Source organism: Zonotrichia leucophrys, chromosome 21 (assembly GCF_028769735.1).
Source record: "Zonotrichia leucophrys gambelii isolate GWCS_2022_RI chromosome 21, RI_Zleu_2.0, whole genome shotgun sequence".
In the NCBI taxonomy this organism is placed as follows: Eukaryota; Metazoa; Chordata; class Aves; order Passeriformes; family Passerellidae; genus Zonotrichia; species Zonotrichia leucophrys.
This window is the reverse complement of record NC_088190.1, coordinates 7,579,262-7,837,730: the sequence shown is the minus strand read 5'-3', so window position 1 is coordinate 7,837,730 and position 258,469 is coordinate 7,579,262. Positions and strand designations below refer to the sequence as shown.

The window sequence follows — 258,469 nt, the reverse complement described above, 5'->3', positions numbered from 1 at the left end:
CCAGTGCTGTGGGCTGGAGAGGACACCCCAAAACCACCGAGTCATTCTTATGTAGGAGCATCTCATGCAGGACATGATGCAAGAAGAAGGTACCTCATGTGCAAAGGCTGCTCTCAACCTCAGGGGTGTCTTACAGGTTTCCCTAGACTCAGCCTTACCTTCTTCTGGAGATGCAGATTTATTTTTTTTAGAAAGAACAAAAATTAACATGAAAAAACCAAACCAATAAAACTTCAGCCCTCATTTCCTGAAGTCTGAGCTGAAGTATATTGTAGGTCTGCTTGCAAACTCTTCCTGAAGGTGTTTAGCTGTGCTCCAGCTGCCCTTCAGAAAAGGATTTACCAGCAAATGAGTTGCAGGAGAAAGAAAGCCCCATTTTCAGGAGATGCCCTCTAAAAGCAAAAGGGCCCCACAGCACAGGCTGGGGTTGGCTCTAAAGCTGTCCCTGCCTGCTCTTGTGCTCCCAGCCCTTGCCACACCTCAAGGACAGGGAGTGTGACTGTTCACTGCCCCCAGCTCTGCTCCCCAGCCCAGCCATGGGGAAAGGCCAGCCCAGGGCTCTGTCCTAGCCCTGCACACTGCCAGCTTATCCTGCCAGCCCATCCAGAGCTTCCTTCCTCACAGGCCCCCTCCCACTGCTCTCTCTGGGGCCCTTCACAGCAGCACAGGCCCCAGCTGGACAGGCTGCTCCTGCTCAGTGTCCCCTGTGCTGAGGCTGAGCTTACAAGTCCTGTGCTCTGCATTCCCCTTCACCTATCCCATTTCTGCATTTACATTTCCCATCACTACAACCCTGACTCTCTCCAGACCCTTCTCCTGTGGCTGCCCCATCCCTGGAAGGGTCCAAGGCCAGGCTGGACAGGGTTTGGAGCAGCCTGGAATTACAGAAGGTGTCCATCCCTGCCCATGGCATGTGGTGGGGAACAAGGGCTTTCAAGTCCCTTCCAACCCAAACCATTCTGTGATAAATATGGTTAGATGGAATCTCTGAAGGTCACCTCATCCCACCCTTCCAGGTGCCTGTGCAGTGCACACACCTGTGCAGGCTCTGCTCAGAGCCCCATCACATCTTGCAGACAGGGGCAGCAGCTGCATCATCCCTTGCTCGTGGTCCAGTGCCGCCACTGTGCACAGTGGGACAGCCTGGGCATGCTGGAACTGGTACTGTTCACACACACACATTTCACTGCTGTATCTCAGTTATTAATAAAGCCAGTGTCCACATTGTGCAAAACGTGCAAGATTTTCTTACATTCCTTAGAGCAAACCTTTGGAAGGGTGGATGATGCTGGTGCCTGGCTCCCTCCCTGGGCAGGGGCACTCAGCCAGGCTGCTGTGCATGGCTTTGTGTGGGGAGGGGCCTGGCCACTACAGCATCACTGCCACAGCCTGTGAGCATCACCCAGGGCATCACCCTGCTCACAGCCTCAGGAAGATGAGGTATGGTTGTGTAATTTTTAAAGAAATTGCCAGGGAATTGCCATCCTGGCAGAGATCCATCACTGGTCACACTTCTCCAGGACACAGAGTCAGGTTTTCAGACCTCCTGCACTCCCATCTGGCCAGGCTGGGGCCAGGGCTGCACCAGGATCCTGATGGCTCAGCAGGAAACCCCTTGGGAAGAGGATCTTGGGGAAAGGGCTGGTGCGGAGGCAAAGTCTCCCATCCAAGGAGAGGTGATGGACATCCTCTTTCATATACATCAGCAAATAAACCCCTTCCTGTACCAAAAGAGACCTCAGGATTTTCACACCTACTTAAACGTCCCCCAAGAGGATTTCATCCCATCTTGCACACTGGGAGCTGGTCTCTCCCTGGTCAAACAGCTTTTCTTTCCCACTCACACCAGCACCACCTCAGGCTTTCAGTAACTCCTGTGGGGAGCATTTCCCGGGCAGCTCCCGGCTGGTTTGTGTGCCATCAGCAGGGAGCTCTGTGAGCTCCGAGTGCCTGGAGGTGGCAGTCTGGCCCTGCTGAGCCCTGCTGAGCCCTGCCCGGCTCTCCCCTCGCTCCTGCCAGCCCCTTTGCAGGGTCAGACGGCTCCGGGGCTGCAGGAACAGATGGTGAACTCGGCTTCGGATTTCCTGGTACGATTCCTGTCTGATCACACAGCAGCCTCCTCTGCCAAGAAGGCTGTATTCCCAAACCACCTCCTCTCCTTGCTTTTAGCACAGTCGTTTAGCATCATGTCCAAATAAATTACTCAGGATAATTTGATGTAAGATAGAAATATCAGCCCCAGCTGCTGCTTTAGCTCTTGGAAGGATTATGGGTCAAGTTCTGCATGGGTTTTGAAGTGTTCTATAGGTCATATGTTGAAAACCACCATCAAGGACTGAGATTCCATCATAGCTCATCCCAGGATGACAGAAGTGCCTGCTCTGCCACCAGCCCAATGTCTCCCCAGCTCAAGCCAGCCAGGCTTGGGGAGAGATGGGCAGGGACTGCAGCCACCCTGACTTCTGCTGCAGGCCTGGAATAGAGCAGAGAGGCAGGTCTCACATCAGGAGAGCGGGTCTCACATCAGGAGAGCGGGTTTCACATCTCAGAGCAGTCCCTGCTGTGACAGGAAGAAGGAGGAAGGCAATGGCCCTTCATCCCCTCTCTCCTGTGGGTGCAACCCTGGACTAAGGAGCCTGGCTGAGCCTGCAGGCACGGGATGCACATCCCAGGCAGCCCCACTGCTCCTGCAGCATCCACTCCTCAGGGAGGGCTGGGGCAGCCCCACAGCCCAGCTCCTCAGGGAGCAATGTCCCAGCCCCACGGCCTGGCATGGCAGGGTCTGCTGTGCCTGTGAGCAGGATCCTCATCTCTGTATCCTCAGCACTTTGTTGGGCCCTCTTGTGAGCAGGTTGTTTGTTATAAATTATCAAATCGATAGCCAAATTTATGAAAAATTTAACAACGATTTATTGGGTCAATTACAAAAAAATAGAATTTCGAGCAACCACCACAGTCAAGACAGCATCTTCCAAAAGAGTGATGGCTTCCCCTAAAAGGTTCACACTGAGTGTTTCCAGCTCCAGTTTATATACAGTTTATTCTGCCTGAGGCAAAGATGACCACATCTTTCTATTCACTTCTTCGAATGTAAATCCACTTCCATACATATGTTGAAATAGACAAAGACAGATCCTGGTCTGCAGACAGAAGTCTAGGTACACAGGGGAAGTTTGCTTTCACATGTAATAAGTTGGTATCAGTCCCTGAATCTAGTGAAATTCTTGGGGCACTGCAATTAATCACGGGCCAGGAAGGCCCCGATGTTATCTCCCAGGTACAGGAGACAACAAAATGATCTAAATGATCGTTGATGGTCCAGGAAGGTCCCATTCAGACGTTACACAGGCCTAATGCTATCTTGAGCTGCCAGGAATTAGTTACAATCTGAATAGAACTCCTTTCTTGGCTGGGGAGGTTAAAACATAATTTCTACAATATTTTATACCCACACATATCTGTTTATACAGCATGAATTAACTACATTACATATCACACTGTCAAAAATCTCCAGTACCCAGTCAAACAACAAAGCCTCTTCACTTTCCTGGGTGAAAACTCCTGGCAGTTGTGTTTTGGGAAACCCCAGTGCACATCTCCTGCTTATGATGGTCTTCCTAGAATAGAAGTGCAATAATCTGCAAGTGCCAGAAAAGTTTCTGGATGCAGAGCTGGAAGTATTTCCTTACACACCATCCTACTCATTTCAGGAAGAAAAAAAAACAAAAAGCAAGAATTTGTTTACTGAATTAAAAGGGCAAAGGGGTTGCACACCACATGGTAAGTTTGGAGAAAGGGTAAAGGCTTTGGAACTTGTTGATCTTGAATCCCAGCCATGACAATTTTTTTATTTTGCTAATGCTGAAAAAAGGTGAAATTGTCCCAGCACTCACTGTTGTCTGCCTGATGCCAGAGTCTTTTACTCTTAAAGTTTTCTTATTACTCATCATGTCTCTCATTTCCTCCCTGCCTTCCAAACCTCCTCTCACAAAGCTGTCCTGAAAAGGGATCCTTGCAGGGAGTGAGCAGGGGGTGGCACTGAGCAGGTAACAAAAGGCAATGTTCAGGTGTATTCCTTCCCAAGCACAGAATGGTGCAGAGGATGGGTGAACCAAGGACCCAAAGGAATGGCAGAAGATGTGCCTGGGGAGGTTTAGGCTGGAGATCAGGGCAAGGTTCTTCTCCCAGAGGGTGCAGGCACTGCCCAGGCTCCCCAGAGAATGGGCACAGCCCTGCCAGAGCTCCAGGAGCATTGGGACAGCACTGTCAGGTACAGGGTGGGATTGTTGGGGTGTCCTGGGCAGCGCCAGGAGCTGAGCTGGATGATCCCTGTGGGTCCCTTCCATGATTCTGTCATTCCATGATTCTAAGGAGAGGTGAGGGATGTGGTGCAGGCCATGGGGAGCAGTGGCCTTTGTGCCTGGGCAGGAGCTGAGGGAACACAGCAGGACCAAGGCAGTTGGGGTGGATGGGCTTTGGTGGCCAACAGGATGTGAGCTTGGGGACCAGCAGGTGAGGAACACAGGCAGGGATGTCCCAAAGCCACCAGGTGAGCTCACACCTCAGTGCAGAGGTGATGAGAGGGAGAGGCAGGAGATGGCAGAGAGGCAGGAGCAGCAGGATCACAGTCCCTGCCCAGCAGCACTGATGGCATCTCACAGCAGGAACATGTGAAACCCCATTTAATGCCTGGGTCCTCTAAACCTGTTATCAAAAATGAGGTTCCTTATTACAATTCCTTTATTTCTCTCACATTCAGAGCTGCCAGTGAAGGGTCAGCAGCACTTATGAAATTTTCAATTCTTGCAGGTTTTGAATTTACATGTTTTTTCTGTATCTGAGCTGGAAGAAGATTATGAATAAAAGATTAAAATTGGAGGTCTCCAATCATTTAAGAGCAATGCAATGAGCATTTATTCCAGGAACAAGCAGGAGCCAAACACCACTCTGTGCATACCAAAAATTAGCAGCAAACTTCAAACAGGGCCTAAAGGAAAAGGCTGTGCTCTTTGATGTGTCACTGCTGGGGTGTGGGGAGAGGTCCCCACTGCTGGGAAGCTGCAAATCTCTGGGCTCTGCAGGGTCTCAGGAGCAGAGCAGCAGCCTCCTTAACTCCAGATACTTCAGAGGAGACACAAATCCACCAGCAGCTCCATTGCTGCATCCTGTCACTGAGAGGTGGAAACATTGCATGGAAGCGCCTTGCCCAGGGAGTGGAGTTCCTCAGGAGACATGGAGGGATGGGTGGTGGGAACAGGAAGGTGGACAGGACAGATTCAGGTGAAGTAGGATGTGGCTGAGGCAGGAGGAGGAGGAGGAAAGGGAGACAAGGAGCACAGGGAAGTCAAGGTAGACCTGAGTGGGGCAGTAGATGAAATAAGAGCCCAGGGCAAGCTGTACCTGGTGTGGAAAAGGGCTTTTCATAAATAGAGGCAAAAGTTTATTGAGCACAAGCTTTGCAAAGGAAACAAAAGCTCTAGTGAAATCTTTGGTGTCTCTGCTCAGAGAGATGAAAACAGGATGGGATTTGCTGGTGTGTGGCCCCTTCTCTGCCCATGGACACATTTCTGTGCATGTCTCACCAAGAAAACAAACCCAGCCCTTGCTCCTATCAATACCTGACCTTCCTCCCTGAATCCTTGCTTTTCCAGGTCCTTTCATTAATCAGTGCTCTGGAACTTCAGGGAAGGGGCACAGACATGGTTTGTCATTCCCAGCACAGCCCCTCTCAGGCTTTGTCAGGGTAAGGGACATCCAGCCTGAGAGGAGGTGTGAATCTCCTCAGTGCTGTTCCTGCCTCTGTTTCCTGGTGCTTTCTGAGTGCTGCTCCTTTCTGAGCCAGAAACTGAGCTCTTGGCCCTGCATGCCTCAGCTCCTTTGCCTGCATTGTGTCTGACAGTGATCAAACACACCTGTGCTTGCAGTGGGCTGGGATTGCCTGCTCAGAGAGCCCCAGGGCTGGGCTGCCAGGGGAGAGGCAGCAGAGGAGTTGTAATCAGGAGAGGCTGGCAGGACCCCTGCATGGGACACACAGTGCTGCAGGACAGCCTGACCTGTGACAAGAGACAGCAACACCATAAACCTGATGCAGGCCAGGAGAACCTCGAGGCCCCTTTCACCAGCCCTGCCCCATCCTATGAAATTTCCAGGCACTGAAACCTCTCTAAGCAGCAGAACCCATCGATAAATACTGCCCATAAAGCACCTAAATGTCATCACACAGCTTTCTGAGACATTTCCCCACCTTCACCTTTTTCAGCAGCAAGGGCTTGGCCCTTCAGCAGCAGCAGCATCCTGCCCCGAGCCTGTCCCACGTCCCCTGGGTGCACAGGCAGCAGCAGGAGGGGTGGCTGTGGGTCTGCCCGGGCTGCAGGAGAGTTGACAGCCTTGGGAAAGGAGAGAAACGGTTGCAGGCTCAGCTTGTGTGTGCACATGGCAGAGAAGGAATGGAGCAGGGACTGCAGGCAGAGCCTTGCTGTGCTCTGAGCCTGGAGACGCTGTCCTGGAAGAAAGCGACCACGAGACTTCTTGTAGCTCACCTGCTCTGGTTTCCATACCCTTCCCTTGCCCTGCTCTCCTGACCCTGTGTTCAGCTGCTCCTGAAAGCCTTCCACCTCCTCTCCTTCAGCTTCCTCACAGCCCACTGAGTGCAGTGGGCAGGGTGGGAAAACATCTGGGGTGCTCAGGGCTTCCATGGTACTCACTGGGGATAGGAGAAGGGGGAATGGTTTGAAAATTAAAGAAGGCAGGGTTAGGCAACGTGCCCACTCCTGATATTAGGAATTAGGATGTTAGACATTCTGATAGATACTAGGATGTTAGGACTAGATACTGGGAATGAATTCTCCCCTCTGAGAGTGGGCAGGCCCTGGCACAGGGTGCCCAGATCAGCTGTGGCTGCTCCATCCCTGGCAGTGCCCAAGGCCAGGCTGGACGGGGCTGGGAGCAGCCTGGGCCAGTGGAAGGTGTCCCTGCCCATGGCAGGATCTCTCCTAGTCTCAGACTCTGTTTCACCTCCCTGAGAGTGTCCTGTGAGCAGGGCAGTGCCCAAGGAGAACAGCTGTGACAGGGACAATACCCTGCCTGCAAGAGGATGGCAGCACAGAGCTCCCTCCTGGCAGAAGCACAGTTGCAGCACATTTGAAATTCCCTGCACATGTATTCAGGAGGGGACTGGGCTGGGGGGAGCTGGGTTTTGTTTTCTCTCTGCAGAGAGCCTGTCAGAGACGCCCCCCTCTGGGAGGACAGGATGGACAGACAGACGTGGCTGGGCTGAGCAATGCTCGGGGTGTGCTTTGGGAGCTCGGGGAGCTTTGATGAGCCCTCCAGAGCTGACAGCTGCCAGCTCCCTGCCCCTGCAAAGCCGTGCCTTCAGTCTGATCCTCTCCCCACCACTGACAAAATCTCATCCTCAGCCTTTACACACCCTCGTCTCCCCTGACATGACAGCTTTGGAACAGGGACTGAGCCCTCCCTGCCCACCCTGCCCTTGCTGAGAATCCACAGCTGGATCCTGTTCCATTACAGAGCTCTGGTGCAGTCTGAAAAAACCTTTATTCTCACAGCCTGTAACTGGGACATCTCACTGTGGCCTTCCAGTACTCAAAGGTGGCTTAAAAAAATAACTTTTTTCATGGGCAGAGTGACAGGACAAAGGGGAAAAACTTCAAACTGAAAGAGACTAGGTTTAAATGGCATATTGGGAAAAAACTCTTCCCTGTGAGGGTGGGGAGGCCCTGGCACAGGGTGCCCAGAGAAGCTGTGGCTGCCCTGTCCTTGGAAGTGTCCAAGGCCAGGCTGGACGGGGCTGGGAGCACCCTGGGACAGTCAAGGTGTCCCTGTGCACAGCAGGGAGTGGAATGGAATGAGCTTTAAGGTATTTTCCAACCCAAACTTCTCTTTGGTTCTGTGATGCGATGGGGAGGGCCTGTGTTGAGGATCAAGCTGTTGGGGTGAAAAGAAGAAACCCAAGGATGAGCAGCACCAGGCCCAGTTCTCCAGCAGCCTGATGAAACAGCCTTGGAAGACAAGAGGCTCTGTAGCAGCTGCTGCCCTCTAGTCCTGCATCATTTGTTTCAATTTTCCAGGTCCACCACCATGTCTGTATTCACATCCACCACCATGTCTGTATCCACATTTACTCTTCAAGCCTCTCTAGATCCCAGAGCTTTGCAAGGGCTGTTGGGGGCTTGGGGGACACTGTGGAATTTAGGAGCAGTGGAAAGGGTACACTGGTACACAGGGTTGGCACCTAGGGCAGGTTTTCAAGGGCCAGCATCACAGCTGGGGTGACATTCACAGCTTTTAAAGAATGTCCAGTGTCCATGGGAGTGCTGACTGCTCACAGATTCTTCTGTAGCTCTCTCTCCCTGTGCCTGTGTGTTTGTGTGGGTTTGGAAGCTCAAGTGTAGGACATGAGAGCAGACATATCGTGAGTTTACACTCAATGGGAAGAGGAGGTAGGGAAGGCTCCATCTGGAGAGGCCATGCAGGAAATTGCTGGTATTTTTGTTTGCTTGCACTGAATCCTTCTTCTCCTTGTTGTGGTTTCAATATCTTCCCTTGGGGCAGAACTGGGGATGCAAGCCTGTGACAGTGGTCACAAAGATTGCAGGTGAAGAGAGAGGTGAGAATGTTGACCTCATGTTCAGAAAGCTTGATTTATTATTTTATGATATATAAACTACAATATAACTATACTAAAAAGAATAGAAGGAAAGTTCTCAGAAGGCTAACTAAGCTAAGAATAGAAAAGAATGATAACAAAGATCTGTCTCTCAGCAGAGAGCAAGAGCAGCTCTGCCATGAGTGGTCAGTAAATCCAAACATCCAATCATGGATCCACCTGTTGCATTCCACAGCAGCAGATAACCATTGTTTACACTTTGTTGCGGAAACTTCTCAGCTCCAGCAGGGAAAAATCCTAAGAGAGGATTTTAATGAAAAGATGTCTGTGACACAGGCCTGCAGCTTATGGGGCCAGGACAGGTACACCCTGCCCTGGTCACCCACAGGAGGTTGGGTTTGCCCTCAGGTGAGCCCCTTGCTACATGTGGGGTTGCTGGTTCCCAGTTCCAGCCCCCTCCCTGTGCACAGGTCACAGTGTGGGATGCTGCCTAACACCAGTGGGAGCCTGGAGGGTTCAATCACCTTTTCAGCCACTACCCCTGAACATTTTAGCATCCTCTGGGGACCTGGGAGGAGGGTGAGGGATGCCACAGCCTCGTGGCAATCCCTGATGAGCCCCAGCCTCGGTGGCTGCCCCTGCCAGTCCTTCCTTTGCTCTTCCCTCGATGGTATCTCCCTGCTCCTGCACAGCTCTGGTACCCCTGACTGGCAAAGTTCCTGCCTCAGTGTCTTCCTGCTGTAGGACTGATCTGATCTGTCTCCCCTGCCACTGACCCACTGGCACCACAGAGCTGGGGGGAGCTGCCTGGCAGTGCCCTTTGCGCCAAAAGGACCCATCAGGTTTGGCTGGAAAGCTTTGGGAGCCCAGGAGGTGCCTTCTGGCTGGAAGCAGCTGCAGTCCCAGGCAGACAGCAGTCTTGTGCAGGGGTGCCCAGGTTTCTCCCTGGCACATGTCTGCACTCTACTCTTGGAGCTTCCACCCCATATCTGGCCACAGCAAAGAGCCTGGTCACCCCTGGAGCACAGCCTGAGGGCTCAGGACACACCTTGGGGAGGGCAGGAGCCACCAGCTGCCACTGAACTGCAGGAGGATCTCTGCAGCTTTTTGTGCTCCTGACAGAGGCATGGAGCAGGGCTGGAAGGGGCTGTGATGGGTTTCTGCTTGAGCCAGAATGAGCTCCCAGAGAACCCATAACACCCGAGACAGCCCAGCCACCCCAAATGGCATAAAGTTAGCAGGATGGCTTCTGAGGTAGTGTTGGAAACAGAAAAAGGTTTAATAAAAGACAAAATAACAAAGCTCTTACAGAGGAAAACTGAGCCAGAGGCAAGGGGCTCTTGCTCCTGCTAAAACACCCCACAAAAGCAATTATTTCCTTTGTTCTCTTCCTTTTCTAGTGAATTACCTAAGTGGGACCTTTTGGCCTCTGTCTAATTGGCAGCCCCAGGTCTGAAGTCCCAAAGGTCCTATGAGATGTCTTTGTACCAAACTGGGAGAGAAACTTCTGGGCTTTTTGCCTTTTTAAGCAGACAAAGAATAATTTAGTCACTCTGTCAACAGGGGGCACATTCCTACAGTGGTGGGATGGATGGAACATCCTGCAGACAACCACGGGCTGTTCTAGGCCAGCACCAGCGATATTTCCACCAAACTTAGCTGCTTCTCCACACAATCTCCATGGCATCCCTGAGCCATGTGGAAGCACAGGATATGACAAGAGGAAACAGCCTCAGGTTGGGCCATATCCACTTAGGTTGGATATTAGGAACAATTTCTTCCCTGAAAGGATGGTGAGGCATTGGCACAAGTTTCCCAGGGCAGTGGTGGAGTCAGCATCCTTGGTGGGATTTAAAAGATGTGTGAATGAGGGACCTGGGGACATGATTTAGTGATGGAGTTGCTAGTGCTGGGTTAACGGTTGGACTTGATGGTCTTATAGGGCTTTTCCAACCTTAATGCGTCTGTAATTCTATGAAAGGCCAAAGCAGAAATACTGCTGGGGGTTGGGAACCTGGCACAGGCAAGGGAAAGGCAGCAGGCTCTCCCAGTGACAGGCTCACCAGCTGCCACCAGCTGCTGTACTGCCTGGGCATGCTGGGGAGAGGCACCAGCAATGGGCCAAGTGGAGCTAAAATGGGACTTTCCTGTCTTATTCCTCTGTGCCTTCTGTCAGAGCTCCAAGAGGAGTGGGGATGGCTCCCTGCCCGTTTGTCTGACTTCCAGCTTGTGTGTTCTTTAATCCTGCTTTATCTCTTCCTGCTCATCAGCCTTCCCTGCATGCCTCCCTCCACCATTCCTGCTGCCAGTTTGCAGCCAAGTCCCCCCACAGCTACTCCCTCACAGAAACTGCTCTGCTGCTGCACAGCAGAAACTTTGCAATCATAGAAACACTAAGGCTGGAAAATCCCTCTAACATCATCGAGTCCAGCCACTAAACCCAGCATTTCCAGGGCCACCACTAAACCCTGTAGCCAAGCGCCACCATCTGCAAGGTTTTTGAAAACTTTCAGGGATGGTGACTCCACCACTGCCCTGGGCAGCCTGTGCCAATGCCTGACAGCCCTTTCAGTGAAGGAATTTTCAGTAATATCCAGCCAGAACTTCCCCTGGGAGCACAGGTACCTGGGAGCAGAGCCTGACCCCCACCTGGTGCCAAGCTCCTTTCAAGTAGATGTAGAGAGTGATGAGCCCCCCCTGCGCCTCCTTTCTCTGAACCGAGTGCCCGAGCTCCCTCAGCTGTTTCTGTTCAAACCTGTGCTCCAGCCCTTCCCCAGCTCCATTGCCCTGCTCTGGATATGCTCCAGCACCTCAGTGCAGCTCCTGCCCTGGGCTGAGGCTCCTGCCTGCAATCTGCCTCTCCAGCCCCCGCAGTGTCCCTGTGCCTGCTGAGGGGATCTGTGCCTCACACCCCACCTCACATCAGCAGGGTCCCCCCCAGTCCCTTCCAGACAAGGGTAAAGCCCCTAAAGTGATGCCTTGGAGGCAAACAGACCTCGGTCATCGCCTGTCATAGGGACTGCCTTCTCCTCACCTCACTAGCCATGATCTGCTTGGACTTCTTTGGGCTCTCACCCACCTCTAGCAGCACTGAGGAGCAACTGCCCAAATCCAGGGGCCAGGAGAAGCCTGCAACAGCCACAGACTCCCATTCCATTCACTTGCTTTGCTGACCTGCCGGGGCCAGAACCTGAAACGGGCGAGCACTGTCTCGATCTTAGCCGGGACATCACGGACTGGCTGGCAAGGCCCTCCCACAGCCCCGGCCCACATGGGGCTCAGCCCTGGGCTCCCCTCTCCCCTGGCCACTCCTCATGCTCCTGGGCTCTCCCATGCCAGGCAGGGCTTCCCCGCCTTTTGCACCGTGCTTTCTGCTGCCAAAGCAGAGCAAGGCATGAAATATGAATGAGGCAGCGTGGTCTGTCGCGTGCTGCTGGGCTGGACCCGGATTCAATTAGCCCTGATGTTTCTTTCATGAGGGAGAAGCCTTTTCCTCTCTGGAGCTCTTTTCTGTGAGCTCGGAGCTCAGTCACGGAAGCAGCCGGCTGATTTACCCCCCGCTGCTGCTGCAGGCAGGCCTCTGCTGCCCTGCCCTGCCCTGCCACTGCTGTCCCCTGCCAGCCCTGCACTGAGCTGGCACCTGCCAGCTCCCTATCCCTCAGCTGGCACCTGCCTGCCTCCCTGTCCCTCAGCTGGCACCTGCCAGCTCCCTGTCTCTCAGCTGGCATTCCCAGCGCCCATCCCATCCCAGAGGGGTTTTCCCCGGCTCTGCTCAGGAGGAGCTGTGGGCCCCTGCCTGGCGGAGGCTGCAGTTCAAGGTGCGCAATCGGGACACCTCCTGCACCAAGGACAGCTCTTGTTTCTGCTCCAGGGACACGGGGGAAGCTCCCAAACAGGCTGATAAATGCTCTCTCTTCAGTAAGATCCTGATGATTTTCCTAATGACCAGGCCTGGCTCTGGAGAATTCCAGTGGGCTATTTCAGGCAGCTAATTGTACCTAGCAAGGACATTCCTACTGTTCAAATTTTCACTTATCTGGGACAACGTGAGTGCTAGCAGCTTTCCAGAGCTGAGAGAAGGGGACACAGCAGAGATTTTGCAGTGCTCCTGTGCCTCTCTCTGTCCCTGTGCTTTCCCAGGGTAACCTTGGAGCTGATGTGTACCTTCAGTTTTGAAACACTGTGCATCCCAACGTGCCTCAGCTTTTCTTGTGCAGGGGCAGCCATTCCTTCCTAGCTCCATCCACACACCTGAGAACATGTCTCGTGCACGGCAGGATCTTGGTAGTTCTTCTTCCCAGGCAACCAGCTGCAGGACGCATCCAAGGTGCCAGAATACTGCACAAATGTAAATGTTCAAGTCTCTGAAAAGGGATGGGTAATTCTGCAGGTGAGGTGAAAACTCTCCTCTGACTTTGACCCCCTGAAAGGCACCTGTGCTGTTAATTGTGTGCATGTGTAAAATTTCCAAGGCAGTGCTGGTGAGGGCCAAAAAATCTGCACTGGTGAAGACTTTCAGCTCAAGGACAGTCTTGATCTAGTTTTGAAGCAGCCGTGCTTTGAGCTGGGGGCTGGACTGCGGATCTCCAGGGAGCCCTTCCAACAAAAATCTTTGGCTGAGTCCTGTTTCACAGACCAAACACCACAAAGCCCCTGGACTGTGTGATTTTGCTCTATCCCCGCTGGAACAATCCAGTCCATCCTCTCTAGGGTTTCTTTGCCCTGGGAAAAGCTCTGGCCTTTCTTACAGGTTGACTCATTGGCCTTCAACAAGTGTCATTCAGAGACTGTCCCTTGGCTCCAGGGATGGTTTTCCAGTCTGCCTGCACATGCTGTGACAATTGGGTGCAGCTCAAGATGTGGCAGTGGCACCTTTAGCAGGGGGGATCATGTCCCCCAGCTCTCCATGCCCTCAGCCAAGGGCACAGGGGTTTCCACGACCTCTTGCCCAGGGGAGGCCATGTGCTGGAGCAGGAACGAGCTCCAGCACGCTACAGGTGCAAGCCAGCGAGCAGGAATAAAGGGAGTTTTGACAGGCTGAGAGCTGAGATGAGCAGCCTGAATGCACTGACCCACTTCTTCCCCCAGCTTCCCCCCGGCTGGGCTGGGCTGGGCGGGTTTTGGGAGCATGTCCGCGGTTTGGGGAGCCTGGCGGTGCCCGGGCTGTGCCCTCCGTGCCCGGCAGGTGGGCTGCCTGCGGAGATGCCGCTCGCAGCCCCTTTCCGCTGCTCTGCCATGCCGCGGCCCCGGGGAGCGCCTGACACGCGATTGCTCTCGCACGGGCAGCGCTTTACACGCTATTGCTGCCACAACACAGCGAGCGGCCGGCGGCTGCTCCCACACAGCCCCGCTCGCCCTGCGTCCCCCAGGGCTGCTCCTGCTCCGGGCACCTCTGCAGGCAGCGGGGCTGTGCCGGGCAGCGAGCGGCGGCAGAGCTGGGGACGGCGTCTCTGGTGTCGAGATGACCCCGAGGTGATGGAAAGTCTCTTTTTCCCAGCCCCGAGACTGAAGAAGAAGACGGGATTCCTTGGCTCTTGTTCTCAAGGTTGTTTATTTTTCCTTATCTCTAACATTCCTTCTCTGACCTGCTGACATCTGTTTGTGGCATGCTGACCGCCCTCAGGCCTGTGTTATCTTTTTATACTAAAAACTACGTGTACTTTATTTACAATAACTTCCCAATACCTGTCACCTATGTTAGACAGTTTGTCTCTACTCTAAACCAATCCAGAGGTGCCACCATCCATCACAGCAGAATATGGGGGACAAGGAAGAGCAGGAGGAAGGACAGGACAGGCCCAAATCCCTCCATCTTGCCTCCTGAACCCCCATTCTAAAAATTCCAAAATTCTATATTTTCACCCTGTGAATTCTACATTTTCACCCTCAATTTCACTTACTATCATTTTGTTCAAACCCTTGTGGTTTGTACATCTTCACACAAAGTTGGTTATTTTTTCCATGTGCTAAAATCAAAGGCACAGGTGTTTTTGACTCCATGCCAAGGTCTCTGAGCCCCCTCTCAGGATCTGGAGTCCTCCAGGGCAGTCAGAGGAATGTCCTGGGTTCCAACAAGCAGGTTCTTCACTCTGCCTCTCACCCCTCACTGCCCACCTGACCCAGGCCACCGTGAGCTTTCATGGCTTTGCTTCTGTAGCATCTCCTGGACTGGCATCACTGGTGGGAGAAGACTGTCCCAGCCATAGCAATCCCACCTCACCAGTATGGTTTAGACAATCTTTTTCAATTTGAATTTGTCACTCTTAGGTCTTGTGGCCAGGCTTTAGGGTCTGCCTGTCTTCTTCCAGTTCCAGCTGACAGTGGCTGGCATTGCTCTGGGCCAAGAACCAGAGCAACTGGGTGCGGTGCTCCTGCCCTGGAAGCTGCAGCTCCTCGTGGTCCCTAACCCATTCTCTCAGACCCAGCCTCAGGGGTAACAAAACTCTGTCACACAGTGTTCCTAAATTCAAGGCTATTTTTCCATCTCCTGCACTTCAGTTTGGCACCGTTTACATACACAGAGGGCTCACTGTGTGGTTTTTTCTCTATACATTTGTGGTGCAGTTCATCTGCATGTGCTGGCCATGCACCACACTCAGCCAGGGCTCCCCAGCAAGCTCAGTTTGAGGCTTAGAATTCCAGGGAAGAGAGACAGACACCCCTGCAGACAAAGTGAGTGACTCTGCCAGGGAGCCACCTCTCCATGCTACAAGTCCTGGAAGTTAAGGACAGCAGACACATTGGTGAGGCAATACCAGCAGCAGCCACCCAAGCGCAGGAGATGCTCCAGAGGTTCCATCTAGGCAGGAAATTCAGGGGTTTGGAATGGGGAATGTTCTAACCAGAGGGGAAGCACTTTCCCATGTGGCTGAGGTTTGTGTACCAAAGGGGAAGGCTGGTGCGTGCAAGGGGTGACGGGGGGCAACCTTTGGTTACCCGTGTCCAGGCTATCAGAGCAGAGATGTTCACCCTGGGGACATGGAGGACACTCCCTCTGTGCCCTGCTGTGGTCAGGGGGATGCCTGGCAAGCCCCACACAGGCTGTGGCTGCAGAGGATCCCCCCTCTCCCTCTCCCTCTCCTCTCCTCGGACTCCATCTGCTGTAACAAAAGTGGAATTTCTGCAGCTCACAGCGAGCTCCCGGCGCTGGGGGAACGCGCAGCACTGAGCAGGCAGAAACAAGAACAGACAGGGATGAACCGGGCTGTGGATGCGTGTGCACCCGGGCACTCTGCAGCATCCCCGTGACAGATGAACATTTTCTGTGCAGGTGCCCGGTGGGTGGGGCAGAGCAGCTGCCTCCCCAGCCCAGGTGCTGACTGGGAGTGTCCCAGCAGGGCTGCAGGGCTGTGGGTGCTGCAGGGCTGGGGGTGCTGCATGCACGGTGGAGGCTGCGCTGGAACATGCACAGGGCAGGGCTGCAGGGCTTTAGTTGCAAAAAGCTGCTGTCCCTTTTCCCAGCACCCTGCCCGGGGAAATTAGAGACCACGGGTCCAAATGGGACACACCTGCTCCCCTCCCACAGCCCAGGGCTCTGTCCCTCTCTGCCCATGCTCCACATACCCTGCATGTCAGGAGTCTGTCCCCAGTTGTGTTTGCTGCAGAGAGAGGGGGACAGAGCTGGATGTGGCTCTGACACCCCGTCTGTCTCCCTGCTTCCTGGGGCTGCCTGCTCCTGGCTGCATAGCAGGGACATGTGGGCAGCTCCTGCCCATTTATGTGTGAGGAAAGAGAAAATCCAGACTGGTGATTTTCTCTGGGGGGCTGAGCACAGATCAATCTCACTCTGTGCTCTGAAGCCTAAAGGACACCTTGAAAACTTCTTTTGTCAGGAAAGAAGCTGATTCCTCACTCCCTGAGGCTCCTTGGGGACTTCCCAATAGATTTCCAGCCTCTGAAAGAGCATCTTCCCTATGCCCCCTTCCCCAGGCACTCACTGGCAGTGTAAGCCCATGGCTGCCCCCGAGACTGAGCAGGGCTCCCAGGGTTGGGCTGGCAGGCAGGGAGCACCATTGGCATAGATCTGTTTCTTCACTGGGTGATTGCAGTCTCTGCTTTCTGTGGCCCCTGCCCAGGTGAGCTCATAACCCCAGAAGGGGGAGAGTTTCACTCAGGGTCTCCAGGTCCTGGCAGAGGCAGTTGGGTCCTGGGTGCTCACCCCCTCTTTGGCTCCACACCCAGGATGGAGCCCACAGGTGGGTGCAGGAGGGGGGAGAACTTTGCAGATCGGGGCATTGCAGCATCCTGTTAGCTGGGGCCAGACCCCCACAAAGGTGGATTCAGGAGGCTTCCAAGAAACAGGAGTGTCCCTCTCCTCCCTTTCCACTGCAGCAGCTCCCTGCATCCCTCTGGGCTCCTCCAGCTCCGAAGCCTGGCTGTGTGCAGCAGAGTGGGCAGAAATCCCCATGCAGTGGGGGAAGGAGTCAGCAGACACCTCCCAGCCCCCACAGCCCCTTGGCCTCCCCCTCAGCTGCTTCTGGCAGCCCCAAATTAGGGATGAAAGGTTAATGGGACAAATCTTCATGGAGGTGACAAGCAGCACTTGGACTTCTCCAAAACAGCCGTGACAGCTCCTTGCCCCCTACCCTATGGCAAACATAGGTCACCCCAGCCCTTGCTTTGCACCAGGTGGGAGAGCTCACCACAGGCATGGGAATGTCCCCATGTCCCATCAGCTCCAGGCAGGGCCCCTCGCTTTGATACTGTAATTTAGCAACACGAAAACAGTTGCATTCTGAAATTAAACATACAAGGAGCTCTCCTTAAGCTGGGGAAATTATTTCCACATCATTTCAAATTTTCTGCTCTATTAATTTCCCTCTAGTCTGTCATTTTCTTCATTTGTCCCACAGCTCCTGGGGTCCAGCAGAGCCAGCACTAGGCGTGATGCTTACTCCCTTCTCCTCAGGCTAAATCATGGTGGCTGGCTGGGCTCTCTGGTTCCCTGGAAGCTCAGCTAAGTCCTGGATTTGCAGGCCAGTGCTGCCTTGGGATAATTGGTGCTCCTCTAGCTCAGCATCAGCTCCAGTCCTTCCGAAGGCACAGGGACTTGGCAGTGCCTTGGTGCCTGCCTGCACCTCCAGCAGTGTGTCCCCTCACAGCAGTGTGTCCCCTCACAGCAGCTCCCAGCTCTGCTTCAGGCTGAGAGAGCCTGGTCGGGGGTGCCCAGCACTGGCTGTCCCACAGGGATGCTGGCAGTGCTGAGAGCTGCTGCCACCTCCTGTCCTCTCCTAACACTCGGTCTGGTGACACAGAGAGCTGCTGGTGGCAGGGGGATGCACCTGCAGGAAGCAATTTTGTTCATAAGATCATGGAACTGTTAATGTTGGAAAAGCCCTCTAAGATCATCAACTCCAAGCATTCCCCCAGCACTGCTATGTTCTCCATTAAACCATGTCCCCAAGTGCCACATCCACGTGGTTTTTGAACACTTCCAGAGACTGTGGCTCCACCACTGCCCTGGGCAGCCTGTGCCAATACCTGACCAACATTACAATGAAGAAATTTTCCCAATGTCCTGCCTAAACCTCCCCGGTGCAACTTCAGTCCATTTCCCCTTGTCCTGTCCCCTGTGATCTTGGAATCCTGCATATTCAACTGGGCACAGGGCAGAGCACCCTGAAAGCAAACTCATTTGTCTCAGCCCATCCCAGCTCTGGTCCCAGGGCAGTTGAGGAGCACAGCTCCACACTTTGCCTCTCCCTCGGCCCCGGGGTTCACACACAGCCATTGAACATCCCACGTTTGCTTGACAGAGTGAGCCCTTAAAATGGGAATCAGTCTGAAAGAGTTTGACTTCAGCTCTTACATTGCTTCCAAGCTCCAGCCCCCAGTCTGGTTTGCAAGATCTTCTTGGCAATCAACCCTGGCTTCTCACCTGTGCCTGCACTGTGGCCCGGGATGGCAGCCTGCAGCAGCCCAGGGCTGGCCCTGTCACCACCACTGGCTGCTCTGGCCATGTCCCAGCTACTTCCAAGGGCTTCTCTGGGGAGTGAGGAGGTCCCAGCTGCTCTGCAAAGCACTGTGGTTTGAGGACTGGAAAAATTCTGGAGGCATTGCAATCAGAGGGTGGTGCTGCAAGGATGTGTGTGTGGTATCCTGCCAGCATACAGCCCAAAATCCTCCTTTTGGGGCACCACACCACCCCAACACCCAGCAAGCACAAGGTAGGAAAGGTGATGTGCTGCAGCAGGAAGGGTTTGCTGTCCTTTGTCACTGACCTGAGCGTGGCAGAGAGATTGTTATTTGTAGTCCATCTTCTTCCTACATATGTTTATTTATCCAGCCACTGATGAGCCTGCAGGAGGTGAGCACTGAGGGGATTTCTGGCTATGTTTGGGTGCAGCACTCTGCTCACACCCTACAGAGACCCTTCCAGAGCGGTGCCACAGTCAGAGACAATGGAAGTGCCCCACAAATTGACATTTTCATCCTTCTACCCCACTTCCAAGCTGCTCTGTCCGGGTGATGAAATGATAACTTCTGCTCTTCAACAGCAACAGCAGCACTGCAGTACTGACACTGCATTGCCTTTCCATCCACAGCCAGCACTCAGGGATGGGTGTTGACAGGGCTGGGCTTGGCTTCCTCAGCCTGCTGAAGCTGTTGTGTAGAAAGTAAAGGAATGTATTTGTGCTCCTGTCATTATGGGATCAGAGAGTGACCAGTTTCAGCTTTTTTAATTTCAACGAGAGGCTGAATAATACCACACCTGCCTTGCAGCCTCTGTGCTATTAGTGAATGGTGCCTTGACAGCAGTGGGCTGGGAGAGCCCTTTGCCTTTCCACGGGGTGACACCTGTGTTGGGGCTGAGGGTGGTCATGGGGGATGTTCAGCACATGTATATCTTCTTCAAAGTTGTTTCCAGCTGCTGTCCTGGAGCTGGTCTCTTCCAAGTGTTGCTCAGAAGAATGTTTTTGGAGACCCCTCCTGAGTGCCCACGCTCCCTGGGCAGCCAGAGGAGAGCAGTGAGGCAGAGGTAGCTCAGATGCCTATCCTCAAGTGGCTCTTGCCTCCTGTCAAAGGAACATGACCCCAGAAAGTTGTTCCTGTAACCTGTCCTCAGACTGGTCCGAGGGCTGGACCAGGGTTCCCACCCAGCACCCCCGTGACTCACACTCTTAGCAGGAGACATGCAGAATTTCACATGCTGCTACGTGGAATAACCATTTCCCATTCCCCAAGGTGTTCTCTGGGCACCTGGCAGCAGGGCTGTCCCTACTCTTTGCCCCTCCACCCCATCTGTTGTGTCCTGTCAATGCAGATGTTACACCTGGAGCTGGAGCTGGTGCCAGCCAGGCAGAGTGGCTGGAGCAGAGCTGCTGAACAGGGGACCTGTGCTCCTCACTGCTCCAGCTCAGCTTAGCTGCCTGTCCTTGATCCCAGTGCCTGGTGTTGCAAATCCCACCTGCTCCTGGGGCCTGGGGCTGGCTCTCCACTCCTGTCCCCTCCATGTCCTTGCTCATTCCTGCCAGCTCAGAGCTGCCACTCCTGGCTCTGTGCTCAGATCCTTCCTGCCCTCACTGCTCAAAGTGACTCTTGCAGAGCCCTTGTTTCAGGATTAGGGCAGGGGCAGCCTGGGCTCTGCCCTGTCACAGATATCTTTTCATTAAAATCCTTTTGTTAAGATTTTTCCTGCTGAAGCTGAGAAGTTTCAGCAACAAAGTGTAAACAATGGTTATCTGCTCCTGTGGAATGCAACAGGTGGATCCGTGATTGGTCTCCTGTGGATGTTTTACTGACCACTCACGGCAGAGATGCTCTTGCTCTCTGCTGAGACACAGACCTTTGTTATCATTCTTTTCTATTCTTAGCTTAGCTAGCCTTCTGAGAACTTTCCTTCTATTTCTTTTTAGTATAGTCATAATGTAATATATATGTATCATAAAATAATAAATCAAGCCTTCTGAACATGAGGTCAACATTCTCATCTCTCTCTCACCCTCAAAATCCTTGTGACCACCATCACACTGCCCCGTGCTGCAAATGAGCCCTGGATGTTCTTCAGCATCAGGGGCTGCTTTAATCCCCTTCCTCCCCAGTCTTTTTGCATTTCCTTCCCCATGGTGGTCCCTCATTAGCATCCCACTGCTGTCCTCCAGCTGCTCTCCCTGTTTACACCATTTTCAAGACTATGGTAGGACTTTATGAATCATTTATCTTAAGCAGCAATTATTGTACAAACAAGTCATAAATACCGTGTCGATCAGGCAGCTCTGAACACCCGAGACAGAGACAGAGGCATAAACATCACAGGAAATGGACTGAGAGAAGAATTGTCCCAATTACAGGAGCCCCCTCATCTTCTCCCCACTCACACAGGCAATTTCAGGGATGCCTAGGGTACCTGGGCTGAGATGGATTCCAAAGATTTTAACCAAGGGCAGAGGGCAGGAACAGTCTGGCTGGAACAGGGCAGCAATAAATAGGCAAAGTGTCCCTCCCAGATATTAAGAACTAGGATGTTAGGATAGATATTAGGATATTAGGACTAGATATTGGGAAGAAATTCTCCCCTCTGAGGGTGGGCAGGCCCTGGCACAGGGTGCCCAGAGCAGCTGTGGCTGCCCCAGCCCTGGCAGTGCCCAAGGCCAGGCTGAATGGGGCTTGGAGCAACCTGGGCCAGTGGGAGGTGTCCGTACCATGGCAGGGTGTGGAAAGAGATCAGCTTCAAGGTCCTTTCTAATCCAAACCATTCTGGGATTCTATGATTGGTCCTGTAGCCCAGGGCATAATGCTGAGAATGATGTCATGCCATTTAGGAATATTTTATATATTTATATATATATTTAATGAAAATATAATATATTAATATACAGGACATCTATATCTATACAGATATGTCCTGGAGTTTTTGCAGGGCACCCCAGGAGAAGGGCCAGCAGCAGATGCTTGAGAGGGTGTCAGGCAGCCTTGTCCTGAACATCCCCACCTGCCTTCTGCAGTGGTGACTGTGCCTCAGGAGGCTGCCAGACAGCTTTGGCGGCCCAGGCTGAGCAGCTCCTGCAGCACCTCCAGGGAGAGGATTCCTGTGCCTGGATGGGTCCCTGCAGGAGCAAGGGGCATTGGAGACTTGGGAAGTTTCTGGGCAGGATCTGAGGAGGGCAATGCTCCAGCACGGTGCGTTCCAGGGAATCTTGCTAGGAGCAGAAATGCCAAGCTGTGTGTGAAAGAAGGCTTTTATGCAGGAGAGTAAACATCACAACCCTCAGCATCTGGTCAGTGGGGAAAACTTCAAAGCTGGAAACAATTCCATCATAGCTGCAAGTCCTGCCAGAATAAATGGTGTTTGCACAATCTCAATTACTGCAGGTACCTTTGTGGTATAATATACAAGCTTTCCTGGTGATTTCCACTCTCAGAATCAGTCTGGAAGGCACAGAATATAATATCCAGCATTAACAGACCAGGTGACTGGGGATACAAGCATCATAACGTCACCCTAGGACATCTGGTGACAACTGTGATGGCATCATTGCTCTGCCCCACCCAGCACCAGTCAGGCACAACCCGATCCAAGCCCTGGGAGAGCACGCTGAGTGCCCTAAAGCATCTCTGGGAGCAGTAAGAGCCCTGTGGGAAGGTACCCTCAGTCAGGCTAGCTTGGGCTTCTCTGGGAGTTGGACCAGTTGGCAGGAGATGAGGTCAGCCCTTAGGACTGATCTGCCTTGCCCTGACCATGCTGAATGAACTAAGGAGTGCATGAAAATCATAGAATCATAACGTTAAGGTTGTTAAGGTTGGAAGAAGCATTTAAGATCAATTCCTGCCATCAACCCAGAAACACCAGGATGCTCACCACTGAACCTCAAATCTCACATCCACACAGTTTTTGAACTCTTGCAGGGATAGTGAAACCACCAGTGCCCTGGGCAGCCTGTTCCAATCCTTCACAACCTTTTCTGTGAAAAAAAAATTCCCTTATATCCAATCTAAATCTCCCTTGGCACAGCTTGAGGCCATTTCCTTTCATCCCGTCCCTTGTTCTCTGGGAGCAGAGCCCAGCCCTCTCTCCCCTGGCTCCAACCTCCCAGGAGGGAGCTGCAGAGGAGGGGAAGGTCCCTCCGCGCCTCCTCTCCTCCAGGCTTCAGTGCAGCGGGCGGCTTCGAGCAGGGGGAGCGTCTCCGAGCCAGGCAGGGAGGGAGTGCGGGGCTCTGCGTCCCTTCCGAGGGACAGACGTGGGGCTGGGAGCGTTGAACCCCGGAGAAAGGCTGGCCGGGGCCAGGGGGAAAGGAAGGCCAGCAGGCTGCCGAAGGAAGCTGTCTGTCTGTCTCGGCAGCCCCGGTGCCGTGCGAGCAGCCCATGCGTGCGAGGGGCGGCTGCGGGGCACGGGCTGGGCGCGGCCTCAGCAGGGCTGAACGCGGCCTTGTCCCCAGCGCGGCCCCGGCACAGCCTGGCCTCTCTCTCCCTCAGCGAAGCCGAACGCGGCCTTGTCCCCAGCGCGGCCCCGGCACAGCCTGGCCCCTCTCTGCCTTGTCCCCAGCGCGGCCCCGGCACAGCCTGGCCTCTCTCTCCCTCAGCGGAGCTGAACGCGGCCTTTCCCCCAGCGCGGCCCCGCTCAGCCTGCCCTCTCCCTGCAGCCCCCTCGGGGAGCAGCCCCCTCGCAGGGACCTCGCTGAGGCTGAGGGTGGGGTTTGCAGCGCTGAGAGTCGCTCAAAAGCTTTTTTAGTGACTCCTTCAAAGCCGGCGTGTGCGAGGCTGGGGTCACCGCGAGGCCGTTCCCCAGCGCTTCTCCGAAAGCTCTTCCCCCAAACACACAGAACTGTTTTCAAACGCATTGAAATGAATCACCTCTACTCCGCAGACAAACTTTTCTCCTCCTCATTCTCCTTTGAAGAGTCTCACAACATGTTGGACTTATCAAGACTAATTTTAGAGAAAAACAGGAAAAAAATATGCAAACTACAAACTCAGGCCCCTGAAGACTAAAGCACTAAGAGCGCTTCTGAGGAGTGCAGATGCAGCGAGGCTGCCTTATCTTGGAGTCAGCGCTGAAGTGGAGAGCCACGTAACGAGGGACTATTTCCCATCTGCTGCATAAATCTAAAGTTACTTCAGGCAGAATGAGGAATCAGAAGATACTTCAAAGGCATTTGAGCTCTGTATCTGTGTCAAACCGCAGCTCTAAGCACCCTGCGTTGCCCTCCTATTAAAGATGAACTTTTGTACTCTGTTAGACATCTTAAAAAGCATAAAACATAAGTTCATTTGCTTTTCAAGTACTCCCATCCCCACTCCCCGCTCAGCTCCCTTGCAAAACAGAATATTTGCGAACAAACAGCCCCAGTTTTACTGCAGAGGTTTCATCTTTCCTGGCAGCATGGGAGGGGTTGGCTGGTGAGCTGCAGCTTTCCAGCACCGAGGGGAAATGTCAACGTGCTGTCAGTTCACAATGGGACCAGGCACTGCTTCCCACAGACATATCCTCAGCATCCTCTATGCTGGAGTTGTTGTGCCAGGGGAGATGCAGCTCTGCCCTGTCAGAGATGGGGGAGTTGCACGGGAGGAGAGCAAACAAGACTAACTGTCAAGATAACCCTTTTCCTTGTGGAATTTGTGGCTTTATCAGCATTTTTTTCAGAGTGAGATGAAATGTGAAGGGTTTTCAGCTGTGAAAATTAATTGCTTCATTCTAAGCTGGCACTAAGCCCCATGGCCTCGGGTCCTCAGGGGATGCCATGGCATCCCCACACAGGTCAGTGACCGTGCTGCTCCACAGGACTCCTCTGCAGGAGATGCTGGCTGGGTGATGGGAAAGGGAGAAGAGCACTAAAGGCCCCTAAGTGGAACCAATTTATAACACTGAAACAAAAAAAAAGGGCTTTGCTGTTTCCACAATCCCCTGTGTATTTGCCAGCAGCTCAGCTGCCAGGTTCTGGCCTGTTCTTTACAGGGTTTTTCCTGACAGGGCTGTGGGTCTGTTGCTTTAATGAGCCCCAGCCTTGGTACTTGGTCCCAAAGAGGTGGAGAGGGTGCGTGAGGCAAGGCCAAGCAAAGCCTTCAGAACCTCCAGGGCCTGAAGGGAATATTTGTCAGGAGCAGTGGGGAGGAAGAGTATGAGAAGAGAAGGAGAAATTGCTGGGAAGAAAGAGAAGAAGGCATGGGCAGGGCGTTGTGCAGCGAGATCAGAGGAGGGCAGCACAGTGGGAGTAATTAGGGGTTTGTGATTCAGGTGCGAAACAAAAGGAGGGGAACGTCCACAGGGGTTGGGGGAACAGAGAACAAGGAGAATTCAGGGCCCGGCAGCAGATGGACAGGAGGGGGTGAGTGCAAAGGCAGGAAGGGAGCAGCCAGAGGAGCAGCAAAGGAAGACACAGGTACAACAGACTTGAAAATGGCTGTGATAGTGAATTTCTGCCTTAGAGACGGTGAAGTGCCTTGCAAAGCCTGCAGAGATGAGATGGGACATTGGATAAGGCAAACCAGGTGTCTGGGGCGCAGCCAGACACAAATATCCTTGTTTAGGAGAGCAGAGAGGCTGAGTGGGGATGGGGTACAGCTGACAGAAGGGATGGGAGCCAGGAGCACAAAAGATACAGGATTTCAAATTAGGAATTAAAGTAACATTCACAACCATGACTTAAAAGACGTGGAGCTGCTGCTCATGTGAGTGCACAAAGTCAGAGATGGGGGCAGGACTAGGGTGGGTTTTACAGGCCATTGGGGATGCCCAAATTTTGGAGCAGCTCCTGTGCTGCTCTGGCACCTTGTCCTGGCCAACTCAGGGTCTGTGGGCACAGCAGGGACAGGAAGATTATTGCTGGCCTTTGTCCCAGTGGGTGTGCCCTGGCTCCAGAGAAGATCAGGATCCAGGAAGAAGGTTCTTGAAGGATCCCTTTCAGCCTGTGAGCAGTTGTCCTGTGCCAGCAGCAGCTCAGCTCAGATCAGACCCCTCTCATGTGGAGCCCTACAAACATCTTTGCCAGTCTGGGATAGTGCCAGTGCACCCCAGTGTCACCTGGAGGGGAACCAGAAGCTCCGTGGGTTTGGCAAGTTCCAGCATACCCAAGGCAGAACAAATCAGCCCTTCTCCTCCTGTTAGCAGTTTACAATCCCTTCTCTAATTTTCATTATCTGCAGCAAAGGAGCAATTCAGGGAATCAATTTTCTAGCAAACTCAGTGGCTGGATTTGACTGGACTGCTGCCTGCTCATGGTGTGTGTTTTCCCAGTCCCTTTCCAGCTCATGGTGGGGCCCTGAGCAGGCTATGGCTGCCTGCCCAAGCTGGCCCTCATGCAGCACTTGAATCCAGGGCCAGCATGGAGCCAACAGGCTCTGCCTGGGCTGGGCCTGCTCCTGCACACTGCAGTGGCCACAGCAGCAGAGCTCTTGGCAGGACAGGGACCCCCAGAGCTAGCACCCCACCTCTGGCAAATCCATCCTCCAGAAACACATCCCAATTGCAGCTGACAGCCCTTCATCATCCCACACCCAGCAGGACTGCACAGATCTCCAAAGCATCCCTCTCCCTCAACCCACCTTGCCAGCCCTTCCATCTCTCTTGGTGTACCTGGTCTGCCTCTCCCACCATCCCATCTCTCTCCTTTGGCCCTGTTTCTGTTTGAGAAACCAGTTTTTGGTGCCAAGGCCAGAACTGCCTGTGTTGTTCAGGTCACTGGAGCTGTAGCAAAATTTCCCTGTTGCTCTCAATATTTTACTTCATGAATTTGCTTTCACTTTGCTACTGGACAGTTTCAAGGTACAATCAGGGAGCTTCATGTAGCTGCAAGATTATTTCTGTGTGCCTCTAGTTTGGAGCCTGTTATTGCATTCAGCATGGGTTTCCTTTCCACCTGAATGGCTTTGTGTCTGGGGCATGGACTCAGAGTCATTTTATCTCCCTGCCAATCATTATTTTGCCTTTCTTTGCAGCTTTTCATATTCCCTTTCAGATCCAAACATTCTCAATAAATTTGTATTGCTGCCTCAGCTTTCAGCATCTCCTTTCATTGTTACAAACATACTACCAAGCCTGGGACTCTGCCAGAATTCCTGGGCCTGGTGGTGAGCTCTCCCATCATGTACCTGGACATCTCAGCCCAGTTCTGGTTTTCTGTATTTTAAGCTCATTATCAGTCCACAGGGCCGAGCCATGGCCCCTTAGCACAGGAGTCTCCCAAGGACTTGCTGTTGTCCTCATAATCCTCCACATTCCTTTTCACCACTTCAAAGATCTCTCCAAGGTCTGAGAGACCCGACTCCCCTCTACAGAAAATCTCAGGCATTTTTTTAATAAATTCTGTTCCTCAAGGTGTCTGTTGTGTTCCTCGCTGCAGTTCCCCAGTTGTTGGTGTGACACTTAGACCTGCTGGTGATGAGCTCTCCAGGTGGCCACAGAGAAATCAGTATGATTCAGTGTCACTTGTCACCTTCAACACCCCTTTGAGGTTACACATTGGAGCTTGTAGCTGATTTGATTCTTCTCAAATTCTTGTCTGAGTCCCACATAGTCCTGACTGTTCGGGACTCGTCAGGCACATTTTGCTCCAGCACCTCCTCTGACACTTCTCCCAGGCCGTTTGTTGTGTTTATCCCCTGGAAAAGCCCTTGTGGTGAAGGAATCTCCCTGATCAATTGGTGTTCAGAATATCATGCAAAGGTTTAACTTTATTTTTCTGTGGAGCCATGTGCTTCCACTGTCCTCTACTAGAACGTCACCAAGGAGAGGTGACACTCCTGACTGCGTGGTCTCCTAAGTGTGGGGGGAATTGAATTCTTAGCTGCTGAGCTAAGAAGTTGCTCTTAAAAATATTTAATTCCATTCATAATGGTTTGACATTTAATTTGCCCAGGTCTGGCCACAATTTTCTTTTCTGCATTTGGACCTTATTTTCCTTTAATTTCTGTGAAACTGGTTCACTTTGCAGTTTAACCATGGTAGATGTTTCAAACCAGCAATGCTGTGATGCAGTGTTTAAAAGAGCATTTCTCCTCCTTAACATACAGGAGTGCAGAAGTTTTACAGATTTTTAAACACTCCTTCCATTTATAGGTTTATAAAGCAGCCTGGTGTTGCTCTAAAAGTGGGGTTTATCATACTGAAAGATAGCAGAGGCAGTTATGGACTAACAACCATGACCAAGACCCCAAAATGGATTTACCTCATTTGAGAGGCTTTTCCATTAATTTGTTTCACTCCAGGCAAATTATATGTGCCTCTCAAATCAGGCTTAGTGAAGATCTTAGTCACAAACAATTGGTCTCAAACCTCAGAGATCAAGGGTAGTTGATATCTCTTTTTTCCTCTAATCTAATTTGATTCCCAATAGTCTGTGGCTAATGCGGGCACACAATGCAGCAGACAGAGCGTTTGCAGCAGAGACAGGGACGTACAAGGCAGTGTTAAGATCTTACTCACATCATTATCTCCAGCTCCAGCACTTGGCAGCAGTGCTGGGAGGATTTGGGGAGTGCAGGAGCACAGGGACCTTGGCCTGACACAACCAGGGTCTAGAAAGGAGATCACCATCTCTTAAATATGGAAAGGGATTATCCGATTTCAGAGACAATTCTGTTAGCATATGAAATCTGCATAAACTGCCTGTAACCACGGTGACATGGAAAATTAAGAGATTCACAAACACACAAAGGGGAATGGGTTCCCAAGCAGGGAGAATGGGACAAAGAGGTTTGGGATTAATTCCAAAGCAAAGGGTCAAGGAAGGAGTCAACCTGGTGCTGGAAATGCTGGTCTGCATCACACACAGAATAACAGCATCCCCTGGAGAGGCTCAAAGGGATGGGCCATCACTGCCTGCCAGCATCTCTTTGTCAGTTCCTGCTGGCCACCTGCAGGGCCAGAAACCATCTTTATATTTTTTTTTCTTTCCTCTAACACAGTCTCTTGGTTCACTTCCCTGCCAGAGCACTGAAACAGCTGGAATGATGCACAGGTTAAGATCAGTTAGGTCTGACACATCTGTCATTGTAACTGAGGTCTGGATGAAGCTCCTACAGCCAGAGATGCTGTTATTTTCCCTCAGTACTATAGGTTTTGTACACTTTCTCCTGGGATTAGTTAGAATTTTCCCCAGAGAAATTGCCTGCTGTCAGTTCTTTTCCTTGATACCTGTCAAGCTTTGCAAAAATATCTTCTTTTCCTTAATATTTTACAAGTCCAAGTGCAGTGAATGTGCTTTTGGAGCAAACATTCACGAGGAGTAGCCTGGTCTGATGGAAGGTGTCCTGCCCATTATAGGGGGGTGGAAGGAGATAATCTCCAAGGTCCCTTCCAACCCAAACCATTCTGGTGATTGCCATGACTGCGGAGAGCTGGGCTTAGCTCAGGTAGTCCAGTCTCTCCTTGATGCCTGGTTTCTTGTGTCTTGACCCCTTGTTTTCTTCTGAGAGGGTCGTTTTTGGTGTAGGAAACTCTGAGGGCAAAGGATGACTTTCATGGGTCTGGATGAAGCAATCAGGGATGAATAGGTGGACAATGAGAGAGGAGAAGTCACATCCACTGCAGCCAGTGTTCTTAGGGACAGTTTCTGCAATCCAGAATGTGGAAGATGTTTAAGGCCTAAAGAAGACAAAAGGTGCCATAGGAGAAGCTGCAGAACTGCAGGACTTGGCTGGACATGCTGAAACTGCAGCCAGCTCCTCCCTGCATCCCACATCTTCATGAGACACCAAAATAAACCCATGAGACCGGGAAGGATCCCCTTTCCAAAGGAAAATTAAGAGATTAGGGTGACCCAAAGACTCACTTTGTCTGAAAGGGTCTGCACCAAGAGTAGGACAAGACCACAGATTGTTCCCTGGAGACTGATGGCAGCCAGGGAACTCCTGAACCTTTCTCCTCACACATGGGAGTGGTTCAGGCATGGAGCTGCTGTGCTGGGAAGGCTCCCAAAGCAGCTTTGTGCCTGCAAAGGTTCCTTTGACAGATGAGTGCTGGGAGGGGGCTGGGGCAGGTCCTTGGTGCTGGTGGAAGGGGAAGGCTGTGTTGAAATTCAGTGCAGCACACCTGAGTGCTCCTTCTTAAATTCTCAACTTAGCAGCACCCACGTCCCAGCAGATGATATGAAAAGCACAGAGAGCCATTCTGCAAGGGGAATATCGATGGGCTGTGGGGACACAGGGCCCTGCATCAGCCCTCCTCCTGCAACACAGGCCATTCAAAGCATGGAGAAAGATGAAATCACAGAATTCCAGATGGGTTTGGGTCAGAAGGGACCTTAAAGATCATCTCACTCCAACCTTTTGCCATGGCCAGGGACACTGCAAATGTTACAGCACCCACTGGTACACAAAGGGAAGTAATTCTCCAGCTTCCAAGAAGTGCCTGGCAGTGGAGCAGCAGACCTCAGCACCTGTGGCTGGGCCAGGAAGTCCCACCATCTGTGACTGACGGATGGTGGCCATGGCACAGCTCTTCTGGAGGCCTGATGTGTTCACCTTCAAGGGTAAGGCATTATTTTCTCTGAGCAGTAGAATAACTCAATAAAAATCCTTACCAAGTGTCCACTCTCTGAAGCAGCTGTCTCCTATGAGAGCCCCAGGGGACACAGGAGGGACTGGCCACCATGTCAGCACAGGCTGCAGATGTGACTTGCTGTGCTGTCCTGCCTCACAGCAGAGCATTGCTGAGTATAAAATCATAAAGAATCACAGAGTCAAGAAGGTTGGAAAAGCCCTTTTAAGATCGTGTCCAGCATTCATGTGTTCACCAATAAACCATGTCCCCAGGAGCCACATCTACATGGTTTTTTAACACTTCCAGGGGTGGTGACTCCACCACTGCCCTGGGCAACCTGTGCCAGTGCCTGAAAACCCTTTCTTAGATCCAACCTAAACCTCCCCATGCCCAGCCTGAGGCCGTTCCCTCTCCTCCTGTCCCTGTTCCCTGGTGCACAGCCCAACCCCCCCGGCTGTCCCCTCCTGTCAGGAGTTGTGCAGAGCCACAAAGGTCTCTCCTGAGCCTCCTTTTCTCCAGGCTGAGCTCCCTCAACTCTCTCAGTGGCTCCTGGTGCTCCAGACCCTTCCCCAGCTCTGTTCCCATCCCTGGACACACTCCAGCAGACAGAGCTTTTGCTGGGAGAGCTGACAGCATCCCAGAAAAGCACTTTCCCCAGACAGCAGAAATAGGAGGAGTGTGAGAAATACTCCAGCCTTTAAAGAGGATCCAGAGATGAGCTGGCTCTGGGGACAGGTGGTTCAGTCCATGTGTCATGGAGCATGCCAGAGACTGCTGGAGGCTCTCAGAGACCATGTGAGAAACACTCTGGCTCATCTCAGCTTTGTTCACAGTCACAGGCCTTAACAGATGGGTCACACCATTGCCTTCCAGGTGCTTCAAGGTGTTTGTGCCCCAGCACAAACTGCAGAGCCTGAGGGAATGACAAGCAGCCCCCACCCTGGGAGAAGTGGAGTGGTCTCTCATGGAACCCATCCTGGAGAGGCCAAACACCCAGGAGGAATGCCATGGCACAGTGAGAGCTGCCCCTCTGCCCTTTTCTGCTCCAGGACACGCTGCTCAGCCCATTGCCAAGTCCCCACGGGACTCCAGCAGTCACGGAGGGCCCAGAATCAGCACGAGGACCAGCCTGTCTCGTTTGATTACCAGCAGATGGAGGATGCATGCAAGAGAGAGATAATTAATTAATTGCAACTTTCCCAGCCTCCAGACTTTGGTTTCTATTGATCTCAGTTTTATCTGAAGTAATAGAGACAATTAGAAGGGAACATAGCAGCAGAAGTTAATTACCAATGGAATGGAAACTGTGTCTTTTAATTTATTAAAGTTTTATCACAAAGCAGCGCTGCTACAGAAGCACAGGCAGAGTCAGCCTGTCTCCCCGTGTCCTCCGTGTCCTGCAGAGCACTCCCTGCTCCTGACAATCAATAATAAATTACAAACTCACCCTGCTCTGCGCAGGGCCCAGGCTCAAGGCCAGGTCCCAGGGAGCTGAGCTCTGAGGGGAGCAGCTGGACAGGTTGTGGGGACAAGGTACAGGGACAAGGCATGGGGACAAGGCACAGCTGCTCCTGGACAGGCTGCAGGGACAAGGCACGGGGACAAGGCACGGCTGCTCCTGCTCCAAGGAAGGAGCCTGGTCTGCAGGCACAGCCTCTTGTGCTGATTCTCCATGGAATTGTTATGAACAAGTTACCATGTTTGTTGGCTTATTGGTAGTACCAATATTGTGCATGGGACATGCCCTAGCTTGTCTGGACCTTGTGGCTGAACCAAATAGTGGCAACTGTGGTGTTTCACCCCAGAGACGCCTTTGGCCAGCTGGATGTTGCAGCTGGGCGTGTGGAGACAAGTCCAGGCATGCAGGAGCTCTGGTGGTGCGGGATGGAGCTTCCTCTCGTGAAGGGGCCATTCCTCAGGTTTACATCTCGCAGAGAAGCTTTAAGGCGATGGTGAAGGAAAGGAGTAATTTCTGATGGAGGGTTTCAATCCAGAGCTTTTATTCTGGCCCACAGGCCTCTGAATCCAGCAACTGCTCCAACAGAACGCCCACACTGTGTGCTTTGCTCGCTCTTTTACCCAGGGGAGGGGAGGAGGGAAGGGGTAGGGAGCCACCAACCAGGTACAGGTGGGGAGGTCTCAAGGGACAAAGGACACCTGGATGGCCCAATGCCCCCCCAGGGGCAGAGGGCATACTTTGAATGTGCCAAATCACTCAGTGCCCTTCTGGAATTCCAGGATTGACTGAAAGTGCTTGGCAGGGATCAGAGTGGGGAAAGGAAGGATGATTGACACACCTGGGAAGGAATCTTCAGGGGAGAAACCTGGGGTTCTGGGGTGAACCATGAAATCACACTGCAACACTGGATGTTGATCACCAAATTGAGTGTGTTGGTTCTGTTGATTACCAATATTGTTAATCACCCAGCAGTCCCTTCCCTTGCCTGTACCATTTTTTTCAGTCGAGTATTGCCTCAGCTGCTTCCCAAGATGGCCTGAGCTATGAAGGAGAGAGCAATGTCACTGGTGTATATGTAAATTGAGAGACATCCAGTTCTATTCGAAGGAATAACACCCTAAAAGACAAGCCAACCTGCAGTGTAAGAGACTGAGTGACATGTCTCACTCGGGAACAGTTTTCTTGTTCCATCGGCATAATTCCAGGTGGTCACTGTAACCCAAGAGAACAGGTCCAGGGTGAGGACTTCAGACCATGACTTTCAAAGGAGTATTCCTAGGCACGCTGGTGAGAATGGAAGCACCAGCTCTGCTACATGGCAAAGCTGTCTGCTTTCTCCTGCATGTCACCCAAGGGAGCAGCGGCGGTGTGCGCGACCCCTCGGGCCCCCACCCAGAGCTGATTTCATAAAGGCTATAAAAAAGGAGCAGGTCTCCTTGTCCTTTACTTCAGAAGGAGCCCTGTTACACATCCCTGTTGCATCCCGGTTGTGAGAAACAACTGTTGACTTTGAAAATTTAAAAAGGTTTATTAAAACCTTGACAAAAATACAGCAAAGGACTACATAAGGAAAAATTCACAGGGCTGGGAGCTGCCCTCATGCATACCACGTGGCCAGTTCGTCTTCTAGATGGATGCTCAGTCTTTTATACCCCTGGGGTGGGGGGGGGGGATGTTGCATCAGCCAGCCCTGGCCCCTCCCAAAGTCTGTCAGGCAGCTCTTCTTTGCCATTTATCTGCAGACTGCTTTCTTATAACTGGATTGGAGCTCAGGTGTTGCCATGCCCACCCCCTAAGCACCCCAAGCTTTTCCATTCCCACCTGCCTCATGCAAGGGGCACATGTGCAGCCTTCTTTGTACCTCCTAGGCAACCCTGGCTGTCTGATGGCAACAATATGGGGGGGAAAGGGAACTATGGGGAGAACAGAGGACATCTAGACTATAATAACATCACTATACATCACTAAAGCTTTTTTTTAGTATTAACACAATAGTTATATTTTAATTGTGAGAGTCAATAATCTCATTATCCATCTATGACAGGGTCCTAGGTCCAGACAGCTTTGGACCTGTGGCAATTATGGTGGGAGTCTGATAGGGTGACTTTGGAGAGAGAGACAAGTATCCAGTGCAGTGGCTGGGAACTAAACACTGGAATAACTGGAAAACGACAAAGTGGGAAGTGAACAAACCACGTGGAGGCCCAGTAGAGAAGCCAGCTGCAGCTGGGGGTCCAGGCTCTCGCTGGGGTACACACAGGTTAGGGAGAGGGGCAGTGTTACGGTGGGGTCTGAGGGTAAGGCCCAATAGGAAAGGATTTGGAAAACATTGCAGGGGTGCATCAACCAGTCAAGGGCATCAAGGTTACTGCAAGCAAATCAACTGGGAGAGAACAGAGAACTTCCTGGTAGAAATTTGCATAAAACAACTGGGGAATGCTGGGACAGACTTCTGTGATTTTCTATAGGTCTAAGGGGTTTTCCCATGGCCTTATTTCTCATTCATCTTCATCTTGAGTGAACCCCAACACATACCCCTTCTGGACTTACAGAATCATGGAATTCCAGAATGGTTTGCATTGGAAAGGGACCTTAAATATCATCTTATTCCAACCCACCTTGGCACAGGGACACCTTCCACCAGACCAGGCTACTCAGAGCTGAGCAGGGCTGCAGGAGGAGCCAGAGGGGGTCCTGCCTGTGCCCCTTAGTGCCATCATTCCACTGACCTCCTTCCCTTGGCAGGAGGCTGGGCTGTCAGTCAGGGATCAGGGATGGTCCTCCCTTCCTTCTCTCCCACCTTGCCCTCTGCTCCCTTCTTGGTGTCTGGACTCAATCACCTCAGAGGTGATTGAGCCTGATTTCCAACCTGAATGATTCTGTGATTCTCCTGCACAGCCTGGCCCAAGTCCAGCTCAGAAATGCCAGCCCACGTCCCCTGAGAGACCCTCTGAACCTGTGCAGCTGAGGTCACTGAGCACTGGGTCACTCAGAACCTTGGTGAGGGGTTCTCAGAGAGCCCAAACGCAGTTCCTGCTGCTGTGTGGCCATTGGCAGGGCAGGGCTGCTGTGACAGTCCTCTGTGACTCACTGTCCCCATGGCACACAGCAGTGAGCATCCCCAGGGCTGGCCTGGGAATTGCAGAGCAGCACCTGGCTCAGAGGCTGAGTTCACTCTGCTCTTTCCACAAATCACAGGAGAAAATTATTTGTTCATTATCACACAGGTCTCTGGAGGTGGTGGCACATGTGATGGGACATAAGGGTTTGCACCCATTTTCTGTAGTACCATCCTATAATAAGCTGTGCCTCTCCTCATCTCCAAGCCTGTCTGCTGCCTGCTGTAAGTGCTCCCTCCACGCTGCTGTCTCCGCAATGTCCTGCCCTTGAGGGCAGCAAACTCCCACATCTTGTCTCCAGGGCATTAAAGGCCATGTGCCTAAATTGTTGAGGTCACTTGACTTCTTCAGCCTGGAGGAGGCTGAGGTCAGACCTCATTGGGGTCTGCAGCTTCCTCCCAGGGGGAAGTGGAAGGGCAGCTTCACTCTCTGCTCGGGTAGCCAGTGAAATGACCCAGGGAATGGCTGGAGCTGTGTCAGGTTTAGGTTGGATTTCAGGGAAAGGTTCTTCCCCCAGAGGGTGCAGGCACTGCCCAGGGTCCCCAGGGAATGGGCACAGCCCTGAGGCTGCCAGAGCTCCAGGAGTGTTTGGACAATGCTCTCAGGCACAGGATGGGATTGTTGGGGTGTCTGTGCAGGGCCAGGAGTGGGATTGATGATCCTTATGAGCTATTCCAGCTCAGGATATTCCATGATTCTTTTAAACGAGTTTCTACTGCTGGTGCAGGAGCAGTAATTAGATTGCTGGTTTGCTCTTGTTTCTCTTTCCAGCCATTCCAAAGACTGTGTTTGCAGTCTTACAGGGAGTCCCTGTAAGCTGGAGGACAGCCCTCACTGCTGGCTCAGTCCAACCCAACCTGACCCACAAAGCCTTGCCCAAACTGGAGATTTCAGCAGAAAACTCTCTCTTGTCCTTTATGAACACAAGGTTGCTCACATCCTGGATTGGACCCAGTCAGTAACCCCTCTTCTGATGAAAAATGTCTGTTTAATTGCATTTATTTAATTTGGTTCATTTTCTTTAAGATTCTTTTTTGAAGCATAATGTCAAAAGATTTTTACACGGCATCACTGACTGCTTCACTGGGGTCACAGGTTTAGGATTCATGGTCCCACTCCTAATGTGAGGTGACACTGCACTGGACTGCAAAGGGAAAGGGCACTCTGGAATGTCTCCTGTCTGATGGCTGAGTGTGCATGCTATTAGAAATCAGGCAGTTGTGTGTCTGACCAGTGCTTGAATAGGATACAGGCTTCAAATCCCTTGTATGGTAGGCACAAGCCAATTAGTCATGCTTAAATACTTGGGAGATTGCTGGAGCCCCGAGCCTCAGTGAGCTGTGAGGCTCAGCCCTGACCTGCTACTGAACTGATTTGCAGGGAAGGATGGAAGGAGGTGTTTTCTCAAGGTGAAATGGATGTTCTTGGAGGATATGTGGTTTTAAAACAGTTAGATGCTTGGCAGATTGAGAACCCAGCGTTGATAAGCCCTGCTCTGGCATTCCCAGGTGAAGCAAAAAATCTACAATCACAGAGGTTTGCAAAATGTGTCTTTGTGTGGGTTTGGATGCTCATACAGTCACAAAATCCCAGACTAGTCTGGGATGGGAAGGACTTTAAAGCTCATCCTGTTCCACCCCTGCCATGGCAGGGACAACTTCCACTGTCCCAGGCTGCTCCAGGCCCCATCCAGCCTGGCCTGGGACACTCCAGGGAGGTGTAATGTGATGCTGTGATGCAGCCTGTAGGAAAGAGAGCCAAAATGGAGGCAGGGCAGAGATAAGGCCACCCAGGCCAAATCCATGCCAGGCTTTGCACCAAATTCCCATCATCTCCACTCCTTCCCAGTGTGGGCCTGGCTGTGTGCCCCAGGTGGGCAGGTCCAGCCTGGATACCTGTCCCTTACATCCACCTTTGCCAGCCCTTTCCAGGGGAATCTGCTCAGCAGCCTTGTCCCTCCCAGCCCAGCCAGACTGGGGCATCTCTCATTTTCATCACTCTGCACATGCTCCTGCTCACCCACAAGTCCTAAATTCAATCTGATTTCAGTCTGATTACTTTCCCCTCCACTTGAGAGAATTAATTAATATCCGGCTCTGCTCCAGTTTTTTTTCCCCAATCGATAAAAGTAGGAAGGAAAAGGTGGTGTACCTGTCATTAATCATCATTAAATTAGTGACTCCAGAATTAGCTTGCCATGAAAGCTTGTGCAGCAGCAGAGCTGAGCTGTATCCCTGTGCAGAGAGACCTGGAGCTCTGCTCAGCTCAGGCAGCAAGAAATGGGACAGAGAGGAGAGACCTGCACATGGAGTCACAGAAGGGAAGGGATGCAGGCAGAGGAGGGATCCACCCCAGCAAAGCATCTCTGTATGGACAGATGCTTGCAGCTCCAGGTGCCTGAAGGCAGCACTCAGGCCGAGCCAGAGCTTCCCAGTCACTGATCAGTGTCACCCACACCTCCCTGGAGATGACATCCTGATCCTAAGTGCTGGCTCCAGGCCCAAACAGCCAGATCAATGGTTTCCCTGCACCCAGCACAGCACATGGCCTCCAGCTGCACAGGGAAGATAAAGGGTGATGAAGGGTTTCCCTGCATGGCCTGCATCCCTCCATCCTTCCAGCCACAGGGATCAAGAGATGCTGTCCCCTGCCCTCACTCCCTGCCCTCACTCCTGCCTCTGTGGTCTCCTCTCACCCATCCTGTCCACTCCCTGCTCTGACCTGGAGCAGGAATCGTAGAATCCCAGACAGGTTTGGGTTGGAAGGGATCTTACAGCTCATCCTATTCCACCCCCTGCCTTGGCCAGGGACACCTTCCACTATCCCAGGCTGCTCCCAGCCCCATCCAGCCTGGCCTGGGCACTGCCAAGGATCCAGGGGCAGCCACAGCTGCTCTGGGCACCCTGTGCCAGGGTGTGCCCACCCTCACAGCCAGGAATTCCTTCCCAATATCCCATCCATCCCTGCCCTGCAACAGTGGAAAGCCATTTCCCCTTGTCCTGGCATTCCAGGTCCTTGTCCCCAGTCCCTCTCCAGCCCTCCTGGAGCCCCTTTAGGCCCTGGAAGGGTCTCTGAAGTCTCCTTGGAGCCTTTTCTTGTCCAGGTGAGCACCCCCAGCTCTCCCAGCCTGGCTCCAGAGCAGAGGGGCTCCAGCCCCCTGAACATCTTTGTGGCCTTTCTCTGGGTCTTTCTCCAACAGGTCCATATCCTCCTTTTACTGGAGACCCCAGAACCCCCTGAACTGTTATGGTGGCAGCATGTGGAGCAGGAGTAGTGGGACCAAAAGAAAGAGTTCACATCACCTGTGACAGTGGGTGAGTAGCACACAGAGGTTTATAAAGCAAACAGATCTGAAGATAAGAGTATCTGTATTTACATGGTATGTTTTGTTCCCCAGGGTACATTTTAGTTTCAGGTCCTTGAGCCTCTTCCTGACCATGTTTTGATACCATTCTATGAATGAGTACTTGCTTTGCTCTGGTTGTGCTATGGATGTAGTGATGGGACAGCTGGGCAGTGGGTCTCACATCACACCTCTGTGGAGCTGGTGTCTGAGTGACACCTCAGGCAATCCCTGGCATCTGCCTGGCTCTGGAGGGTCACTCATGCCTGACCTTCACCAGACCATCTGCCTGCAGCACCCAGCACAGCACCAGAAACATCCTCTGCTGGACACTGAGAAATCCATCAGCACATCAAATCTTTCTGGGGCTCAGTCAGACACGAGGACAGGGAGGTCATTCGCCTCTATGGCACCTCTAACTCACACCAGCACCTGTTTGCCCTGGTGACCACACCAACAGCCCCTCTGTGAGGTGTGCTGTCCCCTGCCAAGGGCCCTGCTCTCCAGGACACAGCCTGGCTGACAGCTGTGCCCTTGCCTCTGGCCCTGTTAAATGCCTGTTTGTGCAGCTGAGTGCAGCTCTGGCTCTCTGCTGTAGATAATAGATCCCAGCACTGAGCATGCAGCACCAGCCCCCTCCAACAGCCACCGCCCTCACTGCTGCTGTGCCTCCAAGCACTTCATTAGTACCTCAGCAAAGGCCAGGAAAACAAAGCAAATATTCCAATCATCCTGTGGGAAGGGTTTGTCATCCTTACAGCCCAGCTCTGCTGAGTCCAGAGCATCTCTGTGTGCCCAGTGCTGCAGCTGCCACAGGTCTGAGCCTTTCTGACCAACTCCCCTCCTCTCTGAGACCCCTCTCATGTGGCCCATGCATGTTCCCGAAGCCCTGTGTCTATGGGGTTGCAGGTTTAAACCCCAGTGGAATGCAGGATGTTTCCCACCTCCTCCTCCTTCTCCTCCCTGCCTCAGCTGCATCACTCTGGGCTTGGCTGGGATAGTGCTGTCCCTTCCCTGTGACAGCTCTGTTGTCACTTAACACACCCTGCTCCTGCTGGGCATCACCACTTGGGAAAATCTTCCAGAGACTGCTCCTTTTTCATGTGCAGTGCTGGTGCTGCTGCTGGCAACGAGGGACCAGGCTGGCTCATCCCCAGTGCTGCTGGGGTGATACTCCAGGCAAAAAGGGCAAAGCATGGAGCACATGGGAGCTGCCCTCCATGGCTGGCCTGGAGGGGGTGGGCATGGACACCCTGCTGCTATTATCCAAAATTCCAGTGTCAGGAATCCTGCATCTCTGGGCTGCCATTAAATTTTTTCTCCAAAGTTTTTCCATCAAGACTTGCTGGCAGAGAAGTCAGGCATCAGGCAGGAAAACAAGCTGTAGATCAGCTGCCAAAATACCCACACCAAACATTCTCAGTCTCATGGACCTATTTCCCTGGGCACATTTTTGTTAAAAATACAAAACTCCTCTCCATTTTGAGTAACAATCCTGGGTGACAAATGCAGAGAACAGTAAGTGGTGTATCTGTGCTTGGGAGTGGGTGCCTGTCTGTGCTGTACCTGCATTTATAGAGTGTTTTGTGTGTCTGGGTGCCACAGCTCCTCCCTCACCTCCTGTTCCCATCACATATGTGCAGCCTTCCTGCTGTGCCCTGCACTAGTCCCTCACTCAGGGCACAAGGGACTGGGCTCAGCACAGGACCAGGACCCATCTGTGCTACCAGGATGCCCTGCTGCAGAGTGGGAACCTCCATACAGCCTCCACTGGATGGGCACCAGGCTGGGGGACACTGGGGTGTTATACAACCCTTCTTTTATGTGGTGCAATGTCTGAAATGAGAGCTGAAGGAGGCTGTGAATGCTGGAGGAGATGATCTGAGATGTGCTGTGAATATCCATGCCCATGAGCCATCCCTGCCTACAGGGTCACAATGACTGCACCTCTGTGCCCAGTAACTGCAAGCTGTGGGATGTGAAGGGCACCATCCCTGCCAGGGTCCCAGCCAAACCAGCACCATTCCACTCTGGCTTTGCAGGCCAAGCCTGGACCTGCACTCACAAAGCTCATTCCTGCCAGCCCCTTGCACCAAGTGGCTAGAGCAGCTGAATTGAATGTGTTCTTCCAATGAATGTGAGCATGAATTAATAATGGCACTTTGAAGGCTCTCTCTGTGCTTGCTGCATCCCTCCTGCTGCACTCCCAGCTCAGAGCTGCTGAGGAGCTGCATCCATGCTGATTCATTTTGCACTAATAACAGCCTTCCCCTAAGAGGGATAAACAGCACGCTGAAGTTTCTGCTGGCAAAATAATGCATCTCCAAATGAACTGCTAAAAATGGTTAACAAAAGGCTATTTCCAGCTCCTCCACCCAGCTGGAGCTGGCTCTCCTCTCTGGCTGGTGCTGTCTGCATCTGTCACAGGAGTTACTGGGCAGGGAAGGGAGGCAGGGACGGGTACAAGCAGCAGGTGAGGAGGTTTGGGAGAGACAGGAAAGGGGCTGCAGGCAGGTGCCTGAGCACAGAGGGGACACAGGCTGGGAGCTGTGTGCAGGTGTCACAGGCACCACCCTCATCCCCCAGCTCCTCCCTGGCCTCTGGTCCATCAGTGCTGCCAAGTCCTAGGTCTGCAAGGAAAGCAAGTCCCAGCAGTGCCTTCCCCAGTGCGGCTGCTCTCTCACACAGGGCTCCTTTACTCCTGGCTGACAGAGTGAGCACTTGTCAGACACTTCTCTAATCTCAGGTATGATAAACCTCCTCCCCTGGCTCCCTGACTCCCAGATCTGTCATGTGAGCCAGCTGTGCACAAGGAAAGCATTTTGAATGCAGATGATTTATCTGTCCTCAATCTGATCCAAATACACGTCCTGAGCACAATCAGGCAGCAACTGCTCGTCCTCCCACTGCCTGGTTCCAGGACACTGTTTGCATTTTGCAGGAATCACAGAATCCAAGACTGGTTTGGGCTTAAAGCTCATTCAGTGCCCCCCCCCCCCCCCCCCCCCCCCCGCCATGGCAGGGACACCTTCCACCATCCCAGGCTGCTCCCAGCCCCATCCAACCTGGCCTTGGACACTGCCAGGGATCCAGGGGCAGCCACACCCTCACAGCCAGGAATTCCTTCCCAATAACCCATCTACCTCTGCCCTCTGGCAGTGGGAAGCCATTCTCCCTTGTCCTGTCACTCCATCCCTTGTCCCCCGTCCATCTCCAGCGCTCTTGGAGCTCCTTTAGGCACAGGAAGGGGCTCTGAGCTCTCCCTTCACTTCTCCAGTCTGAACAGCCTGATCCATGATGATCCATGATGATCCCATGTTCCTCATGGGACCATCCCATGAAGGATCATTTAGGACTGCAGCCTTCCCACAGGGTTCTGGGGGGTGCACACAGCAGGGCCCCCTGAGAGCACAGGGAAGTGCAAATATGTCATGAACAGTAATGAAAAGGAAGACGTCTGGTTAAGGCAGGCACCTCAGAGTGCTCCCCTGCAGCCTGGTCTGGCCAGCGTTCCCTTGGGTGGATGTCATAGTCATGGTTCCCATCTGTCCTACCCTGTAGAGACCGTGTGCACCTGGATGAGAAAGCAGCAGGAGGAGAAATTTAGATTAAATATTGGAAAGAATATTGTTCCCTGTGAGGGTGGGCAGGCCCTGGCACAGGGTGCCCAGAGCAGCTGGGGCTGCCCCTGGATCCCTGGCAGTGCCCAAGGCCAGGTTGGACAGGGCTTTGAGCAGCCTGGGACAGGGGAAGGTGTCCCTGCCCATGGCAGGGGGGGCACTGGATGAGCTTAAAGTTTGTCTTTAGCCCAAACCACTCTGGCATTCTGTGGCATTCTGTCTGATGGCTCTGCTGAAGATGTGGCTGAGGCACTTGGGCACAGCAGAAGTGCTGCCTCAGAGGTGCCAGAGACACAGCATCCTCAGCATGCAGCCCTGGGGGCTTGAAGATGGCCACTGGAAAACAGATTTGATTAGAAATTAATCAGCATCTGAAGCAAAGTGTGATATTTAATAAAGGGTGAGGAACTGGCTGGGGAGCAGGCTGTCAGAGCCACAGCCCTGAGGCACAGCACGAGGGAAGGGGCCCCGACCCCACCCAGCCAAGGACAGGGCTGATAGAAGGTCACAGCTGCTGCTCAGGACACATCTGGACCCCAGAGCCGCCTGGGAAATGCTGCCACCCTCCATGACATCCACAGTCTAGTGTCCCTAAGTCTCCCAGAAATGTAGAAATTTAGTCTCAGCATCACCCTGGGGGTGCTGGTAAACCACATGCTCTGCCCCAAACCTATTCCAGCTTCAGATCAGGTCTGAATTAAAAACCATTATTGATTTTGGATTGTCACTCCCAGCTTTTGATGTCTAAACTGGCAGTAGCCTTTTATTAATATTTTTGAGGTTCTTTCTTCAACAGATGAAAAAAATATACCTATTTTAGGCAGAAACAGAGTATTATGCTTAATGTCATCACTCAGGGAAGTGGAGCTTTAAAAAATACATTTTTATCATAATTCCTGAAAGCAAGGGAGCATCCTTTCCTGCTTCTTGTCTGGGAGAAGGGAATGGCCAGAGAGGAAACAAGGATTTTGCTGTTGAGGAGCAAGGTCTCAGTGAAAACTCAAGCAGGCAGCACTGCAGTTGTGCAGACAGCTCTGTCTCACCTCAGCTCCCAACCTCAGGGTAGCTGGGGTGCTGAGGGAGCTCAGGGTAGCTGGATGCTGAGGGAGCTCAGGGGAGCTGGATGCTGAGGGAGCTCAGGGTAGCAGGGATGCTGAGGGAGCTCAGGGTGGCAGGGATGCTGAGGGAGCTCAGGGTAGCTGGATGCTGAGGGAGCTCAGGGTGGCTGGGGTGCTGAGGGAGCTCAGGGGAGCTGGGGTGCTGAGGGAGCTCAGGGTGGCTGGGATGCTGAGGGAGCTCAGGGTGGCTGGGATGCTGAGGGAGCTCAGGGTGGCTGGGGTGCTGAGGGAGGCTTTGCATGTCACGCATGGAGCTGCTGCCATCCCAGAGGAGCGGCAGGATGCTCGTCTCCTGGAAGAACAACAGCATGGGCACACTTTCTTGGTCTTCTCTCCAAAAAGATTATTTTTCCTCTCCCTGCCTGTACATCCAGAGATGCAGCACTTTGGGGTCTGCAGCAGGGACACGGCAGTGACAAGTGTAGGTAGTTCCTTCGCTGATTCCCAAGCTCTTATTCACTAAATTGTTGGCTTCGGTATTTTTTGTTAGAGGGAGCACATTAGGCTCGGTCCAGCAGCTGAGGGACGTGAGGCTGCTGCAGCTGCCTGTCCCCAGGTCTATCAGCAGTGAAGCTGAAGATGTGTACAGCACACACCTGTACTGCATGTACACCTCTATAGCTGTGTAAGTGTACACCTGGACACCTGCCTGGCCACACAGCTCACACACATGAACATCAACAGCACCATCTGCCTCATCCTGCTGCTCCTGGGGCTGAGCAGGGTGTAGGTCTGACAGAGAGAATATAAGTACACACACACTTACGTGCAGCACTGATCCCTCCAGTTTATCCACAAAAAATGCTCTTCCCCCCACATCCCACGTTGGGTCTCACACCCCAGGGCAGCAGCGTCTTTGGTCCAAAAGGTGACCCTAGGAGCTACTTCCAGTGATGGTTTCACACCTCCACACTGGAACAGATGGCTCTGCTGGGGCACCTCTGGAAGGGGCCATGGACAAGGTGGTTGTTCCTCAGTCTGGGTCCCCACCCGGCACTGTGTCCCTGTGCCTACCACGACTTCTGGACACTTGGTGGGCTGATGGTTCTCCTTTGGGGAGTATAGGGGTAGCCCCAAGGTAGTGTTTGAGCTCCCCCTTCTGCCATTGTCTCTCCCTGCGCCTTTGTGGATGCGCAAACAAGCCTTTATCACATCCTCTGGTCTCTAAATTGATAGTTATCTCTACCCTAATTCCCCGGGAGATTTGGCAGAGATCCTCCAGCAGGCAGAGAGCAAGTCCAGGGTGCAGCCTCCACGTTCAGACTCAGCAGCAGTTTTTTGGCAATGCAGGAGGGTCCTTCCCCCTTTGATTCACGTTTCCATGACCACCTGCACAGTTCCACAGTTCCATGTGTGCATCTGATGGAAAGTCTTCCCTCAGCATCTCAGCACTGGGAAATGCTCCTGGTGCCACCTCAGGTGTGATGGCACTGAAGACTTTGTGCCCTCTGAGCTGTCCAAGCCCTGCAGGGATGTGGACGGATCTTTGCAGGGGTCAGAAGTGCAATCTCTTGCCCACTTTGCCCAGTTCTTCCCTCCAGTGGTTTGCAAAGTCTGTTTTCCATCAGCCCTGGCTATTGGCACGCTTTGCTGCAGCGGCTGCACACCCAAAACAGAGTTTATACTCAGGGGAGTTGTCCTGTGTAGAGCAACAATTGTCACTTGTTCATTCTGATCAAGCACTTAAAACCTTCCAGAATGGTGCCCAGCCTGGACAGTGAGGCAGCAGGCAAAGGGCCAGGTCCTTGTCCCTGTCCCCACTGTACAGGCAGGGGTGACAAGAAGGGTGACAGAGCCACCATCAATCACAGGGCCTGAGCAGAGGCTTCCGAGTATTTAAATCATTAATTAAGATTAATGAAATGCACTTTGGCAGTTTATTTAAGTGCATGTTTTGAACCTGAAACCTGGTTGTTAATTAGTGAGGGAGACAATTTGAAAGGCTCAGTAAATCCCCTCTTGAGCCCTGGTGAGGCACATCCAGCTCCAAGTGCAAGGATATGGCTCTACCCAGGGGATCCTACATCAGAGCAGCGTAGAAGACACTTGAGAACAAACACACATCCCAATAATATGGGATTTTAGGGAATTAGGGAGCTTCATCCAGCTCAGAATTGAGAATGGGAGGCACAAGCTGTAATCTCCTTGTATCATTGCGCCAAATGAGAGGCTTCATTTGACTTCTCCAAGTAAATTAAATTGAAAAAGTTCAGACATTACTGGAAGGATTAGAGCGCCTTAGAGATCCCACTGCCCAGCCCTGAATCCTCATCATGAAGGCTAATGCAGCCAAATATGTCCCATTATAGGATAAATCTGACCTGGAAACAAAAATGCAGTCTTTTTGTCACATGAAATGCCACATGAAGCCCAGTTGTAGGGTCCTGCATGCATCACCTTGTGCTTGGCCTCATGCTGGGACCTCTGTGTCCACCAGATCAGCCCATGGAATCACAGAATCCCAGAATGGAGGGGTTGGAAGGGAGCTTAAAGCTCATCCAGTGCTCCCCTGTGCCATGGGCAGAGACACTTTCCACTGGCCCAGGCTGCTCCAAGCCCCATCTAACCCAGCGTTGGGCACTGCCAGGGATCCAGGGGCAGCCCCAGCTGCTCTGGCTGGCCTGTGCCAGGGTCTCTCCACCCTTCCCAATATCCAGAGGACCAGGACCCACTGTCGATAGGTAGCCCCTTTCCAGGATGCTCTGTGGTTCCCCTCTGCTCTGGTGACATACACAGGCCAGAGGATCACAGCTGTCTTCTGTCACCAGTGCAAACTTCCCTCAGGATCTGCAGAGTGGAGCTGTTTCAGGACTTTGGGCCACCCACTGGGGTGTTTGGAAAAATAGTGTTCAGAGTGACCTTCCCCACAGTGCAATTAACCAGACACACTGACAGTAACTTGCATCAATTACAGGGAAGTCAGTAATTAATTAGAAGCTGGGATTCTTCATATCCCTCATTGCAGCTCTGAAATTAAAAGTCCAGGTGAAGAATAACTCCAGGCCAGGGAGTCAGTGCTGGGCTGCCACACAATTGCCCCCACACAAAGAGTCTGGAGAGGCCTCTGAGCTGTTGATTGATTTGGTTTTGAGTTGGCAGCAAGGACATGGGTTTGACCTGTGCATGCAGGAGAGGACTTGGAGAGGAGTGAATCCTAAGTGGCAAGTGGAAGTGTCTGTTGAAGCTGGGAAGGTGGTGTGTCCAGGTGGGAAGCAGTGAAGATGGCTGAGGAGGGTGAGCTCCTAACAGAAGCACAGAGGTTGGGATGCGTCCATGGAGGGCAGGGAGCTGTTGAGCTGATGGAAGTGCTTCAGAGGATGTTGGAAGCGTGTGGGCCACCCCAGGATTGAGGATACAGGTACTGCTGCTCTCTGCTTGGGAGCAAAGCCAGAGAGCCACCAAAATCAGACCTGCTGAAGGTCTGTGTTCATCAGACCAGGATCATCAAATCCTGGAATGGCTTGGATTGAAAGCAGCCTTAAAGACCATCTCCTTCCAGCCCCCTGCCATGGGCTGAGAGTCCCTCCACTCAAGGTGTGCGGCTGTCAGAGCACAGGGACAGGGAGGCACCGTGGCCTCCAGCCTGGTGCAGCCTGAACACTCCCTGCCTTGGAAACATCCATCCCAGCTGTGCTCAGCACTGCTGGGGTATTCCCTGGGAGAGCTGAGTGCAGGGCTGGCTGATGGAGCCTGAGGCACACGCTGGGGCCCTGCTGGCCACAGGCAATCAGAGCCTCAGGATCAGCAATCAGCCGCCCTCCAAACTGGGCAGCCAGACAAGTGAGCCTGGGAGCTCCCATCGATCTGGCAGCCAAGGGCAGGTAGAGGGGAGCTGAGCTGCCAGAAAAGCCCCTGTGCAATGTGAGCTGGAACAGAAATGAGGTGTAATTGGCTGCAGCCAGCACAGACCTCCAGCTGCCATGACCCAGTTAACACTGATACTCACCTGCAGGGAACTGCCGCTGCATTTTCAAGGCCTGATGTCAGGGAAAGCAGGTCACAGGATAGAGATAAGTCTGGGAAGGGGGCATGATGCTCCAGCAGCTTTCCAGAACTGTCTGGGCACAGGATGCAGGGAGGATCTGTGCTGGTCATCCCAGCCCAGTGGGGAGGCACAACAGTGCTGCAAACCAGTGCCTGATGGTTCCCAATCCATTGGGATGAGCACATCCCTGCCTGGTGGAGAGATTCCTGATGGTGTCACCATGGCCTAAAGGCCCCAAATAGTCCAAACTCCACAGAACCAGAACTGAGGCAGCAAAACTCACAGCCCAGAGAGTGGCACCCTGTGCCTCCCCTCCAGTATGGCCATCACATGGGGTTTGAAAGGAATCCCACCATGCCTAGGATGTCTCAGAGCCTCATCTCCTGAACCTGTAGAATAAAACCAAGAGGGAAAGGAAGGACAAGAATTGGGATGTTGTTGTTGTTGTTGCCTTGTAAAAATGGTACTTTGAGCTATTTTTAAACCTTTAGGGGTGTTCAGGAGCTACCATGGACTCTCCTTAAGTGGTGAACAGGCTCAGGACTCATTGCTGGATTAGGGAAAGGGTTAGGGTGGGAATCAGTGGGCACCAGGCTGAAGTGAACAAAGCTCAGATGAGCTAAACTGCTGCACTGGGGAGAGTGTGGCCAATTAAAGGGAAATTGTTCGTCCTTATGATCAGCAGTGGGAAGACCAACTCACTGTCAGCCAGGGGAAGGGGAGGGTGAGGTGGGAGCTGATCTCTGCTGCAGCTGCTTGGGAATAATTGCAAGGAAACAGAGCCAAACACATCTGTGATGCCAAATGACATAACTAGGGATGGTGGGCACACAGGGGACCTGCAGAGATTTGGGATGGACATCAGGAAATGTCTCTTCACCTGTGTGTGGTCCAGCTCTAAGACAGCTCACTGGAGCCATGGTGATCTCTGTCCCTGGGGGGTTCAAACTCAGGTAGGCAAAGCCACATCCTCCCTGATCTAATGCTGGAATAGTCCTGCCATGAGCAGGGAGCTGGCCATGACCCATTCCCAAAAGCTTTTTGCTTCCTCTGTTTGGCCTTCTTCCCTGTGCAGCACTCTCCCCAGTGCAGCAGTTTAGCTCATCTGAGCTTTGCTCACATTCAGCCTGGTGCCCACTGATTCCCACCCTAACCCTTTCCCTACTCCAGCAATGAGTTCTGAGCCTGTTCACTCCTTAAGGAGTCCATGGTAGCTCCTGGACACCCCTAAAGGTTTAAAAATAGCTCGAAGTGCCATTTTTACAAGGCAACAACAACAACAACAACATCCCAATACTTGTCCTTCCTTTCCCTTTTGATTTTATGGAATAGTTGTGCCATGCACCAGGACCCTAAGGTCCTTTCTGCAGTTCTGCTGAGACCCACAGCACACTGCCTGTTGGACATCACTGCTCTCTGGCAGGACTTTGTTCCAGGTATACCCTGGCGTGGAAGGGTACAGGCTCTTCTCCCCTGATGTTGCAAAGATCCAGGCTGGCTCCCTGATCCCATCCCACCTGTGCCCACTGCCTGCAGGAAGGCCTAGGGCACTTTGATCTCTTATTTACATGGTGTGATCTTTCTTACTGACCTTAGGAGGGACAGAATCTCATCCTGGATGCATCCATTGACTTTTGATGGAGGTGGGAAGATGCCAAACATGATCCATGGTGGCAATCAAATCACTATTCTGTGCTAGAGTCCTGAGGCTGTAATCCTGAAAACACTTTCCCCATGCTGGGCTCTTCAGAGAGCAGTGTGAGCAGCCTTTGGTCCCCAGCCAGGCCCTGCATTCCCAAAAGCCTTTTGCTTCCTCCGCCCTTCTCCCCTGGGGAAGGAGCCAGGCCTGCCAGGACAGCCCAGCTCTGCAGGGCAGGGACTCCTGCTGCTCAACCTGGGGCTCCTGGAGTGTTGTCAGCACAGCTCAGGGCACCCTGCTCTGATACCATCTTATTTATGGCACATCCTTCCTGTCTTCTCCCTGCTATTATTGCCTGAAATGCTGTAATTTAGATTCCGGCTGTGTTTGATTGCAAACTCCCCCAATCTACAAATTTCAGTGACAAGCACTAGAGCAGCTCATTTACATGCCAAAGTGATCAATCTGGAACTGCTTGTTACACCAGAGAATAAATAAATAACGGATACATTAAAGAATGGGGAACAATCAGCCAAATTAACCAATAGATGTCGAATAATGACAAGCCCTGACATCCTCAACAGGGAACAAGAGAGAGAGGGATGGGACCAGCTTTCCCAGCATTGCCCAGGGCTGCTGTGCACTCATCTATCTCTTCTTGTCCCATGAGCCAACAGAGATGTGCATCAATGACAGGAGACAGCCAGCAAGGGCTGGAGCCTGAAATCCTGGCACTTAAGCCGCATACCTGTGTTTCTTCCTCACACCTGCTCTGTGCAAGCATCCATCATAGGAATAACTCATCCCCTGGGACAGCAATTAAAAACATTTCAGACAAGTGGCAGTGTGCCACACAGTGTCACACAGGGTGGCAAGTGCCTCTGCTGCCCGATTTTCACCTGACATCTCATGAAATCCTTCCAGGGCACCATCTTTCTCCACAAGTCCCTGCCAGGACAATGGATCTAGGTGGGGGTCAGTTTCTTCTCCCAGGTAACAAGTGACAGGACAAGAGGAAATATTCTCAAATTGTACCAGGGGAGGTTTAGGCTGGATATTAGGGAAAGTTTTCACTGAAAGGGCTATCAGGCACTGGCACAACTGCCCAGGGCAGTGGTGGTGTCACCATCCTTGGAGGGATTTAAGAGATATGGATGTGGCTCTTGGGGGCCTGGTTCCGTGATGGACCTTGCATTAACCCAGTGCGTTAATATTTGGACTCCAAGATCTTAAAGGGCTTTTCCAAACTTTATGCTCCTGTAATTCTCTGATTCTATTTGGGACAGCCCAGCTCAACAGCTGCAACATCCATCTGCCTGGTTATTCAGGCACCATTAAGCCAGCAGTGGCTGCAGAAAGGTGGATGCTGTGAGCTGTCCTCACCTCCCAGTGGGTGCAGGTGGCTGACTGGGATGCTGGTGACTGGCAGCAGAGGGGTGTGTGCTACCTGCCAGCACTGCTGATCTCCACCATCCCTGCCTCCCATTCAGGACAGGTAAGTGCCAGCTGCCTGATTGATTCTCTGGCAGCTCCTGCCTGTCAGCTCGGCACCCCAGGGATGCCCAGCAGGGAAGGCAGCGCAGCAGCATCTCTCCCTGTTGTCTGCTGTCAGCAACTCCTTTGTGCCTGCAGGCACTGGAGACGGGGGGAGGCTGTGCAGGGGTCACTTCCCTTCCTCGAAGGGCTGCAGGGCTGGGGGGCACTGACCTGTCTCACCCGGCACCCTCAGCTGGGAAGGCAGCCAGAGAAGGAGCTGCCCCATGCTGAAAGGAGGAGGGGTGCTTTGCGTAAAAATCATCTGGAGCAGAGTTCCTGGGTGTGCAGTAGTGCCGAGAGGCCATAACAGGTGCTCTAAATCATGTGGATGCTCACCTGAGTGCTCAGGTTCCCCAAGTACCAAGGCACCATCCTCTTTGGGGATGATTTTGTGACACCTGGGGTTCTATGGAGCATCCTCTGGCTAGTCCAGGTAATCTCTGCATTGCACCTGGCCCCATTCCATGTCGTCTGGGGTCCCCTGATGGTGTCAGCTCCTGCTCCATGCTGGGGGCTGGCTCTGCTGGAGCTGCCCCACAGGCAGAGCCCAGCAGGGCCGTACGGGCCCCGCAACCCCCGCCACGGCCTAATCGCCCCCAAGCAAACCCCGCTCGTCTCCCCGTCCCAGGGAGCGCCAAACCGCCCCCAGCCCGGGGAAGGGGCTTTGGGTCCGCTGGGGAGATGGGTTATCCCGGCCCACGAGAGGCCGCAGGACCCCGGGCCCACTGCGGCCATCCCGCCGCGCTTAGGGCGGCGCCGGCGGTGGCACCGCGCTGGCCGAGGCAGCAGCGCCATCTCGCGGCGTGTCCCCTCGCTGCGGGCCCGCCGCAGCCCCACTCCCGGCGGGAGGGAACACCCTCAGAGTGCCGGGCCCGCCGCAGCCCCGCTCCCGGCGGAGAGAGCACCCTCGGGGTGCCGGGCTGGGCCTTCCAGCGCCTGCAGCTGCGGCCTGCAGAAGCCTCCGCGGTGGCGGCGTGCAGTGCTCGGGCTGGCTCCCTGCGGCCGGCACCTCTGGAGCCACGGCTGTCGCTGTCAGAGTCTCCCCATTGCCAGAGGGCAGGGTCAGATGGGGTGTTGGGGATAAATCCTTCTCTCTGACCGTGGAGAGGGCCTGGCTCAGGTTGCCCAGAGAAACTGTGGCTGCCCCATCCCTGGAAATGTCCCAGGCCAGGTTGGACATGAAAAGTGTCCTGGCCCACGTCAGGGGGTGGAACAAGATGAGCTTTAAGGTCCCATCTAACCCAAACCAGCCTGGGATGTCTCAGCTGCAGATCCAGAGGAGGAGGAGGAGAAGTTGCTCAGAGGATGGGAGAGGAAGGGTGGCTTGACCACAGCAACTCTGAAAGTCAAGTGAGTGAGACTAAACACTTCTCAGAAATCTCAAGGATGTGTGGGAGGGAACACCTGGACCAACACCAGCTTCCCGGAGATGCTGGAAACCCACAGCCAGCCCCTGTAATTGAGCATTTAAATGGGGTTAAGGGGACAGCAGAAGACAAAGGACACAGAGCATGAGGACACAGCCATCAATCAATCCTCGATGAAATGATGGAGTGCTCTAATTTGGGTTGTATATTAAGAAAGGCCAATAGGACAGAAATACAATTACTATCCAGAAACACCATTTGGCAGAGGTAGATCCTTTCAACTTACCTATCATCTTGTCTCGACATGGTTACAGGTTGAGTTGATAGGTGAACTCTGCTGATAAAATAAAATCACATTTTTTCTGGGCATATGATTTATTATGGGGTAACATTTTGATTTAAAATGTGTAACATATTGCATTAACCAGGCATCTAGTCAATGAATTAAAGACCAACTCAGTGACAGATCTTTGTTGGCAAGGGTCTCTGGACTGAGTTTTGGTCATTGCTTTTTTCAGCTGTTTTGGAAATGATGCAGCACCTCCCTTGGGAATGCAGGAAGCAAAAGGCAGAGAGGATAGGGGGTTTGTCAGCCCCCTGGACTTTGGAGTCACCCTAATCCTAGGTCTGCTTACCGTCCTCTTTCCTTGGATATCCTCCCCTGAGCCTCAGCTCCAGGCCAGGGCAGCTGCCACAGGACTCCTGAAAGGATACTCAAAGGAACATGGATGAGAAGCCCCCTCCTCACTGCCCACTGTGTTCCCCATGGGGAGGCCTGGGTGGTCCCCAGGGTCCCAAGGATGTTCACCTGCTACAGTCACTGTGGCACGTCCCATGCCCATGTGATGGGGCTTGGAGACTGGTGGCATTTTGGGGATCTTTTTCAGCAGAGCTGAATGTGCACCCCTGGACTCATTCCCTGCACTCAGTGATAGGAGGTGCTGGTGTTTCACCTTGAGGCCACACTCAGTTCCTGGGGTTGCCCAAATCTGGCTGGTGCAAGACACAGCTACCCAAAGGGAACTGAGGGCATCATCAGTGCCAGACACCCTCATCTTTTTCCACTCTACTCTAGACACCAGGTCCCCAAAGCACTGAAGTGAGAGCAGCGGGAAGGAGATTGTTGGACCACAGACTATCCTGAGCTGGAAGAAACCCCCAGGGATAATCAGTCCCACTCCTGGCCCTGCACAGACACTCCAGCAATCCCATCCTGAGCCTCAGAGCATTGGCCAAACACTCCTGGAGCTCTGGCAGCCTCGGGGCCATGCCTGTTCCCTGGGGAGAAGAACCCTCTGGGGGAAGAACCTTTCCCTAATATCCAACCAAAATACTCGAGGCCCAGCTGAGCCACACAGGCACTGATGATACTTTTGCTGGATCCTGCTCCATCCAAGTGCAGTGCCAAGGTGGGCATCTGGAGGGGTCAGCACCCAGCAGCACCATGACAAAGTGACAGACACGCTGCCCATCAGCCACAGCAGAAGCCTCCAAGGGTGATCTCCTGCCCTGAGCATCCCTTGGGTGGCTGTGACACCTGGTACTCCCATCACCTGTCCCCTCCTGCCATCTCAGCAGCCTGTGGGCATCCTCCAGTCGTGTTGCTTTGTTCCAAGTCACCACCAGCCCCTGCTGCTGGGCCAGGCTGGGCACCCAGTGGTGCTGCACTCTCCCTGACCAAGCTGTTTCCAGTAAAGCATGAGTCAAGCATGGAAAGGGGAACAAGTTTCTTTCTCTTAGAGAGAAAGTGAAACTCATCACATCCGTTCTCCAACCAGGCAAACTGCACTGCATGCAAGTTCATCCTTTCCACCCCTCTCTTCTTCCTCCCTACTCCCAGAGAAGAGCTTCCAGCAAGCAGAGCTGCTCACACTGCCCTGTCTTCAGCCTCTGCACCAAGGTAATTCACCACAAACAGCTGGGGACACTCTCCTCTTCTGCCACCACTTTCCAGTCCTTGCTCCCTGTCCTCCTTTGTTCTTCACTTCCCCTTCCACAAGGGTTTAAAGTAGAAAAACAGTGAGAAAATTATGTGGGGGGAAGAGGAATCTGCAGGGATCTGTCCTTGCTCTGTGTGATTGTGGACACCGCTGGGCTCTGCAGACTTGTCCCAGGCTGAGAACCTCAGATTTTGGGATAGATCCATGTCCTCTCTCCCAGCTCTGCATGTTGGAGGTTTGGGTATCATTTGCCCTTTTTCCCTTTCCCCTTTAGCACTGTTGTGTCTGCATCTTTTCCTCCCTTGTGCTCTCTATCCCATGGGGCCACTGCCCCACACAGCAGTGCTTCTCCCCCCAAACTGGAATAAACATCCTCTACAGGCATCTGAGGTGCCCCTACCCATGCCCAGGACATGCAGGAAAGAGTATATGCCATGCTGCATGTCCTGGGCTTTCCAATCCCAGAGCTCTGCCATGGGCATGCTGGAGATTTTCAGTGCCATCAGTGATTTCGGATCACACAGCCTCAAAACCCTTCCCTGCATGTGGTGTCTGGTTATCCATGCTGGACAATTCAGTAGATCTGTAGATGCATCTGATGAGGGCACCTGCGTATCTGGGTGTTTGCCTCCATCCCCAATTCATCCCTATGCTGTAGGAAGCAGGATGCACCCTGGATTCTTGCTGGCAGCCAGCGTCCTGGCAGCAGTGCTGGGCATGGCCCTGCTGGAGGACGGAGTCTGTAGGGCACCAGATGGCAAGAATGGCTCCCCTGGAGTCCCTGGCCGGGATGGGAGGCCAGGGCAGAAGGGTGACATGGGAGAGCCAGGTAAGAGGAAGCTGGGGATGTTGGGGGCCTGGAGCCTCTTGGTCAGAGCATCCCAGGCTGTGGGAGCAGCTCAGGAGATGCCAGATGGGCATGAACTCCTTCTCCTCCCCTCTTGTCCCCAGGGAGAGCAGCACTGAGCTTGAGCATCAAGGGATCCAAAGGGGATGCAGGCGAACCAGGGTATCCTGGCCTACCAGGCATGCGCGGCCCACCTGGCCGGCCAGGCCCTCCGGGGATGCCAGGGCTGCCAGGGCCACCGGGGCAGAAAGGGCAAGCTGGCAATGCTTTGGAGCACCCGCGTCCTGCCTTCTCCGCCTCCAGGCTGGCCCCGCCACGCGCAGGCACCACGGTGGTGTTCGACAGGATCATCACCAACGAGGAGAACTCCTACAACCCCCAGACCGGGAAGTTCACCTGCAGCATTCCCGGGCTCTATTACTTCAGCTTCCAGGTGGTGTCCAGCGGAGACCTGTGTCTGAGCATCACCAAGAACGGGCAGGGCGTGGTCAGCTTCTGCGACAACAACAGCCGCGGCATCCTGCAGGTGAACTCGGGCAGCAGCGTGCTCAGCCTGGCCAAGGGTGACCACGTGTCCCTGACCACCAACCCTGCCCAGGGCAGCTCCATTTACAGCGGCTCCGAGGCTGACAGCGTCTTCAGCGGGTTCCTGGTGTCCCCAGAGACAGCCTGAGGGATTCCCACAGCATCGTGGGGTGTCTGCCTGCCTGGCTGCTCCCCTCTGGGTGTGTGGGAGGCTTTAGTGCCACAGCACATGGGGATGGTTGCAGGCTGAGCATCCAGAAGTGTTCTGTGCTTTCCCAGTGTCACAACTGGCCAAGCTGTGGGTCACCACTGCAGCACTCACTTCCATGCTGAGCCTGCCTGCACTGTCCTGGAGGCTGTGCACTCTCATCCCTTTCTCTTCCTGGGCACTCAAGCTCCACTCCCAGTTGTCACCAGCTGTGGCTCTTTGCTCCTGAGTGGGAAATCACTGCCTGCTGCTTCTTCTGCTCCACTAACCACTGCAAAAGCCTTCCTGGCACTGGGACACATCCTGTCACAACCTCCCCATCAGTATAAATAAATGCTTCTTCTACCACTACTCCTTGGGTTTTCTTTTCTACTCATGCATCTTCCCCGAATCATCAATATCCTGGACCCCTTCCCAAGCTGCCAGGGAGGGAAGTGATTCCAGCTTGTCCCTGGCATTGCAAATGCAGAAGGACAGGGAGGAATGGACTGTCCAATCAGAGCTTACATTTCCAGGGAAGAATAAGAAACATCTGGGACGGGGCTATGTGTGTCCTTCTCTGCTGAGCCCAAGGTTACTGTCCTGCAGGGGAAAACACAGGCAGCAGATCCTGTACCTCACCCACAGGGTCCCAAGTTGGCACCCAGACTCTCCCAGGAAGGCAGAAGGCAGCTGTGGTCCTTTGGCATTACAGCAAGGAGGGACAGGGACATTGGGACACGGATGGGGTTGTGGGGTGATGGTGGTGGAGCTGCCATCAGATGCCATCCCCTGGGACTGCTCCTCATGGGAGCTGCTCCATAAACACTGGGCACTCAAATATCCCCATTCCTGGAGCAATGAGGAGGAGGCTCCGTCACCTGCAGGGTGCAACACCCCAGTGAGGGATCTTGGGGCCTCACTGAGTCCAGCACCCAGCAGAACCTAGTGGGGCATGGGGAAGGGTGCAGATCAGAAACTCTCAAAGGGAAGCATCTTCCAGTCCCATTTAGGGGTGCAGCATCTTCCATGAGAGCCAGGCAGTGACTGTGCAGCAGCCCCTCAGTGCCACAGGCATCTCCAGCCCACTGGAGCTGGCCTGAGGCTCTGCTCCCAAGCTGCCCTTCTGCTCAGAAAAAAGGGAAGTAAGAGGGAAAGCAGGGGATCTGGGGCGGGCTATTCCCTGCACTGGGGAGTTGTGCCACATCTCTTTGAGCTGTGCCCCACCTCTTTCCTTGCAGCCCTTCCTGTTGCAGTGGCACCAGTACAGGTTTCGCTGGAGAGCCAAGAAAGTGCTGTCTCAGCAGAAAGCATCAGGCAGGAGGATGTGAAATTTGGCTGGGAACTGCTCGGGTTCCGTGTTTACGAGGGCCCTTTACCCTTTCCTAACTCTGTGACTTCCTCCGTGAGGGTGTCGGGGAGCCGCGCCCACCGTGCTGTGCTGGCAGTGACCACGCACCCAGCGGGACCAGCAACCTGGCATCCCTGCCCTGTCCCCACCAGAGGTAAGAGGTGCTGCAGGGTCCCTCTCTCGAGGGTGGGACTGGGGCTCCAGGAGCATGGCACACTGCTGGAGGGGGCGAGAATGAGAGGAGGATGTGGAAGAGAGAGGAGGAGGAGGAGAGGACGAAGGCAGAGGCACTGATGGGCTGCGCGCATGTGGTGGAGACAGCGTGGACCAGCTGATGGACAGAGCTAGGACAGTCAGGCTGCTGCTGGAGGAGGAGGGAGGTCAGGTGTGTGCAGGGAGTTCCAGCCTCAGTGCAGCACGGGGTGACAGTCTGCAGTGGTGTGTGCATCTCCAGGGTTTGGGGACACTGCACGCAGAGGGCTGGGGGCTGGCCATGGGCTTGGGGCTGGCCACGGGTACCTCAGACCTCATGGCTCCATCCAGACTGAAAGTCCAACTCACACTGTGCCATCGGGGGCTGCCCTGGGGTTGGAGATGAGCCTGGGGCCCATCTCCACATATCCACCTCCCCACTGCCCTGCAGTGTGTATAGGTGGGACATTGAGGACACACGCAAGGCATCCAAGTGTTGTTGGTATATCCAGGCTCCTTTTCTCCATGTCCTGCAAGCCACGCTGCTGTGACCCCTCACTCCAGCCCTTTCTTTCACTTTCCATGCTACAGAACAGCAAAATGGAGAAGAGATTCTGGGAGCAGCTCTATCTGGCCCTCACCCTCCTCCTCCTGAATGTGGGCTCTGCTGTGACTGTAGAGGACCCTCACAGCTGCTATGGAGCTCCAGGCCTGCCAGGCATGCCGGGTATACCAGGCAGGGATGGCCGGGATGGACTGAAGGGAGCCAAAGGGGAGCCAGGTGAGTGAGCAAAGAGGGAAACCACATGGGCTCTTGCAGGGCTGCACTGAGTCCTCAATGGCTGGTCTGCCTGGGTTTGCAGGATGTGGAGAGCATCCTCTGTAGTCAGGTGGAAGAGGCAACAGCACTCTCCTGCCTAAGGGGAAGGGGCTAGAGAAGCCTCTCCCCACATCCTGCCATTGACACTCCCTTTCACTCCCCACCATCCCACAGGTATCCCAGCTTCTACAGAGCTAGGGCCCAAGGGCATGAAAGGGTCACCAGGCCCCCCTGGCCCTCCAGGCAAGCCTGGCCCCCCTGGGGCCCCTGGTCCAATGGGTATCCCTGGGGTGGCAGGCCATGCTGGCCCCCCGGGAATGCCAGGCACCTCCATGCAGAAGCTGCAGTCAGCATTCTCAGTGACCAGGCAGACCAGCCAGTACCCCTTGAAGAACGTCCCCGTGGTTTTCAACAATGTCATCACCAACACCAACGACGACTACAACATTGCCACGGGCAAGTTCACCTGCAGGCTCCCCGGGGTCTACTACTTCGTCTTCCACAGCTCCCACACAGCCAACCTCTGCGTCATCCTGCACAAAAACGAGAGGAGGATGGCCAGCTTCTGCGACCACAAGACCAACGCGGTGCAGGTCAGCTCAGGGGGGACGCTGCTCCACCTGGCTGCTGCCGACGAGGTCTGGCTGGGAGTGAACGACTACAATGGCATGGTGGGCATTGCCAACTCCGACAGCATCTTCTCAGGCTTCCTGCTCTTCCCAGACTAGAGCATCAGCAGAGCTCACCCCAGCACCCCAGCGCCTTCTACCTGCCCTGAACTCACTGCTCACTGCTGGGCTCCTCCTGACGCTCCCAGTTTCTCTGCAGGGAGGGCATCAAGTCCAGCAGCCAGACCCCCCCTCAGTCTGGGGGCTGAGCCCTGGTAGCTGCTGCACAGGGGGAACAGGAACATCTGCAACATCTGCCCCCAGAGTGATGGTGCTGAGCTCCTGGTCCTGCTGGCACTGCCATGTGCATCCCCCCTGCTAACCCCACATTGCCTCAGAGGTCTCCCTGCATTTTTCCCCTCCCCACCTGGGCTGCCTCAGGTTCAGCAGGTTGCAGCAGCCCCTTTGCCGTGACCTGGCTGTGTAAAGTGTCAATAAAATGTTCCTCAGTGCACCTGGTGTAGTGTGTTGTTTCCTCCATGTGGTGTGCACAAATGTGCACGCGACACCTGGCCATCTGTGTGGCATCAGCATGTCCCCAAGGCTCACCAGCATCAGAGACCACCACACCCCACCCACACCTGGCTTTGCACAGGGGATGGGACCCCTGGCTGCTGCAGGAACAGGATGGTTCCTATGTCCCCACACAGCCCCTATCAAGAGGGCACCAAGACTCGTCCAAGCAGAACCCTGATATTCCCCTTCTCTCCAAAGCTCTACAGGGGCACAGACTGCAAAGGAAACCCCAACACCATAGCTGGGACATCCCTGGGGTCCCTACCAGGATGGGGCAGGGGAAGCACTCTGGCTTTCCTGTGCCAAACCAAAGGAGCTGGTGGTTGTGGAGGACACAGAGCCCACCAAAACCCAGCAGGGATTTCTCCTGGTGTCACACATTGAAGGGTGGAACAAGGCAGTCTCCTTTCCAAACGTCTTGTACTTCACTTCCACAAGGCAGTAGCCAAAGCAGGGAATGCTTTTCCCACAGGGCAGAATCACTTCCCATGCACAGAATTTAGAGGGGCACGGACTCAAGGTGATGGATGCTGAGACCCTGCAGCCTCCCCCGGGCCTGCAGAGCTGGAAGCACATGGAGCAGCCTGAGGGGTGCTGCCTGAGGGGTGCTGCTGCATGCACATTTCTGCAGCTCTGTTGGGTTACCTTAAACTCATCTGGAGTTCCAAAGAGTATTGCTCATAGCAAACACCCCTGAGCAGGACCCAGGGATCCTGCAGGGCAGAGCAGTGGCTGGAGGGGCTCAGGGTGCTATTTGGGGATGGCTTGTCCTGCTCAGCTGACAACAGCATTTGTGGAGGATCTGAAACTGCCACAGAAAAAGGACGGGAGCTAAAGATAAAAAGGGGATGTGTCCCAGATCCTTTCACAATAGCCCTTGCAGGAAACTTCTGCTTCTCTTCTCGGGCATTTCTGAGCAGGACACTGGGGTGTCCTGCTCCATCTCCCCACCTGATGAACAGGACGCTCAAGGTAAGCGCAAGACTGAGCCCAAGGTTTCCCCACAGGCAAAAGCACGTGGGGGACCCAACTCTGGCAGGGTGACAGTCACCTGCATTGCTGGCACTTCCCTGTGGCCTGGGGCAGAGAGAAACTGGGGGTGGAGGTGCTGGGCTGGGGGTGGTGGAGGGCCCTGATGGACCCCTCCTGCTCCACCTGGAAGAAGGAAAACATAAAAGCAGAGATGGCAGAGTTCCAGAAGGTTATCAGGGACTGAAAGGTGCATCAGTCTGAAAGGTGCCCTGGGGGTGCTCTCCTGCCTTGAGAAGCTCTTGTCTTCTGATGGCTGGGAGCCTATGGATCAGTCTTTGTTCCTGCTGGAGCCTGTGGATCAGTCTTTTTTCCTGCTGCACCCAATTCAGAACGGCTGTGGCTGAAGGATCCAACTCACCAATCTTTTGTCCTGCTGGCACCAGAGTTTCAGCACTGGGAAAATCCAGCTGGGATGGGGGAGTTGTGACTGGGGTGCTGTGATGTCCAGATCCAGCCCCCAAATGCCCAGTGCTTATCCACATGCACCCACACCAGGATCTGGGGGAAGGAGCTGGGCAGGAAGGGCAGGAGGAAGGTCAGACCCCAGGCATGGAAGCCCAGGTAACTGTCCCATGAGGCTTGTTAGATACAGAAATGCCTCTGGCATTGAGCAGCTGTGTGGCAGGTCACAAGGGGAACCTGTGGGATGGAGGAGGGAGGTTTGGGGGCTCATTGCCATCTTCAAGGACTGGCACTGTCCCTCAGACATGCTGGTGGAAGGCATGGCCTGTTCCTTGCAGATGACAAAACTGCTGTGGTTGGGTAAGGGTTTTGCCCTGCAAGTATGGTCCTGAGATGAGATGGGGAATTTCTCCTGCAAGGCAGCAGCATGGCCACGTTGGACGTCAGATCTCTGAGATAACCTGTCCCAAATATTCATGTGGCTGAAGCTGTGGGCATTTGGAAACTGGGGATTTAAGAATGACAAGAGACTGCAAACCCTGCCTGGCCCAGGGGTTATGGTTCTTTGCTCCAGGGCCAGCAGGAGAGTGAATTTGGCTCTGCAGTAGGATGTTTTCCCTCCCTGATTGTATTACCTAGACTTGCTTGCAGTCACCATCTTTCAGAGCAGCTCAGAGTGCCTTCCCCAGCCCTCCCACCACCCAGAAAAGCCCCCAACACTGTTCCATGCTCCCACAGATGTGGATCATGTGGGCTATGCTGCTCTGCCTGGCTGGAGGGCAGCCTGCCAGTGCCACGCTCTGCAGGACCTATGGCACCATCCCAGGCATCCCAGGATTACCAGGACAGCCTGGCAGCGATGGCAGGGATGGGGAGAACGGCCCAAAGGGTGAGCAAGGTAAGGAAGAGGCTGCAGGTGGGTAAAACACTGTCTTGTGACTGCCAAGAGCAGAGAAAGATAGTGCTAGGCACATGGTCCTGGGAAAGCAACCCATTTCCACCAGTTCTTTGAGGTCTTGTCAGGTGGGGATGATGGAGCACCCCAAGGAACCTGGGGAAGGAGGGGGATGACAGCAAGGTGTGTCCCACCTGCCTGTTGGGCAGGGTCTCCATTGGCCCACACCCAGCACAGGTTTCCTTGCTCGTGCTCCCTCTCTGCAGACAAATGGGGCTTGGCTGTGACCACAATGACTCTTCCTCTTTCCTAGGACCCTCTGGCCAGAGTGAAGAATGGAGAGGGGAGTGGGGAGTCCCAGGAGCACCGGGACAGCCTGGGAAGGTCGGTCCCATTGGCATGCCAGGTATAGAGGGCTTACCAGGTATCGTGGGACCGCCTGGCCCTGTGGGAGAACCTGGTGACTACAAGGTCACCTTCAAGTCCGGGTTCTCGGCTGCCAGGATCATGAGCTCCTACCCGCGCCGGGAGCAGCCCATCCGCTTCGAGCGCGTGCTCACCAACGAGCAGGGCCACTACGAGAACCGCTACGGCCGCTTCACCTGCCGCGTGCCCGGCACCTACTACTTCACCTACCACGTCACCTCCCGCGGCAACCTGTGCCTCAACATCAAAAAGGGCCAGGGTGGCAGCAGGGGCGAGAGGGTTGTCACCTTCTGTGACTACGTGCATAACAGTTTCCAGGTCACCACGGGTGGCGTGGTCCTCAAGATGGCCATGAATGAGTCTGTCTGGCTGGAACCAACAGAGAAGAACTCCTTGGTGGGGCTGGAAGGGTCTGACAGCATCTTCTCTGGCTTCATCATCTTCCCTGAGGCTTAGCCCACTGGAGATGTGTCTGTGGCCAATCTCTGCAGTCCCTGCAGTGCTGAGGACTCCCCTGGAAACTCTTTGCTCCCAAACTGGTGCTTGAAGCACACTGCTGCCATTCTTGCACAATAAATGACAGTTCTTTGCACTATTGGTCCCTTTCTGGATAGGATTTGCCTTTTTCCTCACAAATAATTTTCACACAATCAGGGTACTGGTTCTTGCCCTCTTGGGTGCAGCCCAGGCTCATTAGCATCTCATTGCTGCTGAGAACAGCCAGACAAGTCATGCAGTTCCTGCTGCAGACCAGGGCAAGTATCTCTGTCCAGAGCCACCCAAAGGGTCCCAGCCCACGGTTAGGAAAACATGGAGAGGCAGCTCAGCCTTTAGCAGGGGGCAGGGCAATAACAGAGTGGGAAAACTGGGGCCACTGGATGCTGGTGGTAGGTGGGGAGATGCTGGAGGTGGTGCTGTACTGGAGAGTCCTGGTAGTGGCAAGATCTGGGGACACCAACCTCTCTCAGACTTTTTTTGGGGGGTGGTGGTAGTGACAGGAGTACCCACAGAAGATTGTCAAAGCTTGTGACAAGGCAGGGTAGGTCAGCATGGGCCAAACAACTAGATGCCGTGATGGGGGTGGTGTGGAGAAGACCCCCACTACAGCCTCCAAACCCCAGCACAGAACTGTTCTCCACGTCCTGGAGCACAGCCAAGCCCTCCCAGCCTGCTCCTTTCAACAGCAGAGCTGTGGACCCAGGAATTATCAGATGAATTAAAGCTGAGGAGCCCGGGGACAGCCCTGGCCCTGGGGCAGGTGACAACCTGTGTGGGTGGGCTGCCTGCAGCCCCCAGCCCATCTCGTGGGCCTGGACAGGAACATTCAGGAATTTTTGTGGAAGTGTGGGATTTGAAAGGGTCTGGATGGAAAGGATGATGATAAAAGGTCTTGGGGAGGTGAGTGTGCCATGGGCAGATTTCATGGAGCGTCACCCCTGAGGTCTCCAGGTTGGTTGTTGTCACAGACATCTTTTGTGAAAAAACCTTTCTTGGGATTTTTCTCCCTTCTGAGAAGCTGTAGCCTCAGCAACAAAGTGTAAACAATGGTTATCTGCTGCTGTGGAATGCAACAGGTGGATCCATGATTGGTCTCCTGTGGATGCTTGGATTTACTGACCACTCACGGCAGAGATGTTCTCGCTCTCTGCTGAGACACAGACCTTTGTTATCATTCTTTTTTATTCTTAGCTTAGCTAGCCTTCTGAGAACTTTTCTTCTATTTCTTTTAGTATAGTTATAATGTAGTCTATATATCATAAAATAATAAATCAAGCCTTCTGAACATGAAGTCAACATTCTCGCCTCTCTCTTCATCCTGCAACCCTTGTGACCACTGTCACAGTTTGTGAGTCCGGGCCCCCAGCTCTGGGCTGCTCGGGTGTCAGCGCAGGACAGTGCCCGAGGCTGTTGTGACCGGCTCGAGGGCTCCTGTCTGGGGCCATTTGCCGGCAGGTGGCACTGGAGACTGGCTCAGCCCTCGCCTGGCAGGGACAGCATCCTCGGGCACAGCTGCGAGCCACGGGCAGAGCCCGCGAGGGCTGGCAGGAGGCAGGGGCAGGACTAGCTCGGTTCATTCTTCCCCTTCTTCTTCTTCTTCTTCTTCTTCTTCTTCTTCTTCTTCTTCTTCTTCTTCTTCTTCTCCTCCTCTTCCTCCTCCTCCTCCTCCTCACCTCGCAGCTTTATCCTTCCTGCAGCAGAATCTGTGCCTTCTGTCCCCGGGTGCAGCAATGCGTGTCCCCAGGCTCTGCTGCTCTCAGAAGGTCCGAGCACACGTGTTGGGTGTTGTGTTCTGAGGTTCCCCTGTGCCAGAGCACTGGATGGCCTTTACAGTGCAGCCCCCAGATCCAGGTGTTTCACAGCTGGAGATGCAGCATCACAAATAAAACTGAGCTGGGCAAGGCAAGTGGGGGAAAAGAGCGGGTGTTTGACACCCAAAAGAGGGCTGGGAGCATACACTGCCTGAGCCTCCTGAGCCCTCAGCAGGTAGGAGACACTGTACCAAGGAACAGAGATACACTGGAGGTCAGGGCTGCCATTCCAAGAGCCCTGAAGGCTGGGAAATGAGCTGGCAGAAGCCCACTGATATTTGATGGAGACAAATGCAAAGTTCTTTTTCTGGCATGGGACAATCCCATGTCAGAGGACAAGCACTGGCAGCAGAAAACTCTGTAAGAAGGGACCTGGGTTGTTGTTAGCCACCAAGGTGAAGCTTTCTGCCTTTCCAGGTAATAGATATAATAATTTTTGATTTTTGAAAAGGTGTAAGGACAAAAGCTGATTATTTTAAAAAGAGATGTCTGACCGCTATGAGCCAAAAGGGTTCTGAGGGCTTGGCTGTGCCTGGGGTAAGTCAGAGGGCAGTGCAGGTACCAGCAGCTGCAAGTGCAGCTCACGGTGCTCACACAGCTGGGAAACAGAGGTGCAGAGGAAATTGCTGCCCAGAGATGCAGAGGGAATTGCTGCCCACAGGTGCAGAGGGCATCGTTTCCTCCCATGGGTCTCAGCCAGCACCCAGCAATGCCACCTCTGGCAGTGGCCCCATTAGATGGCAGCTCCCCTGAGGCTGCCACTAGACTCGCACCCCCTGGGTATCCAAAATGGATGAGGACAGGGGCCCAGAGGGTGCTGGAGCTGTTGTTGGTCCATACAACACCACCCTTCAGTCCTTCCCAGGCAGCTCAAGGGGGGCAGCACGTATCTGACCCTGTAGGGAGCCCCAAAGCCGCAGCCTGCACCCCCTCAGCTGGAGAGGTCCCTTCCTCTGAAGCTGTTACAGCACTCACTGAGGCCAGAGGCAGAGTGTCCCTTGCCATGGCTCCTGCACAGGAGCTGGCATTGCTTCCCCTGTGTGCAGCAATCAGTCCCTGCCGAGCCCCTGTGCTGCTCAGGGCACTGTGGGAAAACACAAACGCACCTGGGTTGGTGCTGAGCTGCCAGTCCCACCTGTCCTGCCTGCTGTTCCCAGAGCAGCAGGACCAGCCTTGCCCTGCTCCTGAATCTCCTGCCCTGCTCTTCGCTCTGGGATGCATTATTCCATGGAAACAGGGCAATCTTGGAACAACACAACATTAACAGGAGAGCTGGAGAGAAACTGTGTGGGGGCAGGTGCTGTGGGTGGTAAGGGTGGGCCAGGGCAGCCCCACAGCCACTGGCACTCAGAAAAGGGCCAATTTGTATAATTAATTAATTCCTTACACCTTCCCCATGGGTGCCTGAGCCCAGGGCTTCAACCTGGCATGGCTGCATGGGGGAATAAACCTGCAGGGTCTGTCCCCACCCTGGGGCTCTGGGCACGCTCCTGCTTGTGCTCTGTGTGTGCACACCCAGCCCTGTGTGGTCCCCCCTGTCCCTGCACACTCCCTGTGCTCTGTGTGTGCTCCGAGCTGTCCCCTGACACGTTCTGCTCCTTGTCACTCCCTTTGGGGTTTCCTTTCAAGGCAGCTGCAGTCCCTCCCCAGGGCCCAGCCCCAGCCCTTCCTCACCAGGGTGCTGTGACCCTCAGGCCACCACCAGGGCAGGGCTGAGGCCCCAGCAGGTGCTGAGGCTGGGGCAGGAGGTGTTTCCAGGTGACTTCAGGAGCTTTGTGGATGTCAGTGTTTTGCCAAGAAGCGTGGGGGGCTTTGTTGGTGTTGGAGGCCCCTTGAGCGGGACAGGGAGGGAACTAGGAGCACAGCTGTGGGCAAAGGCACCAGCAGAGCTCTCAGGGAGTTAAAATCTCCCTGCTCCCTGGCACAGAGCAATAGGAGCCAGCAAGAAAATCACATGGAGGATTCTCCTGCGTTATCTAACTGGGGTTTGGAGGTTTTCCCTGTGCCAAAGCTCCAGTCTTGGCATAAGCAGGACTCTGACAGAATCCAGTGTGGAAATCGGTGTGCCTGTCAGCGTTCATGGAGACGAAGCTGGGCTGGAGGAATCAAAGTACAGCCATGCTGTTTGTCAGTGGGATGGGGTTGCAGTAGGCCATTTGTCTCGGTGCAGGGAAGGCTCGAGACTTCCAATATGAGTGTTCAGCAAGCTCTGTTTATTGAAGAGAGCATCAGACACGTATACAGCAAGCAATAAGCTCATGAATATTCTATAATTTACACTGTCTATTAGCTACACTACAACATCAGCTCTTTTTCATTCTTTAAAAGTTACATCTCTCTTTTCTCATATCTCTTTCACTATTTGTTATCGTACTCCAGCTAAGCTCAAAGACACGCTATCTTGCAAGTGCAAGACTTAGAATTAGCCACAGCCTTATACTTTTCTAATTCTTAGTTACTCTCCCAACAGGATGGAGCCAGGGATGTCAATGCCATGGTGTGATCTAACATCACCAGCAAACATGATGGAGATTGCAGAAGTGTTGCTGTGTTTGCACTGAGCCCAGGAGTTCCCAGTACCTGCTATAACCAAGGAAGAGCCCTTCCTACACCATCCTTGTTTGGTTTTGGTCCTTGCTGGCAGGACCAGCCACAGCCAGGCAGCCCCACAGGGCCTTCTGGGTCAGCTTCCCATGCCAGCCCCTCCAAACAGCTCCTGTGCCATGGAGCTGGTGCCACTGCTCCTCAGTGCAGGGAGGCTCTGCCCTTCCCTGCAGCTCCCTCCTGAACAGCCCTGAGTGCTTCCTTCCCTTCAGTTCTGCTGCCAGGCTGTGGCTGCTCTCCACCATCTCCTCTGCCCTTGGGCCAGGTTGTGGAGTGAAATATTGGGGTTTTTTTTGTGTGTTCTTCCTTCCCTCCCCTTCTCCAAACCATAATATCAATCAGGAGCTATCTGGGAATCCCTGTGTGGGTTCAGTGCTGTGCCAAGGTGCTGGAATGCTCTGGGCAGAGGCATTGCTGGGACAGGGCACTGGGTTGTGCCTGCTGGGATGTCACAGGCATCACAGCAGGACACAGCAGCTTTGGTGGCCACTGAGGTCACACAGGTGACAGGAGCTCCCTGCTTGGGTCCCCTTGGGTGCACTGGTTCCACTGGAGGGTGGTCCCAGCCCCAGGGAGACTCCTGGAGAGTTTGATACAGCAGAAACCAGTCTGGGATAGGGAAGGGAGATCAGACATCAGCTCCCACCCCAAATCTCACTTCAGGGCTGCTGTTAAGTTTGTTCCCCCATCCTCACCCTTGGATTTGCGTGGGAAGGAGCAATTTCTTCTTTTGCCTGGAGCTACACAGCCTGGCTTATCTTCCACTTAGAGGCGCCCAGGGAATTCCTGCTTTTCCTGGCTCTCTGCAGGGACAGGGAGCCGGGAGGCTTTGTGCTGGCTGGCCACCAAGGAGTTAAATCCCAGCCCTTTTTTCCTGCTCTGCCTCCTTATGAGGAACAGCCTTCGCGGGGCTGCAGAAAGGCTCTTTCTTTCCCCAGCAGATCTCTGGGAATGAAAAGTCTGTGTTCCAGATATTAAATTACTCATAAAATAGTTGGCGTGTCCCCGAGGCGGCTCCGCACCCCCCAGCCCCCGCCGCCGCTCTGACGGGCTGCTGATGTGCATCTGCATGTCACCTCCCGCTACAAGGTCAATCTCTCCAATTTAAAGCAGCAGCGTTGGAAAGCAAACCAGATTTCAGCCGGAATTAGCTTCAAATGGAGCATTCAGGGGACTCGTGCTGGGAGGGGAGCGCAGGAGAGGAAAGAACCGGGGTGGGGTGGGGGCGATCCCGCGGCTGCAGCCCCGAGGGGGAACCCCACGGACCCCGGGCTGGATCGAGGGGATGGGGTGGGATGGGATGGGATGGGATGGGATGGGATGGGATGGGATGGGATGGGATGGGATGCTGCCAGGGCTGGACCGGGGGGCAGAGATGCTCCTGGGGCTGGGTCTGGAGGCGTAGGAATGCTGCCTGGGGATGAGCCCCGGGAATGAGCCCCGGGAATGCTGTCTGGGGATGCTGCCGGGGATTCCCGATGCTGCGGAGAGCGGTGGATGCAGGCGGGGATGGGAGGAAGGGCTCAATCCCTGCTGTCGCAGCTTTGGCAGCCTCGGCAGGTGCCCCGGGTGTCGGGGACACCCCCGGACAGCCCCCCTGGTGCCCCGGGCTGGCTGGGGTGCAGGGCAGGGCGGCGGGGCCGAGGTTTCCATGGGGATATGCGGGATGAGAAGCCCGGCCTGGTTCAGCTCCAGGCACGGATCGCCCGCACGTCGGGGCTCGGCTCCTTCCGCTCCGCTTCCCGCTGCCTCCCGCCCTCCTGCGCCCGGCTCCGAGCGGCAGCGCCCGGCACCGCCCGCGCAGCGGCGGGAGGGATGCGGAGGGGATGAGGAAGGGATGAGGAAGGGATGAGGAAGGGATGAGGAGGGGATGAGGAGGGGATGAGGAGGGGATGAGGAGGAGATGCGGGAAGGAATGCGGAGGGGATGCAGGACGGAAGGGTGACACCACAGCCTGGGCCTGCCTGGCCCCGTGCATGTCCTTAACCCCTTGGGGGATGCACGGCAGTGAACTCAGGTTTGTCCCCCAGCCATTCAGACCAGGAGCCATGCGGGATGCTCTGATGGGCTGAGGATCCTTTGTCACTCCGGGAATGCTCTGATGGGATTGGGATCCTCTGTCACCCTGGGAATGCTGTGCCAGGATGGGGATGCTTTGCCATGATGAGCATCCTCTGCTGTGATGCAGGACCAAACTCTTGGCAAAATCCCCAAACCAACGGCGAAGTTGTGACAACGCAGGTCTGGGAGAGCCTCGCACAGCCCTGCTCTCCTCTCCACAGGTTTTCTCCAAGAAAAAGGAAAAACACTGGTTTTTTTATTCCACTACTGGCTCCTGGCAGTATCCAGGAACAAAGGGGACAAATGAGTGGCACACCCACACTCTCCCCCGAATGCCTCAGTTTCCCCACAGGGGAACAGCCCTGCTCTGCTCCATACCCCATCCAGCCTGCCCCGCTGGAGCCGTGGGTGGGCTCCAGCCCTCGGCTGGCTGTACAGGCTGAGATGAGCCTCCAGCCCCATCCTGTCACAAATGGATCCAAGTGCCTCACCCAAGGTGGGCTCAAGGCTCACTGAATTATCACACAGGGCACAGGCACCAACACAGAACACACCAACACCGTGCAGAGCACACACAGCATGCTTCCAGCAGCCAGGGCCAGAGCCATGCACATGGTGGGCAGGCAGTACCAGGGTGGAAGAGGCCAGGATTGCACTCAACAACCTCACTCTGCCCTAAAATCTCACATTTACATACAGAGGGGAAAAAAAAATATCAAGCAAGGCAGCTTGAAGACCACAGCACAGCAAAGACACTGCCATGTGCAGAAGAAGGGTCCACAGGGAAATGTATGCAGCATGCATGGACACATACCTGGAATTCCCATCTGGTTGGTAAACAAGGAATATCTGTGAGCCTGCTGTCCTGGCTTCCTCAGAAAGGGCAGGGACTGGAGCTCTGGGGTGAGGGCTTGGGTGGCAGCTCCCCAGGAGCTGTGTGGTACTGCCCAGTGCTCCCTTGTGTTCCCATGAAGCGCCAGGAGGGCTTTTGTCTGAACAGCAATGGGTCATTGGTGGCACTTCCAGGGGAGCCAGGAGGGAGCTGGACAGCCCTGCACACCCCTGAGTGGTGGCTCCTGGGGATGCACCCCTGCCATGGGCTGCATGGCCCAATGTCCTCTGCTGTGAGAGGTGACCCTGTGTCACACATCCAGCCCGGCAGCCCGGGGGTGTCCATGAGGGCTGAGCAGAGTCAGGCTCTGGGAACAGGAGGGCTTTGTGCAGAGTTTTGGCTCCTGGAGATCTCGAGGTGATACTTGGGACCAGCAGTGGGAAATCCCAGCAGCCATGGAGACCTGGAATCTGCTCCTGTTATGGAACTGGTGCTGCCACTGCTGCCATCAGCTGCCTGCAGAGGAGCTGGGTCCCTCAGGGTGTGGGGGAAGAACATGGGCCACCCTGGGCACCTCCTCCCTGGAGAAAGGCGAGGATCTGCTGGCCCTCCCCAGCACTGGATGGTCTCCTGGGGTGGGCTGGATGGCCAGGAGTAGATGGATTTCTCCTTTTGACATCCATGTGGATCCAACTCTGTGCCCAGGCTCACGATGAGTCCAGGCAGTTCTGTCTCAGTCCTTCAGTCTCCCCCTCCATTGCACAGGTCCCTCAGGCAGCTGGAGAGCAAGGAGCTGAAACTATCGGTGTTTGTTCAGACCTGTGTCCTCACTGAGCAGGGAAAGAGAGGAAAGAAAAGCTTTTTTGAAGGAGAAACTAATGCCAGGAGAGCTTGGGAAATGTTGTAGCAGCTCTTCCTTCCCAGCTCCAACATGCAGCCCCCAATGAGTGTCCCAAAAGGCCATGGACAGGGACACTCCTGGTCTCCAGGCTAAGACCTGAGGACAATATACAGCATGACTGAGAAGCAAGAGGTGACCTGAAGGTTATCCAGGAGGTTTGTTCTCCTTCTTTGGACAGGCTTCTCCCTCATCCTGTGGCCCACAAAGGATGTGATCTCTCATGTTCTGTGTGGTTCTGTCTCCATTTTTTCTGCTTTTTCCCCTAATTTTCTTTCACCTCTGATAAAATCCAGTACAGGAACATTAGATGTGCCTGAACATTGTGCACAGGTGACCCCAAGGGCCTCCACCAGAGCACTGGAGCACCCTGAGCCCAGGAAGATGGAAGCACCACTAATTTATTATTAACCCATTTGGGTCTCGGTGACTCTGTGACTCTGTGATTCAATGTATTTCATTTTAAAAGCTGTTTGTGTGCTGGGTTTTGCTCAGTTTTTCTCTCCCAGCAGTAAAAGGTGGGTGGGCTTTTCCTTGATCCTGGTTTTGCTGTGGCATCTCTTTTGTATAGGACTGCTCAGAGGGACTGGAATTACAGTCACAGGAGACAGGGAATGTCCTCCTGGGTTTCCTTCTGCAATTTTCATCCTCCAGCTGCAGACCCAGTGGGCTGGGTTCAGCTGCACATCACAGTGCTCACAGTGTGGCACAGGCTCTGGGCACAAGCTGTGAGACTCCATGGAGGTTACAGCTGCTCTGCCTCTGTGCAGGACCACCAAAGCCACCTCCTGTGTCTGTATTTCTGATCTCTTTGTCCTGCTGTCAGCACAGTCCTGAAGTTCTCACTCCCTGATGCATCCTCAGGTGCATCCTCCCTGCACGCCCTGTGTGCTGAGTCAGAGAATCACCAAATTGTTTGGTTGGGGCAGAACTTGTCCATCCCCTGCCCTAAGCAGGGACACCTTCTGCCAGACCAGTTCATTCCAAGTGCCATCCCACCCTGCCTTGGACAATCTCAGGGAAGGGGCAGCCACAAGTGCTCTGGGTACCCTGTAGCAGGGATCTGCTGCAGGAGAGGCTGTGCAAGAGAGGATTTAGGCTCCGTGGTCCCTTCTGGCTTGGAACAACATCCATCAGTAGTTCATGGTCCAGCAGTGTGGGTGCTCCAGTGTGCAGTGAGCCATAAGAAATGGCTCTGAAATCTGGAGTGGAGACATTCACGGCCAACCTCTCCAGTGTGTGCCCTCCAGAGTGAGGTTTCCAGTGTCTGGTGAGGTATGGAAGCTCTTCCTGACATCTTAATACCCTTGGGTTAAACAGTGAGCAGCCCAGGCTGTTATTCAGCCCCAGCCCCACCACAGGGGAGCCAACCTTGGCTGGGGTGAGATGCCCTGTGAGCATCCCTGGAGCCACATTCTGTGCTTCAGTGTCCCTGCCTGTGCCTGCTGCTGCCAGCACTCTGCCAGCGCTGCAAATGCTGCCAGGCCCGCCCCGTGTGTCCCACACCCGCCTGGGAGCAGCTGCAGCACGCACGGGGACGTGTTGGAGCAGGGAGAACAGCAGCGTGTGCTGAGCACCTCCATTCCCAGCCCAGACACTGCTCCAGGGCCCTGAAAACCCGGGACAGGCCCAGGAGCAGCGCAGGTGTCAGGGAGGGCTGGTTGGCATCCCGGGGCTGCTGTGCCGCTGTTTGTGCCCCGCTCCTCACTGCTGCCATGCAAAGGGCAAAACGCCGCAGCGGGAGGCGCCGCGCTCCAGCCAGGAAAGCGCAGCCGACGTTTTCGTCCTTGCCTGGCTTTACCACTAGATGTCATTGGAAAAGCAGCATTGCAAGCCCCGTTCAGCTCTTCACGATGGGATTTTGGGGGGTAGCAGCTCCTTCACCCACGGCTGGACGCTAAGCATCTTCCCAGCCTCTTCCTCCGTGCCTTTGTCTGTCTGCAGAGCCTCTGGAAAAACCACGGCCGGGGATTCAGGGTTCAATGGACATTGAAATGCAACTGAAACCTTTTTTCCCAGCGGCTGGCTAAGCCGCCCGCTCGGAGCCTCCCAGGAGGGAGCCGCGCGTCACCCGCGCTCAAAGGGGCGACGCTGTCAGCCGGGACCCGCGGCACCTACGGCAATATGGTCCTCTCAAACGAGTCGGACAAACAAGGCCTTTATAGGCACTTTCTTTTCTTCTGGAGTGCAAGAGAGAGGAGCCGGGGGAGATCTCGGGGGCGTCCCACCGCAGCGGAGCAGCACACAAAGGCTCGCAATGAAAGGGGCACCAGCAAATCCTCTTAGGGGCTTCACTGTGTGCACATTCACATCCCGGCCCCATCTGCCGGGGGGATCCCCGGGAGCGCGGGGGGAGCGCGGCGCTCCCTGCCCCGCCGCCAAAGCAAGCAAAGCGCATTCAGCGAGCGAGAAAGGCGTGAAAAGGAAGAAAGGCCGAGGCAGGGCCGGCAGGGGCGGGGGAATGCAGCTCTGCGGGGAGGGGGCTGCCCTAGGGGGATGGGGCAGGGCTGGGGGGCTCTGGGAGTCCCCAACACCCCTGGGGTGAGGTGGGAGCAGGCTGGGCAGAGAGACAGCCTCGTGCTCGGGCAGCAGGGCCGTGCTGGCACCCTGGGCACAGAGGAATCCTCCACGGAGGCTCCTGCACCAGTGGGGACTGACTGGGAACTGGTGGGCTGCAGGAGGATGGAGGAGACCTGGCCAGTGTGCAGCCAATGAGCTCCTCATGGTGCTTGATCCCACACGAGCCAAGAAATAGGAACACTTTCTTCCCAAGACAGGGGAATGCCAGGGATGTTTTAGTCTGGTCTGGAGGAAACACCTGTCCCTTCCCGGCAGGAGGTGCTGGCTCAGTAAATAGCACACATTGACACCCAGTTCTTGGTGCTGCAGGATGGCAAATGTCCTGTCTCCCGTGGGTTTGCCTCCTCTTTTCCCTGCCCTTCCTGCAGCCTTTGTGCATTGGTGAGCACAAGCATGTGTCTAAACCAGGTCAGTCTACACCAGAGATTCTCTCCCTGCTCCCCCCAGTTCAGAGCAGCCAAGCTGAGCTGCTCAGACCTGGTTTAGCAGATCCAAAAGGTTGGGTCAGTGTGGTGACAGTTTTTGGACAGCTGACCCAGAGGAGCTGGGAGCCCTGCCTAGCCTCAGACACAGCAAGGACAAAGCCCAAGCAACTTAAGTCCAGCCTAACCCACCTGGGGGATGACTGATGTGCTTGTCTGGTGATGCCAGGGACTTGCACACTGCAGCTCTGTGGGGGGAGTGGGGAGGATGGGATGTTCTCTCTCATTTGGGCGAAGGATTTAATCACTGCAGCCAAGGCAGCTTGTCTCTCCTTCCAGCCTGGAGCAGGTCCAGTACAGGGAGTGGTCCTTCCTCTCCAGTGGCCTGGCTCCAGGAGCCCTTCCAATTTTGCCGTGAGGTGCTTGGGTCATGCCCTGGGAGATCATCTCTTTTCTGCAGCTGCCTGGGGGTGGAAGGGAAGGAGGACAAAATGCTGGAGAGGCCAAGATGTTCATGGTGTCCCAGGTCTCTTCAGGAGTGGGGCTGAGCTTGGCATGTGGCTGCTTTGGCCAGTCCCAGCAGGGTCCCCCAGGCTTCCAAGCATGTGGCTGAGGAAGTTGTGCAGGACTGAGGAAGTTGGCTGAGGAAGCGGTGGCAGCCAATTCCCACCTGGGGAGCTCCAAAGCAGCTCCCAGGCCGTGTGGCTGGGTTGGATAGCAGCAGGCACATCCATTTTCTGGAGGCTGCTGCTCCCTGCTGTGCACAGAGATGACTCAGGAGCAGGTCAGGTAACTCCTGGTGCCAAGCTGGTGATGAAGGTCAGACAATGTGTGTGAGGCTCTGCAAGGTGAGACAGTGTGAGACACGAAACAGCGACAGACCCGGGGAGAGGAGGGTGCAGAGGCCACCATGGGCCACCCACGCCAGTCTGCTGAGTGACGCCGTGGGAAGGGCTGCACAGCTCATCACCTGAGCTCCTGGTGACATCTCAGGCTCTGGGACTGCCCACGCAGCCAGCCAGGTGCCAGCTGGCTCCCCAGCACAGCCCAGGCCCTTCCAGTTATGGCAGGAAAGGTCTGTGGGAAGGCTCAGGGCTTTGGCTGCTGCGTGTGACCATCAGATAACTCTGAGCTGTGGCTGGCGTGGCTGCATTTGGAAGAGCCAGCTGGAGCAGTTCTTGCACAGGCAGAGAACAAGTTGTGTTTGTCCCAGCTGGATATTCCAAAAATTCTGTGAGGTGCGTGGGAGAAAGGAGGGGTGCAAAACATCATCAGTGACTCCACTGGGGATCCAGAATTAGTGCAGGGATCAGGGAGGGAATGTTGAACAGGCAAATGAGGAACATGTGGAGGACATGGCACTACCTCACAGTCTCTGACTGACCATTTCTGCTCCAGGCACCTTTACCCCTGTCCCAGCCACCATGTTCTCCTCAGCAGGGAGGGCTTGTGATGCCCCAAGGAATGCAACAACCATGCTTGTGAAAATTGCTGGCATGGACTTACTTTCCAATCTATATGCAAGTGTCCACATGCATTATGGCCTCAGCTTCCAGGGAAGACTTCTCATAACAGAGCTGCAGCAGTGTGAGGACTCATGGCCTGGAGGAGGTGCTGGTCAGGCACAGGGGTGCCCAGTGCACTCTGGACAGTGCTCCATGCACCAGGAGATCTTCTCTGACAAGGGCAGTGTGAGGTGCTTCAGAGTGAGATACAGCATCTGACATCAACCACTGCCATGGGAGCTTTCATAGAATCACAGGATGGTTTGTGTTCAATGGGACCTTGATGGTCATCTTGTTCCATCTCCCCTGCCATGGGCAAGGACACTTTCTACTAGACCAGCTTGCTCCAAGCCCCATCCCACTTCCTGCCCATCACTCATCTAGGAGCACTTGACACCTGGGAAAAAAGGTTCAACACTCATCCGTGCCCTAGGTTGGATTTTTTTGCCTCTGGTGGAAGGCAGCATATGTGATTTTTAAATTTCTATTATTCTGAAGACAGTGCTTTGAGTGTCTTCAGTCCCCACCAAACGCAGACACATTTTGTTGGTCCCATGCAGCTCATATCCTGTGGCAGGGAGCTTCTGGGCAATGACTCGCTCTGTCAAAGTGGATCCCTAACAAAAAAGACCAGAGATTGCATCAGAAGACCTCAAACATCCCCTGTCGGAGCCTCTCTGCGAGCAATAAACAGCGCTGACATTTTGCCGTGTGCGGTTCCAGCAGGCTGTGGGAGGCAGAGCGGGGTGCCAGGTGCTGTGCTGGCTGGCACCCTGGCAGGATCCGGGCGGGATCGAGCAGGGTCCGACCCACGGCGGTGCCTTCAGCCCCTGCCCTGGCCAGCCTCGCTGCAGCCCCTGCCTCGCCCTGCTCCCGCAAGTCGCTCCTCGCAGCCGCACGGGTTTCTCCTCTGGCTCTGCTCCCCTTCCCGCAGGCCTGGAGCTGCGGGAGGAGCAGCTCCTGCCCGGAGCTCGGAGCTGGTGGGACGGGCTGCAGGCACGGAGCTCCTGCGCTGCCCAGGGATTCGCTCCCTGCATCCCGGCAGAGCTGGGCTGCCAGGGACGGGGACCCCGGAGCAGGGCACGGCAGAGCTGTAATCGCTGTAATCGCATCCCAGCGGCTTCCACGCTGCCCCGGAGACGGACTCGCGGCAGCTCCCGGAGGTTTCTGGCACCGGCCGTGTCCCTGTTGGCAGCGCTCCTCCCGCTCCGGGGCCGCTGTTTGCTTATCTAGAGCCATGATTTAACACAGACGCAGGAACTCACACACTCTCTCCCAGTCTCTTTCAAATTACTTTATTGCTTCCTGTCAACCAGCCGAGCATATCCTGTTAATATACAATCCCCAACGAGCCGTTTTCACAGCGTAATCCCCCTCGGGCAGATAACACGGCTCAGCTCCCGCAGGATGCCTGGCTCTGCCTGAGGATGCAGGATCCCAACACTGGGCAGGTATTTTCCAGCAAAGTGGAGCTGCTGCCGTTGTTGTTGTTAAAGATAAACTCCAGTGCTGTGAGGGATGCTGGCTTGCTGCCAGTCCTGTGTTACTCCATCCCCTGGTGACCTTGCTCAGCCAGCACCAAGTGCTGTCCCATGCTGGATGGCAGGGAGGGTCCTGGTGTGGAACCTTTCTCTCAGCTCTCCCATCCCTGCTCCTGAGATCTGTCCTGCTCCAGAGATACATCTTTATCCACCTGCTGCAGTGGGACAGCAACAGAATCCTAGAATCACAAAATCATTAAGATTGGAAAAGACTTCCAAGATCAAGTCCAACTTTTGACTGAATACCATGCCCACTAAACCATACCCATATCCACATCCATACTGATATCCATATCCGCATCCACATCCACATCCATACCCATACCCATATCCAAATCCATATCCATATCCATATCCATATCCACATCCACATCCACATCCATGTCCATACCCATACCCACATCCATACCCATACCCATATCCATATCCACATCAATATCCACATCCACATCCATATCCACATCCACATCCACATCCATATCCACATCCACATCCACATCCATGTCCATACCCATACCCACATCCATACCCATACCCATATCCATATCCACATCAATATCCACATCCACATCCATATCCACATCCACATCCACATCCATATCCATATTGCTCCAGGGACTGCAGGTTGTTCCTTTTGCTGCTGCACAGCCTGTGTCCCAGAGAAGGTCAGTTCAGGAGATACCCACAAATCCTGGAGGTGGTGGTAGGAACATATGTGGGGTCTCTGCTCCAGCCTCCTGCAGTGCCATCAGCACTAGGTCAGGGTGGATGTGGCAGGTCCTGGAAACCCTCTAGGGGATTCCCTGCAAGAGCTGACAGTGTTCTGCCATCTGCCATGAGCTCCTGTGGATGTCTCAGCACCACTTGGAATGTCCAAAGCAGGACACCTGCCATGGGTTGCTGTTCTAGGGAACCTGCTGTGTTTCTCCTACCTGTTTCTGATCCTCACTGCTCAGTCCCTTGCTAAGACATCTATGTGTCTTGACACTGCATTTGTAGGACATTCCTGCTTCTCTGCCCCACCTGGTCTCCTCCAGCCTTCTCATGGGCTTGCTCCCTAACCCTGATGTCCATGTGATGTGCCAGCTGAGCCTGTGTCCACAGCAGAACACAAAGAAAATCCCTTTCAGAGAATATCACTGTGATTTTTTGGTTCTGGGGTGTGGAAGTGTCCTGAAGAGCAGGTCACTATGGGGCCTGTGCATCCTCTCTGTCCTTGTGCCAGGTGGTCCTGCTGCTCCTGGGCTGCCTGTTCTCCACAGAAGGACACATGGAGGTGGCTTTGCTGTGGAGGGACGGACACCAAGGCTAATAAGTGTGCATGCAGCTGGGCTTTTGGGCTGCTTCAAAGGCAAACAAAATGGGCAGATGATGAGTTTGGCTTCAGGATTCACCCTGTTCCTCTCAGCACTGCAGACACTGCAAGGCACAGTAGCTCAGGCCCAGAGAGCATCCCTTCTCCCTGGGAGTAGAAACCTGTGCTGAACCCCCACGGCAGGGTTCACTGCATCTTCTGTGCACATTTCTTCAGCAAATGTTGGGCTTTCAGGACTCTCAGGAATGCTCCCACTTGGCCCCTGGTTGCCAGCTAAAAGCCACTGTTGCTGTCTCTCCCTGTCCTCCTCCATTGGCCCAAGGATAGGGAACGTGTGATGCAGCTGTAGCATGACACTGGCTGTATTTTTGTGGTTCTGTTTCCCAGGTTTTCCCTCGCTCCTGCTCTCAGTACAGTTTTATCGTCTGAAGTTGTTCCTGGAAGTTGAGGACAATCTTGGTGCTGGTTGTTGGTTTTACTACCAGCTGGATCCTGCCCTCAAGTACTTGTGATTCTCTCTACACTTAACACCTCATTAGCTGGAACATCCACTTACAGAGCACAGCTTTGCTGTCTGAAAAGAAGGAAAATCCTGTTTGACTCAGACGTTACACAGATCACTTATCTCAGAGACATCTGAACAGCCGGGCTTGGAAATTGAGTCCAAATTAAAAACCAGTTGAGAAGAAGTATCTGTCCTCCCAGGTAAATCAGGGGCTGATTTATTTCCTCCCCAGTATTGCTGCTGAGCAATGCATTCAGCACAGCTCCAGCCCAACACATCCCTGCCTCCATAACCCAAGGCTGGAAGGTTCTGTGCCTGCTGTGCTCCCAAGGCTGGAGCACCCATGGGCACCCCTCAGCTCCCCTCGGAGCTGGCCCTGCTCCCTCTCACAGGGCCCTGTGCCAGCTCCCTCAGCTCCTGCTGGAGTCCCCACCCCAGCACTGGCATAGCAACCCCAGCTCTTGACATTCCCAGCTCTCCAGACAGAACAAAACACACCTTCAGAAAGAAAAAAGCCAAGTAAAGCCAAATTCAAGACCTCTTGGGTGCATGAATGCAACTGGCAGGGCTGTGCTGGGGGTCCCCATCCTGCACTGGTGCCATTTGATGGCAGGGAGCCCCTGTAGCCCATGGGACAAGTCTCTAGCACCCACAACATCTCCCAAGGGGCCAGGAAGGATTTTCACAGAAGAAAGAGGACAGGCTGGGGGGCTGCAGGAGTCCAGGAAAATCTGTACTGATGACTTTCCAGCTATTTTAATTTCCATGGATTTCCCTGTGTGTTCTAAATTCCTGTATCTCCATTCCAAGGACTTCTCCAGGCTGCACTCGAATCCCTGTGGATTTTGTGTCCCCAGCTCTGCTGAGGAGGTCAACAGTTCACCTTCCATCCATGTGAAGAATCACCTCCTTTGATCCCAAACCCCAATCTTTTAGACCCTGGGCCTGGACCTCACACAAGTGTCATTTGATGGCTTTGGTTTATTCCTGGGAGAAGACAGAGAAGGGAGCCAACCTTGTCACTGTGCAAGTGAAGTTATGGCTGTTTTCCCTATGGCATCACTTATCCTTTGTCACCTCCTTACTCACCCCTGTTCCTGCAGGACAGGCTGGTGACCTCCCTCTGCTGACTTCTCTCTGCAACCATCTCTTATGCAATTAAAATGACAAGGAACTCCCTTGACTCTCCCAGGCTTCCTGCTTTCCTTAAAAAACTTTCGGCAAGGAACTTAAAGGAAAGCTTTTGGAACCCCCAGCAGATGCCAGGAGCAGATGGCACTGACTGTGTGTGCTTGGCCACTCTGGAGGGCTCTGAAGGGTTCTGAAGCAGGATTCCCCTTTGGAGAAGCCTCATGGACTTTCCTCTGGCAGACAGCACTTACCCAGGGGTCTTCAGCTGCCTCTCTAATACATGGAGTTTATGTCTCCCAGGAACTTTTCATATGGCCACCACAGCACTCCTCAAGGCACCCCATCCCCTCCTGTGCCAGGACAGCATGGTGAGGGCTCAGCCCTGGTGCTGTGCCCCTGGTCCCTTCAGGAGCAGGGACACCTCAATGAGTGCAGGAGGAACCAGCAGCCCCAGGTGCTTATGAGAAACCCCAAAGGAGCACTCCAGGAGAAATTCCACAGGGATCAAGCAGGATGCTGATTCCAGGGCCAAGTCTTGGGGGCAAATCTGCAAAGAGCCTCCTCAATGGGCCACACTGCAGGGCTGGATGAAAGGATGACCTTTGTGACCATCACTGTCCCCTGTGTGTCACCATCATACTTTCTGAAAAAGCCTCTTTGCCCAGGATTCTTCTCCTGGGAGGCTGAGAAGCCTCAGAGAAAAAGGAAAACAATATTATCTCATTTGCTTCTCCTGTGTTTTGCTGCTTTGGAATGTAGTTTGGAGATTGTTTATCCAACAGGCAGTTGTTTGACTGGTTTCATGTGAATTGTTTTGACTTAATGACCAATCCCAGCCAGCTGTGTCAGGACTCTGGCAAGAGTCACGAGTTTTTCATTGGTATCTTGTTAAGCCTTTTGTATGTATTCTTTCTGTATTCTTTAGTATAGTTTTAGGATAGCATTCTTTAATATAATAAAATACATATAATAAAATAAGAATAATATATAATATAATATAATATAATATAATATAATATAATATAATATAATATAATATAATATAATATAATATAATATAATATAATATAATATAATATAATATAATATAATATAATATATTATCAGCCTTCTAAGAACATGGAGTCAGATTCATCTTTCCTCCCAACTATAGGGGACTCTGAAAATACCGCACCTATGCCCAGTGTTCCTGGCAGGGAGCAGTGCCACCATCCCTGCCCCATCCTGGCCATGCCAGGGTACCAGCAGGCACCTGAGCCTGCTTTGGCTGGCAGGTCCCTCTGCTGCCAGGTCAGCAGCCCCAAGGGCAGCAGGACAGGCTGCTCCAGGGCCGCTGTGCTCCATGCACGCTGGTTTACTGGGCAGTGCTTCCTCCCACTCCCTGCCAGAGCCACGGACAGACACAGAGCAGGTCCTGCTCCTGTGCCATGGCCAGCACTCCTCAAGCCCTGAAGGGATGTGTGTCCCCTGCCTCTGCCCAGCCCCAGAATGACCCCCCAAGCCTCCTCACATTTTGAGCACAAGCCCCTGCCTCTCCCTCCTTGAAGATGTGTCCACCAGCTCCACAGTGCTAGTGCATCATTGGTGCTGCCTGTCCCTTCCCACCACGCTCCTGCCCCTGCATCCCTGAGCTTCTGCACCACACCCCAGCTTCATCCCTCAGATGTCCCTGGGCAAGAGAGCTGGGGGTGTTCAGCCAGGAGAAGAGAAGGCTCCAGGGAGACCATACTGCCACACAGGACCTGAAAGGGGACTGGGGGAAACCTGGAGAGGGACTTTGGACAAGGCACGTCCAGGACAAGGAGGGATGCCTTCACACTAAAATGGTTAAATGGGATATTAGGGAGAAATTGTTCCCTGTGAGGGTGGTAAGGACCTGGTACAGGGTGCCCAGAGAAGCTGTGGCTGCCCCATTCCTGGAAATGCCCAATGCCAGGTTGATGGGGCTTGGAGCAACTTGGGACAGTGGAAGGTGTCCCTGCCCATGGCAGGGGGTGGAATGGGATGTGGTTTAAGGACTCTTCCAATCCAACCCATTCTATAATTCCATGATTCTATGATACCTTGCTGCTAGAGATCATTATTCTCATGAATCATCAATAAAATAAAAGGTAATTCAGTAATATCAGAGTCAGGAGCCTGTGCATGCATTTGCTATCACTGCAGGAGTTGCTCCAGTTCAGTCCCATTTCAGCCCAGACCTTAATGATATGGATATTCCTAGACCCAAGGGGAGAATGGGAAATGCAAATCACAGAGCACAAGCCCCGTTCCTGCTGACTCCTGACCTTTCATCTCCAGACCCTGCCAGGGGGGGTTGGGTTGCCTGCACACAGCTCTGCTTTCTCTGTGCCACCACATCTCCTGTAGCTTGCTTCCCTTTGGAAATACCTGGAGAGAGGCATGGACTCACAGATTGTTTGGGCTGGGAGGAATCCCAGAGACCCAGTTCCACCCCCTGCCATGGACAGGGACATCTTCCACTCAGGGCTCCCCCACTCAACCTGGCTGTGACACCTGTGTGTTTTCCACCCTCTGCTGTGGAAGGAGATGTGGTTGCCTCCTTCAGGTCTGTCTTTCTGTAGCACCTCAGAGAAGGAAAGAGCAGTTTCACACCAGACCATTGCCTCTGATCCTGTATTTGCCTGCTCCTAAACCCCGGCTACCTCAGAGCACTGGGGATTTTGCCCACGAGTGCCTTCAATGTAACACATAATGTTGCATTTTTTCAGTGTCCACAAGCATTTGCAAAGCTCCTGTATTTAACACCAGCACTGACAAAACCCAGGTGGTTTTCTCCCTGGTTTCCCCAGTTTCCTATTAAATGCCATTTCAGCATTCTCAATTTCAAGGATGCCACCCTGTAATTTTATAGTATTAAACACAGACCTGAGTTTGACTTTTCAGCTTTTCCACCTTCCTTTGAACAACTTTAAAACTGTTTTCTAGAAGACTTCTCGGGTTCCCTGCCACAAAATAGCTTGGGTTACATCCTTTTCTTTTACAAACCTTTACAAATGACAGCAATTAAATCGAGCATCCTTTTATGTCGTTACCCCTGTCAGTAGGTAATGCCTGGCAGTTTTTCATCACAGGTTATCTGCTGGGCAGATTTATTCTCTAACATTGTTATTTCTGGCTATAACCAAGCACTAAAATGAAAATATTTTCCAGAATACAGACCCCATCTTCTGCCAGTCATGCCTCATGGCTGTAAAGTATTTTGGATTATGTTTCTATATATAACATGAAATTCTAGTGATGGTTTGGTTCCACCTTTTATTTGCTGTATATCTAAATAGCCTTTCAAAAAAAATTTTTTTTGAAACATAGAGTAATAGTTTATATACTTGATTGACACATTTCTCTACATTCTGGAAAAGTAGTGGTACTCAGTCAAAGGCAGGACTTGGTGATCTTGGAGGTCTTTACCAACCTTAAGGATTATATAAGTCTATAAATCAGGAAATCCTTGTTTTTATTTAAAAATAAATATATAATATATTTTTTTTAATTTGCCTTATTTTAATTTTTTCCTTCCTGCTTCTCTATGATCCTGCTTATTTACCAAAACAAATTTTTCAAGAAGACCTGACATCTTTGCAGTCCCCAAGAAAACACTTTTATGAACTTTATTTTCCCAAACGTTACTTTTAATTCTGAACCTGGGTTCAAATTAGCTGTTGAACACAATATCCCAAATTTTCTGCTCAATTCTACAGTTCTAAATCTATTTTAAATGCTTCAAAAGTGCCTCTTCTCTTTAATTTGTTCCCATGGCTACCATTCAAAAGTTTCATTCATTTTCTGAGCGGAGAACTCTCCAAATCGTTACTGCAATCTACCAGTTGACTTTTCCTTCTTAATCTAGCAGAAGGCTCTAAACCCTCAGACTATAGAAATTGCAGCAGCAATGGAACAGGGTTACCTTCCAGCCCTTGGTGCTGGATGCTGAAATCCTGGAGCTGTTCCGTGCTCTGCTCGTTCTTGGAGCGCAGGAGGATGCTCGGCTGCCTTGTGCCACCCTCTGCCTTCCTCCTCGCTGTTTCACCTGGTGCCCGGCGTTCCTGCACACAGAATCCCTCAGGTGCAGGGCTCAGAAACGCCGGAGCAGGGAGCTGAAGGGGAGAGGGAGCCGCTGGTTCCCCCTCCTCAGGTGCCTGCAACAGGACAAACAGGTTGAGTGAGGTGGGGCTGTCCCGTGTCACCTTTCAGCACGAGCCAGCCAGGGCCAGGTGCCCTCGGCAAGCGTACAGGGATGTAAAAGGTTAATGTTTATTTAACTCTGTGCAGAGAAACCTCCCACACCTCCCCACAGTGTCCCCGGTGGGGTGGGCGGGGGGGGGCTGCAGCCAGTGCTGGTGACTGGTGTAACTGGAAAAGGTGCTGCTTTGCTCTGGGATGCTGCAGGAGAGCTCTGAGATCCTGGAAACTGCCCAGTTATGGTACAGATCAGTGAGGATGTTGAGCTGAAAGGTGCTAGGCAGCACCGAGGGCTCAGCCTGGAGCTGGGGTGTAAAGCTAAATAAACTATTTTAAATAAATCCTCACAACAGTGAGGAGCCCCTGTCGCTCCCACCCTTCCTCCTGAAGGACCAGACCCGCCTGTGCCCAGCCTGCAGAGCACCTGGGATGACTGGGAAAGGCAAGGAAGGACAGAGGGAGGCCCTTGGTGGTGACAGGCTGCAATCACAGATATCCATGGGGTTTCTGGCTGTTCACACACCCTTCACAGAGGTTAGAAAAATCCTCTATTGGGAACAGTTCCTCCATCCCTGCTGAGCTGGGGAACATTAAGTAGGTGATAATAAGTGGTCCCTGAGTGGGAGGGCCTGCTCTCCTCTGGAAAGTGCTGCTCCAGACAATTTATCATTCAAACAAAGAGGGGAAAAAGGGTTAAACACTGCCAGGCTTCCCCAGCCAGTGGTGGCTTTGGTTATCTGCAGCATGGCTGCAGGGCTACATGGTGCCTGTACATGTTTGGGGATCAGGAGTTAAGTGTTTAAATGATAAGTGATATCTTAAAAACATAAGTTTAGCAATGAATCTTTACCGACAATACTATACTATTAGTTAATAGGCAGAATTAACTCACTGGCCTGGGGCCAAGCCCGTCACAGCCACAGCCAGAACAGCTGAAGCTGCTTTTCACTGGGGTTTTGCTTTTACCGGATTTTCTGCTGCAGGGAGACTCCAATTTCTGTAAAAATATGCTCGTGTTTTCCTCCTCCCAACCTGCCCCTGTAAGCTCGAGGTTCCTTGGAGCCCAAGGGATTCAGCCAGGACCTGGAAATCTTTCCTCTTGCATGCAGAGGTGTGACCAAGGCTGTTGATTCAGGACCAAGGGTGCTGATTCTCTGCAGGGCATCTCTCAGTGGCCCTGGACCAGCTCCTGTCTGCTTTTGGTGGGACTTTAGGTCCCAGCATGGGACTCACTCTCCATCTCTCCCATCCCACATAAACCTCCCTCTCCCTCAGCTGGAGCATTGAGATTGACCAAGTAGCTTCCTTGGACCAAAGAAGCATCTCCTGAATCTTTCTGGTAGCTGAGGCTCCTTGGAATCACCCAAGATGACTGCAGTGAGCCTTGAGTCTGTGCTGACAGCTCTGTGTCACCGCCTGCTGCTTTCCTTTGTGCCTCCCTTGACTCCCAGCTGTCACCTGCTGCACCTCTTTAACCTCACAGAGGGTGAGAGGGAGCCACCTCCTCCAGGTGTGATGAGCCAAGGGTTTCATATGCAAATGACATTTTTCTTTCTGCATCAGGAATGGAAAATGCAGCATTAAATGTGTCACCATCAAACCTGTTTTAATGTCCCCCTAGATGTCATCTCTCCTGGCTCTGTCAGCCTGGGAACCATGTTTTGATGTAAACCAAAATGTGGGTGCAGCTGGAGGGGTGGTTGTCCCACTTTTGTGACCCCATCCAGGCTGTACCTGATGCTCTCTGCAGCAGGGCTTGAATGTCCTGTGGCAGTGCTGCCCCAGGGTTACTTGTGGGCAGCAAGGACCAGTGAAACCAGTGTAACTTGGCTTCCAAATGGCCACATCCAAGCTGCCTGATGGTGGCTGTGTCCATGTGACACAGTTCCAAGGCCACTTGTCACCAGATGGCAGCAAGGAGAGCATCAGCTGGCAGTGTGGCTGAGGACAGCAGTGAGGATGCAAAGTGGGCCAGCCTCCACTGAAGCCACTAAATCTGGTGCAGAGTGAGTGGAAGGTGCAGAGAAGGACACTGGAGGAGGCCTGGAGTCCCTTGTCATGGCATGGCGCTTTGCATGACACTTTACTGGTCTGCTCAGATACTGAGGCGTGGTGGAGCTTGTGGGATTCAGGTCAGACGGTGGAGACTGGGAACAGCAGCTGTGTGAGGGTGGCAGTGGAACCTCGGCAAGCCTTCCCATGGATGCCAAAAAATGCAACAGTCATGGAAAGCCCTTCCTGGGAGCAGAGTGAAGGTGTGAGGGGGCACCAGTGCTCACAGTTCATGGCTGGCCGTGAAGAGCATCTCCAGGGCTCAAACCAGACTCCAGGGAGCATGAAAGAGCTTCAAAGTCAGTGCAGCAGCCAGACAAGCCTGCGTAGCCCAAGGTCCATCTCCATCAGCAACAGCCCAAGGGGGAGCTCAGAAGAGAAAAGGTCTCCAGTGAGTGTTCCCTTGGGACAAAATTCTCATTGTGTCTGGCAGTGCAGTCCTGGAGAGCTTCAAGAAAATCCTGAGGGTCTGGGTGGGCACAAGCAAACACACAGGGCTGCTGCTCTTGGACTCCAGGCTTCCAGTTTGGAGAACTGATGGATCCTCGGGAACGTGCAGGACACAACAGCCCTGGGATCCAGGAGGACTGAAATGAGGATATGGTGAGTTTGGAAATGGTGATGGGAAATGCTGGCTGCTCCAGAGCAGCAGGGAGTGGGGGAGCCTGGTACAGGGCTGGAATGGTAGGCAACTGCTGGGGATCCTCGGGATTCTTGCCCTGGAGAAAAACACATCTGAAGGAAGAAGAAACAAGACCACTGGCTGTCCTGGCCTTCAGCCTCCTTCCTCACTGCAAGAGTGACCCTAAAGAGCTTCTAAAGATGAAAGCTGCTCCACACATGATGGAGCTGGGCCACAGGGCTCTCGTGTTGGACATGGGGCCAGTGTGGATGAGCAGCAACATCTGCAGTGACAGGAACTCCCAAAGCAGACCAGAGCCTGAGCTGGGGAAGACCATTTGGCTCATGCATGTAGCCAACATCATCACGGAGCTGTGGCCTCCACTAACCACTCCTGCGGAATCATTTCCTGTGGTGGGTCAAAGCAGAGAACCCAAGGCGCTCAAGCTGCTGATGCATCAAAGGGATAAGGAAGAGCACAGTGGAGCCTAGACTGTTTTTTCCATGTCCTTCCATGGGGAGTTGAGGGACAGGAATCCATCCTCAAAGTGCAGAGGGTCTTCAGCTCCTATGAACCTGGCACGGCTTGTGCAGAGATCCATACTCAGGGTGCGACCGCCCTAGGAAGGTCTTCCAGGACACAAGTGCTTCCTGCAGGATGCACCTGAACCTTCTGCCCAATCAGCAGACACTGGGACACAGCTATGACAGGTACTGCTGGGTACAAGGTGGATACTAGAGAGGCGAGGAGAAGATGTCAGGTGGCAGGGGGCCCTCCTGGGGTAAAGAGTCCTGGCAGCAGCCATGTATCACAGATTCACAGAATGGTTTGGGTTGGAAGGGACCTTAAAGACCATGAGATCCCAACCTCCCTGGCATGCCCTGGAGAGGGTGTGGATCATGAGGTGCCCACAGGGCAGATGTGGTTCCCAGGCATAGGGGCAGTTGGGGGCTGTTGAGTGCTGCGATGCAGAATTGGAGCTGGGTCTCACCTGGCACCTTCTAGGAAGGTCCTGCTTAGCCCCAGCAGTGTCAATGGCGCTTGTGACCAAGTCACAGCTGGTCCACATGGGAAGTGGGGGATTCCTGTTCTCTCCTGGCTGGCTGCGGGGGGATGGTGGAGGAGAAGGGTGCGGGGGCTCAGGGCTGCTCAGCCTCGGATTTACCAACTCCTTGGATTTTTGTTTCTTTCTTTATATCCTGCTGTACGCGTCCCCTTCTCCAGACGGGAATCTCCTCACGGCCCCGGCCCCGGCTCCGCTGGGCAGCTGCGGGGGCTCAGCCCCGCGGGGAGATGCCCGGCCCGAGGCCGCGGGCGGCGCGCAGGGCGCGGCGGCGGGGGCATCCCCCGGGACCCCCCGCCCCTCCGCCCCCTCGCCGGTGCCGGCGGCGCAGCGAGCCCGGCGAGGCGGATTTGGGCTGAAATCACGGCTTTCTCTGGATGATCGACAGCTCCGGGAGAAACCATCGGCGGGCCGGGGGGAGCCGCCTCCCGCTCACCGCCCGCCGCCCCCCGCCCGCCGCCGGCCCCGCCGCGCCCCCCCCGCACGGCCCCCCCTCACGGCCCCCTCAGGCCGCCCCCGCCGGCAGCGCGGCCCGGGCGGGGCGGGGCGGGCGGCGCGGGGCGTCCCCCGCGCGGCGGCGGCGGTGGCTCGGCCCGGCCGCGGCGGCGGGGCCGGCGGAGCGCTCCGTGCCCGCGGCCGTGCCCGCGCCGGCGGCGGCCCCAGCGAGGGGCTCTGGGCTCTGCGCTCTGCGCTCCGCCGCCTCCATGGAGCGCCGGCCGCGCCGCCTGTGATGCCCGGCCCGGCGCGCACCATGGGGCCGCTGTGGCTCTGCTGCCTGCCCCTCGCCCTCCTGCCCCTGCTCGCCGCCGTGGAAGGTAAGGGGGGCGCACGGGGGGCGGGGGCCCTGCGGGTAGGGCGAGCCCCCTCCGGGTTTTCCCCGTTTTTTGGGGGGTGGCACTTTGCCCCCTGCCCCCCTCCCCGCCGCACGCCCTTCGGAGGGGAGGCGAAGTTTGGGGAAGTGCTACCCCGGCTGGAGGTGTCGCCGCCGGAGCCCGGTGTGTCGTGTGTGCCCCCCCCCGCCCCCAGACCCTCCCTATCCCTGGCCGCCCTTCTCCCCGCCATCCCTCCGCCGGAGTGGGCATCCCTGGGTACCGCGGCGGGTCCCCCGGGGATGCCCGGGATTCGCCGCCCCGTGCCCGCTGCTGCTCTCGGCAGAGTCTTTGGGGTGCCCCTCCGCCAGGCCTTACCGGCGTTCTGGAGCTGGTGGCCGGCTCCCCGTTGGCGCCGTGGCGTTCCCGGCGTCCCCAGGAGGAGCCGAGCTCCCCGCCGAGGTCCCCGGTGCTCAGACAAAGCAGAGTGAGGCGGCAGGTGGGGAGCTCCAGGGCTGGGTGTGCGGGGACGGCGCTGGGTGGGAGCCCCACGGTGGGGTCTGTGCAGGGGGAGACTCGTTCTCCTGTCCCCAGCCATCCCAGCCATTCCTGCCTGCTCCCACCCGCCCGCTGCATGGACACCCTGGCAAGTGCCAGAGAGCTGGGTTGGGCAGGGGCGAGGGCCAAGTGTCAGGCCAAAAACCGGCTGGTCCTGGAGCGGCGTGGTCCAAGGATGCCCGTCCATTGTGGAAGGGCCGTGTTGGAGGAGCTGGGTGGCTCCACTGTCTCTCCGGCTGCGTTGGGCTGGTGGGCAGGCTGGGTGGCCATGCTGGCCCTGTGTGTACCGGGCGGTGGGAGCCGCTCGGACAGTGTTTGTCTGGAACATGGATGAGGCACCATTTATTAAGTTGGAGTTTTGGGAGATGACTCATGGGTTGGCCAGCTATACATCGTGATATTTACAATATGGGAGCTTGGCATAAATAGGACTATTTACGTTGCAGCGGAGAGCGCTCGCCAGCTCTGCTATTCAAATGAGCCCAACATGGTTTTAATTATGGGGGGGAGGGTTGGGGTGAGGAGCGTGTTTGTGAGAGCATACGTGTCCATGCAGGACGTCTGGCCCCATCCGCTGGTGGCCTTGACACTTCCAACTGGCTCTGGGCTCGGCCGGCGGGGCCCATGCACACTTGACCATGACAAGCTGATGCTGCCAACTGTGGCATGCCGGGTGCCTTGGGCAGGGATGGGGTGACACCTCCACCCCAGCGTGCTCCTGCTGCTGCCCAGGAGGTGCTGCCGGCCGGTGCTGTGGGTCAGAGGCTGGCTCCCGGGGCTCCCGCGCGGGTTTGTGGAACGTGAGTGACTGTCCCACCATCATGGCAGGAGCGGCAGGCGCTGAATGCATGAGTGCCAAGGGATGAGGAGAATATCTAGGAATGAGGGGCTGGCCAGTGCAGGTGGGGTGTTTCACCGCCCGAGATGATCGCTCTAAGGTGCGCTCCTCCATGAACGGGGACGCTCTCAGGGAGATGGTCACTGCGCTTCCAGCAGCCATTCCCAGCCGGGGCTGACTGTGTTGGTTTGGCTTTGGCGTGGTCCCCCTGTGCCCCTGCTGTTGCCTCTTGCCCTGTGTTCATCACGGGGCTGCGATGGTCACTCTCAGGGTTGGTGTGGGCAGCCAGATCCCTAATCTGGCCTTCCAGGAAAAGGCTTCTGGAGAACTGGCAAGGTGAAAACGTGTGGGATGCAGCTCCTTGGGCGTGCCTCTGCTCCCTCCTTTATGAAACTGCCTCTTCCCACCGCTTCCCAAGTGCCTGGTTGTGGTGTCCACCTGCACCTCTGAATGCTCTGGATCCCTTCCGTGTGGACAGATGGATCCAACAGTAGCTGCTGGCCATGGAGGTGGTGGCTGGACCCACCATGTTCCCGCGGCTGCAGGGAACCTCCACGGTGGCAATGTCCTCCATCACCAGCCCCAGCATATTCCAGGGCCAAAATGGGGGCAGAAAGGCTTGTTCAGGGGAAAACTACGATTCTGGAGGATCCTACCTCTTGAGTCCTGTTTTCGGCTTTGTCACAGAGCGTTTCGGTACTGCTGGTAATTTCACTTGTCTCCTCTGTGCCTCAGTTTTCCTAATTACAAGGCGTAAAATAATCCAAGCATCTTTCCCAAGGGAGCCGCGAGGTTTTGTTAATGAACATGACAAAGTGCTTTGGGATCCGTGGTTGAAAGCGCAGCCTTAGTCAGTGCGGCTGTGTGTGGGGTGTTTATTTATCTACATGCTTTATATTTCTCTGTGCGCTATATATTCACTTGCATTTAACAAACCTTAATTAGAAACAAAGCCGATAGGGAAGGAAATATAAACAGGAGTGTGCATGGAAATTGGAAGTTGATTGCTCACTGGCCAGCAGAAGGCATGGTTCGGGCTCGGGAGGGAAGGCTGTTTGGTTAAAACCGGCTCTGTTAAAAGGAAATGTAAAAAGAACGTGAAACATAAATCAGTATGGAAAACAGGGAGGTGGATGACAACATACATAAAGCAGAGGTTAGGAATTGCCTATAGTTGTGAAGGCGGTTGGAAGGTAATGTGTCTGCAGCTGAGAAAGTTCAGGCTTCTCAAAGGAAAGTTTTTTGTGTGTTTTTCAAAAAAAAAAAAAAAACAAAACCCAAACCAGAAAGTCAAGAACAAAGGAGTCCTGGAAGGGTCTGGATCCCACACCAGTTGGTAACGCCGCTATCGCTAACGGCCCCGCTTTGTATTCCTGCTGCGTAGGCTGCGCGCCGATCGCGGGGCTGACGCTCCCGAGGTATTTTGGGGGGAGCTGGGAAGGACACGGAGGTATTTTAAAATCAAGAGCCTGGCTAACTCACATGCGACGAGGGAAAACCAACCCGATGGTGCTCCTCACCCCAGTGGAGTTAACTTTTCACAAACCTTGTGGTGCTGGCAAGCTTCCTGAGGACTGGAGGAGAGCCAGCCCTGTGCCAAAAATGCAAAAGGAGACACGAGATGGCCCTGCTATCAGTGAGGGTGTGGGCAGCATGGAGCCAGCAGCACGGAGGCAGCGACAGGCTCCAATGGGCGATGGAGAATTGCCCGGCAGGAGTTTTGCTGGGAAACAGATCACGGGTGAGGGGACTCGATTTTGAGCAACAACTGTGCCGAGCAATCCTAGTCCTGAGCCCAGTCTTGGGTTTGGAGAGGGATGCTGGGGTGGGAGGGCTGTATTCACTCCTGGGGTGGGTATTCCCACGGCATGCTGTGGCTGAGGTGCTGGGCATGGACATCCCTGCCCGTCATCTAAGCAAGCTGGAGACAGGACTTCAGTGCTTCTGCGTATTCAATAGTGAATTATAGTATTTGTAATATTTACAGCACTCTCGGACACATGATGGGACTGTTGGGGGTCCTATGCAGGATTTGGACTGGATGGTCCTTGTGGGTCCCTTCCAATTTGGGATACTCTCTGATTCTGTAATATACAGTATATTTAATTTCACTTATGCTGTAATATATTGCAGTTTTAAAACATAGTCTCTGCTCCTGTACTTATGGTGAGCACCTCCACATGGGGTGCGGGGAGATGCCAGGGACACAGGGCTGCTTTGGGCCTTTGTGTATCCATCTTTTTGGATCTTTGTAGAGGAAGACTTGAGCCATCCCTTCAGGGTTACAGAGCATTGCTTTGACCTTGGTGCTACGTGGAGGTGGATGTTCCAGGTGTGCCAGAAGCATGGGAGCTGCAGGAGCCTCCCAGCAAGCCTAGCATGATCTGGAGAGATGCAGCAGAGCAGCAGGTCCATGGAGAAACACAGAATCTGTCAAGAGCTGATCATTCCTGCGAGCTTGAGCTCCAGATCTGCACTCTCCTAAGAGCAGGAGGGGAGCAAATGTTTTGGGATAAGTGGGACTGAGGAGCAGAGCAGAGCCTGTGGTTTTGGCCTGGCCCTGTGCCATCCGTCTCCCTCCTGCTGCTTTCCCCTCCCCTCCATTTCCTGGGTTAATTTTTGACAAGGCACATTCCTTGCACCCACCTGCCCTTTGCATTATAGGGGCAGCAAAAGGGAAAGCTCCTTTTGGAGACCAAATAAATCAGTGCCTCATTTAAACATCCATGTTGCTGCCCTTACTACTCTGTTCTGTGGCTTTTCCAGGCGGGAGCAGCAATCCTCTCAATACCTGCTGACTTCCAGCTTCTCTGGGTGACAAAAGCAAAGGGAGGAGATGCTGTAGGGGACAAGGGCTCGGGGTTGGTGTGGCCACTGATGTGCCCCTGCTCCTCTGTCACCCCACAGAGGGTGTGAAGGGGACACAGCTGTGCCCCGGGGATGCTGTGAGGGGTTTGGGGCTGTCCCCAGGGATGGGAGCAGCCGTCCCCTTGGAGACGGGCTAAGGACCTGCCTGCACTAGTCAGGGCCCTTTGTGTGCACATACCTGAGCTGCTGGAAAGAGGGGTGGGCGCTCAGAAAACTGCCCGAGGAGCTGGGTAAATAGTGGGGGCTGTGACAGCTCCTGTGTGCTTTGGGGTGAGGGATGAACGAGAGCCTGACCCTCCACCCCTGCCCCAAAATATGCCTGCTCCCTGCACACCAGCCCTGCTGGGATAGGAGTGAGGGTGGCTCTGCCTGGGAGTGGGGCTCCGTCCTGCCACAATTCCATTTTTACTGAGGAAGAGCCCCATCAGCTCCCACCCTGGTTTGTAATCCCTCCCATACCTGGATCTGGTTTATAGAGAGACCAGGGAGAAGCACAGCTGCCAGTTGGATCTCGTTGGGATGAGGGTGCAGGGAGATCCTCAGAGGCAAAAGTTCAGCCGTTAGATAAGGGAAAGGATGGGGCCTCCTGTGATAAGGGGCTGAGTGCAGCATGGGCTGGGCGGAGGGAGGGAGGGCAGGGGGAGTTCCCAGGGGCTCTGCCCGCCTTAGCCAGGGATGGGGGAGCTCTGGCAATGCTGAAGGTGGGCAGGCACCCCTTGGAGGCCAGGTGACAGCAGGAGGGAGGCTGTGAGGAAGGAGAGGTGCCTGGAGATGTTGTGCAGGCATGTATTGGTAATGCCTTTATATCAATGTCAGATGTTTCAGGAACCTGCTGGATGGATGGCAGGTTGTGCCAGGGTGCAGACACGGATGGCTGTGCAGGGCGTGCCAGCCCCCTGAGATAATCAGGATGAGGGAAAGGAGTAAGTGAGGATCATGCTGGTGGCCCCTCCCTGAATTTCCTTGCTTGGGATGAAGAGAGCACTATCAGGTCTGACAGGAAGTGTGGCACCGACTGCCAAGCATGAAAGAAAGATGGAGCAGGCCATGAGGGCAGAAAACAGAACTGTAATTGGGGCTGGTCTGTGCCTCCCTAAATGTCACATTCAGAAATGATGGTTTTAGTGGCTGAGAACAGTTGTGGTTCTTTGGAGAGCTCACAGGAGGATGAACTCTGGATTTAAACCCGAGCTACCACACACGACATCAGATCTGCTCTGCAGGAGCAGATTCAATCTCCCAATGGGCATGAGGAGGGGCTGGGGAGCTCCTCAAGTTGGTGAAGCTTTCTCAGTTGATCCAATAAATTATCTTCCTTCCACATTACCTCTCTCAGAGTTGGACCATGGCATCCATAAAGCAACCAGCACTTAAAAACACCACATAGTAATGGTCTCTGAGTAAAGCAAAGTAAAGGAGCTGACTGAAGGGAGAAGCTAAAATAGGAAAATACTTGCCCATGATGTAGGAAATTAAATTAAACCTCAGAATAAATTCATGCAGCCACTTAACATCAGTTTCCTAAAAATAACCAAAAACCAACCAAACCTGATTAAATGGCAAATTGGAGGAGGTCATTGGAAGTAAAAAAATGTTCTTCATAAAGTGGAAGTGGTATCTAAAAGGAGAAAATAAAAAAATCAGAAATTGTGGTTGGGTGAATGTGAAGCCATATAAGGCAGGCTGAAAGGAGTTTGAAAAATAACGTGAGAGAAGAAATTGTTTATCCCCCAAGTTTCCCCTCAACAAATGGATATTGGGAAGTTAAGTGTGCAGGATGGAGCCCTTGGCATGGAGGGGGATGACTTCAGTGTCACCCCAAGTGGCCAAAGGGGCTCCTGCCAAGGAGCTTTGCTTCCCAGAGACTGTTCTGAAGTGATGGCAGGAGAACTTGTATTTTACAATAAGTCAATAAAATGAATATTTGAGCCAGAGTAAATGGGACGAGCATCCTTTAAGAAGATCTCCCTGGGTGATCCAGGAGACTCCAGAGTAGTAATTTTAGAGGAAGGGCTCTCTTATGGATTAAAATGTGCTTTAAGAAGGGGAAACAAAGAGTCACTTTTCCCACTGGACGGGGTCAGCGTGAGGCTTGCGCTGGTGATGTATTCATAAAGTAGAGAGGGGTGGGAATGGGAAGGCAAAGAGTGTTTGCAGATTATACAAAATTATTCAGGATGATAAAAACAACAGTTGTCTTGAAAATATTGCAAAAGGCTCTCATGACACTGGATAGGCGGGCTATAAAGTGGCAGATTAAATGTAGTCAGGGATGAATGAAAAGGGATTCACATGGAAAAAATTACCCTAAACCCATGCATGCACAGTGGCAGTCTTTAAATTACTTATTAGCATTTTGAGAAAGAGATCTTAAAGTCATTGTGGATGGCTCTTTGAAAGCATCAGCTCCGACCTGGGAAAGACTGGGAAAGGGAGTGAAGATGCTTGTGCAGGATGAGTGCAGGGGAGAGGGGCTGGGGGAAGGATGCAGCTTGGGGAGGGAGGGGGCACAGAGGTGCACTGCACTGTGGGAGGTGTAAAGAAGAGGGCGATGAAAGGGTGATGATCCTTTATTTTATATTTTTCCCCTCTCTCTGGAGTTCTCAAGCAGAGGGTTTCACAGCAGGAGCGTTGGAGGGTGGAGGCAGGGCAGGGTGGAGTCCAGCCCTCCCCCGTGCTGGGTGCCCTGGATGCTGGTGTGCTCCCTGAGCATCCTGGTGCACTGCAGGAGGTGGGATGGAAACCAGCAATCCCTTTGGCTCAGCCTCCGTGGCAGGTGTGGCATTTGAAAGGAAACAGGGAAAGGTGCCTTCTCTGGGCTCCCACACTGAATGTCCAGGCTTGGTGGGGTCCCACTGGCCCCCTGCTCCCAGTCTGGCTTCCAAGGCAAAGTGCTGGGGAGGTCCACATTGCTTTGGGTGCTCATGGCCCTGAGCCCTCTGTGTCTGGGGACACCTTTAACCTTCTACAGGCTCTTGATTTTGGCCAGATGGCCAAGGAAGGTCCTTTGGAAAATGCCTGTTGGTGCTTGCCTTTGCCCTCCTCGGAATTTCAGAGGCCAAGAGCATCTGGTTGGAAGTGGGGAGGAGAGGAGCTTCCCTGAGCCCTGGCTTCACCTTGGGGGCCATTGGCTGGCTTAGGGGAGGTGCTTGGGCCCTTAACCAGCAGCTGTGAGGGTTGGGGGAGGCAAATGTGGGGGAGCATGTGAACCTCCCTGGGCAGAGGGGACACCTGGAGCTGTGTGAGTGTCCCTGGGCAGAGGGGACACCTGGAGCTGTGTGAGTGTCCCTGGGCAGGGGGGACACCTTGAGCTGCCATGGGCTGGTCCAGGGTCAGACAAAGGGAACAATGGGCTCGGCTGCTGGGCTCCTGGGTAGCCTGTGGCTGCTCCAGGCCCCCAGCCCAGGAGACTAGAGGCAGGCAGAAGGTCTGGGATCCCCTCTGTTCCCAGCCAGGCTTTGGGGACATGGGGACACCCAGCTGCAGCAGGCTGAAGGACAAGCTGTGCCCCTGGTGATGCACAGCTGGTGATGCAGCTCCCCAGCCGTGCCCAGCTGGGCTCTGTCTGTCCAGCAGCAGGCTGAGCTGAGTGCTGCTCCATGGGAGGTGTCATCCCAGCTCCCTAAATATGTCCCCAAAGTGTGTGGAGCCCTGCTGGAGCCTGGTGAGCTCTGCTTGCATGTCTATGTCATGTCTTGGAGGGACCTGTGTTGGGAGGCTTCTGCAGCGCTGCTCTGCTGAGCAGCAGAGAAGGGGAGAACCAGAGAGGGTGGGGAGGGTCAGAGAGGAGGCTGGATTCTCCAGATCTCCTGCCAGGACCCTCTGTGAGCCTGAACAACCTCAGAAGAGGGACACGAGAGAGAGAGAAGGCATCTCCATCCTGTGTAGTCCTCAGGCACAGGCTGTGGGTGAGAAGCACTGTGGTGAGACAGTGCAGGTTCTGCCTATCCCAGAGTCTCTCAGAGCAGGGAGGACTGATTGGAGCACTCTGCCTTGGAGCAGGGGTCAGGGAGTCTCTGGTTGCTCCTTGCTCTCTAGAGGAGATCCTGGTCTTTGAGCCTCCCAGGAGGCCTCTAGTTCCTCAAAGTGGCCACTGAATGTACACTCTTTGGGCTGCTTAAGGCTAGAGGGTGGGACAGGATGTGTCTGAGGACAAACCAGGCAGGAAAGGGCTGTTGAGGTGCCTCCAGGTGTGTGGCCATCGCAGGGACTCCTGGATGGAGCTGGCATCATCATTCCCTGCTGTTGGCTCCCATCACTTGCTGGTCATCATCCCCAGGTGACGCCTCTGGGAGTTTGGCTTCAAGCCTTTCTCATGAGATCCATCTTTCTTGAAAGCTTTGCCTTGGCAGTAGACTTCTGGGTGGGAATGATGTCCCAGGAGGGGGACTTGGTTCTGGAATCAGAACCATTGTCTGGTTTGGGTTGGAAGGGACCTTGGAGCTCATCCAGTTCCACTCCTGCCATGGCAGGGACACCTTCCTCTAGTCCAGGTTGCTCCAAGCCCTGTCCAGCCTGGTCTTGGACACTGCCAGGGATGGGGCAGCCACAGCTGCTCTGGGCACCGTGTGCCAGGGCCCCAGCATCCTCTCAGAGAGTAATGTTCCTGATATTCAGTCTGTCCCTGTCCTGTGTCAGTGGGAAGCCATTCCTCATTGTTCTATCCCTCTATCCCTTGACCAAAGTCCTTCTCCAGCTCTCTTGGAGCTCCTTCAGGCACTAGAAGGCTGCAGTAAAATCACCATGAATGATCAGATGTGTCCAAAGCACCTGTTTGTGGTGTTGAGGAGCTGGGAGTGCTCTGCTCTGACAAATGCCTGTGCAGCTGGTTTGAGGGGAGGTGTGGCAGAAGGTCTGCTGAGGATCAGGGCTGGGCCACCCAAAGGAGCTGGGTGCTGTGGAGGGGAGGCCCAAGAAGCCCTGGGCCATCCCCAGGAGGTTTGTGCTGGCCAGACAGCCCCAGGCAGTGCACAGCTGGGCTGGGGCACGTGAGGGTCACCTCTCTCCGTGCCGAGGTTATGATGGCGTTGCCTGATTTGCTTTGCTCTAATCCCGTTTCCAGGCTCCAGCACTGCGACTCAGAAACCTTTATGGGGAGCCTCACTTCATAAATCTTGGCCTTGTTTTACTTTTAAGCCTGTCTGGTATCAGAGGATAAAGCCAGCAGGAGAAATGCGTGACCTGGGGGCAGCGTGGATGGAGTGAAACAAGATGTCCAGGCTTGATAGAGCCTGCAGGGGTGGGGGCTGGCCAGGCTGCAGGGCAGGGACTTAACTTGGGAAAGCATTTCCTGTGGATCTCTGCTGAGGGATCTCTCCTGCAGGATCCCAGTACCTCCAAGGCTGCTTGCAGAGTGCCTCTGCAGGTGTCTGAGCACTGGTTCTCTGCCTCCTGCCTTTGTATGCACCTTGTGACACCTTTGTGGTAAATGGGAGCAGGCCTGTGGCGCTCTGGGCATTGCTCTGGGAGGGAGAGCAAGCTGGGGATGTTATATTTTCATTGCCTGGGGAGCAATTCCGATATTTTCATTGCCTGGATGTGGAGAATGGCTGATGGCAGGGTATTGATCAGCCAGTGCTGAGAGGTGGGATGGAGGTGCCAGCTCCCCCAAGCTGGCTGCTGGCACTGAGGGATTGGATCAGGCAGAGCAGAGCAGCCCCACCAGGGATGGTTTCCAGCCATGGAAATAGCTGCAAATGCATGGATGGGCAAATGCATGGATGGGAAAATGCATTCCCCAGGCAGAGCTTGGAGCTGTCCTGTCCATGCCTTGCCCTGTCCATGCCCTGTCCATGGCCCTGGGAGTGCTTAAGGCCAAGCTGGACAGGACTTGGTGCAGTCTGGTCTGGTGAAAGGTGTCCCTGCCCATGGCAGGGGTCGAATGGAGATGTTTTTTAAAGTCTTTTCCAGCCCAGACCATGCTGTGATGTGATGAAGCTTGGAGGAAGCCCCAGTCCTGGCTGCCCTGCAGGGGTTGCAGAGTCCCACAGGGTCTGGAAGGGTGAACTCAGGCTGGCAGGGCTGCTGTGTGGGAATCCCTTGTCACAGACTCACAGGAGGGCAGTGGGGCTGCCATGGGCTGGAGGGAACAGAGTGCCCAGCACCTCCAGGACTCGTCCCCATCCCCTGTCACCTTTGGTGAACCTCTGAGAGCCTGGCCAGCTGCAGAGCAGTGGGGAGCAGGGCAGGCACAAGGAAGGTGCTAATTAGGATGTTGGCAGCATTAGCAGGGGTTGGTGTCGGGCTGGTGGGAGGTGTTGAAGAGGCAGCGTGGGCTCTGCTCCGTGTCACACTCGGTACAAAGCTCAGGGCAGCAGGCTGCTCACAAGTCTGCAGGGGGACAAGGCCAGCTCAGGGCTGATGGAGCCATCCAGGGGTAGGTGGGTGCTGCTTGGAGCCCACATAGGGCAGCTGGGTGAGAGTCTGATGTGGCTTTGTCCTGGGGCTGCTGGGAGCATCCCCAGTGATGGGGAGCTGCTTCCTTCATGTGGCTGTGCTGCTGCTGCAGAGACAGCCCTGATACACCTGCTTTTAACCTCCTTTTGGCTCCTCACCTTTCTTTTTCCATGCCTGTAAGTGAAATAGAGAGTGGAAAAGCTGCTCACATTGCTTTTGGAGCTTTTTTAAATCTGATGTCAAACTTATGCCATCACTTTGAATAGCTGCCATGAGATTTTGCTGTGACTGACACCTGTTCTGGCTTCAGAGCAGCAGCTTTTGATTCAAACAAATCCTCTGGAAATGCTGAGTTTACTGTCAGCTGCTCCCATGTCTTGCCTGCTCCCTGTTCCCAGCTTTGGCTAAACCTGGCATCACTCAGGAGCTTGCTGGTGCTCTGAGCAGTGGCTCGGGGGATCTCTGGAGCTCCACTGGTTTATGGTTTGTGGGACAGGCAGAAGTGCAGGCACATGCAGGTGAGGCATTGCCAGGCTGGTCCCTCCGGGCTGCTGGGCAGGTGGCTGTCCCCATGTGGCAGGACATGGCTCGTGGGTGTGCCCATGGCAGGAAAACGGGCACAAGCCCAAAGCTGAGCCGGCCAACTCGACCGTTGCGGCGTTCCCTTTCATCCCGGCTGTTCCGGGAACCCATCCTTCCTTATCTGGGGGGTTGGGGGTGAAGTTCAGTCTTTCCAGGCTGGGTCCCACAGTGCTGCTTTGCTTCTCCCAGTTTCTGTTGGTTCCTGCATAATAAAAGGTGGGGCTGCAGGGAGGGGAGCTGAATTTCGGACTGGGAGGTGAGGGATGTGTCAGGGGACACTGCCAGGGGCTGGGGTGGGTTTGGGAGTAGCACATTTGGGACCAACAGGAAGGACCAGTGGAGCCCAGACATCCCTGTGGTGTCTTGGATGGGATGGCAGGGGCTGCCCATTGGGTTTTGTGCTGGGGGACACCAAGCAGGTCACCCTCCAGCAGAAACCTTGCCCTGTAATTTGGGTGGCCTAAATATGACCTGAGCTCCTGCTTGTGGGTGCTGGGCCCTTGGAAAGCTGACCTGGTGGTTTACTGTGTTTGGGAGGTCCTCAGTGTGTGGGCTACATAGAGAAAAGGGAAAAAAAGGGATTTGTGAGGTCAGCCCTGGGTGTGTCATCCACCAGTGGCCAGAGGGGTGGAGAAGGGCTCAGCCCTCCATGGGTCTCCTGGGGATGCCAGCAGGTCGTGGAGCTGTGGTGACATGCCCACCCCATGTGTAACCATCAAGGTGCCCATTTCCCTGGTGGCATATTGGGGTCTGTGCTGGAAGAGGAGCCCTGTGAGCGCACAGGCTCAGGTGATGCACCTGAACATGCTCTGAAATCTCCTTCCCTTTGGTGGCAGGAATGTGCTGTACATTTGCCCAGGACTAAAATAAAACTGCTGCCCAAGTCCCATCTGACAGAAAAAGCCTGGGGAAAACACATTCCTCTCCTGGTTGCTGTGGTGGGGATGCTCAGCGAGGTCTTCTGAGGTGCTGGAGGCTTTTGTTCAGTGCAGAAGTCACTGGTAGTGCTTGGCCTGCTCCAGGGCTGTCACTCCTGAGAGGGCTGTGGGCTGACGTGGGTGGTGAGAGCCCACCTAGGGTGGGAGTGTGGTGGCCATGAGGGAGACAATGCATCATATCAGGGGAGTGGCATGGGGGTGAGCAGACAAACTGATGGATGAGTCAACAGACCCAAAAAATAGAATTAAAAAAAGGCAAACCTGGCTTCTCTTCCAATTCTATAAAAATAAAATGAAATAAACTTCATGCTCACATTGTCTGAAGAAATCCCACCCACCAGCAGCGTTGGGGAGACCAGTGTGTGCATCAAGCAATCACACTCTGATGATGCATATCCCCCGTGCTGTCCTTATCAATGTGTTACAGCTCTGCCCTTGCTCCAGAGCCCCAAGCTCTTCCCCTTTCAGCTGAGAAGAGGGTCTGGAGCAGGGCCTGGCTTTGCTACACCTGCCTGTCCTGCAGCACAGTTGGTGTGCCCCTGTGCCAAGCCTGGGCTGGGATTTCCCACCCTTCCAGTCTCCCCACCTGCCACTCTTTGTTTCCCTCTCAGTTAAATTTGCACACCCTTCCTGTGGTTTGGCCTGGGTGGGCTTGGTTTCCTGGGTCAATGTCTGCTGGAACGTTTGGATGTCCTCTCCCAGGGAGGACTTTGCCCGTGCTGGGGACTGCAATCTCAGCTACAGCCATGGAGCTGGTAGAGACAGTGGGTGATCCACAACTTGGAACATCTCAGTTTAGCGAGGCTGGCTCAAAATCAAGTGTTTTAACAAAGCAGGAAATGTTGCTGTGGGATTTCTCCAGTGTTTTAGGAGGCTGGTGGAGGGCTCTGTGCTCATCCTGGGGCTGCTTCTGGGAGAGGAAGACATTGAAGCTTACTGCTGAGAGCGTGGTTTTGTTGCATCTCCTGCACCCAGACCCAGTCCTGCAGGGGTGGTTACCCTTTGCTCTGCTCTGGGCTGCAGCCAGAGTAAATATTCACTGGAGATGTTTTGTTTTGGTGTCTCAGGCTCACGAGGCCGGTGGAGGTGCGAGCGGGGATCCCCAAAGCGGGGCTTGCCAGCCTTTAATACTTGGAGTACTTGTGCTGCCTGTTTGCAGGGCTCTGCTGGGGATGAGACATGGCTGGTCTCCATGGTTTTATGTGGCATGGGACTGTGCCAGCACACAGCTGAACCCTCACAGAGCAGCATAAAAAATGTTGTAGTTGGGATTAGGTTACCCATCCTTCCTATAAAAGACTCTATAAACAGTCCATCAAGCCCCAGCATTCCTGTGTTGGCTGTGAGGTCCTTCACACTTAATGGCTCTGACATTTGCTTTGACTGAACCTTTTTTGGGGGGAGGCAGTGATATAAAGCAGCCCCCAAAGAATGGGGTTTTGCTTGCTTTAGTGGGGGAACCCAACTGGGCTGGCTTGGCAGAGGCGGTGTTGGATGTCAGAGGATCTGGCTGGGGAGGCTGCCCTGAGGCAGTGACAGCAGCAGCTCCTCCCTCCCTATCCCTGAGGGCTTTCTCTGCGGGGATTTGCTCTTTGCTGGGGTGTCTGAGAATTTTCCCTTATCTTGGGGCAAGCAAGGACCTGAGGCTCCCTCTCCCACTTCCCAGCACACCTCAGACCTGTCTTGTCTCTGCTGTAGCTGAGTAATGCTCCAGAGTTAAAGCTCCCCAGTCCTTCTGAAAAACCTAAAGCTCAGTCTGGGGACCAAGTGGTCTCTTTCTAGCTTCAAGTGTGCTCCCACCTTCACCTTCCTCACCATGCTCTTCATGTGTGATGCCAGCCATGGAAGGGCTCCTAGTTTAACACCATCCATGGGACTTTCTTGATGTGCTATTGAGTGTTGTTCATCCTTTGGGGAGCCAGGGAATGGATGGATACCCAGATGGGAGACTTGGGTGGTGTTGAGGGTGTTCCTTACCCTGGTTGCTGCACTGTTGAGGCAGGTGTGCACACCTTGGTCATTCCTTGGGGCTGGTGATGTGTGGGTTACTGTAGATAGATGCTCCTGCCTGGGATAGTCATATCTCTCCTGGAAACCTTAAAGCCAGAGTTATGCTCCTGCTCTCCCAGCAGTGTGGGGAAGGAAGAGCCCTGACCCTGCTGGCTGCCAGGAGGTGCCAGCTGTGGTGGCAGTGCTGTGGGTGACACCTGCCTGCCTGGAAAGGGACTGAAGCCACGCGGTTGTTGGTGCACAGCGAGCGTCTGTGGGGTGGGCACCACATCCGTGCTGTGGTGCCAGAGCTGAGCACGAGGGGCTGTCCCTGATCACTGCCACCATGTCACTGGCACCATCTGGAGCTTTTCCTGCCTGCCTGGTGCTTACATCTGTTGAGCCACTCCAGCTCCAGGGCAGTTGCTGGAGGAGATGAGGCTTTCCAGTGCTTTTCACTGCTGAGTTTAATTCATTTTAAGGTTTTTACGCCCCTACATTTTCTTTGAAGATGATTTGAACAATTTAATCATTATCACAAAAATGGGGTTTCTAATGTAAGCTGGGAGCAACCCCCCCTCAGAATCTTGCTGAGGGCAGTTCAGCTCACCTGCCTGGCTGGTCTCGATCATCAGCCTGTCCTCAGAGGCCCTTTTCTCTCTGTTGCTGTCTGGAGAAAATTAACAACTGCATTAGAGTGGGAGCATTATTTTTTCATATGGTGAATGCCTAAGAAGGTGAATCCCATATCCTTCACTTGAGATTGCTCTGCAAGGGCATTACCCACCTGAGCAGTGGGTTCCTTCATCCCTCTCCAGCATGCTGACTGAGGCAGAAATGAATCCAGGGCTGGTTCCTGTGGAGCCCACCGAGGTCCAGCACTGGGAACTCTTGCATGGAGCTGGCCACCTAATCAGTTCTTACCACCTTTTGTAGCATGCTTTTTGATCTGGAGTGCCGGCAGTGGCTGGCACAGTGGCTCTGTTCCCCAGGCTGCCCTCACATCTCCTGATTCCAGCACTCAGACACTCCCCTGCCTCGTACATAGCTCCTCTCACCAATCAGACTTGTAATCTCAGTGAAGAATGAAATCAGATTTGTTTGACAAGACCTGTTTCTTGTAGAAGTATGTTGACTGGTGCTAATTATACTCCTGTTCTTTAATTCTTTATGATTGGAATTACATCAGCTTTTTCATTATTTCCCCAGAAGTGATTTCAAACCGAGCGAGACCTTGAGTGCCTGCCATTCCCTCACGTTGTAATCCTGGTGCATCCACCAGACGTGATCCCTCTGCTCTGAGATGCCCTGCATTAGTGTCTTCAAGGACTTCCCAGCCTTCTTCTTCTCCAGGCATCCCCCCATGGGCTCTTGCTTCTTAATCTTTGGAGTCTCTTGGGTCTGTCACTGTGAAATGTGTTGGATTTTCTCAGTTCTCTCTCTTTTGTCGTGCTTTAACCCCAGCTGGCAGCTCATCCCCACACAGATACAGTACACAGATAGCATTCCCTGGCTGCCCAGGGCAGTGGTGTAGTCACCATGCCTGGAAGTGCTCAAAGCCCTGTGCATGTGGCACTTGGGGACATGGGTTAGTGGGGAACTTGGCAGTACTGGATTAGTGGTTGGAGTCAGTGATCTTGGAGGGCTTTTCCAACCCTGGCGATTTTCTGATCCCTTAGTCTATGGGCCATCCCTGTAAAGTGTCCATAAAATGTCCACAATTGTCCAGAAATTGTCCACTGAGTTTGTGAGGTCTGTGACTTTGTGCTCTGTCTATTGTGATGGTCACTCAGACAGGAGAGGTGGCACAGGCAATGCTGGTACTCTCTGGAGACAGTGCTGGAAAGAGCTACCCAGGTTTATTCCACTGCCCAGTTACTCCTGCAAGCTTTGACCAGTACAGAAACCAGGCTGTGATGTTTTCTTGTGGTTTTCTCCCAGTTTGATGGTGACTCGTCCCAGAATTTGATTTTTCATGTCTGTTGTGGAAGTGTCACACAGGAATTTGATGTGGTCATGGTTTCTTGGGCTTGTTTATGGAAGTGTCATCACTGAAATGGCCAGAAATGAAGATAAACGATGGCTGGGGCTTCTCCCACCTCCACAAGGCCACTGTCTGTGGAGAAAACAGCTGAGTTGTTTGGGCACCATGTGGCCCCGATGCATCTGTTCCAAAGTCCCAGTTATTTGCTAAATGCTTGCAAACGTGTGTGATTTGTAAGGAACTGCAGCCAGACGTTCCCTGGCTCGTTGGTTATGTATGAGCTCAGGAATCCTGGGTACACTGGGGAGGAAGCAGCCCTGTCCTCTGGAGGGCTGTGGAATAACATCCCACTTTCCTAATAAAGACACAAACTGGCTGGCCATGGCCACCCTTCACACACCAGGAACTGCAGTGGGGGAAGCTCTGGCTGTGCCTAGAGTAAAAAAAACCTGTTAATCACACTGGGAGTGGAGCAGGGCTCGAGTCAGTGACAGCACCTCCAGCCCTGGGCTGTCTCAATGCTTTTCTCCATGTTTCTATGAATTTTAACATTTTTACTTAGGGTTTTTTCTATGTGCTGAAAAGAACATCATCATAACTTTTTCTTGTCTTCAGACGTGGGTTTTCCAGAGGTTTCTTTTATTCACTTCCTGCCAGTCACAATAAAATATGGATTGTGCTTATTCTCCTTCCATTTCTTATGCATTGCCTTTTGTGTGTGGTTGCCACAAACACTTTGTTCCTCTGAGGCTGGTTTTGGTTGAAGCTGCTGTTTTCCTAGATTGCCTTTATATATATATATAAAAAAAATAGTTTAAACTTTTGTTGCAGAATCACAGAATGGTTTGGCTTGGAAGGGACCTTAAAGATCTAGTCGCAAACCCCTCTGGTTTCCATTTGTACTTTTGCTCCTGTTTCCTGGTTGACTCTGATTGTAAATTTGATGAGCTTTTGGAAACTGATACATTTGGATGAACAGGCAAAGCCGTTTCAGGTTTGGCCTGTTCTCCCTTTGGCCCACACACGCTGAGGTCATCAGTGCTGAGGCAGCTCCTGCTTCCAGTCCAGTGATTCAGCCCCCATTCTGTGTCATTAGGAGGTCCAGAATTGGAGACCTCGGGGTCTTTGATGCACTCTGTGCATTAAAATTATGTAACGAGCCTGTCCTCACCGCTGGCAGGGTGTGACCCAGTGGAGCAGTGACAGATATTGACAGGTACCAGGGTCTCCAGGCAGGGCAGAGGCACAAATTGGTGTGAGAGCTGGGTCATGGGTGCTGTGGCATCACGTGTTGGCTTTCCAGCACATGTGTCACTGCACGTCGTGACAGGCGTGTCCTGAGCAGGTGTGTGATTTATATTGGTGCAGTGGGGGCTCAGCTGAACCTCTGTGAATTGAGAGGTCTGCTCCAGCATCCTCTCCTGCTGAACTTCCCAATTCATGGAATCACAGAATCACTGAGGTTGGAAAAGCCCTCCAGATCACCAGACTCAATCACTGACACAACTCTGCCATGTTCACCCCTAACTCACGTGCCCTAGTGCCATGTCCACGTGGTTTTTGAACACTTCTGGGGTGGTGACTCCACTGCTGCCCTGGGCAGCCTGTGCCAATGTGTGATCAACCTTTCCATAAAGAAATTTTCCCAATACCCGACCTGATCCCCCCCAGCACAGCTTGAGGCCATTCCCTTTCATCCTGTCCCTGTTCCTTGGGAGCAGAGCCCGAACCTCCTGGCTGTCCCCTCCTGTCAGGGTTGTGCAGAGCCACAAGGTCCCTCCTGAGCCTCCTTTCTCCAGGCTGAGCCCCATGCCAGCTCCCTCAGCCTCTCCAGGCCTGCAGTGTAGAGCAGTCCCAGCTGATGGATTGATGTGCCAGTGATGGCATGGGTGGATCCCATCCTTTGCAGACACATGGTGTGGGGAGGGGGCAGTGCAGCCTGTGGCACCTTGGGTCAGGCATGCTGGTCACCCTGCACTCAGCTCTCCTGGCTCTCACCATCCTCCTCCTCAGGAGCCCTGCCCAGATTTCCTGCTGAAATGCAGAGGGTGAGGCACAGTATCATGTGAGCTAACAGGATGGTTTAGGACTGAGGAAAGACCACTGATGGTGGAATTGAGAGGACATGCAATGACCTTTGTCAGCAGGAGTCATGTTCTGCTGGAGAAGGACCCACTGCCCTGGCAAAACCAGCCTTCACCTGTGAATGTGGCACCTGCCAGATATTTGCAGGTGTCTCTTGGTTTTGGGCTGTGCAAGCCCTGCTGTCTCCATGCATTGCTGTAGTTAAAGGAGGGAGAGTCCTTTTGGCACCACTGGAGGGTGGCTGAGCTTCTGGAATTTCGGGATGGAGTGCCAAGGCACAGACTGGATTGTATCCCTGTGCCTGGTGTTAGTCCAGGGAGCCCCTGCCTCCCTCCTGCCTTGCTGGCTTAATTAATCTGCTGGGTTTTTGCTCCAAAACACAATAAAGAGGAAGCAATGCTGTTTTTCCCCCACCAAAGTTCTGATACTCAGCAGATGAACATCCTGAGGTGTTGTTAGTGGGTTCTGGAAGCTCCTGCGTCCTCAGGGGGCTCATGTGGAGATGTGTAGGAATGATGTTCCCAGGCCTTCCTGGGGCAGAATGTAGAGCTGCAGTTGTAGTTCCATTTACAGAAAAAAGGAGCACTGGGTGTTTGAATGAGATTGTGGTGGGATCATTATGTAGCAGTGATTTGGGGTCCTGCTGTGTCTCACCTTCTACAAGAGCAAGATTTATCAGCTCCATCTGTGATCAGAGCAGATGTTCAGCTGTGCTTCCCTGTCCCCAAGGTCCCCCTGTCCCCAAGGTCCCCCTGCCCCAGCTGTAGCAGTGATCAAGGTGATGTGGATTTGGGAAACCAGTTCCTGGGTACCCCCAGTGCTGGAGATCCCCCAGGTCCCTGATGGCCAGACCCCGGGCTGGACAGCCTTCCTGGGGAAGCAATGTCCTAAATGATCAGTTAATATCCAACTTGGACATCCCAAGTCACGATTTTTATTTTAAAATGGTCTCTCGTGGGTCAGGATGTCCACCCTGGAGTGACTTGCTGTTCTCATTTTATGGGATGAGTCACTGTTCTTGTTTTATGGGATGAGATCCCTTCTACGTAGCTGAGTGTGGGTGAGGGCTGTGTTTTCCCTTCATTACTTCCAGCTTTTTCCTTTATGAAATTGCATCTCTCTGGGAATGTCGTGTTCAGGGTTTAAACCTTGATTTTGGTTTTCATTCTACCCCAGGTGCTGATGGTACACAAATAATTTTGCCTGATGGTGGCAATCCCATTTGACCGTGGATCCCCATTGCCCCAGGGATCCTGTCCCCAAAGGCTGGGGAAAGAAGCACCTGGGAGGAGGTGGGAAAGGAGCTAATCCATAGACACTTTATTTGTCTGTAAGGCATGGCTCACAACCCTTCTGTGTGCACGAGCTGGAAATGTCTGCACACATCCAGAACGCTGCTCTGAACACTGGAAGCATCAGAGGTTCTGTTCACAAGGGCACGGGGTGACAGGACAAGGGGGAATGGCTTCCCATTGCCAGAAGGAAGGATTAAGTTGGATATTGGGAAGAAATTCTTCAGTGTGAATGTGGGGAGGCCCTGGCACAGATTTATTTCCCAGAGCAGCTGTGGCTGCCCCTGGATCCCTGGCAGTGCCCAAGGCCAGGCTGGATGGGGCTGGGAGCAGCCTGGGACAGTGGGAGGTGTCCCTGCCATGGCAGGGGGGTGAAACACGATGAGCTTTAAAGTTCCTCCTAACCCAAATGATTTTGGGATTCTGTGATTCTTTTTCCTTGGAGCAGTGCAAGGAAATCCTATCCAGCTTCCAAAATCTCCTGACTCAGATGAGGGTGATTATTTGCAGGTAGCAGAGCTGCCTCCTCCCACATTCCAAAGCATCTCCCACATGGAGGATGCAGCTGTGAATGATGCCCAGGTGTGAGAGCAGGTCCATCCCAGATCTGGGAATGCTCCCCCATCCCTGCTCCCTCCCCTTTGGCTGCAGCAGGGGCTTTAACAGCCGTTTCCTTGTGAAATCAGAGGGATTGCAGGCTGTGAAATACAAATGATTCGTACTAAAGGCTGTGTAATGGATTCCACTTGCAGCCTTTGGTGACTGTGTGTTTCCAATAAAAGCCTCTGGAGTGAGGGGGGCTCCCAGCTGGCAGGGTCAGGGTGCTGGGGAGGCTGGGCCAGCCTGCCTGGTGCCCACCAGGCTCTTGGGCACCTGGGCTGTCCCCTGTGAGGTGCAGCTCTGGAAACCCACAGGGCTCTGAACCAAGGGGAAAAATAAATTCACAGAAATGCTCTCCTAGGGGGGCTGTACTTTGTGCTGCCAGTGGAGATGTGGGGTTCACAGAATCGTGGAATTTCCTGAGCTGGAAGGGACCCACAAGAACATTGAGTACAACTCCTGGCCTTGCTTAGGACACCCCAGCAATTCCCACCCTGTGCCTGGAGCTCTGGCAGCCTTGGGGCTGTGTCCATTCCCTGGGGAGCCTGGTCAGTGCCCCAGAATGCTCTGGGGGAAGAATCTTTTCCTGATACCCAACCTACACCTCCCTGACACAGCCTCAGGCATTCCCTCGGGTTCAGATGTGGGGTTTGTGGGAACAGGGCAGCAGCAGGACATGTTCTGCATCATCATGGGACACAGCAGCAGGACATGTTCTGCATCATTGTGGGACACACAGCTGCCCTGAGGATACAGCTGCAGCTCAGGCTGGCTGAAGGAAGGGGATTCCATGGAGATGTGGAGATGCACAGGGCTTCAGCCTGGAGAAAAGCACGTGGGCAGCACCTGGTGCTTTCAAACCAGGGAACACATGAGTCACCAGCCCAAGAGCTGTTGCAGAGGTAAGCAGGGGATTCACACCTTTAATGTGCAGTTCCACAGCATTAGGAGTTAGGAGGGGTTCCCACCGTGCTCCAGCAGGAGATGGATTTACAGGTGTGTCCTGGAGGGGCTTAAAATTGGCTGGTGAGAGGAAAATACTCCAAGTGGGAGATTCCCATCTGCAGCAAGTGCCAGTGTTGGGAGAGCAGTAAAGGCTCAGGGATGGCTTGGTTACACCTGAGGGAATTTGGCACCTCAGGGAACAGTAGTGGGTCTGAGGATGGCCACACTGTCTCTGGGAACACAGTGTGGTCCTCAACTATGGGGCATAACCACGGCAACCAGGAGATCTCTGGTTCTGAAAACACCTTGGGAATGGCATTCTCCTGGAGTGAAAGAGCTGATCAGGTCCTTGACTGGTGAGCCAGGACATCCCTGCATCCTCTGTCCTTGTGATACCGAGGCCAGCCCTGGGGGCCTCTGGATCTGCTTCTGGTGTCCACAGCCAAAGGAGAATGAAAATAAAAATAAACCAGTTTAATGATCGTGATTCAAGGTGTGGAATCCTGCCCATTGTTGGCCTTGTTCAGGAGGCTGAGGAGTGTCTGCTGGTAGCAGCCTGGAGGAAGGACTATTAATGGGGAAGCTCTGTTTAATTAGACAGGGCAGGACTCTGTGGCTTGGAAGCTGGACTAATTCAGCCTGGTAGAGGAGCTTATTTTTAATAACGTGTCTAATTAACTGTACAGCAGATCACCCAGGGGTGGAGTTGATTCACTATTGCTCAAATCTGTAGATCAAAGGTTCCTGATTTCTCATAAACTGGTTTTGACTCCTGGGGCTCTTCCCTCTGGCTAATGCTCCTCCATTTCCAGCCATCCCAAGCATGTTCTCTGCCATGGGCAGGGACATTTCCACCAGACCAGGGTGCTCCAAGCCCTGTCCAACCTGGCCTTGAACACTTCAAGTGGAAGGCTGGAGATACCTGGACACCAGCTGCTGATCTGGGTTATCCTTCTGTCATCTTCCAACCACATCGATCCTGGCCACTGTGGAGTCACTGGCACTTCCCCTGTGCTGCTCCTGGTCCCTCCCCTTGGGCACAAATTGGGGCTGGGGCTTTCCATACTGGGAATTTTAACAGCAGGATTGGCTGCTTCCTTCTGAAAATTCCCCCTGGCCTGAATAACCATGGGGAAATCCTTGGCAGGGCTGGAGCAGCTGTTCCCCCTCACCCGTGTGACCCTGGGATCCACGGAGCTGGGACCTGGCCTTTGTCCCCCTGTCCCTGTGGCTGCTGCTGGCCAGGACAGACAGACCTGCTGCCAGACCCCTGGAGCTGCTGCCCCTGCCTGGCTGGGTCAGTGCCTGCTGCTTCCCTGCCCTGGGGCACAAAGCTCTTTAGTTCATGTGTGTCTGGGGGTGCTCAGGGTGCTGTTTTTCAGGGTCTGATGTTTCTCTGCTCTGCAGGCAGCAGGAACACCTTGGTTTTGGGGGGCTGGCTAAAGCAAGTGCTTCCCTCAGCACTGACTGGGGATTTGCCAGCCTTGTGCCATCCCTGTAGGGAATGCTGGGGGGGCTCTACTTGCAGGCAGCACCTGCTCAGCTCCATCCCAGGGCTCCCTCACACCACCCACCTGGCTGGTGGTGGCAGAACTCCTTGGGTGTCCCCTCCTGTCACCTGTGTTTCTGTAGTGCAACGTTTTGCTTTGGGAGCTTTGTCACAATAGTGACCTTGAGCAAATCCATGGTATCTGCAGGCAAAAAGGTTACCAGGGATGGAAGGCACCAGAGGTCTGATGGTCTGGTTTGACACCCTCCCAGCTGCTCTGTGCTGGAGGCCAGCTGGCTGTGCAGAGCATCCCAGCTGGCTCCTGCAGGGCTTTGCCCCAGCCCCACCTCTCCCATCACTCCAAGGCTCTTTCCCAGGCTCAGGGTGCAGGGCTTTGCTCCCTGCACGCCATCCCTGGGATCAGGCCCAGCCTGGGGACAGTGTGGAGCTGAGCTTGGCACTGCCATGTTGTGATACAAGGGAGTGTTAAAATGTGTGCTCTGCTGGGAGTGGGACAGCTTAAAGGCTTCACCAAGTTCCTTGAATCAGAGAATCCCACAATGATTTGGACTGGATGGAATATTAAAGCTCATCTCATTCCATTCCCTTGCCGTCGGAAGGGACACCAGAACTACATTAAGAGTTAATTATTTTCTCTGAGCAAAGTAAACAAAGGCTCAGCCAAGTGATTTTTCTCCATCTATAAATCCTGGACAGTGTGAGAGGGTGGAGGGGGCCAGCAGCCCCGAGATCCCACTGGCCCTGGCGCCTCTGCTCTCCAGGCAGGGTAAATCAGGAGGCAGGGAGGAGTGCTGCATCCCCTGCAGGAGGGAGGGTGCTGCTCATGGATCAAGGAGGTGTTTTGCACCCATGGACATGCTTTCCACTGCCCAGGCTGCTGCAGTGCCATGGGCTGCAGACACAGAGTCCCAGAATGGTTTGGATTGGAAGGGACCTTAACGCTCATCCAGTCCCACCCCGTGCCATGGGCAGGGACACCTTCCACTGTCCCAGGGTGCTCCAAGCCCTGCCCACTCCTGTCCTCCAGTGGCCTTGGGCACTGCTAGGGATCCAGGGGCAGCCCCAGCTTCTCTGGGCACTCTGTGCCAGGGCCTGCCCACCCTCACAGGGAACAATTCCTTCTCAATCTCTAATTAAATCAATCCTTCTGGCAGGGCTGGGCCTGGCTGGCACCCCCTTCTCTGCCTGCCAAGCACATGGGCTTTGGGGAGCCTTGCCCTGTGCATCTGGGGCTGTGTTATGGCACCTCCTGTAGGCCTGGCAGCCCAAGGCTGGGCTTGCCCTGTCAGCACTCTGCCCTGGGCACAGGTGACCAGAGGGTCAGTCACATCTGGGCTGTGGTGACACTGCAGCTTCTGGGTTCTGCTTGGCACTAGTGGCTCATCAATGTTTTTGGGATGTGCTGGGGTGCCAGTGATGCCCACACAGGGAGCTGAGTGCAGCCTCCTTCTCTGCCTGGCCTTGAGTACATCAGTGTGGCCACTCAGCCCAGGCTGCACATTATTCCTGCCCCAAATGCCCTGTGCATCCCTGTGCTCCAGCATCACTGGCAGCAGTGCAGGGTGCTGGGGGTTCCCATGGCCTGGCCACTAGTGCTGGCTCAGCAGCAGCAGGACCTGGGGATGCTCCCAGGGGCTCCATGTCCTAGGAGCAGGGGAGAGGGTGGGAGTGCTGAGGTGCCAGAGGGCTGAGTGTGGTGCTGGGAGATGGGAGAAGAGCAGTGTTATTGCTCCCTGAGATTGCTTTTGTTGCTCCCTGAGATTTGGGTGCATCCCTGGGTACTCAAGCACATCCCACAGGTCACAGCCTCTCCCTGAGCAGTGGATGGGACATCAGCCATGCAGAGATCCCTTCTGTCACACTTGTGGGGTTCAGGGATCACTGGGAGTGCAGCAGCAAGGGGAGGATAAACTTGCTGCTCCCTCATGTGTTTTCCTCCTGCAGACATTGATTTATAAAGGCTGTTTCATGCTGAGTAGGGAATTTGGGGGATGGGGCATTCACTGCGCAGCACTTTTCACCTGATTTCCCATGTCAAGGCTGATATCAGGTAATGTCTTGGTCACCCTGTAAAGTAAATTTTGGAAGTGTGGTGTTTTTATGAGGCTCAGGCAGCAAACACTAAATTCTGTAAAGCTGTTAGAGGTTGTCTGGGAACCCTGTGCATCCTCAGAAGATGCAGGGATGCTCTGTCTTGGCAGAGTGGGGAGGGAGCAGCAATGCAACTGCAGGATCCTTCCAGGGTCCCCAAGATGCATCCATGCAGAGAGTACTGGGGGTTTGGGGTGCCAGGGAGAGGCTGCAGACACAGCCTGGCTCAAGGGCATGTCACAGCAGGAGCTGCAGGTGCTGGGTGTGTCTCTGGGCACAGGCAGTGTCAGCTCCTGTGCTGGCAGTGCCCAGTGGTGTGGTGGTGCCAAGGGCACAGGGTGCTCCAGGCTCACTGATCCACAGCCTGATCCAGGGGCACTGCCAGGGGCTCTGTGCCTCAGTTCCACTGGCAGCCTCTGCAGAGGAGCTATCTCTGCTCCTGGCACATTTACCCACAGTGAGAAAGGCATTTACCCACATTGAGAAAGGCAGTGACACAGGGACCTTCTCCACTGAGGAATGAAAGAGGGACAGACAGTGGCCCTGCTCTGTCCTTCCCCACCTTGGCTCCTGCCATAGGACACTCCTGATGGCCTGTCCTTGCTATGCTGTGTCTGTGCTATTGGAGGTGGCCTCAGCCATGCAGAGGAGCCGCAGGTTCATGGCTACATCTGATACCTCTGCTGCCTTATCCTCAGAGCTTGTTCAGGGTGTGGGATCCATTGCTGCACCTCCAAAGCACTGGAGATGCAGAGCAGGGAGGTTCCAGTGCAGCCTGAACCACCTGGATTTTGGCCTGCAGAGCTCTCAGCCCTGGATCTTCCCTCCCTGATGCTCCTTCTGCTGTCCTGTATCCTGGCTAATGCCCTGGTCATCTCTCTGGTTTTACCTGCCAGTGTGTTGGCTGAGCTGTCTGGGTGTCTGCTGTGGCTTTCACAGAGCTGTTGGGCTGTTTCTCCTGCCAGGATTTGGTGATCATTGCTGGGGGACCAGGATGGATTCTGCAGCAGTGCTTGTAGAGCCACCATGGCCTCTGGGGAGGCAGCACTTGGTGCTTTAGGATCCTCCTGCTCCAGGAAGGGTTTGCTGAGCAGCTGGATGTGTCCACATCCCTTGGCAGCAATTCCTTGAGGCCCTGGGACTCCATCCCCAAGCCCTCCCAGAGCCCCAGCTGCCCCAGGTTTGTGCTGGAGATGGGGCTGAACCCAGAGCCCCGAGCTCCTTCCCACCAGCCCTATGGGATGCTACAAAGCCATTCCCATCCTGGGAGTGCCCTGTCCCTGCTTGGTGTTGGAAGGGGGAAGAGGGCAGCTCTTGGTCCTGGGCTGTCCTTGCCCCACAGGTCTGCAGGGCTCTGCTGACCACACCACAATGCTGCTGGAGAGCAAATGGTTGTTCTGGGGCTGATGTGATCAGGAAACAACTCCAGAATTGCTGTCCTGACCCCATCACCTCACTGCCCTCGCTCCTGGCTGGGGCAGGGTGGGCAGCAGCAGGGGGGTGCTGCCAGCCAGGGGTCTCAGGTGGGTCTGTCTCTGGGCATCTCCTGGGTACTGCAGGTCCCCGGAGCTGCCACAGCTGCTCATCCTTCCTGGCTGTGCCCTTGTTCTGGTTGGGGTGTCTGTGTTTGCTGCCTTCACCCTCGAGCATCCCCATGACTTGTCTTCCCACCGCTCTGGTTGTGTTTGATTTTGGTGTATTTAAAATTTCAGGTTTTTCCCTCCTTTTTGTCTCCTGGCAGTCAGTTTTTTCATTGATACATCCTTTTGCAACTGTCTGCATCTTAGAGCTGCTAATTCGCTGCTGCCAACTTCCCCTGGGTTTAATTTATACAATATGTTTATTTTTACTGCAATTTTTTCCTTTTATTCCAAGCCAAGATAATTTTGAACTCAAGACGCCTTCTTTTATGATCGCAGATTTATGAGATTTTGGCAAAGCCGCCATAAGCTGTAATTACTCTTCATTGTTTTTGTTTACATTTCCCCCCTGATCAATTTTTGCTAATAATCCCTTTCAACTTGTGGAAATTGCCCTTTTTCCACCTCCGGGTGTGTTTCTTTTGATGCATGCAGAAATCCCTTCTCAGAGCGGTGGAACCGGCTCAGGGCTGTCTGTACCTGCACGAGAGCTCCTCCTCTGAGCTTTGCTCACATCCATTGTTCTCCCAGGGGAACGAGGCTCCACAGGCCCTGGGCTCTCCAGGACTCCATCCCAGCATAGCCTGGAGCCCGTGTGGCCTCTCCTGCAGCTCCCAGAGCTGCACAGCTGCTCCACAAGCTGCTGCCACCTTGGCCAGGCTGGCCTGCAGAGCTGCAGCTGCATCCCAGAGGGGACATTCCCCACTCCTGTGCACCCCTGGTCCCCCAGCTCCTTGCTGCAGCCCCTGGCGGTGGTGGCAGACGGGCTTCTCTCTCCTTGTGGTCCCACAGCCCATCTCCTGCCTGCTCCAGAGCTGCTTTTCCAGTGGAAGACAGCGGATGGATGGATGGATGGATGGATGGATGGATGGATGATGGATGGAGGATGGATGGATGGATGGATGGATGGATGGATGGATGGATGGATGGATGTATGGATGGATGGATGGGGATGGATGGATGGATGGATGGATGGATGGATGGATGGATGGATGGATGATGGATGGATGGATGGATGGATGGATGGATGATGGATGGAGGATGGATGGATGGATGGAGGATGGATGGATGGATGATGGATGGATGATGGATGGATGGATGGGGATGGATGGATGGATGGATGATGGATGGATGGATGGATGGATGGATGGATGGACGGATGGATGGGAGGGATGGAGGGAGGGAGGGATGGGTGCAGCACATCGCTTGCCCAAGCAGGACCACCAGCACAGTGGCACCCTCCAGTAGAGCATCCCTCAGTTCAACCCACTGCTTTTGAGTGTGTAAGAGGAGAGGAGGGAAGCCCTGTCCATGGTGAGGTGTTGAAGATGGGGTTTTCCCAAGGAAGGGAACATTTGCCTCTGACTAAAAATTTCCACCAGCTGCATCTGCTGGCTCCTCTGGTGCTTTATCTGCCTTGGTGGGGTTGGAGGGGATGCCAAGTTTACATTTCTAGCAAACCCCTGGAGATAGAAAAGGATGGCAGTGGGGAGATGCTTTGGCTTGGGAGGGACTGGAGAGAAGCCCAGCTCCTTGAAGGAGTTTTGGGCTTTCCTGCATCTCTCCTGGAGAGAAGCCCACTCCAGCCAGGAGCCTGAGCTGAAGCCCCCTCTGCCCAGAGGATCCCTTCCATGCCTGACAAAGGCAGCAGCTCCTCCCAGGCCATTCCTGCTTGGAACTGCCAACTAGAAGCACATTTCCAACTTGCCAGTAGCAACAGGCAGAAGTAGGAATGTCAGGTGGATCCAGAGAGCCAGTGTGTGTGACAGAGGGCATCCTTGCTCACCCCATGCTCGGGTTTGAGGGGGTGCACAAGGGGGCTTGGCTCTGTGTGGCACCAGCAGTGCCAGAGGGGCAGGAGCATCCACAGGCTGTGGGTATTTGTGTGCCTGGGTTAATGTGGCACAAGCCCAGAGGTGTTCGGTGCTCGCTATTTGCTGGGGAGCCCTGATGCAGCCTGATGCCTGTGGCACTGCCTGTCCCTGCCTGTCCCTGCAGTGCCACCCCCTCCCCACAGCCATGCTGGGCTCTGACACGCTCTCCTTGCAGGGTGCCTGGGGTCAGGGGTATTTGGAGCAGCTGGCTGGGCTGCAGGCAGGGGCTGGCTCCAGCTGTGGGACAGCAGTGCTGGCAGCAGCTGTGGGCATCCCTCTGCTCTGGGGTGCCTGCTGCTGCTCTGCAGAGACCCGGCCACAGGGGAAGTTGCCCAGGTTAATCTGAGAAGCTTGGCTGCACCAGGGACTCATCCTGCTCTTTAATTCTTCTTCTTTGGCCCCTGGTGCTGCTTCCCCCTCTGGTGGCTCTGGGTGGCCTGGGCAGGGCTGTGGGCACAGCTGTGTGTCACTGCAGGGCGGTGGGGCTGTGGCTGCAGCTCTGGCTGCTTGGAGATAGCATCTTTCCCTGTAAATGTTATTATCCTGTATATGTTTGGGCCAGGGAGAGAGGGGGGTCACCATCTGTGTTTTCCAATAAAAGCAAATTAAAATTGAAGCCCATTAAGGGTAGCTCAGTTGGGATTCTGAGCAGGACTCTGGAGCCTGCTGGGAGCGAGTTGCTTGCAGCCTGTGCCACCAAGCAGGGTGACAAAACCTCATTTAGTATCAGCAGTACTGGGAGGTGGCACTGGCTGTGCTCACTGTCTTCACTGTGGGTGGGGGTGGCCCCGAGGAAAAGAGGGACAGAGCTGGCCACAAAGCCGTGCCCTGGGTTTGTGTCACCCCTCCTGGTCCCCTCTGTGCTCTTCACATCAGATGATAGGCAGGGCTTAGTGAGGAAAGGGATGATGTTGTCCAAGAGCCAAGCATGTGCTCCTTACCCAGGGATGCTCTGCAGCCTCCAGGCTGCATCCCAGCTCTCCTGAGGCCACCCGTGCCTGGGAGCACAGGGCAGTGGCTCTGGGAATACAGGGTGCTGTGTCCAGGATACAGGAGAGTGGCTGTGGGTGTCATAGGGGGCTGGGCAGTGCTGCCCTGCACCCTGGGCATTGCACCCTGTCCCAGTGGCCTCAGGGCACAGTGGTGGGAGCAGATTATTAGTGTTAGACAGCTGCTCTTTGCCAGGATGCTGCAGCCAGGAGCTGCACATGGCACCTGCTCCTGCACACCAGTGACAGTGTCTGTGTTTGGGCATAGTGGTGACACCAGTGTCCATCCCCCATGGGGTGGCTGTGCCACACTCAGCCTGACCAGAGCCCTGAGTGGTGGAGGCTGATGGTTCCTTTGGGGCTGGGGCACCTTTAGAAGGAACTTCTGGGCATGGGACTCCAACCTCCCAGAGCACCCCTGTGTCCATCCCCAAGAGAGGAATAGAGACCTGGAGGCTCTCAGAAGGAACATGGCCCTGTTCCATCCTCTTGGAAAAAGGCTTACTGTGGCATCCAGTCTCTGCTGGGCCTGGATGAGACTGGATGCCACAGTTTACCCTGGGACTCCCTCCCTCAGGGTATCTCCCAGCCCATGGGCTCAGTGCCACCATGGAGAGCCATCAGCAGTGACAGTAGCAGTGGCTGTTAAACGCCTTCATCTGTGTTTCCTCTGTGTGGCTCCTGCATTCCCAGCAGCAGCAGGAGGGCCTCTGCCTGCTGCCATTTGGCATCTGCATTGTCTCCTCCCAGCAGCCTGCCCTTGCCTGAACTCAGACCACCTACAAGTCCCAGCTCCTTTCGGGACAGATGCTGCCAGTGGGTCCCTGGTGCTGCTGGAGCAGCTTCCCAGAGAGCTCTGGTGGGCTTCTCCTGCTTCTGCTGACCTGTGGAGCAGCTGGTGTGGGGAAACTGGGACAGACAGGGTGAATCTGCAGCTGTGAGTGGGATAATGTGGCAGCTCACATCCAGCCTCTCCTGCTTCTTCAGCAGGGGCTGAGAGGTCACAAAATCAGAATTCCCTCCTGAGACCTGGAGCTCTCATTCTCCTGGCAGGCAGGCAGGTGAGAGGGACAATGCTGGGTGGGTCGCTGAGTGCTTGGAAAGCAGGACACGTGCTGGGGTGACCTGCAGGACCCCATGGGCTGTAGAGTTTGGCTTCTCCTTGCTTTGAGCTTTCCAGCAGTGCAGCACCCTGCAGGGCAGTGCTTGCACAGCCAGGCCGTCACAGTGAGAGGAGGAGCTGGGAAGAGGGTCTGGCAGCTGCTGGATTGGGGCCATGGCCGTGCTCAGCCCTGGCTCCTGGCTCACCCTGTGGCATTGCCATGGCCCCCATGGCCAGGTGCAGCTCTGCCCCAAGCCCAACTTCCCGTATTTTCTGGTCTAGCAAGGCTGGGAGCTAAAGACCAGTGGTTTCCTTCTGCACAGCAATATCAGCCCTGGGTTTGGTCCTCTGAGAATGGTCCAGACAAGGTGTGGGCAATCAGAGTGAGGGAGGGATTTTGGTGGAAATGGCAAAGCATAGCCCAGCTCCTGGCATTTCCCTCATGGAAATGTAGAGGGAGTTCCTCCTGGGATTGCTGCAATGCTGTGCCAAGGGCAGGGCATTGGGGCCATCCCCTTGTTTGACACCAGTCCTGAACCCTAGTGTCACCCAGTAACTGGGTTAGAGTGACCCAGCAGGTTCTGCTGAGCCCCACCAGCCTCCATCCCCTGCTCCCCTGCTGCCCCTGGGGCTGGCTTCTGCCTCACAGGGCTTGCAGGAGCTGTGACTGATGTCCTAGGGAGCTGAGGAGCCAGGAAGGCTCCATGACTCCCCCAGGCTGAGGACATCTTACCCCTGTCAGTGCTGTGTGCCATCTCTGGGCTCAGCTCTCCCTGCTCCATGGACTATCAGCCTGGATCCTGCTTGGCTGGTCAGACATGGAGATGATGGACATCATCCTAATCCTTAGGTCTCTGAGTCTGGCTGGACCTACTTTTGTTTTACAGGTGTGTCCTGGAGGGGCTTAAAATTGGCTGGTCAGAGGAAAATACTTCAAGTGGATTATTTTTCCTTCCTTTTCCAGGGAAGGGCACTGAATGACCAGGTACTCAGTGCTGGGTTCCCAGCACCAGGAGCACCGGCGTGACCGGCTGTGCCTGACCTCGGGGTGCCCTTTGGGGGGAGTGGGGCGTGTCGGGGTCCCCATCCCAGCTCAGTCAGCCTCCTCTTCTCTCTCCCCATCAATCTCTGTCCCCCTTGGGGTGTGAGTGGATCCCTGAGTGCAGCATCCCAAGGATCCTGTGCCGCTGCTCACAATGCAGGGAGCTGTTCCCGCGCCAGGGCTCGGCCGGGGGGGTGTTGGGTTTCAGCTCGTTCCGCTGGCCCCCGGCCAGGCAAAGCAAAGCTCGGGGCTGCAGGGAAGGGCCACTGGCTTTGCTCGGCCCCTCTCAGCTCACGCTGGCAAAAATATCATGATCAGGCTCCAGTAAAGCACAGGAGGCAGAGAGGGGCCTTTCAACGTGGGGAAGGGCAGAGATCTGTGCTGAGGGCTCCTGGGGCAGGGACAGACGGGTTTCTCATTAGCCACCCCCTGCCCGGGGATGTGGGGGCTGTGCCTGAGGCCAGGGTGGGTACGTGGTTCCTGATGCACATGTTCCTGCATGGAGGAGCTCATCCTGACCTGTGGTGTCTCCAGTGCAGATCCTGGTCTTGCTCCCCTTGCCAGGGCTCTAACACCATGTGTTCCTCCAGCCTGGAGCTGATGAGTGTTTTAGGTGGGCTTCCAGGTCACCTAAGGGACATGGTGACAAGGAATGATCTCCCACTGTCTCTGCCTTAGGATGACTTTGCTCCCAGCCCATCCAAGTGAGCTGGAAGCTTCTTGCCTGCTTTGCACATCCAGCGCTGGCCACAGCTGATGTGGTCATGGGTTCACGAGAAGCTTGCTCCCTGTGTTGATAATGTTGGACCAGGATTACAATTCCTGGCGAGTGTCCTACCCTGAGAGAGGAGCTTTCGTGAGGAGTGAAAGGGGAAGGGAAAAAGTTGTGGGTGGAAAAATGAGGGTGGAGGCTCCAGCTATCTGTGGGGCTATTTATTTGCCCAGCTGTTTCTCTATCTGGATGAGCTTGGAGCCTGTGAATGTGAAGCATTTGCCAGGACTTCTGAGAAGCTCAGGTCCGGATACTCCAAATTGGTCTGAATTGGCAGAACTCCATGCAAGTTATTTTTCCGGATGGAGAGGAGTGTGTCTGCAACATGCACAGCTCCTCTGTTAATCCTTCCACCTCCAGCCTGTGCCCCTATCCCTTGGTCCTGCCACCTTCCATGCCCACTCCTGGCCAGCCTGTCCTGCTGCCACCAGGACCCAGCATGATCCCAGACTTGTCCTCCCCTCCCAGTTCTGTCCGCCAGTCTCATTCCTGATCTGGCCAGGTGGGAAAAGCTGCTGCAGCTCAGAACCCCTCACTCATCTCACTTGTGGCTGAGCAGCAGGAAGACCATGTGGAAGCACAGGAGCCCCCACCCAGCACTGTCACAGCAGATCCTCTGCATGACACTGTCTTAGCGTGGCTTGGAGCATCTGACAGTGGTGGGGTGGGAGTGATGGTGTGGCTGGAGATGCCAAGTGTCCCTCCAGAGCCATGGTGTGCCCTCAGAGCGGGCAGGAGTGCTGGGGACAGCCCCCAGTGCTGGGGGAAGCTGCTCAGAGCAAACATCTCCAAAGTGAGAAGCACGGGCACTGGTCCCCGGGTGTCCCGTGGGGAGCAGCGCCGTTCCCTGTGGGAAGTGGGCCAGAGCTGTGTCTGCTGGTGTGGAGCAGCTGCAGATTTATTTAGAATGCTGTGGGCAGCATGTGGAGCTGCAGATAAACACGCGGGAGGGGAGAACAGAAGCAACAACACTGAGGAGACGCTGCTGTGCAGGGAGGGCTGCACTGAGCTGCAGCTATCGCAGCCACCAGCGGTGGGCCAGGGGCCAGGCTCCCACCCTTGCCACTCCCACATGTCTTTGCTCCATGTCCTGGGTGCCTCGGGGACCTTCATGAGGCTGCCAAGGCATCAGCCTCTCACCCTGTTACCTGGTGCTGCCAAACCAGCAGGATGGCACCGTGAAAGAGGCTGTGACAGTGAGTGAAGTTGCCAGGTGGTGGTCCAGGCATTAACAGCTGGCTTGGGGTTGCCCATGGTGGAATTGGCCCGTGTTTTTTGTCCCCAGCACAGGAGCTGGTTCTGTTATGTGCCCCTGTGCTTGTATGAGCATGGGGCAGCCCCAGGTAGGAGCAGAGAAGCTGCTGGGGGCGGTGTGGCTGTGACAGCCCACCGTGGTCATCCTGGGCACAGAAGTGGCAGGGGCAGGGCAGACTGGTGGATCTGCAGGTGGAGGAGCTGCCTCAGTGGATGGTGGGTTCCCATGCCTTGGGGCTTGCCACACTTTGTGTGGAGCTCACACCTGTGGCAGAACTTTGTCCAAATGATGTCCCCGGGCCTGGAGTCACCTGTCACTCAGAATGTGTCCATGAGCATCTGGAACAGGTTGCCCAGAGAGGTTGCCCAGACTCCCCATCCCTGGCAGTGTCCAAGGCCAGGTTGGACAGGGCTTGGAGCAAGCTGGGATAGTGGCAGGTGTCCCTGCCTGTGGCAGGGGGTGGAATGAGCTGAGCTTTAAGGTCCCATTCAAACCAAACTCCTCTGGGATTCTGTGATTCATCCAAGATCTTCACAGAGCTGCTGATGTCATTGCAAAGCCTCTCTTGGTGATTTTTGAGCAGTCTTGGGATTTCAAAGAGGTCCCAGCTGACTGGAAGTCAGCGAACATTGTTCTAATTTTCAAGAAGGGCAAGAAGGAGGACCCTAGAAACTACAGGCCTGTCAGTTTCACTTCATTGCCTGGTCAAATCAAGGGAGAGCATTATTCTGAGAAGTATTGAAAAACACCTGGAGGACAATGTAGTCATTGGTCACAGCCAGCACGGCTTCATGAGGGAAAGCCCTGCTTATCAAACCTGATTTCCTTCTCTGACTGGGTAAACCCACCTGGTTGATGAGGGGAAGCCAGGTGATGGAATCTTTACTGATTTCAGCAAAGCTTTTGATACTGTCTCTCACAGGATCCTTCTGGACAACCTGTCCAGCCCCCAGCCAGATAAACACATCATGTGATGGGTGAGAAACTGGGGGTCAGGCACAATGGGTGACAGTGACTGGGGTGACATCAGACTGGTGACCTGTCACTGCAGGGCTTTGTCATTGCCCTGCACTCTTCAGCATCCAATGACTTGGACACAGCACTGGAAGGAATATGAGGCAAGTTCACAGAGGATACAAAACTGGGAAGAGCTGTTGCCTCCCCCAAAGGCAGAGAGGCCCTGCAGAGAGACCTCAACAAAATAGAGAACTGAGCCATCACCAACCGTGTGAAGTTCAACAAGAGAAAGTGCCAGATTCTTTACTGGGGATGGGGCAGCCCTGGGTGTGTGGGTGGAGCAGGCAACAAGAGGCTGCAGAGCAGCTGCAGGAAGGGACCTGGGGTCCTGGTCAGTGGATCTGAGTCAGCAGTGCCCTGGCAGCCAGGAGGGCCACCCGTGTCCTGGGGGACATCAGGGAGAGCATGGCCAGCCAGGCAAGGGAGGGGATTGTCCTGCTGTGCTCTGCACTGGGGCAGCCTCACCTCGAGTGCTGGGGCAGATTGGGCACCGCAATGTTAAAAAGACATGAAGCAGTTAGAGAAAATCCAATCCAAAGGATGCCATGAGGATGGAGAAGGAGTCTGGAGGGAAAGCCATATGAGGAGATGCTGAGGTCACTTGGTCTTTTCATCCTGGAGGAGACTGGAAGAGACGTCATTGTGCTCTTCAACATCCTCCTGAAGGGCAGCAGAGAAGCAGGTAGCAATCTCTTCCCTCTGGTGAGCAGTGACAGGACTTGAGGAAATGTCTGGAGATGAGTCAGAGGAGGTTTAGGCTGTATATTAGAAGAAGGTTTTTCAGCCAGAGGTTGGTTGGGCACTGAACAGGCTCCCCAGGACAGTGGTCACAAGCCTGTGTGAGTTCAGGGAGTGTTTTGACAGCACTCTGAGACAGGCTGGGGGTGTTGGGGTTCCCTGTGCAAGGCCAGGAGTTGGATTCTATGATCCTTGTGGGTGCCTTCCAGCTCAGCCTGTTCTATGATTCTGTAATTCTAGGTTGGACAGGGCCTGGAGCAGCCTGGGACAGTGGAAGGTGCCCCTGCCCATGCAGCTGGATGAGTTTTAAGGTCCCTCCCAAACCATTCTGTGGTTTCATGGTTCTGATTCACATCCCCTTGTGCTGACCCTGCAGGGTCACTGTGCTTCATGGGGACCAGTTATTCCCAATTTTCTATAATTCAGGTGCTCTCTGCTCTGTGTAACCCCATCTCCAAAAGGATTTCAGCCTGGGCAGCAGCTTGGTGCAAAAACTGCCCCAGAAGGGGCACATTGGGGTGTTAGAGCTGTGTGTGATGGGGAGCACAGCCCTGGGACCCCCTGCACTGTGAAGGCTGATAGACAGGAGCCTCAAACAGGAACCAGGTTTAGGGAGGAAGAAGAAGGAAGCTGAGCTAATTTAGCTGTCTTGGAGATGGATCATTTGCCACCCGTGAGCACCACAAGAGAGAAGGGTTTTGGACTGCAGAGTCTTTGTAAAAGGAAAAGGAAATCCAATAGCTGGCAGCTAAATGGTGTAAATCCAGACTAAAATTAATGGAATATCTGGTGTTTTTTATGGGAAGATAATTTGCCTTTGGAAAAACTTGCTTAAAACCTGCAAATTTCTTCTCCTCCTTCTCTCTGGGCCAGCCAGAGTGGATGCAGAGCTCCAAGGGATCCTTCAGCTGAGGATAAGGGGGTGTGAGCAGTGGTGTACTGAGCATGACATTTCCACTGCACTGAGTTTTCATTAAATAAAAGGCTTTTAAAAATGTAAAATGCTTCAAAATATGAACTTTGTTTGGGGAATTATTTGTAATGACTTAGAATATATCTTGTTTTCCATTTTAGTCACTGCTATTAATGTACTTACTATGCACCACTGTCATTGATAGTTAAGATAAAGTAACAAATTCAGGGGGTTTTTAAAGCTTCTTGCTAGCACTGTGTGAAAAATGTTGTTTTCATTTCAGATCAAACGCCACTGGTGTTTTAATGAAAAAGCAAGATCCTCTGATAAAGTAAACACTATTATTGGCCTATGTAAACAAATACTCAGTTTAAAAAGAAATTTTGTAAATCTGACCCACAACATTTTGGGATTAGCTGTTTTCCAGAACTCTTCTTAGTGGGAAAAATTGAAAAGAACTACTTTTTGCTTTTTACTCTTGGAATAAAACCAAATTTCGAAATCCTGGTTTCCTGTGAACTGGAAACCGCTGGCTGGAACCAGGAGTAATGAACAAGCCACAGTCTGAGGAGGATTTACTGCCAGGAGTAGGTGCAGGGAGCACAGTGCTGCCCTGGCACTTTTTGGGGTGCCAGTTAGAACAGGAGGGCACATGCATGGAGCAGTTTCACCTCTGCATCCAGGCCTGGCTCTTCAGTGATAGATCTGCTCAAGGCTGAGCTTTTCTTCCTTTGTTTTTGTTCACTGGAGTGAAAGTGGAGAAGGTGGAGATGGGGTTTGTGGCAGTGTGCTTGTTTTTCTGGTGGGGAGAAGCGCAGCAGAAGGACATGGTTACACCCATAGCTCTCCATTCCCATTCTGGGACCACCCTTGGCAGTGTCCAGAGCCAGGTTGGATGGGGCTTGTAGCAACCTGGGATAGTGGGAGGTGTCCTTGCCCATGGCAGGAGGGTGGGACTAGATGGTCTTGAAGGTCCCTCCCAACCCCAACCATTCTGGGACTCCTGGTGTGTATGGGATGCACACTTCCCAGCCTCCCTGCAAGTGCACTTGGCATCCCCAGGGCATGTGCTGAAATCAGGGCAGATTCCCATTGTCCCTGCAGGGCAGAGGGACAGAATCTCCCCTCTGGGCATGGCCATGGTCTCAGCACAGTCACTGGCCATGTGCTGCCCTGTGCAGTGTGTCCCACCACACTCCCCTCATGTCCAGCCTCGGTGTTTTGAGGCCTTTGGGCAGAATTTCTAAACTGCATTTCCTAAACTCAGGAATATTGTCCTGTTTTCTTAAACTGTCAGCCTTGGTTGTGGTGCAGAAAAATCCCTGTATTGCCACGAGCATGTGGCTGCAGACCTGGAGGAACAGAGAGTTGCCCAGACTCTGGAAGCCACTCATGGAAGTGTCCAAAAAAGACTTTTGAGCACTCCCTGGGAAGTGTTAAAGAAGTGAGTAGATGTGGTTATTAGAGACACGGTTTGGTGCAGAACATGGCAGTGCTGCAGTAATGGTTGCACTCAATGATGTTAGCTGGCTTTTCGAACCATGATTCCAAGTGTCTGATTTCTGATGGGGCTGGCTGGCACCTTCACCTGCTCATGTTGGCCCAGATATTGGGGTGCCATAACCTGAGCAGCCCTCAGTGGCATCAGTGGAGTTGAGCCAACCTACAGCTATTGGGGATGAAAAGAACTCCAGTGTTGGAGCGTCATGAGCTGCAGGAAGGGTGAGGAGGCTTTGCTGTTGCCTGGCTTAGCAGGACTTGTCTGTGCTGGTTGGTGGTAGCATCACCTGACCTATTTCAACCCAAATCATCTGGAAAACCAGCTTTAACAGTGGTTTAATTTTTTAGTACTTTTAAGTCCTAAAAGTGCTGTTCCTCCCCACATCCTACTGCATCTCAGAGGATTCTCCCTACTGTGCAAAGTGCTGAGAAAAAACATATCCTGCTTTTGGCAAAGGAAACTAGAAGGTGATGGAGGATCCCTGCTCAGGCTGCTCCTCATCTGCAGCAGTAGAACTGGGCTGGGGGTACCTGGATGTAGGATTGAGAGGAGGGAAATCTGGCTTCGCTGATGGATGGAAGAGTCCCCATTCATAGCAGGAGACATTGCCTGGGCTGGGCACCTTGAGGTCCCACCTCAAATCCTGGGGTCAGTTTTGGGTCCCTAATGAAAATTAAGACATGGAGGGGCTGGAGTGTGTCCAGGGAAGGGAATGGAGCTGGGAAAGGGGCTGGAGCACCAGGAGAGGCTGAGGGAGCTGGGAAGGGGCTCAGCCTGGAGCAAAGGAGGCTCAGGAGGGACCTTGTGGCTCTGCACAGCTCCTGACAGGAGGGGACAGCCCAGGGGTCGGGCTGTGCTCCCAAGGAGCAAGAGACAGAACAAGAGGAAACAGCCTCAAGCTGTGCCAGGGGAGGTTTAGATTGGATATCAGGGAAAGTTCCTTCATGGGAAGGATGATCAGGCATTGGCCCAGGGCAGTGGTGAAATCACTATCCCTGGAGATGGTAAAAAATGTATGGATGTGGCACTTGTGAACAAGTGGTTCACAAGTGGTTTAATGATGGTTTAATGATGAACACATGATTTAATGATGAACATTGTTTGGTGGTGGGCTGATGGTTGCACGTGATGATCTCAGAGGTCAGTTCCAACCTTAACATGTTTTGATTCCATGATTCTGCGTGGGGGCCAGGGAGCAGTGGGCAGTGGGTGGGGAGCAGTTGGATGGAGGGACCAGTGCCTGGGTCCCCTGGCTGAGATGTGGCCAAAGGGCTCAGTGTGGGGTGGGCTCCAGCCCTGCAGCCCTGAGCTAGCGCCTCTCCACCTTTTTCACTGTCTCCATCTTCAGTCCTTTCATCAGCAGCCAGTGACTCCTTGTTCCCCTTCCTTCCGCAGAGACACTGATGGACTCCACCACGGCGACAGCAGAGCTGGGCTGGACAGTGCATCCTCCCTCAGGGGTAAGGCATCACCTGACAGGCACCTGCAGCTGCTCTGGGATCTCTTCTGCACATGAATGTGGCAGGCTTGGCCCAGGAAATGTCAGGCACTGATGCAAAGTGCCCTGGCCATGTGGAAAGAGGACAGTTGAGGTTTCCAGTATTTTTCTAGGAGATGATACTCCAAAAAATACCCCAGTGTTGGTGGGATGTAGTTCCCACCCCACAGAGTCACATAGTGTGGTGCTGGAGGAATCACAATCTCCATGGAGCTGGCATGCAGCCACCTAAAAATGAGGAGAGGAAGAAACAATATGCCAAGGCCACCATCATTTGTCCCCAGTGCCCTCAGTTGTTATTCCATTGCCTGTCACTTGTAGCAGGATGAGGGCATTAGGCTCAGGTCCTCAGAGGACTGGCATCCCACAGAGAGATGTTTGCTGGCTCAGCAGAACTACCTGTCTTCCTTACCAGGGCCAGGTGTACCCTGAAACATGTTCAAAGACCACTCTGAAGAAACTCCTTTAAAGGAGATCTTGGGCAAGGCAGTGCATCAGGTTTATCCCCCAGAGGGTGCAGGCACTGCCCAGGCTCCCCAGGGAATGGGCACAGCCCCAGGAGCATTTGGGCAACGCTCCCAGGGATGCACAGGGTGGGATTGCTGGGGTGTCTGGGCAGGGCCAGGAGTGGGACTCAGTGATTCCACCTCAGAGCATTCTGTGACTCTGTGATTTCTGCACCCTTCTGCTCATGGGAGAAAACCAGAGTGGAGCCACCTCTGTGTCCCATGTGGGGCATCAAGGTGCTTCAGAGCATCCTGCCCACCTCTGGCTGTGGTAACCAGCAGCAGACACAGTGTCCAACCCCCCAGACCTGCCCCCTTGCACTTGGGTGGCCCAACCCAGCCTGGCCAAATGCTGGAGATGCTTCCATACCCGTGCATGGCAGTGGTGGCTCAGGCTCCGTCCTGCCTTCCATCCACCCTCTGCAGGGGCTGGATGAAGACGTTTCTGTGGCCCTCACCCCCAGGCTGACAGCATGCCCCCAGTCTGAGCCGACTTGGCAGGAGAAAAGAGCGAGCCCAGAGCAGCCTTGTCTGGGAGATTAAACCGAGCCGTGCAGCGTGGCCGCGGTGCCGCGCCAGGCACGGGCGCTGCCCGTCACCATGAGAAAGGGCAGAGCTGCCCGGCCCCGCCGGTGCCCGCCGAGGGGGATGACGGGCACACAATGCAGGGGAGAAGAGGTCAAGTCTCTTTCTCTCGTGGCCCAGCCTTTCTTGTTTGCGGTGTTTCCATATGTGAAGCACGCCCTGCTCCCGCTCCCCAGCGCGGCCGTAATGAGGCCGGGGCCTGCTGGAAGCCTCTCCCCGGTTATTGTGCTGCTGCCTTCCTTTGAGCTCCCGGCATGTTAATTAGAGAGCCAAGAGAAAGGGAGAGGCTTCTAATTAAGCGTTGAGGAAGCGCAGGGGCTGGTGCACGGGGGTGACTTTCTCTCCCATCTGGGAAAAGGGAATCTGGAGGCAGCCACTTGCTGTGGCAGGGATGTGGGGGGATGCTGGGGGTGCCAAAGCTGGCCCCCAGAGTGCTCCCAGGTCCCCCATCAGGGTGGAGATGCCCATCTGGACAGTGCCATGCAGTCCCAGGGCTTGGTGAGATCGCCTCCTATCTCCACCTGTGAGCAGGGCCCTGAGAGGGGATATGGGCACATCATGTCCTGCTCTGGGTTCATCATGGGTGACAACTCTGCAGTGCCTTCATGGCCTCATGTCCACGGGCAGGACAAGGCAGTGCATCCCACTCAGAGGTGGCTGGTCTGGTTGGATGCAGCCAGCATCACCTGGAAGACAGAAGCTGCCGTGTGCTCCTTTTTGGGGATTATTACAGACCCCAAAGCCCAAACAGTTGCTTTTTGTCTGGCTCTGAAACTCTTGTGCCATTCATATGAGTCCCCAAGCCCTGCCTTTGACTGCTGTGGATCCCAAGGCCTGGAGACCCTCATTCCACCATGTGCTGCTCCTGCCTGACCAAGGCTGAGCTCTCTGGGCTTGTGTCCTTACCCTCCCTGGGGGCTGGGCAGGTGTGGGTGGGGGTCCCTTGGTCTTGGTAGCTGCCAGGGTGGGTGTCTGGAGTGGTCCAGGTGAGGGAGAGCCACATTGGAGGCAGGGCAAGGAAAGGAATTGCTTCCACATGCTTTGTCCTTGATTCCCCCACTCTTCTCCCAACCAGTGCCCTGAAAAGCAGGGAGATCCTGCAATTTTCCACTAACACACCAAATTTATTTCTGGAAAACAAAGCAAATGCCCCGGCTGTGTTTTGCGAGGATGCTCCTCTTGTCCCCCAGCCCTGGCAGCAGATTTACAGCTACTGCCAATCTGAAGTGGTTGGAGCTGTTGGGGATCTTCCCTGACAGCCTTCTGTTGGGCTGTGAGCCTTGATGTGCTAGGAGCAATCTGTCTCCCATCCCCTGAGCCTCTTTCCCCAGTCCTGGGTGCCCTTGTGAGGCCATTTACAACCTGAGAGGCTGGGGATGCTCTGCTCCTGCAGGATTTTCCCTGGATTTGGTCCTGGCACTGGTGCTGGATCTGTGCTGTGCTGCTGCCCTGCCCTGGGCGTTGTGATCCTGCACCCAGGGCAGGGTTATGCTTGGGGAGTAACATCCATGGGAAACAGCTCGGCTTCCACTTGAGCAGGTTTCTGAACACATTCAGAAGGAGCAGTTCCAGCTGGCTGGGACTGTGCCACACGCCAGCAGGATTCTGGTCCCTGTTGCCAGCATCACACAGGTGCCCTGGGTGGGGATGGGACTGCAGGGAGATGCTCTTCACTCTGGCAGGGGCTGGGCAGGAGGAGATGCTGTGTGAGCTGAGGGTTCTCCTCCCACAAAGGGTCTCAACAGACCCTTCCCTGCTGGTGCTCCCCTCAGAGGAGCAGTGGCCAGTTACAGGCTGCAGCTCATGCCCTGCATCCCCCTCTGAGATATCCCCATCCTACACAGAATGCAGACAACAAGAACTGGAGGATTTGGGAAAAACAGCCTGGGAAAAGGGCAGAGAGCTGGAGAAGGCCAGATGATGTCACAGCAGCCCTGAGCTCTGTGGGGACCCAAGGGGACGGCTGGAGCTCTGTCAGGGGGGTTTAGACTGGAAGGTTAGGAAAGGTTCTTGCCCCAGAGGGTGCAGGCACTGCCCAGGCTCCCCAGGGAGTGGGCACAGCCCCAAGGCTGCCAGAGCTCCAGGAGGGTTTGGACACCACTCTCAAGCACAGGGTGGGATTGTTGGGGTGACTGTACAGGGCCATGAGGTTGACTTGATGATCCTTGTGGGTCCTTTCCAGCTCAGGATGTTCTCTGTAGCTCTACAGAGCTTCCTCTAGAGCTGGCAGAGTCAGTCAGCTGGGGAGAGCTGGGCAGAGCTTCCCATGGGGAAATCTGTCAGCTCTGAGCTGTCTGTCTGAGAAGGATATTGCTGTCATGGCACAGCTCATAGGCATGTCTGCATCCCAGAGATCCAGTTCAGGACAGCTGGGGTTGGAACCTGAGCACACCTGCTGGAGGAGCCCCAAAGCATTTGACCGGCGAAGGGGCAGGGATGAGGGCTCCAGTGGGACTTACCCAGCACCTCCCTTTTTGGGAACGCAGCAGGATTGGCCATGGTCCCATCCTGCCCCTGGGAGGAGGCCCTGGCTGCAGCCAGGCAGGAGGTTTTATGGCTTATGAGGAAGCAGGTCCTGTTGCCATGTCTGTAACCATAGTGGCACTGGTGGCAATCCCGTGTTCCTTTGCCAGAGGCACAGCAGTGCGGTGCAGCCATGGGCACAGTCCCTATTAAAGCCATTTCTGCAGAGCAGTGGCCTTGCTGTCCCTCCAGGAGCAGAGAGGCTTGACCCTGAATGCAGGCATGGAGCATGGTGCTAGGGGCAGCAAGGTGGCCTGAGGGGCCCCTTTGTCTGCACAGTGTGGAGCCTGCCTGGGGCACGGGGTGGGTCAGACCCTGCCCAGGCAGGTACAGGGCACCTGCAGGGGGTGCTGGGAGGAGGTGCTGGGCACTCTGGGACTGCCTGTGGGATGGGGTGGGCACAGAGAGGGGCAGTTGGGGCTGGCAGAGCCTACGTGACACATTGTGGGGATGGGAGGAGGTGAGCAGGGTGGGGAGCACCCCTTCAGAGCAGCCCCTGACTGTGTGTGTGTGTCCTGCCCGCAGTGGGAAGAGGTGAGTGGGTACGATGAGAACATGAACACCATCCGCACCTACCAGGTGTGCAACGTCTTTGAGTCCAGCCAGAACAACTGGCTCCGCACCAAGTACATCCGCAGGCGAGGAGCACACCGCATCCACGTGGAGATGAAATTCTCTGTCCGGGACTGCAGCAGCATCCCAAATGTCCCAGGCTCCTGTAAGGAGACTTTTAACCTCTACTATTTCGAGTCGGACTTGGACTCGGCCACCAAGACTTTTCCTAACTGGATGGAGAATCCTTGGATGAAGGTGGACACGATCGCTGCTGACGAGAGCTTCTCACAGGTGGACTTAGGTGGACGGGTGATGAAGATCAACACCGAGGTGCGCAGTTTTGGGCCCGTCTCCAAGAACGGTTTCTACCTGGCCTTCCAGGACTATGGGGGCTGCATGTCCCTGATTGCCGTCCGTGTCTTCTACCGCAAATGTCCCCGTGTCATCCAGAACGGGGCTGTCTTCCAGGAAACCCTGTCGGGAGCAGAGAGCACCTCGCTGGTGGCAGCCAGGGGCACGTGCATTGCCAATGCAGAGGAGGTGGACGTGCCCATCAAGCTGTACTGCAACGGTGACGGCGAGTGGCTGGTGCCCATCGGCCGCTGCATGTGCCGCGCTGGCTACGAGTCCGTGGAGAACGGGACCGTCTGCAGAGGTAACCATGGGCTCTCCTCTTCTGGGGGTTTGCATCTGGGATCTGCATGGACCAGAGGGAGGGAGCTCCTTGGACAGGGGTGGCAGAGGGGCAATGTGGAGGCTGACTCCTGCCCCAGGCTCATCCGTCCATTGCAGAGGTTGTCCATGACCTCCGGGTCCCCAGAGCCACTGGGTTCAGGGCTGGCACCTGTTGCTGGTGCCTCTCCAGGTTTTGGAGGCTCACACGTGTGGTGCGTGTCACCAATCTGCAACTGCATCCCGAAATACTGGGGCTGTTATGCTGTTGGTTTCGCTGTGTGCTTTGGCATGGGCTGAATCTCTTCTTGGATGAGGGGAATGGGAATGCAGGGTCCCAAAAGGGTGCAGTGGGAGGGAGCAAGTTGTCTACAGTGTTTTCCTGGTGTGTCTACAGTGTTTTCCTGGTGAGGTGCAAATGGCCCAGGGCAGGACATGGTCATGGCCTGTTCAAAGCTGCCTGGCCCCTGTGCTCTTCAACAGCCAGAGGTTTCCTGCCCTTTATATGTTCTGCCTCTGTAGATGTTCTCCTCCCCCATAGATGTTCAGAGCAGACTCTGTGAGTGCCTGCTGAGCTCAGCTGAGCACCTTGGAGCCAGCCTGGTCCCAGGCCAGCAAGAGGCTCAGCACCCCCTCCCTGAGCTGATGTCTGTGCCCTGTCCAGTCATACATGGGCTCAGGAAGGTTGAGAAAGGAGCTCCTGGGGTTGCTGGGAGGGAGGTGGGGACCCCAGAGCTGTGTGATGGGCACCTGCAGCTGTGCCATGCATGGAGCAAACCACAGAGTTTGGCAAACAGGATCTTTTTCCCCTGTCCTGGCTGAATCTCCAAATCCCTCTGTGGTTCTGATAGCATTGGCACACTCCAAGCAGAGCCAGGGCTTCTGAGATCCATTACAGACACGTTGGTGGCCACTGCAGAGCCAAGGGAGGAGCTGTGTCTCTTCTCTTCTGGCTGTGAAGGGTTGGCCAGGGAGAACCAAAGCATGGGGAAGGCGCTGGTGGTGGGAGACAGACACACTGGAGAGGGGAATGGACAATCTGATTGTGCTGTGTAGGGACTGCAGGCTGTATGGTCCCCTTGGAGAGGGCTCCATGTCTGCTGCTAGTGGCTGTGCTGCTCATGCACCAAAATTCAGGTCCTGGTGTGCTGTGGGGATCATTTAATATCCATTATTTCAGCTACTCCATGCTTAGCCACTGAACGCCTCTTCCCACCGAGCTCGGGCAGATCAAGTGTCTTACAGCCTTAGCAGGGATGGGGATCGGGGCAGCAAGGAAGCGCTGCTGGAAACTGAGCCCGGCTAATCCCTGCCTCGAAGGGCAGACGGGGCTTTTACAACTCCCAAGTGAAGCATCCGTAGCAACACCAGAGAGCCCCAGTGATTCATGGCAGCCTTTCTGTCTCTGCCTGTTTGTTCCCGGAGCAGACCCAGCCCTGCACGGTGCATTGCTCTGGTGCAGCCGGGGTTTCTCGGGGAGCTCCCGGTGTCGCTTCGGGCCCAGCCGAGGGACCGTCCCCTCACAGGGACCGCTCCTGCAGAGCCCTGTGCCGCAGGGCTGGGGGAGCAGAGCCGGCAGGAGCGGGGGCCGAGGCGGGGCAAGGAGGGAGAGGCCGGTCCCCCTTTGTCTGGGCTGCAGCAGCAGCAGCAGCAGGAGGAGCAGCAGCAGGATTTTGGGAGGTCCAGTACCTCGGCAGCTGTTCCTGCAGCCGGTGCTGGCGAGCGCCGGCCCCGCGCTCCCCGCCCTCATTAATCACGCGGTGGCCGCCAGCCCATCGTCTCCATGGGGCAGCTGGCTCGGGGCTGCCTCCCCACCCCTTCCCCTTCCCCTTCCCCTTCCCCTTCCCCTTCCCCTTCCCCTTCCCCTTCCTATTCCTTTCTCCCCCTCTTCTTTCCCTTTCCCTTCAGTCTTTGCCTTTGCCTTCCCCGTTCCTTCTTTCCCTTGCCCTTATCACGTGGGGTGCAGTCAGGACTGGATGCGCCCCAGGATTGTGCCCCTCCATTTTTTCCTGGCAGCCCCCAGAAGAGGAGTGGGGTGTGGGAGGAAAGCCAGACACAGAGTTGGCAGGACAGCCATGGAATCCCCGTCCTCTCTCCTCCCAGCCCTCCCAGTGAGCCGCACAAAGGGCTGGGAAGGGGCTGCTCGCCCAGCTCTGCTCGGGAATGACCTGTGGGATGTGTCCCTGTGGTCTGTGTCCCTGTGGTCTGTGTCCCTGCGGGATGTGTCCTTTTGGGACATGTCCCTGCATCCCCGCCCTCCTCCCGCCGGGTCCCTGCCCCGCTCCCTGCAGAGGCAGCGGCGGAGCCGCCTGGCTTGGGGGACTCACTCCTACATGTGGCTGGCAGGTTTGCTCGTGTTTCCAGGGGTGGGAGGGAATCTGGGCCCCTTTCCAGAAGCAAAACAATAGCAAATCTGAGCTGGCTTTGGGGGTGAGGTTCTCTCACACACTCAGGCGCCCGAACAGGACGTGGCAGGGAGCATGGGAGGCCAGGTCCTGCTCCACAAAGGGTCCAGGTAGAGAAGGGCATCCCAAGGAATGGACAACCCCTGTGTGCAGCTGGAAGGAGTTGCTCATTTTCTCTGCTGGGTTTTTCATCTGGCTAATAGCACGGCAGCCTGCTCGCGGCAGTGTGCACAAGGGATATTTATGGAGGAAGTTCATGCATCTAACAGCTTAAGCTCTTCTAAGCTCGCAGCCCCAGCACAAAAGGATTTGGGGGCAGTTAACAATTCAGTGTGGTTAAGAGATTTTCATTTGGCTGGGCTGGCCTGCCGCTCCTGCAGGCCCTGCGAGGGGCTGGCTGCTGCTCCTCGCTGCGAGGGGCTGCACACAGCCCAGCCCCGTCCTCCCCGCTTCACCTTCTGCTCCCTGCCTGCTTTTCTCTCTCCATCTCCCTGTTCTTTGTCTGCGCCTCCCCCTCCTCTCCCCTCCCCTCCCTCCCATGCAGCACATCGAGCGTTTCTCCCTCTGCCTCCCGTGCCCATTGGCTCTGCTCAGACACGGCGGGGGCAGAGCCATTGTGTGCCCTTGGGCTGGCTGGACAGAGCATGGACACTGCCTGCACGGCTGTGGGGCTCAGGGACAGGGGATGGACACTGCCTGCACAGTTCTGCTGCTGAGGGACAGAGCATGGACACTGCCTGCATGGCTGTGCTGCTGAGGGACAGGGGATGGACACTGCCTGCATGGCTGTGCTGCTCAGGGACAGGGGATGGACACTGCCTGCACGGCTGTGCTGTTCAGGGACAGCAGCTGATGGCTGCTGCTCCCAGCCCTTCATCCCTTGTGCAGCTCCTTTCCATCACAGCAGGGCATCTCTGGTCCCTGCCTTCTCTTTGTTGTGCTGCTACAGCACTGAGCACCAGGAGTCCTGGTCTTGCTGGGGTGACAAGGGATGGTTTTGCCCTGCTGGTGGTGACACTCTCTGACTGTCAGACATCTGGTGTCATCCCTTGGGGTCACAGGCCTTTCTGAGGAGGAGAGGAGCTGCTGAGCTGATGGGAAGAGGAGAAACCAAGTCAGATTCAGGCTGGCAGCTGTCTTCTCCTTGGCTCTCTTCTCTGTTCTCTGCCCCTCTACTCTGCTTTTGTGAGACCCTCCTGCAATGCTGCCTCCAGCTTTGGGGTCCCCAGCATTAGCAGGATGTGCAGCTGCTGGAATGAGTCCAGAGGAGGCCACAGAGATGTTATGAGGGCTGGAGCCCCTCTGCTCTGCAGGCAAGGCTGGGAGAGCTGGGGGTGTTCACCTGGAGAAGACTCCAGGGAGAGCTCAGAGCCCCTGGCAGTGCCTGAAGGGGCTCCAGGAGAGCTGGAAAGGGACAGGGGACAGGGGATGGAGGGACAGGACACAGGGAATGGCTTCAAATGGACAGAGGGCAGGAACAGATGGGATATTTGGAAGGCATTTCTGACTGTGAGGCTGGTGAGGCCCTGGCACAGGATGCCCAGAGCAGCTGTGGCTGCCCCTGGATCCCTGGCAGTGCCCAAGGCCAGGCTGGACATTGGGGCTGGGAGCAACCTGGGACAGTGGGAGGTGTCCCTGCCATGGCAGGGGTGGCACTGGATGAGCTTTAAGGTCCTTTCAACCAAAACCATTCTGGGATTCTCTGATTTTGCAGCTTAAGGTGGAGCTGGCCCTCTCCTGAGGGGAGCCCCAGGGCTTGGCAGGGTCCCCTTCTCTGCCATGGGTTTGATGCCCAGGGCAGCAGATCTGCCACCACCCCACCCTGTGTGGGTGACGTGGGCCCAGGTGTGACAAGCACGTGTGACAAGGACCCTGAGCCATCCCTCCAGCACAGAGGGTGGGAAGCAGCCAAGCTTTACTTGGGATTTGGAGGGGGCCAAGTATGTGCTGAGGGCTGAGAGCAGCTTCCTGATGTGCTGGAGCAGGGCTTGTCCGAGCTGTGTCACAGCCACAGCCCACGAGGACGTGATGTTTTCCTGATAAAGGCTATTTATGGCTCTGGGCCTGTTTCGGGTCTGGGCCTCCTCTGATAGTGCTGGACCCAGCCAGTAAATTGTGAGGCTTGTGGGGTAATCGAGTTCTTCCAGGAAGCATTCCTGGTTGAACTGGAGCAGATACAGCCAATTGTTCTGGAAATGTTTCCAGAGACAGAGAACTGCCCGTTAAATGCTTCCAGAGGCTGTCCCTGCTTTCTTACTCTGCTGGGCCTGGCACTCAGAGAGCTCCATCCATGGCCACACCTCTGTGCTCTCTGTGCCTGTTTGAGGGTAATCTTTGGCCCCTGCTCCTCTGGTAAGGTTTTCAGCCAGCTTTTTTGGCTCTCCCCAGCCCTTGGCACTGCTTTAGCCTTTCCCTTGGCAGATGCAGTTCCCCACATACAGGCTGCTCATGGCAGTCAGCTGCATGCCAAAGGGGATGCTGCGATTCCCTCTGCCTGCATCCCCCTTTGTTTAACCACTTTGGCAATGGCATTTCTCTGGGTGCTTTTGGAGGATCCTTGTCCTTTCTTGTTGGACTGGGAGAACTGGGGCTGCATCCTTGTCCCTGTAGGTGTGATTTGACACGTTTGCACTGAAATGCACATTCCTTGCCTGTGCCCATTTCCCCAGGGATTGCTGTATCAGGAATCCATCATTCTCAGTATTTACCACTCCACAGCTTCCATGTCAACAGCTAACTTTATTGGGAACACTTTGGGCTTTCTCCTGGGTCATTGATAAAAATGTTAAACAGCCCAGAGGCACGAACCACATTTGTTGGCTACAGCAGGAGCAGCCCCACTCGGATCTTCAGCCGCGCCGGGTCTGCCTGCCAAGTTTTAATTCATCGAGGATGTCCCATGGTGTCGGTGGAGCCACTGATTTCAGAATCAAAATATCCCTGTGTTAACCAGGGAAAGGCTCTGCAGAGGTTTGGGTGGGTGACATTAATGCCATTACCCCCCAGTCAATCTTGTAATTGCATCAAAAACCCCTACAAGGCTAATTTGCCTTAATCTGTTTTCCCTGAGTGCGCGCAGGTTGGCACTACTATCCCTGCCTTCCTTTAATCCCTCGCTGTCCCAGTCCTGGAGCTGTCACAGCCTTATTTGACTGGTACTGATGTTGCAACCCTAAAATAGCCACAACTGCCTCATTTAGCAAATAGCTTTTTGCTCCATCTCAGAAACATCCTGCTGCCTCACGGCGTGTGGAAAGTGAGCATGAGTGTGCCCCAGTCCATCACCTGCACCCCCTTAGGTGGGTGCTGCCCTGACAGGCTGATTTAGCAATGTTTAACTTTAGTGGCTGCTATTTAACATCTTGAGTTACTGCTGGAATGGAAAGTATTCCACCATCATCCTCAAAGATGATTACATCACCTGGCTCTTTCCCAAGTACAAAACAGGAATTTGTCTGCCTTTTCTGCAGGCTTGTTGACAATTTGAATGCTCCCAGCCGGCCGGGGCTCGGTGGCATTGTTGGATTCTGCTTTTGGGGCTTCTCCCTCTCCTCCCTCTCTGTCTGGGAAGCAAGAATACAGGGGCTTTCTTTCCATGGCTTTGATTCTTCTTGCTGACCTCTCCATGTTGTGAGTCCAATTAGGGCTGTGGTGGAGGCTGCAGCTGCTCACTGGGAGCCACTCCACACCTGCCTGCTGCTTGTCCTGTGCACATTCCTGTTGGAGTTTGGGCTTTGGCAGGTTGGAACAGGACCTGGGGGAGCTTGGCAGAGCAAGGGGATGTCAGACAGGGGGGTTGAGGCATTGATTTGCTGGTGGTGTGAAGCCCCAAGAGATGCTGATCTCACAGGGAGGGTCACACATGGTCCAGGAGTGAGGCAAACGATGTGCTGCCAGAGGAGGGAGATGGACCACTCACCTGGAATAGGAAATGCAGCTTCTGAGGAACTGCACCTTCCTGGGAAACAAAGGAAATGAGAGTTCCTTTCTCATTTTGCTTTCAAGACAAGGAATGGATTGAGACCTTCCACAGAAGTATTTTCTCTGCAGAGAAAGGGAGCAGATGAGGTTTTTGAGGACATGAGAGTGGATTTTGAGCAGCAGGAGGTTGCAGAGCTCTCCCAGCTCTGCTGTGATGGTGCAGGAAAGACCTCAGCAGGATGCATGAGGTGATCTGGGAGCAGCCCATGGGAGCCCAGAGGGGAACAGCCTCTTCTCATTTATCAGTGTGGGCAGGTCAGAAATCCCTTGGCTTGGAGGGAAGGATGAAGATCTCAGGTCCAGCAAAGCCCTGCGGGAAATGATGGCCATTCCTCAGAGAAACGTGGTGGAGTTTTGCATTGCCACTGTGTGCCACAGCTGCTGCTGCCCAGAGCCTTTGCCCCAGCCCCTCCATGCTCTGCTCAAGGTCTCACAGTGGTTTGGGTTGGAAGGGACCTTGAAGATCCCACAGAGCTGTGGGATGGGCTCTGCCCCCCTTCCCCTCCTGGGATGGGCTGCTCCCTCCATCCCCCTGTGCTGGCATCAGCGAGGGATGTGGGGAGGGCAGTGAGAGCCGAGCTGGGGCTGCTGTCCCCTCTGTCCCTCTGGGGCACAGGGACACTCAGTGACATGTGGAGCTGATGTGTACCCAGGAGAAAATCTCCCCCTGATTTATTTTCACAGATGAAACAGCATTTTGGATCAAACACCACATTCCTGGTGCTGCTACACCCATGTGAGCAGGGAATAGCAGCTCTGGCAGCATCGTGTGCTGGTGCTGGCGGGAGAGCAGCATTTATTCATTTATTCCTCTCTCCTTCCTTGGCCTCCCTTTCCCCCCTCCCCCCTTTTTTGGTTTTTTTCTTTTTTTTCCCTGAGAAAAGTGGTAAACATTAATAGGCGCTGGAATGAATAGCTGGGATTCAAGCCCAGGATTCCAGGATTTTAACTCATTATTGCCATAAAATGAAGGGAATGTAGTTTTTTGCCATTAGTTTTTCCCCTTTGATTGATTGAAAGCTCTCAGACATCTTGGGGGGGAAGGAGGATTTTTCCTTGAACTCCTCACAGTGCTGGATTTTTATGGGGCAAGAGGAGAATATTCTTCATCGTAAGTAACTTGAGGAAGATTGGAGAAAATACTGCTTTTGAGGATTTTTTTCTTTTTCATTTGAAATTTTTCAGCAAGCTGGGCCAAAGCCAAGAGATTGTGTTGTACATTTAATTTTGGGAAATACCCTCCGACGTTCTCTGCACTGATTTAAAGTTTTTCTGATGTCAGATGAGTCAGATGTGCTCAGTTAGAGCACAGCTCTTTGATTTTAGCCACACTAGGTAAAAACCTTACAGAGAATTTAATCTATAAACCATGATTAGCTTAATTAGCTCCAAGGAAACTTGTTATTGTTCCCCTTATGGCTTAGAAACATAATCTGTCACTGGGAAGTGCACAGAAAAGTCCCCATAAAGGTTGGGAAATTGAATCAAAGTGTTCATAGCTCTTACAATGGCTCTGCTAACACAGGCCAAACTTCAAGCAAGGTTTAATTAGGTTTGGCCAAGGAAAATACACTTTTACTGTCATGATCTGAAGGAGACCTTAAGTTTGGTGATGCTGCTCTGTGATGCCCTGTCCTTGTGTGGGTGGTTGGAACTTTAACACCTCCTGCCCTCCCCTCCAGACCCTTGCCCATCCTTGAGGACCTTCTGTGGATGCTTTCCAGGATCTTAAACACAAGAGGCTCTGACCCACATCCTGTGCAGGAGTTTTCCTCCCGCAGGGCAGCAGCCCCTGCCCACCTGGCTTGAATGCTTCTGCTGGAGTCCATGTGGGGGAAAGTGGCTGGAGGACCAGGGAAGCTGTAGTTTGTAGCATGGCAGGTCCTAGATGGAAAATGGGGAGCAGGGAATAGCATGAGCAGGAAAGTGGGAGTCATTGGGTCTGGAAAGCAGCCTGGGAGGGGAGGCAGGAAAAGGTTGTGGTCTGGCACCCAAAAGGGGACCTATGTGAACACATTGTGACAACCTGTGAAGCTTTTCCAGGTTTCTGCAGCAAGATCTTCAAAATCTGAGATCTCCTCTTCTCCTCAGTATGTTGAAATGACACCTGCCAAGGAGTTGGCATCCTCACGAGTCCTTAGAGGTAACCCAGAGATTTTGGCTCTGCTCCTTGTGTCAGAAACCAGAGAGACCTTAGCAGAAACTGATGTTTTCACTAGGCCAGGGGGAGTTTTGATGCTTGAGTATGTGGTTCTGCCCCCCAGGCATTGGACTGGCCCCCAGCTCCATGAGGGGCTGTGGGTACCACAGTGGTGCTGCAGCAGCAGCCAGGGATGGGCATCCCTGCACCCTGAGGTGAGGGCCCCTTGGACATCCACAGGCTGAGAATAACTCCCATGACCAAATTCCAACTGCATTTGGAGGGAATATCCTCAGGATTTGGGCACTGACAGTTTTCATCAATGGCAGCCTCCTACTTTTAGAGTCTGTTGGCACTTTCAGGCTATTGGCACTTCTGGAGCTCACAGAGACCCTGTGTTCAAACCATTGTTAAGGCTGAAACCACAGCCAGCAGTTTCCTTCCAAAACATTGTGATCCCCAGAGTCCTGTGGTTGTTACACCCGCAGCTGGACAGGAGCAGGAGCAGAGTGAACAATAAATGATCATGTGAGAAAGGGCTCGTCATTCCAATGCCAAAATGCCCAAACCCTCCAGGTTTGTCAGAGTTCCAGTGCAGCCTGAGGTGGAGCCTGTGGAGCAGGCTAACACTCTTGCTTTGCTCCCCATGGCATTTCTCCCAGCCTGTATGGCTTTGGAAAAGATTGTGGTGGCTTCTGAAGTGGCTGCAGGAGCAGCAGGGAGCACACTCCCTGGGATGCCCCAGATCTGCCTTTTTGTAGCCCAGGCTCTCCAGGAGGCTCCAGGGGGAGGCAGGAAGGGGCTGTGCAGCATCAGGGCCATGCTGGGCAGCAGGGAGGGGTTTCCATCCCTGTGTTCCTCTTTGTGCCCTCAGGACAGCCCGTCCTGGGCAGGGGGTCTGCATCCCCTGGGACATGCAGGATGGATGGATGGATGGATGGATGGATGGGGGATGGAATGATGATGGATGGATGGATGGATGGATGGATGGATGGATGGATGATGGATGGAGGGATGGATGGATGGATGGATGGATGGATGGATGGATGGATGGATGGATGATGGATGGAGGGATGGATGATGGATGGAGGGATGGATGGATGGATGGATGGATGGATGGATGGATGGATGGATGATGGATGGATGGATGGATGGATGGATGGATGGAGGGATGGATGGATGGATGGATGATGGATGGATGGAGGATGGATGTATGGATGGATGGATGGGGGATGGATGGATGGATGGATGGAGGGATGGATGGATGGATGGATGGATGGATGGATGGATGATGGATGGATGGATGGATGGATGATGGATGGATGGATGGATGGATGGATGGATGGATGATGGATGGATGGATGGATGGATGGATGGATGGATGGATGATGGATGGATGGATGGATGGATGGATGGATGGATGGATGGATGGATGGATGGATGGATGGGGCAGGGGCTACAGGCATTAGCACCAAGTGCCCATGTGTGTGGAACAGGCAGGATGCAGGACATTGCTGGCCATCAGACCCCTAACCTGGAATTTCTGAGGGGTTGGTCTCTCTCCTGAGACATTTCAATGGTAACCAACTGTTTTTCCCTAGCCTTTCTCTGCCCCTTTGCCTCCCCTTCCTTTCACCATATCCCTCATCTCATGTACTGGTGACAGCTCTGCAGTGTCTGTCCATATTGCTGTCACCACAGAGGGTCCCAGAGGATTATTTTGGTGACAGATTCCCTGTTCACTCCCACCTGGATGGTTTAGGATCCTGCAGAACCACCTTTGGCTCTCAGAGATCTCAAGGAAGGAGGAGGAGAAGGTGATTCCTCAGGCTGCCCAGGCAGTGGATGCTGGAGCTGCTCCCTCATGCCAGCATCACCCAGAGGGTTCCCAGAGCTGGGTGATGGCTCAGGAGGGTTTGTCCCAATGGGTGAACCCTCTGCTGCAGTCCTTTCCTTGCAGCACAGTGAGCAAAATGAATTCTGAACCTTTCAGTGCATCTGTGCAGCCTCATTAATAAAACAGAATAAGGAAAAGGGGGAAAACAGGAATGGAAGAATTTGGTGAATGACTCATTCCCAGAGAAGCTTCTCATTCCCCTTTCCCTGCAGTGCACCCCAGTGATGGATTAAAGCCTGCCTTCCTTTGCCCTTGCAGGGCTGTTTGTCCTGGGGTGGGGACAGTGAGCACTGCCCAGGTACCATCACCTGCCTCAGGTGGTGTTTTACTCTCAGTTTACACCCTGGGAGTGAACCTGTGGCACCAACTGAGGAATAAGAGATGAGGGAGGTGTTGTAGGAAAAGTAATCTCCAGGTTTTCTCCAGTTTGCTTTTCCACCCAGGCAAATCCCAGCCTCAGGACCTTCCTGGAGCATGTCCAGGGACAGGAATAGAGCTGGGAAAGGTCTGGAGCATGAGTCTGATTAGGAGTGGCTGAGGGAGCTGGGAAGGGGCTCAGCCTGGAGAAAAGGGGGCTCAGGAGGGACCTTGTGGCTCTGCACAACCCTGACAGGAGGGGACACCAGGGGGGTCAGGCTCTGCTCCCAGGGAATGAAGGACAGGACAAGAGGAAATGGTCTCAGGCTGTGCCAGGGCAGATTTAGTTGGGTATTGGGAAATTTCTTTATGGAAAGGGTGGTCAGGCATTGGCACAGGCTGCCCAGGGCAGTTGTGGAGCTCCCATCCCTAGGGGTGTTTAAACAACAGCTGGTTGTGGCACTTGGGGACGTGTTTGGTGGGGATCTGACCGAGCTGGGTTAATGACTGGGCTCCAGGATCTTGGAGGGCATTTCCAGCCACAGGGATTCTATAAAAGGAAATGGCAGGAGGCTCTGCTTCACCCTCAGTCAGTGCTTGGTGTTCCTGCTTTCCAAGGGGGATTATGAAGCAGGAGAGGAATGTCACTCTGCCTGGTGCTCACTCACGTTGTCACCATGTGGAGGGCTAATCTGGAAACAGAGTGACAAATCTGAGCGTGTGGATCTTCATGATACCCTATAATTAGAACTGGTCTTTTTTTTTTTTTTTTTCCTTCTTCTTGAAAGTTTTGCTGTCTGGCACAGATGGAAGTGATCCCAGTTTGTTTTTGTGTCTCTTGAATTAGAGCGTGGCTGCTCTTTCCAGGATTTCCCAGGCAAAAATATTCACATGGGGACCTGCCCAGCAGGCAGGGTGGGTCCTCTGGGACGTGATTTTGGGGGTATTTGGCTCTCTGCACCTTTGCAGGGGCCGTGGTAGGGATTTATCCTTGTCCAAGGGCTGGTTTCCAGCACTTCCAGGTGCAAGGCAGACATGGAGTGGGTGAGGGCACGGCATGAAGGGGACACGTGGGAAAACACTTGGAGCAGAGCTGAGCAAAGGGTTCAGACCTCTGCTTCAAACCCAGGTGCAGGTTTGCTGCTCAGTCCTGCCTAAAGAGTCCTGGGGTGGTTTGGGTTGAAGGGACCTTAAACAACCTCATCCAGTGCTCCCCCTGCCATGGGAAGGGGCTCCTTGCCTTGGTAATCTCTAACACACCTTCTCCTGTCCCAGGTAATCTCTAACACACCTTCCCCTGTCCCAGGTAATCTCCAGCACACCCTCCCCTATCTCAGGTAATCTGTAACACACCCTCCTCTGTCCCAGGTAATCTCCAACATGCCCTTCCCTGTCTCAGATAATCTCCAGCACACCTTCCCTTGTCCCAGGTAATCTCTAACACACCTTCCCCTGTCCCAGGTTGCTCCAAGCTCCATCCAGCCTGGCCTTGGATACTTCCAGGGATGGGGCCCTGCAGCTTCTCTGGGCAGACAAGAAGAGAGGCAGTGATGTTTCTCTGGCAGCAGAATCCCTCCCTCCATCCCAGCTTTCCTGACCCCAGGGCTCAGTGGGGCTGTGGGGGAGCTCAGGAGGGGTTGCCAAGCCAGGGGTGGGGGGGCAGGACACATGGGACCACCAAAGCTGCACCAGACCGACTGTTTCATGCATTTGGGGGTGCCTCCCCCATGATGGGGTTTCCATGGAAACCAGAGTAGTGATTTCCTGCATGCTGATGTGCTGGAAAGCCAAAAGCAAAGGTGGGAGGGTGGAAGCAGAGGATGGTGGGCAGCAGGCCCTCCCTGGGGATGGAGGAGAGGAGGGAAGGAGGACATTTTGCTACCCTGAGCTTCAGGGAGACGTTGTGATCTCCCTGGTGCTCAGAGCGTGGCTGGGAGCGAGGGCTGGCCCTGCAAAGGGCTTTGTGGGGGCAGCATCCGTGTTGGGGGGGGTCTGGTGGGTGTCAGCTCAGGCTGTGGAGCCCAACCTGAGCTTGCAAGGATGCAGCACCATGACAGAGCTCCCTGGCAGCCCAGGGAGCTCACTAATAAGCAGGATTCATTAATTAGCCCAGGAGGAGCAGCTGCAGCAGCGCTCTTGGTGTCTGGTCTTTGGCCTGGCTGTGTGCACTGGGGGGGACCAGGGCAGGCCAGGACTGGGCTGAGAGCCCAGCAGGGCTGAGGTGGCACCCCTGGACACAGACACATGCAGCCAGGTCCCCCAGGAGGGTGGGATGCCTCAGGCAGCTGCTGGGTCCCCACACGGGCACATCTGGCCCACATCTGGTGCAAGGCACAGGGTTTGCAGGGGTCCCAGGTATTAAATGCTGCTGACTGCCTGCATTCTCCTTGGGGTGCGGGTGTGCCCTCCTCTCGTGCCCTGCAGGTGTGTGGCACTGCCCTGGCACTGCTGCAGTGCAGCCCAGGGTGAGGTGCCCCTGTCCCCACTGTCACCACTGCCTTTGAACCCCGGCCGGGTTGTGGCTGCAGCGGCACTGAGTGCTGGAGCTGCTAGCAGACTGGAAATGTCTTTTGTCAAAGCTTGAGATGCCTCCAACCTCCTTTAATTAAAGACAATTACTGCTTTCAGCCCCTCTTCACAGCTCAGCTGGGTTGTTTGCAAACACACAGCTGCGGGAGGCTTTGTGCCCCTCTCCCAGTCCCGCTTCCCTGGAGACGCACAGAGGTTTCTTTATGATCAGCCTGAGGCTGGCGAGCAGTGACGAGAGGAGGGGGCGTCCCGGCCTCCTGGGGCGGCTCGTGGTGCAGCCTGGAGCAGCCCTGCCTGCTCCTGTCCAGCTTTTTGTGCCAAACCTTCAGTCTGCTGGGCACGGCGGCTCTGCCAGAGGCGTGGAGGGATTGGGGGGAGTGGAATGGACGTGGCTGGGCGGCCGAGGAGGTGCCTCTTGCCTGAGAGCCGCAGCTCTCAATGCATGCTTTTAACAGCTCTGCTGGGTTAGCCATGACTGAGTTAACCATGGCTGGGTTAGCCATGACCGGGTTAGCCATGACTGGGTTAGCCATGACCGGGTTAGCATGACCGGGTTAGCTGTGCCTGGGTTAGCCATGACCGGGTTAGCCATGACTGGGTTAGCCATGACTGGGTTAGCCATGACTGGGTTAGCATGGCTGGGTTAGCCATGACCAGGTTAGCCATGACTGGGTTAGCCATGTCTGGGTTAGCATGACTGGGTTAGCCATGACTCTGCATGGCCAGCCCAAATCTGGGCTTCCTCACCCCAAACACGCTCAGGTAAATACAATCTGAACCCCCTGTAAGCAATAACCCCCTTTCTGGGCTTGAATAACTCAGAGGCAGCCAAAGGGAGCTCAAGCAAAGTTTCCAAAGCAGTCAGGGCTGGCAGGAGAACAAGCAGCATCACTGCAGCCCTCTGGGATGCTGTTTCCAAAAATACGAGCGCGGCGCGCGGGGCTGTCTGGAGCCCCGAGCTGCCAAGGCCGTGCCTTCTCCCTTTCCAGGTGCTAATGGTGTCCTCGGGGAGGGACAGGGAGCGGGGAGGCCTCCGCCTGCCTTGGAAGCGTTTGGTTGTTAAATGTGAATGGTAAGTGCTCAGCCTTGGGGCTCAGGGGAGCCAAGATCCTTTTTGAGCCTCTAACAGCCTGACACTGCTCTGTCTTCTCAAATTCATTCTGCAGCTCCGAGTCCCTGGAGAGCACTAATCACTGGTCTGAGCATGAAGGGAAACATACCCCTCAAATGGGAAGCCCAGAAGCTCTTTCCCCTTAAACAGCCTCTCTGTGGACATCTTTGATCTGTTTTGGGGTGGTTTCTTATTCCGCAGAAAGCTCTGGCAGGCCAGCAGAGGACTGGAGCCTCCTAGGACAGGTTTAAGTGTTTGTGCAGGTTTAAATGTGTTTAGCACACAGGGTGGGTGGGCAGGGTCAGGCACACAGTGCAGGGGTGAGGACCAGGGCTGCAGAGATCTGCTGCTGTGATCATGTCTGAGATGCTGAGGTGACAGGGACACGGTCCATGGTCCATAGTGTGACACCACAGGATGCTGAGCGCCACAGTCCGCTCCTCAGTGTGACCTCAGGGGAAACTGGGGTTCCAGGGACAGAGCGCATGGCTCATAGTGGGACATCATGGGATGCTGGGGTCTCAGGAGCACAGTCCATGAGATATCAGGGAGTGCTGGGGGTCTGGGGATATGGGCTGCACTCCATAATGTGACATCCTGGGATGCTGGGGTTCCAGGGACAGAGTTCATGGCTCATAGTGGGACATCATGCAGTGCTGGGGGGTCTAGGGATCAGTCCGCACTTTACAGTGGGACATCAGGGATGCTGGGGTCTCAGGAGCACAGTCCATGGTTCATCAGGGAATGCTGGGGCTCTGGAGATATAGGCTGCACTCCATAGTGTGACGTCATGGGATGCTGGGGTTCCAGGGACAGAACCCAGGTTCCTCAGTCCAGTTTCCACAGTGCTGAGGGTCCTGCTGCTCTCCTGGGAGGTGGCATCTCTCCCTTGCTCTGCAGTCTCTGCTTGGCAGCCCCTTCACATTCAGTTCCAGGTGTTGGCACTGTTGATGTGGCTCACCAGGAGCTGTGTGTGGGCTGGAGTGTGGACATCCACCAGCTTGTGTCTCCTGGGAAGCTGCTGGCTGCAGCTCTTGGCAGCTGGAGGTCCCAGGGGTGCCAAGCAGTTGGTCTGGGCAGAGCCAGAAACATCCAGGAGGTGTCCAAGGGAGAGGTCCCCATGTATTGGGCAGGACAATGTATGAGGGATAAACTTGTCCTTTCCAGGAGCACCGTGGTGTTGGTTGGTTTGCAGAGCTCTGTTCTGGCCAGGCAGTAGAGAAATAAGGGGTGGATGAGTGATGATTCCTCCTGTCCCCTGCTGTGCTGTTCATATTTCCAATGCCCAGGGTGCCTGTGGCAGTAAGTTATGCAATTTAATTATGCACCATGTTAAAAAATATGTCCTTGCACACTGTATGAAATTGCAAGCAATCTATTCCCATTCATGTCCCCCATATTCCTGATGGCTTTATATCCCTCCCTGAGTGGCCTCTTTTCACGTGGAAGCTCTGAGTTGATTGACTCTCCATATGGAGGCTGCTCTGTGTCCCTGATCATTTTTATCAGCTCCCTCCTGCCCTTGTCTCGGGGTGCTGCCACTGCCACACATCCGAGCCGTGGCTCCACGCCTGGCTGAATGACATTCCTGCTCTGCACTGGGCTCCTTTCTTTATCATTCCTTACATTTTCTCTTTTTTTTTTGATGATGGATGAGCTTTGAACTGATGTTTTCAGAGCATTATCTCTAGTGCTGCCGAGATCCCCTCCCTGCATGTTAATAGCTAATTTAGTGCCCATCATTGTGTTTGTATAATTAGGGCTCTTTTCCCCCAAGTACATTCGTTTCCTTTTGTCACTGCTGAATTTCATTTGCCGTGTTCTTCACCTGGAGATCTCCCTGTCAGTGTCAGTCAGTGCAGGCAGGCAGGCCTGGCTGATGTGGGGACACCAGGGGCTGTCCTGTGTCACTTGTCACCCTGGGGTGCTCAGGGCAGGCCCTTGTTCAGCACCACCAGCACTGACATCCTTGGCATCCTTGGGCTGCCGTCCATGCTGTGTGCAGTGGGGTCACCCTTGGTGGGCCTGGTGGGTGCCATGGGACAGGAGGGGACTGAGGGGACACTCAGCACAGTTACAGCTTCCTCTCAAGGACAGAGGGGAGGCAGGCACTGACAGGACCCAGGGAATGGCTGGAGCTGTGTCAGGCTTAGGTTGGAGATCAGGGCAAGGTTCTTCCCCCAGAGGGTGCTGGCACTGCCCAGGCTCCCCAGGGAATGGGCACAGCGCTGCCAGAGCTCCAGGAGTGTTTGGACAGTGCTCTCAGGCACAGGATGGGATTGTTGGGGTGTCTGTGCAGGGCCAGGAGTGGGACTGGATGGTCCTTGTGAGTCCATTCCAGCTCAGGATATTCTGTGATTTTCCGGCTGGATGTGGATTTTTGGATGGTTTGGCCACTGTTCCAGATCTCAGTGCTCTTGAGCTGCCAGAGGCCTTTATCTCATGTCTCAGGAGCTCCTTCCCAACTCCTGAGCAGCAGGGTTGGATCATGTGCTGTGTGGGATGGTGGAGGGATGTGGCTTGAACTGCTGCTGCTTTGGCTGGAGCTGGGCCCAAGCTGATTTCAGTGCAGGGGAGGGAACCTGGGGAAGGAAACCCAGGAAGGGATCTTAGCACAGCCACAGCTCTGTGTGGGGCTGTGAAAAAAGGAAGGAGCCCGTCCCCCACTGGTGGTGCCAGGTCCTGTAGGAAGAAATAGAAGCCACAAGGTGCAGCTTGAGAGGCTCAGGATGGGCTTTGGAAAAGCAGAGAAGTTCCCAGAGATGTTGAACATCACCATCCTCAGGGATTTCCATGGCTTGGCTGCAGACAGCTGCCCTGAGCCCTTAGGAGCTCTTTCTGTGAGCTGGAGAGTGACCTGGAGACCTCAGATGTGCCTTCCCGCCATCCCTGCCGGGCTGCCATGGATGCTTCTGTGCCAGGACCATGATGCCAACCTGACCCGAGCACCACCTCTGCCCTGGCGGTAGAGTGAGCCCTGGTGGGGTGCTGGGGCCAGGCTGAGCTCTTGGGATTGTTCCTCAAGTAAAAAGTGGTGAAATGAGGGGAAAAAACCCCAAATTGTGCCAGGGGAGGTTCACATTGGATATTAGAAAAGAATTCATCACTGAAAGGGTTGTCAAACAGGAAGAGGCTTCCCAGGGCAGTCACTGCTGGTGTGGCCCATGGGGACATGGTTTAAGTGGTGGATGTGGCAGTGCTGTGTTGGACTCAGTGATCTCAGAGGACTTCTCCAACCTGAACTATTCTGTGATTCTCAATATGATCTTTAGGTGTATGAGGGGACAGAATAGCCCAGCATGGGTCAGCAGCACCCAGACCTGCTGTAACTGTAGAGAGTGGAAAATCTCTGCTGATAAAACAGTGAGCAGAAAGGGAGGAAATTGGGGAGGTCATGCCAAGCCACATTTCAGATGAAGAATTTAAATGCAAAATTTGCCTGTCCTGTAGCCTGAGGTCAGAAAAATTCCTCCAGGTGAGCAGAAATGCCTCCAGGTGAGCAGAGCACCCTGCTCTGCAAGGTTCAAGTGGGATATGAAAAATAAACTTGGAGGATGCTGCAGGGAAAGACAAATGTGGTTCCAAGAGCCATGGAAAGTGCTCTTCCATTGGGGACTGAAAAGCTCAGTAGCTCAGTGACTTCCCATAATGAAGATTAGGTGAGATGATTACCAAGAGGAAAGCCCAGCCTCTAAAGGGCTTTTGATCTGCCAGAGGAAGGGATAACAAGAGCTGGTAGGGTTAAACTGAAGCTAAACAAATTAAAAAATTAGGCATGTGTTTCTAAGTGATTAACCACTAGAGCAAGCTAATGAGATGAGGGAGCTCTCCACGTTCCGGAGCATGTGAGACAAGATGGCTCATTGCTGGGAGCTGGGCTTCAGCTGGGGAGCAGCCATGAGGGTATCAAAGAGCACCTGGATGAGGGGCAGGACCCTGAACCCCAAATCTGTGCCCTTGCTCCACCAGCCCCAGCACAATTCCCCATGCTGGATGGGACACCTGGCAGGTTGGGATGGGACAGAGCCCCAGGTGCCTGCTGTCACTGCTGTCACCCGTGCTGGCCCTGCCCTCCAGGGCGGTGAGAGCCCAGCCTGGCAGGGTGAGCTCTGCTTCCTGAGCCGCCCTGCTGCAGGGAAAATCTGGGCTGATTGGCCTTCATTAACCAGATCAGCTGCTTTAATCTGCTGAAAGGGAGAGCTGCTCAGTCCCTGGGAGCGCCGAGAAGGGCATGGATGGATGGATGGATGGATGGATGGATGGATGGATGGATGGATGGAGGGAGGGAGGGAGGGAGGGATGATGGATGGATGGATGGATGGATGGACGGATGGATGGATGGATGATGGATGGATGGACGGATGGATGGAGGGATGGATGGATGGATGGATGGATGGATGTCAGTGGGAGCAGGGTGGAGGCAACAGGGAGCCTCTGCCTGCTGCTCTCGCTGCTTCCCCTTGCAGGGACAGATTTACTCCTTCTCCTCTCCCCCTTTCTCCACCCTTTCCTTTGTGCAGATAAAAAGCATTTGAGGGATTATGCTGTTCCAGTGCTGTCCCCCCATGGATTCCCTCCATGGATAGATCCCGAGCCTGAGTGTTTGACCACCCTCAGCTTTTCTGCATCAGACAAAGGGCTGTGGGGTAATGGGTCAAATCCCTCCCTTGTTGGGTCAATTATTTCAATCTCCCCCCCTTTCTTGCCCGGGCAGGTGTGTGGTCAGCAGGGTGTGCCCTCAAGGCAGGAGGTCTGGCAGGGCAGCACCGGTGCTGCACGCACAGGAAATGTTCCCCAGCTGGGCAGGACCCCATGCCAGAACCAGGAGCTCTGAGCTTTAGGTCTGTCCCCAAATGGGGACAAGTGTGCTCATCACCACTTCACAAACCACTGGTGCACCAAGTGTGCTCCATCATGGAGGATGAAGGTTGCTCTCTACATCTATCTCCAGACAGAAATCACCTGTCCAGATAAAAATCACCTCTCCTGTGTGTTTCATTGCTGTTCCTCTGTTTCCCCTCCGGAGAGGGAGAGCAGGATTGCCCAGGACTGGCCCCAGTCCACTTTGGGTCATGGAATACCCTTGAAGGATGTGAATTCCTGTCCCCCAAAAGTGAAGGCTGCAGTTTCCAAAGTGGGAATATGGTTAAAAGGAAAAGCCTGGAACACTGAATGTTTCTAGAGGTTGAGATTTTTTTTCCCGTGTGCCATCTGTGGTTTTTCTGGAGGAAGCCAGGGATGAATGGGAGGTGTTCCTGCCCATGGCAGGGGAGTTGGAATGAGATGATCTTTAAGGTTCCTTCCAACCCAACCCATCCTGTCTTTGCTATGGCTTTAAAGGACACAGGGAGTCAGGGGCAAAGCTGGGATGCAAAAGCCAAATCCCAGCCCTGAGCTCTAACTCTCCACTCTCTGCCCCCTCTCTGCATCACTACTTTTCATTTCTTGGTGCACACAAGCTCTTTTTTTGCCCAAGGAGAAAAGGATCATGCAAATGATTTGCCCCAGGGGATTCCTGGAAGCTGTTTAAGCCAGCAAATGCTGCCTTCTCCCCAGCTGTGCCAGGCAACTCCATGTGCTCATGAATTTCCCCTCCCCTAAGTGCAGGAAGGGGCTGACAGATGTTAACACATGATCAGTGTCTCAGGAGAGAGGAATTAAAGCCACACTGGACCCTTCGAAGACACACATTAGTGTCAGAAATTTCTAATCAATCAGCTGGGAGCCTCCTGGGGTCAGAAGCCTCTTTGAAATTCAAATGGAGAATGGCTCCTAATGGGTTTTATTTTGATTGCTATAAATTGATTAGCGTTAAGATAAACAAGTTTTGTTTCTTTCTGAAAGCTCTAAGTACGCTCTGGGGGAGGAGGAGCAGTGGAGTCTGATTGCTTCCCCTTAGGACATCCCCTCTTGGCTCCCACCCACCACAGTTTGCACAGCCACAGGAGACACTTTTTGCTCCAGAGCTGGCTAAAAGGCAGAACCACAGCATGCTTTGGGTTGGAAGGGACCTTAAATCTCATCTTGTTCCCCTCACTGCCATGGCAGGGACACCCTCCAGCAGCCAGGGGTGCTGATGGTGGGGGCGTCATAGAAGAGTTTCTGGTGGTGCTGGAGTAGGATACAGGTTAGAGCAGGTGTGAGCACCCTCCTGTGTTTTCCACGGTGAGATGGAAAGGTGTAGCTTGGTTCTGGGTGTGTGCTGGGGAATGTGGCTGTATTGGAGGGATGTGCAAGGTTTGGGGGCTGGTACAGCCCAGCAGCTGGAATAGCTTTGGGAAATGCTCCATTGCAGCTGCATTTCCTCTGGGTGACAGCTGAGCCCTCAACACTGTGACTGTCACCGGGCACAGGGGCACTCTTGTGTCCCCATGACCCTGCTGGGGCTGTGGGGCAGCCAGGCCCTGGGCCTAGGGTGACACCAGGCAACCAGGGAGTTCCCAGGGGCTGAAGTCAGCAGTGGGGTGCAGTGGGGTGCATGGTACCCATGGCCCATGCTGCGCTGTGAGTGGGAGCAGGCTGAGAGCTCCTGGTGAGCTCCCTGGGCCCCCTCTGTGCTCCTGCAGCCCTGTGTGAGCTCCCATCAGCCTCTGGTATCCCTACAGCCTGTGTGTTACCCCTACAGCCTGTGTGTATCCATACAATCTGTGTGTTATCCCTACATCCCTGTGTGTGTTATCCCTACAGCCTGTGTGTGTATCCCTACAGCCTCTGTGTATCCCTACACCCTGTGTGCATCCCTACATCCCTGTGTGTGTTATCCCTATAAAACCTGTGTGTATCCACACAACCTGTGTGATACACAAACAGAGGTATCACCCTATTTGTGATACCCCTATAACTTGTGTGTGTTACCCCTACACCCTGTGTGTGTTATCCCTACACCCCTGTGTGTTATCCCTACAACCTGTGTTTATCCATACAATCTGTGTGATATCTCTACATCCCTGTGTGTGTTATCCCTACAGGCTGTGTGTGTTACCCCTACAACCTGTGTTTATCCATACAACCTGTGTGATATCCCTACACCCCTGTGTGTGTTATCTCTACATCCCTGTGTGTGTATCCCTACAACCTGTGTGTATCCTTACAACCTGTGTGATATCTCTACATCTCTGTGTGTGTTATCTCTACAGTCTGTGTTACCCCTACACCTGTGTGTTACCCCTACAACCTGTGTTTATCCATACAACCTGTGTGATATCCCTACACCCCTGTGTGTGTTATCTCTACATCCCTGTGTGTGTATCCCTACAGCCTCTGCTTCCTACACCGTGTGTGCTCTCTTCACCCCTGTGTGTTATCCCTACAGTGTGTGTGTTTCCCATAAGCTGTCTGTGCTTCCTACTACCTGTGTGTGCCCATACAGCCCTGCTGTGCCCCCAAACAGCCCTGCTGTGCCCCAAACAGCCCTGCTGTGCCCCCAAACAGCCCTACTGTGCCCCCATACAGCCCTGCTGTGCCCAAACAGCCCTGCTGTGCCCATACTGCTCTGCTGTGCCCATACAGCCCTGCTGTGCCCAAACAACCCTGCTGTGCCCAAACAACCCTGCTGTGCCCCATACAGCCCTGCTGTGCCCCCAAACAGCCCTGCTGTGCCCCAAACAGCCCTGCTGTGCCCCATACAGTCACCATGTGTGCTCTCTACAACCATGTAGGGAGTTCCTACAACCACTTGTAGAGTTCCTACAACTGTGAGTGGAGTTCCTATAACCATGTGTAGAGTCCTTACAACCATGTGTAGAGTTCTTAGAGGTGTGTGGAGCTCCTACAACCATGTGTAGTGTTCTTACAATCGTGTGTGGAGTTCCTACAGCCATGTGTAGAGTTCCTACAACTGTGAGTGAAGTTCCTACAGCCATGTGTAGAGTTCCTACAACCATGTGTATTGTTCTTACCGCTGTGTGTGGAGTTCCTACAACCATGTGTAGAGTTCCTACAACCATGTGTATTGTTCTTACAGCTGTGTGTGGAGTTCCTATAACCATGTGTAGAGTTCTTACAGGTGTGTGGAGTTCCTACAACCGTGTGTAGAGTTCTCACAGCTGTGTGTGGTTCCTACAAGCACGTGTGCAGTTCCTGCAGCCTGTTCTCTCAGCTCCCTGTGCCCTTTGTGTCCCTGGAGCCCTGTGCCTGCTCAGCCCGAGTGCTGTGGCTCCTGCAGCCCTGCTGTGCCCCACACATGCCCTGTGTTCTCTCCTGTTGTTCCTGTAGCCCTCCCTGGAGCTCCAGCTGAGCTCCCTGCACTCCTCAGTGTGCTCCCCACCAAGGATCTCTGCGGTTTTCCAGTCTCCTTCAGGTTTCTCTTTGTGTCTCAGCTGTGGCCACGATTGGATCATGTCCAGGGAAGGGAATGGAGTGAGGAAGGGGCTGGAGTACAGGAACAGCTGAGGGAGCTGGGAAAGGGGGCTCAGCCTGGAGAAAAGGAGGCTCAGGAGGGACCTCCCTGACAGGAGGGGACAGCCAGGGGGTCAGGCTCTGCTCCCAGGGAACATTTCCTCTTCCCAGGAGGAGAGGAGATGGCCTCAGACTGCTCTGGGGGAAATTCAGGGTAGATATTGGAAAAATTCCTTCTTGATAAGGGTGATCATGCATTGGCACAGGCTGCCCAGGGCAGTGGTGAAGTCACCACCCCTGGAAGTGCTCAAAAGCACGTGGATGTGGCACCTGGGGACGTGGGGACAGGGGCTGGTGTGAACATGGCAGATCCAGGCTGACAGCTGGACTCAATGACCTTAGAGGGCTTTTCCAACCTGAACAATTCCACAGTTCTGTCTCCTTTGCAGGGTGTAGGATGAGGAGAAACAAGGTCTGTCCATCTTGTGGAGGTCAGTGGGTGCCAGTTTTAGGGACTGCTGTGCTGGGTGCTGGGCACCACTGTGTTCCTCGACAGTGGCACGGGGATGGTGTCCATGAGGGCCATGGCCAGTGCTCACAGGGGTGTCCTGCTGTGCCTGGGGGTGTGGGGGGCACCCCTGGCCATGGGGCCCAGCCTGGGGACAGCACATGGGTGGCTGTGTCTCTGTGCTGGCTGGTGGTGGGGTCTTTCTGTTGGTGGTGGTGGGGGTTTCAGTGGTGTGGGGTGACACTGTTATGGTACTGGGGGTCTCTCTGTTGATGGTGGTGGGGGTCTCAGTGGTGTGGGGTGACAGTGTTGATGGTGGTGGGGTGACACTGTTGATGGTGGTGAGGGTCTCTGTTGATGGTGGTGAGGGTCTCTGTTGGTGGTGGTGGGGGTCTCAGTGGTGTGGGGTGCCAGTGTTGATGGTGGTGGGGTCTCTCTGTTGATGGTTGTGGGGGTCTCTTTTGGTGGTGGTGGGGTCTCAGTGGTGTGGGGTGCCACTGACAGTGTCCCTGCAGGGTGGTGATAAGGCAGGACGTGCCCCTGGAGGAGGTGACCGAGTGATCCCGTGTGCTCTGCTGCACGTGAAGCCCAGGAGATCAGCAGTTCATATTTCTGTACTGAACAGGGAGCTGACATTAATGAACAGCTAATTAACATCACAGGGCTTGATGGTTGCAGTGTCAGCGTCCCTAATTAGTCTCGCACTAATCTGCTTTAATTAACTGTCCCTGTCGTGGTTTTAATTTAATTTTCAGCTCTAGACCAGCGAGAGCAGTCCTGGGAGCATCTGGGTTCCAGTACCATGGCCCTGCTCGTGCTGGGATGGGCTGGGGGGCAGTGGGGGCCAGCACAGGGCCCTGCTGCCCCCCAGGGATGAGCAGTGCCCAGGGCACAGCCCCAGCCAGGCTCTGGGGGCTGCATGGGGCTGGGGGACACCAGGAGCTGCCTGCAGCCCTGGGCTGTGCTGCTCTGTGCATGCCGCCTGCTCTGAGGGGTGTGATCCCTGCTCTGGGCACAGGGAGGGGCAGGGACAGCTGTGCCTGCTTGGATTTGCTTCTCATTGCCCGGAGGGACCAGTCAGAGAATCCCAGAGTGGTCTGGGTTGGGAGGGACCTTAAAGCCCATCCCAATCCATCCCCTGCCATCCATGGGCAGGGACACCTTCCTGATCTAAACCTTGTTTGAACAGCTCCAGGGAAGGTGAATCCACCACTGCCCAGGGCAGCCTGGTCCAGTACCCTTTCCATGAAGAAATTTTTCCCAATCTCCAATCTAAACCTTCCTTGGCATGACCTGATGCCATTTCCTCTTGTCCCATCACTTGTTACTGGGAGAAGAGTCCAGCCCCTGCCTTACAACCACTCCTTACAAGCAGTTGTTGGGAACAGTGAGGTCCTCCCCTACTAATAAGGCAATTCCTTGTTAACATCCCTGCACTGCAGCACGTTCCTGCTGGGATGAAGGATGAGGATGTGTCAGGTTGGCAGTTCCAGGGGTTTGCACTCTGCTGGGGAGGATTCCAGCAGGAGAGGGCTGGGATGTGCATCCCCTGCTCCAGCCTGGCTCTGCTCTCCTCTCTCTGCTCCAGTCCCACATCCTTCATCAATCACAGCTCCAACCTTCCCAAACAGCAGTGCCTCCCCACGGGCCCTTCTCGGGCCTGGGTTAATCTGTGTGAGCAAGTGGGGCCTTGCAATGGAGCTGGCACTTGGCAGCGTCCCAGGGAGCTGTGCAGGGCTGGGCTGGGCTGGCCCAGCTGGATTAGGGGGGCTCTGCCATCTGTCCTGCTCCCAGCCCTGCCTGGAACTGCTCCAGGAGCCTCGTGCTTTGAAGAAAACCCTTCTCCAACCACAGCCCCTCTTCCAAATAGCCCAGCTGCTGCAGTGAGGCAGAGTGGCTGCCATCCCCTGCTCCTCTCTGCCTCCCCTGCTCCTCTCTGCCATCCCTGCTCCTCTCTGCCTTCCCTGCTCTGCTGCCTCCCCTGCTCTGCAGACAGAGCAAATCCTGGGTGAGCCCCAGACGTGCCATGGGCTCTGGGAGTGGCACCTTGGGGAGATGCAGTGAAGGTCCTGGAGAACTGCTGGGACCCCTCTTAGCCAAGTGAGCTTGGTGCTTGGGCAGTGTGAGGGTTCAGAAGCCCAAACCTCTCTGTGCTGTCACACAGCTGCAGAGGGAAGTTGTTGGTTGTGCCTGTGCAAGTTCTCACATCACATCCAGGCCTGACCCAGGATGGTGGACACTCTCTGCCTTCAAAGGATCCCAAAATGGTTTGGGTGGGAAAGGACCTTAAAATCCCTCATCCCGTGCCACCCCTGCCATGGGCAGGGACACCTTCCACTATCCCAGGCTGCTCCCAGCCCCATCCAGCCTGGCCTTGGGCACTGCCAGGGATCCAGGGGCAGCCCCAGCTGCTCTGGGCACCCTGTGCCAGGGCCTGCCCACTCTCACAGGGAACAATTCCTGCCCAATATCCCATTCAGCCCTGCCCTCTGGCAGTAGAAGCTATTCCCTGTGTCCTGTCCCTCCATCCCCTGTCCCCAGTGCCTTTCCAGCTCTCCTGGAGCCCCTTTAGGCCCTGGCAGGGGCTCTGAGCTCTCCCTGGAGCCTTCTCCTCTCCAGGTAAGCACCGCCAGCTCTCCCAGCCTGGCTCCAGGGCAGAGGGGCTCCAGCCCTTGCAGCATCACTGCAGAAGCTCCACATCCTTCCTGTGCTGAGGAGTCCAGAGGCAGCATTTAGTGGTGTCTCAGCAGAGCAGAGCAGAGCAGAGCAGAGGGTCCTCTCCATCTGAGATCCATTGCTGCAGCTCCATGCTGGGCTCACACTCAGCCTGGGCTCTGCAGCCCCCTCTGTGTTTCCCATCCTGCTTTCTCTGTGGCACACAATGCCAACACCACGTTGTGTAAAACACGACTGGGAGGATGCTCTGAGTGTCTGAGTCCACCCTGCAGAGCCAAACACCACCAAGAAAATGTATCAGGGGACTTTATTTCAAGTCACTTGTTCTACTTTTCACCCGTGGCAGTGGTGCCATCACCTTGGCCAGGAGAGCTGAGCACCTCCTGCCCTTGGAGATCCTTGGGCATGGTGTGGTTTTTGTGTCTGCTTCCCCTTGGAGATCCCTTGGGCACGGAGTGATCCCTTGGGCACGGAGTGATTTTGTGTGTGCTTCCCCTGCCCTTGGAGATCCTGGGCATGGAGTGATCCCTGTGTCTGCTTCCCCAGAGTGGCCTCACAAGGCTGGGCTGCATCAGCACCAGCAGCCACACCACGGAGTTTCCTTGGCTGAGCCTTAAAGCTCTTGGGTCCCAGTTATCTAATCCTGCTCTGGGAGCCCAGAGCTGATATTCCTCCTACTTCAGGAGGAATGGAAAATTTTAGGCAAGTGTTGTTTATGAAAGAATCCCTCTCCATGCACACACCATGTGATTAAATATCCCTTTCCTTCTGTGGCACAGTGGATGATTTTCCCATATTTTGGGGATAGGCCCATCTCTTGACTTTGGCTTCATTTTTTTTGTGTTCTTGATTTCCATCTTGTTGCTGTTAATCTTAAGGGCCCAGTTCTTTCCACTGCTTTTACCAACTGCTGTATTTTCTGCTGACTAATTTAAAGCCACTGCTACCAGTTCATGACTTTTTAAGATGCATTTTTACTCCTTCACTGTCATTTTTGCTTCAGAATTAATTTTTATTGTAAAAATATGAATTGCCTTTTTCCTGGGGGCAGCAGCAACTTTATTTGAGGCTATTTTGGTTATTATTCACAGAGGTTCATTTGTACTCTCTGTCCTTGATGGCCTTGCTGGCATCTCTGGGAACCTGTTCTGTGCTGGGGCTGGCAGCAGGGAGAGCCCTGGAAATCTGGGGAGCAGGGAAGAGGCTGATTTACAGAGTTACTCTGGTTTACAGAGTTGTAAGTGCACAGAGGCAAGGTGGGTTCAGCTTTCCCACAGCTGACACCAACCAGCATCTCCCAACCTTCTCTTTGAGCAACCTCACATCTTTGGCAGCTCAAGTTCCTTGCACTGCCTTCCAGTGGGAGTAGGAAAGTCTGGGAGTTTGGAAGTATGAAATCTGGTGGAAGAAAGCTTTCAGATGTGGAAGGTGCATTTTGATGGATGCAGGCAAAACTCACCCAAATAATGGGAATTATGAGCTGTTGAAAATTGCCTCTTCCCATCTGTTTTCTGGCATGCTTGGCTCTCAGATCCCTCCATTAAGCACTGCTCCTGATGGATTTGGAGAGATAATTATTTGCTGATGTTTTTCCCTCATCAGAGCATCCTTTTAGAGAAAGTTATCAGTGGAATGGGGGCCTGGGGACCGAGGGCTCAGCCTCCTCCCTCTGATGTTGATCCCTCACAGCCCTCAGTGCTGCACGAGCACCACAGCCCAATGACACATGGAGTGCACAGGGAATGCAGACAGTGGGAATTGCTCCTGGGTGTTTGTTCAGCCATGAATTGTGGCAGTCATTACACTCATACAACACAGGGAGGCTTTATAAAAGATTTCCTAGGAAATAATGTCTAAAATCCCTGCTTTGGCTTTCCTTAGTGCATGTCCCTGGCACAGGGTGATCCTGACACGGCCATGCTGGTGCTTCTCAGGAGCAGGATGGTTCAAGCTGCTCTTTGGGAGGAGTTGCAGGTGACAGTGGTTTCCTCAGGCTTCATTGTACAGCCCCCCATCTTATTTCCTGTTTCCTGTCAAAAATTCATGTGCTGATTACAGGGATTTGTCTTCCTTCCATGGACTTCCTTGGTCAAGGGCTTGGAGCACAAGTCTCATGAGGAGAGGCTGAGGGAGCTGGGCAGGGGCTCAGCCTGGAGCAAAGGAGGCTCAGGGGGCCCTTGTGGCTCTGCACAGCCCCTGACAGGAGGGGACAGCCCAGGGGTCGGGCTGTGCTCAGGGAACAGGGACAGGACAAGGGGAAATGGCCTCAAGTTGTGCTAAGGGAGGTTGATGTTGGATATTAGGGAAAATTTCTTCACAGAAAGGGTGATCAGACGTTGGCACAGACTGCCCAGGGTAGTGGTGGAATCACCAACCCCTGGAATTGTTCAGTGGATCTGTGGATGTGGGCCTTGAGGGTGGCCCTGGCAGTGCTGGGTTGACACTTGGCCTCGAGGATCTCAGGAGGCTTTTCCAGCCTAACTGATCCCAGCCATGAGAGGCCTGTTTCAGTGCAGCCCCAGCTTTTTGGGCAGACCAGATGCCTGCAGACACAGAGATTTTGGGTAACCCTTGCAGTTCACTTTGCAGGAACAAGCAGAGTGTTCCAGTTTCAGCTCAGTGCCGATGGAGCTGCTGCAGCTCAGGTTGCTGGGGAAGCCCTGCAAACGTCTGAGCAACACAAGTGAGGCTGTTGGGACGTGAGGGAATCGAGGTGGCAGGGCCAGATGGAGCTGTGGAGCAGAGCTGCAGTCTCAGGCTGGCACTGCAGTCCCTGAGCCCTGGTGGTGACAGCTCCAAGGGCTCTGCTCTGGGGAAGGGACCTCTCTCCAACTGGGATTGCTTTAGCAAAGGGAAAAGGGAGTTTATTCCCAGTCTGCTCCTACAGACAATTCCTGGACCTTGAGAAGTGGCAGCTCAGTTGGTTGTAGGCAGCTGGAGTGCCAGAAAAGCAGCTCAGTTCCCAGGGAGGGGCTGTGACCACCTCTGAGGATGTGGATCCCTGTGTGCTGGTCCCTCCTTCCAGTACTTGACCTCCCTCATGGTGAAAAACGTTCTTGTGTCAAGCTGGAATTTTCCATGTGCCAGCTGGAGTGTTGCCCTCCTTCTGAGGTCTGGCTCCACCTTCCTTTCACCCTGCAGGCAGCAGCAAGGTCTCTCCTTGCCTTCTCTTTTCCAGGCTCACATCCATCCTCAGCCCCTCCTTGCCCACCATGTGCTCCAGCAGCCTGGAGCCTTCCCTGGATCCTTCCTTGTGCTGGGGAGCCCAGACTGGAGCAGCTCTTCATTGCCAGTGCACTTGGGAGCTTTTGTTTGAGGAAGGTTGGCTCTCCTTGGGTTTTGCCTTTCAAAGGTCTCTATGAGGGCGTTTTGGGAAGCACAGGTGGGCAGTGTATGCCCTCCCCAGCTGCCTCCCCACAGCTTCTCTGCCCACTGCAGGCCAGCAAGGAAAGGTTCTGTGAGCTCCCCCAGTGATTTCATTCACCATAATGCCCATTTTTAATCTCTCTTCTACCAGTTCCACTCAGCACCAAGGGCTGACAGAGAGCAGTGCTGTCATCTGGAAAGTGGCTGCTGGCACCAAACCAACTGGCACTTTGAACTTGTCCCAACTGGGTGCTAAGGAGCATTAAAATGTGCTGATTGAACGTGCCCACTTCCATTCCAAGAGTTCCTGGCCATCCCCAGCTCCACCTGGAAAGCTGCTGGTGCCCTGGGAAGGGCACCTGGAGGGGTGTGCAGGGCACTGCTGGAGATGGGGAGGGGAGTGTGGGGTGTGAGGGCTGCTGGTGCTGTGTCAGAACTCAGCGCATCCCTCTGGGTGTCCAGAGTTGCCAGGACCCCGCTGTGGGGCTCAGAGACCCTGGCACACAGCCCAGAACACCTGGGGATTTGATTGTGACCCCTGGAGAAAGTTGCCAGCTTTGTATGAGGACATCAAAGTCACACAGGTTTTAATAGTGTAATAATAAAATGATCACAGGGTGAAAATGGAGATTTTAGGATTTTTGTTATGGGGACAAGATGGAGGAACTTGGGCATGTCCAGCCTTTCTTCTTCTTCTTCTTCTTGGTCTCCATTTTCTGCAGTGATGTTGGCACTTTGGGATTGGTTTAGAGTAGAAGCTCACTGTCTAACACAGGTGATAGGTATTGGGAATTAAGTGTAAATATGTTATAGGTAGTTTGTAGTATAAAAGGACAACACAGAGTGCCTGTGGCTGCCCTGCTGAGCAGACCTTGGCTGGGCAGAAAGAGAATTTTATAGATAAGAATTAATAAACAACCTCAAGACCAAAAGCTGAAGAGCTCTGTCTCATTCTTCAGCCATGCGGGCCAAAACAGAGACAGAAACAGAGACACCCTGCACATCTCGGGGCAGCAATTAACAACTAAAACCTGAGAGTGCTGGGGGAAGTCAAGGCAGAGCAGCTTGGGAATAGTGCCAATGGCTGCACCCTGGACTGGGGCTGCTGGGTCAGCTGGGGATTCCTTCAGAGACCCCATCTCAGGCTCTGGAACTGCTCCTCCAACATCTGAGACAGGGGAGGGCAGGCGAGACAGCCACAAGCAGTGAGCAGCTCCAGCTACAGGCAGTGAGCAGCCCCAGGTACAAACAGTGAGCAGCTCCAGCTACAAGCAGTGAGCAGCCCCAGGTACAAGCAGTGAGCAGCCCCAGAGGCACTGGGGTACCTGGGGTGGAGGCACAGATGGGTCCTGGCGCTGCTCCTGGCTCTGCTCACTCCTGGCACTGTGCCTGCTCCGTGCCAGCCTGACTCTGCTCCTGGGGCTCTGTGCTGTCCCCAGCAGCCCCACAGTGCTGGGGGTGTCATTCCACACTGGCCCAGCACCAGCAGGGCTGGGCACGCTCGAAGGGCTTTTGTCCAGGAAAAGCTCCCTTTTTGCTTTCCTGTTTCCTTCAGGATTAAAGTCACTCTCCTTGGGCTGGAACCAGGGAATGTTTGTCAAGTTTACGAGGGCTTTTAGAGAGGCTTTTAGAAAGAACATCCTATCCCTTCTTTTATAGGGCTGAGATAAGATTATCTTTGTTTTAACACCAATTAAAGCAGGAAGGGTTTATAGGATTAGGGGGTTTCCATCAGTGCAACTTTGATGTCACCACTTGCCTGCTTGGTTTGTTCCTTTCCCTGGTTAAATCCCTGGGAAGTGTTCCTGGGATGGTTAACGTGGCCTCCCTCCCGAGGCACAGCTCTCCCAGGCAGAAGCTTTGGGAAACAATTAAACAAGACCAAACAAAGTAACAAAATATGAAGGTCCTAAATTCTTCAGGGGACCTCTTGGAGAAAGCTGGCTCAGAATAGTCACTGTGGGAGTCTGCAGTGCTTCAGTGTTTACATCAAGAGAAAGGATGTGCTGCTGGCCTGAGCAGCATGTTTAAAATAAAAATATAAAAGTGTAGACTCCCAGGATGGTTTGGGTTGGAATGGACCTTAAACTCATCACATTCCACCCCTGCCACAGGCAGGGACACCTGGACACCTTCCACTGTCCCAGGCTGCTTCCAGCCCCATCCAGCTTGACCTTGGGCACTGCCAGGGATCCAGGGGCAGCCACAGCTGCTCTGAGCACCCTGTGCCAGGCCCTGCCCACCCATCTAACCCTGCTCTCTGACAGCTCTCTGAAGCCATTCCCTGTGTCCTGTCCCTCCATCCCTTGTTCCCTGTCCCTCTCCAGCTCTCCTGGAGCCCCTTCAGGCCCTGGCAGGGGCTCTGAGCTCTCCCTGGAGCCTTCTCCTCTCCAGGTGAATCCCCCCAGCTCTCCCAGCCTGGCTCTGGAAGGGCTTCAGCCCTCAGAGCTTCTCTTAGTCGTTCTCTGGACTCCCCCAGCAGCTGCAAGTCCTTCCTGTGATGAAAGCAGTGCCCCAGTGCTCCATGCAGGCCACCCCAGGGTTCCCAGCAATGCTGCTGTCCAGCCCCTGGAGCTCTGGTTCCTTCTGTGTGTGCCAAGGCACCCAGACAAGGTTTGGAGGCTGGCACTGTGCAGGCTCCTGCTGCCCCCATGCCTGGCACTGGGGCTGCTCCTGGGCAGCATCACCTGGCATTCCTGGGCTGGGAATGTCCTGCTTCAGGAGAGCACTGAGCTGCTGAGCTTGGCCTTGGGGCAGCTGCATCCTGAGCTGCTCTTCAGGTGTCTGCACGAGGCAGGAGCCTGCAGGCACCTGCTGCCCCCAGCACCGTGTCCTGGGCTCTGAACTCACTGCCTGCTTTCAGCTCCCCTGGAGGCCTCTGGAGGTGTGCAGAGAGCTGAGCTCCTGGGCTGCAGCCACCCTGAGCTGCAGCAGCATGAGGGACACACAGATCCATTCTCCCTGGGACAGAACCAGAGAATCAGGAAATCATTAAGGTTGGAAAAGCTCTCTAGGACTGAATCCAGCCATTAACCCAGCACTAACCCTGTCCCCAGCTGCACACTCGTGTTTTTAGAGCACTTCCAAGGATGGTGACTCCACCACTGCACTGGGCAGCCTGTGCCAATACCTGACCATATTTTCCATGACAAAATTTTCCTTAATATTCATTCCAAACCTCCTCTGGTACAATTTGAAGCTGTTTCCTCTTGTTCTTTTGCTTTATTCCTGTGAGAGGAGACTGACCCCAAACAGGGACAGGGAAGTCCTCTCCCCTTGTGTGTGGATGGCCCTGACAGGATAAATGCTGGGTTATGGTCTTCTCCATCTGTACTCTGATGATATTGGCAACATCCCAGTCCCACATGCTTAGGCAGGGACAGAAAACTTTACATTTCTCTTTAAGAACTGTGACAGGCTGGGGAGGCTGAACCAGGCTGAGGGGCAGGTAAGAAATTCCAGGCATTTCTCTGTGACAGGGAGTCCCATCAGCTCTGATGGATGTGCCCTCCCCCAGCAGGACTGGGGACTCCAGGTGTGCTGCCCACAGGTGTGCTGGGCTCACCAGATGCCTGAACTCGGGAGCAGTGCTGGAAGGGAGTGACCTTGTGAACCCTGGGAACTGCAGGGGGAATTTGCTGGGAAGCCCCGGTACAAAGCCTGTCCCAGGTGAGAGCTCAGCTCTGCTGCTGGAGCACAGCACTGGGAGAGAGCTGCCAGGGCTGGGATCAGGCTGCTCCTGCCCAGGGCTGGGAATGCTCTCAGGAGAGCAGGGAGCTGCACCTGCCAGGATTTGGTGGGCCACAAGCACTGTTGGTTTGTCCCATGGTGTGCAAAGGCTGCACCCTTGATCCTTGGCCCTTGGCCTGGGTCTGTGGAGCTTTGGGCCCAGGACAGTCTGCCCAGAGGTCAGGGGGTGTTTGCCCCTTGCAGTCTCGGGAGTTTTGCTGTTAATTGCTGCCCCCAGATGTGCAGGGTGTCTCTGCTTCGGCCCGCGCGTCCGAAGAACGAGTCTGGACTCTTCAGTTTTCGGTCTTGAGGTTGTTTATTAATTCTTATCTATAAAATTTTCCTCCTGCCCACCCGAGGTCTGCTCAGCAGGGCAGCCACAGGCACTCTGACCACCCCTGGGGCAGTGTTGTCTCTTTATACTAGAAACTGCATATAACATATTTACACTGAATTCCCAATACCTATCACCTGTGTTAGACAGTGCACTTCTATTCTAAACCAATCCCAAAGTGCCAACATCACTGCAGAAGATGGAGGTAGAGAAGAAGAAGAAAGACTAGACACACCCAAGTCCCTCCATCGCGTCCCCATAACCCCATTCCAAAAATCCCAAAATCTACCTTTTGACCCTGTGATAATTTTATTATTATACTATTTAAACTTCTGTGACTTCCAGGTCCTCATACAAAGCTGGCAACTTTCTCCAGGGGTCACAATCACATCCCCAGGTGTTCTGGGCTGTGTGCCAGGGTCTCTGAGCCCCCCGGCGGGGTCCTGGCAACTCTGGACACCCAGAGGGATGCACTGAGTTCCGAATTTGCAAGACCTTCCAATGTGGTCTGTTTTGGGAAGCTTCCAGAGCAGGGCATCACTCTGCCCTGCCCTGTCCTCTCCAAAGCTCTGTGACACCCCTGAGGACAGCACTGAGGTCCTGTCCCAGCCCCACACTGTCCCAGCACTGCCCCTCTGCCTGGGGACCGAGGCACACAGGAGATGATGCTGAGAACAAGGTGTGAGCTCCTAAAGTGCCAGGAGCTGTGCACAGGCAGGGCGCATGTGGGAGTCTTGGCAGGGCACTTTGAGGGAGTTGTGTCTGAGGGAGCCTGGGATGGAGCTGGGGGCAGCTGGGGTGGCTGGTGGGGAGCATTGCTGCAGGGGCAGCTGGGGTTTGGAGTGCTGGCACCTCCAGCTGTGAGGCCAGAGCACCTGTGGGCAGGTGATGGGACAGGTGATGTCCTAGGGATGCTGGTGAGGTGCAGGGTGTTGGCCCAGTCAGTGGGGATGAGTCTGTAGGCCAGGAGGATGCTACACAGCTTGTCCTGTCTTGCTTCCATTCCCATCCCATTGAGAACGATGAGGTTAAACAGGAACATTTGCATTGGGACCATTCCCTTTATTGACAATTCTGTAATCCACATCCTGGAGGTTCCCCTCCAGTTAATCTCATTTAACCCTGTTTTCCCTCCTGTATTTCCCTCCCCTGCTCTCCAAATGCTGTCAGAGCTGTTGGCAGTGACAGCACCTGGCAATGGCATTAATTGCTTATCTGAGGATGAGGTAACAGAGCAGGCTGCTAATTGAATTTATCCCTCAGGAAGCAGGAGGACCCATGTGGCCCCTGGCACCTGCAGGTCCCAGCTCCTCACTCCTTCCCAGCTGCAGCAGCTCCAGGATCCAGGGTGTCACCACTGCCTCCCCAAGGCCCAGCTGAGTCCCCTTCCCTTCCTCTGCAGCCTGGGGACACAGGGGGGGTGGCAGTGGATCCAAAGGCTCTGTGGCTGCTTTGGCTTGTCCAAAGGCTCCCTCTCACTGAGAGCACAAACCCTATCGGCTGAGGGACAGGGGACAGGAACAAGCAGAGGAGGGGAATATTTACAAGTGAGACAAAGTGATTCCTGTTTGAATGCAGGATTGAAAACAAGGGTCAAGGTGCAAGGGACAGAATGGAGCAGAATATGGGAAAAGCGACAATGTCATTGCAGCAGCCGCCTCATCTTCCAAGCAGGGTATGGTTGATGAAAGGAAAAGGAAGAAATTCAGAACTGGTTAGACATAATAGTTCTGCACAGAACATCATAAATGGCTTTAAACTGGAGCAGAGTAGATTTAGATGGGATGTTGGGAAGGAATTGTTCCCTGTGAGGGTGGGCAGGCCCTGGCACAGGGTGCCCATAGGAGCTGTGGCTGCCCCATCCATGTCAGTGTCCAAGGCCGGGTTGGACAGGGCTTGGAGCAGCCTGGGATAGTGGAAGGTGATTGAACCTGAGATGAGCTTTAAGGTCCCTTCCAACCCAAACCCTCCTGCCTTTCCATGATTCCATGAAATGCCCCACACACCATGGAGAGCAGAGAGCCAGAAGTGCTGGTCAGGCAGGGTCTGGGGTCTCATGTCCAATGTCTGTTTGCACTGGGGGTGCCACCAGCATGAGCTCAAGGCAGCCATGCAATTGGGTTCAATCTACCCCAAAGAGGGAACTCTACCACCCCTCTCCCAGGTCAGCACCATTTTTTGGAGAAGTAGCTTTTCACAATGTCCTGTCTGAACCTGTGGTCCTTGTCCTGTGTGGCAGAGTCTGGCACCCTGAGAAGTGTCTGAGCCTATCTTCAGCAGGTGCAGTTAGATCCCCCCTTACCCCAGTATCCCCAGTTACCCCATCCAGCTCTTCTCACCTCTCCCATGCCCTGTTCCCTAGGGTGACCCTCTTGGTGACTCTCCACTGGACTCTCCTGCTCCTCCATATCACCCCTGAACTGGGCAATCCTAGCCTAACCATGGCAGCATCCCCATGCCTGGCAAGGGAAGGGAAAACACCTCCCCCAGTGTCCTGGCCGTGCTCCTCCTGGCTTGGCCCAGGGCATTGTTTTCCTCATTCCCCATAAGAGCCTCTCTGTGGGACTCATTTTGTGTGGGGTCAGAGTGGGAGCAGCACTGTGCTGTGGGGCCAAGGCACCCCCCTAGGGTTTGTGGGGTGATGAGGTGGCAGCAGGGAGGGCTGTGGGGCCGGGACCCCAAGAGCAAGGAGGAGGAATCCCAAAGGCATGGAGAGGGACACCACAGCCCCAGAGGAGCAGCCCTGGGCCCTGCAGCAGCAGCAGGGAAGCTGCAGAGCCAGCCCCCAGCCCTGGCCCCGAGGGAGAGAGGAGCCAGGGGGAGATAAGGCTGGGGATTTAAGGCTCCTGGCAGATCCTGACAGCCAGGGCTGCCTGGCTTCCATCAGCCTTTAAAAATGCCTCTCTGGAGTTCAGGGATCCTTGCTGCCAGCAGAAACAGGGCCAGGCAGAGGGGCTGAGAAGAATCCTTCCTCCCTCAGAGCCCTCAGCATGGGCTGAAGGTGCCATTTTAGGAACTTTTATTGCAGGAGGGAGCTGCTTGCTCAGAGCTGTTTCCAGGAGGGGCCTGGGGTAGACTCTGAAGGCCAGGGCAGTTTGGGATGCAGGAGAGCCTCGCTGGAGCCTGCCCAGCTCACACTGGACTAATTAAACACTTGGTTAGAGAGAGGCAGTAAGACATGAAGGAGCAGGGAACCCCTGTGTGGCCCCTCCTGCACATTTGGACAAAAGCTTTCCCTGCTGAGCTGCCCTGGGACAGGAGGGCTGGAAGCTTGGTGCCAGCAGCAGAGGTGGCTCTGCCTCCCACATCCTGGTGTGGTCCTCTGCAGGAGGGCAGGATCCTCTGTGGGGCCTTCCCATGGCATTCCCTTCCCTTCAGGAGCTGGACACCATGATTCTTGTGGGTCTCCTCCATCTCAGTGTATTCTGTGATTCCCAAAGAACATGGCTTCCCAGGCACAAGCAGCTTTCCATGCCCTGGGAGGGAGGGAGGGAGTGAGTGAGTGAGTGAGTGAGTGAGTGAGTGAGTGAGTGAGTGAGTGAGTGAGAAACAAGGAGCCCCAGTGCTCCTCAGCACCCCAGCCAGTGCTCCAGGCTGCCTCCAGGGCTGGACCCCAGCAGGGCAGCCAGCCATGGGGCTGTGAAAGGTGCCTGTGAGCCCTGTTAGCTCCATCACTGCTGGAGGTGGGGAAACTGCTGCAGTGATGGGGCCAGAGCCACTGGCACCGAAATCACCCCCCAGGGATCAAGGATGCTTGGATAAAGTAGAAATTTCTGTGCTTTCACTGTTTCATTTCCCTCTTTGCAAGCAGGAATTCCTATGGATGTCCTTGCTGCAAGCCTCAGGAAAAGCAGCAATGTCCCAAAGCTGCTGTCACCTCCCAGGGCAGAAAGCTGGGGTGTCCTCATGTCTGTGTCAGGCTGGGCATGAGGAAAAGGTTCCTCCCCCAGAGGGTGCTGGCACTGCCCAGGCTCCCCAGGAATGGGCACAGCCCCGAGGCTGCCACAGCAGCATTTGTTCAAGGCTCTCAGGGAGGTACAGGGTGGGATTGCTGGGGTGTCTGTGCAGGGCCAGGAGCTGGGCTGGAGGATCCCTGTGGGTCCCTCCCAGCTCAGGATATTCCATGATTCTGTGATGCTTCCAGCACATGGTGAGAACATTCCCATTGTTCATGCAGGAGAGGTTTCAGCCCCCGTGTGAAGATTTTACTTTTGATTTGGTGTTTATTCTGGAAACAAAAAATTCCTAAAGAAAATCTGTTTTCTCACCCAACGGAAGACTTAGAGAGAGCAGAACAGTTTTGAAGACAATGTTCATTTATTTTACTTCTGGAAGTTGTCATTACTGGAGAAAAATAAATCAATAGAAAAAAGGACTTTGCATCAAATTTCAGTGATTTTCCTGTCTTTACACATGATTTCAGAACATTTAACTTTGGAGAAGTTCTGATTTTTTCAGGATTATTTTACCCATGTGGGACCGGCTGGGGAGGAAGGGACTTGTCCAAACTCCTGGCTGTGTTTTGGTGGCTCATGCAAAGAGTTTCAGTGTCCCAGCTCAGCATTTTTGAGGAACAACCACTGAGCCTCAGTTTTTATCCCTCTCCAGCCATTGACCTGTGCCAGGGCCAGTGTGGGGAATGTTTTTATCCCTTGGAGCAGTCACTACACTCCACAGCCTGGGCACTTTTTGGATGTCTCTCTGTCTTGATGCAGAAGAAGCATTATAGGAAAGTATCTATTTTTAAAATAAACCTCAGGAAGGTGAAAGAGGCCCCTGTCTGAAACTATCCTTGCTGGAATGACCCTGCATTTCACCTGGGCTGTCAGATGAGAGCAATTTTATCTCTTGGTCTTTTGTGTGTCTCAAATATTGGTATTAGTGCGGGAAGCCTGTTATCATGTCCCCATCGCTTCTGGGGAATGCAGAGCTGCCCAGCCATCACCTCTCCCAACAGCTTAACACCCTCTGAGATGGGCTGGTCCCGAGGGAAGGGGGTCAGCAATGGAGTGGAGCAGGTGAGGGATCGATGGAAAGATCCAGGAACGTGAGGAGGATCCTGGTACTCAACAGCTCCTTTGGCCATGAGAGGAAGGAGGGATGGAGCAAGCAGGAGGGCTGATGGAATTTCTCTGTAGAGCTTTTCTCATTGGAAACTCAGGCTAATTCTGGAGGAAAGGAGATGGCAACTGAAGAATCCAACCTTCTTTTTTTCCTTTTTTTCCCAAATAAGAAAGAGCTACTTCTTAGCAATGGCTCTTGCTGACAGCAATCCCAGTGAATGTTTGTCCCAGGCTGTTTTCTGGTCTGCCCCATTCCTGGGAGCCTTGGCAGGTGACTGAAGGAGAAGTTTGTTAAACTTGTTTCAGCACAGGAACCACCTGCCTCCCCCCAGGCTTTTCAGGCTGTGTAAGAATTAAAAGGAACAGAAAGTCACAACAGGAGGAACCACAGAGGAACGGTCTGAGCTGAGCCTTTCCTTGGGCACTGGTGATCCTGGGCTTGGACGGGACTTTGTGGTGTTGAAAGCTTTTATCCATGAGTGCTGGGTCACAATGTGGTCCAGCCTTCACCACTGTCTGCTGTGGGCACCACACACCTCTGTGCCCCTCTCACCCGCCCTCTGGGGCTGGACACACGTGGGGTTGAGTGGCTGCTGCTTGTGGAGCATCTTCCTCACCTGTGAGGGGCTCAGAGCCTGGAGGGAGAGCCCAGCCCTCTGCTACTGCTCAGCAGAACCAACAATTTATTTGTAATATTGAGTCATAAATCCTTAAGGTTGGGAATGTCCCATAGGATCATCAGCCCAGCACTGCCATGTCCCCAGGTGCCACATCTACAACGTCATGAAAACAAAACTCTGTGGGGAGTTGCAAAAGGACCCTGTGAGACAATGTGACCAGGGAGTGAGAAGGCAATTGGAATTCAAAAGAATTGAGGTGATACAAATGGGAGAAAACAACCCCAGGTTCATGGGATGGTGCAATCACAGAATGGTTTGGGTTTGGAGGTGCCTTAAAGAACATCTGCCATGGGGCGTCTTTGGTAGATCAATTCACACACAAATGCACAGAGATGAGCTCACAACTCAGATCCTGGGGCTTTCACAGTCACTGGTTAAAAAATAATGTGGGCATGGCTGAATAAAGAGAATAACACAGTGAATGGTGTTATGCAGTGTGGGGCATGACAGGGATTTGGACAACTCTAGAGGTCATGGACAAGGCAGATGGTGATTGAGTATCCATCAGCAATGGAAATGTGGGATGGCATCAAGAATGGCAGCTTGGTTTGGAAGCAGAGAGCAGCAGTTTCTTCCTGCAGTGTGTGGTTACAGCACAGGGCTCTTTAGGGGTAAAACAGGTGCAGGACATTTGTAGGGAATAAAAAACTGAGTGGCTAACGTGGAGAAACACCCATGCGGGGTATTGAGTGCAAGGAGCTGCATCTCAGAAGGGAGCGCGGAAGTGTTGTGGGCAACACAACATGGTAGTTCATACCCTGCTCCTTGGGTGGTCATGGAATCATGGAATATCCTGACTTGGAAGAGACCCACAGGGATCAAATCCAACCCTTGACCCTGCACAGACACCCCAACAATCCCACCCTGTGTGTCCCTGGACAGTGTCCAAAGGCTCCTGGAGCTCTGGCAGGGCTGTGCCCATTCCCTGGGAGCCTGGGCAGCGCCAGCATCCTCTGGGGGAGAATCTTTCCTCATATCCAGCCTAAATCCCTCTGACAGTCGCTGTTGGGGGAGGATTCTGGTGTCCATGGTCTGACCTGGTACAGCCACTGACATCTTATGTGGCAGTGGCTAAAAATTCCCTCTGCACTCCTACAGTCCCTGTTCTGCACTCGTGGTTGGGGAACAGGGACAGAGGTGTCTGTGTGGGGACCCATCTCTGCAGGTGCCTCCTCAGGGCCTTCCCAACAGCTGCTCCTTCTCTGTGGTGCCCACCTGCAGTTGTCAGGATTTCCTTTGCACTCTGCAGAGCCCCAGGAATGGTTTGGGCAGCTCCAGGCATCCCCCCAGCCCCCTTCTAAGTGCTCACCACTGGTCTCTTCTCTTCCAGGCTGCCCCTCAGGAACATTCAAGGCCAGCCAGGGGGATGAAGGGTGCGTCCACTGCCCCATCAACAGCCGGACAACCTCGGAAGGGGCCACAAACTGCGTGTGCCGGAATGGATATTACCGGGCAGACGCCGACCCTGTGGACATGCCGTGCACCAGTATGTGGGGCTGGGCAGCTGGGAGGGACCAGTGGTGGGGAAAGGACATGGCACTCAGTCAGAGCACTGAGGGATGCTTGACAAGATGTCTGTCCCAGTGGGGTTTTGGGGGCACTGTACAAACTAACTGGTAAATTTTGCCAGGATTTTCACACAATCAAATTAGCCTGGGGTAAGAGGACTGGTTTCATTCCCCCCCTTTGCTTTGATGTCCAGCTTGCTGCACACATCCCTGACACCAGGAGAAGTAGGGATTTATTAAGAGGTCTCAGATAGATCCACCTTGGGCAGCACAACCCAAAATGGCAACAAAAATGGATGACAGGTCATGGGGTTTCACACTTTTATATGTTTTGGTCCATTTGCATCTTGGAGCTAATTGTCCAATCACAGCTTTAGCCCATGCAGTCCCATCCTTCTTGTTTTCTCTCTTCAGCCCATGTTGTTTATGCTTTTGGGTCTGAGATCTGGATCAGCTGTCCTTGGTCGCCAGCTAGACCAGGAACTGTTTTATCTACCTACTCTGTGAAGAGAGCTCACCATCCCCAAATATGAAGCCCAGACTTACACACTAAAGCAGAATATAATCTGAAAAATGTAAAAGCTAAAACCTGAGGCATCAGGAGTGGGCAGGGTCCCTGGGCAGTGCTGGCTGAGCCCCTGTGGGCTGGGAGCCCCTGTGGGCTGAACCCCTGTGGGCTGAGAGCCCCTGTGGGCTGAACTCCTGTGGGCTGGGGGCCCCTGTGGGCTGAACCCCTGTGGGCTGGGAGCCTCTGTGGGCTCAGCTCACGCAGAGTCCTGTCCAGGGATGGGGAGGAGGAGAGGTGCAGCTGCTCACACCTTCCTGTGTGCTCCCTTTGCAGCCATCCCGTCCGCCCCGCAGGCCGTGATCTCCAGCGTGAACGAGACGTCGCTGATGCTGGAGTGGAGCCCCCCGCGGGACTCGGGGGGCCGCGAGGACCTGGTGTACAACATCATCTGCAAGAGCTGCGGGGCCGGCCGTGGGGCCTGCACGCGCTGCGGGGACAACGTGCAGTTCGCCCCGCGCCAGCTGGGCCTCACTGAGCCCCGCATCTACATCAGCGACCTGCTGGCCCACACCCAGTACACCTTCGAGATCCAGGCCGTCAACGGCGTCACGGACCAGAGCCCCTTCTCCCCGCAGTTTGCCTCCGTGAACATCACCACCAACCAGGCCGGTAAGGCCCTGTGCCCCTCCCTCAGAGCTCCCACTCCAGGGTGGGGTGGGATGGGGGATGCCCTGTGAAGGCTGAGCTAGAACACAGAGCTAAGGAATAGAGGAGGGATTTATTAAGAGGTCTCAAATAGATCCACCTTGGGCAGCACAACCCGAAATGGCAACAAAAATGGTTGACTGGTCACAGAATCTCACACTTTTGGTCCATTTGCATCTTGGAGCTAATTGTCAGCTTTAGCCCATGAAGTCCATCCTTCTTGTTTTCTCTCTTCAGCCCACATAATTTATGCTCTTGTGCCTGAGATCTGAATCAGCTGTCCTTGGGTCCCCAGCTAGAGCAGGAATACCTATTCTGTGAAGAGACCTCACCATGCCCTAATATGAAGCCCAGATCCACACACTAAAGCAGAATAGAATCTGAAAAATATAAAAGCTAAAACCTGAAGTATCAGGGGTGGGCAGTGTCCCTGGTCTGGCTGGGTCCCTGTGGGCTGGAAGGGGACAAGAGTGGGGTGAAGTGTTGCTTATTCCATGATGTTGGTGGTGATGAATGCCTGGCAATTCCTGAGTGAATCCCAAGCCCTGGGTGTCAAAATATCCCTTATTTCAGTGAAAAGCTGCAGCGTGCCCCAAGGCAGAGCTGCCTCCCCATCGTGGCAGCAGAACAGCTGGTGGCACTGTCCCCTGGTGTCACAGCATCACTCTCCAGCACTGGGTGTGGCTGGGCCTGAGGCTGTTGCCTCCAAGCATCATTGCAGGCACCATGAGAGTGTTGCAGACACACTCCTGGTTCCTGGGGAGGGAAAGGGAAGGTGAGGTGTCTCCAGCATTTTGCTGGGAGCTGCAGTCCCTGCTTGGACTGTAGAGAGAGCCAGGACAGACTGAGAAAGCAAAGGAGAGCTGCACAGGAGAGGGGCTGGGAGATGAATATTTGGGATAACAGTCTGGGAATCTGCTCCAGTTCCTGTGCCACTGCAGAGTCACCTGGTGAAGCAGCTGAAGAACAGAGCTGGGAGGGTTTCAGTGGGGTCCCCAGCTCTGTTCAGGGTGGCTTTGCTGGGGGAGGGATGGTCAGAGTGGCTGGTAGTGCTGCTCCCAGGAGGGTGCCCCTGGCAGCTGTGCTGGTGGCAGGAGCCCCACGGAGCTGCTGGCCAGGGGCTGCCTTCCCAGCCCACCTGGAGCCATCTGGAGCTGGGCACAGCCGGGGCTGGGGCTTGGCTGAATGGGATCGAGGTGGAAGGATGCCAGTGAGGCACAGCCCTGCAGGAGAGCAGGAGAGATTCTGGTCCCTCTGAAGTGCCCTGGACACTTCCTGACCCCCAGGGCTGAATTTGGCAGCCGTGGGTGAATCACCTGGAGGCCATGGTGTGTCCTGGCTGCCAGGGGTGGTGCGTGGGGTAAAACAGCAGAAGGGCAAGTGGACATCACTTGGGCATCACTTCCAGAGTGTGAGGACAGAGGGAACCTGCAGAAATGCCTGGGGGAATTATTATGGTGCCCTCTGATGTGGAGTTAGCTCGGGAGTGGGGCCAGGGTGTTTTTGAAGCCCTGGAGGCAGGTCTGACACAGGCTGGGCCATGGTTTGGCTCCAAGCAGAGACAGGGCTTCCCCAAGGAGAGGGGAATGGGTCTGGATGACCAGCTTCCTTTACCTGATGGAGACGGGGTGGCTGAAATGCTGCCTGGAGCTGGGAAGGGGCTCTGCACCCTCCCACTGTGGTCCTATACTATGAATTAATCATTTAATGCTCATATTTCATACTTGCATTTCTCTGCTGTGCTTGAACCTTCATGGATCACCCGTGGCTGCTCCCACCTGAGCAAAACCAGCGAGCTGAGTGGAAGACAAATCTTTTTCAGTCCCCTGCATCCTCCTCCTTGTGTTTCCCTGGTTTGACACTCCTTTATTATCAGGGCTCACACTTCTCAGCCTGTGTGATGTCTCTCTTAATGTATCTATTCATTAGCACTAAACACTAACTGTCTGCTTGCTAATTCCTCTGTAATTAGAGGCTCTGGATTCTTCTGCTTACACTCGCACCGGCACTGCCTGGCAGCCTTGATGTAGATCATTAGCAGTTGGTAACAGAAGCTGCAGACACAAAGGCAGAGCTGGGACAGGAGAATGGGGGGTGCTGGGGGAGAGGAGAGGGAGCAGAGGGAGGATGAGCCTCCCTCTGCCTTGGCTCTGGATGGAGGAGCCAGCTGGGGCTGCATTGTTGGATGTGTGATGGGGTTGTGCTCCTACCACAGCTGGACAAAGTAAAGTGCCCACCACCCCTCGGGGTCCTGCAGCCCTGCAGGAAGCAAGGAAAATCCCCCTGGTTCCCCAAGGGACACAGGGTGAGTGCTGGGGACCCTCTGTGCTGCAGGACTGAGGAGAGATGCCTCATCACCAGCAGCATCCAGAACCTTCAGGTGTCACCAGTTCTTCAGCACTCACATTTTATAAGGGCATGGAGTGCCAGGACAAGGGAGGATGGCTCCCCCTGCCAGAGGACAGGGTTGGATGGAATATGGGGAAGGAATTCTTCCCTGGGAGGGTGAGGAGGCCCTGGCACAGGTTGCCCAGAGAAGCTGTAGTTGTCCCATTCCTGGAATTGCCCAAAACCATGTTGGATGTGGCTTGGAGCACCCTGGGATAGTAGAAGCTGTCCCAGCCCATGGCAAGGAGTGATGAGCTTTTGGCCTTGCAGTCCAAACCATTCTGGGATCTCAGGAGAAATCTCCTGTGAGAGTAAGGAAACATCCCCTCTAGAGCAGCCAGAGGGAAGGAAGGTCCTGAGTGTGGCCAGGTGGGTGACACATGCTGGGTGATGGGTGGCCATCATCCCATGGCCATGACCCCTTCCAGCAAATCCCCATGAACATGATCCTCCTGCCTTCCTGGGCAATGCCTTCTGGCACCTCTGAGCCCAGGCTGGGTTTTCTCTCTGCTCTTCTCAGCAGGCTCCCCTCAAGCTCCAGCTCCACCAGTGCATCTGCAGCTCACCTGCACTGCTGCTCCTCACACCCTGCAGCTGAGCAGTACCTCATCCCCAAAGCCCAGCATCCCTTCAGGAGGGAAATCCAGGACTGTCCATGTGCTCAGTCCTGTCTGCAGGGACCATGACAGAGCCTGGGTGCCACCAAAAGTCCTTTCCCAGCCATTCCTCAACAAATGCTCTGTGCCAAGAGGGTGGCTGAGAGCTGTGCCAGCATCCCAAGGGGTCAAGGAGCTGAGCCCAGGGCTCTGGATAACAACACTTGACTAATTGAGAGCCTTGCCAGGCACCAGCTCTTGCTGGCAGCCCCTGACTACAAATTTGTGGCCTTTCTTTGGGGAGTGGGGAGAGTCTTGGTGCTGTGAGGGTTGGCAGGCTCTGCCCACACCATGGACAGGCTGAGTGCCCTGGGAAAGCTGAAGGAAAGGGCTCCATGGTCAGGGATGAGTTAATAGCAGTGGGAAGGGCACTTGTTGGTAACTGGCTGCTGTGACCTGAGGAGAGAGGAAGAAGCCTTGGGCTCTGGAGTATCCAGAGAGAAATTCAAGACCTCCCAGTGGTGGGGATAAGAGAGCATCCAGGCTCTTGGGAATGTGTCCCTTTTGTGAGCAACTCTTGTCACAAGGGATAAGGAGGGAGGATTAGTGCTGATGTCAGAGGCTCTTGGCTGCAAACAGAGCCACAGAGAGCCATAAAGAGCCCTTACAGAGGGACTACAAGGAGTGTGTGTGAAGGAAATCAATCCACTGTCCTGATAAACCCATCAGGATGATTTCTCCCCCTCTACAGATCCAGAAAAGTTGTTATGATTATTTGCATTATTATTCTGGGTGGCATTTTCCAGCAGTATGTCATGACATGGTGATGTGGGTTAGTGGACAAAGTGGCATTCAGTCAAAGGCTGGGCTTGATGATCTTGGAGGTTTTTCCCAACCTTCCGTGATTCTCCAGGTCTCTTGGCCAGGAAGATGTGCAGCTCACAGCCCTGCCCCAAGTGCATGCCAGGCATCAGAAGGGTTTGAATTTCAGTGGCTGGCACAGCCCAGGTCAGGTCCCAGCCCCACAGGGTCTTTTGGGGAGGGCTGTCCCCACAGGCCTTGGGGGAGCCCCTGAGCTCAAGGACAGGTGGCCACGGTCCAAAGTGAGGACATGGCCCATGGCCCTGCTCTGCTGGGGTCTCCTAGCTCTGGACTGAGCCCAGCCTGATCCTGCTACAAACCTTGAGGAGTTCATCCATGGTGATGGAGCATGGGTGAGACACATCCCAGGCTGTGCAGAAAGGAGGGGTTTCCCCCTCACCTTCAAGCAAAACAATTCCCTTGCAGCCACGGCCCTGGAGCTCTGCTGGCAGAGGCAGCTGGGGCACAGAGAGGTCGGGGAGCAGGTGAGGTGAAGGGGTGGGGTGGGCAGGACCAGACCTTCTCAGCAGCCATCCCAGCCTGCTGTTTGCTTGTCACATCAGTGATGCTGCTGGCTAGACAGGGACAGGAGGCTTGTACTGCCTGGGGCACAGGGAGCCTTGCTTTTATCTTCTCACTTTCAGTGTGTGTCAGAGGATGTGTCTGGCTCCCTGCTTGTGAGGGAGGCACAGGAGAGCCTGTGCTGCTCTGGACATGAGCAGGAGCAGTGGCTCCTCCTGTTCTCTCTCGTGCCGCTCAGCTGGGCCCTGCTGCAGCCAGGAGTTCATGTCTGTGAAACCAAACCTGGGAAAGTGCAGAAATTACCTCAAAGGGCTGGAATGAGCTTTCCAGAGCTTCAAAGCTCTGAGTCTTTGTTTATCATAGAATCCCAGAATGATTTGGGTTGGAAGGGACTTTAAAGATTACCCAGTCCCACCCCCTGCCATGGGCAGGGACACCTTCCACTAGCACAGGTTGCTCCAAGCCCCATCCAAGCTGGCCTTGAACTTCAACAAGATTTCGACACTCCTGTTTCTTCCAGATAAAAGGCAGGAAGTTGTAACATTTGAGTATCTCAGATTCCTCATCCAACTTCCCACTTACAGCAGGGCTGCTGCCAGCAGTACATAAGCAAAGTCATGGCTTTGGGTAGACAGTTGTTGGTTATCCCCAAAGGCAGAGCTCTCCCCATGTCCCACATCTGCACCACCCTCCTGGGGAGGGAACTTCTTCCAATGGCCAACCTGACCCTCCCAAGCTATGATTTATGGCCATTGCTCTTCATTTGACTTAAGTTTCCAAGGTTCTAGCCCAGAGATGTTTTAGATCAGCCTGAATACCAGTTCAAATCCCAGAAGCCCTGAATCTGGTTTGTGCTGGAGGGACCTTAAAGCCCAGCTCATTCTACCCTCTCTCATGGGCAGGGGCATCTTCCAATAGACCAAGCTGCTCCAAGCCCTCTCCAGCCTGGCCTGGGACACTTCTACGGATGGGAATTTTCCTCTAATTCAGTCCTGGCTTTAGCTAAAACACCTTTCAGGGAGAGAATTAGTCTCGAGCCATCAAGAGACAGCCTTGTCTCATCAGCTCCTTATACATGTGCCTGTGTAGATCACTGCTTTTTTTTCCCAATGAAATCACTAATTTTCTAAGGAAATACAGGTGACTCTGTCAGGACACCAACAAAACATTTGATTTGGGGAACTGCAAGCTGGAAGTGGTTCTGTGCAGTCTATCCAGGAACTGCAGAAATGGGAGACCACAATGACCCGAGTGGGGAAGCCTCAGCTGAGCTGAGGTGTCTGAAGTCCATGAGAAGCACCTTCATACTTCTTGATGTTTCAAGACCTGGTAGGGTACTTCTTGTGCAGAAAATTGACACAAAAGGGAGAAAAGCAGAAATTTCCTGAGCTTTGGAGCCATCTCACACAGGGAGGAGCTGGGACAAAGCCGGTTCCTCTGTGTGACAGAGCAAGCTGGAGGATCTGCTGGGCTGCTGTCCTGAGGTCACTTAAATCCCAGGTTTCATCTTTTGGAGACTTCCCTGGATGTGTTTCTGTGACAATTCAGCCTGCTCCCACTCTCCAAACCTCCTGAAACCTTGACATCCTCATGGCTGCTTCTCTTACCCCGTTAAGATCCAGACCTTGCCTTCCATGGACCTGTGTCACCATCCTGGTTCCATCATCTGTCTCCTCTCCCTCTTCCATTCACCCACAGCTCCCATCTTCACCCTGATGGCCACCAAAACGTGATGCGGCTTTGCTTTTGCTGCCCTCCTCCCCTCTCTTGTTGCCCCAGCCTGTTGCCTTCACTGCATCCCCCAGCCTGCAGCAGCTGGCAGTGAGTGCCCAGGAGGGATCCTGCCATGCCCAAATCCCTTCTCCTGTGCCACTGGAGACCATCTGCAGCAGATGGCTGGAGATCTGTCAGCTGCTGGCTCTTCAGGAGCCTCTTCCCTCTCCTGTGGTGGGCAGTTGGGGGATGTTGGCAGAGCAGGGGATGGGCTGCACTGCTGGAGCTTCCCGAGCAGATGCCCTTCCCTGCCCGCCTCCATCTCTGGGGGCTCCTCCTCCTGCTGACTCCCAGCCTTCCCTGTTGCATAAATTACACCATGAGTTTGAGGATCGTTTTTCCACACCTGCCTGGGGCTTCAGAGACCTATTCCAGTGCATCTGGATCTGACTTTGGTCAGAAACAACAGTCTGTCCATGATGGATGGGGTGGAAAGTCCCTTCTGCTGAACCAGGGGCTCCCTCAGTGTGCCACCATCCCTGCTCTGTGCTGTGCTGGGAGCTGATGGGAAGGCTCCAGGGCTCTCCTTTCCTCCTGTGTTCCAGATGGCTGATTTATGTCTCCTGCTGCCCTTGGCAAACACTGCCCTGGGGCAGTGCCCTGGGGCAGCTGGGGAAGCTGGCAGTTGTTCCAAAGGGGTTACTGCAGCTTCCTGGCTGGGTGTCCTCCAGTCCTTTTTGGGATCCCTGTGGGAAGGGCTGAGTCTCTGTGTGCCCCTGTGCAAGCAGGGAGATGCTCACAGTGCCTGGCCCTCCACAGGCTGCTCCATGGCCATCCCTGCCCTGGCAGGGTGCAGGAGGCAGCTGCACCTCCGGGGCTGGGCAGGGAATGCTCTTCCCAAGAGAAAATGGGATTTCCAGAACTTTCCCCTGCACAGGGAACCTGGTGGAGTTTGTCAATGCAAGAGAGCAAAGGAAAAGGTTCAGTCACAAATTAACAAGACTTAGTGATGTTCCATGGGCTGGAGCCCCTCCAGAGTCAGGCTGGGAGAGCTGGGGGTGCTCACCTGGAGAGGAGAAGGCTCCAGGGAGACCTCAGAGACCCTTCCAGGGCCTAAAGGGGCTCCAGGAGAGCTGGAGAGGGACTGGGGACAGGGGATGGAGGGACAGGACACAGGGAATGGCTTCCACTGTCAGAGGGCAGGGCTGGATGGGATACTGGGGGGGGATTCCTCCCTGTGAGAGTGGGCAGGCCCTGGCACAGGGTGCCCAGAGCAGCTGTGGCTGTCCCTGGATCCCTGGCAGTGCCCAAGGCCAGGCTGGATGGGGCTGGGAGCAGCCTGGGCTGTGGAAGGTGTCCCTGCCATGGCAGGGGTGGAAAGGTCCCTTCCAACCTGAACCATTCTGTGATTCCATGGGTGCTCTGCAGCAGACATGTCTTTCAAGGACTATAGCTCTAAGCTTTCTGTGTTTGAAATTTTGAAGTCAGGTTGTTCCTAAGGGCAGTTATCATTGCAATTAATGCAATTAGTGACAGCAATTAATGACAACAATTAATTGGCACTTTTTGGGAAAGTATATTTTTATGGAAAATCTGGGGGGCAGGTTGGAGGAGGGGGGTATCTGGCTCCCTCTGTGTTCCTGCTTCCCTGCAGTTTTTGCTGGGGACATGCCATGATCTGGAGCAGATGAGTTTTCCACGTGCAGAAGGGTCCAGGAGGTGGGGACGCCCTTGGCACCTTGTGACCCCAAAGCTGCTCTGGCAGCAGTGTGGGGGGCGCCAGGAGCCTCTGGAGCAGCTCCTCTGTGTGGGAACAAAGCCCTGCAGGCCGGGTGACACATGCAAATGGGACTGCAAACCCCACTGAACAAAGAGCTCAAACACAGCCAAAGCCTCGGCTGCCTGGGCCAAGTCCTGGGCTTGTGGCATTAGCAACTGCTCTAAAGGCTGTAATCTACACCAAAGCCTGCCTTGATTTGAGTGGGGCTGCAGCCAGGACCAGCTTTGGGCTGCTTTGCCATGTTTTTAAGATTTTCCAGCGTTTGTAGTTCCAGACTCAAGGAGCTGCAGGCTGGGCCCACTGGGAAGTTTTCCAGACACTTGACACAGTGTGGGTACCACTCTGATGGGGCCACCTTGCCAAGAACCTCGGAACAAAAACCTCACACACTGTGAAACACCAATTTTCCAGAGCTCCAGCGAGTCCAGGAATATCCCAGACCTGAGAATTTTTACTCCTTTAAGGGCAAATGTTGCTTATTAAAGAGCCCCAGTGCTGCCATTCCTTGCTTTCCTCAGCTTCTGCTGGAGAGAATTGGCTCCAAAAGTGTGTGGCTCCTGAACATGGCATCACAGGGGCAGAACTGGGAAAGGAACTGGGGGGACAAAGGTTGTAATAGTCCAGGAATAATGAACCCTTTCAGCAGGAGGGTCACAGACACACAAGTGCTGCTGGAGGGGCTTCTGGAGGTCTCCAGCCTAACCTCCCATGCAAAGCACGGTCACCATGGAGGGCAGGTGGAGAATCCTCCCTTCCTCCCTTCTTCATCCAGGTATTCCTCACTGTGGTGCATTCAGTGCTCATGCTGGAGGAAGGCATCTGAGTTCAAGTGCATTCTCCACGAGGGCCCATGGTCTGAAAGCCTGTGATGCTTAAATGGCCAGAGGGAGTTTTACCCAGAAAAGAAAAAAATTAGGGAGGTTTTAACCAGAGAAACCGATTTTCAGTTCAATACCTGGATGGGTTTGGACACTGGGCTGAACAGGAGCACAAAAACCAGGGTCCTTGGGGTCAGTGGTGGCACCTGGAGTGGGGACAGTTGGACCATTGTACAGTGACAGTCTGTACTGTCCCACCTGCTGGGGACTGTATGGGCCTGGGGTGCCGTGGGGCAAGGAGGGAGAGCTGCTTTGGATTAGGTGTCCTGCAGGTGAGACAGTGGTCAGAGACATCCAGGTTTCTGGGAATGAATGTGGGCTCAGTTGTCCTGTCTGTCCCCTCTGCCCATGCTGGAGAAACAGAGCTCACCCCCACCCCTGTGCCTTGCACAGAGGCCCTGTGTGCTCCTGCCACTGCAAACACAGTTCCCCAGACTGCTGGAGCCTGCATCCCCAAGGATTGAAGGTCAGGACAGCCCTTGCTCTGTGACTGATCACAGCACTGTCCTGGCTGCTGCAAAGCATCACCTCCAGCCTCACTGCACGGGGTGTGGGAATGCTATCCTGGGGAATGCCCTGCTCTGGAGCCACAGGGGATGCTCTGGACCACAGGGAATGCTCTGGACCCACAGGGAATGCTCTGGACCCACAGGGGATGCTCTGGAGCCACAGGGAATCCTCTGGACCCACAGGGGATGCTCTGGACCCTCAGGGAATGCTCTGGACCCACAGGGAATCCTTCTCCCCACATGTTGGAGCTGCCTGGGTCCCCCACTCAGACTGAGTCCCTGGGTGAAGGCAGTGAGAGGGAAGCTTGCCCCCTTCCCCCAAGGCTTTCCAAGTCTCCCCCTTCTCACAGTGGCAGGACAGTCACAGGCATCACCTGCCAGATGCTCTGACAGAAATTCTGCCCTGACAGAGCCTTCTCCCCCACATCTCCCCACTCCCTGCCCTGTCCCGTGGCCTCTGGACTGGCTGGTGCCTTGCAGCATCATGGTGCATTTCCCTGCCACTCTGTCTTCAGCCGGGGGTCAGGCAGTTAATCCTGACCCCGATCACAGCCGCTGCTGCACGGGGTAATTGAAAATGCCAGAATTCCCTGCTGACCTTCCTATAATAAAAGCAGTTCCCCCCATCCAGTAACCTGACACTCCAGGGACCAAGATCTGTCAGGAGGGCTCCGAGGAGATGCTGGAAAGCTCCCAGCTGTTCACCTCGCCTTTTCCCCTGGGTGATTTCAAAGTGTTGCCAGGGAGAGGCCACGGGCTGGGCCGGCTTTACTCTCTCTGAGTCGTGAGTGTTTTCCAGAGCAAATGTTGACTCTGTCTGACATGACATGGGTTAGTGGAATTAAAGTGATCAGAGATAGGGGGTTTGCTGCCTGTAACCTGATTCTCCCAGCTAAGCCAGCAGAGGAATGGATGCTTTGATTTTACCGGGATCTCGACAGCCCTGCCCCACTAGGCAGGAGTAGGGGCTCAGCCTTGGGACTGGCAGGTGAGGGGGGGCTGGCTGCAGACTGGGGGGAAGATTGCATGGGTCTAAATGTGTCTACAGATGATGAAAGAGAAGCTGTGGAGAGATCCTCGTGTCCCCCCTGCAGGCTGGAGCCACACATTCCCACCAGACACTCCCAGGAGATGCTGCCAGCAGAGTCTGAGCCCCTGGGCTGCTCCCTGCAGTGCTGCCCTGCCTGCTGGCAGGGTCTTTTCCCGTTTTATTCCCTTTACAGCAGTGCTCCAGCTTCCCAGTCTGCACACTGTGACCTTCCAGGTCACAGCAGCACCAAAGCTGCGAAGTGGCCCTGGAGTGCCATGGACATTTGTGTAGCTGGATGTGGGCTTGGTTTATTGGAGCCAGACTTCCTAAAAAACACTGGCAGTGATGGTGGCCCAAGAGTCAGGACCTGACACAGAAAACTGGTCTCTGCTATCAAAGTCTATTAGACAAGGATGCCCTGATGGGTCCTTTGGGATGGGATGAGCCAGAATACACTGAATCATAAAATCACAGAATCCCAGACTGGGTTGTGTTGAAAGGGACCTTGAAGATCATTTTATTCCACCCCCTCCCATGGGCAGGGACACTTTCCACTATCCCAGGCTGCTCCAAGCCCATCCAACCTGGCCTTAGACTCTTCCAGGGGTGAGGCAGATAGAGGTGGGATAGGAGGGAGGTGAGCTCAGGATGTTGAAAAAGCAGGGCTGGGAGAAAGGAATAGATCCCAGATGGAAGGTCTTGTTGATTAAAAGAGGAAGATGTCCTAGGAGATGTCCTGGGGCTCCTGGAATTGCTCAGAGTTGTGGTGTTGTGGGGATGGGTTAGAGAGACAAACACATGAGCTGCCTAAGAACCCTCAAATCAACTCAGAGACATAGAAGCAAAGAGAAAAATGGGCCTATTTCTTTCTCATTGCCCCAAAACAATTCTTCATTGTGTGATGCCCTCCTGCTGCTTTTTGTCAGCTTTCTCCTAATGAATTTCCCTGAGCTTTACAGAGAGTTTTCCCAATTACATGAACTTTGGATGCATCGAGGATCTCTCACTCCACTCCCAGCAGAACTGGGATGATAGGAAATGCAGGAACAGCCTCCTCCCCTTCCTGAGCTGGGGGACACAGCCAAAAATACCCAGTGGAAGTGCCCAGGGGAGAGGGAAGAGCAGCTCTGCAGGGCGGAGCTGAGGCAGGGAAGTGTCACCTTGGACACACTCAGGAATATCAAACCTCAGCAAGGAGATGGGTGCTGGGTACTGAACTCAGTTTTGAGGTTTATGTTTGAAAAGGAGATTAACAAAAAATTAGAAAAGGTAGAGGAGGAAGTCATCAGGCTGATAAATGTGTGAGGTGCTCAGGAAACTACTTGGAAAACAGAAAGGAATCACAGAATCATTGCCTCATTTGTGCTGCAAAGGACCTTAAAGATCTTCCAGTTCCAACACACCATGGTCAAAAAGAAAATATTTTCACTATCTTTCAGCTTGTCCATGATGACAATATTCTTTTTCTAGACTCCTCCTCCATTTAGTTACAAAACCCAGAAAAGTTCCTGCAGTTGGAAACTGAAGTCCATAAATTTTACCCTGAAAATAAAAGGTGCATTTTAAAAAAGAGCCTGAGGGAAACCTCCCCAGGGGCCTGGTGGGCTCAGCATCATCTGAAGTCCTCAAAGGAAGCAGGGGGTGTGCCTGTAGCATACTCAGGGGGTCAAACACAAGTGTTTCAGCTATTTTTAGCTCTGCCTGGGTTTGTGCAGATGTTCAGACCTGGGTGTTATGGAACTTTCCCAATTCTCTGCTTAATTGCTCTACTCTTGTGCTGTCTCATCGTGCTGCCCTGGGTTTGGTGTGACCTTCTTCAGCTTTTCCTGTGATTTAAAAGTGATTGCTTCTCCTGGAAAACTCACATTTTGTTCCTTTCTGTTTTCTTCCATTTCCTTCTTTCCCTTAAAACTTTTCATCATTTCCACCAAGTCCCAAAGAAGCAAATATTTGTATGAAAGTCAGATTCTGGCTATGCCAAGCCTGGGGCTTCATGGTGCAACCAACACCCCCCTTTGTCCCTGCAGGAGATCAGGCAAATCCTTACTTACAGATCCCAAAGCCTCTTGTGGAGGATGAGTGCAGGTTAAGCTGCCTTTGTGTGATGGATCTGTGCCACCTGGGGTTTGGTTTCCCTTAGCTGAGGTAGCCTTGAGGTGCTGCTCTGGAGCCAGGGAGGTGTTATCCTCATGTCACAGCATCCTCAGAGAGCAGCTCTGCCACAGGGGAGCCTGGACATGCTTTCAGTCAAAGATGTAAAGCTGTAAAGAGAGATGTGCCTGGATGGGATCTTTAGCAAAAGCTCTTTCAAAAAAAAAAAAAAAAAAAAAGGAAGCTCTTTCATAAAAGTGGCTTCAGCTTCATAATCAGGGCCCAGACCATCACTTGTGATCTCTTATCTTTTTTCTTTTTTTTTTTTTTTTCTCCTTTAAGAGACATATTTTAAATTCTGGTTGTGCCTCAGACACAGTGCCTGGGAGACAGGACATGTGGGGCTCGTTTACAGGGATGTGGCAGAGAAGGAATGTGTTTTATGACCAAAAATTGGGATTTTATCTAGAGCTAATCAGAAAGGCTAAGGGGTGTTAATACAGAGGGGCTACTGAGGGGAGCCCCATTCTTGGAGGTTTAAAGATTCACCTAATACAGTTTCCCTTCCTTGGTGTGGTCATGGACCAGAAGCTCTGGGAGTCCCATCCCAGCAGCATTCCTGGGATTTGGTGCTCTAGGGAACTGAAAGGGGCAGTGGAAGAGGAGGGCTCAGTCCTATCAGCCTTCACAGCTCTTCTCTGCTGCATGTGGAGGCACCTGGGCCTCTTGGCTCATCCCTTTCCTCAGCACAGTCTGTGGAATGGAGTGGAACATAGAATATTTCAGGTGGAAACACCTACAATGATCATCTGGTCCAGCTGTTTCACCTAGACATGGATAATGAATGGGAGAGGCCAGAGCAGCACAGCCTGGGCTATGTCTGTCCTGCTGGTACTGACTCCACACCATGGCTCTGGGACCAAGCCCAGAGCACAGACTGCATTCCCTTGGCTGTTACCCTTTTGTTAGATGAGAGCATCAGGATGTGTCAGCCCCACCCTGACACGGGCCAGACCCACCTCGTGGTACCAGAGGCCTTGGCCTCTGTGAGGCTGAAGCTGCTACACTGATTCTGGGGAGGTCAGAACCAGCCTGGTGGCTTTGGTGCTTCCCTTGCCAAAACCTCTGGGACCACACATTTCCTCCCCAGTGGGTATTTGAGTCTTCCTGGGAGACAGTCAGTCAAGCAGGACTTGAGATCCCAGTTGTTCCTTAAGGATGCCTTCATGGGAAATGTGGTGTGCAGTGGGATTTGAGACCTGCCTGACTGTCCACCTTGTGGCATTGAGCCAGCCTGGTTTGAAAGGACAATGTCTTGAGGTGTCTTCAAATCCCAGAATGATTTGGGTTGGAAGGGACCTTAAAGCCCATCCCATTCCACCCCCTGCCGTGGGCAGGGACACCTTCCATAGCCTCCCCAGTCCCTCTCCAGCTCTCCTGGAACCCCTTTAGGCCCTGGAAGGGGCTCTGAGCTCTCCCTGGAGCCTTCTCCTCTCCAGGCTGAACCTTCCCAGCTCTCCCAGCCTGGCTGCAGGGCAGAGAAACTCCAGCCCATGGAGCATCTCCATAGCCTCCTCTGGTCTTGCTCCAACTCCTCCACATCCTTTCTGTGCTGGGACCCCAGAGCTGGAGGCAGAATTGCAGGGGGGTCTCTCCAGAGCCAAGCAGAGGAGCAGAATCCCCTCCCCGGAGCTGCTGCCCACGCTGTGGGATCAGCCCAGGACACAGATGGTGTTCTGCCAGCCCAGCCCTGGATCACTCAGGGGTGATCTCTTCAGGGAGGTGATGGCCATGCAGCTCTGCTGGCAACACCTGAGCATGGGGGGACCTCCTGACCCCCATCCTTCCCAAGTGTTTGCAGTTCCTGAGCCCAGGCAGTGCTCTGTGTGTGCTGCAGAGCTGCAAGCACCCCCACACTGATCCTGCAGAGCTGCCCCAGCCACAGAACTCTGCTCTGCTCCCTGGGTTGAGATAAACTGCCAAATGCCCAGCCTGGGCAGGGGTCTGGCTGTGAGCAGCGTTGTGTGGCCATGCAGGGCTCGGGGTGGTGACCACAGAAGTGTCACTGGCATCCCTCCTGTGGGGTCAGCGTGTGGGGCATGTTGGCTTTGTACATTAGTGGATTTTCATTAAGCTTGTTTTACACTCCACTGGTGGCTTCAGTGTGGTTTGTTTCTCCAGCAATTCAAGGAAGCCACAGCATTGCACTGAGAGGAATCTGAGGCCATCCCTGATCAAGAGGATGCAGAAAGTGCCTTTCAAGGACTGCAGTGGTTGGGTTTGCCTCAGTGCCTTGTGCTGATAATGCCAGGGGTGTGGGTTTGATCCCCGTATGGACCATTCACTTCAGAGATGGACTCCGTGATCTTTGTGGATCCTTTCCAACTCAAAATATTCTGTGAAATCTGTGCAATCAAATAACATTGAGGTTAAGGGATTCAGTCAGGAGCAGTGTTGCCATCAGCTGTGGAATGAAGGCAGGTCTGTTTGTTTTTTGCACTTTTGGGACACACCTACCCCTGGATACCCCATCGGGATAAATCCACCTCTGTTCACACCTTCATGGTGACAGCACAGGGAGATCAAGGCTCTGAGAGTGGGGACTCTCCATATCTGATCTCCTCTGTGTGTCACAGGGCACAGTCAGCTGCCTGGGCATCGTGTCAGAATCCAGCTGAAGCCGTTCCTGATGACTGGACCTGGGAAAGTCACTCTGAGTCTGGCTGGCTCCTCTAAACTGGTTTCAAGCTCACATATCCAGTGCCAGCCCATCCCTATTCACGGGCCTGGGAGCCTCTCTGTGCACCCCAGGCCCTCACCTGGCATAAAGGGTGTGACAAAGGACCATGTTTTGTGGCACTGCAGAGTTAGCAAAAAGTCCAGGAGAGGGATTGATTGTTTCCATCTGCTCAGCAGTCTCAGGGCCACACCTGGGCTCCTTCATCTTCCGGGGCTCCCAGTGTCACACTCCTGGACAAACTGGAGCAGGTCCAGCAGGACAAGGAGGTTACCCTGAGGCTGGGGCTGGAGCATCCAAGGTGAGGGCAGCTGAGGGCTGGGTCTGATCAGCCTGGAGAGGAGGAGGCTGAGGGGCATCGAGGGGGAGAACAGTGGCAACATCCACAAGGCACAACCAGCAAAATCCCAGTGGAATGTGAGGGAAAGTTTCTGCCCCTAAGAGCAAGGCAGCTGGGGGTGCTGCTCAGAGCCTGTGGGAGCCCCATCCATGGGGATCAGACTCACTAGGTCTCATCTGGACACAGTCCTGAGCAAAATGATCTGATTTTGAAATTAGTCTGCCAGCCGTGGGACCAGAAACCTCCAGAGGTCACTTCTGAGCTGGGCCTTGCTGTGATTTCATTGCTGTGCACTCCCCTGGTGTCCTGATAAGAGCAGCAGTTACTGAGGACACGCACTGGGGAGGTTCCTGCTCTTCCAGAGCCCTCCCTTGCCCCAGGTGCAGGAAAGGCTCTGAGGTTGCTGTAGTCATTCATCTCCCCTGCCTCCTCCCACCATGCAGCACATTTGCCTCATTAAGCTCCTTCCATGAGCCCCACCTCATCCTTTTGGGTCTTTTGCTGAGCCAAACGAGAGCAGGTTCACCAGGTACCAGCAGCACATGAGTCACACACGTCCTGCTGTAGCTGTTGTCTGGTACAGCTCCCTCAGGAGAGGCAGGAGATGCCCTGGAGAGGTCCTGTACTCCCAGGCTGGGGTGCAGTGCATGGAACTGGAAGAACATCCCAGAGACCTCACTCCTACCAGGAGGAACCTGGAGCTGAGGAGCTTCTCCAGCTGCAAGGCCACTGAACCTGTGCCTGAATCATGGGATGTTGCCACATCCTGGTGTTGTGGTGGGACAGCTCTACCTGTACATGGCCCCTGTCCTGGAAAAGCCCAGTGTGTAATGTGGGATCAGTTCCCAGAGCAGTTGGCACAGACACTGTGGGCTGTGTGCTTCCCTCAGTCCAGTGCCATCCCTGCCACAGGGCATCCGCAGCACAGTCACATCTTCCTTCTGAGCCTGGTCTCCAGAGACAGAGATGTTTGTCTTGAAAATTGCAGATGTCCTACAGAATCTGTTTGAACAAGGAAGCAGTGTGCTCTGGCAAGAGCTGACAGGCTCCAGAAACATTACCTGTGTTTTATCTTCACACAGCGTGAGAAACTCTTCCCAGGAGTATGGAAAGATGTGGCCTGAAGCAGTGGGATGGGGGTGTCAAGCTGGGAGGGGAGCAGTGCCACGGAGTGAGGGGAGGACTGAGGTGACACAGAGGGTTTCAGACTGTTGGGTAATGGGGCTTTGCTCAAGCAGAAATGGATGGAAGGAGTGGCCTCAGCATCTGTTGGAATCATGGCATGGTTTGGGTTGGAAGGGCCTTTAAAGATTATCTCGTCCCACCCCCTGCCATGGGCAGGGACACCTTCCACCAGACCAGGTTGCTCCAAGCCCCATCCAGCCTGGCTTGGGACACTTGCAGGGATGAAGTTCTCTGCTGTCCTTCTAGTTTTGTTCTCCTGGACAAAACTGGAGCTCAACAACACTGCTGAGGCTAATCCACATCACGCCTTCCTTCAGGAGTGAGGGAACCCAGGTAGGTGAAGGAAAGTGGTGCAGCAGTGTGATGCAGGTCTTGTGTTTGCCAAACCCAGCCCCTTGGCACCCAGACATTGAGCATCCTGGGAACTGTGGTGCTGAGTCAGAAAAGCAGCAGGGAAGAGGCAGATGGTGGACCAGAAAAATGGCTTTTGTTGGTGTGTTGGAGAGGAGCTGCTCAGTGGTAATTTATTGTGATGTGCAGGAACATGCTGGGGCTGTGCTTGTCCAAGCATCGTGGTCCTGCCACTGCAGTCCCAGCTGGCACAGCTCCTGTCGCTGCCCCTGATGCCAGCGGGAGCCAGCCTAGAGATGGGTGAGAGGTGCCTTCCTCTGGGTGCTGCTCCTCCAGGCTGTTTCTCAGAGCTGCCAAATGAGTTGTTCTTCCATGAAATATTGTAAGGGTTGGACTTGGGAAAAGCCCATCTGAGTGCAAACCACTCTGCATCCATTTGGCCTGGCATGCAAGTGATGGGAAAACTTTCATGCTACCACTCTCCAGTCCTGTCCTAGCCCTGAGGCTTCTCTTGTGCCCTGCAGTTGCTGCAGTGGTGAGCCTGTGCTGGCAGCTGTGCCAGGGCTAACGCTGACTGCAGCTCGAGCTCTCTCTCCAGGGCTGGGCTGGCACTAGGGCAGGTCTGGGGTAGCCCTGCACTGAGGAGGATGTGCTGGCAGTGCCAGCAGCAAGCAGGGCACAGGGAGGGCTCCTCTCACCGCTCTGGGATGGGGGAGAGGAGCCAGCGCAGGCAGCTGTGGGTGTCAGCCCTGCAGCAGGGGTGGGGGTGTTGCTGCTCTGCTGTCAGCACCTGGAATCAGAGAATATCCCCACAGGGGTCATCGAGTCCCACTCCTGGCCCTGCACAGACACCCCAGCAATCCCACTGGTGCATCCCTGAGAGTGTTGTCTGAGCGCTCCTGGAGCTCTGGCAGCCTCGGGGCCGTGCCCATTCCCTGGGGAGCTTGGGCAGTGCCTGCACCCTCTGGGGGAAGAACCTTGCCCTGATATCCAACCTATCCCTGACCTGGCAGAGCTCCAGCCGTTCCCTGGGAGCTGTCCCTGCTCACAGAGCAGAGATGGGAGCTGCCCTCAGGAGAAGCTGCAGGCTCCGAGGAGTTTCCTGCCCCTCAGGACTGAGGCAGCCCGGGCTGTTGGCTCACCCTGCTCCCCAGCCCGCCGGGCCAGGGCCGCTCACAGGGTTTCCCAGGGCGTCCGCAGCTCCCAGCTCCGGTCCCTTCCTTGAGGGCCTGCCAGTCCCGCTCCGGTCCCTGCCCATGGGGCTGCCAGCCCAGCTCCGGTCCCTGTCCGTGGGGCTGCCAGCCCAGTTCCCCGCTCCGATCCCTGCCCGTGGGGCTGCCAGCCCAGCTCCGGTCCCTGCCCATGGGGCTGCCAGCCTGCCAGCCCAGCTCCCGGGGCGGCTTTCCCGGCCTAGGGTCCCGGCAGCGGGAGCGGCCCGGGTGTGTGAGGGCCGGCAGGGAGAGCGGCCCGGGTGTGTGAGGGCCGGCGGGGCCCTTTGTGCTCGCTGCGAGGAGCGGGGCCGGGCCGGGCTGCTCTCCATTGTCAGCGTGTCAGGTCAGCTTTGTGCTGCCTGCTCAGCGCTGGATGCGCCTCCCGTGATTGGCATGTGCAGCGTGCAGCCCCAGCCGGCCCGAGCTTTGGGAAGCTGCTCTGAGGGAATGGAAAAGTAAAAACCACCCATTTCCCCATGGCAGGCAGCAAGGAGTGCATGCTGTGGGGCTGGTGGGGCTCTTTGCGATGGAACAGTGCTGTGCCTGCTCCAACCTGTGCTCCTTTTTCCACTTTCCTGCTTGAGGCACTGTCCTACATGTTTTCTAACTACCAGTTCAGCAGAACCATTTTTTTCCTCCCCTCACTGCTCTCTACAAACAGCAAAATCCAAGATCCCCTGACCTCTGCTTGTAAGCTCTCCCAGTGCAGGAGGTGAATTCCAAAGCTCCAAACAACAATAACTGTCCTGCCCACCTCGTGCAGGTTGAGGGTCCTACCTGTGCAGGTGTCTGACTGTCTGTCCCCCCTCTCTCTCTTGCAGCCCCTTCTGCCGTGTCCATCATGCACCAGGTGAGCCGCACCGTGGACAGCATCACCCTGTCCTGGTCCCAGCCCGACCAGCCCAACGGAGTCATCCTGGACTATGAGCTGCAGTACTACGAGAAGGTACTGAGGGACCTGCACAGGGGTCACCCACAGCTTTTGGGGAGAGGAGGGGGGCAGACTTTATTTAAGGGCGTACAGTGGTTGTTAAGTAGGAAACTTCTCTTACTGGTCACATGGCTGACAGTGGCCATCAATCCTTGGGGTCCAGTGATGATTCCAGAGGCTCAAGTGTAGAAAATCCACTGGTCATTCAGGAGCTTCTCCTGTCACCTCCACAGAACTGGTGGCAAGTGGACCCATTGCAGGGAGGGCAGGGTAGCCAGGGTCCAGGGTCTGTTTTTCCTTTTTGTGTACCGTGGCATCAGAAGGAAATGGGAATGACAGGGAACATCCAGTCCCAGGCTGGCGTACACTCAGTGGGTGTCCGGTCCTGGAGATTTTCTGGAGTGCTGTCCATGGGTGCATCTACCCCAAAGGTGTGTTCGGCATCCCTTCAGCATCCTGAGCCCAGATGTTGTACAGGGAGAAGGTGTCCCATGCTCCCATGGAGGGCTCGTGCTGCACGATGGAGTCAGTGTGAAGGGCTCAGGCAGCTCTGGCCCTGTCTTCTCTGAGGAACCTGCTCCTTCCATAAGCTCCCTGTCCAGGCAGACAGAGGAATTTCATCTGGACTGTGCTGGGGTGTCTATCCCACCAGTGGCTGCTCAGACACCTGAGGACCATGTGGAGGTTGGTCCCAGGCCCTTGCAGGCTGAACTTCATCTGTGCAGCCCAGGGGAGATGGGGAGCAGGAGACTTCTCCTTCCAGGAATCTGCCCCCTTGCACAAGAGCTTATAAACTATACATTATAAATTGCAAACTAACTAATTAAAAAGCTTTATGATTAAATGGAACTGAAAATATTTTTCCCAGCAGTTGCCGGAAGAAATGATTAATCCCCCCCACTGCCTGCCTGTGACCTATTTTCTCATCACCAAGAGCCAGAGGGAGAATGGGGAGGAGGGGGGGCTCCTTTGTAAGCTGTTAAATAGGTCCTGACCTATATTGCATAAATCACAGCCATTTATTTTGACCCTTGGAAATTATCCCAGAATACGTGGCAGGATGGATGAGTAGATAACAAGACAGATCTGGGAAGCAAGAGGGGTCCTTTCCCTGGGGACCTTCAATGTAGAGGCAGAAGATCTCAGGGAGTACATTCTCCTCTTCTTACTTTATCTTAATCTCTCACTCTCTTTCTTTCTTCCCTCTCCTCTGTTTTCTGAGGAAGGCTGTAAATAAAGGGAATTTTTGTCTAAAAAACAGTGCTGCTGCTGGTGGCCAGTCTTTGCAGGCAGCCACATCTGCCTGTCCCATTGTCAGAGTCAGGGCACAGCCTGTCCCTGATGATGGGGACAAGTGGCCCCACTCTCAGGCAGGGCTGTTCATGGAGCACTAAGCCTGGCACAGAGGGCACAGCTGGGCTCAGGTTCTCCCTGTCCTGGTTTCAGAGAACCATGGAAGCATCCCAGAATGGTTTGGGTTGGAAGGGACCTTAAAGCTCCTCCAGTGTCACCCCCTGCCATGGGCAGGGACACCTTCCACCCATCCTGGCCTTGGGCACTGCCAGGGATCCAGGGGCAGCCACAGCTTCTCTGGGCACCCTGGCCAGGGCTTTGGCCCTGCTGTGCTCCTTTCCTGCTTCCCATCCATCCAGCAGTTGGATGTGGTGTGTGACACATTCCCAGGTGTGTCCTCACTGCACTGCCAGTCTGTGCAGAGGTGATTTCCTTACAAATATTTCATTCCAAACTGTCCCATATGCTTCTGAATGCTCAGCAAAGATCTCTGGAGCTGGTTAAGTTTTTTCTGGTTGAATTTTTTTTCCCCCCAGTAGAAAATTATATTTTATTTTCATGCAAACAGCTCAAATGAAGAATAGCACCATACACACTGTGTATCAAAAGCACCTTGACTCTTCATTTTTAATGGATTCTCTTCTATATACAGACATTAAATTAAAAAAATAGAAGAATTTATTTAGTGTTGACAGAAAAGCACTGTTCACAATACCTGAAACAAAGGTGTATTTTTGTTTCCCTTTCACAGATTATTTATAACACTGCTATTCTTAGATGCCATTAAAAATGCCTGTACAAAGGCATTATGAGTTTTTTTCACGTGGAGTTGGAGCAAATCTGTGCAGATTGTTGCACAAACACTGCCTGACATGGCTGCTCTCTGTAGCCCTCACTTTAATGTGTTGTTTTTTCACTTCCAAGAGGTACCTTCCAGTGCTTGTCTTATTTAAAAAGTCTGTGTTGTCTTCATTTAGAAAGGGCGTAGCAGTATATCCAAAATTGCCAAACTCATCCTGGAGTGTGGGAACTGGAGACCCACTGCAGTATCAGACACAGCAAAGAGCAATTGGCCCTCCTCCTTATGCAAAATGATTGGGTTTGATGATGCTCAAAGTCATCCATTCTGTAATTGTTTGAAGACATTCAGCCCAATTTGGTCACCAATGCAAGACTTTAGAGGCAAAGGAGCCCTTTGATGTCTCCAGCCAGGGCTGGAGTAGGGGCATGGGCTGGCTGGGACATGAAGGGTGGGGGAGAGGACCTGTGAAGGTGGATGTGGAAGTGGAGGTAGAAGCAGAGCTCTCCTGGTCAGAGCCCAGCACCCCAGGACAAGATGTCCCCAGGGCTTGGCCCACAGATGCTGGAGGTGCTGCTGCCAGGCTGACTCAGGGGACATCCCTGCCCATGTCAGGGGGTTGGAAAAGGATGGTCTGTAAGGTCCCTTCCAACCCAATCCTGGGCTTCTGTGATTGTCTGACTTCAGAGTCTGTCCTGCAGTGCAGGACACCACAATCCCCGAGCCTGGAGCCAAAGCTGCTGCCTGGTGTTTCTCATCTCTCCTGAGATGGGGCTGTCCCTTCAGCCAGTGCTGCCCAAACCCTTGGAGGGGTCTCTGTCCCAAGAAAACTGGGAGTTCAAGGACATGGAGAGGAAACCCTGCCAGGGAGCCCTGGCATAGCCTACCTGCAGTCCCAGTCCCTGCCCAGGGCCACACTGGGACTGGGCACTGTCCAGGACTGGGTTGGGACAGGCATTCAAACACTCAGAGGATAATTAAAGTTGGAAAAGCCCTCCAAGATCAGTCAGCCCAACCTTCACCAAGCTACATTGCCAAGTGCAGCATCTCGTTTTTTGAGCACTTCCAGGCATGGGGACTCCACTACTGCCCTGGGCAGCCTGTGCCAATGCCTGAAAACCCTTTTAATGAAGAAATGTTTCCTCATATCTAGCTTGCACTTCCCTTGGCACAACTTGAGGCCATTTCTCCTTGTCCCACTTGATGGGATGCCTGGCTGGGGGCACAAATCTTCTTGGGCTGCCCCCACAAGGGGGGGATCCCTATGAGAGCCCAGGTGCTGGGGATGCCGCAGCTGCAGCCCCAGTGTGGCTGGCAGGGCCCTGCTCCCACACGTGGGCATCCCGAAATGCAGCTGTGTGATGGTTTGGCACCGGGCCCTGGTGTCCTGCTGTGTTTGCCCCCAGGGCCATGGCAGATGTCACTGTGCAGGCTCATAGGAACTCTGCCAAATTCTGTCAGTTGACATTTTTTTCTTGGCTTTTTCATTTTCAATTTTCTTTTTTTTTAAATGCAACTTTTTAGAAGCAATTTTTGTAAATCCTTTGGGTGTCTCGCAGCCTACCCATGTTTCAAGAGACTCTTTCTTTATTGATCAGACTTTGGTTTTAGCTTCAGTTTGGCTCGTGGGAGGGAGAATCAGATAAAGACTCAAAATCAAACCAGTGTGTTATTTTGAATTAGAATGTCCAAACTCAAAAGAAAATCAGCAGGGGAAAAGCCCCCAAACACCACAAACTCTGCTTGGACTTGGGCTTTAAATTCTGGGATGCACTTGGCTAGAGGAGCCCAGAGAGGTGAAACGGGAGAAGTGTTTCAGGTGAATGTGCAGGTTCTGGACAGGTGATGCCAAGGAGGAAGAACAGGTTTGATAAGGGAGGTTGGAGAGGTGTAAATGGTATTTACTTGTGGTCTGGGTTTAGAGGAGAGCACATCACCAGCACACCTTCCTCAGCCAGGCAGACATCAATTTCCCAGGCTATCAACCACCTTGTAGGCTTGGCCATTACATTCCATTTAAAGTCCTCCAGGAGCAGGGATAAGGTTCTCCAAAAGAGTTGGACAAATGATTTTTAAACAACTGTGTTGTTAGTGCCCTCCAAGGGCCTGGGAGGATTCATCCAAGCCCTTGAGCTCTAAAACTGTAAACATTTCCTGACCTATTTCTCTCCTCAACTGCCTGGGAAAGGTCCAAGGGAGTGCTGAGTCTGATCAGACAAACGAGGCCATGGGTTTTCTGTGTGCTCATCTTTCCATGGGGTGTGTGTATCTGTACTTGAGCTTTTCATTGCCATCAGTCCAATTACCAGAGACCCCAGTGACAATCAGAAACCTTCAGCACCAAGTCCAGATGCATAAAACAGATACTGTAGTTTTTAGAAGGGAAAACTGTTCCTGAACAGTGTTAATAGTGGAGATCTCCCAGGTATTTCACAGAATCATAGGGTGGTTGGGCTGGAAGGGACTCAAAGCCCATCTCATTCCACCCCTGCCATGGCAGGGACACCTTCCATAGCCCAGGGTGCTCCAAACCCCATCCAGCCTGGCCTTGGACACTGCCAGGGATCCAGGGGCAGCCACAGCTGCTCTGGGCACCCTGTGCCAGGGCCTCATCACAGAGAGAAATTTCTTGCCAATATCTCATCTTGCCCTGCTCTCCTTCAATCTAAAGCGATTTCTCCTTCTCATATTCCTCCATGCCCCTACATGTAACACAGAGCTCCCCTGCACTCCCTGCAGAGGGATTTGCCATCAGCATCTCCACTCCTGGGGTTTGGCCACACACTTGAAGAAGCACATTCCTGACAGGCCCCTCTCTTACCACCCACCACACCAGAGCGCTGCTCAACCAACAGCTTGAGACACAAAATTCACTCCATTCAAGGCCAGCTTGGATGGTGAGGGGAGGCCCTGGCACAGGCTGCACAGAGAAGCTGTGGTTGCCCCTGGATCCCTGGAAGTGTCCAAGGCCAGGTTGGACACTTTGTCTAGTGAGAGGTGTCCCTGTCTGTGGCAGGGGGTGGAACTGGATGAACTTTAAGGTCCCCTTCCAACTGAAGCTGTTCCATGATTCTATGACCACGAGATCCCTGACAGGAAGGTACAGCCAGGTGGGTGTCAGTCTCTTCCTCTGGGGAAAAAGCAACAGGACAAGAGGACATAGTCTCAAGGTGTGCCAGGGGAGGTTCAGGTTGGACAGCAGGAAGAATTTCTTCATGGAATGGGTGCTCAGACATTAGAAGGGGCTGCCCAAGGATGTTGTGGAGCCCCCACCCCAGAAGTGTTCAGGAAATACTGGACATGGCACTCAGTGCTCTGGGCTGGTGACAGGTGGGCATCAATCAAAGGTTGGACTTGATGATTTTGAAGGAATTTTCTGACCTTAATGATTCTGTGGGATCTTCCTTCTGCCTGATTGCCCCTTCATTACCCTCTGTCCATCAGTACTTTACTGCAGAAGTTGGTTAGAGGTGCTTTCTCTTTTCTGGGAGTTTCACACTGATCTCTTGTTCCCATGGGAAAAGCAGAAATGTCTCCATGCATCCATCTCCATGTCATTTCAGAGCTGAAACAGAGGTCAGTCCCTTGGTCACACCCTCAGTCACACTTAGGGAGTTCCCCAAACCTCATGTCTCACTTTCTGCCAGTCCCTGTCAGAGTCTCACAAGGTGACCCCTCCTCACTGAGGGTGCAGGGGCGTCCAGTGCAGTGACTTGAAGTCAGGGACTCTCTGGGAACTTGCCAGCTCAGATTTTGAGCTGCCACTCCTCTGTTGCATCTGGTGATCTGCCAGGGCAGCCAGGATGGATGAGCACCTTCAGTGTCACTTCAGCCACCGGATTCCAAAATCTGTGCCTGCACCTCCATTTTTCAGTGCTTGCTCACAGCTGGACTTTCCTAAGAGCTCTTTGTTTTCCAGAAGCATTGTGCTGTTGGCATTGCTGTTTTGCTCTGACTTTTGGGACTTCATGGCAGCCAGGCTCCCAGCCACTGTCTCTGGCCATGTTCAGGACCCTCTCTCATCATCCCCTGTTGACTCCATGTCCTTGGGGGACAGAGACTACCTGTTCCCTTGTGTGAGGAAATCCTGTCCATCCAGTCCTCAGCTACAAAACTGGAGACAAGGGGCAGAACAAAAGTTTGGATATAGTCTCATTATCACTTTGAAATGTGCTCTTGGGGTCCCCAGCCTTGGAAACTTGGCCATGGCCCCTGGAGAAGCAGGCTCTGGGCAGTGGGGTGCAAGCAGAACTTCTCCTGAGGTCCATAGCCCAGTGTTCAGGTGGGCTTTACCTCCTGGCAAAGGGAGATGGGAGTTGGGGAAGAGCAGGTGGACTGTGCTGAGGCTGGCTAAGGCACAGCAGGAGGGGTAGGGGGAGGAGGAAAGTGCCAAGAGAAAAGCACAGAAGAGGGAAGAAGTTCCCACCTTCCCATCTCCATTGACCTCAAGGCTTAGAGAAGCAACGTGAGTTTTTAGCTACTCTCTTCTCTAGAGCCTTCCCTGGGAGTGGTGAGTAGCTCAGGGATATCCATACTCACATCCTTGAGTCTGTGTCTCCCTGCCAGGAGGAAGGACCTCTTTGTTCAGACTCTGGTGGTCTCTCCGCCCTGGTCTCCTGCCCTTCCTCCTTCCAGAAGCCCAATGTCTGGACTGGTTTTTCTGATGATGGATTTGTTTTTTCTTGGCAGGATCTGAGTGAGTTGAACTCGACCACAGTGAAGAGCCCCACCAACACTGTGGCAGTGCAGAACCTCAAGGCTGGCACCATCTACGTGTTCCAGGTGCGGGCGCGCACCGTGGCCGGCTACGGCCGCTACAGTGGGAAGATGTATTTCCAAACCATGACTGAAGGTGAGTCTGCAGCTGCTCTGTAAGGGTGACTCAGGGTCTAGAGAGATGTGGAGATAGACAAGCAGCTGGTCCCCTTGCTGTCAGTCCCTTCAAGGGTGTGTTGAGAAACCACATTCAAGACCCGGAGAGAGGCCTGGTGCTTGTTCCATGCAGGGAAGGCCTCAGTTTCTGCCCGGCCTTTCTGTTGTGGGGATGTGTCTGCTCAGCTGGATGTAGTGGAAGCAAAATTTATGTTTTCTACCTGTGCAGCTGCTGATGACAAACACAGAGCCATGTCTCACTTTTCTAAATTTGTGCTGCTAAATAAAACAGACCAAGCCAGTTTTCTGGCCCTGGGGCCAAGGACAAGGCACAGCACATGTCCACAGCACTAAACCTTCCTCCCAAAAGGAATAGCTCCATCCACCCTTCCTTCTGGGACACATCCCCTGGCCAGAGGGGAGTCCCGGCTGTCCAAGACCAAAGCCATGCCAGGAGTCAGACATGGCCCATGCTCAGGGCTCTGACCTCAATGACTTGTGGGGGATGGCACATCCTGTGCCACAGTAACCTGTTCCCTTTCCCCTGTGCCAGCCGAGTACCAGACCAGTGTGCAGGAGAAGCTGCCGCTCATCATCGGCTCCTCGGCGGCGGGGCTGGTGTTCCTCATCGCCGTGGTGGTCATCGGCATCGTGTGCAGCAGGTAGGGCAGCCTGAGGCACCCAGGGCGGGGCACTGGGGACAGGGCATGGCAGGGAGGGGACACAGGTGTCCCCACAGCGCAGCCCCAGCCCCAAGGGGCCCATGCTGTGCTCAGGTCTCCCTTCCCTTCCAGAAGACGGGGCTTCGAGCGGGCTGACTCGGAGTACACGGACAAGCTGCAGCACTACACCAGTGGCCACAGTACGTACCGGGGGCCCCCCCCGGCCCTGGGGGGCCGCTCACTGCTCGGTTCGTGCTCCTGCTCACTCGGGGCTTGGGGAGGGCTCTGGGCAGGGTGGGCATGTGTGTGTGGGCAGGGCAGCTCCTGATCCCCCCCGCCCCTGATCCCTGCCCTGCTCTCAGCCCTGCACGCTGTCAGGTGCCCGAGCGTGTCCTCCGGACCTCGGTGACAACCAACACCCCCTGAAGCATCACTGTCTTCTGTGCTGCAGTGTCTGCCACCACAGCATGTCTTGCTCCTCCAGCTCCTGAGCTTTGCCCATCTCCTGAGCAGCAGTAACACCCCTCCCTGACCTGTCCCTGTCCCCCTGCAGGAACCCACAGAACTTTGCCAGAGCCCATCCCAGTGCTCACAGATTCCCAGTAGATATGAGATATATCTATGTTTAGGTATATAATACAATACCTAACATGCCCTGTCTTGTAGCCTCCCTCTTCCAACATCCCTGTGCAAGGCACTCCCTCACATCCAGCATTCCTGCTCAGCCTCACTGCACATCCTGCCTCACCCCAGTGCATCCTTCTTCCCCCATCCCTGGAAGTGTCCAGGGCCAGGTTGGACAGGGCTTGGAGCAACCTGGGATAGTGGCAGATGTCTCTGCCCATGGCAGGGGATGGAATGAGATGAGGTCATTTAAGATTCCTTTCAACCCAAACATTTCCATGATTCTATGATTAACCCCTGCCTTCATGTCCCTGAAATTCCTTTCTCCCCCCTCACTGAAGACCTGTTGCTCTAATCTTGCTTAATTCCAATCTCAATTGTGATTTTCCTCGTGTTCTACTTGCAGCTTCAGGATTTCTACTCTTTTAATACCTTATTCCTGTACAAATACGGGCCTTGCTCAGAGCATGGAAAGCACCAGCAGTGTTTCCACTCAGGACTCGCTGTTGCTCCTGCTTTTACCTGGGAAACGTGTCCCAAAAGGCAGAGCTGCAGCCCTGTGCCCCAGCAGCCTGTGCTGGCTGCCTCGCTATCACTTACCAGGAAAAACGACACTTTTCAGGAGACATTATGTAAATGCAGCTCTCAGTTGTTTGTCAGTCTGGGCTGCAAACACACATTCACACATTCTCCCGGGGCCTGGTGTGGGATGTGACAGCTCCAGGCTGGGATGGGTTTAATCACTGTGCCTGCACCACTTGGAACAGGCCTGGTGCCACAGGATGCAGCAGAGCTGATACAGCCTGGCTGCCTTTTAGCCCCTTCCTCACCCAACACACCTGGCCAGGGCTCAGTCCCTGCTCAGTCCCAGCAGTGGTATCTGTGCAGACACTGCAGCAAATTGCCAAGGCCCAGGGAGCCTGTGAGCCCTGCAGAATCCCCTGAATACAACCAGCATCCTGGAGCTGGGAGTCAGTCTGGTGCTCTGTGGGGCTCCTTATTTAGGGAGCTGTGAGCTCTGCTCTCCAAATAGCCCATGTTGGGGTGACCCAGGGGCCAGAAGATGAGTACACAAAGGGGAGAAGCACAGGTGAGGGCTGTCCCACAGTGCAGGTGGCTGGGATGTGGCAGCAGCAGTCCAGCCTCACCAGGTCCCATGGCGTGTCACTGTGTCCCCTGCTGGGCCTAGCAAGAGGAACCTGTCTTTTGTGATTTTCCGAGCGTGTCCCACTAGGGAGGGAACCCAGCCTTGGGCTGGGGTGCCAGTCAGGAGAACAGGGCAGACTGGACTGTCCCTCCTGCTTGCACAGCTCCTGGAAGGGTCACAGATCCCCATGGAGGAGTCCACAGTTTGTAGTCCAGCCTCATGATATAGTTCCTTACTGCTCCAACAATGACCTGTGGGCCAGTGTTCATGAAAATCAGTGTTAGCAGTCTTGTGAAACATGGCTCTGCATGTTCTTTCTCAAACTGTTTCTCTCTGTGTGCTTCGTGCCTTGTTTATGCAACTTGCTGAGGTAAAAGACTGTCACTCAAACTGTTTTATCTTTGCCTTGATGCCAACCATTCCAGTTGCATCCATCTGTCTGACTCTCTCCCTCACCTTTCTGCAGTGACTCCAGGGATGAAGATTTATATTGATCCTTTCACCTACGAAGATCCCAATGAGGCTGTCAGGGAATTTGCAAAAGAAATCGATATCTCTTGTGTCAAAATCGAGCAGGTGATTGGGGCAGGTAGGTGACCTGGGAGTGGCTGGCTGGCCCTCAGCAGCACAGCAGCACATGGATTTGGGAGGGTTTAGCCTGATGCCACTAAGACCTTACTTAGCCCCAGGCTGCACTAAAGGAGCAGGGGAGTCCAGTGCAGGAGAATCAAAACCATCAGTTTCCATGTGCTTGTGAGCCCATGGGCAGTGCTCCTCAGGGATGAGTGCAGCTGGAGGGGTGGAGAAGGAGGGAATGTGGGTCAGGAGGTGGGTGCTCAGCTCAGGGACAGGGATGGGTGCTCAGCTCAGGGACAGGGAGTAGATACTCATCTCAGGGACAGGAGTGGGTGCTCAGCTCAGGGACAGGCAGGGCAGATACAGCTGGGGCCAGGGGTCCCTCAGGGGGCACAGCAGAGGTGGAGAAGGCTCATAGGTCATACCTTGTGTTCACAGGGGAGTTTGGTGAGGTGTGCAGTGGGCATCTCAAGCTTCCAGGCAAAAGGGAGATCTTTGTGGCCATCAAGACACTCAAGTCTGGCTACACGGAGAAGCAGAGACGGGACTTCCTGAGTGAGGCCAGCATCATGGGGCAGTTCGACCACCCCAATGTCATCCACCTGGAGGGGGTGGTCACCAAGAGCTCTCCAGTCATGATCATCACTGAGTTCATGGAGAATGGCTCACTGGACTCCTTCCTGCGGGTATGAGATCTGGCAGTGTGCAGCTTTAGAGGCTGTGCTAGCACAGAGGGGATTGGGGGGGAAGGTTCCCTTTGCAGTGGCCTTCCCAGCCTGGCTTTCCCTGTCACTGAGGCAGCTGCTGCATTGTGCAGGGGTCTGTGTTTTGGGGACAAAGCTGGGGGTGGCAGCACCAGGGCTGTCATTTCTTATGTGTCTGTCCACTCATCCTAGCGAGAGGCTGTGCCTGCCTGCCCACAGGTGCACATCCAGACTGACCCATGGACGCCCATGGAGGGACAGTCTAACACAGCTTTAACCCAGCAGGACCCCACCTCCAGCTGCTCTGTCTAAATAGTTCTAGTTCTGGGTTTGAAGTGGGTAATTGACTCTGTTGAAGGGAAGTAACCTGGTCAATGGGAATAGATTGCCCCTTCTGAGCTCTGCTGTGCAGGGTGGGTGCATTTTGAGGTGACAGCAGCTGCCGTAGTGGTGCCCTTGGGATGTGTGAGGTGACTCCCACCCCCTGTGAGCTCTGCACTCCCCACCCTCCCTGGGAGGGAATGTACTCATGGCATATCCTGCCATGGGTGTGGAAAGAGGCTCCTGGCTTTTGCCTGGGCTGTGAATCCGCTCCTGTGACCCGTGTCCGTGTGTCCCTCAGCAAAACGACGGGCAGTTCACGGTGATCCAGCTGGTGGGCATGCTGCGGGGCATCGCCGCGGGCATGAAGTACCTGGCGGACATGAACTACGTGCACCGGGACCTGGCCGCCCGCAACATCCTGGTCAACAGCAACCTGGTGTGCAAGGTGTCTGACTTCGGCCTCTCCCGCTTCCTGGAGGACGACACCTCCGACCCCACCTACACCAGTGCTCTGGTAATGCTGCTCCTCAGCCAGGGAGGGCCAGGGGTGCAGGAACGAGTGGGAGAGGGAAGGAGGGACCCCCCCTTGACAGCAGGGAGCACTTTTTCAGGGTGTCAGCAGTGGAAAGGTCCCAGATGAGAAAGAGCAATGAAATAAACTGAAGAAGATTTTCCCTTTCAAGATCCTGTCATTCCTGTTGAGCCTTCCTCCAAACACATCTGCAAACACACACATGTCCCTGAAGAGCCCTCGGTTGGGATCATGCTCTGCACCTCCCCATATGATTCACCTGGGATCCTTTGAGATGTGACCTGCCCTGACAGATTTGTTGCCAGGGCAGCAAGTCTGAGTTTCTTACCATCACTGTCCAGTCATGCTGCCCTGCTGTCCTTCCTCATGTCATCTCACTGGCTCAGTCCCAAGAAGGATAGACTGAAAGTGTAGGAAGTGTGGGTGGGTGCCAGATACTAGATGCTGATCTTCCAGAGAGTATCCAATTTAAACAGAAAACCACTCCTAAAAATGATTTCATGTTCATGTAACAACTTCCCAGGAACACCTTGGTGCCACAGACACAAGTGCCACCGAGAACTTGTGGCTCATGTCAGGCTGCAGAAGGTGCCCCAGGACCAGAGGATTATTTGGTTTTGCTCAGTGAGAGCTCAGCCAGGAGTTCTCATAAACACCACACAGAAATGCTCTGCACAGTGCATCAGGATCAATGCCCACGTCAGGAATCCTTGGAAATCAGTGTTGATAGAGCTGGGGCATGACCTGTAGGAAATCACCTCTCCTGGGTCTTTTCAAGCTGGCAGTGATGAGATGTCTGGCATAGCTCTTAGTAAATTTTATCAGTAGCTAAATACCTAACAAACACCTAAAAATGTGTGGGTTTATTCTCATCTGTGTAGCTTCAGACATCAACTCAGCCATCAATGGTTTTTGCAAACACTAATAACATTTATTTTTCATATATCCCTTACAGCCAATTAAATTTCCCTTTGTTAACTAAATACATGATGTTTACTGCTGTTCTCTATCCCTGGTGTTATGCCTGTAGCTTTTCTCTCTAATAATAAATTCGTCATCCCTAATTTATTCTCCTTAAACTGTGGGCACTGTAGCAGGATATTTATTATCCCTAATGACAGATTATGTGCACCTACTGTATCAGAAGTATCTTCCTCTGCGAAATGGTTTTTGTCATCATTCTCCCAGTGACCTTGTGTCCATGGGTAAGCAGAAGTCACAAGTTCTGGCCTGGGAGGTTCATGGTGGACCTTAGGAAAGTCTTTGGAGTGGTGAAGCTCCAGATCAGACCCCATGGAGATGGGAGGTCTTGCTGAAGTGAGTTCCCACAAGAATCCTCCAAAGTCAAGTTTCTACTTTAGGACTTCTTCTTAGCCATTTTTAAAATCCACTGATTGCCAGGAGTTTTGTCAGGAGTCTGCCTGATGGAGAGGACATCCTGTTTGGTATGGATTGCTTCGTCTTCCCCTTTTGTGGAAAACAATATTTTGTCTGAGGTTTGTGGCTGTGAAAAGATTAAGAAACATTATCTTTTTTCATTATTCTGGCATGAACTGGGGCTGAGTCTTATGAAGTCCTGAGGGACCCTTAATAAGACATGACAGTTGTTCATTGACAAAATAGAATGTTTTTTAATCTTCTCCCAGCCACAAAACACAGACACTTCTGCTTATTTTTTCAGCACAGGGGAAGATTTTCCCTTCAGAAGGTCCCTTGAGTGAATGGCTCAAGTCCAAAGCCCCTGGTAGAAAATCAGGAGGCAGGAAGGGCTTAAGCAGAGCCTTCAATCCCTGTGTCCCCATTTGTGTGTGCCACTCCTGTACTTAACTCCTCAGAGGGAGTGGAGAATCCTGATTGCTCCAGAGCTGGATGACAGAGACCCCAGTGCCCACCCAGACTTATCCCATTCCCCACCAGTGACTCCCCTGCTCATACTGAAGGATCAGAATCTGCTGGATCAGGTGTAGATCCACAGACAGACTGGGACACCAGGACTCAGGCCAGAAATGGTCTCTTGCTGACTTCAAAGAGTGGAAGCTGTACATGGCTGAAGAGGAAGGTGTTCTAATTCCCTTTATTCTGCTCTGCAGGTAGCCAGGTGACAGCAAAAGGATAGAGGGAGACCAGTTTGGGGTTTTTACATTCCTAGCCATTCACTTTCTGCCAAAGACCCTCTTAGCACGTGGGCATTTTGCCATGCAGGAGCAGGAGACAGGGGAAGGAGCTGGCCTTGGTTAAGGTGGTGACAGGGAGACTGAGGGGACACCTCTGAGTGACCTTCAGGGCAGTAATGAAGAGACAGAGCCAAACTCTTTGCAGTGGCACCAGATGATACAATAAAGGGGTCATAGACAAAAACATGGCTGGGGACATTCAAGGTGAGCAACAGCAAAAGCTCCTTCCTTAGGAGGGTGGTGGGACAGGTCACCAAATGGGGAGAATCATCATCATCTTGAAGGCTTCCAGCATGGCTGGACAATCCACATCCACCCTGAGGGACAGACAGTCCTGTGCTTCCTTCCTTCTGGGATTTTACTAGAATATCCCGGGCAAATATCGTGGACACTGCTATTTTTCAGTTGCTCCTGCTCTCTCTGTTACCATCCTGTTTTTGCCCTGCAGGGTGGGAAGATCCCGATCCGATGGACGGCACCTGAGGCCATCCAGTACCGAAAGTTCACCTCAGCCAGTGACGTGTGGAGCTATGGAATTGTCATGTGGGAGGTGATGTCCTACGGAGAGCGGCCCTACTGGGACATGACCAACCAGGATGTGAGTTCTTGGGAAGCCAGGGGCAGGAACACTGCAGTGGGGAGCATTGCAGGGCCAAAGCATGTCCACAGCCTGTCCCAGCCTGTGGCGTGTCCAGAGCCTTCTCTGTTGGGGCAGATGTGTCCAAGGTCAACACCTTTGGAAGCAGTAATGGGAATAATTTTGGGATTTATTCTGGCCCTGTGGTGCTGCTGTGGCAGAGATTGAGGATGGCACAGCACCCACTGCACAGGGTTAAGGGGAGCACCCCAGGGGTGTTGGCAGGTGCTGAGGAAGGGAAGGAGCAGGTGGGTGAAAAAGGAGATGTTCCGGAGCCGAGAGCCTCTGGAGCAGAGCTTCATCTGCTGGGATCACAGACACTCCAGGAAAGTCTGTTAAAAAGCCACACAATGGCTTTAGGTTGGAAGAGACCTTTAAAGATCCAACCCTCTGCCATGGTTAAGGACATCTGCTAGATGGTCATGAAATCTCCCATGGGAAGCTTGCACTGTGGTCTGTTAAGAACCACAAGTAACTTAGACATAGCTAGAAACCAAAAGCACGAGGTACTTTATAACATGCTCAGTTTTAAATATTTCATTCCTCTGCTCTAATTCAGGTCAAACAGTTACATGCACTCCTTGCTCCAGGGATGTTTTTCCTGCAAGGATGGCCCCTGGCTGCAGTCCCTGCCCTCAGCACAGCAATGCCATTTCCATGCTCCCTGGTCCTCTTGGTGTGGTACCTGGGACTCAAAGCCCATCTGGCCAGTGGCAGTGAGTGATGTGAGGATGCTGCACCTGCATGTGTGTGTCAGAAGGCCACTTTTAACTCTGTCTCTCAGAATACCTGCCCTTCCTCACATCATGAATACTCAGGATGTAATACCAAGGTCCTGGGTGGACCTAGGGGATGCAGAAAGCTTGTCCTGGCTCTTGCAGTATCTGCCTGGCTTCCAGTGTGTCTCAGAACAGCTCTGGGGAGTCCCTTGGAAGCCTTCAGACATGCACTTCATCTCCACCATGCTGTGGGCTCCTAAGGCCTGGCCTTACAGGGAGAGAGCGAGAGCCAAGCTACCTGTCCCTCCTGTCCCTTCCCTGACTCCTGTCCCTGCTCCTGTCCCTATGGCAGATCAGACCTTTTCCATCTCAATAGATCTCCATCTGTGCCACATCAGGTTTCTCCAGAGTGGGCATATTTCCTCCCTAATGCCTGGTGGGAAATTTATTAATATGAATTCCTAAGCCTGGAGCAGGGGGATGATGCCTTAGAGCCTTTGGCTGTTCACAGCCTCTGCTACACCAGGAAAATGTTTCCATCAGTTCTTGGAGGCAGAGGGATGGGACTTAGGGGTCTGCCTTTCTCAGCAAGGACAATTCGCTTCCTGCTAAGCCACTGTTGTCACCTCAGTTTCAAGCATGTCCTGCATCAGATGTTCCTGTACCTCCCCTCTCCCTTGTCCTTCTCTGGGAGCTCTTCCCTAGGAGGTTTCTCCTGCTATGGCTGCGTTGCTGCGGCAGCACCGCTCACTGTGCCAGGCAGAGCTGTGCCTGTCCCTGGCACTGCTCACTGTGCTGGGGATGGCACAGCTCTGCCATCCCTGACACCTCCCGCTGCGCGTCGCTGTCCCCAGCCCCTGCTCCCTTTCCGTGCCGCAGGACACGGTGCCCCAGAAGCTGTCACCACTTAAGCACAGCTGGTCCTGCTGTGGAGGAGCGTGGCGGATATTGAGGGCAGATTACCCTCCTGACCTTGGGGTGTGAGCGCCTGGGGCGGCGGCTGGGGAGGACATGGAGAGAGCTGGGGCTGCCTCTGGATGAGGCTGACATGGAGAGAGCTGGGGCTGCCTCTGGATGAGGCTGGTGGCAGCAGGACTCGCTGGGAACAGACAGGAGTACTTGGCGTTTGCATGGTGCTGGTGCCCACCCTGTGCTTCCCCTGGCACTGGCCGGGGCAGACCTGAACCCACAGAGCTGGGCTGGGGTTCAGCAGCCCTTGGGAGGTTCCCTGAGCTGCACAAAGCACATCAGTAGCCATGGAATCCTTGAGGCTGGAAAAGGCTCTGAGATCATTGGGTCCAACCATCAATGTAGCACTGCCACATTCACCCTAAACATGTCCCCAAGTGCCATATCCACACACCTTTTGAAGCCTCCCAGGGATGGTGACTCCATTTCCCGGCACAGCCTGTTTCAATGCTTGACAACACTTTCCCTCCTGTCAAATCCAAACTTCCCCTGGTACAACTTGAGGCCATTTACTCTAGTCCTGCCACTTGTTACCTGGGAGAGGAGACCAGCACTCCCCAGCTCCACCCTCCTGTCAGTGATTTGTAAAGGAGTTATCTCTGGTCAGACCTTCACAGGCCCCATGGGGCCACCACCATGTTCAGCCAGGGCAGCAGAACTGGGGGAGGGCTCTTCCATCTGGCAAATTTTGGCAGCAGCAGTGCCAGCCCCATGTCTCAGGTCAGCCTGCCCAGCACCTTGGCCACACACAGCAGTGCCTGCAGCACCTCCCAGTCCATTCTCTGCCTGGAGCCACAGACCACCTCAAGCCCTGCCAGATGCCCATCTCACACTCTGGATTGTTTGGCATGGATCAGCCACCAGCTCTTCCCTACTTCTCTCCCACTCCCATTCCCAGTATCCTTATTTTTCTCTGTGTAGTCTCCCCACTCAACAATGTGTCCACCACCACGAGTATGTCTAGACTTCACCAGGATGGGGGCACAGCCCTAGGGAATCCCACCAGGAAGATCTCTCTTTGGAATTGTGCAAGACATGGCTGGATAAAGCCATGGCAGCCTTGATCCCATGGTGAGAATAGCCAGAGACATGGAGGTTCTTCCTCAGGATCCCTGAGGGAGGTTCTGGCACTCTTCCTTCCCTTGTTCATCATTCCCTTGGAGACTTTGTCATTTTGAGATCTGCTGCTGATTTCTGCAGTACCCTCAGTTCTGGTTTTTGTCCTTCTGGGTTTTGTTGCCATGCACGAGCCCATCTCTGATGTTCAAGGCTCCTTCTCCTCATCCTTCAGTGCCTGTGCTGTGCATGGCCAAGGAGGCAGGAGAATCCTGCCTGTGCATGCCCCTGTCAGAGGAACAGATGTTCCTGGAAGAAGTGGAGCAGCTTCATCCTCGTTTGTCACCCAGGAGAGGACTGAGGGCTGAAGGTGCAGAGTGGCAGGGTGGTGGAGTTCCCCTTGGAGAAGATTCTCCAGCCCTTGTTCCATTCCAGAAGATCCTACAGCCCTTGCTCCAGCCCTTATGGACATTGCAAGACCAGACATTTTCCCAGACTGTGTGGAGCAGTAAGGATTGACCAAAGCCTTTTTGGATGTGCCTGGAGGTGCAGTGTAGCTTTGGGAAGGTGTGCTGCAGCTCTTCTGTGCACACTGCAACGAGTTCTCCTGGGCTGGCAGTGCTGGCTGGGGTCTGAGTCGTCCCCGTGCTGTTTTGCACTTGCACAGGCCTGCAGAAAGATCCAGCAGTTTCTGCTGACTGAGCCACCCACGCCTGGCACAACCCTGTCACCTGGACAAGCTGGTTTGTGTCAGGAGCACAAAACACCACTGGGGGATGGAAAACACAGAGACAGGCTCCCTGTCTGTAACTCACCCCCCTTCTTTGGATGGAGATGTTTTCCCAGCAAGCTGTTGTGCTGTGTCCAAGGAAAGCATGATCCCATCTCTGACTCCCTTGCCTGTAACTGTGGGATCTCACATCCTGTCAGGGCAACAGGGGTGCTCCTTTCCCCAGATCAGGAGACTGCTCCTGACAATCAGCCACCCAGGCTGGAGGGCTGAGCAAAGCTGGTGGCACCTCCCAGCACACCTCACACCTCTCCTGACCTGCTGAGGGCTGGAAGTTACAGTGTGAGGTGGGGACAAGATAGGAAGGCAGCAGTGAGCACAGGCTGCAGGATCAGTCATGTCAGTCACCCTCAGGATCCAAGAAAAGGCACTTTGTGAATTAAATAGGTTTTATCACAGCTGTACTGATGCCTCTGTCTCTTCCTGCAGGTGATAAATGCCATTGAGCAGGACTATCGGCTGCCCCCACCCATGGACTGCCCAAATGCCCTTCACCAGCTGATGCTGGACTGCTGGCAGAAGGATCGGAACCACAGGCCCAAATTTGGGCAAATTGTCAACACCTTGGATAAAATGATCCGAAATCCAAACAGCCTGAAAGCCATGGCACCTCTCTCCTCTGGGTATGTGTCTCTGTCCTTTGGCTCCTCTGAACAGGTCTGGTGTCCTCTGGGTCCTGGTGGCACCATCCCTGCACCTCTCAGGAGCTTCTTTAGAGCTTGGCCTGTGTTTGATCCGTTATAGGGAGAGCATTAAAAGATCATAGAATCATGATTTTGGGTGGAAGAGACCTTAAAGCCCACCTCATTCAACCCCTGCCATGGGCAAGCTCAGCTTCCACTATCCCAGGTTGCTGCAAGCCCCATCCAAGCTGGCCTTGGATACTTCCAGGCTTGGGGCATGAACAGGGATACAGATGTCAAGGTTCCTCTCCTTGGGCAACTCTGGTGGGCTCTTGGACAGTGCACTCTGCACGTAGAGGAGCACCTTGGTTTCATGTACATGGGGGTGCTGGGGTGGTGGGATTGTTCTGGTATTCCAGTCCCACTGCATTGGGAGCAGATAAAGGCAATGTGGAGTTTCCCTGGGCTGGGTGGGTTGCACCAGATTGTGGGAAACACTGCCCCTGTACAAGAATGAGCTATCTCCCCGTGAGCAGCCAGGATTCAAAGCTGCATCCCGTCATCTCTGAGCGCTCCTGCCTCTCCTGCAGGAGCTGGTCCAGAAGGGCTTCCCTAATGCTCTGCACAGTCCTTCCGTGGCAGAACAGTGATTTCTGTGTGGAATTCCACACTACAGGGCAATGTCTGCACTGTGAGTGATGCTGATGCTGTGCCTCAGCTGCTGGAGGGTCAGGAACAGTTGTGCTTGCAGCTCTTGGCTGTCACTGCCCATTTCTGTGTTTCAGGATGAACCTCCCCCTCCTTGACCGCACAATCCCGGATTACACCAGCTTCAACACTGTGGATGAATGGCTGGATGCCATCAAGATGAGCCAGTACAAGGAGAGCTTTGCCAGTGCTGGTTTCACCACCTTTGATGTAGTATCTCAGATGACTGTAGAGTAAGTGCCCAGGCTTTGAATCCCAAAGCACAAGGAAAAGTCCCAGCAGTTTTGCAACAATTGGTATTGAATTAGATTTTATTTTCATATGATGTAGTTATACTTTTATAGAACTGTTGCTTTGTGGAGCCACTTCTAATCTATTCAGTCTCCAGACCATATGTCTGTCACTCTGCACCTGCAGAATTCCTCTGCCCACTACCACTCTGTGAAAATGAACACCCCTGCCAAGGGTGTCCAAACCCCTTCATGGGACAAACTGAGATTTCAGGCTGGCATCAGACAATTCTCCAGAGCACCTCTGAACTCTGCACTCCTCTTGGATGGCTGATGTATTGATGGGGACAAGCATGGTGCATAGTCCTGCCTAAGAAAGGCAGAATCACAGAGTGGTTACAGTTGGAAGGAACCACTGGAGGTCATCCAGTCCAACCTTCCTGCTCAGCTTCTAGAGCTCCTCATTCAGGATTACTTCTGTGGAATGAGATTTCACACCCTCTCTGGGAAGTCTGTTCCACCCCCACAGTAAAGAAGTTCTTCCTCATGTTCTGGTGGATCTTTCTGGGCATTCATTTCTTCCCATTGCCTCTCCTCCTGTTGCTCTGCCACATGGAGCAGAGCCTGGCTCCAGCCTCCACCACATCTCCTCACACATCTCGATAAGATCCCCTTGTGGGGAGTGGTTTCATTCTGTGCTGCATCCACTACAAATGTCCTGCATCTACAGAAGTTATCCTGCAGTGACAATTGACAAGTGACAATCAGCACCTGATCCTTAGCAAGTTCTTCAGAGAAATCAGACAGCTGAAATCCCACTTCTGGAGGGTTTTGAAATCCCTTGGGGCTGGCAGGGACTTTGATGCCTCTGCTGAAAGATTTGGGGCTGGCTGCAGGTACCTCTAGAAGCCCTCAGAAAGGGCCAAGCATTAGAGCCATCTGTAAGGGCTGCAATGTCTCTGAGCCTGGTGGCCAGGGAGGTTTTTGGATTTGTGCTTGAATCCAAACGCTTAAATCTACCAGTGAGTCAGAATCCATTCACTCAAACAGCCACTGTGACTTTCTCTGGCTTTTTGTTCTTGTTTGCTGCTGGGAAGTTCCCATGGCAGTTCTGACTGTTTGGGGACATCTGTGGTGCAATCCCCAGGCCCTGGGGATGATTTTGTCACAGTATTGCCTGGGTTTATACAACACAAAGAGAGAGAATCCACAAAATCTGAAGGATAGGGAAGAACTTTGATCAAAGAGAGGTATCAGACCACAACCCACCCCTGCCTGGGTTCTGCTCTTTGCAATATCTGACAGCAGGCAGGATGCAGACAGTCCAGCTAATGCTGGCTGCTCTTTCACAGACATCCTCAGTGTCCCTTAAATGCCAATTCTCCCAGTCCCTCACCATGTCCCTCAAGTCCTCTCCAAGAGCCTTCACCACAATTCCAAGGGCATCCTCAGCTCATGTCCCATTGGTTTTGGCAAACTTCCATTCCACATTCCTCACCTGCTTGGCTGAATGTACAATAGAGAGTTCAGTCCTTTTTCCTTGGAAAATTGTGGTGTAACAGGACTTGACACCACTCCCTGATGCTCACTGGCCTTTGCAGAAGCTGATAGGAATGTCAGTGGAGCTGCTGGTTCATCCACATTTGGAGAGCCAGCAAAGTGTGAATGTGTCCTGAAAACTGACTCAGTTCCCCAAATCCACATGATCTCAACACTGACCTGCTGGAAAGGGTTCTCACTGGTTTGTCTGCAGGCTGGGACACCTGGGACACCTAATTACCTTTCAAGAGTCACAGAACCATTTGAGTTGGATGGGACCTTAAAGCTCCTTTTAAAGCCGTGGCTTTAAGACACTTTCCAGTATCCCAGCTTGCTCCAAACCCCATCCAGCCTGGCCTTGGGCACTTCCAGGGAAGGGCCAGCCACAGCTTCTCTGGGCAACCTGAGCCAGGGCCTCACCACCCTCTAAGCAAAGAATTCCTTCCCAATATCCAATCAAATATTTAATGTCCAGGGCAGAAGGCTTGGAATCACTGGGCTGCAGAGCTGCAGTCTTATTCTGGTTTACAGACATGAGTGAAGAATTTTTTCCACCCTTTGGAGCTCTCCTTTCCCCTTCTTTGCCCAATTACCTCCACTCTAAACATGACAGAGATTTTGCCACTCTTCCCCTTAAACCTCTGTTCCTAACACTCAAGGACAAAAGGCACCTGAAATTCCTTCAAGTCAGGTTTGGGTCATGTAGCCTCCCATCCCCTGATGGGAAGAAGAAGATCTGAAGATTTCATGACTGAGGTTTATTTGCCAAGGGGGAGATGAGAGCAAACTCAGCTGGAGACACAGACAGGACCAATTTAGTGCCACACTCATGCTCTCGGCATGACTTTGATTTCTCTTAGATCTCTAAATATATAAAAAATAGAAGCTGTCCAAAAATGAGATCACCATGATTTAATAAAAGGATAAGTGCAAAAATTGATCACTTCATGGTCTTATCAGCTCAAAGGAAAAGCATCAAGAACAGCATCATCTGCATATGGGGGTCAGATCTGCACTAAGGAGGGGCAGCACATCCCTGTCCTGTGTCTCCAGGGCTAGAAAAAAACAGGTTAGTGTGTCACAAAATGAGAGAAAATCCAAAATGCAAAACAGTAGATGGGTAAAAAATTTAAGACAAATTGACTCACAAGCAGAGAGCAGAGCCTGTGGCGTTTTGTTTCACACTCTGTTGAGGTTCAGGACTCTGAGGGTGCTGCAGGTAGGTAGAAAGTGCAAAGATGGGACAATAAGCAGGAAGAAGTGAAAGAGTAGAGATTTCACAAGGTTTGCATCTGTTTGTTGCGTTCATGAAAGAAATCTGTGGATACTTCAGCTCTCTAAATACCATTCTTGTGGACTCATAGAGTCAGGGAGTCATAGAATCACAGAATTCCAGAATGGTTTAGGTTGAAAGGGACCTTAAAAATAATTTTAAATACCATCTATGATCTTGTTCTGCTTTTAGAAAATACCTCCTGATATTTGTTTTTGCTTCCTTTCCTCTCAAAGGGACATTCTGCGAGTCGGGGTCACTTTAGCAGGACACCAGAAGAAAATTCTGAACAGTATCCAGGTGATGAGAGCACAGATGAACCAAATCCAGTCTGTGGAGGTTTGATGGCTGCCTGTCCTCCCACTCCTCCTCCTCGAGGCCCTGCTCCCCTTTGCCCCTGTATGTCCAAGCTCCAGTTCCTGAGTGTTCTGCATGGACCAGAGACAGGCAGCTGCTCTGAGGATCACGGCAGCAGGAGGGAACACCCTGTCCTCAACAATGACAAGTTGCCAAGAGCTTCTAGAATTTAAGCAATGGAAAAAGGGAACAAAAAAAAGGACAACTATTTTGAAAAAAAAAAAAAACAAAAAACAAACAAACTACAAAATATTTTTAAATAATAATAAAGCAATTGCATTCTTGAAAAGGGCTCCAAGACCAATGGGAGTCTCCAAAGGAAGAGAAAAGAGCAGCTTCATGTTTCCTCTTGCACAAGGCTGCTGCAGCTGGACCCAGGCACCTCTGGAGCAGTGGGACTTCTCCAGGAAGAGGAATGCAAGGAAAGGCCACGAGAAGCACATCTCTTCCTCCCGTGGCTCTGGGAATGCTGTGAGCCAGGCCCTTCCCCAGAGCCCCTGTGAGCAGATCAGAGGGGGAGAGCTGAAGCTCTTTGGTGCTGTGAAACCAAGTGCATCTCAGAAACTGATGGACTCCTTCAAAAGCTGAAGACTTTTTTTTTAAAAAAACAAAACAAAACAAAACCACAACAAATAAACTAAGACTAGAGGAGGCTGTTTCCGACAAATGAGAAGGAATCTGTAACGCCTGGGGGGGTGGGGATGGGGAAAACCAATCCTTTTTACATCTCTTATTTTCTCTTGTCATGGAACAGTTTTGTGAGTGACAGTTTCCTAAGGGTCCGTCCATCCACCCTCCAATGGCATCGTGTCTCATACATATCATTGCTCAAGACTTTAGTGATATCCTTTCTAGATGCCAATGATCTTTTCCCAGAAGACTTCCCAAGTACAGTATGTAGTAGTTTTTGATTACAAATGCTGACGTGTACCTTTATTTTTCGGTTGTCATTGTTGGGAGATTTGTCCTTTTACATTGTTTTGTTAACATCAGTTTGTGAGTTTGGGGTTGGAAATTTTCGGTTGGTTGGGGGTTTGGTTTTTTTTAATGAAAAAGAAATGACATCTCCAAGCATCATATCATCCAAGAACTTAAATCCCTTCCCTGTGGAAGGAAAAATTGCAGCTTATTGACCATATGCCAGGAGAAAAAGGTTTTTTATATGCACATTTCCTCCCGTTTGCTTATTTGTTCTTTCCAACTGGTCGTGGCACGACAGATGTTTGTGGCTCTTGGGGTTCCAGGTGTTTGCCAAAGTGAAATGGCCACCCGCTCAACTTGGGGTGAGCAGCATCACAGGGGGGTTGGGAGGGAAGTGTGGGAGGGTGGAGGGGTTTTGTGAGGGAATGATCACTCCACAGGTGGCTTCAGAGCCCTTTGGAAGTGTCTGGCTGCTGAGGAAGGTGTTGGATTGGTGCATGGGAAAGGCAGGGCAAGCCCAGCCCTCTCAGAGGAGCTCGTGGCTCAGCATTTTGGAGAGGGGATTGTGTTATCTGCAGGTGGGGAAGGGTCCCTGCTGGTGCCAGGCTGTGCAGGTGGGCTCTGTGCCTTGGGGACCTTGTCCCTTTGTTGGGTTATTCAGCTTCAGGCTCAGCCCCTCACGTCACAGAGAGCCTGGGACAGCAAAAACTCCAATCCCAGCTCTCCAGAGGCAAAATGCTTTGGGTGAAGCTGAATGATCAATCAATGGGGTTTGTAAATAACTGAAAAAAAAAATTCCTTAGTTACTGACCAGGTCTTTGGGGTGTGTGAATGCCACCAGCTGAGCACCGGGAGGTGCAGATGAGAATTGGGTTGTTCTCGGTGCCCAACACCACCGTGCATCCTTTGAAGCATTCCACAAGTGGCATTTTCCCACCCATCTCCTGGGCATGGCCTCAGGACTGGTGTTCACAGCCCTTGTCTGCCATGGCCATGTGGTTCCTGGGCTCCTCCTCTTGTTTTTGGCAGTAGTGAGTGTTGAAGGCACGTTCACTGGGAGCTGGCTGTGTTTTCCAGGAGCTGAATCCAAGAGGAAGTGTGTCTGCTGTGGATGAAAATCCCAAGCTGTCTAGACCTCTGTGGCCAGACATCATCTCCCCAGACTGCTTGTAAAATATGAGGCCCTTTATGAAATACTTCTAGCATTTTCTGCTGCCAGAGCAGATCCAACAACAGAGCCCTTGTGGGTGGCATCAGAGCAGCCCCTGCAAGTGAGACTTCTCTCCTGAGCTCTTGCCCTGTCCCAGGGTTAGGTGCTCCAGCAGCAGAGGCTTTTCAATTGTCCCTCCAGCCCCCGTTAATCCAAAATCTCTAGCGCAGTGTTGTGTTGATGTTTGCATCCAGCCCAGCCCTGGCTTTGCAGCTCTGGGCTTGCCTGTAGTGATGGGAACCTGGCAGGAGGTGTGTGCTGGGTGCCAGGGTCCTGTCCTGAGCTCAGTGCCCACAGGGCAGCCCCTGGCACAGCCCCAGCATCTCCCTGCATGGCTGGCAGGTGGCACAGAGTGGTGTGGAGAGAGGGGCAGTGGGCTGTGCTGGAGGTCCCTGGAGGGGCAGCTCTGCCCCAAATCCAGCCTGGTTTAGCCTGTGTATCCAAAGGGATGCACCTGCTTCAGGTCAGGTGATGGGCTCAGCTTTGAAAGGACATAAAAAATCACTGGAGTTGGCTAAACCACAGGAAGTGTTTGCAGAGGGCACACAGGGAAACCAGGAGCTCCCAGGTGTGCCCAGTCCCAGTGTGGTGTGGGAGCCTCCCCTGGTGTCTGTCCCACTCTGTGGCTGCTGTGCTTTGACAAGGAGCAGTTGTCCCTGCCCCAAAGGCATGTGAAGCTCTCTGATGGCAGTGCAGGGTGAGGGCAGGATGGTGCTGTGCCAGTGTCCAGCACAGCCAGGAGTGACCTCGTGCCCCACAACTCTGCCGGAGAGCTCTGCCCACAAAACCCACCAGCAGATTCCTGTGGGGCAGCCGTGTGCAAGGAGCACGTGGTGCCTCTCACTTGTCCTCCCCAGACAATTCCTGACTGTTCTCTGCCACCCCCTTCACTCCTGCAGACACCAAGGAGGAGCAATGCCCAGGCAGCATCTCTGCAGAGCCACCCAGGCCTTGGAAGGGCACTTCAGGTCTTCTTCACTTGGAGACATTTTGTCTCAATGCACTGAATCTCCTCGCTGGCTGCTTCAGACACATCTACCTGCCAGACCCAGCCCACTGTGAAGGACAGGTCCCAGTGCCACAGCCCCAGAGCTGTGGCAGCCATCTGCAGGACAGAGAAAGCACATCCTTGTCTCTTCTTCTGACCAAAAACTCACGTGGTGGTGGTGGCACTAAAAGTAACACCACCTTCCCATCTGTGTGTACCAGACACAGCTGTGACATCGGTGTTTGGCTGTGTAGGACTAATGGAGAGCTGGGCTAAAACAGGCATGGTCCAGAAAACACTGCAGTTTTCTGCATCCTTCAGCTCTCTTGGGAGCACAAGGAACCGAGTTCCTGTCAAGTGCTGTGGTTGTAAATGCCTCTGGCACATGCTGCAGGGTGAGGGCAGAGCACTGGAGTGACAATGACATTTTTATTTCATGGGTCTCCAATGTACTGCTACCAAATGGGAGTCTGATGGAAAACTGGGCGTGTTCCAGGGGAAAAGGCACTTGCTAACATTGACACTGTGAAATGCTGTTGTGCATGTGCATGTGTGCATGTGTGGGTACGTAACAAAAATCATCACATGGAGATTTTCAGGCAGCTTGTTGCAATTTTCACATTTCCCCTGTACCTTTCAAGCTACCTCCCAGCCCTTCCCTTCTCCCCTTCCCATTTCCTGCTGAGGATCAGCCTGTGGACGGCATTCAGTGGGAATGCTGAGCAACTTGGAAGTTCTCAGTTGGTTGGACAGTGATAAGTTCAAATCTTGCAGAGCATCACAGGGCAGAGCAGAGAAAGCAAAGCATATGTGGACAGTAAAAAGTTAAAATATCTTTTGTGGGTCATTTCCAGCTGTTGCCACCAGCCCATTTGCTGGAGTTATAGTCCAGGGCTGTGAAGGAGAGAGGAAAAACAGCCCTGTAAGACAGAGCAGTGCCATGAGGAGTCACTTGTCCTAGTGGCTGTAGGGACACAAGTCAGGGCACTGTGCAGGGCACTGAGCTGCACATCCCCTCCCTAAAGGACCTGCTCTCCTCCCCAGTAAACCCTCAGAACTGCCTTTCATGAATTAGTGGGGATTTGAGCTTTTCAGCAGCTGAGGAGCTTCTCCTCTCCATAGCATCCTCACTGCCGAGCAGCAGCTCCCAAAGACAGCAACCCGTGTTGGGGCTTCCATTGCCCCAGATAAACGTGGCTGTCCCAGGGCTCCTCACTGCTGCAGGGTTCCTGTAGTGCTCTGATCCCAGGGTGGGCTGGGACCCATCCCATGGCTCCACTGCAGTTGGAAGCAGGGTCAGCTCATGGGGAGGGAGAGCCACGGGCAGGGCAGGGCAGGGACACAGCAGAGCTCCATCCCTGTGAGCTCTGCCTTGCCAGATGAGCCCACAGGGACTGCTGGCTCCTGTCACCCTTCCCCAACCCAGGATCCTGCTCTGTGCCCTGGCTGGTGAGCCCTACCCAGAGCAGCTCCCTCCTGGCCTGAGCTGAGCTGAGCTGAGCTGAGGGACCTTCATCAGCACCAGCCTCTGGCTGCACTGCAGGGCTTTTCCCACACTCCCTGGAGCTGTCCTTGGAATTTGGGTTGAAGGAAGGGTTCTTTCCCAGGAATCCTCACCCAGGCTGTGGATTAGCAGTGGCCTGTAGAGAGAACCTCTTGGAGGGTTTGAGCAGCTGAGGAAACTTCTTGTTATATTTGCCAGGCTGATTTATATAAACCCTGGAGTCAGGGCTTGAACTCTGCTGCATCGTTAACAGTTGTATCCTCTGATGATGCAATAAATCTGGGACTGCCTTGGATGTACAACAGAGTCCTGGAAGTGTCACTGCTGTCTGGTTTGGTTTAGTGGAGTTTATTGTTTTAATGTAAATCATCTTCTTTCCTGCATGTCTAACTCGAGGCTGATTTAATGTAGGTCTTTTTCCATCCTCAAAAATGTTACATATTTGCAAGTTCTTCACATACAGGATTCAACTTTTTTTTTATCTACAGTCACGTTTTGGCTTTTTTTATTGAAACTTGTTCAGGATGTCTTTGCTTCTTGTAATTCTTTGCCCTTCCCAGGACACAACCTTGGCCTGTGTTTGCTTCCATATGTGTTCCAGTCTTCCACTGCTCTCCTAGAAAACTCCCTGCACTCTCCAAATATTTCCTGGAATTTACCTCCTTGCTGTCCCTGTGTAAACTCCTGCCAACTCCACTGACAAATGTTATTTGCAGAAATTTGGGACTGGAAGCAAGAAGTCCTCTCTCCCCACAAATCTTTTCCTGAATCTGCATTCCTGCTGTCTTAAAACCTATTCAGCAGTATCTTTCCCTTTTTTTCTCCTTTTAAAATTCTGCAAGAAATTCCTGTGTGAGCTCTGCAGGAGTGCAGCAGCAGTGCCACTGTGTCTCCCTGTCTGATTCCTTGGGCCATCCCTGTGCCCCCATTGCCAGCCCTGCAAACAAACCACACTCAGCCTTGTGTGCCTCATTTTTTATCAGGAACTCCGTTTTGCCTTCATGAAAAAAAGAACAACAAACACTTGGTTGATCCATTTCCAGCTCTTTTGTTCCAGTAAACTTCAGGAATTCTTCACTTGCCTCAACTGTAGCTTCAACTTCTACCTCTGGGGTCAGTCTGGAGCTCTTGCTCAGACGTTGTGCCATATCCTTTGGTTATTCCAACTAAGTCTGGGAGGGAAGGAGTAAATTTTGTCTTTAAGAGCCTAACAGCTGTGTTATGAAAAACTAATGGAAGGGGTTCAAGGAGGAGTCGTGTCCACGGCAGGGAGTTGGAACAAGATGATCTTTAAGGTCCTTTCCAACCCAAACCACCCCAGGATTCCAGGAGGACTGGGAGAAGTGTGTTGCTCTACCTGAGGATGAAGCTGGCACTCAGATCCCCTTTTCCCCAAATTGCCTTTGGTCTGCACTTCCAGCTCACTGACTCCAGGCTGGGTGGGCTGGGTTGGGAGTTGGAGGTTGATAAAATCACCAGTCTGGGACAGATGGTGTGGCAAACCCACAGCCTGGCTTGGCCTTTGCTGGTGGAGAATAAATGTGAAATCTCTGATTGCCATCAAATATTGGCATTCAGGAGCCTTCACACAAGGTCACGAGCCAGTGAATTTTTGATGTGCTGGCTCTGCAAATGCTGGAGATGCTTTTGTTCTCCTGCTCTCAAAAAGGGATACACAGAAATGAAGAAATAAATATACAGATAGGTGCAATAAATATACAGATAGGTGCAGCCAGACCAGGGCTTCTGTAACAGCCAGAAGTCTGTGGAAGGTATAAAAGATAAATAAATTTTGATTCTTGGTTCTGGCAGAGGTAAACCCCAATGATAAAAATTTCATGCCCTTAAATCAGGAAAGATGTGAGAAAGGTGAGAAAGCAGCAGTCACTGTTTCTGACAGTAACAGCTCGAAGGCAGGGGAAGCAGAATATTCCTTGGCACAGAGCACAGTGTTTGGAGGGTGGAACTCATGGCTGGAACATGGATGGATTGATAGGAAAAGGAGAGGTGACTTTAAGCTAAAGGAGGATAACTTTAGATTGGATTTTAGGAAGAAATTCTTCCTGTGAGAGAGGGGAGACCCCAGCACAGATTGCCCAGAGCAGCTGTGGCTGCCCCTGGATCCCTGGCAGTGCCCAAGGCCAGGCTGGATGGGGCTGGGACAGTGGAAGGTGTCCCTGCCATGGCAGGGGGTGGGAATGGGTGAGCTTTGAGGTCCTTTCCAACCCAAAACATTCTGGGATCCAAAAGGTGACTGGACAAACTTTTAAAAGACTAATCTTGACACAAAAATACCTCTTCCAGTTTCTCTGGGTCACAGATGCCTGGGGGCACAGGGTGTATAACAGGATTCCTGCAGAAATCCTTTTATTTGATCGTATTCTTGGGACTGACACATTCTACATCTCTGAAAAGCCCAAACACTCCATCAAGCATCATTGATTTTACATTTTCACTCTTTCTGGGGAAAGATTTCTGTGTGGAGCCAGAGGGCTTCCCATGTCAGAGGAAACCACTTCTTCCTCCTCCCAATTTCTTGTGTATCCCAAAGCATCCCTGGGGCTCAGGGGTGCAGTGGGACATCAGTGCCTCAAACAACTGGAAAAGCACAAATAAGAGAGATTGACTGAGTGACCCATCATCTGTTGGATGTGGAAGCTCTCTGTGGAAGTATTCTTACCTCAAACCTTCTTTCCTGACCCAGAGAACCTTAGGAGTGCTGGGTATGAAGATGCCTGTCCTTCCCTTCCTCTGCTCCAGAGAGGTTTCTGAGATTTGTCCCTCTGCATCACTGGGTCAGCATTGTGACCTGCTGGCTGGGTGGCAAGCTGACCATGAGTCCAAATGGATGTGTCAGAGCTTCCTCAAGGGTTAAAATGCAGGAAAGGAGACTGGGAACAAGCTTCTAAAATGGGCAAAAAGCTCTTGGTGCAATGGAGGAACTCAGGGCTGGGCTGGAGGAGTGCAGGGAATCCCAGAGGGGCCCCAGAGCAGGCACTGAGTGTTGAGGGCTCCAGGACAAGATCCAGGCAGGGATCAAGTGCAAGGTTTGGTTTGGAGTGCTGGCCCAACTCTGAAGATGAATTTGTTCTTTATGTCTTGGGGACAGTTTAGATGCAGACATTGAAACCCTTCGTTGCTTGGTCTGCCACGAGTGAAAAGGTCTTTGGCACGGGCAGGGATTTCTGTCCCTCTGCAGAGCAGCCCAGGAATGTGGGAGAAGGGCCAGGCTGGAGCTGGAGGGTCCCTGGCTGCATTCCTGGCCCATGCAGACCCTTGTGAGCTGTAGGGAGCCAGGGAAGGGACAGGTTGGTGCATCAGTGCTTCTTGCTTGGCCCCACCCGGGCTCTGGTCTCCAGGAAGGGATGGGTTTGTGACCTCTCTGATGGTTCTTTTTTCCTCTAAAGTCTCAGCTTCTGTGTCTGGAATCCCAGGAGCACTGGGATCATAAGAAAATCCCACCTTTTAGTGAAATACAGTCCAGCTCTCGTGTGAGGTGGCCAAGGTTCAGGGCTGTGGGTTTCATGTTGGCCATTCTCTGAAGTAGAGGGAAATAAAGTTCAGATTGCAGGAGTTCCCAAAATCCTCCAGGGTTCTGGAGTGAGGACTTGCTCAGGGTGAGGCTGGGTCCCTCAGCTCTGTAGGAGCACTGACCATCCATCCCTCAAGCTCCAGAGTTTTCTTTCAAGCTGTTCAACAGTGGAGGCAAGTGAAACAGCCCAGCTCCCCCTGCCCAGAGAGACAGGCACCTGTGGTCATTCCTGTCCCATCCAACAGTGGGATCTGAGCAGGGAAAAGCCTGGTTTGAGCAGGGGAGGAAGGAAAGCCTCCTTGGAGGGTAAGAGAGTTGGAGACACTGAGCAGGAGCTGCTGTGGATGCCCTGCCAAGTAGAGCAGTCCCTGTGGGTGCCACCCTGGATCACCCAGGTTCTCCTGCCTGGCTCCTGGCTTTGCTTCTCCCCTCTTCAGATGATCCTCCAAGACCCCACATCACAGCACATCCCCTGCCATCCTGCTGGAGCTGGAGGGGGAGAAATCAAGGATCAGAGGTGGGGGTTGCATCTGCTGCTTCTTTTGTGGATCCACTTCCCCTGCACTGGAGGTTTCTGTTGGGTGCCCTCCTCCAGTGAATTCTCCATTCACTTTTCAGCCTGTGACTCTTGCACCCTTTTCTTTGTCATTGCTTGTCCTCCATCTTCAGCTCCCTCTCTCTCTCTGCTGCTTCTCTGCCCTCTGTCCCCTCCCCAGTATGGAAGGGCTCCATGGTTTGTTCAGGTTTGGCCAAGGCCAGGGATTCTCTTCCTTGGAGCTGGCCCAGCACGTCTCTGCAGGGAACCTCTGCTTAGTTACATCTCTCCCCATTAAAAATCCCCCTTTGCCTCCCTTTCTTTCTGGAAACATCCACTTCACATCACAGATCTTCCTGGATAAAGCAGCAGAAGGTTGCATGAGAGCAGGTTTGGTGTGTCAGGATCCCTGGGACAACCAGGGGAAAGGCTCCAGCCCTGCCACGGGAGAAGGAGCACATCCATCAGGGTTAGAACACAATTTGTACTTCCAGGCTTGCTTTGGAAGGGCTTTGCTGACCTTGTGTCACTCCCTGCCATGCTCTTTGCATTGATGGGAGCTCAATGTACCCAGGGAGTGCTTTGAGGCCCTGGTTTAAGTTTGGGGAGCCTGGGGGTGTTCCAGCCCCTGAAGCCAGAGCTGAGGAGTCACAGTTCTTGCTGGATAAATGAGCCTGGTGCTTCCAAGCATGTCCCAAATAAAGGCATGACCCTTCTCATTTCCCCAAGCCATGGTCTGAGAGCATTGGGGAGCAGGAAAAAGGAGTTTGGGAGCTCAGAGATCTCCTCTCAGGATGAGCTGGGCACAGGTATCCAAACCTCTTTCCTGTGCCAACATCTACCCACGGGCTTCTGAGGAGCTGAAGAGCCAAGGTAGCTGTCCATGCTCCCATTCCAAAGGACTCCTTGCAGGGAAGATCTTTTCCTGGCTCAGACACCAAATCCCAGGAAGGTCCCAGAGGGAAGGGAGGGGTGGCAGTGAGGTGGCAGGGAGGTGCTGGGGGAGCTGTGGCAGGGAATTCTCTTGTCCATCAGGGCATTGACTCCTGTGACCTGCCCATGGGACGTGATGTGGCAGCATCTGCTGGAAATGTCCCTCCCTGGGAGGTTCTGGGGAGCTGCTGATGGCACAGGGAGGGTTTGCAGGGAGAGGAGCCTTTGCCAGGCTCTGGAAGGAGTTGCAGAGTGGGAAATGGGTGAGTCCTGCAGCCACCCAAGAGCAGGGTGCCAGCCCTGTGTCCTGCCCTCCCCTGCCACCAGGGCCAGCATCCATCAGCTGGGTGTCCCAGCCCTGGCCTCCTGCTCTCTCTGTGTGTTGGCCGTGACCCTGAGGACAACAGAACACTTTTCATGACAGTATTTGTATTTTTTTTAATTGTGAATGGGGAGATCATGTGCAGGTCCTTGTTACACAGGGATGTGTCTTCCATTCAGCCCAGGGCTTCCCTGGCTTTGTCAGATGTCTTTCGATGTTACTGAGAAGAAATAAATAAATAAATAAATCAGATGTATTTATAAAGGAAACAGAAACCTGCTGCTCCAATGCCTTTGTAGGAGTATTTTTAACAAGACATTTTTTCAAAATAAATGTGAATTGTAAAGTTTGAAGCATTTGCTTGTGGCTTTCCTTTCTAGGTGCTTTGTCCAATGTTTCCCCTTCCCAATAATCCTGCTTGGGTGTGAATATGAAGGTAAAGAAAACAAGAGAGATGTTGATTACTTAAAAAGGAGAAAACATGCCCAGAACTTGTCTAGTGCCTGGTAAATGACTGCAAGATAAACAGATACCATTGTTACCCCACTTAAACCATTTAATCTGAATAATTAACCCTCAAGTGTAGCAATAAATTACCCACTCTCTTTGTCACTGACTTGTTCTTTAGTTAAAATGCACTGCAAATTTATATGTGTACATGTTTGAGTATTTTAGCTTAGAAATTCAGTGATGATCTTCCTTTTCTTCATTATTCATGGCGGTATCAATGCCCAATGGATTGACAAGCAGTTGTAAAGAGGAGAAGGAAATTCAAGGCATTTCAGTGTCTAAGCAACCAACCCCCAGCTTGAACTCCATGTTGGGAGTAAATCACAGCTGTTTTCATGGGAATCTAGATCCCTTGACAATTCTGTGGGTAAAAAAACCCAAAAACAAAAACAAAAAAAAAAGACCAAACCAAACCAAAGAAACAAAAAAAGGAAAATCTCTTATATAAGGGATTATTGTAAATCAGGATCCTTGAAAGGATCAAGTCCTATGGAAATTAATTTTACTTTATTAAATATTTTATAAATTTTCCATTTATTATTTTTATATTTTACTTATTTTATTCATTATTGAATTTTTATTTTAATTACTATCTGCAAATTCTTCTCTGCAGTGATCTTTCAACCCTGAAAGAGCCCCCATCAAGAGAACAAGGTGTAGCTCAGATGATTGATATAAATAATGCAGTGAACAGTCTGCACAGACCATTGGCTGTCATAATCCAACATTCAGCTGCAATAAAGAGTTTGACTCATAAGAAGAGAACATCAATAATTTAGTTTATAGTCACAGATCCGTGTGTCTGGTTCTGTCACCCTCCTACTTCTTTTCCAAAGGAAAAAGGAATTTCTGCATGGATCTGTCAGGAGAAGCTTGGGTTGGATTTTGCAAGTGAGGCAAATATTTCTGCACAGCTGGACCTGGGGCTCCTCCTGGATCTCAGGCCAGGTCCTGAACGTGCCAGCTCTGATCTCTGCTCAGGACCAGCCCACACAGCCCCGGAATGGCAGCAGAGAGAAGGATGAGCAGCCCTGGAGTGAAACCAGTGAGCCCAGTAAGGGTTTCCTTTGGTTGTGCACAGCCCCAGTTCTGGCACCTCACAGCTGGTGCAGCTGGGCAGGGCAGAGGATTTTCCTTTCTCATGGGCTCCTGGAAAGGCCCTGAAGGTGTCTGGGCAGGGAGGGAACCTCATTTCCTGCAGGGACAGGAGCCCTGGTGAGCAGCAAGGGGCACAAGGAGCAGGGGACACAGGATCCCTGAGAGGGACCGGGTCGTTCTGAGCTGTGGGAAATGGTGCAGCTGCTGTTTGCCCCCCCTGACTCTGAGCCTGAGCCTGCAAGCAGAGCAAGCACAGAGGAGGGCCTGGGAAGGCACCAAAGGCATTCATTGCCTTAAACTGAATTAAAGCTCACCTCCCACCCTACTGGCTTCTTCAGTTTATGAGGGAACAGTGTTGTCTTCATCTGGGGTAAGACCTGATCTCTGCTGGAAACCTATTGAGCAGATGATGGGGTCAGGATCAGCTCCCAAGGACTGCTCTGGGCACACCTGAAATGCTTCCCAAGGGAGCCACACACCCAGCAATGGTGGTGCCATTGGGGCAGGCAGCTCCTCCTGGCTCTCCTGGTGGACCTGGAGCCCTCCAGCTCCCTGATTCTCCTCCCAGCCCTACCTGAGCCCCTGGTCACTCCCTCCGCCAGGTGCCTCTGTGATGTCCAGTGCTGCGAGGCCATGCACCCCTTCCTCCATCTGCACTGAGTGGGGAAAGAGCCTGCAAACAGTTCAGGGAAGCTCCTGAGCCCAGAACCATTTGGCAAACCTGGCAGAGGTGACACTTGGCAGGGTATTCTGGGAGGGGAACACTTGTACTCAAAGCTGGTAATAAAAACAGAGCAATGGATCTTTCATGCAGCTGCAGGAAAAATATCTGGCACAGAGATCAAGGAGTGTTTGGACAAAGCTCTTGGGCACAGGGTGGGATCACTGGGTTGTCCTGTGCCGGATCAGAAGCTGGGCTCTGTGATCCTTGTGGGTCCATCCCAGCTCTGAAGATTCCATGATTCTGTGGTTCTGGGACACTGGGGAGGGGATTTGCTGCTGTCCAAATGTGAAACTGCTCTTGCCTGGCTGTTTCCAGACTGCTTCCCTGCTCTCAGAGCAAACCATTAAAAAAGGAATCTCAGCTGGATGGGTCTGGTGTAAAATCTTAAACTTCCCAGGCTGTAAGCTTTTCCTTTCCTGCTCCAGGAAGGGAAGGTGACAACACAGTGCTGTTCTGGCCCCTGCCATCCATTCCCCCAGTCACTGATCTGCTTTTAAAAGAGCCAATAGCAGCTCCAAACCCCCCCCCCCCCCTTCCTACACCCCAGGAAGGCACAGCAGTGAGTGCTGAGCAGTTGAGAATTCCCTCCCATCACACTGATGCAAGTCAGGCAGAACTCAGTGGGAATGGGTGGAAAAACATTGAGGGGAAACTGCTGTGTAATCAGAATCTATCCTGGGAGTGTGGGGCTGCAATTTCCACAAGTTGCAGAGACCTAAAGAGTGAATTTGAGGGGGATCCAGCTCTAGGTCTCGGCAATCCCTGCTTGAGACCCACGTGTGAGCTCAGGCCCCAGGGGCTGAGTCATGAGCCCCAAAACTGCAGTTCAAGCCCCCAGACTTCTGCCTCAGGAGAGCCTTGGTTTGCCAGACTTCAGCCCCAGCCAGCACAAAGCCACTGCTGGGTCACTTTTACCTCTCATAGCCAAGCCCACCCTGAGGGTCAACCTGCAGCCTGGGGTGGTTTTCTTGTGCTCCTGGCAGAGTTCCTATTCCCTTCCCTGGGATCAAGGGATGAGTTTGCTCTCACCTGCCAGGCCAGCAGTGAACCCTCCAGTCCTGGGACATGTGCTGAGACATGGAATCACCAATAACCATGGTACCACAGAGTGCCAGACTGGTTTGGGCTGGAAGAGACCCTAAAGCCCATCTTGTTCCAGCCCTGCCATGGGCAGGACACCTTCCAGCATCCCAGGCTGTTCCAAGCCCTGCCCAGTCTGGCCTTGGGCACTGGGGCAGCCTGGGCACCTCTCTCAGTGCTTTCCCAGCCCCACAGCTCCCTGGAAAGATCCCAGAAATGCTCCTGGTGGGTTTCCCGGGCCCCCTGTGCCCCAGCCACTGTGGTTGATGCTCTGTGACATCAATTCAAGATTTTCACAGCCTCATTCAGGGTCCTCTCAGTGCAAAAGGAAGTGTGGGAGATCAGTTCCCTTTTGGAGCCCTTGGTTCTGAAGTTACACCAATAGTTGCAGTTCTGGGTAGCACAAACGATTTCTCCCTTGCTGTAGATGCATCATCCTGACTGAATATTTTATGTTTGCTTACCCATTTCACTCCTGTGGGTTTGTATGGAATATTTCTCTCTGATTTCATGTCAGCAATCCCTAATTTACTGCTGAAAGTAACGATTCCTGCGTTGTTTGGCCAATAAATATCCTTTCTGCTGTGTTTGTGTCTTACACTGCCTTAGACTCTGCATAAAATTTTAATTTCTCTTTGCTTAGCTCTGGGTTTGCTTTCTCCCTCAGCACAATGCAGTGAAGCCTTTGTAGCTCTGCTCTTTCACAGAGCATTGATGTTGACTTCCCATGCAATTTCCTGCTTGTTTGTGTTCCTCTGCCTGTTTCTTTCCTTATCTGGTGCTAGTCAGAGCTGTAAAAAAAATATGTCTGCCTTTTTGGAATGTGCTGGTGTCATAAATGTATAAAATCTGATATTTTGAGGCACTGCTTCTATTGTGCTTTTTTTCCTTGGCTTTTCCTGGTCTGCAGCCTCCTGTATAATAGTTGATTTTCCAATTATTATTAGATACAAGGCATTTTTCTTAAGGCAGTTTACCATTGTCTGCAGTGTTCCTTCTTTGCATATTTATCTCCCCTCTTGTACATTTTCTTATTTGCTTTTCAGAGTTTTGACACCTTTTTTGCCACATAGGATCCCATTATGGTTTGGGTGGGAAGGGACCTTAAAGCTTATTCAGTGCCACCCTGCCATGGCAGGGACACCTTCCCCTGTGCCACCTGTGCCAGGTGCTCCCACCCCTGTCCAGCCTGGCCTTGGGCAGTGCCAGGGATCCAGGGGCAGCCCCAGCTGCTCTGGGCACCTGTGCCAGGGCCTGCCCACCCTCACAGGAACAGGAATTCCTTCCTGACATCCAATATTTTCATGTTTTCTCAGCTCGCTCTGGGTCTGCCCCCCTTTTTATTGTGCCCTCCACCATCCCCCTGCCACCAGGAGAAGCCACTGAGAGCCTCCGTTCCTCTCATCAAGGCCTTGGTTGTTCTCAGCAAGGCTTTTTTGTCCTTCATTCTTTGCTTTCAGGGCACTCAGCAGCCAAACCAAACACCAGGAGCATCTTGGCTCATTGTTGGGCCATTTCCAGAACGAGCTCACCCTTTCCATGATGTTTTTGCTCAGAGACAGACCAAGAGCGCATGAATTTCCTACAGCAGCCTTCAGAGCTGTAACTCCTCTCCAATGCACTTTTGGTGGCCGAACACGATGAAACTTTGACTCCTCAGGTCTTCCCAGGCACATCTGCGGGGGGATCTGCAATTTCCTTGTGCTGAGGATGAATTCCCACACGTCCCAGGCACCCCAGGGCAGTCGTGGCTTTGTGCAGGTGAGGCTGGAGCCCAAATGGGGACACCCCATTCCCTGGGGCTGCAGCACTCCCTCAGGAATGGCCCTTTCCCAACTCCAACCACAGACTATGAGGCTTCCAGCCTTGGCCACCAGCCTTCACTTAAATAGAGATAAATATTTTTCTTTAGAGGGACTCAAAGAATTGTAGAGTTCTATCAAACCTCCTCCTTCCACACTTTCACTGAATATTAGCACTGAATTTGGACATTTTTCCTTGTTTTTTATTTAATTCCTAGCCAACCTGCTTCACAGTTCTGACTATTATTAATTTTATTTTTTCTTGCATCAAACTGCTTTTAGTCATTATACATTTATTTTAGTAAGAATTTTAACCCTAATCATAACCCTAACCCTAACCCTAAATGTAACCCTAACCCTAACACTAACCTCCTCCTCTCTTAGTCCTTTATGCCATGTTTTGTTTTACATTTTAATGTCTAAATAAGCTTCTTTCTTGTGATCTTAATGGAAAATCCATCAAAGTATGAAATGCAGCTCAACTTGAGTGAAGATCCAGGCTGACTACAAGCACAGTAAAATCAAACCACAGCTCTTCGGATCTGTTGATAAAAATCAATTAAAAGTGTATTTCAGGTCAATCTAATATATATAAACTGCCAGGATGAGATAACATAGATAATAGGATGTTGTGGTTCTCAATTAATCAGATCAGGCCACATATATGAAAGTGTCACATTTATGCTGGTTAGTACATTATTCATGAGAATTTATGGAGCTGGGAATGCTCTCAATGGGAAGATTTGCAGAGAGGGAAATAAATGCAGTGTCAGTGGTCGTGCAGCAGAAAGGGAATAATCAATTGTTCATTTTCCAAACCAAGGGGAGAGGGCAGGATGTTCGAATCAAAATGAAATCCTTTTTTTTTTTTGGCTGGGTTTTGTTGGTTTTGTTAAATAAAATTTTAAAATATTGCTAAATTTATTGTGTTAAATAAAATTAAAAAATAAAACCATGCACACCATCCCTGAGGCATTTAACAAGGCTGAAAAGGACCCTTTTTGGTCCCACAAATCCATGTATTCCACGAGTAAGAGTAGAATAAAATAAAAAAATTCCAAGTCTAATTTCTTCTTCTTGTTTTCCAAATGTAAATATCTTACAGACATTATTCTGAGTCAAAGGTAAGATCATTTCATGTGAAAATGTCACAAGTCACTGGTCTGGCTGGTCAGGCAGATGATTCTCTGTGAAATGGTTGGAGGAGGATTGGTTGGACTTCAAAATAAATTCTGTTTTTTCTGGTTGAGAAAATTTGCCACACAATGCAATTTTTTTACTAATTTCCATCCTTCCTGAGCTCTTCCTTTTTCCTTTGCAAATGCATTTTCAGCAGCAAATCTGGGCACGTATGGATGTGCTGGGGGTGTGTCAATAATTGCATTTACTGAGTGCAACAAGCCCCCAGTTCTGGGAGGCTGCTGGGGGAAACAAAGGGTGAAATTGCCATTAGAAAAAAAAGCAATGGGAATTTATAGAGAATAAATAATGTCATAAATCCAAGGATGGTGTGGAAAATGGCAGTGGATTATTACAAAGAAAACATGCTCCAAACCCTGGTAAGAGCCAGCGAGTCTCAGTGAGCTGTGGCGTGACAATAAATCCACATGGACAGCACAGCCTGCTGGAGTGAAAATGGCAGGAGGGACTAAATATGGGAAACCCTTTTGTTCACATTAAAATGTCCTTTTTATAGTTTTTATTGGGGATGGGGAAAAGAGGAGGGAGATTTAACAATAATTAATTTCTTTCACTGGAAAGATGTAAACCTAATTCATTTTTTCACTGGTATATGGAAAGAAAGTTTGAGTTTGCACTTGATTTTCAGTAAACAAAAGATGTCTAAAATACCTGGAGATAGGAAATAATTATTTGTGTACATTTCTGATTTTTTCTGCTGCCTTGGTGTCTGGAGATGCTGCTCTGACTTTATTTCCTCCCTATCTTAAATTCTGCAACTTTTCAAAACACAAAAAAGGTGTTACATTCTGTATCACTTAGAAAGAAGCTGGTTTTCCTGCTTGGAAATCTACTTCTCACTTGTTTTGCCTCTCTCAATCAGATGTAATGATTTCAGGTGTCTTGTTCTTTATATCAAAATATTAAGTTTATTTAAACTCTGTGTTACCTGTCCTGTGCCTTCTGCTGTACATCCCTATCCAAGCACAGCATTTCCATTTCAGTACTTTGCTTGTTGCACATCTGCCAGATAATTCTCTAATAATTCAGTGTTCCACGCTGAGCCTCAGCTTTCTTTCTGCTGCATTTGTGTGCTTTTCTATTTCCCTTTTTTGCGCTGCCTATCTTCATTACGGAGCTGTGGATGTCGGCTGGGTATCCCGGGCTGGTTCTGTGAATGCGCTGCTGGCCCCTCTCCCACAGCAGATCCTGGCCCACACTGACACCAAGCTGGGGATAAGGGGGGTTTAACGACCCCACAGGATTTCTGATCACAGCCTCAGGCCAGCACATGGATACTCCCACAGGAAACATTGCCTGCAGCTGCTCCTGCCCCTTTTTCAGACTCTCTCCCTCTGAAAGCCGTGGAGGTGATGCCTGACTCACACACAGTGGAATATTCGCACCTTGTGGGTAAGATTTCCATGTTGACTTTTATCTTTCCCATCCAGGTACATTTTGACAAGACTTGGGAGCTGGGTCTGTCACCAAGGCGGCAACGTGGGGCTCTCTCCAGCTGGGACAGTTTCTTTCCTCCTTTCCCTTTCACAGGTTCTTGGGAGGGAAGTTGTTGCACAAAGAGCAAATGTGCACTCTCAGCAGCAAGAGCAGGAGCTGTGCTGGCAGTGAGGACATGGAAGCAGTGAAAGGGTCCCTCCCCAAACAGTCCAAGCAGTGGTGCAGAAATGGGGGCTGCAGTAATTTCAGCTTCCTCCAAATTCCATGTGTTGGTGCTCTACCCACATGGTTGAACATGTGTGTGTTTGAAAGGAATAGAAGAGTCTCTCTAGGGATTGAAGACTAGGAAGCATTTAGCTTTCTCCAAATTAACATCTCCCAGTCTGTTTTAGACTTGAGGCTGTCAGAGAGAGCTCATCCTTAGTGCAAGACCACGGTCAGCATCCTCCTGGGCTTCCCTCAGCCTCCCCAGAGCAGTTTGTGACTGGGGACTCTGCTCTGCTGGGTCTCTGTGGTGTGGGATCACAGACGGGTTTGAGTTGAAAGGGACCGTAAAGATCATCATTCCCATTCCATGCACAGCCTTGTGGGCAGCAGTTTTGTCTGAGGGTCTCTAGAGGCTCCCACCACAGACAGCACTGGGCCTGTCAGCCTGAGCTTCTTTCCTGCCTGTGTTGTGGGTCATCCCTGACAGAGCTCCTGGGACAGCCGTGGAAGTGCTCCAGAGAATTTTCTTTGTGCAGGAGTTGGCAGCAGCAGCTGGGTGACACCCTGGGTGCCAACGTTGTCTGTGGTAGGAGACTCTGGAGACTCTCAGACAAAACTGCTGTGGGGATGTGGCCCATGGAGACATGGATGGAATGGGAATGATGATCTCTAAGGTGCCCCCACACCACTTTGTGATTCCACACCCCAGAGACCCCAGTGGGGCAGCAATTCCAGACACAGACAGCACGGGAGGATGGTGACCATGGACTGGTCTTGCACTAAGGATCAGATGACCCTGACAGCCTCAAGTCAAGAAAAGACAGTGGGAGATGTTACTTTGAAGAGAACAAAAGGCTTCCAATTCCTTAATCCCTAGAGAGGGTTGGGGTTCCTCCCACCCACTTCCTCCTGCTGCTCCTACCAGGAAGATTTTTCCATCAGCCTTTGCCATGGACAAAGAGTTCACACCCGCTGCTCTGTACAAAAGGTAGGAAAACCCAATGTTTGGTGATTCCAGTGGATTTTTCCACCCAACATGTGTTGGGAAAAACATTTCAGGAAAATAAAACCACAACAAATTGAGGTCACAAGAGAGTTTGCCAATTCAAACTGCTCAGTGGCCTGGATTTATGATTTTTTTTTCTTTTCCAATTAAATTCACCTTCCCTAAGTGGGGATTTCACACCCCTCGTGTTAAGTAAATTGGTGTCTGGATTTTTATGAGCTTTGGCAGGAAAAAGTAGCCAGTCAACCAAGAAAAATCCCAAGCTTTTAGATGGGGGCATCCAGGATTTCAGGCTCACTTCTGAACCAAAGGAATGCTTGTGAGACACCCTTTGATGAGTAAAGACAATAATTTTGATGCAATTTATAATTAAATATTGTTGTGTATCTCCGTTCTTCCAGAACCTCCCCCTGCCACTGGAGTTTCATGGGGGTTATTTATGCATCGGTGATATATTCTGAATGCCTCACTAACATTGACGGATATTACACTTGATGTTTTTCCTTATGTCCCTTTGGTGGTGCAAATGTGAGAAAGGGCAATGAACTTTCGATGACTCTCTTGTAAAAAAAAAAGATTTTTTTCGTCGGGTTCAAAAGTTCAGCGCGTCAAGAGAAATCATCTTCTTGGCGCCATTGCGTGAGGGGTGGGCGAATTTTGGGGAGATTTTTGTCTTACAGTGAGAGATAATTATTGTGGGGTGCAAGTTTGGTAATTGTCACCACCAATTGGCTTTCACATGACTATGTTGATGAATTATTTGTCATGTTTTTATCACCCTCCATGACCCACGGGGTGGGTCTGCCATGCTCAGAGTGGCTTGCGTTGAAGGACAAAGAGCTCTTGGTGCGCCATTCATCGCGGTAAGAGCGCCTCGGGGTCCCTCAGTCTGCGCTTTGCTGAGGTTGGGACAGTCAAAACAACAAGGTCTTTGCCTTGACAGCAGCGGGCATGATGGGAAGGAAGCATGGAGAAAGAGAATAGCGAAAAACCCCAACAATTCCGTCTCTCTCTGCAAATTCTTGCTGAACTCGGGGCTTGGGCCTCTCCGAAGGCAGGGTTTCCTCAAAGCACGCTCATCGGGAGGAACTGAAGAGCAATTATGTCTAAAAATAAATGTGTTGGCAGGAAAAGTCCATTCTGGAAAAAAGCCATCATTTTGGGTGGCCAAATAAAAGCCCAAGCAGATTCTGTGCATGGGGAGAGAAAAAAAAACCCAACAAAAACCCAAATGCCAACTGCAATGTAGTTAATAGGATGAGCTTTTTATAGAAAGTGGCTTCTCTGGATGATGGGCCATGGACTTAAAAGAGAATCATAGAATCCCAGACCAGTTTGAGTTAGAAAGGGACTTTAAAGCCCATCTTGTTCCACGTCTTGCCATGGGCAGGGACACCTGTCACTATCCCAGGTTGCTCCAAGCTCCATCCAGCCTGGCCTTGGACATTTCCAGGGATGAAGCAATCCCCATCACACTGTGCAAATCTGGGCAGAGAACCCCTAATAGTCACTTTGATCATCATCTAGCCCCATTATGGGACCTCAGCAACAAACCCAAGGCATTTTCTCCATGAGCCAGTCCATGTTCAAGGTGTAGCAGGGTGGTTTCGTCCAGTGATATCTGTCAGGCCAATGCTGCCCCACTGCCCAATACCTGTTGGGCAAGGGAATGTGGAGATCAGTATTGGGGCAGAAGTGTTCTTCCCAGTCAATCCTGTTCTCCTCCTGACTGACCCTGGCTTTGAGAGCCCTGCCACTGCCCTTTAATGAGTCCTGATGGAAAGGGCTGAAGCCGGATTGTTCGAGACAGGAGCATCCTGGAAAGTCTTGGCAGCAATTGTCCTGCGCGCATAACAGCTCAAAGGCTCTCTGCTTCCAGCCCAAATAAAACATGCAGCTGATGCCACATCTGAGCACCCTCAAAACCTTGACGTAACTGGCAGAGACAACCATCTGCCCCTGCATGAGGGGCTGGGAGTGAGGCTCATCCCACACCACACAGCCGTGTTTGCAGGCACACACTTTTATTTTAAGGGGGAAGGTAAAGCCAGATGCCCTTGAGCCGCCTTGCCCACCTGCTCAGGTCTGTCCATGGCAGAGGTGAACCAGGCCAGCTCCCTGTTCTGACAGTGCTGGATTCTCTCAGTCCTGCTGGGAGGTCCCAGGTCCTGCTGAGGGAGCTGTGCTCTTCGTGTGTGATGTCTGCCAAGAGCCTGATCCCACTGCAGATGAGGCAACCATGGCCTGGGCAACATCGGAGGGTTGTGCCCAGCCAAATAAGGGAAAGTAACTTCCTCTCTGACCACGCTGGGGAAGACAAATTGGACTTACTGTGGCCAGTTTTAGAAACTGTCCCAAGCTTCCAGAGGGATATGGAGAAAAAAGAGAGGCCAGAGGGTGATGAAAAGGGTCAGACCCAGGTTCCAGGCCCACAGGCAGGCACAGAGTTGGGTTGGGTGAACCAGGAGCAGCTGCAGAAACCCCAAGGCCATTACAGAGAGGATGGAGCCCAGTTCTCAGTGGTGCTAAACGACACAGCAAGGGGCAGTACCCAAACATTGCTGCTGAGGTGGTTCATTTGGACAGCAGTAGCAGCCCACTCCTCTGCACTGCAGGTGGGGCCTCACCCCCATGACAGGTGAAAACTTTGATCATCAAAATCTTCCTTTGGCTTCTCATAGATCTGGTGTGACAAAGGTTTCTCCTGCCACTCCCTTCCAACACTTTGACTCCCATTCCAATCCCCTCTTTCTCCCTGAAAAGTCCAGAATGCCACATTTGTGCCAAATTTACCATTTCATCCCATCTTCTGTTTTGCTCTTCTCTTTTTAACTTCCCTAATACAATCCCATGCAATTACCCAGGCCTTGTACCTCTGACTTGGCTATCTCTGCAGTCTGTGGCCTATTCTTCAATCAGATCTTCTTAAATACACCTGCAGTATCCTCTGGACCCAGGTGAATGTGCCTTGACCACTGTATTGGAAACAGGGATTTCTGCTGGGCTCTTTGCAGTGCCATCCACACGTCACAGAGTCCTGACTGGAACCCAGCAACTCCTTGTGTTCATCTAAATCATTCTCCCTCTGTCAGTGCTCCTGACTGCACAGGAGGAGACTGTGCTGCTCCTTAGGGAAAACACATTCCTAAATTTCTACTTCCAGGCCACAATACCTGCAAACAAACCCTCCTTCAGTGACAGCAACAGGGACACCAACAGTAACAGGGATGTTGTTTGGGCTACCTCAGCTCCTGTCAGATCACCAAGAACATCCCTGCAGCCAGGCAGACCCAAATCTTCCCCAGGACAAAGGGTGGCTCCTGCTCCCTTCTCTGAGTTTGTTCTCTTTGTGCTGTGTCTCAGAGAGCCCTCACAGCCCTTTCTGAGCTTGGACCTGTACAGGTCATAGGCTCCAGCATGGCATCGTGTGGCTCCTCAGGGACTTTTGCATCTCCCTTGACAGGAGTCTTTCTGCAAACATGTTCATTGGAGGGTCTGCAGGTATCTGCTGGTACCCAAGGGTTTCAGGAAAAAGGACACTGGTTGGATGCTGCTTCTGTGTTTGCTGGTGCTGCTTCTCTTGGAGAAGAGCTGCAACATTTGCCTTCCATAGTGACTCTCCCTGCATTAGCTGCCTTCATTCCTTTCTTGGCTCCATCGAGGGATGAGCACCCTGGATAGCCTTCAGGACAGCCCAAACACACCATGTCAGCAGGACTGTCCTTGCTACAGCTGGCCATGAAAACACTGAGTGGATGTTCAGGAGTGACTCTGGGACATGTGCACCCCATTGGACTCCTCCACCTGTTTTGGCTTGGGCAGAAGAATCCCACAGAATCATGGAATGATTTGAGTTGGAAGGGACCTTTAAGGTCATTCTTAGCTGGCACTTCCACTCCACCTGCACCATTCCAGGTGAGACAGCTCCTATCCACAAACCCTCACACCCCGGGGAGAAGCCTGGATCCCAGTTCTTTGCAGTGTAGGAAAATCTTCATCTTCTCCATCATACCACCAGCCAAACCACTCATTTAGGATTGCATGAACCCTATGGAAACATTGAGATGTGAATCTTTGGCTTCAGGAGACAAGATTTCTCTGGGATGTTCTCTGTTGTGGCTGACAAAGACACTTCACAAGGGTATCAACAAGTGGTGTGTGGAGACAGCTGTCTGTTTGCATCCCTGGCACATTTGGGAAAGCTTTTCCTGGGAGATAGGTTCAGCTGCCGGTGGTACTGCACTGGCTCAGCAGAGCAGCAGATTGCCTCTGTTTGGAAAGTGGGAAACTCACTCCCAACACTTGCTGAGACATTTGCAAAACGATTGTGCTCATCTTCATAAACTGAGCTTTGAAGGATTTTTGGCTGGAATGAGCCAGTTGCAGGGAATGTGAGTGCCAGTGAGGGAGATGGAGTTTAAATTTTTGAGCAGCAGAGTGATTGGGCCAAAAAAACCAAACCAAATCAAAACAAAACCAAACCAAAACAAAACAAAAAACAAAAATATTTTGAAGACTGCATTTGCCAGCACTGAAGTTTAGCAGTTTCAGAGCAATCTTTTTTGGTTGCTGCTCAGGGGCCAGCTCCGTCCCTGGTCATTTTTTTTCTTCTTGGTTAGTGCTCCGTGACTGATGAGGATCTCAGTAAAACACAAATTGATTTGCTTGGCTTTCATGGTCACCTCTGGACTGTAATTACTCAGGCAGGAAAAATTAATTAGTCCAGTGTGGGCCGACTGCTGCTCTCCAAGCGTTGCTGAATGTTAATTGGAGAGCTCCAGAGAAAGGTGCTGATTCACACCATGGCACGATTGGGTGGTGATTTTTCCAGGGACAGAGGGTGGAGGGGTGAAGGGGGCTGAAGGTCAAGAGGAGATATGTTGTCTCGCTCCACCATCTCAAGCTGGACTTTCTTTCCTCTCCTCAGCTGTGATAATGAGCCTGTTAAAGCAAATTTGCCTCTTTCAGACAACAGCTGAAACAAGAGATGGTGGATTTGGTCATAAAATGTCTGCATGGATTTTTCTGGAGAATGCAAAGCTCACTAGGAAAAAAAAAAACAAACCAGGACAAATCAGTGGGAGTTGATCTCTGAGACAGAGCAGTGATTAATCTCTTACCATGTTCCATGGTGATGCCATTTGTGGGGATGGTGTAGCACTGATATCTCTTAGAATCACAGAATGATTTGGGTTGGAAGCGACCTTAAAGCCCATCCCATTCCACCCCCCTGCCATTGCAGGGACACGTTCCATAGCCCAGGCTGCTCCCAGCCCCATCCAGCCTGGCCTTGGGCACTGCCAGGGATCCAGGGGCAGCCAGAACTGCTCTGGGCACCCTGTGCCAGGGCCTGCCCACCCTCACAGCCAGGAATTCCTTCCCAATATCCCAGCTCAATCTGCCCTTTATCAGCATAAAGGTATTTCCCTTTGAATGGCTTTAGATTCTCACTCTGCTGTGGTTGGGACAGTGCAGACATGAGCTGCTGGCACAAAGTCCCAGTGGTTCACAACAAGCTCATGGCAATGGGAATGGCTTTGCCGTTGCTGAATTATTTTCATTTTAGCATCTGTCTGCTCCTCTCTGTTCCACAACTGTTTGGTGCAATCTGATGCAGCAAGGTCGCCTTCAGCTGTGCAGTGAAAGAAATATTGAGGGTGCTGGTTTGTGGAGGATCAAACAGTGAAATGTTGCTCAGCCCTCACTTGAAAACTGGCGTGGGAGACAGCTGAATTTCATTTCCCCATCTTTTTCTCAGGCAAAGACAGTTTTTCAGACAGTTTTCAGTGATTACTGCAGCTTGGCTGTGGGCTTGCTTCACTTCCCTGGTGTTCCTACCCGACAGCAAACATCAGCACAGTGAGAGCCAAACAGGATTTTCTCATAGCTGATCAGCCCTGCTCACAGATTTGCTAATTAAATGAAGTCTCGTTAGCAAAAAATCCTCTACTAAGCTCTAAATATTTCCATTTTGGGTTTTGCTTAGGAGGATCTGAGGCTTGCTGCACTAAATCTCTGGTGAGGACATGGTGCACCCCTGCCTGGGTTCATGATCATGGCACAGAGCCTGGCATGTTGCTCATTAGTGCTGCAGACACCTACATCACCTTTACTGCTCCTGCTCAGAAATTTATTGTCTCAGAAGCACAGTTTTATTGAGAAAAGATAGAAATCCTGTTTTCCTGGCCAGCTCCACATCTATTTTACTGCTCCCAGGCTGACTCCTCAGGCTGCAATAGGTAACAGGGCTTGTGTCCCTCTACATTAAAGTCATTGCCAGGTGGGAGGAGGGGTCACTCCTGGTTTGTCATTCACAACATTTCTGAACTTCAAATCCTAATTGTTTTAATCCAGAGACCAAATCGGCCCCTAGCTGCCCATTTGCAGTTCAAATCTCCCACCAAAGCCTTACATTTTCCAAATGAGAATTTTCCCAGTGTCACCATATCTTCTTCCTCTGCCGACTCCTTTTGAAGGTGGGGAAAAAAGCATAAAATTCAGCAAAACCCTGAGAAGATGAGAAAAGGCCCTGAAAAATATAGGTGTGGTTTGATACAGACCAATTCAACATGCTGTTCTTTCCAGGTAAGAATCAATATTCCAGAAAATATTGGGCAGGAAAAATGCAGCTTGGTGCCAACACTGTAGAAGAGAAGTGGGAAGCAGTAATGCATCCTGAGGTGCATGAACACCTTGCTGCTGGAAGAGAACTGGGGGAAAAACTTTTATATATCTTAGAATCATGGACCCATAGAATCTCACAGTGGTTTGGGTTGGAAAAGAGCTTAAAATCCATCTCATTCCACTCCCAGCTATGGGCAGTGCCATCTTCCACTGTCCCAGCTTTCTCCAAGCCCTGTCCAGCCTGGCCTTGGACAATTCCAGGGATCCAGGGGCAGCCACAGCTGCTCTGGGTAAATATCTCTGTGCCTTTCTTTCAGCCTGTGCAGTGCTCATGGTGCTGTGCTCAGAAAGGGCAGGATCACAGAGGGAATGATACTGCCAGTTTAGAGAGCTGGGGGGGAGGCAGAGCAGTGGGATAGAGAACTACAAGGGGGGAAAAAGGATTTGAGATGTTTATCCGGAGAAGAGCTGATTTACACAAATAGCCTTGGTTCCAAACCCATTATGGATAGGACAGAAACGACTCAGTTTCATTTGCATAACAGGATTTAGGTCAGAGTCAGCAGGGAGATTGTGGAAAATTATGATGTAGAGATTAGATGAATATTTATCCGGGGAGATGAACGTGCAGAGCTGGACCAACAGGCTGCAGATCCCTGCAAATTCCTTCTCTCTGGTTCCGGGGCTCACCAATCCCTTGTAGGCTGGAAAAGGAGCCCTGGGGTGGCCTGGGAAAGGAAATGCTCCCAGGGACATCTTGGTTTGTCTTTGCCTTTTGCCAGTGACCTTCAGCTTCATCCCTGAGCAAAGCCTCTCAGTCCTACAGGACAATTTTCCAGGCAAGTTTACTTGTGTTACTTGGGCATCACCCACATAATAAAACTCTTATCTTGTAGAGGGGGATCCACCCATATTTCATCTGACAGAGACGGGCCCCTTTTCTGTCTCATAATGATCCAGCTGGGTCACCAGACTGACCTCAGTTCTGCTCTGGTTCCATTGTTTGAGTGCCTGAAATTTTTATATGAAAAGGGCTTTTCATTCCAAATCATTTGTGCAGAATGAAACTATTTCTTGAAGAAAAGTTCATTATCATTTAAACGCTCTGCTTTTCACAAACTTACTGGTATCTAAAATTGATATTTTAATCAAAGCATTACTAAACATCTATCAAACTAATTTAAATAATTACTGCTTTGCTGTCTTTACAGTAGACACAATTTTCTGTAAGCAAATGCAAATGAGCAAAGAGTGAATATTTCAAAAATGGTTTTATTAGCTTTAGAAGAAATCTTCCTTTAAATCTGATAGATTGTGTAGAACAAGGAGCATATGTTGGATCCAGTTAATGGAAAGCATTTCATAATCTTGATAAAGAGTAATTTTCCCATTTTTGCCAGTTTTCCTCCATCTAAAGCATTTTTTACATTAAGAACTTGATAATGGCCTAACCACCTTGTACCTCTTTCTAGTAGATAAAATGCCTTTCTATTATTGTGAGCATTTTCACTCAAACATTTGCTCCTGCTTCATGACACTAAAAGTGACTCAAGAGGGAAAAGCATTTTCTCCAGGTTGATGGGTTGAGCAGAGCAGCTCCTGTAGCAGTTTCACAGTGATGCTGAATTATAAAAGCTTCAGAAAATGCTCCAGTATCAAAATGAAAGGTTTTTATTCCATCTTTGCCAGCAGCTCCACCAGGAGCTCTGCTTTGCTGGTATCATGTGTGGCTCAGAGGATGACTGAGCCACAGGACTATGATTCATTTAAAAAGGCACCAACTGTTCCACGTGAGGCAGGTGGGGCAGCAGGATGGAGAGATGCAGAGGGAAGGGACACCAAACCATCTGTGTCCCACAAGGCACAGGGATTGCAGGATTACTGCCAGCTTCCCTCAAGGAGGAGCTCACAGGATCACAGAGTCATCAAGGCAGGAAAAGACCTCGAAGAGCATCGAGCACTGCCAGCACCACCACAAAATCATGTCCCCAAGTGCCACAGCCCCTTTGAACACTTCCAGGGATGGTGACTCCAGAACGGCCCTGGGCAGTCTGTGCCAGGGCCTGACAGCCCCTTCCAATGAAAAAATTGTCCCTGATATTCCATATGTACCTCCCCATGCCCAGCCTGAGGCCGTTCCCTCTCCTCCTGTCCTTGTTCCCTGGGAGCAGAGCCCAGCCCGTGGCTGTCCCCTCCTGTCAGGAGCTGTGCAGAGCCACAAGGGCTCTCCTGAGCCTCCTTTGCTCCAAGAGCTCCCTCAGCTGCTCCTGGTGTGCCAGACCCTTCCCCAGCTCCATTCCCTTCTCTGGACACACTCCAGCCCCTCAGGGTCTTTCCTGTCATGAGGAGCCCAGAACTGACCCCAGGATTCAAGGCAGGGCCTCCCCAGTGCCCAGCACAGGGGACAATCACTGCCCTGGTCCTGCTGCCACCCCATGGCTGGGACCATCCAGGTGCCCTTGACCTTCCTGGCCAATGCTGTTGTAATATTTTAGCCATGTAACAAAGACCATGCTGCAAGAGCACTCAGGTGCTTCAGGGGCTGCTCTCACACCTCTGCAGCTGCTGAGGGAGTTGGGAAATCCTTGTCACTCTAATCCCAATGTTTGCCACTGGGCTATAATGAATTGCCACTGGATTTTAGGTGAATGCTGACTTGACACCCATGGTGCACTTTGTTCTTGAAATGGGAAGGTTCTCCTAATTTCAGTCCAAACTGGATCTGATCCACCCCCAGCCATCACTGCAGACCCACCCCTCAGCTCCTACTGATGAATACATGGGATTTATGGTCTGTCTGTCACACCAGCATTTCCCCCTGGAAGAATTATGAACACAAGGGACAGAACAACCTGGTGGAAGGTGTCACTCGCTGTGTCAGGGAGTGGAATGAGATGGGCTTTAAGGTCCTTCCAACCCAAACCATTCTGGGATTCTTTAACTGTGCAAGAAGTCTCGAATGAGTGTCAGAGCTGGTTGGTCCAGTGTTAAAAATAAAAAGCCATATGCAACCTATAAATGCTTAAAACTTTTCCACCTTCTTTATGCCTGTAGTTCATAAATTTTTATTTCTTAACTCTTGGCCCCCTATTTTTCAGCAGGTATCAAAAAAAGACAGCCTTGGTTGAGCCACTCTAAGGACACGAGTCTGCTCTATGTTCCTGAATGTCTCCTCATTCAAAGAGTGAGATCTAGCTCTTCTGCCAGTCTTGGTAGCAGTTCCCAGTTTGTGTCACATCCCAGTCATGAAGCTTGGACCTAATTTTTAGTCTTTGCTCACCATCCCATACTAAAGAGATTTCCCTTTGCAGTCAGCTATGCCCTAAGAGTTGTTTTCTCTCCAGAGATCTCTCCCTGGAGACTTTTTCCCTGTGAGTGCATGCCCTGTTGGATTCAGAACTGTCTCTGAGCATCCCCATTCCCTTCTGTGGTAATTGCCTCTTCAGTGGGAACATTTGCAGACTCCTTTTATTCACTTTCAGCTCCAGAGCCCAAATCCATGGCTAATTTATTAGGATATCACAGAAAGTAAGAGGGATTTAGTTCATGTATGTCCTATGCATGGCAGCACTGATCCTACCAGGAAATGCTGCTAAATTATCCAGAAACAATTTAGCTTTGTTAAATTATCTTGTACTTTATGTATTTCTCCCTGCTCCCCTGGCTTTATCTGTTCTTCTTCCATAACTTTGACTTCCAGCTAAGAGCCTGTACTTGTGTGAGCCATGCTTCACCCTGTTCTTGACAGAGGTGTTTTATCTGTTACCCCACTATGGGACTATCCCTGATTTCCATAATCATTATCCATGGTCCTTGCTCGATCTGTTGCTCAGACAGTGCTGTTACTGGTCCAGGTAGAAATCAGTGGTTTATTTTTCACTTGAATCAGCCCAAATTGTGGCTTCTCCTCAGCTGACGTCAGGACTCATTAGCACCCTAATTTTCCCTGGGATTTCTGTTAATGTAATTCTTGATACCACCTTGGTGCTGCTGTTAGTTGTGGTAAATAAGATTTTCAGGCTGCCAACAGGTAACTTCTGATCTATTTTTGTCTCAAGTGTGCACCTGTCCTAATTTTCGCTTGGCTTCTCTTGGTTTCAATGGTTTGAGTGCCATTTACTATTATTAATTTTAATTTCCTATGTGAGGTGGTTTTTTGGTCATTCTAACTTTCTTTTTCAGTTTCTAACCTCTCAAACATTCCTCCTCTCACTGCTCTCTCTCCCTTTTGAATTTTGAATTTTAAGTACCTGCGCCTTCTCTGCTCACAGATCCCAGAGCTGCTTAGTCAGACTCAATAATTCATTTCCTTAGATTTCAAAGTTTGCCTTTCTAAGCTTCCAATCCTATTCTAGACCTACTTTTGCCCATTTTGAAAGTTAAAGTGAGAAAAGGCATCTCAAGATTGCACTTTATTCAAATTTTACTACTTTTATAACCACACAGGAACAAGGTTTAAAGCAGTGTTATACTTGACTTTTACAAAGAAATCCATCACCTAAAATATCTGAGCCAATATAAGCAGTAATTACCTTTCAATCCATTTTTGAAATGCTAAAGGATCCCATCATTCCCATCAATGCCCATGCATTTGATAACTGTAGGGGACTAATCAAGATTAGATTGGAACTCAGGGTGCAGTGGAGGCTGTTGAGACCTTCCTGCCCTGCCCAGACTTCCCCCCTGGCCCTGCTGTGCCCCTGCCATAGCTCAACATTTCATTTCCCCAGACTCTTCTTGCTACACAAGGCACCAGTTCCCTCCATCCTCTGGTTTCCGGCATCCCTGAAGTTCCCATTAAAAAGGCACCAATTGTTCCACGTGAGGCAGGTGGGGCAGCAGGATGGAGAGATGCAGAGGGAAGGGACACCAAACCATCTGTGTCCCACAAGGCACAGGGATTGCAGGATTACTGCCAGCTTCCCTCAAGGAGGAGCTCACAGGATCGCAGAGTCATCAAGGCAGGAAAAGACCTCGAAGAGCATCGAGCACTGCCAGCACCACCACAAAACCATGTCCCCAAGTGCCACAGCCCCTTTGAACACTTCCAGGGATGGTGACTCCAGAATGGCCCTGGGCAGTCTGTGCCAGGGCCTGACAGCCCCTTCCAATGAAAAAATTGTCCCTGATATTCCATATGTACCTCCCCATGCCCAGCCTGAGGCCGTTCCCTCTGCTCCCGTTCCTGTTCCCTGGGAGCAGAACCTAGCCCCTGGGCTGTCCCCTCCTGTCAGGAGCTGTGCAGAGCCACAAGAGCCCTCCTGATCCTCCTTTTCTCCAGGAGCTCCCTCAGCTGCTCCTGGTGTGCCAGACCCTTCCCCAGCTCCATTCCCTTCTCTGGACACACTCCAGCCCCTCAGGGTCTTTCCTTGTCATGAGGAATCCAGAACTGACCCAGGATTCGAGTGCCCAGCACAGGGGACAATCACTGCCTGTTCCTGTGGTCACACCATGGCTGGGACAGGCCATGGTGTAGAATGACCTTGCTTAGAGGGAGGTTGGCCCAGAGGACCCCACTGTGGTCCCTTCCAAAATGACCCTCACTGGGGTTCAGACTCCTGCTAAGTCCTATACAGGAGCTGCTCAAAGTGTCCCTCAGAGCTGGATCTTTCTCACAATGTCACCAAGTGTCACTTTTACAGTCATGGGGTGTTAGGTTCACTTCTTGACATTGGCTTTTGTGCTGGGGGTCCATCCTCTCCTCAGTCCACACCTTGGCCATTGCCTGAGGCCTCATTCTGCCCATTTACCTCCCAGGAATCAGAGAGTCCAACAAGTCATTAAATGGTTTGGGCTGGAGGGGCCTTAAAGCTCATCCAGTGCCACCCCCTGCCATGGACAGGGACACCTTCCACTATCCCAGGTCACTCTAAGCCCTGTCCAACGTGGCTTTGGACACTTCCAGGGATCCAGGGGTAGCCACAGCTGCTCTGGGCAACAGCAGGGCCTCATGGCGCCCAGGAGACCATTCTGAGGCCAGGGAATCTCTTGGGCCCAGGCTCTGATGTGACACAGCGGGCCCTCACGGGGCCTCATGGGGCCCAGGCAACCTCAAGGAGGATATGGAACCTCATGGAACTGGGGCTGAAATTTGAAACCCATGGAATGCAGGAAACTACTGTGAGGTTATGGAAATGTGACAAATGTGACACCCTGTGTGTCAAATGTGACACAGAGGAGCTTCAGGGAACCAAGAGCCCATGGTGAGGTTTTGGAACCTCACGGAACCAGGGCTCCAGTGTTACACAGTGGGGCCTCATGGAACCCAGGAGACCACCCTGACACTATGGAGTCTCAAGAGACCAAAATGCTAAAGTGAAACATCAGGGGCCCTTATGGAACCCAAAGCCAGAGTGAGGGTATGGAATCTCAAGGAACCAGGCCTCTAAATGGACACAGCGGGTGCTCAGGAAACCCAGGAGATGCTGTGAGTTTCTGCTCATCCAGGGAGCCAAGGATCCTCTGTGTCACAGGGCCGTATGAAACCTAGGAGACATGATGAGGCCATGCAGTCTCTTGGAACAAAGGCTCTAATGTGACACAGCAAGGCCTCTTGGAACCCAGGAGAGCACTGTAAGGTTATGGAACCCAATGGAACCAGGGCTCTAATGTGACTCAGAAAAGCCTCACTGAACCAAGGATATCATAGTGAGGGCATAGAACCTCATGGAACCAACACTCCAGGGTGGTGCAGTGGGGCCTTGTGGAGCTCAGGAGACTCTACTGCGGTATTGGAACCTCATGCAAGCAAGGCTCTCGTGCTTTAATCTCATGAGTGTCAGGGCCTCCCCACCCTCACAGGAAAGGATTTCTGCCCAAAATCCCGTCTAACTCTGCCCTCTGGCAGTGGGAAGCCATTCCCCCTTGCTCTGGAACTCCAGGCCCTTGTCCCAGGTCCTTCTCCTGTCCTGCTGGAGCCTCTTTAGGCTCTGGAAGGGGCTCTAAAATATCTGTCTTGGTTTCAAAAGACAGGTGTCTGCTAAGGACGGCAGGAGCCTCCCCTGAAATGAAAAAATGTAAACCCCCTCCCTCCAAATTGTTATAAATTTGAAATTAAGGGGCTCTCAGGCAAAAATAGGAGAGCAAGAATAACAGTTCTTTATTCGGGAAGAAAATAAAAAGATAAAATAAACAATGCAGTAAACTAAACCAACAATCTGACACCCTGTGGGTCAGGGTCTTGGTGGCAGTCCCATTGCAATTGTGACTGCAGCCATCCTGGAGTGTCAGGGGTGGTTCTGCTGGAGCAGGGATCCTGGAGAAGGGTGTATTCTTCCTCTGAAAATCCAGTGGAAGAAGCAGCTGTTCCTCTGGGAAATCCAGTGGAGAAACACCAGTGGAAAGGTGTTCCAGAACCTCAAGATTATATCTGGGTAGGAATGCTTGGCTCCTCCTTCTGGTTGGAGCAACCAATGGGATGCTGTAGTTCTTATCAGTCATGCAGTGACATTCAATAGCTGTTATCAGCAGATGTCTCCCCTGAGAGAGGAGTGGTGGTGGAAGAGATAAGGAAAACTGCCCACTGAACAGAAGACAACAGCTACACAGATTGCAAATAGAATACAATTTGCTTGGCAATCCAGGACAGTATCCCTTCACTTCTCCATGCTGGACACCCCCAGCATTCCCAGCCTTTCCACACAAGAGGGGTGTTCCATCTCTTCCATCTCTCCAACAACCCATCCTCTCTGAAAGACAATTTCCATGCCTTAAATTGCCCTTGGCTTTAGTACATCATACAAAATTAAAGAACTTTTTTCATACTCTTCTCGCTTGGAATGGGGAAGGATTTTCCTCAGCTTTCTAGCAAAGCTCTGAAATTCTGTGTGATCTTTAGCAATTTCATGGTCTGTTATATTCTTATTTCCAGTGCAGGAGCTACCATGAATAGTGTCAAAGAACCAGAAACATGACCATGAAAATGGTATTTTGATGTAGAATGGATATAAAAATTGTTCATCTTTTCCAATCAAAACTAGCAAAAAACCCCCAAACCATTCTAAGCCCTAAAATGCCAGAATCATGGCCAAAGAATTAGGAGAACTGGCAATTTTTTCAAAGCTGGGATATTGTCCATTCCCCTGATGCCTTGTGAAGGCTAAGCTAGAACAGAGACTAGATGGAGCTAAAGAATAAAGTAGGGATTTATTAGGAGGGCTCAAATACATCCACCTTGGGCAGCACAAGAGCCCAGCCATGGCTGCACCCAAGATGAGCCAAAATGGTCCCAAAATGCATGACCAGTCACAGGGTCTCTCACTTTTGTAAGTTCTGTTCAATTTTCATATTGGAGTTAATTGTCCAATTACAGCTTTACCCCATGAAGTCCCATCCTGCTTGTTTTTCTCTCTTCAGTTCACATTGTTTATGCTCTTGGTCTGAAATTTGGGTTGGTTGTCCTTGGTCCCAAGCTAGGAAAGGAATTGTTTTGTCTCCCTACTCTGTGAAGAGAGCTCACCATCATTTTATATGAAACCCAGACCCACACACTAAAGCAGCACAGAACCTGAAAAATATAAAGGCTAAAAACTGAGGCATCACCCCCAGGAGGGTGGGCAGAGCACAGGAGACCTGGATGGTTCCAGCTCACAGCTGAGAGCCTGAAGGACCGACAGAAAGCTCTTCTTCCCTCTGTGCCTCGGTTTCTCCTCCCACTCTCCCCATCTCCCTGTCTCTTTACATCCCTGTTTCTCAAAGTGGTTTGGACATGTCCATCAGCACCATCACAGTGTGGTCCCAGGCCCCTCCAAGGCATCCCCACCCCACAGACAATGAATAGTGATGGTGAGTGTAATTCCTACAGTCAAACTGCTGCAGCTCTGCATCATTAGCTGTGCCCTGAGAAAAAGAGCCTTTTAATCAGTCTGATGTATCAGCTGTGCCTTCCCTCACTGTCACTGGAGATCTGACAAACTCCTTCACGCTGTTTGATTAGAAACACCATGGCAGGCCCTGTGACTCCTGGGGCAGCAGGGCAGTGTCTCGCCAGGTCTCCTGTGGTCCATCCCTCAAGAGCAGAGTGCCTGAAAATCTGCCACCTGCAGATGGCTTTGTTCCCTCATTCTTGGCTCCCAGGCTGCTCCATTCCCTTGGTTCCCTCTCAGCTAAAGCTTAGTTTGGTTGGGTTTGGTTCTGCAATTGTGTTACATCTCCTGAGAGCACTTGAGGAAGTTACCAATCTCTTTATCCTATTTATCCTCTTTATCGTCGAATATTGGGATCATGCTAGTATCAGTCACACTGCAGATGAATTCAGACATGAAACTTGCTGTAAAAACATCACTGCAAAGGGGCAGGAACAGCAGGTACTTCATGCAATCACATAAACCTCTGGTTTCTCTAAATCCCTGTCACTGCAGCCTACCAGGGCCAGTGGGCAAGCAAACTCTGTCCAGACACCAGGGGTCCAGCAAGGATGTGGGATCTCTGTCACTAGGGGTGTCAAAACATGACTGGACAGGACTCGAGAGCAGCATGGGTCTTTAAAGACCTGCTCAGACTTTGGGGTGATCATGAGATCTCCACAAATCCAAACCTGGATTTGTCTATCATTACATGAAATGAAAATAGATTGACCATTTGTCATTATTCCTGTCTCAGGAAACATTTGACACCTAGGAATGGTTATTACAGGGTTGACAAGCTTCATGGAGAAGGCAGGGGCCTCATATTTACACTATTTCTACTGAAATATTTCTGAGATGTGTCTGTCATTTCCTAGTTCTTCCCTGTGAGGCACTGAGGCCCTGGCACAGGGTGCCCAGAGCAGCTGTGGCTGCCCCTGGATCCCTGGAAGTGTCCAAGGACAGGTTGGATGGGGCTTGGAGCAGCCTGGGACAGTGGAAGGTGTCCCTGCCATGGCAAGGGGTGGAATGGGATGAACTTTAAGGTCCCCTCCAACCCAAACCATTATGGGATTCATTTTTTGTTGTTTTGGTTTTGTTGCATTTTTCCCCCCAGGAATTCCAAAAGTTGCACAACACCCACCTGGACGGGATAGTTGAAATAATTCAGACTCATTGAGCTTTTGTTATTTACCATAAAAGATGCTGTGCTTCAACATCTCATCATCTTCAGTGAAGGCAAAAGGAAACACTCACATACCAGCCCCTCTCTGAATCCTGCTTTTCTCCATGAGTGACCAGAGTGAAGATAACCACACATCTTCCTTCCTCTTTTCCCAATATTCAGAATATTCTGTTTGCTTAGGTGAACCCATGAGAAACTGCACTACCCAGGACATTTGTGTGTGTGTGTCTTTCAACATTTTTAATGTGTGAATTCATGGACATTCCTCATTCCCCAGAGCTCCAGAAGCCAGAAGGGGACATCAAACTTAGTGACTGGTATGACTTTTCCTGAGCAGGGATATTCCAGCCCAGAATAGCATCAGGTTGTTGGATCTGGCAGGTAGAATGGAAAAAAAATTCCTCCTTGTTCTTATCCTTTTTCAGATAAAATTTCTGTGGTTTGTTGTTGGTTTTGCTTTTAAGAGAGGTTTCTTTGGGTGTCTATGGCAAAGGACCAAGGAAACCCATTTGGAAGTTATGGACAATTCAGAGTCTTTTTACAAAACACAGCTGGATGTTTGGTATTTCCTATGCTTAAATTCATCTTTTCCACTGACAATATAATTAACATTGGTTTTAATATTTAATTAAAGACCATTAAAAACAACGCTGAGAAAACCTCTGCTCCTCTGGGGAGCAAACTTCCACTGCAGCTCTTTGATTTGTATCTTTTAATGAAATCAGTTATTATGACTCATTTCCCTCTCTCCTATACCTATTTATTTTCTTTATGTCTTTTATGAGGAACCTTATAAAAAGTGTTATCAAACTCCAAGGAAATGACACGCACTTGGGTCACCTTGCTCTCGGATTTTATTAACTTTTCCAGGTTAACAAGACACACTTCTCCCTCCAGCAGCTCTGATGGTTTGACCCAATCAAGCTACTCTGGGTTTATCTAAATGCTGGATTATTTGATTCTTAATTAGACTGTTTCTCTGGGACTGCTGTTCCTGACACCAATGGGCAACTTTCTAATCTTCTTGGTAATTGCTGCAGGTTCGGATACAAGGACTGATGCGAAGTCCACTGGTAAAGCAGCCTCAGGAACTATTTGAAAACCCATCTGGAAATATCTTTTGCTCATGGTAGGCAGCTCCTTTTACAGCTCCATAGCTTTGGTTTTAATGGTTGAAAGTTCTTTCAAGGTCAGATTCATCTTTTTGGAACAAAACCACAAAATTAAAACAAACAAATCAGGACAAGAGCAACAGAAAACCCCAAACTAACCAATCAAAAACCTGCACAAAAAGACCTAAAACAATGAACACAAACCTCAAAAAACCCAGAAAGTTCTGCTTGCAAAGGACAATTACATTTTTTATTATTCCCTCTATGGACTGGGTGATTGTTTTCCATGTTCCTCTTCCAGTCCCTCTCTCCAGATGCACCTTTTGTTTGCAGAATTCTCTTCCTTGTCTTACTTTTCAAAATGCACAGGAGTTTTGGGACTAAATAGCCAAAAAAGGAGACCAAACCCCCTGTGCACACTACAAGTCAGGGGATGGGATACAGCTTTCTGTGTGAGTTTTCCCACATGGAATGTTTGCTATCCTGTGCATTTGGTTTGGATCCATCTGTCTTCTGGAATTTGCAGAATTGTGGAATCACTGAGGTAGGAAAAGCCCTCTAAGATCGAGTCCATTGCCCCAGCACTGCCATGGTCACTTTTAAATGTCCCCAAGTGCCACAGTTACAAAGTATTTTGCAAATTTTTTGCATTTTGGATGGTGACTCCACTACTGCCCTGGGCAGTCTGAACCAGTGCCTGACCACCCTTTCCATGAAAAAAATTGCCTCTTATCCAATCTGAACCCCCTCGGCACAACTTGGGGTCACTTCCTCTTGTCCTGCCCCTTGTTATCTGCGGGGTGTTCTCATCTCAAGAAATGAGACAGGAGCAATGTGTGCAGAATCCAGATGTTCCATGAACCAAGTGATACTTTTCCGTTTCCCATTTCCACAATTTTATACTTCAAGCTGTGGATAAACAGTCTAAAAACATAGAAAAGAAATAGCTGAAGGTATAATCTGCATAACTGACTGTGTGTGGAGCTGTGCAGAACCAGGCACAATGGGCAGCAGGTGCAGCTGGAACAACTCTGGACCCACAGGTTGTGGTTTCAAGTTCCAATTTCTGGCTCAGTTCCAGGTGTGCCACATTCCAAGGATTTCCTGGCCAGAGGTGTCTGTCTGTGACAGGTTGCTTTGCTGGATCAGAGGCTCACCACCTCTCTCTGACAGGCTCAGATGTTGGTGGTCCTCTCATAATCTCTGTAAGGAAAACTGCAGGGGGATGTTTGGTAGTGGGGGAAAAGAGTGAGGAACATAAATTGACCAAGGAAGGGGCTCTGTGCAGGACAGCAGAGCACCCCAAGAATGTTAGAGAAGCTGTTGCATCCTTGGAATTGTCCAAGGCCAGGCTGGATCAACCAACTTTGGAGCAGCCTGGGATAGTGGAAGGTGTCCCTGGCCGTGGCAGGGCATGGAATGAGATGAGCTTTGCTGTCCCTTCCAACCCAAACCAGTCTGGGATTCTGTGGCTCTAAGGAGGGGGAGACATTAGGGAACAGGACAGGCACTGGCCTTAGAGCACAAATTCCATATTTCAGTACGGGAATAGGGGGATTGGAGCTCTGGGATCCACAGGGATGTGTTCCACATATGGCACAAATTGCTGCAATGCCTTCTCTGGATTTGGGCTGAGGCTTTTCACCGTCTACAATAGGCTGCAAATACAATTCCTTTGTGGGGCAGGGAAAGGGAATGTGCTCCAGAAACCCAGCAAGGGCAGGGGGATTGTGCAGGAGTTCCCCACCTCATTCTCTCATTAGATGGGGGCATTCATTATTCTCAATTTGAAGAATGTTTGGGGGATGGGAAGGACACCATTGCTGGAATTGTGTTTTCTCCCAGACCCTCTCACACCTCATGCTGCTCGTGCTTCACTTTACATTCTTTAACCTCTGGATATTTCTCCTCTTAATGAGCGTTTTGTGTTTTCCTGTCTTCTCTCTTTGTATCCAACACTGATTTTATTGCTCCTTGAGCATCTTTCTCCATTCTCCGTGTTTTGCCTCCCCTCCCTGTGGCCAGCCAGCTTTGCCTCGATCAGTGAAGTGACAATGTGTCCCCAGCCCCACAAGCTGCTGAGCTCCTGAGAGGCCGGAGCAGCTCTGGAGCACAGCTGCAGAGCAAGGGGAGCCACCCATGGCTCACATTTGTAAACTGCTTGTCGCAGCTCCTCACTCCCCAGCCCGTGATGCTGCCAAGAGCAATCTCATCTCTCAGGCACCCATCCATTTCCTCTCTTCCCAGACCCTCAAGGTATCTGAGTCAAACCCCCCCTCCACCCTGCCCCATCTGTCTGTCCCACATTCTGCTTTCCTCGGGGCCCATCTTCTCTTTCCAGCAACAGCAGCTCCTGCTGCTTGAGTCCCCACCTCCCAGGGACTTGGGCTGAACTGCTGAGAAAGAAAAGCTCTAAATAACAGGGGGAGGGGGTGATACCTGACAATCTCTGCAAAGGAGACACTTAACAGAACAGAAAATTGATAAAGGGCTTTAAGGTCCTCAGTGAAAAATCCACAGCTGCAATCAATAGAGCAAAGGAGTTTTTCAAGTATATTAGCAACCAAAATTCTGGTAATGACACAGATCCAATGTGAGGTGAGAATTGCTCAATAAGGATGAAAAAAAAAGTGTCTATGTCTGTGTCTGTGTGTGCAGATGTTTTGTGCTGTATTTTGGGAAAAAGCAGATTAAAGAACACTATGTCATTGATGAGATTACTTTATTGTTGGCAAAGAGGATTGTTTGTCTCTAATAGGGAGTTCTTAGAGAACTGGTTTTGAATGAATAGCCTTGCTGGTAGAAAAGCTTCCTGCATGTGAGATTACTGGAATCTTCATAACTTTTTATTTTGGCCAGGTGGGCTGGGGCTTGAAGCAACCTGGGACAGGGGAAGGTGTCCCTGCCCATGGCAGGGGTGGAAGAGGATGAGGTTTGATGCCCCTTCCAACCCTAACCAGTCTAGGATTCTACAATTTAAACCAAGTGGGCGTTTCAAAGTTTAATTCTACAATAAAAGCTGTGTAGGATTTTCTGCTGTGCATCCTTGTGGTCAGTTCTTCAGAGAACTGAAGGCAAGTTGGGTGTTACAGCTCAGACCTGTGGAGGGTGAACCACTGGCTGGAGTGGTAATTAATTAATTAATTACACACTGATGAGAAGATACAGGCAGAAAGGAGCAAATAACATTTCACAAAGTCTAGTGAAAATGTTTTTTATGCAGGCAGATCTACACCTCCGGTAAGAAGCAGTGGACACTGGTGTGCTGGTCCCAGTAAAAGGCCAAACTCCTGCCCAGCTGCTCACTCACTGCTCCCTGCAGCAGGAGGAGAGAGGGTTTGGAAGATCAGGAATGAGAAAACTCATAGGTTGAAATAAAGATGGAAAACCTCTTACTAAATATCATGGAAATCATCCTAGAAATCATCTTAGAAATCATGGAATGGTTTGGGTTGGAAGGGACCTCAACGATAATCAAGGAGGGATGGCCTCCACTAGATCTGGTCACTCAGGGTCCCATTGGTGTGGACTAAGACTCATGTTGGGGAAATTATTTTAGTGCCAAATTATATATAAAAACATAAATACATATATAATTTCAACAGTTTTAATTTTTGATTCAGGTAGTGAGAATCAGAAAGACAATTATTAACCCACAAAGGGAAACAAACTTTCCTCCTCCTTTCCTTGGCTGACCTCATTCCAAGTCCTGTTCTGCCCCAAAGGTCTCACCCAAGCCCTTCACTGCAGAACAGGCAGGGCAGCACGGGGCTGCAGCTGGGATGTACAGGCTCCTTTCCCTCTCATTCTCTCCCTCTGCTCTGGCCTGGCTCCTCCACAGGCTGTGCTTCCTGCCAGGAGCCTCCATCTGCTCCAGGGCAGGTCCTGCACGGGACAGCAGGGAACCCCTGGTCTCCCATGGAGTTCTCCCCATCAAAGCCTTGTCACAAACACCCCACAGACGCCTGTTCAAAGGGGGTCTGTCTTTTGAAACAGCAATTTGGGATCCAAGTGGGGAAAAGAGGTCTCTTTTCATGTTTCTGCAATGCTGTTTTGAGGGCACAGAGAAACAAAAAGGTTCTCGTGGGTTCATTTGCTTTGGCCCAGTTTGCAAATTATCCTAAGTCCAGTCTAAATCTGTTTTGATTTCCTGGTACTAGAACCATCCATCAATGCAGACAAGTCTTGTCCACTGTTATTAATGTTCAACTCCTTCTTCTTCCCCTCTCATCCCTCATCATGACAACACTCTTCTGGCTGAATTCATGATGGACTCCTGCTCTGGGGTGGGCAGCTCCTCCCAAACTGAGGAGCAGCAGCCCAGTTCCAGGGATGGAATTTGCAATGCTGAGTTGGGGGGACAGAGAACAGGGCTTGTGGCAGGGATGATGCTGAGCACAGGGATGTCCATGGCCCTGCCCTGGAGATGACAATGACACAGCTTGTGTGGAGCTTCTTCCACATGAGTTCACGTGTCTATCCAAGAGCAGCACTTAGGCAACTTGTGAAATTGGGATTTGGAGCATGAAACTTATTCCTATGTTTAGACACTTAGACCTCTGTCTTCTCATAAAACACGTACGGCTGTGTTGTACCCTGCAGTGAGAGCACCTGCTCGAGGGACAGAGGGCAAATCCTCCATCCCTGCTGGGACCTGGGGATCACTGCAAGCATTTGGGAAAGGGAGAACAGCAGTACCTCCCTCCACCACCCTCACGGTCTGGGAGCATTTAAAGTTGGAAAAGGAGCATCAATACATTGTGTGTGTGTCTTTTGAAACTGAGCATAAAATGTACATGTTATGGAACAAGCAGGTGGGAAATCTCTTCTGTGGGACCTGCTGGAAAAAAACTATGCCTTGAGGTTCTGCTCTGACTGTTAGGTGTTTTACATCTGACATTTACTGGGTAAGGAAAAAACCACAACATCCAAAGGGCAGAGACTCAACATCAGATCTCAGGGATGCACTCAGCTCAGTTCTGTGCTGTAGGCTGAGAGCAAGACACGTTCTGCATTTCAGATCTGTTCCCAGCAGCACCAGCTCCCCAGTTGGGGTCTGGGGAAGCTGAGAGTGGAGGATGTGCCATGGGATCTCTGTGTGTGGCTGCTCACTTGTCCAGGGCCAGGCTCTGCTGCAGCTCAGAGAGGCCCTGGACTCATGTAGTGAAAGAAACCAGGGCTTCAGGGAACCAACAGCTGAACCCTCCAGGAGAGGAGGAGAAACAGAAACATGGTAAGCACATTAAAGTATCATTTCAGCTCTTAGAGAGTGTCCAAAGTAGGTGTGGGAGAAGCCTTGTAAGGAGGGGCTGGGGGCACTGGAGGAGACTGAGGGGAGACTCATCCCGGTTACAGCTTCCTCTGAGGGTAGCAGGAGACAGACACTGATCTCTGCTCTAGTAACAGCGACAGGGCCAGGGAATGGCTGGAGCTCTGTCAGGGCAGGGTTAGGCTGGATGTTAGGAAAAGGTTCTTCCCTCAGAGGGTGCAGGCACTGCCCAGGCTCCCCAGGGAATGGGCACTGCTCGAGGCTGCCAGAGCTCCAGGAGGGTTTGGACAAGGCTCTGGGTGGGATTGTTGGGGTGTCTGTGCAGGGTCAGAAGTTAGACTCAAGGACCATAGTGGATCCCTTCCATTTCAGCACATTCCACAATTCTATCACCTCCTATTAACACAAGGAAAACGGCCCCGCTCAGCTGTTTTCAGGAAGGTTTATCCTAAAGGCTGATCTTGAGCAAGGTCATGGCGTGAATGTAAAACAGGGAATTGTGGTTTGGATCCATCTGTTGGCTTTTCAACTTTTCTACCTCTTCACATGCCACATGGTATGGAATAACAATGGAAGTTGCCAGCTTTCGTGTGGAAGGAGGTAAAGCAGCCCCAGCTCCAACCCCAGCCCCAGCTCCAGCTCCTGTCCCTGTCCAGCTTCCAGTTCCATTCCCAATTCCAAATCCAGCTCCATCCTCAGCTCCAGTCACAGTCCCAGCCCCAGCCATAGTTCCACTCCCAGTCCCAGTCCTGGTAGTCCCAGTCCCAGTCCCAGCCCCAGTAGTCCCATTTCCATCCCCATTCCCAGTCCCAGCCCCATTCCCAGTCCCAGTCCCAGCTCCGTTCCCATTCTCAATATTCCCAGTCCCATTCCCATTCCCAGCCCCAGCAGTCCCATTTTCAGCCCCATTCCCAGTCCCATTCCCATTCCCAGACCCATTCTCAGCCCCATTCCCAGTCCCAGTCCCAGCCCCATTCCCAGCCCCACTGCCAGCCCTGGCTCTCTCTGCTCCCTCCTGGGCTGCTCTGAAGGCTCCTGGGAGGCTCTGCCTCAGCTCTGTGCCTTTATGAATGTGACACATCACTCAATATCCTCGACCAAAAGCCACTCTGTTGCCATGGCGACTGCATCCTTAGCCCAATTCCTGGGGCTCCTCAGGACTGTTTGATATTCACCTTGACACCTTCACAGAGACCTTGGGGAAGCACATTAATGTGAGAACCCCTCATATTCCTGGGCCAAGGTGATTCCTGCCAGCCATGCCCTTGGTCCCAGTGCAGGAGAGGGGCTCCCACCCCTGACTCCTATCCATCCCCCCTTCCCTCTCTCCCTCCATGGCTGATAAGCTGCAAAGCCAAACCTGGGAAGAGCCTGGTCTCCTCTCTGATCAGAAATGCTGAATTCTCAGAGCTCTGCCCAGGCTCCTGCTGGAATATTGACCCCAGCCAACAGATTTCCCTGTATTCTGAGCCCTGCATGTGACTCGCTCTCCTTGCTTTGAGCATTCTTTCCTTCTTGTTCAG

The 258,469-nt window shown here is 53.0% G+C and overlaps 4 protein-coding genes across 8 annotated transcripts; all 4 read left to right on the top strand.

Moving 5' to 3' along the window:
* The first annotated feature begins 52,985 nt into the window (after positions 1–52,985).
* On the top strand, positions 52,986–55,098 carry C1QA (complement C1q A chain). Its single transcript, XM_064730603.1, has 3 exons — positions 52,986–53,127; positions 53,826–53,996; positions 54,119–55,098. Exons 2-3 carry the CDS (start codon positions 53,834–53,836, stop codon positions 54,685–54,687), a joined length of 732 nt encoding a protein of 243 aa, XP_064586673.1. The 5' UTR covers positions 52,986–53,127; positions 53,826–53,833; the 3' UTR covers positions 54,688–55,098.
* Positions 55,099–56,095: 997 nt separating this feature from the next.
* On the top strand, positions 56,096–58,211 carry C1QC (complement C1q C chain). Of its 2 annotated transcripts, XM_064730587.1 has the most exons (3): positions 56,096–56,231; positions 56,861–57,050; positions 57,264–58,211. In XM_064730587.1, exons 2-3 carry the CDS (start codon positions 56,870–56,872, stop codon positions 57,815–57,817), a joined length of 735 nt encoding a protein of 244 aa, XP_064586657.1. In that variant the 5' UTR covers positions 56,096–56,231; positions 56,861–56,869; the 3' UTR covers positions 57,818–58,211. The 2 variants fall into 2 exon arrangements, with proteins under 2 accessions (XP_064586657.1, XP_064586656.1); XM_064730586.1 differs by lacking the exon at positions 56,096–56,231 and having other exon boundaries at positions 56,852–57,050.
* A 925-nt stretch (positions 58,212–59,136) lies between these two features.
* On the top strand, positions 59,137–62,817 carry C1QB (complement C1q B chain). The gene is made up of 3 exons (XM_064730549.1): positions 59,137–59,245; positions 60,446–60,605; positions 60,916–62,817. The coding sequence occupies exons 1-3, from the start codon at positions 59,228–59,230 to the stop codon at positions 61,482–61,484; spliced, it is 747 nt and encodes a 248-aa protein (XP_064586619.1). The 5' UTR covers positions 59,137–59,227; the 3' UTR covers positions 61,485–62,817.
* A 24,465-nt stretch (positions 62,818–87,282) lies between these two features.
* Positions 87,283–216,070, top strand: EPHB2 (EPH receptor B2). 4 transcript variants are annotated; one of them, XM_064730794.1, is made up of 16 exons: positions 87,283–87,486; positions 126,395–126,459; positions 130,637–131,321; positions 171,782–171,937; positions 172,801–173,136; positions 192,186–192,310; positions 199,077–199,239; positions 199,813–199,921; positions 200,057–200,121; positions 202,159–202,281; positions 202,707–202,954; positions 203,595–203,810; positions 206,451–206,600; positions 210,603–210,796; positions 211,582–211,737; positions 214,783–216,070. In XM_064730794.1, the coding sequence occupies exons 1-16, from the start codon at positions 87,402–87,404 to the stop codon at positions 214,889–214,891; spliced, it is 2,985 nt and encodes a 994-aa protein (XP_064586864.1). In that variant the 5' UTR covers positions 87,283–87,401; the 3' UTR covers positions 214,892–216,070. The 4 variants fall into 4 exon arrangements, with proteins under 4 accessions (XP_064586864.1, XP_064586862.1, XP_064586863.1 ...); XM_064730792.1 differs by having other exon boundaries at positions 200,057–200,169; XM_064730793.1 differs by having other exon boundaries at positions 200,054–200,121.
* Positions 216,071–258,469: the final 42,399 nt, after the last annotated feature.

Excerpts from the sequence above, each read along its gene's own strand:
- C1QA (XM_064730603.1), top strand. The coding sequence starts at position 53,834 with ATGCACCCTGGATTCTTGCTGGCAGCCAGCGTCCTGGCAGCAGTGCTG. Across the intron at positions 53,997-54,118 it reads GGGTGACATGGGAGAGCCAG|GGAGAGCAGCACTGAGCTTG; the intron begins GTAAGAGGAAGC and ends TCTTGTCCCCAG.
- C1QC (XM_064730586.1), top strand. The coding sequence starts at position 56,852 with ATGCTACAGAACAGCAAAATGGAGAAGAGATTCTGGGAGCAGCTCTAT. Across the intron at positions 57,051-57,263 it reads GGGAGCCAAAGGGGAGCCAG|GTATCCCAGCTTCTACAGAG; the intron begins GTGAGTGAGCAA and ends ACCATCCCACAG.
- C1QB (XM_064730549.1), top strand. Across the intron at positions 60,606-60,915 it reads CGGCCCAAAGGGTGAGCAAG|GACCCTCTGGCCAGAGTGAA; the intron begins GTAAGGAAGAGG and ends CCTCTTTCCTAG.
- EPHB2 (XM_064730791.1), top strand. The coding sequence starts at position 87,402 with ATGCCCGGCCCGGCGCGCACCATGGGGCCGCTGTGGCTCTGCTGCCTG. Across the intron at positions 202,955-203,594 it reads CACTGGACTCCTTCCTGCGG|CAAAACGACGGGCAGTTCAC; the intron begins GTATGAGATCTG and ends TGTGTCCCTCAG. Across the intron at positions 206,601-210,602 it reads GGGACATGACCAACCAGGAT|GTGATAAATGCCATTGAGCA; the intron begins GTGAGTTCTTGG and ends CTCTTCCTGCAG.